The sequence below is a fragment of the Pithys albifrons genome, chromosome 2, assembly GCF_047495875.1.
Source record: "Pithys albifrons albifrons isolate INPA30051 chromosome 2, PitAlb_v1, whole genome shotgun sequence".
Taxonomy (NCBI): Eukaryota; Metazoa; Chordata; class Aves; order Passeriformes; family Thamnophilidae; genus Pithys; species Pithys albifrons.
In genome coordinates, this window is record NC_092459.1 from 88813868 (window position 1) to 89102225 (window position 288358).

The following is a 288358-nucleotide window of genomic DNA, read 5'->3' on the forward strand; positions in this document are numbered from 1 at the left end:
TCTGAAGATACCTGGGTTTTGATTTGAAGGCAAACTTAGTAAATGGTACTGCAAGGCAGAGACATTTCCTTTCCTAAATAGGAGACCAGAGTACTTAAAGCAGCCACCTCTGTGCTTAAAATCTTCCACCACTGCTGCAAAGCACCAGAATAGAGCTGTTAAAGATTCAAGATGTTATTTCTCAAGGAACTAGTTGATCATGTAGGACTGAAGCTTCTTGTCTCAGTGTAGGTAGGAATGAAACATTTCCAAGATTTTGTTCACACGAAGGACTGGTTTTGAAGGCTGAGTAGTTACTGAAAGTGAATACGGGCTGGCAGTTTCATTCGGTAAGAACCGAAGTTGCCGAGTCAAATGACCATCCCTTTGGTGAGGGATATCAAAAGGTACACAGATCAGGACCATTTGATGAGTGGTTGATCAGATGGAGGGGCAGCCTGAAGATGCCTTTGTCCCGCAGATAACTGATCTAGTGAGCTCTCCTTCCTTCCTTCCACTAGACCTCAGAGTTCCAAATGGGCTCTGAAGAAGTAGGCCTATGTATGGTGTTTGCTAAGTCTTGTTTCCTTACTGTGCTGAGATTCTCTATCAGGGATCTGACCTCAACAGGGGTTTAAAATTTGTATCATAGTAGAAATAGACATGTTTAAGCGTTGAGCTCCTGGTGTAGCTGTGAAGAGAACAATTGACATTCTGCTATAAAAATTCCAAGCATAGCTTGCTAAACTGTGTAAGAGTGGGAATGGTAGCCCTGGTTCACTGAACATATTAGGTCATGGAAGACTGCTGCTTCATCTGGAAAGGTGATGTGGTGCAGAGGTGCTTCATAAGCTATGGTTTAAAAGAACATTTGGAGCTAGGATGTTGGAGTTCACATTCCGTTGGATTAGCCTTTCTTTCATGGGCCTTGGAAGTAGTGGTGTTTTTCTTGTGATGCAGGATATTTCTCAGGAGGGTGGTAAGACTGAAACCTTATAGCCTTATAAGAGCATTTTCAGTTGCAATTTGGTGTGGAGAATTGGAATAGAGAGGTTCCGTACTACATGGAGTCATAAAGTGTGTGAGGTGTGTATTTTATAATCTTACGTTGCAGGAAGCCAGAATTGAGTTGCTCCCTGAACTTCAGTATTTCATAGCTGCCCTCACTAGCCATGGTTGCAAATCATCCACAGCTGTGCTGGGTTCCTCTTGTTCCAGTCTGAACTATATCTGCGTAGGTTGTTACTCCTTCCTTCTAATTACTGGAGGTGGTTCCTAGAAATGGTTAAATAGGTATTTTAATTGTATTCCTATCTTGATTCAGCATTTCTAACAGGACTATGCTGCTCATCTTTGACTTTATTTCCTTAATGGTTATGCTTACAATTTATAGCTAGTTGCTTCTTTAGCCTACAGCATTTTAGAGTAAAAGAAGGGCAGAGTTGTCTTTTGAGTAGTTCCTTTCAAGTGTTCAGAACATAACAGTGAAAAGTCTATTTTTGTAGAAATCAAGTGTTTGAATTTTGTGTAAAAGTTAAGTATTACCTTTTCTAAGCAGAATCTGTGCACTACCATGAAGTTTGCTTTGTGTTTGGGTTAGTGATGGTCGACCTTCACATGGAGGGATGAAGTGGTCAATAGCTAAACATTGTGGATAACAACTGAGTGCTTGACTCTTCAAGGAGCCTCAACTTGCCCCATTTGAGGTCCTTCCATGTGATAAACTGTGAACTTCTGTAGTAGGCTTGACCTGAAAGCCTTTTCTTCCCTGATATAAAACTTAAGTCCTAACAGGCCAATTTGTTGCCTCTTAAGATAACTGGAACTACCCCCAAAGTCTATTTGGAAGTGACTGTAGGTACAGGTTACAGCTGCCTGGTTGGGTAGGCCTGATGCTTCTGCTTGGGGACTGGGCAATATTTCAAAACTGTTTTATCTGGTCCTGTGGTAGCCAACAGTGGGAGTTGGCTTTGGAACACTTCTAACTGTTGTATGTACAAGAGTGGGGGTTTTTCTGGATGGGGCTTGACTCTGACTCTGGTATTATAGCTGCATTCATTAACTACAAAAACCCTATTTTTGTAGTTGCATTTTTAACACTTGACAGCTTGTGTTCACCTCAAGGGTTTCATTCAGAGTATGAAATGGATGAAGGAAGACTTCATGCAGGTCATGTGAAAACAGAGTCTTTACTGTGACTCATTCTGGTCTGGGAAAACTACCATCTGGAAAGCTGGCTGCCTGGAAATGTTGAAAAAAGTAATTATTGGAAGTATTTCTGATGCAGGAGTACCCTTGAGCTGATGAGTTGTGCAAAGGCATGATCTTGGGTGCCTTGAAAGCTATAAAAGGATCTGAACTCTACAAGGGAATAGTTAAGATTTTCATGTTTAATTGTCATGTGTGTATGAGCTACTACAGTCCAGTGAGCTGGTTTCAGGTCTGTGGCCAAAGACAAACAGATGGCATGGATTAAAACCAACTCCTTTTTTTGGACTGGACAATTAAACATGTTATGCTTTTGTTAATATTTTTGGCTACAATACAGCCATTGTAGGGGGGTTAAGAGGTAGTGTTGATACATAGCTAAAGAAAGCAGTCTTAGAACTAACTAGTCAGAAACATTTCTGTGAAGGCTGTTTCAGGATATACAGTAGGGCCAAGGCAGTTTTCTAAGCAGCTTTTCAGAAATAAAGACTCCAGTGATGTTTCTCCTTAAACTGTGGTAGCAGATACTGTTCAGACATCTGTGTCTAGTGGAAGTGGGTTATAATGAGAAACTTGGTTTTAGTTTGGTCTGACCATACCTTTTTCCATTGACTCATCTCTATTAGTAATGAAAGTGCTATTAAGCTCTATAGCATTTGTATTTTAAGTACCAATTTTCAACCTTTTCATAGTGATTCCATGTTTTTTTCTGTTGAGATACAGTTCCTACCAGGAATGTGGATCATTCTAGTTACAGATGGTTATTTCAGCTCTGTGTTAGGAATCCTTGTTCAAGATAAATAGTAACAAATATCTGAGTACTTCTGAAATGGATGACTTCCCATCTTAATTTAGGTCAAAATGTGGTTGATTAGTAGACTGGTGGGTAGTTTTTCAGATGCTGGTGCTTCAATGTAGGCAAATTTTCCTATAAGAGTGAAATCAAGTAACTTAAAACAGTAAGCAGCAGTAAATTCTTAGGTGATTAATGTTTTAAAGCTGAAAAGATTAACTTTTTTTTGTTGTTGTACAGAATTCAAAGAAGCTTTTTCACTATTTGACAAGGATGGTGATGGTACTATAACTACAAAGGAATTGGGGACAGTGATGAGATCGCTTGGTCAAAACCCCACGGAAGCAGAACTACAGGATATGATCAATGAAGTAGATGCTGATGGTAAGGCTTTACTAATAAGTAATTTCATGAAATGCCTAAAACACATTTTTCTAACAAAATAATTTTCTTTCAGGCAATGGCACAATTGACTTTCCAGAGTTTCTGACAATGATGGCAAGAAAAATGAAAGATACAGATAGCGAAGAAGAAATTAGAGAAGCATTCCGTGTCTTTGACAAGGTACTATAATGTTTACCTGAAGTATTCCTTGTAAGAAAACTGTCTGACTTCTAATGTGCTTCCTCACGGAACTGAGGGGTGTTTGCAGTCCTGGCATCTGGAACCTCTAGCTTGGCCAGTCCCCCTAAAGTTCAGTCCTCTGTGGTTCTGTACAAGAAAATAAAATGAGTCGTCAGGATAGTAGCGGGTGACACCACTTAAGGTACTGCTTGTTATGATACTAAAATAAATACTTGTATGCAGCTGGCAGGGAAATTGTTTCAAGCAACTTAAAATGTTAATACTTTAAATCTTTCGAGTAGTCTTTGAGTACATTGCTAAAAGGAGTCTAAAGTTACTCAGCTGATTTAAGGTGCTCCTTTGAACCGAAAACATACCCTGGAGGGCAGAGAGGAAAGTCATTTGAGTTAGTATACACTTCAGTATTCACTGTCCCAACTAACATGGAATATGTAACAGGGGTCTCTGGAGGCCTTGGGGCCTTGTGCTGGATTCCCATGAAACACACCAGTCAGATAAGTAGCTTCTGTTTGAAGAAATAACCACTTGAACCACAGTCACATGATTTTAATAGACATCAAGTAATTAAGGTTGCCAAAGGTACCAATTGCATTGTCAGTGGTATAAAAATGTCTCAGAATAGGACAGCCAAATTAATCTTTAGATATCTCTTTAAGATATTGGTGACTGTTGAAGATACGCTTATAGCTCTCACTTGCCCTGTGCAAATAATAGTGGTTAAAGCCGTGTTACCTTTTCATGTTCAGTTTGCTTTGCAATGTTCTTAAGTTACAAGTTGAGTCATTAGGCCTTAGGCAAGTCTATTCCAGTATTCCTTTTTTCCCCTCAGGATGGCAATGGTTACATTAGTGCTGCAGAACTCCGTCATGTGATGACAAATCTTGGGGAGAAGCTAACAGATGAAGAAGTTGATGAAATGATTAGGGAAGCAGACATTGATGGTGATGGTCAAGTAAACTATGAAGGTAAGGAGTTAACTGATTCTTCTTGTGTAGCACTTGGTGTGCTGGTGCTTGTGTGGTTGCTTACAGCCACACCAAGTTTAAATAGGGCAGTGTTCAAACAACACACATAGTGTTCCTTTAAGCTAATGTTCAATTAGTATGTACATTGTGTACCTCTAAAAGGGTTTAAGTTTTAGTGTTATTGCTGCCTTTGTGCCAGAGGCAGAAAAGGATTATTCAACTGTGCAGTGTAAAAGGTAACTTCCTAAATCTAATGATGGCTAATTAGAATAAGCAGGTTGTCAGAGATGTTCACATACTGTTCTAGTCACTAATGAATGTTGATGTGACTGTAGGAAGTCACTCATTTGTCATTAATGCTTTTAAAATTACTTACTAATCAAAGGGGGAAAACCTCTAAAATATGCAGAGATTTTAAGACCCTTAGAAGACCTCTTCAATATATTTATTTTACACAAATCAGCTGTAGCAGTAACTTAATCCTATTTCCTCATTTCTTTCTGGCATTGGAACTTGAATGAAGTTGTATAAGCAGGAGGGGTTCTTTTAGACAATTGTTTGCAGCTTAGACACTAAGCTTGTTTTCATTTTAACTTTCTAAACTTCTCGTAGGAAATGATGAGAGTATTTTCAGATATAATACCTTACTGTTTCTGAGGTGTAGGTGTGCTTGTCCTTGAAAGGCTTTTTGTTTGTCGCCTAAGGATGAGCACTCATCTGTAAGTGAAATGGAATTTTTATGTACAAGGCTGCTGCTTCATCACCATGCTTATGAGTAGACTGTTCAGAGACTGGCATTGGAGAGGGTTGTTACCCCTCTTGTTTCCAGTTGGTCTTCTGAAACTTGTGCAACCAGTTCACTCCTAGGTTCCCAGTTTCTTTTCATTATTGGACCTGAAACTGTGTTTCCAGCATGATAAATGAAGAATCCTGTTTTGTGGGTTCTAACTTACAACGTGCTGTGAATAAGCATTGAATCCATTGCTTAAAGACAATCAGAATAGTATGACTTGGACTCAGTGATCCTTGTGGGTCCCTTCCAACTCAGAGTAGTCTGTGGTTCTGTGACTTGGGCTATTCTACTTTAGAAAATAAAAAATTCAACATAATGTCTTGCCTTTACACTTACTTAGCTGATTGTCACTTCAGTGTGATTTCTACTGGTCTCTTAGTCATTCTTGGCTATCTTGTCCCCATCTGTAAGTCAGTGGGCACGAATAACGTTTTATTTTGGAAGTAAGGTGGTTCCCTAATTCACTGAGGGATCAGCTTTGATAAAACAGTAGAGTCCTCTTGCCATTAAAAATGTGGGGGTTGTTAGGTGTGATTACTGAAGAAGGGGACTGTCTTGAAGACAATTTTTTGGAATGTAACTGAAAATAGTTTTGAATCAATATTCAGCACTAGTGGGGTCACTTCTCAGATCTTGCAGTCCAGTTGTTCTTCTGAATAACTCATGCAACTCTTTCCTTTTGCAGAGTTTGTACAAATGATGACAGCGAAGTGAAGACGTTGTACAGAATGTGTTAAATTTCTTGTACAAAATTGTTTATTTGCCTTTTCTCTGTTTGTAACTTATCTGTAAAAGGTTTTTCCCTTACTGTCAAAAGAATATGCATGTATAGTAATTAGAAGGCCATTCCTCCATGTTTTTCTCCTCCTTTATCTTACTGTCATTGTTCTGATTTTTGGAAAATTGATCTAAGTAACAAATGTTGCATGTGGCTTACTCTGGATATTTAAGCCCTTCTGCACATCTAAAGTTTAATGGAGTTGGTTAACTGAGGGAACATCTGGATTGTCTATTAAAAAAAGTAGGTTTTTTAGGAGACTTAGGTATGACTAATGTGACAAGTTACACAAAGTAAGCTAGGCTTTACCATGCATTAGCAATTCCTTAGTTAAAGCAACATGCTGGCTCTTGTTCTCCAGAACAAGAGAGTTTTTCCCCTTTCTGCGATGGAGGATAAGGACTCTTGCAGCTAACTGCAGGATAAAACTGAGGTTAATAGTGTGTGTTATGTGGCTAATGCACTGTAAAAGTCATTTTCCTGGCTTACTTCACAGTAACTTGTTTGTGGCCATACCTGTAACATGTTGTTGAAATGTGGAGTCTTAACGTTGTGGACGATTGACAGTCAACAATATGAAACTTAAGTTGCACTAATGCAAAACGGGTGATTTATCCAGGTACTCGTACACAAGTTTTTTATGTACTGCTGGTCCTGTACCAGGAAACATTTTCTCCTCTTGTTACTATGCTTTTTAAACTTTGTTTAGCCACTTATTTTAAAAAAAAATCTGCTTATGGCACGATTTGCCTCAAATCCATTCCAAGTTGTATATTTGTTTTCCAATAAAAAATTACAATTTACCCATACTGTTTCAATGTATCCTTGAATTATTTACAGGAATTGTTCAATGCAGTTGCTGCTCTGTGTTTCAGTATGTAGCAGTTTGGTTTGCTTATGCAATGGATTGGCTGTCTTAAAATAGCTTGGAAGGTGAAAACTTAGTCCTTAAACTCTGGCCCTTAATAGTATTGTTGACTTGAAGAAGCTTTCTTACTAGTAGTTTAAAATGTATTTTACAGTCTTGTGTGGAGCTTGGTGCTTCAATAAACTTACCGTAGTGACTGGCTATGCCCACTATCTGTAGACATTGTGAACTGGATGTTGACCTAGTTCAATAGTTGACCTAAAATTAAAATTCCTTGTTCGGACAACTAAACCTGTTTGCTTTCTTTTAATTATTTTGGAGTTTATTCCCTGTCAGCAGTTATATTGGGGTAACTTAGTCTCACACTTGGGCTTTCTGAAACTGCCATGTCTGAGTTGCCATTCAGGATGCAGCCAGCTCAAAGTACAGAAGGAAAACCTTCTCTTACTCATTTGTTAATGAGCATGATTGTTCTCCTAGCCCTAGTTTCTTGTCAAGGTTTAATTTTGTTTTTTTAAAGGAGAAAACAAACCTGGTTTTGACGAAGGACGGATCCAGGAATTCTCAATGCCTGAGGCTTGCTTGTACCCATGGCCTCTCTCCTCTCCTGTCAAGAACTGACTTGTCCTTACAGATGCCTATATGGTTACCTTGTTTGGGGATTCTTGTGGCCTTTAAACAAAGCATTGGCCCCTGCATCTGGTTACCCTCACTGGTCCCAGCAGAGCAGTTACCTAATGTTTTAAAACTGTTTCAATCATCTTTGATGTATTTATAATTGAAGTGAACATGTAAAATTAGGACATCTGTTCAATTTGAATTCAAAAACAATCAAATGTTTATGGTCACTGATCTTAAAGCTCTGCTCTTTAAGGACTATGAACAGCTCTGTTGGCTTTCCAAAGGAATCTTGTAAAAAGTACTAAGATTGCCAGCATCAGAATTCCTTAGAGCTGTTGTTTGTGTGCTGGCAATCTGATTCAGGAAGCTTATGCAGTCTCAATTTTCTAGCAGTTAGGGCTTGCCTTCTGCAGAATAAGTGACCAAACCAACACTTCCTACCCAGTCTTCATCCCGTGGTCTGGGAGCCTGGGGACAAGATAGGTGCTTAAGCGGGCACAGATTGAGGAGAGTTTGACACAACCATCACAACAACCCTTTGAGATTCTGAGTTGCTGGAGTACTGGAAGTCTCACTTTTAGAGGTAAGTAATGCAAACGGGGATCTGACAAGAATTTGGTTTTGCCAGTCTGGCATCTTAACTTCCAGTAGGCTGGGAATCACAGTTCCACCCATGCAGTCTGCTGCAGTTCAGCATACATGTGAAAGCATCTAAGGTAAAAAGGAGAGTGCCCCTTCCATTAGGAAGGACTGCCCATGCCAAGATGCTTGGCTTTTGTAAGTAAAAGGAGTGCATGAAGAATGAGTAAGAAGACCACCTTTATTTATGGTCACAAGCTGCTGCTCCCTGCTTGGAGTGTTTTGGTCACAGGAATCAAAGCTCCTGGTTTTGTTCAGTTTGTGTCCATGTTGCTCTTACATAAATGAGATACGTGATTTCTAGGTCAGTATTGAAGTCTTGTGTAGCCCTGTTTACATAATTCTTTAACTGCAGAGTGGGAGTGATAGATTTCAGTACTTTCTGCTAATGGAAGGATGTCTCCTGAGGTACAGTCTGCCAAGGGCAATGAAGGCAAATGGCATTGGTCACAGCCCCTTTGGCTGAGCTGTGCTTCCATGTGCTTTTGTGATGATGAAATGGGTAATCCTTAGGTCACAAGAGGCAATCCTTCACCCTGTGCCACAAAGCTTCAGAAAAATGGCTGTTGATGTTTTATTTAAACTGGGCAGTGAGGTGGGAAGTCTTGGGCCTAAAGACTTGTGGTCCCTTAATGAGTAGGCTTGGGGGGGGAATATCCCTCCCATCTGAAGACAGCCAGATTAATCTCAGTAGCACCCAGTGGTGGGGCAAGGAGCACAGATTTGACTACCAGATTCTACCTGAACAGGAGAAAAGACTTCTACAGTGAGAGCAGTAAAACTCAAGATTGTGAAGTCTGCAGATTTCAAACCTAGCTGTTGGGGTCCTGGGCAAATCATGGAATTGATTGAGTTGAGGAAAAGACTTTGAGATCATCAAGTCCAACCCTTGGTCCAACTCCAGTCCATTTACCAGTTCATGGCACTTAGTGCCACGGCCAATCTCAGTTGAAAAACCTCCAGGGATGGGGAATCCACCACCTCTCTGGGCAGCCCATTCCAATGCCTGATTACTCTCTGTGGTGAGCAGGGAGTTAGAGTAGGTCATCTCAAGAGGTCTGTCCCAAGCTAAATGATCCTCAGAAAGCCTCTTAATTGCTTCCTGGGCCTACCATGGCCTAACCCTGCCTTTCTGTGGTGGTCTTCCCCAGGGAAGGAAGATGCACAATTGCTTACTACAGCCTGGTAAGTTTTGAAGTATGTCTCTTAAGTCATCCTAGTAGTGTTAGGAGTTGCAGACAGGACTAAGACACTGTACCTCAAGGTTGTGAACTGTCCTGAAAAAGACTAGTCACTTGTGGCTGAGTTTTGAATTGGTAAATATATGGCTGGATGAAGAATAGTAGCTAAGTTTGCAGCCTGTTAAGATAACAGCTAATAAATTAATGATAGCTAATGGCTAAAGGAGAGGAGGGTATAAGTGAGGATTAAGGGCCTGCTAATAAGATCAGTCTTATTATTTGAGTGATACTATAGCTCGGAAGGCAGGTGAGCATGTAATGTGGGAGTGCAGCTGATGGACCAACCATAGGCACTGTGCACTGAGTATTTAGTCTTTTAGCCACTGGTCTCTAAAGACTTGGCTCTCAGGAGTGAGGCACCTGTTCTGTCTACCTCAGATCATAGTGGTCCACCCATGGAAATTGTTTGCTAACAGCATGGACTCAATCAGGAGCCAAATTGCTGCTGTCTTGTATTTGTGTGTGTCACCTCCATGACTATACTGTGCTTATTGAACAGTCAGTCAGTCCACTTCAGAGAAAAGCTGTGTTAAACTGGTTTAATAACTTGAGGAAGTGAAGGAAGTTGGTCTCATTGGCCATTTCCAGTGAGGGTGGGTAGGAAATCCTACACACTTCAAAAATTCTCCTTGAAATACTGAATTACTTTTCTGTTGAAGTCTTCATGCTGTAGTAGATAGTTAAGGAAGTTTAAGTCAGTCAGTCAAATAACAGACTTCTTAGTTAAAAATGTTCAACTCAGCAAACCTTCTGTAAAAATTAATCTTAGAAAGTAATTTTTTACCAAGTGAGAACAGTAGGTATTTGAGATGACAGTGAAGATAAGTGTGCTAGAGTGTGCAATGTGAGAATAAAGGAAAAAAAGTTAAGTTTGGCCAAAAGGGACAATTATGAAAAAACTTGGGTGCTGCATATTAAACCTATGCTTCAACAGAACCTTGAAAGGGAGATCAAATCAACTTTGGGTTTGTTAGCATGAGTGTATATCATATCATACAGTGTCCCCTTAGCTGTCTATTTTCTACTTATACCTACCTTTCTCATTAGCACAGATTTGTGATTGGAAGGAGAGTAACCATCTTGTATCTGCTCCAGTTTCTGGGTTTGAAGAAAGTTCCTATTTCCTCTGTCTGGAAGAATTGTGGCTTTGATAGCTGTATATACACTTAGAAAAAAAAAGTATTTTTAGGACTTGCACTAAGCTTTGCAAGGAAAACAAAGGAAGAAAATGTTGGAGTGGGGATGAGGACTTTAATTTTCCTCTTTGCCATAAGGGCAAGCCTGATGTTATGGTGTCATCTTCAGATTATGTAAATGGAAGTTTGTATTTGAAATTGATGACTCCCTGATAGTTGCTCCATAGAAAAAATGCTTCCTATGTCTTTTTCAGTATGAGCTATGGAAAAGAGGGCATTTATTTCTGTGTTTTAAACTTGAGAGTCCTAAGATACTATTCAAGAGGTTGTGCAAAGATCAATTGGGATACCTTCTGATGTAGAAGACTGGGTAAAGACTTAATGGTAGTAACCTAAAGGTGAAGCATATTCTCTGCAAAACTGGTGGGATGATGTGACACAATAACTCTGATGACACTACTGAGTTTCAGCAGGCTATTGAAGAATGGATCTGCTTTTTACTGCATACTACATGTATGTAGAGTAGCAGATGGTTCCTGCTCTTAGGTCTTGCCTTACAAAGACTATGTAGCAACTGCACACTGATAGCTGGCTTTTCTAAGGAGGAGCTGAACTGGAAATAAGGGTTAAAGTAGGGGACAGGGAAAAGAAAGGTGGGGGGGAAAGAATGTAAAATCAGGAGAGCAGAACAGGAGGAAGAGAAAGTAAGTTTAATGCAAAGATCTAATAATTGGTGCTAGACAAAATCCACTGCTATTTTCTGAATAACACCCTAGGGCTGGAACACCTGCCTTGCTCCTCCAGGGTTCTCAAATGGAAGCTGGGTTTGTTGTTACATTTCTAGTGGCCCTGATAGCTGGAATAGAGTATTTAGATTGTTTGAATTGCATAATGCTCATCTTGCAGATCAGACCTTTGGGTAGACATGTACTTGCTCAGGAGTTAAACTTCCCAATTAGTAAACCAGTACTTTTATCAGTTGTAATTGACACCTTGATCAGCAAATGATACCAGCTCTCCATTCAGACCTCTCCCTTAGTCATTTAGGTATCACCATCTTGTGGTGCTGGCTGGTTCCACGTGTGACAAGGCCACCCACTGAGCTCAGACGGGTATTCCCTTTACTTCCAGGTCTGACAGCCTCTAAGTTTGGATTAGTCACTGAATGTATCCTCACAGCAGCACATCCCTGGTCCTGTCATACCTTCCTAAAAGGCACATGCTTTTTGGCAGCCAGAAAAGTGCCCTTGAGAGAAGGAATTTCTGCTAGCTTTTTGTTTCCAGGATTATAGAAAAGTTGTCTGTTTCTGGGCTGAGAGCTAATTTTTTTTTAAACTAAGTTGATACTCTCATTTTTCTCACACTGCTAAAATACACTAATACTGAGATAAAAGGGGGGGGGAAGAGGTTCAGCGCTCTCCCCTCTTCCCAGTCTTTCACAACTTGTGGAAGATTTTCAATCCCAGGAAGATGGGTGGTTTCATAGTTCCCTCTATTTCTAAGGTCTTTGAGCCTTTGGCTACTATATTTTTTTCTTCTATCAAATAGCCACAGTTTTTCTAATATGAACTAAACCTGAGGTCTTCAAAAGACCCTTGAAGCTCCCTGTGTGTGAAGTGGAAATGCAAACTCTTGGTGCTGTGCCAAATCCGTCACACAGACCAGGAAACTCCTAAGTCAAGGTCTACTCTGTAGCTCTATGGTCAGTGCAGTCTATGTTGATTGAAAAGGTCTTGAATATGCTTAGAAATAAGGCTTCCTAATGGATTAGGATCTGTGACAATTTCGAATAATTAGGACTTGATTCACAAAGCAGTGCAGTATGTCATTAGAATTTTTCCTTCTTTTAAGGATGGAAGAACTATGACAGATTACATAATTGATTTGCAATTTCAACCTTGAGAATGATAGGCATTTTTCTATGGAATTAGTATTGGTATTTATTTATACATACATTGCACTTTAAAAGGTTGCCAAGAAAAAAAGTATTTAGAGGATTGTCTTTTGCTGACTCTCTCTGTGGAAGCCATCCCCACCAGGCAAGTTAGAAAGCCAATTTGCAGGATCATCTGAAGGCAAGAGCTAAAGAGCACTTTCAACAATTCTTGTCACTTTAATCATTCATTATTCTATCAGTAGGACAAGTTTTCCTCATTTTTGAAATGGATGTGATGCCCAGACTAATTATGCAGGGAAGTTACACCTCTCTGCTAGCTTTTCCATCCTCTCCCACTCTCATGCTATAGCAGCATAACTGGATTGGTGCTGTGGGGGTTTCTGCAGGCAGTGGCTTCCCTAAAAGCCTTTAAATCCTTTTGTGGTTCCTTACTGGGCTTTGGAAGGAATGCTACCAAGTTATTTCCTTCTGGCATCTTTTTCTTTCCCTTGAATTTGCCTGGGTCCCTAAGGAAGCATTAGCTAAGGGGACCCATCTCCACATACCCTGAAGAAGTGTTCATGTGACCTGAAAAAAACACCTGGAAGTCCCTCACAGGATGGCCCAAATGGCCATGCTGTAGATTCATCATTTATCTGGCATAAGTTACACTTGAGCATGGGGTTATAGCCAAGGTTCTGATAAATTCTCTTTGGCTGCTAGAGACTTGAAAATGTTTTTGCTGTTTTGCTCTTATTTAAAAAAACCCCTTCACTACAAAAGCAATGAAATTGGGGAATATTTGGGATAGGGGAGGGAAGTTTCATATCCATGGTCCTTACTTTCTTGGCTGCCTCTGTCTAAAGATAAGTCTGCCTGCTATGCTAGCAGTTAAAAATAATAAAAATCAGTCATTTGCTTGTGAAGCAGATTGGAAGTATCTGCATCAATCCTGAGACCTTATTCCTCATCTGCATCTGAGAGAAAAGTACCTCCTTGCAATCTGTGAGGTGCAGGCAAGCAGCTATTGAGGTAATTTGCTGAACAGTCTTAAGTAAACTGGCAGTTTTGAGAACATCTGATCCAATTACATTTTGTATCAGAAGCATGGAGAAAATGCATCCAGTATTCAAATGTGTGTTTATCCAGCCATCTCTTCTGCATCCAAAGTGGGATGTTTTCACCAAAAATGCTGGGTACATCCATTCACTTTTGTCTTAGCAGGATGAAAAGAGTCATACAAGTGGTATCCTCCACGTGAGTTGCACCTTGTTTCCTCACAGGGGACAGGCAGACTCTACCTTGCCAATCCTCCCAGAGGGCAGAACTTCACTGCTGATCTGGTATGTCTCTGGGGAACACTTGAGTCTTTCCAGACAAGAGGGTTCTCTTAGCTTGGAAACATGTCTATAGCTCTGAATTGTTTAGCTATTTCACTAATTTTCTTGATAATCTATTTATGATTTTACTGATGAAACAATTAGGATGCAATATCAGTTTGTGCTTTCATCAGTCTTTGACTAACTTGTAATTAAAATGAAGACTAATTGAGAGTTTCCATTTCTGAGAATAAGCCGCACAAGAAATTCAACTTCCCTGCTCAATCACAAAATGCTAATGAAAGGTAATTGTGCAGTATGAGATTGTCTTCAAGACGCCCAGCTCAACAGGTGAAGCCCACATGCAGTTTTAAGGAGAAGGCAATGGGAGATTGTCTATGTATCTGTAAACCACAAGCTTGTATCTTGCTACCACGTGCTTCTGCATGCCTTCTTCCTATTTTTGGAGATAGGACAGGGAAAATGATGGCAACAGACTTGTTTCAAAACACCCCAAAGGAATCCCAGCACCTTATGTCTTAGAGACAAAGTAAGCATTTATGTAGAAAGGGAGAGAGAGAAATGGAGAGAGATGGGGATTGGTCTTCTCTCAGGTAACCAACAGTAGGACAAGAGGGCACAGGTTTAAGCTCTGCCAGCGGAGGTTTAAGCTGGATATCAGGAAGAAGTTCTTCACAGAGAGAGTGGTCAGACATTGGAATGGCCTGCCCAGGGAGGTGGTGGATTCACCATCCCTGGAGGTTTTTAAGGTGAGACTGGACTTGGCACTGAGTGCCATGATCTAGTAATCAAGGATTAAGGATTGGACTTGATGATCTCAGAGGTCTCTTCCAGCCCAACCAATTCTATGATTGAATACCTCTGGCTCACTTTTAGAGTGTTTCAGAGTGGGTGGAGGCTCTGGGGAGCTATTATATGACCTGTAATGTCTACTTCATTTGAGCTCTAAAGTATGTTCCTCGGAATATTTTGCTTTTGTGTTTTCACAATTTTCATGTACAAGAAGTTTTGGGGGGGTTTATTCCCCCAGGTAGACACTTGAGTGGTGTAGCTAAAGGTCCACACTGTTGCATATTTATCATATTTCCTCAGTTCTCACCACCTGTCTCCCCTTTGTGGATGCGACCAGTCCCAAATAAACCTGCATATTCAACTTCTGAGTTACTGCCACTACTGCTCCTTCATCCTCTTGGTCTTATCTTCTGTTCAAAATACAGAGCAGCTGTGTTTAATTGTTTGATGAACTCCAGTAATTCTGAGCTTTTCTGGTCCACACTTGTGACAGAACTTAATCTTGCAAACAAACAGGTACTTTTAACTCCACTTCTCAATAGTTGTCTATCCTTGTGAATGGTATTTTTCTGCCCTGAATCTCTGTGCCTGAGACAGCACAGGGAACAGGAGACTGTCCGGTGTGACAGGTATGCAACAACAAAGCTCTTCACCTCTTGAACAAAGATTTTACCTCTTCAGTGAAGGCTGTTCAGGGCATGTAGAGAAGACCATTTATTGCACCCTATGTAAACCTGTTACCAGGCCGAAAATGGCCCCAGTCCAGATCTTTAATACTGCTCATGATACATGTATATTCCAATTCACTCATCATGGGGAGGGCCCACCTCCTCTGCTGACTTGCAGCCTCCAAGCAGATCCTAGCCAGGAAATCCTTTTCCAGGCTTACTTGCCCATTGGCAGAGCACAGCAATCTCAGTGATGTGGGGATGAAAACAAAAGTGGCATATGAATTTTGAGCCATTCAGTCAAGCTACCCTGCAGCAATGAGTTTGACAGTCTCAACTCAGCTTAAATTAACTTACCAAAGGGATTGTGATATTTGCCATTTATAGGTCTTCCATTTTTGTTTGGAGACTTATGTATTTAATTTTTATCCTAAGGTGTTTATTTTTCCCCCAAACATCCTCTACTGTACAGAGAAGTTATGTACAATTGTGTAATTAAGAAAAGTGCTTTAGAAAAGCATTGGAAACTCAGCTTTATGGGGAGCTGTGCTTAAGCAAGATCAGAACCTTGAAAGATACCTATGCAAAATGATGGGCCCTACTTGTGAGTCAGTTTCTGCCTTTAGTTCCACCACATTGTTCTTCTGTCGTGTGGAAGTCGGAAGAATCGGTAGCTCGAAGGTCGTGTCATCCTCTTGTCTGTGCTGACATTTTCTTCCAGGATATTAACAGTACTCCCAAACAGTAAGCCCTCAGCTCTCTTCCAGCTCTCAGGTTTGCATGCAACTAAGTAAATAAGATGAAAATTTTAATAGGGAAACGGACCCATGTATTTCAACATCAAAGCACACCTGTGACTCCCATTTGTATGCCTCAACCAAAGGCCACTGAAGCCTCCTCTTAATTTCAGTGGTAGCTGAATCAAGCCCTTTCTTGACCATCTGTGTGGTAGGTCCTGATACAGCATATTAAGGACATGCTTAATTCCATCCCCATTTAATAAAGCAATTAAGTATGTGATTAACTTGAGTAAGAGGTTGAAGCCTGTGCTGAAAATCAAGCATGATCTGTGCTGAACTGGGACTTAAACAGTAATTTACACTGGAGGCTATGCCCTTCAGCATCTGGAAAATGGGGCTTCTGCAGGCACCCAGTCCTGGTAGTTATTGCTGTGGATACAGGTCTTTTCAAACCAGAGCTATCTAAAATCCAGCCATTTTCAGGAAAAACCCTCTGGCTTGTTTGTGCCTTGTCATGTACACAGGTCCTTCCTTTTACAGTAAATATGGCTACTCTGCCTGAGGGCATCCATAATGAAAACCAGTTAATTTGAAGTAGAAACTGTTTGAAGTGATTAACAAAACAGAAACAGTGACAAGAGTGCCTCAACTCACAATAATTGTTTCTTTTTCAAAGTCCAGGTGGTTTGTTTTTTTCTACAGTACAGAAGCCCTTAAAATTTACTTCACTCCAGTAAGTACTATGCAAATGAATATTTCCACTAATAAAATATGCATGGCCATCTGAAATGCAAAACATGTACATAAATTGCCATGTGTTGGCTGAGGCATAAGAGCTCTATGTGTGACCTGAGCACATGAGAAGCAATTCAAATCAGCTTAGCACCAGCTAAGCTGGTGGTCCAGAGGGCTACGAGTGCCTCATTTAAATAAACTCACACTTGCCAGACACCAGAGATACTGCTGATTGAGATTCAGTGAGTCTCTCTGGGGTGGCCTAAGAAGTCACCTCCCCCCGTTGCTGGCCTGGACATTGCCCCTTTCCACAGCAGAACTGCCCCACCTCAGTTGCTTTATTGCCACGGTCTGCTTTTTGCTTTCAACTGCAGGTGAAGTGAAATTAAGCTAAACTAACAGACTTCACGCTGTATTCTCTTGATGTCACTGTGAGCATGACAACCGCAAATATAGTATTAGTAACTCCTTAGATTATTGCATAAAGGCGTAATAAGCTCATCTATTAATACCCTCGCAATCAACTGCAGCTTCATCTCAGCTGGTGTGGGAGGTCCTGTGCCTTTTGTACTCTGGCACACCAGGCCATCCATCTTTTAAGCATAGCTTGCAAAGAATTGTATTGCAGGGATTGCCTTTTTAATGGCAATGAGAGAGCTGCTGGAAAAAAGGCAACACATCAGCCCATGTTTACAGGATTTTGGCCAAAATGTCTTCAGATGGCTACAAAAATACCTCAGCTTCCTTTTTGTGACAATTCAATCTCGAAGGTCTTTTATGGGATGCATAGTGAAAAGCAATATATGCTATCCATCCTCTAAAAAGAATAGACAAGATAAACAGTGTTTTATTTCTTCCCTTGTAAGGGTTTAAAAGAACTAAGAGTATCTGCCAGACTTACAAGGAGGTGTATTTTGGCGGTGTGGCTAAGATGAATTCAGATTGTAGAGGAGCCAAAGGATGAATATTTCTGCAGTTGAAAACAAGAGTGAGTAGATTGTATGCATATCATGTCTGTGTGGTAGGAAAAAAAAAGATCTGTAAAATTTGTTTCTTGCTTAAATTACAATTCCATAAGATTTAAAATGCCTTCAGCCCTTTTGGTACTGAGGCCGATTCAAATTGCTTCAGTAGTAGCATGACTTCTCTGGCCTCTGTAATACAATTCCTGATTTACTGCAAGAGATCAAGCTCAGGGCCATTGCAGCTCCATTTTACTACTTCTTTTCAATATATTGTGTCTGATGTTCATTAAATTGTCAGCTATCACTGCACAGGCAATACCAACCTGTGTAACTATACTTCCCATTTGTGGGTCCAGCATCCCACTGAACAGCCCTCTAGTCCCACTTCTTCCAGCAAATAGCAAAAGGCAAAAAAGCCCCTCAGCTTGATGTATTCCCACTGAAGAATGCTAAAGTTACCCCTACCACTGGAGTATTAAAAAGAGGCAATTGCTTCAAACAGAGGGACTGGGATTTAAAAGCTGGTGTCTTCAGTTTACCTGTCTGAATTTGCTAAATTGGAAATGCAAGAATTACTGCAGTCTCTTCTTCCAGCAGAACTAGATGATGGGCCATGCTGAGCAGATGGAAATGGCAGTCTCCAGTCGTTACTACATTTCACAAAATGGACATCTGCCATGGCCTGAGTTAGGCACCTAAGGAAACTTCTCCATGATCTTCTGCAGGAAGGCTTAGGCTTCCTCTGCCCACATCCCAGGCAAGTGCATGCTCCAGCTGGAAGGGAATCTGAGCAGACATGTTAAAGGGGCAGTAAGCATGAGTTAAGTATTCTCAGCCTCCTAGCAGGATTACTAGATCAAGTCTGGCACTCTACTAGTGAGAATCACACTCCTGGCTCCAAGTGGCTCGTGTCCAGGAGACACAGCAGAACCAGTGTGTGCCACAGGTAGGATTGGTGGAAGAGATGGCCAAAATATTGCCTGACCAAAGCATTTTGCCTCCCACAGCCCAGCACACCACAGACTGTAAATCCAGTTCCCAGGTGCTTAATTCCCCTCATTCACCTCGTAGGGTTGACAGGCACTTATCTCCATGTTGTGAATGGCAGCATTTCATTCTGCCTTTAGGTATGGCATTATTAGTCTTACAACATCCAAGATGGCACTAAATATCGATGTGTTATTTTGGATCTTCCCTGAGGACCAGAATTTGACTTTTTAAAAAATCATGTTTTGTTAGGAAACATGTGTTCAGGGGTCTATTAATCTCTCTACAGCTGACACTCAAGGCCGTCTGTGTAGCAATTTGTTACACCACCACTAAACCTGGCACTTTAATTATGGGATGCCAGTTCTTGCCTCTCTGTTGTGAAGTGAACATAAAGTCATCACTTGTTTCTATTTTTGCATGGAAATGATTCATAATGTAGAATGTACTGTACTACAAAAGAAATGGAAGAAAATAGTTCCATGATACATGTTGGGAGACAGAAGCAATGGCTCGCTGCTGTGATTCACGCTTGCGCTGCTCAGGCATTCCAAAAATGGCTTTCTTCACAATTAGCCACAAAATCTGTGCACCATAAAAGGAAAACCATCGGTCTAACAGCAAGTGATTCCAACTGGCTGCTCGAAATAAAGGGAGGTGATAATTCATAGAGCGGGTGAAATGTCCAAACTTACTGGGCATCTTCTCCTAATTAACTTCGTAATCGGGCAACCCAAACTGTCAGTTTTTGCTCTGAAACTGAAAAGACTTGCTTCAGAAATCAATACCATCTAGTGAGAACCAATCCCTGATAGCTGATTTGTCTGTGGCATGAGTGCCTGTATGCAGCCACTTGCTGAGGACGGGGGCACGTAAGGGATGGCTGAGCTGCAGCCCCACTCCCCTGGGTGGCTGAGGGGCTGCTTGCCCACATGTTCCCCATGGAGCAGACTTGGCAGAGAGAAGGCAGTGAGTAGGCTGAGCCCTGGCAGATTGCTCTTCCCCCAGCATAACCAAGAAGTGAAAACAACACTGCTGAGAACACTCAGCTGGATGTCAGCTGAAATATGAAAATGTGGGTGTTGCTTCCCTCAACAAGTCTGCATCTTTGGGATCTCAAGCTTGGCATAATCAGGTATGTCTCAAGGACAACATGCTCCTTCCAAGGCTTTTTATGAGGTCTGAGGATCTATAATCTTTGACTAGGAAAAATTTACAATAATGAGACAGGGTGAACTCCAGCTATAGCCAATGACGCCTCTCTTACAATTTATAAGCAGAATATTTATTAACACATGCTGCCTGAGAGCCTTTGACATGTACTTGGAATGACTCTGGGAAAATTTACATACACAACTACAACTACAGAAGCAAGAGCAATTTAATACAGCTGCTAATTATTTTCTTTTTTTAAAATCAGAATCAGTAGTGATAATGCTTGTGTATGTTCTGCCCTGTGTCTGTCATACATAACTCAGCTATGGTCTTGACTGTTTCTCACAATAGAGAGGGAGGCCCTTTGACCTTTTGGGATTGAATCTATTTGCTGATCAACAGTCTTAGGGTACCATTATTTTCTAGATATCTGATGGAAATGAGAAAAGTGTTTGTTGGTTGTTTTTGGTTTTGGTTTGGTTTGGTTTTTATCCTGCAAAACAAATTATCTATGCCTTGTCATATTTATAGCTCTAAAAAGAATAGTATCCTTAAGAAATAAAATAAACATCACTGCAGTTCCTCAGTGTTTGTTTGAAAGTATAGGAAGAGACTGTGTTAATGTCAATTGTCATGGGACAGACTTTCTCATTTAAGTAGATGCTAACCTTTTATATGAAAATCCTTAAGGATCTCATTATCTGCTCCATGCCAGGTAACCTATTGTGGTAAGAGAGCCGTTCTGAGTAAACATCAGCTTCTTAAATGAGTTACAGACACTGCTATTGTGCAATAATTTGCAACAAATTATCTGTAGTACCTTTGCAGCCTTGGAATTTCAGCCCGAAGCTGGTGTGTTTTATGGACAGACTGGAGCTAGTTGGCTGCTGATTTGGAGAAAACCTTTACACTTTTTGTTCATTTTGCTGTGTAGTTTTCTGTGCCAGAAATGTTCTCATTTGACCTCAAGCTAACAACTAGTTATAAAAGCCATCCCTGCTGATGGTTTTGATCATATACCCTAAGTAATCTCATAAGCAACTGCTCCCCTTCTAAATTTCATCATCATCATAATGACACACAAACTGATGCACTGGTCAGTGCCACTGTCTGTGAAGGCTAGCTTTTCAATTTCATAAATGCATATCAACATCCTGGGAATGGCTTAGAATACAGTTATGATCAGGAAAGGATTTTGTAAAAGCAATAATTTTGAATTATAAACATAGCAGAATATACACAAGTCCTACTTTCCAGATGGGTTTTTTTTTTTTATCCTAGTATTAACTGTCAGGAGAAAGCTCTAAGCTATTAACAGTCTCAGGTCTATTGCTAAATGTCAGCTTTTCCACATATAAGAATATTTTTTTGTTACTTCAACATTGCCAACATTCTTTTAATTAAAAAAAACCAGTCTTTTAACAGTCATGACCGTGCCCTGTCTTGTGGATTATTTCTATGGCTGTCTTCCCTCTAGCTCTGCTGCTTGTGCTCCCCAGCACACCAGGAACTTGAGTTTAACAGGGACCCTTCTTACTCTTCCTTTTTTCAAAAGCAGAAAGCAGTTTCTGTCCCCCTTGGCCTTGCCAGACCAATTGATCTTTTCTTTGATGAAGGAGAAAGCATACATAATTTACGAGCCATTCCCAAGTGGCGTAACAACATCCAGCCAAAAGAATTTGTTCCTATCTCCCTCTGACGAGGATATTTGAATCTGACAAATGTATCTGCAAGCACAGGAGAACTGAGTCAAGCCTCACCACTGCTCTGGAGACTGCTGCAAGCCTGTTTCAGCTGGTGGCTATTGGGTGTGGTATTCAGGTGTTTGTACCTTCTTTGTTATTTCTCTTTTGAAGCGTACATAATAGCTATTATTAACCAGCAGCAATTGAATCCTTGTCCTAGAATAATTACCCATCAATGAAGCAGTTGTAGAATGAGAACAGCCGTATTTGTAATGGCAGGGTGCAGCATATGCTGGCTAGCTTGTAGGTTGGCACATACTCTTACCTACTACCACAGACATCTGAGGTCAAAATGCTTCAAGAGCCAAGAGAATCTATTAATATCAGTCTAAGTGCTGTGGCTAAGGTCCAGGTAAGGAGGGCCTCAAGAAGGTATCTTTAGAGATGCAAAATTCTGTATTTCCCCTCTATATTATGACAACTAATAATCTGTTTTTATGGGTAGTCATTAAATGGTCACTGAATCAGTATCAGTGTGGTTTATCTGCTGTGCAAATATCAGTAACTATGTATGAGAGATCTGCCAAAACTGTGGTCTGTTTTGGAGAGCTGACTTTTCAGAATGCTTTTCATTCATAAACCTACATTCCTTTGTCATCTGCCACCTCTGTCACACTTTCCCCACTTTGCTCACTCTTTTTGACTCTTCTCTGTCTTGCCCAAAGGATTATGCTTAGCTTCCTACTCATTTTTATTTCAAACAGACCAACTTTGATCTATCTGATCTTTTATTCTAAGTGGAGCAACTTGAGAAAAATTATGACACAAAAGCTAGGGAAAATGCTGCTGAAGTTTAAGTGAGAAATCCAGTAAGCTCCTTTCTTTTGTAATTATGTAATGTATTTTGTGTTTACTATTTATCATAAGGTTGCTCTTTAGGATACAGCAGTCTAAGCTTCCCATCCCAGATGACAGGAGTACTTGATGGAACATTCATTTATTCAAGCTGATGAAGGCTAATTCTTTGTTAGACCGCAAAGGAGAGACATCATGCAATTTTTTACTGTGCATCTCACGACATTTTAGATTTAAATGGGACCTATGTGGTTCATGAATTGCCCTTAAATCATCTACATGCTGTCACTAAGCATTTTCTTAACAGCTGTTCTTTCCTTTACTTAATTACTTATCAAATGTCAAAATGTGATGGCTGAGTGAAATGTCCTGTTATCTGAACAAACCCTAACTTCCAAATACTTTTCTGCAGACAAACAAAATGAAGTGCTACATGAAAAATCATGAGACGTTCTGACTGCACAAAAGCTTCATTTTTATGCCTGACTAAACCTGACAATCAAAAATAAGGGAGGGGAACAGGGAGAATTAATAAATATACATTACTCTACCCAATGGTTATGAATAGGCTCGGGCTGGACCACAGCTGTCAAAGACCAAGTTGTGGGATTTTTTTTCTGTGGATGAATATGAAATCCTTTTATGGAAGATTATAACTCAAAAATTGGCTGGTGGAACTTGTTGGTGTTTTTTTTTTTTTTAGATGAGTATTTCGAAATCTGCTGGGCTACAGCAAAATGTATGTTTTCATTCAAGATGGGACTCATAGCCTGAAACTTTGGGAGAAGCAGGCACGGCTGTAATAACTGATCAGCATTACCTACATCTGCTATGGCTATAAAACTGTTCCTTGGGTTTGGTTTCGAACAGGACTGAGGATAAAATGATCTGGTCAAAAACACAGGCTTCGGCTCATTTCCTAGTAAAAAAATAACATAGCCATTAGGAAAAAACACATAAATACAAAGAAAATGCATTTTAAAATAGGCTAAGGCTATTTTACCATAAGTGTTTTTCGTCTTCACAGAGTTGTTATATGCTTTCTTAATGGCCGAGATCAACTTCCAAATATAACTAGGAATGCCTTTTCTGAATTGTTTTCGATTGCTTCGATTGCAGAAATCTCAAATTTGGGCTTAAAATGAGGTGAGAATATGTAGAGGAAAGCTTGGACAAGGGTGTAGTTTGCTGTCAATGTCTACAAACAAGTGATATGGAGAGGGCTTCAGTTTTGTATTGGGAGGAACTTCCCTAAATACTGTTCCTTGTTAGTTCTCTAAACCCAAAATAACAGGAGATGTTGAAATAATGTGAGTTTTATACCAGTGTCTGTCAAGCCTAATCAGAAATAAGTCTTTAATGTGTCACTGGAAAAAAAAAAGGTAAGGCCAGAATCTTTTATATATATATGAAAGTACTCTATAGGATGACTCTCCATTTATTTTAAACCTTGCATTTATTTTTTGTGAATGAAAAGCCAGGATCAGAGTAGCGCAAGAATGAAACATCTGTTTGTAGCTCTGCTCTGGAAAGTGTAGCTCTCATTTGCACATCTAAAGCCCCCCGGTTAAAAAGCTCTAGTGAAACAAGCAGAACCTTGCTGAGCCCTGCAGCAGCAGCACTGGCTGTCCAGAAAACAAAGGCAGGAGGACTATGGTAAAAAAAAAATGACAGGCAGTGTTTTGCTCTGAGGACTGGAAAAGAATGTGCCAGCATGCACTGCCTTACTCTGTGTTAACTCTTCAAATGTGCGTATGACTCCCTGGGGAGGGAAAAGCAACGAAGTCGTTTGGAAAGTGTTTATATCTCTCCCGGGTACCCACAACACCAACGAGTGGAAACTGAGGTAAAAAGTTAATGCTTACAGTGCTGGGAGCAGCCATGTTTTCCTTTCATTCTATACAAAAACAAAAGCTTATTTATCACTCTTTGTTTACTGCTTTCCCCTCCCTTCTTTACTTGTCAGGAGGGAAGTATGGCCTATCATGGGAATCCAGGTAGATATTTTCTTTTCCAATACTCTGGGCAAGTGTTTCAGCTAATAACAAAGGAAATCTTCCTCCTTTTTGTTGCTAATTATACCTAAGAAAAGAGTTGTAGCTACTCCTTATAAGTAGCAAGTTATTCTGTTCAATCTGAATGCAGTCTAAACAATGATGAAATATTTAGAAATTAGTTGGTAGTGGTGCACTGGCAGATAATGGAGTTCTCAGCTTCTTGTTTACATTGCAGCATCCATATGTAATGTTTGATAATGTATTTGCTGTGACATTGGGATATTTATCTGCATCAGTTAAAATGAGTGTTAATTTATAATCAACTATGATTGGAATACTGTTCCACGGCATTGAGTTATTCACAACAAGAAATGTTCCATTAATCAACCCAAGAGACTAAAAACAGGGTTTTTTTTAAAATAAAAATTAGCTGCCTAGAGATGTTAATGATGTTTTTAGTAATTTTTTAAAATGCAGGCACTTCTTCAAAATACCCACTTATTCTGAAACTATTACTCATAAGTTTTTTCCTTGTTCATTGGTTTCCTTAAAAGTGCTTGCATAAATAAAAGTGCTATAAATAGTATGGAGGGTTCAAAAATTAAGGCAGTCTTTTAAAGAGCTATTTGGAAATTAGAGAGACCCCTGAACTGGGAAATAACTACCTCCTTTTACTCCTGGGCAGGATAATTTGGCATATACACTGCAGAGTGTTTTCCCTCAGGTATATGCTCGTTCTCTGAGCATGTGTAGCGCACTGTAAAGCCAAAGCCAGGCTACTAGGAACCAACTGGGTGAAGCAAAAATTCCTCATCACCATCAGTGCTCAGTCTTTATTGCTTGATTGGGGCGATCTTGTAGTTTCCAAGAGCTATTAGGCATGTTGTTTGTTTTTAAAAATGAAGCAGCAACAAATAAACGTTAAGCACATTGGGATGATTCACATCACAGCCACTGGTGCTCAAGGTAATGTGAGATATGTATATCAAAGAATACATTTCAAGGGCATTTATCTACCTCCAAGTGCCTTTCGCTGTTGATGGGTGACATAAGGTCTGTGAGTCACCCAGAGCACTTAATCGCTGTGGCTAATAATGAGAGAAAAGGAGTTCCCCATGGAAGCTGTTGTGTAATTTTGATTATAGTAGGCTCTTGCCCAAGCCTACTCTTTTCCATGATGTGAGGGCTATCTCCTAGTATCTCTGCCTCATGAATAACCCCGGTGACTTCATTGTGAATGAAACACAGAATGTTGTGAAAGCTCTACTTTACCTAAGGCAGTGGTAAAACCCTCATTGTGTGCGGCGAGGACAAGATCTCACCTGCAAGGTCTTGCTCTGCCCAGCTTTGGCAACTGAGAGATGAGAATCATAGGGCCAGTATCCTCTTATGTCCTCACTAAGTGAACAAGATGAAATGTTTGCCAGCCATGCTGGTACCAGTCTCAGCCTCAGAGGTACTTCTTTAACTCTTTGAGTCTCAGGTATATATATGGCCAGACTTCATGAACGAAGCTTTGGGCAGGGCTCTCCCCACGTGGGTGTGTCCTTCCAGCCTGTGCAGTGGATTTTTTAGGTGAGGCACAGCGTGCACAGAACTGGCCCCACCGTTTAAGTCCTGAGATCCATCTGCCACGGCCAAGCGAGCTTGGACAGTGACAGTGAAGTCCTCGGGACTGTCACAGCACCCGGTACTAACCGGGGCTGACCCTGCTGAGCACCCGAGATGTGACGGGATGGGATGGCAGGGAGGCATTGAATGCCAGGGGACGGTCCCACTGAGACTCGAACTCAGGTCCCTTGGGATTCAGAGTCCAGAGTGGTCTCCATTACACCACGGGACCACACCGTGAGTCTCAGGTGCTTTGTATCAATTTACACAAATTGTCTTTTTATACCACAGGCTGAATCCTACTTTCAGCCAAGTATTTCCACGAAGCCCTAATCCCTGATTCAGATCCATCAGGACGGGGTTATGGAAGCAAACCTTGCAATCACTGCACTGAGACTTGCAGAAGAAGTGCCAAGATTTCCTGTGTGACTGTCCCCTGCGTAGTGAGGGGGCTGTGTGCCCCTCTTGGGAGGGCTGGCACTGCTGTGGCAGAGCAACGCCTGGAGCAGCATCCCTGCTGCAGGTCTCCTGTGAGATAGGCCTTGCAGTGTCGTGACTCAGCTGTTTTATTTGTGGCAGAAATGTAAATGTCTGGGCTACAAGGCAAGAGCTACATGAGCAACTTTGCATTCAGCAGGCTTAGGAACCCAAAGCTGCCATTGTGTTTGGGCACATGAGTTCCTGAGTAAATTTAATTCAGATTTTACTCCTAGCAGGGATTGTTCATCCCCTCTGTAAATGAAGCCACCTTATTTGGGTAGCCAGTATGGTTTTAGAAGACTAATAATAGATCCACAGGTTAGAAAACTTTGACCTCAAGTTGTATTTAGTATGTAGGACTCTCATGCAAATTGCAGCACAGAGCAGGGAGGGAAATAGAACATCTGGTCAGGTTTTATAGCTTCTACTCTAATGCATTGTGGCAAATCCATTTGAGTAAGCTGTACACAAACATCACCACTTCTGCTTAATTATAAATCTGTTGCATATCATGTTGTTTTGGAAAACGAATATGGATAAAGAGACTTACCTCTAATCTGTATTGATTTCTATACAGAGATGAACAGATGATGAACTTAATTCAGTTCTATTCCAGTGCATTTCCCACCTGTAGAGGAATGGAAAAATGTTTACTGTAATTAAGACCTAACACTTCAAGTAAACGATTATTGTAGTAAAAGATTTATTAAAAAAAAAAAGGAGCAAAATCACATGTGAGAAAATGTTGTTCCATATTGCCAAGGTCAGTTGACACCAGAATACAGAAGGCAGGAAATACGCTCGTCGGTTTGAGTAATGGGTTGTTTTCTTCTTCTTGGCAAAATGCATAAAGGTGAGCATATTACTTAACATCCATGTGCTTCAGTTTTGTCTCCTCCAAAAGGGGGATCATAGCTCTCTAAATGTATCTGAAAACACTGGTTTGTTTTCATTCTGATACTGTATTAGTCAGAAGAAACAATCACTCATCTTTCAGGTCTAGCACTACCTTGGGAAAGACACACAAATAGAGTGGAGAAGTGATAACATTCAAGCATATGAGAGACAAAAAGGCAAATGACAGCCATCATAAGCTGGAAAGTCCAAGAGGGCATCTACCTCTTTTCCTTGTATGAATATCCTCACGGATTTAGGTTGTTTATAAACATCACAGCATCTTGAAATGGTACCTTAAATGTTCTGTCTGCCAGGAAAGTATTTTCCATATTTAGTGGATGAAGAATCATTCCAGTAGGATGGTAGAATTTTGGTTTTGGAGTAGCATGAGACTTGCTGGCACTTGTGAATCCTATAATCTGTCACTCCCATCTGCCTAGAGTTGGAGGAGAAAGATTTCTATTTCCTCTACTTTCTACTCCTCATCACTTGTCTCATGTAACTTCCGTGTGAAGTATCTGACCAAGCAACTTGATTAACGTGACAGCCACGGGAATAAACATCCAGAGATGATAAATCTCAGTGGCAATGGGCTTAGGTCTACTTAGCCAACTGTGAGAAGGAAACATGCACAAGGAAGTTTTCGGTTTAGCCAAGGACAAGCATAACCAAGACTTCCTTATCAGCTGTGACTTGATTTCTTACCAATGTCTGGGTACTCAAGGTAGCCCTGGGGCCAATTAGCAAGTGCTGTACTCTGCACCTCTGAACAGCCCTTCCTTTGGTGAACGTTATTTCGAAAACTGAAAAAGTCAACACAACCATTCTTTCTCTGGAGACAAGAATCATGACAGTACATTTATTTCTTCCTTGGAGGAGGAAATATATACACAGCTCTGTTTTCTTCCTAATTTCTGAAGCTGCAGCAGATCATTATCTTGTTTCAATGTTCTATTCCAATTACATTCATTTTGCAATCCTGTAAAATTCAATATAACAAAAAATCCTTATATACCCATATCTATATAGAAGTTTTGTATGCAAGACTTTGTACATTTAAACCCAAACACTTAAAAGAAATGCAATGTCATTTATTTGTACTTTCTTGCATTACTTTTTAGCTTGGGTAACACCAATTAGATGGTTTATGATTATTTCACATTGGATTTCACTGCAGGCTCCCTCTGTACCAGCACAGCTCTTCAGTGGTTCACTGTTTGCAGATCCTGTGGGGAGAAAATTTATTTCTTTGTTGGAAGATAGAATTTCTTTTGGAATTTGTTTAAATTGCTGCTGCCTGTTGATCAATCCTGGGCTTTATCACAGACTCATTAACATGTCGGTCCTGGAACTGTAATGGATGCCTTGGCAAATGGCAGATGTGGCTTGAAAAACTCCTGTGATGCCCAAGAATTAAATCCTGGACCCACTGAGTGGGCCAGGAGTGAGGAATGAGTAAAAGAAAATAAATTTAAAAATATAAGTAAGTGAAATAAGAGTTTGGCTGTACTTCCTGAACATTGTTTCTGGGCTTTCTGTTTGCTGGAGGCAGCGTGGCTCACTAGTGCACTCGACAGTCTGAAAATCTCTGAAGACCATGGACAAGTCATTTCACCTTTGTTATTTTGGCTTTCCCACCCATCTGTAGCGATAATAACACACTTACTGTGGAGCTGTCCATGTGAAAATGACTATTCCAAGGCATTCCATGTTGTGGAGCAAGACACGGCACAAAAGAGGCTGGGCTGTTATTTCAATCTTTCAGATCCTTTTGCAACTCGGTATTCCTAAAGGAAGTCCTTTTCTAACAGCCCTGGGAGTTTGCACCTCATTCTTCCCTCCTTTATCTGATATTTGTTTGCCATTTGTTTGGGCAACACCAGGACCTGCACCGGGCAGTTAAATGCCTCCCTGCCATCCGATCCCATCAGACTTCGGATGCTCAGCAGGGTCAGTCCCGGTTAGTACCGGGTGCTGTGACAGTCCTGAGGACTTCACTGTCACTGTCCAAGCTCGCTCGGCCGTGGCAGATGGACCTTGGGACTTAAACGGTGAGGCCAGTTCTGCGCACGCTGTGCCTCACCTAAAAAATCCACTGCGCAGGCTGGAAGGGCACACCCACATGGGGAGAGCCCTGCCCAAATCTTCGTTCGCGAAGTTTGGCCATACATACATAGGACCTGGAGCTATACACCCACAGCGTGGTTTCCCAAGCAGCCTTGAACTATCGCAGGCTTGGGGCAGGAGCACATCAACTTGCAAAACAGCATGAGGAATACAAGAAGGAAGGCAATGCTGCCTCTCTCCAGACACAGCTTCTCACCTGGGAGAACCCAGGAGAGGGTTCAGAGGAACTGCAAATCATGAGGGAGTTGTAGGCCATGAGGCTCAGGAGAAGGAGAAATATTTGGGGGTGTGGGAGGAAGAGCAATTGAAAAATTTTTCTGAAAAGCTTGAGCAGGCCCCTGGCAGGATGAGTTGAAATAAACCTGAGAAGAAATGACAAGAAACTGCAATTAGGTAAATGTTAATCAGAAAAGAAGGCTCTAAACTTAAGGAAATTTTCTTATTGATGGTAATAGGAAAAGGTACAAACTCTGCAAGTTGGTTTTTTTTCTGGCCCCATGCACTTATGTTTATATATAATTGAAACTATTGACTTCAGTGGGAATACTTGTGTTCTGAGAGCCCTGTGTGTGTGTGATGTATCTGTTGGGGCCGTGGGCTCTGGCGGGAGTGGTGCTCTCTGTGCTGGTTAAGGCTGCTAAAGGGTTTTAAATTCTATTTTTGCTTCTTCTCCAGTGCTTACCATTGCTTATAGCTTTCTGAAACTTTGTGTAGTGAGCTGAACTCTTCCACATGGTTTCCCTTTGAAACTGTTTTCATGCATGTGGGCTAAAGGAAAACCCATTCAGCCATTTAAAACCAGGAATGGTCTTTATTTCCATGTACTGGCTTTAAATATTTCAGAAATGCTTTCTAATCCATACAGTTGTTTCCAATTAGAGGTTAGCCCTGCAAAGTGAAAGGGCCCTCTCTCCTGAGACTTGTAAAACTGAGCATTTCATAGGGTTGTAAAGTTTACCTTTTTTGATTTACCTTTTTATGTTTTCAGTAACTTTCTTAATTCATAATACATTTTCATGGGATGATACCGTGTGCCATGTTCCCATTGTGGGTGCAGATTTACATTTCTGCTTAGGTGAGTGAAATAAATAACTGGACCTATATACCACAAGCAAGTGGGACACAGACAAGGAAACTCTAGAATAAGCTCCTAAGAGTGGAACATATAAACTCACAGTGTATTAAATTAATCACCATTGCTCTTGCTGAAATTAAAAAATGTTACATCAATGTCATTCTTCTCTATGGGAGGCTGAGCAAAGTCTTGGAAAACTTTGCATTAACAGAGAGGGATTGGTGAGACAGGGTATGTCTTTGCCAATTACAAGCAAAAGCAAGCAAGACCCTTCGTGAAGGTGTTTTATTTATGTGGTTCCTGGTGATCCTCAGGCAGGAAAAGCTTTCCACACAGTGCCGTGGCCGAGACTCACTCAGAAAACACTGAAGTGCTTTTAAAGGACATTAAAATATTCTGCTCTTAATTTGGCAGTGGAATCTCTAAGGTGGCTTTGGTATCCTGCGTGTGACTGCCTCATCTGCTGCCTGTGCTGTCCTGATGTACTATGCTTAGGAAGGTGTCTGGCTGCTGAGAGAGGGAAAATCCCTTCTTGTCTCTCTGGTGGCACAGTTTCCTTAGCAGCAGCGAAGACAGCCTGTATCACCCTGGTACTCCAGGTGAAATGGAAAGAAAAGAAACTCAAGATGCTGTGGTGTGCCATGTCCTCAGGACACCAAACAGACAGTGGTGCTTCCTTAGGAGCAGAAAGGTGAGCATGGCCAGTGGTTGCCACCCTGCCCAGGAAAGCCTTGTGAACAAGTCACAGCATCACAGAATGCCTTTCTCCATTTCTGGAGAAAGTTCTGCTCACAGTTTTCCTCAATCTTCCTCCCTGTGAAGTTTCTCTTGGCTGGTGTGATGCTTTCCACCTAGCCAGGACTGGAGGTGGGTTCCCCTGCTACACCCAAGGGAAAACAGATAAGGTTGCATGTCATTTCTCTTCCATATGGAAAGACAGGGCAGAAGGAGGGTGGGGCAGATGGGTGTAACTACCTCGAAAGACAGCAAGGACAAATGGAGAAATGTGGGGGTGGGAGAGCCACTCTTACCAAGCCTCATAAATTGTTTCCATTGTGACACATCAAAGCCAAAAGCTTTAATATCTTCTGGTATTTCTTGCTACAGGAAGACTTCGGAAGAGTTGGGGCAACCCAACCAGACTTGCTCCCACCATCAGGTGGGCCTGGTAAATGTTCTTGTCCTTGGGATGAAAGATGCCTTTGCAGCCTGTGAAGTAATTGTAGTGGTGTTATTTGCTCTGGTAATCCATAACTAGCTACAGCTATGAGATAAAACAGAGTAGCTTTCTGCACTCAAGCACACGGGAGACATTTTAGATACTGGCAATAGCAAGATCCAGCACTTACCAAACAGTTCTGCCTGTGCCCTGCCTGCCATTTCTGCAGCATGGTGTTCCTAAAGGGGCACGAAGGGACTTGCTGCCTGGGTCTGCATGCTGCCCAGCTTGCCTGCAGTTCTGTGTTGGTATTAAGGAAACAGAACTTGTATTTCATCCCACGCCCCATGCCCTGGTGTTTATCTTATGGATAAGTTGCATTCCCATTCTCTGTTAGCAAGCCCAGGAGTTATCTGCTTAGGCTGCAGACACTGAGAGAAGGACTCTGTGGCTTTACAGCACCTAGCTCAGGGTGAATCCAGTCTTGAAGCAGACTTTGGACTTCCTTGAAATTTAAATAATTCTAAAGGTCACTGCTCCTGCAGGGGCTGGGAGAAACTTGCTCCCAAAGGAAGGGGAGAGCTTAGGCAGACATCTCCTGTGTTGTGAGCACTCATAGTAGGGAGGTTTCCCGTGACCACATTTTCTGTCAGTCCCCGTAAGTAATGGATTCCTTTGTGCTCCATGTAAATGGCTGGGACAAAGTGTATGTGGAAGAGTCTGACTATGCCTACATGGCTTTGTGGGCAGACAAACTGTGCCACTCCTTAGTGTCAGGAAGTGCAAAAGTTTCTTGACTTGCTTTGCTGCACCATCTCAGATCTGCCAACAGAGCTGCTCTTTGGGCACATCTGCCCAGGAATCCTTTTGCTCTTCTAGCACATGAAGGACATGAGAGAGTTTTCAAGAGCCATTTAGAAATGCTAGTCCAGGAAAGGAAATTAAGTTGGAATGCTGTAACCAACTCGATCCTTTCCCTGTTTGCAGCACTGTTAATTAGATGTGGCTTTGTTGTGGTCAGTAGGGTGGTTGTTACTACTACAGAGCAAGCAAGAGCCCTACTTCTGCTTGGTGGGACATCAATGGCCTAGGGAGCTGCTGTCCTTGGGCTTTACTTAGTTTACTTAGTTTACTAGGAAAGCTCCTAAAATCCCAGTTCTGAAGCCCTCCCACCACCCTGCTTGCCCTGGTGTGGGCAAGTCAGTAGCTTATGTGCCTGTGCTTGAGACTTGTCAGTTGAAGACAGCTCTTGACTTGTGCCAGGTTAAGGGCTGGCCTTTGCTCTCAGGTTACCTTCACTGTGAACAGATCTGCCGTGCCTGATTTAATGAGCCTCTGTGAGAAGTGGTTGCACTGCCCTCTCCTTCCCTGAATGGAAGGAAAAGACTGATGAATAACTCAAACCTGCAACCTGATATGTAGGTTTTTAGCCATCAGTTATATTTTCTGCTGGTGTAACCCTGGGGCTCCCCTTCAAGTGGGTGAGATTGTTTTCCTATTCCCTCATATAGCCTTTGGAAACAAACCTCATGGTCTGTGATACTGGTATTCCCATCACATAGTGAAAATACATCCTCTGATGGGTTTAAAAAAACACATATCTCTCTAAAATGGTAGTGCTGAGTAGAAATTGATAGAGATCGATGCCTGTGAACTTGGTACAATGAGCCTCCTTGTGTTGCTGTTTGTCTGAACGTGGCTCCCATTGTACTGACGTGGCTGTCGGGTAGGTAGCAGGGAACGCATGGCTGAGTTTTCTTTATAGTTGCTTTCAAATATTTATCTGCAGGAGGATAATGGGAGAGCTCTGTTTCCTCTTGTCGTCAGAATTTCAGAATGGATTTTAATCTCCTGTGCTCCTGTTGCTCATGGAGCCCTGACAAAAGTGGCTTGATCCTGCTGGCACAGGACCATCTCTCCTTCCCCATTGCCCCCAGCAGGGATGTACTTGGACTTGCCAGACTGAGCAGGATATAGGGAAAATATGAAAATATCCATGTTTTGGAAACTTCATTGAATATGCTTTTCTGGGCTATAGGGCACAATCAGTGAGAGCTAACAGGGGCTTCTCTTTCTCTTTTCTGTGTTCCTTCACTTTTCCTTTTAACTGGTGAGTAAATGAGTGAAGGTGGAGGATGTACAAGGCTTGACTCCAGTGTGAGTGCAGGTGTCCAGCACATCCCAGGACTGAGCACTGCTTGTCGTCTTGCTGGCATGGCCATTGACGTAAGCACGTCTTAAGATGACATAGACCTGACTATAGCTTCTGTTCCAAGTGCTTACGAGTTATGAAGGGTCTCAAATGAGTAGTTTAAAACCTGGGTTAAAACCTCAAAAGCTGCTGCAAGTCTGGTATACAGCTCAGTTTCAAGGCGCTGAGATGATACTGTTCAATACTATTTACAATAGGTCTTGCCATAGGGACTGCCTTAACTTGCCGTGTGCTGATTACTGTTTAGTGCCTCATTTTGACTCCAGTCTGAAGGTCTTCTCTTCCTTTGCTGTAGCTCCGGATGGACCAAGAGAGTTATTGTGTCTTTGGAAGTGCCCAGCACCGCGGCAGCCAGAGCATCCACGTGCCTGGCCTTTGCATTAATGATTGTGTAAAGGGCTATGTGCTAACAGAGATACGGATCGTGTAGGGCTGCCTCCTGCCTCTCCAAGCCCTTGGAGTAACAGTGTGCTCTTATAACATCATAAAACACAGTCCAGCAATTACTGTGAAACTACGGGGAGAAGCTATGAAGAGCCAGCCTCTGCTTCTCACACCGTGCCTTTGAGAGGCACATGCACAGCTGTGGTGCTGGCACAGAGGGAACAGGGGGTGCTCAGGGGCAAGAAACAGAGCCGTGTGTGTATTGCTGTGCTGTGATAAGCCACACGTGCACCCGTGTTTTCATAGAGAGTGTGGCAGGAGGGGCTGCAGCCTCCTTCCAACAATACTGGGTTTTTCGCAGCTGCTACCCCCCTTTTATTCAATGCATTCCACCCCTGTACCAGGCAGGGAAGTGGTTCTTCTCCCCTGAGTCAAGACATGGAGGGAAATTTATCTCTCCTTCCTGTTTCGTAAAAGAAGCAGCCAAGGAAATGCTCCTTTAGCTGCAGAGAAAGCTGCTGTGAGCTCTCCATGGAGCCCTCCTTGTGAAGCACAGTGACCAGCTGGGGCTCAAGGCTTCGAGGAGGTGAGCAGGGCCCACATGCTCATGCATATTTCCAGGCCCAGCCCTGGTATGGATATGTGTTATGCTTACATTATGGCTTACAGTGGTAAAGTGAAACCTGGTGATAGGAAGGGAGAAAAATTCCTCTGTGAGGTAACTGAGAAGGAAAACCTTGGACTGTCAGGGGCAACCCAGTTCAAGGTATAAAAGTGGTGTTAAGCTTTGCCCTATTAACTGCTTGATAGAACAGTGGGTTGATAGATACCAAGATGGTATCTGAAATCATATTTAAGACTGTGTGTGGGGTTTTTTTCCAAAACAGGGCTCTTCATCAGTATGCGCACACGTATCAATGTGTCAGGGGAACACCTAGTGCTCGCTAGATAAACACATCGCTCCTCTCCACGTGGGAGGAGCAGCCACAGAACTGCATCATGCCGAGCCCTGCTGGGTGCTCCTCCATCTGCAATCTACTTGGTATGCAAAGACACCTTTTCTGCAGTGAAAAGGCTTTGACTCGCCCAAGTCCAGATCACTGTATTAGCACTGCAAAAATGCTAAGATCCTATACAGCTCTTTAAACAACAAACCCTTCTACTCAGTTTGATCATCTGCTACATATGTGATCCTAGCAGAGATAATTTGGAAAGGTGTGTTTATTGCTTTGCCCTTAGCAGATAGGGATAGTCTGGCAGTTTCACAAACATGCCCTTGGCTAAAGTCTGTTGCTAAGCAATAGTTTAAGATAAGGAATATATACAAATCCCCCAATGTTCAATTTTTAGGGTTTTAGGTACTCATAAGAGAGAGATATAGTAACATCTTGTATTTTTCCAGAGCCCCCAACAGGAATGTTAATCCTCGTTAGCCTGGAAACAAAATGGTGAGGATCTGCTGTGTGTTCCCCCTCCTGCAGTAGCTGCTGTGCACAGCAGAGTAAACGGGTCAGATGAGTAACCAGTTGTACTCCTCACTTGAGGTGACAAGGTACAGAGAAAGGACAACTCCTTCTCCCTGTGCCTTTATTTATGGCAGACTTTTGCCCATGGAGATCATAGAATCACAGATTAGTTTGGGAAGGAAGGGACCTTTAGAAGTCTTCTAGTCTAACACCCCTTCAGAGAGCAGGGACATCTTCAACTAGATCAGGTTGTTCAAAGCCCCTTCAGCCTGATGTTGAATCTTTCCAGGGATAGGGCATCTACCACCTCTCTGGGCAACCTATTCCAGTGTTGAAGGGTGGAATCACCTCTCTCAGCCTGCTGGTCACACTGCTTTTGATGCAACCCAAGACACAACTGGCTTTCTGGGCTGTCAGCGCACATTGGTGGGTCATTTCATCCTTTCATCCACCAGACAATAGGAGGGAGCCAGAGTCTTTCACTTCTTTCTCTCTCTGCTTCTGTCCATGCCATTTGTGTGGTCCTTGTAGCCAGAGGTCACCTTGGTAGTGTGTCACCCACATTTTGTTGTGCCCATCAGCCAGTGAGTCACTTCATAAGCAAGGGGGAAGTCTCCGCTGGTGGTTCTCTGCTGCTCATATCTCATGGATCATATCACAGACTTGGGCTGATAACATCTGAATTTGAGCCTGCTTCTGCTTTCTTCACCTGCCCCATAGCTTTACGTCACTTAGTTTCACCTTGTGTGCCCCCAACAGTTTTCTCTGCTTTGCGGCCTGCCATACGTGGATCTGAGCGCTGCTGTGGGGCAGGTGGTGAGCCCCATCCCTGCTCTTCAGCAGAAGCCTCATGGAAAGACTTCTTGTCTTCTGCTCTCCCTGTTTCTCCAGTGTGTATGGGGTAAAATGTGTAACTGCAGGAGCTTGGCAGCAGCAGTGGACACAAGCTGGACTGACACACAGGGTGCAAATAGAGTCATAAAGTATATGTGGCAGTGTGATGCATATTAAAGCGATTTGCAGGGTAATGTTTCCTTGACTATATTCTTAGTAACAGAGAGAAGTGATCTTCCCACCTTCACTATAGGCATGTTACAGTGCCCAGCAAAGAGGCTGGCAGGAACTGGAGGTAGTGCTGGTTCCAGAACTCTTCCAAAGCCTGGGATTGCAAGGGCCCCATCCCACAAGGCCAGACTGTGTCCTGCAGCTTTGCCCTGTGAGGGGGCCCCGTGCCATGAGCCCATGAGTGAGCACATGCCACCTCCTGTTCCTGGCTCTCAGTGGCATATATAACAACATGCCCAAGAAATGACTGTTCCCTCAGGAATAAGGAAGGACCAGCCTGGCTAAAATGAGAGGACAAAATTTTATATCCATGTAGTTACTAACTCTTTATTTGGAAAAACAGAGCTGTTTGTCTGGTGCTTCTTGGACCTTTGGCTTAATATCAAAATGACCTTCTCACAAACCTTCTCCAACTCCTTCCCAGAGGAGAAGACAGAAGTTGCCGTTTTCTTTCCATCAGCTCTTGCTTCAGAACAGAGGTTTAAAAACTGGGCTGCAGCTGCCCTCTCCAGTGAGGCCACAAATGAAGCAACGTTAACCCCTCAGTCTGCAGAGTGGGTCACTAAAATGCCAGAAGGCAAGAGGTCTAGTGAGCTGCCCTGGAATGTGTTCTAAAGCAGGTGGTAGGTCTTCCTCTCACCTACTCTTTCCAGGTCTGGGACCTCTGAAGCTCTGGCCATGAGATTGGCTTTCCATCTCCTCCCTCCCTTGGTATGCTGTGGGAGGTGGGTGTGCCAGCTGGAAAAAAGGAAGAGAAGGTCTTTTCTTTGGTATATACATAGTTCCTCCACAACCTGCAGCCAAACACCAGCAAAATAATTTCCTGCCTGTGGCCTTGCTTGGTGAGCTTCCCTTCCACAGAATCACAGTATGGTGGAGGTTTGAAGGCATCTGGAAACCACCGTCTCACCTCCTTCTCCAACCAGAGCTGGTGGGTTTTTTTCTGTTTCCAAGGATGTATGCCCCACAGCCTGTCTGGGCCACCTATTCTCATGCTTGATCACCCTCACTGAAAGAAGTTCGATTTCATGCTTTAATGGAATTTCTGGTATTCCACTACCACCAGCAGCACACCCCTGTGTGAGCTGGGCCAGGAGTCCCTGCCTTCACCTATGTGCTCAAAGAAGGAAGGAGCACCTTTCTTTGTGTGCTGGTTCTGGGACACTACAGTTGTTCCCATGTCAACCATCTACCCTCGTCTCTCCCAAGCAGAAGGAAATGGCAATATGTGAAGTCTGCTTTCGTGTTTCTTACAGGCTTGTGAAGTTGTACCCGCAGAATCTAATTTAAAACATAAATTCATCTACTTAGTATGTCCCTTACAGCCTCTGGTTATGGTGCTCTGGACCACCTTCACACATTGCTGCCAATGTGAACGAAGGCATCTTGGGATCATGCCCTACCTTGTCTGCAAGTGACTTTTTAACCTGATAAGAATACTACTGTCATATGGCCTCTAAAGCCCAAGAACACCTGGGCTGCTGTTAACAAACATGGTGAGAATGTATTCTCCTGGGAGGGTTTGATCATGGAAGTTACTTTTGTTCTATCCAATTCCACTAAATATACCTCCAATTTTCCTGTCTCTACATCAAGCGTTACATGTTAAGGAGCCTCGAATAACAGCTGCTGCCACTCATGTTAACTGAGAGGAGCACAGGACACTGAAGTGTCTAGTTTCTCATCACTTTACGGGATGGATAGAAGTATCTGTTGTACTGACTAGTCCATCAAATATGAATGATGCAGATAGAGTGGCTGTTTACACACAGCAATCTATTTTAGTTAAATTGAAAACACGCACAGGGGAGCATTCCAGCTTTGTGGATAGAAAACACTGGAAACGTCAGGAGTTTGTTTCGCCTCTTCTGTTTGCTGGTGACAATTAGCTCTTAGGGGTGCCCAGTCTGTGGCTAGGAGAGGGGAAGCTCTCTTCTTCTGGGACAAACGTCCAAATATCATGAGTTATCCAACCAAATCCCATGAAATTGAGGATGAGGTGCTTGCCTCCTTTTACCATTCTGATTTTACCAGAATACTCAACACTTTTGTACATCATTAACATAAGCCTTTACAAAGCTGGTCTCTCTGGAGGGTGACAACAATTGTTTTGCTTAATGTTTAATGGTTTCCTCTCCCTCTGGACTCTGTGCCAGGGTATATTGTAAAGAACAAGCTCTGGAAGAATATTATATCCTCACTTCGTTTATTAGGACACTTTACACAGAACTTTATTTTGCACTACCATGAATTATATAAACACACAAATTAAAGATACATGCAGAGTAACTGTTTGCAGAGAGCATTGTCTGCAGCAAACTCATTAGGAGAATTAATTGCACTGTAGAAAATCACTTAACCTTTGTGGATTTCCTGGTACTGTGTTTATTAATGCCCTTACTTTATTGTTAAATAATATCTCTATATTATCTGAAAACATGCTCCAGACTTGAAAATTAGTGTACAGCACAAAGATTTCCTCTGAACATACTAACTATATTGAAAACAAAAACTGGGGTCTCATTCTGCACTCCATGTCTGTGACCAGAGGAGTACAGATGTGTCCACCTGTGCAAACACTTTTGAAGGCAGAAACCAAGAGATATAGACCGAAACTCCTTCAGAGGAGGAAAGGAAAAAGAGTAAAAGGCTTTGGTTTCCATGGTCAAATGTTAATTACAAGCGAAAGGCTTCACTGAATAGCCTTGATCAGGATTTGTCCATTGGACTCAACAGCTAATGTTCTGCTGTGGAAAATATTTCTCCAACAGCAAATGGAGATGAAGGGAAATAGCAGACTAACTTTTTGGCAAAATGTCTACTTCAGTTAGAAAAACAATGCTCAGCGTGCACATGTTTCTGTCAGGAAGGCTGTTAGCAGGAATAAGGCAACTCTAATAATTTTGCAAGGAGTGAAAACAGGATGTCTCAGGAATAGCTCTCCTGGTACAGAATAACCCACCGAAACGCTTGGCTGCAGGAAGCTGTGTGTGCACAGGGACCTGCACCCAGAGATCATCACTGAAGCTTTATATAGTAATTTTGTGATAACAAAAGCTGGAGATTAGTCACTGAAAATTTCAAGTGACCTCAGCAATCTGACTGCTAACTCATCCTGTGGCCTGTCTTGTCTATTGGGAGAGCTGTGACCCAGGTAATGGAGGAGATGCTGTGGCAGGTGCCTGTTAAGATGATTTACTTGCTGTCATGCTGCTGACTGCATGGACATATGAGACTATGAAAGGAAGGCAATGGAAAGATTTGGTTCAGTATGTTTGAAGTCTGTAGCCTTATTTCAGGGTCATACTGTGGAAATGAAAGCAGGCAGTGACACTGAGAGGTGATGGAGTAAACTGGTGCTCCTTGAGCTCATTGTGTTTTGGGGGTTGATGCTGCTTCTGTGGCTCAGAGTTGCTTTTGCCTTTCGTAGAATCATAGAATTGACTGGGTTGGAAAAGACCTCCGAGATCATCAAGTCCAATCCTTGGTCCAACTCCAGTCCATTTACCAGATCATGGCACTCAGTGCCACGTTCAATCTCAGTTTAAAAACCTCCAGGGATGGTGAATCCACCCCCTCTCTGGGCAGGCCATTCCAATGTCTGATTACTCTTTCTGAAAAGAATTTTTTTCTGATCTCCAACTTAAATTTCTCCTGGCAGAGCTTGAGCCCGTGCCCCCTTGTCCTATTGCTGAGTGCCTTGGAGAAGAGACCAACCCCCACCTGGCTAGAACTTCCCTTTGCTCTGAGAATACCCATCTGCATAGGCATGCTCCATCACGGTTGTGTCTTATACAGCTACAATAATAACCCTTCAGAGTAAAGTCAGTAGAGAGCAAAGGTTATTGACTTTGATGAGAGCTTCCAGATAACATTAATACAAATAGAACACAACTTTGGCCTTGAGGGGAATGCTTCAGCAAAAGGCTACTTGGAATAATTAAATCTATCATAAAAGTCATGTCTTCCTGAAATGAGTTGCAAAGCAATATTAACCTGACTGAAAGTCCAGCCTCCTTAGAGCTCTGAAGCCCTGGAACTGACTGCAGAGGCATTGGGATGGGGTGGAGGTTGCTCCTGAGGATGTGCACACCTCAGCTGACAGCGCATCTGATTCTGGTGTAACTGAACTGTGAAATAATAAATATATAAAAAAGTAAACAAAATATTTTGCTGCTTCTGCACATCGTCATCTAGTGCCTTACCCTTTCCACATTGTGGATTCAGCATGGAATGGTTGACAGCATGGGAAGGAGGGTGGGTATGGGGAGTGTTGCAGATACTGTCTGTAAAGTAAGTAGAATAACTGTGAGGGAGTTAGGGGAGAAATCAATGCGATGGAGAGAGGAAAATATGAACTCCTGCAACCTTGTTGCTCTGGTGTTTCACTTACACTTAGAAAAGGAAGCAGCTCGTAAGAACCTACTAATGCAGATAGGTTATGGACTGCAGTCCTCTATGAATTACATGAACCGTCTTATTTATTGCTGGAGGTTTTAAGAGGTTAACCCTGTGTATTGGGGCTGTAAGATTTCTCAAGAGCAACATAAATTGTTTCACACAAGGCCTGAACAACTGACATGTCGAGTCTGCAAAAGCTCCTGATCTAAACACAGTAATACACAAAGACAAGTGAAGCAAAGTTACATATTTCTGGTGGAGACTTACAAGCAGAACATCCCTTGTAACTATTTAGATTCTTCTCCTTTAAGAGCAAAGGGAGAAGACGGTGATGCTAAAGTCAGTTACTAGTATGTCATCCTTTTCTGTAAGAAAAACCAATGAATTTTAGAGCTATTCTTTCTAGTGAAACCAAAACAGCTCTGATTTTGAAAGCGACTTCATTATGCTGGAGCTAGAGCTGATGATTTGTAAGCAGAAACAAAAACATAGTTTTGGTTTAGTTACATCCTAACAGACATAACTGAGAATCTTTTATCAGCATTATCTGGTCACAAATGAGTGTTTTCTAACTATCAACAGTGAAATTCAACTCTTGAACAAAAATGCTGGATACTGAGCATCTCTTTCTATTTTAGGTTTTGTGTAATGAAGTTATGGGAACCACTCTATGTGGATGAACATTTCTGTTTTCGTTGTGGGTTGGGAACATGTTTCTCTCATGGAGATGATTGGAAGCACAGTACTTTGTTAGCATTTTGGTTTTCCTGGTGTAGTTATTAACAAGAGAGAAAATGTGCATACCCACATTTGAGAGAGTGGACAGACTGTCAAATCCATTGATCAAACGTTCTGAGAGATAAAAGTTGAAGACATTTTTCAATTTAATAAGACAAACAGCTGCTAGTCTCTAATTCGGGAGTGAATGGTGAGCCCTATATGATAAACCCTCTAACTGCTCTATTGCAAATCATGCATGCTCTTTGTTTTTACAGATGTTTGGGAGTTTCTTTTTTTTTTCTAAAAGCTCTTGAACATGCACACATTCCCATCTTCCACCTCACTCTTCCAAATGCAATCACCTCTGTGCATGATTGACCTAAGTGATCACCATGGTTTCCAATTCAATTCAGGTCCCCAAAGAGGTCTTTTAATTAAGTAGCTCTAATAGAATCTCAGAGAAAACTTCTAAGTTCCCAGTCTTCAGGCTGTGAGCTGGAGATCCCGGGGGTGTCTGTGGCCAACTAGCACGAGACCCTGAACATGTCCTTTGTATAAAGGTCATACCCTACACAGAAATTTGTGTTAGTGGATCTTAGAGATGCAGACATCCCATGGAAAATTCCTGGGGATCACACAAAGCCGAAAAGTTCTATAGTGGGCTGTTGTTGAGCAGGGGGTAGTGACCAAGAGGCTGGTGAGATGGAAGGAGGCACACAGAAATGTCTGTGTACAAAACTCTGACTACAGTCTGTGTAAAGTACCCAGCCCAGCTCCCAGTCAGCTCAGGCTGTGCAAGGTTCCCAGCACAGCTCCCAGTCAGCTCAGGCTGTGCAAGGTTCCCAGCCTGTGTCACAGTCAGCCCAGGCTGTGCAAGGTTCCCAGCGCAGCTCCCAGTCAGCCCAGGCTGTGCAAGGTTCCCAGCGCAGCTCCCAGTCAGCTCAGGCTGTGCAAGGTTCCCAGCCTGTGTCACAGTCAGCCCAGGCTGTGCAAGGTTCCCAGACCATGTCACAGTCAGCTCAGGCTGTGCAAGGTTCCCAGACCATGTCACAGTCAGCTCAGGCTGTGCAAGGTTCCCAGCGCAGCTCCCAGTCAGCTCAGGCTGTGCAAGGTTCCCAGCCCATGTCACAGTCAGCCCAGGCTGTGCAAGGTTCCCAGCCCATGTCACAGTCAGCTCAGGCTGTGCAAGGTTCCCAGCACAGCTCCCAGTCAGCTCAGGCTGTGCAAGGTTCCCAGCCCATGTCACAGTCAGCCCAGGCTGTGCAAGGTTCCCAGCCCATGTCACAGTCATCCCAGGCTGTGCAAGGTCCCCAGCCCAGCTCCCACTGCCACAGCACGGGGGAGCTGCTGGTGCTGCACCTACAGAACGTCACTAATGCTCTGCTCTGTGTAAAAGTGCACTTGTTTTGGTAGTGTAAAAGTGCACTTGTTTTGGTAGCAGGATCCACGCTGTTTAAGAACCAATTTTTACCCAGAGTTTGTTAGAACCAGACATAGACTTTAATCACCACTGGAAATGAAGATGTGTACATATACAGGTGGAATCTCCAAAACTGCTTGGGACCGATCTCTATTTCAGGAGGGACAATCCCACCCTGTGTGCATGCAGGTGTGCAGAGCAGCATATGCTGATGTTTACTCATCTCCAGGAAACGACTTGTGCTTGCTGAACTGTGGATGTGATGTTTGGTAATGTTGTGCAGAAGTACTTAACTCTCACACCGGGAACTTCAGCATTGGCCATGTAGGAAACAAAAAGTGGAAATGGAAAACTCTTCTAAATTCTTAGAACTATGGTATTTGCTGAAAAGTTCCAGAAAACTGAAACCACACACAAACTTGAGATAACTTTGATGAATAGTTCTTGGCTGCAAGACAAAAAGGAACATTTAAATGTTTTGTGTCGATTGTTTCAGGATTAAACATCTTGAATTTTTGTTTCAAATGCTTTCCCTTCTGGCAATTCTCTCAAAACTTCTGGTCATATAAATCTGAGTTACTGAAGATACTACTTGAGGAGTCCTGTCAGAACAATATTTTGTTTAATTGGAAGGTTTTTTCCAGCTCTTTATTTAGTTGAAAATCTCTGAAGTTTTTCTTTGGAATGTAGCTTGAAACAAATTTTTTTCAACTTCTCTGTTAGCTGACTGAACAGAACGTGACATTTGCAAGTACCTAAGAGGGGAAGATGGTAGAACAGGAGAAAACTAAAAGCACTGATTGTGATACGTCATCCCCTTAGCACAACAGAACTCCAAGGCCAGGCCTGGACCACTTGTACAGAGGGACTTCTACATTTCTGCACCTTGTAATTGCACCAACATGTGCCTAATATGGGCCATTCTGATGACTTACAGAAGTCATTTATACTGGATTTACATAATAAGTGAATGGAAACTTTGCTTAACTCTCCCTCCTCAGAAGAGACCTGAAAGAAAAAGGGGGTCGAAGGAGGCCCGTGCCATGCTGTGGCTGGGGCATGGCAGTGAGCCGTGGGAGGCAGACTGCAGAAAGGCACAGAACTGGAGGCACAGTGGAGTAGCCAGTCCTGCACAAAAACACCCCTCCCTTGGCTCCACTCCTGACTGAGTTGATTTTTCATCTGGTGAAAAATGGGGTTGAAATACCTCCCTTGCTGCCCTTTGAAAAACACTTCGGTATCCTCAAAGGAGATATAAGAGCAGCATCATTATAAGTGGGAAATGAATTGCTCTCTTGCTGGATTTAGCAGCTTCCTGTTTTGGAAACCCGAGATACCATCTCAAATTTCTGTTTGTTGTCAGCCTAGAAGAAGAGGCTCGGAGACTGCAAAGCTTCTGGTGAGGCAGCGCTTCATTTGCTAATTGTCTCTGCCTGACAATGCCATTTACACTGAGCACAAAATCACCTCTAACCTCCACTGACTGACCAGAAAATCGTTATATCCTTGAACTCCCACCCTTCTGAAACAGCACCTGGCATTGCAAACCGGGCATTGCATGTGTCAGCCCCGTTCACAGGACAATAAAATACAGGGATACTTACTGCTGACTCATTGACAAACATCCCCGTTTCCAGACCTAATTACAGTATCATAAACAACTGCATTATAAAAACGATGTTTTAACTTGCCATGCATAATGTAATGAAGCTTTTGCTCTGAGGGCTGAGCTGTCCTTTGAGAGGCACAGGGCTGGCATCTGCCCTAAGCACGCTGTGGGAGGGTCTGGCTCCTGTGCTCTCAGGCTGCACTGGGGTCTCTGGTGCAAGGCAGAGGTTCAGAGAGGCCTCTGCAGCCCAGGAGGCTGGGGAGGGGCTGCTTGACATCTGCTCTCTCATAGATTGTGTGTCTGCATGTTTTTGTCAGAAAGGCTGGTGAAGCTGGGCTTTGCCTGTGTGAGAACTTTTCAGTAAGGAAAACGTCTCCTCTTTTACAGTTTTCATTACTCTTTTGCTTTTTTTAGGCCATGTTACAATGCTTGCCATTTTTGCTGTATAAAATTCAGATGTTCTGCCCACCTGCTCCTCCTCCTCCATCAGCCAGATGATCACAGCAGCTGCATCAGTTTTAAATGGGATCAGACCTGAAAGAGGCAGCTCTGATACTCAGGGCAGTGACCTGCCAGGCTTTTTTCCTCCATTATTTAACACTTGCTTAACTTGGGGCACTAAGAAAACCATTGAATCTTGCTCTTCAGTTGGTGTATCTGCAGGAATGCTTTTTGTTTTGGAGACAACATAGCAGAGGAAACTGGCTTGACAGCCACAGCTCAGTTAAATGCTATGGTGACTGCTGAAGGCAACAGAACAAGCCAGTGTTACCCAGGTCTACTGCTAACACCAGTCTTTAAAGAGCAGGAAGTTACATGTATACTTTTCCTTTGTTCCAAGGACTGGTTCGGGCATGTCTGACTGGGACGTGACATCTCCTGAGGGATGTGGTTAAAGACAAAGTAAACTCTGCTGCTTTGGTGGCTCCACAAAAATCTGATAGCTAGAGACTGTCATGCAGTGAGCATCTGGGCAGCAGCGATGCTCCTCATCTCCTCTTGTGAAGTATATGGGCCTGCTAAATATAAGGCACGGCTAAATATCTGGACCTCACATGCAGCAGGAATATATTGTATGTATCTGAGTTGGTTTTACCCATTCTGCAGCAGAAAGAACTAGAGGTATGAATAAATTATTAAAAATGATGTAAAGTATAGAATAAATTATTTAAAATTATTAAATTACTCTTAATGACCTTTCAACAGTTTCGTGTCAAAATTACCACTTGGTTCTCTGCGAGAGAAGAAGTGATTCTGTATTAAAGGTGGAGCTCCCAAACCAACTGGAGCTCCTTCCAGAAAAAAAATGAGGGGGTGAAAAGGCTTATTTTCTTCTCCTTTAAACAGAAAGGGAGTATTAAGTATCTGTGTGATGCAGAGATGATAACAGGCAATGTTAGGATGGAAGCAAAGATGAGTGATCTCCCTCAGAGGGGACCGAATAATGAGATTCTCCAGCTTTTGCTGGGGTTCAGGTGCATGTCTCCAGTGGGCTCCTGCTTGGAGGGGCCATGGAAGCCTTCTCCCTCTACCCCCCATACCAGTGTTTCACTTCCTCTCTGTAAAAAGTCAGAAAAAGGGGGGAAAAAGTCAGAGCTGAGTATTTTGTTGGCTTTGATTTCCAATTTTTAGGACTGTACAAACAGCTGAAGATTTAATTATGTTACTGCTGCAGAGTACCCTCGTTCTGCTTGAGTGATGCTGAATACATTCATAAACCAAAGTAGCCACAGTTATGAAGAAATGTTGTTCAAAAACCCATCCTTAATCTCATTGGATTATAAAACTAAGGGGGTGACTTTTTAAGAAGGCCCTCTTGAAGCTTGCCCAAAAGATTAATGTGTAAATACAAGGAATACTCTGGAAGCTCTTGAATGGAGACATTTTATTTCCAAATAACCACAGGAGTAACTATTTGTAGCAAAAAGATGATTAACGGCATTGCGGCCAAAATAAGGTGAGTCCCTAAACTTGATGGCACAGTATTTGCATATTACCCCAGTGCTGGAGATTCTCACACTACCTTGTTTATTTTTACTGGAAGAAGCACAAGAAAAGCACGCTGCTTGCTTAAATCTCCCTAAATCCAAACAACTGAAGCTTCATTACTCCTTTTTCCTGGCTCTGTTCCTCTCTGAAGGCATGCTGCTTGCATGCTCACTCTCGTTTTTCCCATGAACTACGGGGTGTGGGCCAAAATACCCTTTGCAACTGGTAACTTGCTGGGCACACCAGGTTCCAGTTAATGCAACAACTGGACATTTCATAATGCTTGAAGTATCTGTGGCATGAATATACTCAAAGTCCTGAAATTAGCAGGAAACATGAGGAACACTTTTTGTTTTCCACAGGGTCAGTTTTATTCATCTGGTGAAAACGCAATGACAAAAAGCAGATGTCACATGGAAAACTGATACCGACACCCGTGTTAACAGTATTAGAGTGGCGTGTGGGATGTGCTTGGATGTGCACAAGCTGAGCATCTCTCTGTGCACCGGCTCAGGGAGGTTTATTTGTGTCATCATGGGCCGCTGTGCAACGGCTCAGTGTTGCATCCCCATCAGTGGTTTTAGCTACTGACTGGTGTGTGTTTCTGTGGGAAAACCAGCTGGGGTTTTTAGCATCCAGTCACTTGGGAACCTGCCTTGGTTTGCTGGCATTGAAGGCACGAGCCAGTTCATTAAAGGCAAAGGTGGAGGAACCATCTTGGTTAACTCCCCTCCTGCCAACATCACCAGCTGATGGATGATTCAGCTTCTCATTTCTAAGAAAATAACTTTCTATCTGACCATGCACTGGTATCCTGCAGCATTGAACAACAGCTCACAATAGGGAGGCCATTGCCTGGAGCCAGGCCTAGGGAAAGGTCTGAGGGTTGTTAAAGCAGCCTGAGTGAAGGTGTGTTGATGAACAAGACTGTGCAGCTGGCACCAGGCCAGTGCTGACAGGCACCCAGATGGGCACTGCAATTGTCCCTTTGGGCATAAAGCAGCTCCCCTTAGCCAAAAAATGAGGGAGAGACGTCTGAGCTACACCAGCCCATTGCATAATTGTCAAATCTGCCTGTAATACAATTCCTTCACAGGCAATCACTGCTGTAGTGCAGTTGCTTTGGGAAGCCTTTCTCTCCCACTGTTGATAGTTCCTGAACTGCAACTATCAAACCTCTGTTGGTTTGGCTGAAAAAGGATCATGGCAGTCATGTCTTTTCACTAAAAAAGGATTGGTTCCCACTCTGCTGTCATTAAAACAAAATACAAACTAGCCAAACTGATTCTTCACCTAGACTCTCTCAAAACGAAATGTTTTTTGGATAAAATAACCGTAATTCAAATGGCAGCAGCCAGTGCTGTGCCTACTTTGGTACCCAGCCAGTGAATTATAAAGTAAACACCCTTCAGGACTGTTCTCCATTTGGATTTATTAGTCATTACCAAGAAAAGATAATTAGCACTTCTGAAGCATTGTGATCATCAGTTGCATGAACTGTTACCAATAGAAACGGGCTGGGGTAGTTGTGTGGCACAGGAGTTTGAAGCTCTGTTGTACTCCCTCTAAGGAATGAGTACATGGGTGGGCAGGTCCTCAGCTGGAGGAAATGCTCCAACTACCAACTGCTCCAGTGGAGCTAATGACACTTTCCACAGGGCACGGCAGGGAGGGGAGCTGTTCCCTGCCCTACTGGGCTTCTCCTTCGGTTATCCTGAAGGCAGAGTAATTTTTGTTACAATATACAATCCTTCTTGTGGGCCAAAGGCAATGACACGTACTACTCCTTTACTGCACAACAGGAAAATAGAAGGTAATTATTTTTCTTTTTGTATGCATGCTGCAAACAAAAAGGAAAATAACCTTGTGGTGGAACAAGAGAAACCTGATCCTTTAGGCAATGATGGGCTTTTTTAATCTTCCTCTTTCAAAATGAATGAATGAGAAAACTACTACTTGTAGAATTGGTTCCCCAAACTTACGGTTCCCCAAACTTCCCTTACTTATGAACTGCAATAATCATATCAGGGATGGGATGTAAATCTTGTGTTCTTAAATTCAAAGTACTAAACATGCCAAGCTCCCTGCCACTCAAAGAAGTATTACTGAGCTCAAAGAAGTAATTCTATCAGATTTATCAACACTTTGGTAAGCACAAGTAACAAAGATAGCTAAAGGATTTACCCCCAAAATACGTGTATGTCTGCAACTACTACTTTCCTTCCAGCACTGTACAGAGCATGTCAGGCCAATAAAAAAACTCCTCCAGTCAACAGGTGTTTGGGAATCATGCATCAAATCTTGGGATTGAGGCCAATATGTATGCAAAGTACTTTGTCTGCAGGTGCTGTAGGGCCTGTCGTGTGTGGTGTGGTGTGGTGTGGTGTGGTGTGGTGTGGTGTGGTGTGGTGTGGTGTGGTGCGGTGCGGTGCAGTGCGGTGTGGTGTGGTGGTAGAGGGGACCTTACCCATGGTGATTCCCGTTGTGCTGCTGGCCTTTACTCATGTACGTCTTCCTTGTCACACCTGGAGCAGAGACTGTTGGGATTGTGACTCCAATGCCAGTAAGACTCGTTAATGCACTCAGGAAAGATGGGAGCACCCTGGCAACATCTGACTTGTTGATGCACTCAAAGTGTTCATAAATGTTTGCCCCTCTCCCAGGAAGATGAACTGCTGTGGCAAGTCTGATTATCACCAGGATGAAGTTTGCCAGATAGCAACAAACACGATGGGCTGGTGGCTGTTTACAAGCTATGCATGAAGAGGCAAATGGTCTGTGAGTGTTTACTTTTCAGCTTTTTCTGGGAAACAGGCACCCTCCTGCCAGGTCACAGACCAGCTACATTACAGATCTCTTACAGCAGCTCCTTGGTCACAGAGGTGGACGCGTAGCTGGGACTCAAATAGCTGTCCCATACACAGAAGTTGCTATGGCAGTGCTTTACAAATATACATTGCACAATGAAGCAGTGATGTCCGACCACACCGCCTTTTTTTTGCTGTCCTACAGAGAAGGTTTGCTCCCACCCTGGGAACTGTGGAGCAGAACAAATACCAGAATATAACAGCTATCTATATATATCTCTACTTAAGTCTATTGTCAGATTGCATCTGACTGTGGAACTGGGTTTAAAACACCTGGGTAACAATTTACATATTATGCCAACAATAGCACCTCTACCCCTCCCCTTCCCTCTTTCCCACCTGCAGTGCAGAGCAAGCCGACTTCATAGCATCCCTCACAGCAAAATGGGTCTTGGCTGCATCTTTTTGTCTTCATGAAATTAATTTAATTCTTGTACTTTAACACCCACTCCTTCCTCTGCTGTTGGTGCTATTGCAAACAAGAAATGTGTCCGGGTAACACTGTCTCCTTGGAAACCTGCCTGTGGCCTAAAAAAGTCAGTTTTGGTGCCTGTGTGGCACTGGAAAGCCAGAGAACTCATGGGTGGCTTTCACCTGGAGTGAAATCAGCCTAGATCAGATCTGGAATCCCTTGGTGAACAGATAAATAAGCTGGGCTATTGCACCAGCATGATATAATGGGAAAAAATACAAATAGTGGCCTGGGAGCGCACCAGGCTGCTGAGAGAAACCTGAGAACAGTGTTCTTCCCGTGGTGTGGGCATCCCAAAAGAAGGCTGGGGGCAGGAGCTCTGCCATGGTGTGCTCTGGGAGCAGCAAGAGGGCCCAACTCTCCTTCAGGCTGCAGATTCCCAAATAATTGTAAACAACACTGACTTCAAGTCTGCTGCCAGAGCCTTGGGCTCTTTAAGAAATAACCCCTGCTCATTTATTGCCTGAGGATATTATTATTTCCAGAGGGAACGAGTTAAGGATCACAATACTGGGCAGAATTATAGTACAAAGCATGTTTTAGTGCAAACTTACTTATAAAATAGTCACAAATCTTATTTGATGAAAACAGGGGCAGAGCCCTAACCTTTTTTTTTGTTTGTAGAATAGTACCTGCAGTAAATTTCTCCATCATCTTTATCTTGGGACTGTTCGGACAGGGCTGGCTCCCGTGGGTGTGTGGCCGCAGGGCACAGCTCCACCTCGCTGCCAAGGGCCCCAGGAGGTCAGAAGAGCCCAGGAGCAGCTTAGCAGGGGCACTGCCAGCTGTGTCCCCTGCCCTGGCCGTGCCAGTCATGGGCAGGCTCTGCGGATTAGAAGCTCTTCACTCTCACATCTGATACGATACGCAAAATGATCCCGCTGTGCTGAAGGCTCAACTCCGTACCTCTAATGTGAAATTTCTACGGACAATCCAAAGATTTAGTTTCAAGAAAGAAGTAATTCACATATACATATACTGCTTTCAGCATACTTTCCCTTAAAAGACTGTTGCCATCTTTTCTACCATGAAAAGATGGATAAGAAATAGTTTTGTGCCAGGAATGGCAACGCAGTACAGCCCAGAGTTCAGTCACTATATACTGGTAAACACTATATTCCTCACTAAAAGTGATGCAATAGGTGATTAATAAGAATGGAGATCAGAGTTTATAATTAACTACTCCATGTAAAGCTTTTCAATAAATATGTAAGTGGAGATACATATATGTTTTTAATACCAGTTCAAGGGTGAACTGCTTTGGTCTTTGGTCTTTCTGCTTTTGTGAAGTATACTGCAATAGTGACTTTCTTTTTAAAAAAGCATTTTTAATTTAAATTGGTCTAGGCAAGTGCTACACTAAATATAGTGAGCATTTGCAGTATATAAAAGCAAGGCAGGAAAAAGGATTATCAAAATAGCTGGAATAATTTTATAAACAGCATATACTGCATGTCTATTTGGTGCAATTGTCATTCTTGTCCTGTCAGATCTGTGGGAAGGCAGCCACATGTTTAAGCACAACTTGGTCAAATTAGCTGGAGCGTTTACTCCTGTTTAGAGCAGGTCTGGACTTTAATTCAGGGCTTAGGGTTTTATCTTTAATGAACACTGAAAGGTGCAAGTGCTTTGAACAGCTGTACCTAGCATGATCTTTCTGCAGTCACCTTGAACCGACACTTTAAAATAAGCCTTGCTATTAACTTTAACAGGAGGTTAGCCAGGCACCTGTGAAGAAAAAGGCATTCTCTATTTCGGCCTGTTGCAAATTCTTCTACAGTTCAGCTTGTCTCAGCTAAGCATGTAGACCTGAGCCCCATCCTGGAATTACTTATCCCAGTTCCAGGTTACAATGGCACTTTTCTGTTGCGCTTTTTCTTTGTTTACTTGTTTGGTTTTGGTGTCTGTCCACAGAAGGAAGGTGCTTAGCTGCAGGGAGAAGCTTCAGAGCTCCCTGGGTATAACAGTGAATGGAATGACAGGACTGGTGGATTCAAGGTCCAGTGCAGTGAGGAAGCACTCGATGGCCGCTTCGTTTTTCCCCTGAGCTTGCAAGACCTCTCCAAGGCTGTTCCAGGCAATGTGACTGGTGGTCTGGACACGGATGGCATCTCTGAGGACTTTCTGGGCCAGTTCCCTCCTCCCGAGTCTGCTCAGCACCAGGCCCTGTCAACAAACAAATGATGAACATTTAACACTGGCACAAAACAGAGGAAGAAATGGAGCAGCCCTAGCTCCCACCAAACTGAGCTGCCACATGACTGCAGGCACCGGAGTCCTGTGGAGGGGGGATCTCCACCTATTTCTGAAGAATGGAAGTGATCAGCTGTTAAGCTCTGGGTTTGTTTTTTTTTTTTAATAATGATGTGCAACTTAAATAAATGTGAAAGCCATTTTGTTATAAGCAGGCACTGATCTAACCATGCCAGCGCTCCTGCTGTTACTGGGAAAGTGTATACTGGTGCTATACAGAAGAAAGGTTACAAGCTCTTTAAGCATCCCTCTCTCCTTGCCCAGAAAATAGACACAGGTTCAATTACACTCTGTATGTAAATTGACTCTTGCACATCTGGAACATCCAGCTGAGGCTGAGGCTAAGGCTAAGTCTCTCATCTCCTACATCTCAACCATATAGAAAGATCTTTCTTGTTAACAAATAGGTGGCAGAGGGATGTGGTCCCCTCCTAGGGGCAGGCTGTATGTAACAGCATGGGATGTAACAGCTCTGTACTCTGCACTCCAATGTAGATCCTAAGGCAGTGTGAAGGAGGAGAAGGATGCAGGAACCTTGTTTAAAAAGCTGTCCTTAGGGTAAGAAAAGACACAAGTGGGTGTAACCATCTGGAAGGAACAGGAGGGGGAGGATGAAAGAAGTGTTAGGAAGAACATGTTTTCCTATAGGGCTCTCATGGATGTATCTGAACCCACAAAGCACCTAATGAACCAGGCTGCGTGTTAATTACACAGCAGTCAACTACACTGAGCCCAGATGGTCATGTGGGCTTTGCAGGCCACATCATATTAGTGGCATTTCTCTGCGTCCTCCAGAAGGTGCACACAGCAGGATGAACCTCCCACCAGCTTCATCCAGGGGTGGCATCTGGAAGAAGCAGCCAACACTGCCATGTCGCCTGCCAAGCTCTGCATGGCCTCTGCCTGCACTCACCCATGGAAATGCTGGAAAGTGAGATGATTGCCTGACTTCATGCTTTTCCTGGAAAAACATAGTAGGTGGATGCATAAAAAAAAGCATTAGCTTAATCCTCAATGTCTCTAATTCCCTTTAGTTCATGTGAAAAGATATAAGAAACCTGAAATCTCTTGCAACTAGAACCTAAGTAAATTTCTGAAAGAATGGTGATGCTTTTCGAAAGAGTAAAGGTTTTTCCTCGTCTTGTTTTGCTGAATTTTCCAGAAGTACAATTAGACACAGGGTGCATCAGCATGACTAAGATCCTAAGGCCAGTGATAGCACTAATACCTAAAGAAAAACATTAATTTTCCTGAGACAAAAAATAAGAAACACCCAATTAATCAAGTATTGGTGGTGATATGAAAAGTTTCAGTGCCTCTTTCTTGCCCATAACAACCTTGACCTGAATAATCAACTCAGAATCAAATCTGATCATTTAGAGATGCAGTGGGGGTGTTCTTTCTTTAGGTTTCTCTCTGTATAGGAAAATGACAAGGCAATGGGGTCTAATCTTACCACTGCCTTGGGAGCAGGCACATGTGGCACAGAGGTACCCTGGTGGGAGAGGCTGATTCCCCTGGAGGTACTGCCTGGAGATGACTGCAGGCACGTAATGACAGACTGGAAGGAATTTGTGCAATTATAATTTGAGTCACCCGCTTGACAGGGATAATGAGGCATAGAAAGGGCAAGTAGTGTGGCCATAGCAAATCTGCTGCTGAGCCAAGAATAGACAGGAGTTATCTCAGCTCAAGTTTGTCCCCAACCACAAACTCACTCTTCCTAAAAACTCTTCCTGTTGTGCTGACGGAGCAGAGCCGATTGTGCTCTCTGGTGGTAGGGGACCCATCAGTGTCCTCACCCTGACACTAAGTGGCATCAAGCCTCTCAGTGCTCTCAGTGCTCTGGCACCGGAGGCACAGGGGCCAGCGAGCCTGTGCAGCTGCTGTCTTGTCAGCCCTCTCCAACGAGGAGGGGAATTCCTTCCCTGGTTGACATCTCGCGCCTCTCAACAATGCTGCAGTGAAATCCATCTCATCGTAAACTGCTCGTGCAGCACAGCTCCCCTGTGCTCCCAGCACCCTTGCTGGTCAGGCATCAGAGACTGGCATGGCCTCCCTGCTACGGCTCCATGGTGTTTACTTTGCCTGTGCCTGAGGTCCCTGCAGCTGTTTGGCAGCACTGGGAGGAGGCTGTACAAACCCAGGTACTGTGTTCACCAGGAGGAGATGCTGAGGCCGATGCCCACCAGTAGGTGCAGCATACGTGAACATTTGCACATTGGTATTCAGCGCTTTCAAGTTTGCCAGTTTAGCTGCAAGAACACCTGTGAACCCTGAGAAAGGGTGATTCCAGGCTCACCAAAGCCAGAGGAAGGCCTCCTGTTGATACTGCATGAGTGAAAAACTGCTCTATGTTTCTGGAGAGACACAGGAAACCTTTGTTAAAGGAATTTTTAAGATTTCCCTCTGCCTCCTTTCTTAGACACACAACAGTTGGTACCAAAGGCTGCCCAGGTCCATGGCCCATCCCAGGCATGCCTGCCATTCAGCTTCCCTCTTCTGACCAGAAAAGCCCCTATAGCCTCTACCTGCACACGCACCTGCATTTCCATGTAGTGTGGGCACAACACGATGCTGGGCTTCAGGCCACAGCCCAAGTGGAGGTCATGGTTTGGCCAACCCACTCTGCAATCCAGGTCCTTGCAAATATTCCCAAGCCCCAGCACAGAGACCTATTCCTTCGCCCCAGAGCGAGCTGTGACAGATGGTGTCAGCCTTCTCAGTGAGGCTTAACTGAAGCGGCAGAAATGTGCTGCTGGATGTTTAAAGGACAGGTTGAACATCATTAATTCTATGTGCAGGAGAGTTTCTTGCTTTGGGTTTCCTCTCTCTCCTCCTCCCCGCTCTGCTCCTTGCAAAACACAAGCATTTTCTGAGGGCAGGAGGCTGCACAAACCCCAAGCCTTAGGAAGAAGCAATGCTGAGCACTTGAGTTTTTGTTTCCCTCAGGTATTTGCACTTGAGAGCTTCTCCTTGCTACTGAATTTCTTATTTCCCTGTGGAGTCTGGCCTGCTCTAAACAATGCCTGCATGTTGTTGCTATGTAGGTCCAGTTGGAATCTGCCTACAGTACAAAAGAAAAAAAAATATAAATTCAGAAAGCCACCCACTGACAGGCAATTTGCATTTTTATCTGGAAGATTTTTTTTAAAAAAAGATTTTTCTAATGAAAGTTCAGCTCCTGAGTTTCTATGGAAACTCATCTGCTTGGTGTGCATGCATAATTTCATAAAGTCATATCTCAGGAAGATGAGCAATTAGTATAAATACAAGCAACGATGTGATTAAGGGTTTCATCCTCCTATTCCTGAAGATGCAGGGTGGGGGCTGGTTTTTGTTGTCTTTCCTCGGATTCTATTTGTATTTTTGCCAAACTAGCAGCAGAAACTGGTGTACAAGGTAGCCTGGCTCCTCTGCCACCTCCTGGCTAGCATTGGCACTTCTGGTTTTGTCTGGTGATTTTCCTCCCAAAGATGATAAATACCTCTAAGTATGGCATTCTCTGTCAGTGGTGTTGGTACTGAGTCAGGCCCTAAGGAACAACAATGACGGACTTATTTTTAAACTCAAGCAAATTATAAATAGTAAAAAATCCCAAACCAACTCAAAAGGCGAGTGGGAGTCATTTTTCTTTCAAGCTCCTATGGGCAGCACATCCCCAGGGCTTGTGCCCCAGGCCTGTGCCAGCCACACACAGGCATTTCATGTCTTGTCTGTGCTAATACAGCTGCCTAGTGCTCGGATGCTAATTCACTCACTCACTCACTCACTCACTCACTTGAAAAGGTCTGAGGGTAACCTGCGCAGATTAATTTAATTTCTTCTTTAGGCCTGAAGATGCATTGCAGATCCTGTAAAGAGAGGCAAAGCAGTGGGGCCAGAGTACAAGCCAGACTGTGAAAGACAGTGCTGAAAGCACTGGAAGAAATTCATTCGAGGTGAAGGGCTGCGGCACAGTGAGGCTGGCACAGCCCAGCAGTGCACGAAGGCTAAGGAGGGACAGTGAGTTTGGTCCGCTGATTTAGGGTGTCTCATGCTGACAGCTGGACTCCTGAATCGATGGGGTTTAATTTCAGGGAACAGAGGGTGCCCATGGGAAGCTTTTTCAAAGGTATTTTTTACCTGGTCTGCATGCAAAACAAACAAAACCTAAACCAGTTCTATGGTGACACTGGGCTGGACTCTCTTGCCTTTAGTGATGTGATACTTAGTAACTGATATTCGTGTGAGGCTATTTTTGGTTTAGAATAGGAGAGCCGTATTTCAATTCAAGTTAGATGAGAAAAAAGTGACTTATTTTCAATTTCCACTAATAAAGAAAGTGAGCATAAGCTGCACTTGAAGTACCACTTTCAGAAGGCTATAAAATTTCTGATTGTGCCTTTATTTCCAGAGAGTTTGACAAAACCTCCTTAAAGACTGTTAGCTCACAAAACTCCCAGAAAATAGTGCAGAAAAGACATTATGGAAGACCACAAAATAAGCTGGGACTTATTTTTAGTAACGAAAATCAAAACTTCCTTTGCAAATGTTTAGTTCAAACACCTGATGAGCTGCAGGGAGTTGTCCTGAGTCTTGGCACCCTTGTCTCCTTCCACTAAGGTGGCACAGATTTGCTTGTTCATTCCTTTGGGGATTGCATTGGAAAGAGATGTCCGGAAAAAATCATTTTATTCCAGTCCTGGAAGGTTGCTTTTTGTTGTATTTGCATGGTTATCTCATTCTTGGAGAATCCCTATAGGTGAACTAGACTCTAAGCTTTACAAATGAATTTTAATAATTACATTAAATGACTTTGCACAACACTCTAATTCCAAAGTGAGGTTGCCTCTGATGCTTGTTTCAACTGGGCAAAGCATTTTCACTTCATATGGTCTAAATACCCTAAGAAGTTTCCAGAATAAATCAGACTTTGCTGCTGGGCTTCCTTTAGTGCATTATTTAATTAATTTCAAGGTAGCTGCAGTATCCTTACTGCCTGCTCCAATCTGTATTACGGACATGTCACTAGTGGTTAGTAGGAGGGTAATCAGCAGCTGGCAAGAGCAGGGCATGCTGCAGAAAAGTGCTCCTTCAAAAGTGTGCTTATTCAGCAGAACCTTACAAAAAGCCTTTCAAGATGCATTTGGCACTTGGTGATAACAGTCTCATGTAACAGAAAAATCCACACTGCTACAGGGCAACATACGCTTCTGTAATTATTTAGCAATCAGGGGAAGTTGCAAGCAAAATCCGTTGCATAAACCATGAAATATCAGAGTCCTTTTGGAAATTGGCAAATAATAACCCTGGAAATCCTGAGTCTCCTAGAATAAGGACAGACATGCAAGTAGCCAATTGCTCTTTGATTCTTTCCCCTACATTCATGACGTTTGGATTTCTGAAGAGCCAGGAGTTTTTTTAGCTGTGAGGAGCTGTTTTTTAGGGAAGTGAGTTTTTGTGCTGTCACTCAGCCACACAGTGGCTTGGCAGTGTGGGGGTAGCTGATCATCCATTTTGCTGATTCAGTCCAGGTTGCAGTGAATCTGAGCTTTGTTCCTAGAAAATATGGCGTAGGAGTACATGGAGCAGTGAGGGTCCTCTCACCAAACTGAATTAGAGACCCTGTCTTAATTTGCTGCCCTAATAAAGGGTAACTGGCATCCACTTCTGGGAGACAGCTCATCTTTTAGGTTTTTTGCTGCCTCTTTTGTTGAGAGCAGCTTTTCCTTCTCTTCCTTCCCCCTTTCCATCTCCTCTGCCAAAGCTGCTGCATCCCCTGTCAGTTAGCGATGCTGAAGTGCTGCATTTGATAAAGCAGAGAAGGGGAAGGAGAGGGGAGGAGAGGGAAGGCAGGCAGGGTCACTGTAAAACACAGCATGTGGAAAGGAGAAATAATGGAACAGCACCAGAGGGGGATACTGGAAAATGCTGGGAAAAGCAAAAAACCTGAGTGTGCATCACAATTTGTAGCACTTGTGCACTGCCTGTGGGTTTCACCTCAGTAGGTTCAGCTCAGAGATTTCAGCTTGAGTACTGCAGGCAGCCTCTTAGCCTTTGCTGTTTAAACTTCACTGCAGCAACTCTGTGTGTTACAGAGGAGTGTGAGGGAAGAGAAGAAATGAGACTGCACGGAGGTATCAGGAGAGAGAGAGCAGCTGAGTGTGAAGACAGAACATCTTAAGCCCACCAGAGACCTGGCCACATGGATATGCTTTATCAACCATACTGAGACAGCGCTGGCAGGGAGAGAAAAAAAACAGCAAAAGAAAGAAAAGATCAAAAGTGGTGAAGACCTGAAGAGAGCGACATCCCTTTCATTAGCTTGTCAATGTGTTTTGCAAGGCAGTGAATAACTGCAAATGCAGCATCTCACCCAGGCCTCCCTGTGAGTGCAAGGCAAGCCCCCCTGCAGAAGAGAAGCATTGTGTAGTGCTGCACACTGCCCTCTGCCCAGGCTTGCTGTCCCTGTTTGAGTTCATCAAATGTTAGCAAGGATGTTTCTACTGTGTTTGAAGCTTAAATGTGATAAAACATTTATTGACATAAAAGCAAACCCTAAGGCAGCATTTCAAACCAGGAGGCTCTGATCTCTTCACAGGGAGGCTCATACAAGCCTAGGGAGAATGAAGAGTTTTTCTGCCTTGTTGGATTGTTGTCACTTAAGCTTCATGCAAAGCAGAATCATTTGCTGCATGCTGAATATTCTCTAGACAGTTATTCCTTTGCTGAGACCTACATGGAGATGAAGCAGGAAGGAAGGAAGCCTACCAGGATGCCTCAACCACGTTTGAGAGTAACTAAATCCAGTATTTGTTTCACACTCTCTTTTCCTATGGAAGGCAAGATTTCTCCCAGCCCTGATCTTAGCAGTTGTCATAGTAATATTGCAATAGAGTGGCACAGCAGCTTCAACTAGGACTCAAGCGCCTGGTGTCATCTATAAAAATATGCACCAAAAGAGAGTCTCAAACAAATAATAAATAATAATTTAGAATACATAATTTATAACTTAAGGTCCCAATTCTGTTATGCACTGTGTCAGCTTCCCTGGCAGAAAGCCTTGTTGAAATTAGTGAGATTCAGCCTAGATATATCCCAGTATTTTAAAATCTGTGCAGAACTGAGACTAGTAAGCATCAGCAAGGACAGAAACATACATGCAGGATGCTGAAGAGTGGCAGGTAACCTGCTGGCTAAAGCACTAGACTATAAAGCAGTTACTGTGCTTCATTGGCTGCTAATGCATTTCACATTGAATAATCTGCCATTACTCAGCAACAATTCAGAGAGCAAGGACAGGGTCAAGGGACAAGCTTTGGGAGGTGGAAGTCCTGGGTTTAAGTGTTCTCACACTGAGGAGAGCTGAGAACTGGCCTCTCTTGTGTCCAGGGGGTACATGATAACTTGCAGCAAAAGTTAAGAAGGTAAGGCAGCTGTTAAGCACCCCCCATTGCCCCCAGAGGGAGAAAAACTGCCTGTATTTTGATAGTAAGCAGGTGCCTATATTTTGTTGCATATAAGAAGATGTTGCTGCATATATCTAGGGAGTGTCTAGGCTTAAGACTCGAGCAGTCAAGTAATCTCAGTGCCCATAGTATGCAGTGGCTGATGAACAAGGAATTTCTGTTTGCATAACTATTCTCCAGTGCCAGTGCTGGGTCTTTCCCCAATTTTGAATGCACTGCTTTGCAACAAAAGAGGGGCTGATGTGCACATTTCCCATGCATGTTATCTTCCCCTCTGCATACAGAGTAAATGTTGTCTGAATGTATGAGTCATGAACAGGTTCTCCTAGCTAACAGCTTCAGTTCTGCTGATGGTCTCTAGGCAGCTCAGTCCCATAGAACTCATCGCCAGAACAAGTGCTGCATTTGGTATGTGGATGAGCAAGGGCGCAGTGCAGTGGAGACACGACTGACAGAAGCACACAGCATGCCAATGCAGATTACAGCAGATGTCTTCTGAAAGGAGAGCTGAGATATTTAAAATATCTTAATTTGCTTAGTTTTCCTCTACTGGCAGTCTCTGGGATAGCATGTGATTAATGACATCCTCCGCACAACTCCAGCCTGAGCCTCCGAGTGCAGTATCACAACTGAGTGCCAAGCTCAGCTGAGCTGCTGGGAAACACACAGAGAGATGGGCAGGACCACACTGCTGTGCTTCCAGCTTCTGCTCCAGTGCGTCTGATCGCGCAAGGACTATGTTCTCTTACTGTCTCTTAACACAAAATCTCTCTTAAATCAGAAACCTCCGTGATGAACAAAGAGATTTCACTGAATTACAGACAGCATTTTCTGTTACATGCGGAAAAGAGAATGAATGAAGGAAGTCATTGAGAAAAGACTTGATCAATACTGCACATAACATGAGTGTAAATGGAAGCACCAGCAACACTGCAGAGCTGTGATGTTTTCACATGTTTCCCATTTGCTTGGCAAGAAGGGATTTCTGTTTCCTTCTCCTGACTGTGGCCAGCTCAGCGTATTGGGACAGCCTGCTGAAAACCTGGAAGTCTTGCTAGTTCCCACGCCCCTGTTTGTGCAGCTGTGTCTTACGCACCAGGAGGCAACATATTCTGTTATTGTGCTACGCCCTATTTTATATACTGTATTACTATAGTCTATGACTCTGTCCTGTCTTTGGTGCAATAACAAGCAGCCTAAATAGCACAGAATTTAAACTAATTATAACCAATTTCCTTGTTTGTGAAAAACAGTGTTTGAAGGTTGAAGGATAAAGGAGATAGTCCTTCCAACCCTTATCCCTTCTGACAGTTCTCTGAGCACTGTCTGAAATACTAGTTACGAGTTCAGCTGCAGACCAATTTGACCACTACAATTCTTAAGCTTTTAAGGCAAAGCACAGCATGAGGACAATATGTCTAGTAAAGCTGCAGTGGTATCTTGAGGGCTGTGTATGGGAAAACATAACTAAAGCTAGTAAGTATCTGGGGAAGATCAGTGGAGCTCAGTGGAGAGGGGTCTGCCGATCAGGAGAAGGACAATATCTTCAGATCCGGATGCAAGTTTTATTCTCCAGAGATGACTGAACCATGCCAGGAACTAAATGGGGGTTTAAGAAATGTATCAGGTTCTTCTCTTGTGAAGTGTGACACACACTTTGGAGAAGAGATCAGAGAAGAGCTGGGGAGTTTTGTCTTTCAAGGTTTTATTTTGGTTTCTAAAGTTATATAAACAGAGTCTGAATAATGTGGTAATGAGCACCTCTGGGACATGGAGAATAACTTACCACAACAGAGGAACGCAAGTGATTGGCACAGATAAACCGGAGCTACAGATTCCCTGGAAACAGGGATAATCCACCTCTGAGAAGCAGGGCACCAGCCCCCTGCTAATGGACTGAAAGCTCTGTGCTGTGCCGTGGATCAGATTTGTTCCTTCCAGTGACCCCAAATGCCCCAGCAGGTCCAATCTTTCCTTGATGCGGGAACTGTGCAATTTCCCCAGGAGAGGAAATGGCTACTACTCGTAGTGTCTAAGTGATGGCCTCAGTGTCAGGGAATCACTTATTACCTTGTTTGTGATGGCTCCACTGTCTCCTTTGGATGGAGGAAGGAAGCCTGGCAACTGTAGAGGAAGAGAGGGCAACAAACCTACAAAAAACCTCTTGTCAGCTCCCAACTGATGCTCTGTAGCTGTGATTCTGCCGCAGAGCCAGGGATTTGCTCCGATGGCTGGGCTACAGAAGCTGCCAGCTAACTAGTGGATTTACTGTGAGGATGGCACAGGGGGAGGTTTTTTTGCAGCAAACAGAAATGAGGAGAACAAAGTGTTTGCAATTCCTTGGACAGTGAGTGAGCTGACACACAAACTTATTAATGTGAGCATCCAAAATGCTCATTTCTCCTCTGGGAGCCAGTGACTAGAGGCAAAGCCAAGTTCTGTCCCTCAAGCTCAGCTGCTTCAACACAAAAATTTGAGTTAAGAGGCTGCTCTAAGGATTGCTTTTCCCCAAGGAGAGCTTAAAGCAGTTATTTTGGGATATCTGAAGTGCAGGAACATTCCTGGGATTCTGCAATAAGCTTCAGAGTTGGGAAAACAGAATCTGCTAACCAGCCATGGCTTGGAAGGAGACTACCAATAATCTTCAAAAGCCAAATGTTGCTCTACTGTTCCCCTGCTTGGTGAAGATGCAAAAGGTGCATGCCAGACAGGCATCATATCCATAGGGACAGTTTCTCTTAGAGTCAGATTAGAATTAGTTTTGATGGTTCTCTCCACCCCACCCCATAACCCACCTATCTGGGACTTGCAGAGTACCCCTGCTGTACTGACAGGCAGGAAGGAGCTGTCCTGATTACACTCAGCATGACTGGGGATGCTCCCTGCAACCACAGCCTTACGTACAAGGAGTGTGCAATCCCTTGCTGGGGAATTCCAGGGGAGAGCACCGTCCCACAGGACACTGCGCTGATGGTCCACCAGCAAGTGTTGCACTGCTGAAGTCCATTTTTGGGAGGAGGTGTAACTAGCTATGTCACCCTGCAGAGCAGGCTGAAAATAGGATTGCATTCACTGTGCCATGTGGCTCAGTGGTATGTTAGGACATGTATTTTTAGGAAATTCCTCCTTTGGGCAGAAAGGGTGAAGTGCTTGGCCTGGTTTGCAGGCTGCTGGCTTTGCCCACATCTTTTGTACTAGAATGTGGGAGGATGTCAGCCACCAGTCGGTCTGTGGAGGCTCTCAGAGCACTCCAGAGCACTGGATACAGGGCGAGTCCTGGTCACCTCCTGATCAGGGTGGCTGTGAAAGGATAAAAGACAGCTGGTTTGCTGCTGTGCTATTCTTTGTTTCAACGCATGCATGCTTGCTCTCTCTTTGCTGGTGCTTTTCAGAGAGGGAACTGACCTCCAACAGAGCAGGCATGGATTAAAAAGGAAGATCCATGTCTTTGGAAGACTATGGTCTCTGAGGAGCACCAATAAAAATGTACCTTTCAGAATGAATGTGTGAGGGGAATAGGGAGCTCAGGGAAGATAGCTCATGCAGAGATGAAACAGAGAGGGAAGGAAAAGCAGATGGTAAGCAGGGGATTTAAACAAGCTTCTGGAGAGGCAAAGAGGAGTCTGACTTGGTGAGGGACCTTTTGGGTGCAGCATAATCAAAAAATGCAGTGTATCTCCATGCCCAGCCAGTTACTGATGCACAGACAGTGCAGTGAAAAGGACAAGGTAAGGCAGTGGTGGACTCAGAATCAAATTCTTCTCTCTGACAGACACTTGCTGGCTTACTCTTTTCCCCAGAACATCATTCCTATCAGGCAGCATGTGTTCAGCTCCAGCATCTGGGTTGTGATTTTTTGGCAGCTGCACAAAATCTCTGCTATTAAGTCCCACCTGCCAGTCTCATGTCTGCTCCCAGAGACCTTTGCCTGCCAGCAAATGTTTCAAAATCACACTGCCAGGCACAGCACATCATTCTACAATCCCACCTCGAGCAAAAATCCTCATGCAAGGACTCCTTTTAACTTCAGTGGGCTGCAGGAGGGAAAGGCTAGAGGACAGGCCTCTGGATAGCAGGCAGAAATACTCATTTAGGTCATGGCTTGCACTGAATTCTTTTCAGCACTAATGTAAAACAGCTATTTTCCCCCTGAATTATCTGAATAATACTGTTTTGTCTGACAATTTAAGAAGCTTTGTTTTGAGACTTGTCCCATGCTATAGCTGTGCAGTAAGAGAACCTGTGAACTTTGTTCACCAGAATCTGTTCATGTCAGCTTGTTCTTCTCCTATTTAAAATTCTTCCTTTCCCTCCTCTTGCTTCTCACCAGTCCCAGACGGGCAATGCTGCCCGTATGATGTATGCATTCTGGATGTCACTCCATTGTTGAAACAGTTCCTTGGTAAACAAAATGCTGAAACACAGCTTGTTCATCTATCTTGGATAAGAGATCTATCCGTGGAAGTAACTGCAATTTTTAATTCTGTATGGGGAGAAAGGGCCTAAACTTCCACATAAATCATCTGCTGTAATATTTCACAATCTGACTTTGAACTGAGGCAATAAGGTTGTGCTTCTGGTGCAAAGGACAACATCTCTTGGAGATGGAAAAAGCTACTTGGTTATGGTATCTCTAAAATTGCAAACAAAGGAGACAATCAGTGCTTTTTGATGTGGACATCTGTCAGCAGAGAAACAACTGCTAATTGTCATGTAATAACCACACCAGACACTTTCACAGCAGTCATCTTTCTGGAAGTCAAGCACAAAGAAAACTGTTACTCATCCAAGCACCAAGCACATTTTGTCTGAATCTGGCTGTATTTCTGTAACTGTTTAAAACTCAGAAGTGATACAATACTCTCTTAGAGATGGATACCTGAGATCAAAATACTTAGCCAAAATATAGCAGCCAGTTATTGTTTTTCTTGGCATGTGGTTAAGGTATTTAGTTTTATATTCTAATATTTGAATTTTAATTTTAGAAGCAATGTAGGTGTACTGAGAAAAGGTGCTGATATCTCATATAAATACAAGCACGTGGGATTTGTAGAGAACTGGCTCAGCAGCAGAACTATTTAGTTGCACTTCATTCAGAGAAGTCCTTGCTCCTACAGAAGACCCGTAGGAGCTGTCACTTTGGCAGCTACATGGCTCTATATGAGCTCTGAACAATGTTAAAGCAGTACAGTGCTGTCTAACAGCCATGTGCAAGAAGGAATAGCTAATATTCTTTTTATGAAAGGATTGACTCTAGACAGCCTGCCAGCTACGGAAACCATACATGTAATGTCCTATATGAGCTCTGAACAATGTTAAAGCAGTACAGTGCTGTCTAACAGCCATGTGCAAGAAGGAATAGCTAACACTCTTTTTATGAAAGGATTGACTCTAGACAGCCTGCCAGCTATGGAAACCATACATGTAATTTCCTAATGCATCTGCATACCTTCCGTGCAGGCATGAGCTCATCAGCCCATCATTTAATTGAAGAAAATGGAAAAAAGAGTTGCAACCTCTCCAGATACAACAGGCAAGGGGATGTCTTCTAATGACTAGTAAGTAACCTGAACCATGTTGGAACTGAATGAAAACTTCTGCAGAGTACCTCTTGTTTAGATGACACGGAAGGTGACTGCACTACAGACCAGTTACATAGTTTGGCAGTAGTCTAATGACGGATACTGCCTTTGGAGGAAGGAAAAATGAATTTTCTTGCAAGCTGCCAGAGAGAACTGCTGGATCATCAGGAAACTGGATAAAATCAATCTCTCGTGATTTTCAGCAAACCAGTGAAAAAATTCAACTGACTAAACATAACAAACATGGTAACTGCAGCAATCACACAGAAACATACAACATAAAATACATTTTAGTGCTGTCCAGAGTCCTAAGCAAGAAAAATAAATAAGCAAACATTTGAAGTCTTTTCTATTCATATGTAATGAACAAAACTCTTACAGAGCAATACGACCTCCAGCGCTGCATCCATTCTCCAGTCTAGCAAAGCCCTTTCATTTTAATGAGCTTGGTCTGCCTTTGTCCTAGGAGGAATGGGCACGAGTATGTTAAATGAACCAGCCTGCATCTTTGAGATGCCCGGGGAAGCAGCAATGTGGAAAAGACCCATGGTCTCTGGGGAGCACTACAGACTGAAAATGAGGGGCATCTTCAGTTGTGTCAAAGCCTCACCAAAACACTGACTCCAGCAGCAGCAGCTCCTGATGGGCATCATGCACTTGTAAAACATTTACATTTTCAGCAGGATGTTTCTAATTAAACTCAATTGGTTTGCACACCTGCTGGGAGTGACTGCTCTGCACCTCATCCCCCTCTCCTACTTGTACACAGAGGATGCAAGTGCCGAGGCTACCACACAGCACTGTGTTCCTTTTGTGCACTGACAGTAATTGAGAAAATGGATAGCAACAGCCTGTTTTGTGTTTGCTACTGTTCTAAGAAGTGCTTTGTTTTCTATCTCTTTTTTTTCTCCCTCCAGATCATCAGACTGCTCAGGTTTTACAGCCCCTTTGAGAGAGTGGGTGACTGACAGGGTTTTGTATCGTTTCCCAACTATAGGGTATCACTATTGATGCTGGTAATGAACCCCTCAGGACCGAGGAAAGTACCCATATAGATCCTGACTATGATCAGATCCAAGGGGAAAGGATGCTACTGAAGCATGCCTTGGTTAATAGTGCAAAGCACAACAGCCAGCTGTCACTAAACACTTCGTGGCCTGTTTTATGGGAATAGCCTGACTTGAACATTTTAAGGAAAGATTTTATTGATACGGTGTTATATTGTCTGAGGCATTTATGGTTTTGCATAGAAAAGGTCTGAAGCAACCAAACCTTCAGAGAAAACTGCTAAAACTGTGTGGACAATCAGTAGGACTTGTGGTTTATCACTGCTGTCCTAAGGCTCCCTTTCTGCATGTTTAGGGAGCCAGCACTTGTCAGTGAGATGTAAGTCATACCTCAAAAGAATACTTGAATGTAATGGCCTTTCTGTACTGCAGTGTTGCCCTGCTGTGAAATGAGAAAAATGCATTTACTGTGCTGAGGCAGCAGGTCAGCATCCCAAATGTTCCCCTCTCCTCAAGCTCACTGGGTCAGAATAATTCTGTTTTGGATTGTACAGGACAGTCTCCCGGGTAACACGCTTCACAGCAGTGCTCGGGGGGAACACGCCCTTGAATGCAAGGCAGTCAATGAGGTTTATAATTACCGTGTTTTATAACCTCGTTCATTCAGGAAGGGAAAGATACTGCTGAAGGGACCTCAAACAAGAGAAATCATCTATCTACAGCTACATAAATAGTTGTTAATGTGATTTGAACCCTGGATGGCAGAAGGCACTCTTCTGTCCACTGTGCTGTCCAGTGTCACACAAATGCACACACAAGTTTTAAACTCAGGCGGCATTAGGACATGAAACCCCAAGTTCAGCTGCCGTCTCCCAGAGAAGACGGACTAAAATCCACTCTATCACTGAAATCTTGTGACTGCATTAACCAAGGTCTTGGCTGAAGGCCAAGTCCCAGCTGTCCCTGCAGTGATAATGACCGTTCTCCCCCGGGGTGCTGGGCACAGGCAGAATCCAGCTGCATTTTCACACACGCACACATGTAAATTGTTTGAACGTGGTGGTGTTAATGCTTCTGGGATGACAAACCGAACCCACAGATGTCTCATCAACAGCAAGATCCTTGCAGAATACATTTTATTTTTATATTATATTTATTCTTGGAAAAGCCTAGAGGTTAAAAAATAGACTCTCCTGGTACAGTTTATCTGGTGCTTTGTTTTTGAGTGTCCTTGATGCATAACAGCATGCTATCATCTCTGAAGATTAAAAACAATCCCTTCTTATTGCTCTGCTGGGTATTTTCAAAGAAATTCATGCACAGATGAAAACAAATAAAAACAATGCCCAATGGCTCTGCAGAGATCCTGGGCCTCTCATTTCAGATAGTCTGGAGACAATTTTAAACAAACATAGAGCTTTTAAATCCTTAGCTACAGCTCCGGTGAGGACATGCTGGCAAAACTTCAATAGCTTTAATGGGGTGAGGCTGGTTGAGGATTTCGAACATCATCTCCATTTTGTGGTTTTTAGGGTACAGCTTAACTAGGATCTAGAGCTTATCATGGGCAACACTGGATTTTCAGAGGTTTTTTTTTAAATTAGAGCTTCAAGTTAAATAATAACACTTTTGTTAAGGATTAGTTTAAACAAAAATTCAGAGTAGCCAGGATGGTTTTCATGATGTTGAAAACCATCTTTTTGATGGACTACGGCAAAAGTGGAGAGTCACCCTCTTACCATCAGTAAGGACTGGGGCCCAAAACAATTGAATTAAATGCAGTATAAACTGAGAGAGCCTCAGGCACTGATGAAGGAACAGTTCAGCTCGCTTCAGTTAACATGTCTTTTGCTTTTACCCACTTGGCTTTATTGCTCTGAGGATCTGGCCCTGTACAAGAACAAAATCCCTCCCCCAGCCCCTGTTCTGCTTCCAGCATTTGCTGCTGGGTAGCTCTGATGGACAGTTATAGGAGTTTCTTAAGGAGAAATCTATGTGACACTGCTGCACTTAGGGAAGGTCTGAATATACGCTTTTTTCTTTTTTATTCACTCCTGCTTGTGTGCTAGCTTTGCTCAGACTGAAAAACACTCTGCAAAAGGATACTTGAGGGTTTGGTTTTTAAAGGCTGAGCAAAATCATTCACAAGGTCACCTGCAAAGCAAAATAACTTCAGATGGAACTAACTATAGGATGCTTGGGCACAAGACATGATGCTGAGTACATGTGTACTGATTTAGGGGTGCTTGTGGTATGCAGGATAATAGAGAGAATGTTGAATACAAAACCATGCTCTCTTGCTGATGAACAGGCCCACAGTGCAGTGTGTCACAGTGCACAGGAAGGAAAACACAGCAGGTCACATTCTGATTGTACCTCCTGCACAGTTTCACTCCAGTTGTACAAAACTTTTATTTTTAAATTAACCTTACAGCTGCTATGCAATGCTTACCTGAAGTTGAAATTTGTTTGCTCTTAAGTCTGTATTCTGGCTGGGTGTTGAAACCAATCTGAGATTAGTTCAGTTGGTTAAAACTTGGTTGTAATAATGCCAAGGTCATGGGTTCAATCCCCTATGTGGGCCACTGACTTAAGAGTTGGACTCGATGATCCTTGTGGGTCCCTTCCAACTCAGTATAGTCTGTGATTCTGTGAAGTTTTTGGGCAATAATGTAAAAAAATCCTCCCATGGCTCTCCTTCACCCTCTTTAGGGCATTAGACTGGCTGCTTATCCAATGCTTTGTCCTTGCTAACCTTGGCCAAACCCTATCCTTTGCTGTGAGGCCAGTGCTGCTGACCCCACTGCTGTTAGTTGGTTACTTGTGGTGACAAAGAACAGGCAGCAGCATTTAAGATGTACAGTATTGCAGAAAGCAAGTTACTTTCAAGGCCTTCTTTGCCTCTTCTACTTTGGGTGGGGATTACTGGAAATCCAGTGGCTTTTTTTGGGACAGTTACTTTTATATTTTCCCTGGTTTACCTCTCGGAGAGCTGATTTCCCAGCATACTGAGGGAGCTGTGGAAGCCATCAGATCCTTGTGTTGTATGCAGTGAGGGACAGCAATGTTCAAGCATGGTTATTTAGGCCTGTCAAAGCTCTATGCAGCAGTACTAATCACCTGGGGAAGGGGGTGGCATCCACACCTACACAGCTGCTTCCTTAACCCCCTTCCTTGAGAAAAACCCCTCAAACCTAGGTAGTGTTAAAGGCACAGCATAGGTTTTTCTTCTTTGCCCCAAGCACGGGGATATTCTGCCACAGATACCTAAAAGCCATCATAATTCCTTTTAATTTGAAAAGTTTCACCTTTCACCATCAGCTCTGTGGTATCTGAGAGAAAGAAGTCTCTTCTAAAGGGAGCTCTCTTCTAGCAGCACATGGAGAGAGGCAGTCCTTCTGCTTCTTCTCAAACTGTGACAGGCTCTATGACCACTGAGATGGAAAAAGTTTGCAAATCATCTAGTTCAAAGTATGCAAAAATAGCAGGGCTGCAGTTCCAACAAGGCTGCTCTTCTGTCCCTGTTTGATGCCAGTGTGTGAGAGTGAAAACGAGTTGTCCAAGACTATTGAGATTTAATCCCTTTACGGAATTTTAGTTGTATGAATTTGATTTGAAAAGATTTGTTACATATATATATCATGATTTGTCTCTGCTCACTGCATTGACACCACATTATGTGAGCATTCTTATTCCAGAGACTAGCTACATTGATAAAATCACTTAGTACAGCTGACCAAGCTAAAAATAAATTTATAAAAAAACTGGCTGTCTTTTGGCTCAAGGATCTCACATATACGCCATTTTTACTTTGTGGGGCTGCTATTTTCGATGCTGCTATTTTATATTTTCTGGTTTGGGAAAGCTAATTTCAAACAATGGATTAGTTGCAAACCACTTCCTTTGATTGTTCTTCATTCACTATTCACAGTAACAGATAAGTTAAAATGATATATGCTTCCAGTTTGTCTGATTTGCTGTGTCAGCCAGCAAATAATATACAATAGAGAATTTCTCAGAGAATGCAAAAATCTATGAGCTGAGAAAGTTGTCTAACCACTGGTGACTATGGTGAGGTCCAAGGAAAAATATTTTCAAGCTGTAGAAATGTGAAATTAACACTTATGTCAAATACTTGCACAATCATTTATCACTAGTGAAAAGCAATCCTGAGCTTTCAAGTTTGCTTGTTCAAAATATTTGTGGTATTCTAGGAACAGCAGCAAGGAATGCTAAGGTGAGGGTTTCTGCTCCTGAAGCCTGGGATTCTCCAGGGCTTGTGGGTTTTATTGGTCTCTCTATGTTTATTTACTTTTCTTGATCTCAAGGCAAGACACTTTTCATGCAAACAGGATACCAAATGGTACATGTACCCGGTGCCGAAGATACTGCAGGCAGTTTTGCTCTCAATGTGCATAAAACGTGCAGAACCTCTTACCCTTACTGAAGTCACAAGGAAGACTACTATCTGCTTTGACTGCAGAAGCCAGTCCTGAACTATCCTCCCATATATAATCTCAGTTCAGCAAAGATTTAAATGCTGTGGGGTCTGGCTGCATGCTAACAAAGCCATAAGCTCTCCTACAACATCACAATGCAGTAAGGGATTATAGGACTCCAGAAATGCTTCACTGTGGCATTTGTTTAATTTGACCTAGCTTCATTTGTCCATATTAGTCACTCCTATGTTCTGCTGAGCTGCAAGTGACAGCCTCAAAGAGAAAACACCTCTGCTGGCCAATCTGGCACAAACATTACTATAAAAAGGTGGTCAGAAATTCTGTATATTTTGTTTGGATACAAGGGAATAATACTGCTCTCTTATTAAAAACCGTACAATCCCACAGAAGTGCCAAACCTGCTCACCATGAGCTGCTTTGGAAAACACTGCCCAGGGAAGTATTTATGTAAGGCTGAAGCTAACCTTTCTTCTTGTTTAAAAAGATTATCACTATCTCAGAGCTGCTTCAGAATTTATTTTGAGATGCAATTCATAGTTCATCCTTCACTACCATTTAGGTTTGGCCAGGTTGGTATGTTATGCTAAATGTGCTGAACAAGTGCTGTATTACACTTTGCAAGGAAAAGAGAGGCAGTGGGGTAGACCTGCATGTTAAGGGAGACTTTTGATCGTCTAGGGCTCAATGATGGCGACAATAGGGTTGAGTGTTTATGGACAAGAATCAGAGGGGAGGCCAACATGGCCTCCCTGGTGGGAGGCTGTTATAGACCACCCAACCAGGATGAAGAGGCAGACAAAATATTCTATAAGCAACTGGAAGATTAAGTCTTACAATCACTAGCCCCTGTTCTTGTGGGGTACTTCAACTTACCAAATGTCTGGTGAAAATACAACACAGCAGACAGGACGCAGTCTTAAGAATTCCTAGAGTGAGGTTCTTGGGGTTTTTTAGGCTGGAGAAATAAAGGCTCAGAAAAGACCTTATCACTCTGTCCAACTATATAATGAGGATGTAGCCAGGTGTCTCTTCTTCTGACTAACAAGTGACAAGACCAGAGGAAGTGGCATCAAGTTGTGCCAGGGGAGGTTTAGGTCAGATATTAGGAAAAATTTCTTCACTGAAGGGTTGCCAAGCATTGGAACAGGCTACCCAGGGAAGTGGTGGAGTCACCATCCCTGGAGATACTTAAAAGATATTATGGATGTTCTAGAGGTGGACTTGGCAGTGCTGGCTTAATGGTGACTCAATGAAATTAGAGGTCTTCTCCAACCCAAATAATTCCATGTTCATCCATATGCTGTCTGTTTAGTGCTGGTTCAAGTCCTGTTCAATGCAGGTGTTAAAGCCTGCAATATATAGATTGACTTGACTGGTTGTGGAGAAGAAGGGGAACTGTTCTTGTAACACAAGGAGAGACAGACACCACAAGGACGAGTTTACCACTGAACAGCAACAGCATTTGCTGTGCTCATGTATGGAATAGCAGCTTTTCCTGACCCTCTGGAGTTCAGGCCCAGACACGTGAAGGCCAAGACACAGATGATTATTTCCCAGTGGCTCTCTGTAAGTTTTTGCATGGTGAGGTTTTGGTAGTGTGGGTGCTAAAGGGGTGGCTGAGGTCAATCCATCACACCCTTCATTTCAGGTATCCAGCACTGCCCTCACTCAGCCTCCTACTCTACATGCTTCAGGATCACAAGACTTCACTATTTCAACAAATTAGACTCCTCCTGCCCTGGCCTGGCTAGCTCTGCAAGGAAAGTCTTCTTTAGAATCTGCCTCTTTTGTTTTTCTGCTTTGCTCTACCCTGGGGCACAACCCACTTACCAAACAGCCTTGGGGACCTGTCCCCTTTCCAAAGCATCAGAGCCCAACCAGCCAAGATTGCTTGGGGGATGCAGGAGATGCTCTTTCCATCTAGGGGTTCATAATGAAGTCTGAGCCTGCTAAAACTAGCTGACACTACATTTCTTGTAGCTCTGATGTACACAAGTGTGTATGTGTACACAGAGATGCACACACTCATGGCCCTGTTTAGGCCACAGAGGAGGTGAGAACCATTCCAGCAGCTCACTTGTTTACAAACAATGAAAGCATAAAATCACTAGCCCACATCAGGGAAAGGGGCAGTTCCGTGGTGTAATGGAGAGCACTCTGGACTCTGAATCCCAAGGACCTGAAGTTTGAGTCTCAGTGGGGACCGTCCCCTGGCAGTTCAATGCCTCCCTGCCATCCCATCCCGTCACATCTCGGATGCTCAGCAGGGTCAGCCCCGGTTAGTACCGGGTGCTGTGACAGTCCCGAGGACTTCCCTGTCACTGTCCAAGCTCGCTCGGCCGTGGCAGATGGACCTCAGGACTGAAACGGTGGGGCCAGTTCTGTGCACGCTGTGCCTGACCTAAAAAATCCACTGTGCAGGCTGGAAGGGCACACCCACGTGGGGAGAGCCCTTCCCAAATCTGCATTCGCCAAGTCTGGCCATACAAAAAAAACACACCAGGGAATCTCCTACCAAAGGCGTCTTCCTCCAACAGCTTTCCAGTGACCAGTGAATTCCCAACAGGCCTAACTTTCTCACATTGCTCTGCTTCTGCTCATGTTGCCATGGGCATATCATTGCTTACTGTCTACAATGTGGAAAAAAGTCTTGAATACTGCATGGCTTTCTGTACAAAGGGCACTGAGAGTTACTGAAAAACTCAGTGTTGATACCAAAATCTCAGCATAACTCAAAAGGTAGCTCTGTATTTTTAAATATAGCAGTGACCAAACTTAATCGTTTTACTTATACTGAGTGTAAAAGTCTTACCGTAAGTGACCATTATGTGCAATTTGTCCCTGGCCTTTAACAACACAGGTCTTGCTTGTCATTTCAGGGCCACAGTCCCCCTGGAGCTTTAAGAGGAACTGCATTTGCTGAACAGTGACATCTTGCACCTGGGATGGAATAACTCCATGCAACTCTACAAGCTGGATGCCAACCGGGGGAAAGTAGCTCTGCAGAAAAGGACTTAGGGACTCTGGGGGACAACAACTGAGCACGACTCAGCAGGGCACCCGTGCAGTGCTGAAGGCTAATGGCATATTGTGCTGCATTAGGTAATGGATCACAGCACACTGACAGTCATTATTTCCTTCTATTTATTTTATATCTGGAGTGCTGTCGTCAGATTCGGGTTCCTTAGCACCAAAAAGATGATGCCAAACTGGGGAAGGACAGGTATAGGGCCACTGAGATGGTTGGATGGACCATGATATTTTGAAGAGCTTTCCCTCTCCAGGCTAAGGATGCATTCAATTGCCATCTTCTGCTACCTGATGCGTGACTGGAAAAAAGATGGGACCAAACTTTTCTCAGAGGTGCTCAGTTGCAACGGATTAAGGTACAGCAAGGAAAATTCTGGTTGATTAGCTATGAAGAAAAAATTCTTCAGAGTGTGCAGCATCAGAACACAGGCCCAGAGAGGTGGTAGAACAGCCACCCTTGGAAATACTCAAAGCTCAGCTGGACATAACCCTGAGCTACCTACATCAAATACAGGTATTTGAAGCTGGCCCTGCTGTGAGCAAGAGGTGGGACCAGATGACCTCCAGAGGAAAGGTCCTTTCTCACCTGAATTCTGTGATTCTAATGTGCCTCATGACATGTGCGCTAAGATATTAGGAGCACTTAATATATCATCACTGGTGTCAGGTATCATCAACACTTTCATCAGCTGGAACACTGCCGAGCTGACTCAAATACTGTACATCTTGTCTGAATGCAATTAAAAAGGCACATGGCAGTTTCTGTGTATCTCAATTAGCCTTGTACCATACACACTGACATTCAAAATTAGCTGACTTGGGGGGTCTGTTCCCCACTCAATTCAGAGTTTATATTCAGCTTGCCTTTTTTCTTGCAAATCTTACTAAGGCTCATAAAAAAAGGCCCTCCTTCAGAGTCACAGTAACCACAGTCTGGATTTTGAGGGATCAAAGGCAAAGCTCACACAGTACAAACCTAATGAAACAAATCCTAAAAGATTAATGTTCCTGAATAAAGCAACAAAAATCACATACTGCTCCAAAGACCTTCCTCTTTGTTCATTGCTCTGCTCTTAGGATGCAAGAGGAGTAGCAGGGCAGTGACGTCTCTCCCACATTGGTATCTATTGTTGTAATGCTAAGTGCCAGCTTCTATCACCCCCCATAATCCTGTTTGGGAAGCTCTGCTACAGCATTTACATTCTTATCTTTGTTTAGTCAGTGCTGGCAAATAAAAGCATAAACAAATAATCTCCATTGTACAGCTTGGCACTACTGAGATGCTGCCATTTGTGTTCCATTTGACTTTTATTTGCAGTCTCTTACGTTGGTGACAATCTTGGAAAGGAGACACAGCCTGGTTAAATGATGCAACTGTAAAACTGATGTTTTTATGAGACTATTCATTTTATTTAAATGAATGCTGAACAGGTGATCACAGTCAGAGAGAGAACTGGACTAATTATGAAAACATCAATGCAGTAATTTCTCTGGAACAAGTCAGTGTAATTTTACCTCATTTCCTGCCTTAGGCTATGCACTAGGAGATACTCAACTGCCTCATAATTCAAAGAGGTATGTGATCTATACAAACATAGGCATCCACTTTAATTGCACCATCTCTCTATATCTTCAGGGGAAGAACAGAGGGAGACTCTTCCACAAGGCAGTGCAGAGCAGCAGCCTAACAAAAGCGGCTCTGAATCAGCCTTGAGAATCCCTCTCTCTGGGCAACAGGTAGAAAGTGACTAACTCATCTCCTTTAGCTAAAGGCTGAGAACTAGGCAGTGTTAATTTTCCCCACATAAAATGAAATGACCACTTCAGACTCTCAGAAGTAAAGAAGTATGAAAGCCCATTGTTTTGTTTATCCCTTACAAAGCCAGCAGTTATTAAGTAAAGCATGACAGAAAAATTACTGCCCATCTCACTTCCAAAAATACTAGTCATAAGGACGGATTTAGGCAAGCATTATATTTGGCAATGCCAGTGATCTGCATGACTCCAGAGAGCAACCACAAGGCAGAGATGATGCTCCAGCCCATTTCTGAGTAAGCAGCTCCCAGTTGGTATGCTGCCCCCAATGGCTGTCTCCAGTCCCTACCCTTCCTGATGGAAGAAAGGCTTGGGTAACTACAGTGATCATAAATCTTCCCACTGAAGGTGATTAGCTTGAAAATCCCCTGTTGTTCTGTCAGAAAGCCATACAGAAGAAGTGCAAATCCATTAAATTACATCTGGCAGACATGTATCTAAGGATACATGGCACCTGGTGATATATGGAAACTCCCATGCTATACCTTCAGACAGTTTATACCAGTATCTCTTTCCAAATTAACATTCTTGCCATCTGATTCTCATTAGACTCACTCAACTGTTCCGTTAATCTTGTATTTTTCCTCCCAAGGGATTAACATTGATTTTTTTTTTGTCTTGCACACACACAGGAAGGTCATACTGTTTCCTACAGGGTGGATTCATTCAATAAGGAACTACACTATTAAACCCAACTTGATGTTATTGTCAATAGACCTGAGCTGCCACAATGTTGTTTATTTTTAAGAGAATATCAATGCAACTCTCCTGAGTCCAGCTCCATCCATCATTCCACTCCATGATACACACACAAGCCACTTGACGACTCATTAAAAATACATATAAAAAATGGAGGTCAGGGCTGCATTCAAGTGAAGCCCTACTGACACTCAAACTCTACCTCTAATTTAAAACATAACAAACAGCAAAATAATTACAAAATTCTTCTGGGAATAGATGTTCTTCAGCATAAAATGGGAATGCCCGGAGAGCAGGTAGGCCTGCAAGACATTTTTAGCCGGATACTCTGTTTTAGGTCACAGGTGAGGGCACTATGAATTCAGTCATGGGTGACCTGGGCAGGGCAGCCTATATGCCTGAACAGGCAACCACTGTTCTGCATTTGGTCAAGTCCTGCTTACAGGTACTTTCAGGGCTGTCCAGTGTCTCCCTCATAAACTGACCAAGCTGCAGTATCAGATGATGACATTCGATGACCTAGAGGGCTGCTTCAGAACTTCCCTGCACTGATGGCCGAGAACCCGCCTCAATCTCCAGCAGCAGTGTATGGCAGATAAAGCTGCCTCCTTTAGCTGATGCAGCTTTTTCTCCCCACAGCATTCACTATTTGTTTCCATGTGGACCTGCAGAGAGCAGATGTATCCCTTCCCAGTCTTTGTTTTACTGTCCTGACAAGTCAAGCTCTCTCTTGCCCATCCCAGAGGATCATAGGCCATTTGTTTCCCAGGGATTTTCTCCCTTGACCACTTTTTTCAAAAAACATAGGCAAGAGTCACATTAGCAATACTGAACAGCAGCTCACTGGAAGACTGGAGCTTTATGGCAGCATGAGGAAGGACAAGAGGAAAGCAGAAAGAGGAATGTTTTCAACATGTAAAAAATACACAAGTTTAGATGTCATGAAGAACAAACAGGAAATGTATACTAAGTTACATCCTCAGGAGTTGATTTTTCCAGAGGGTTGAGGACTTCCTCCCAATTTCTTGGTCTTGGATTGTTTGTTCTGTTGTTTTCAGATACTTCTTCAAAACCACTGGAACAAGTTTCTGACCTAAATGCACTTTAAGATTCTTTGTAGTGCATTTTACTTTTCTTGGATAAAATAACAAATAAATAGCATTGAAGAAGCCTTCTGGGGCAAATGAAGATTGGGTTCATGTCCTGCAGAAATCCACAAGGTGGAGAGAGACGAAAAAGGAAGAAACAACCTATTGAACAGCTAATGGAAGAGAGAAAATGTGATTTTAACTGTCTCTGAGTGGTCAATGCTTTACCTTGGTATTTTTAAAATAAGCAGCAGTCTATGCTTTTTGCTGTCTCTTTTATGTTCCTTCTAATTCATTCCCCTCCCCTTCTCTCTTACACACCTATATATCATCATCTGTCTGTTCTCCAAATGCACAGGAGAAATGCAGTGCACTGAACAGAAAAAAGAAAAGTAATGAGAAAAACTGTTCACAGCATAGCCCCCACATCAAGGGAAAACTTATGGAGTGGGCTGCAATGTTTAAATGTTTTGCACTATCAGAGTAGTCCAAAAATATCCTGCTGGAGACTAGGACACTGCAAATTCACCCTTGCAGTGTTTTCTTGTGCACTCCATATTAGGTAGACCTAAGAGAGTCCCAGTGTCTGCAGCTCTCAAAGCTGCATCACAGAAGACGTCACTGGTCTTCCTTTGGGTGGTTCGAATCTCCTGTTGACTGTCACTATTACTTACTTAAGGAAGGAAGAAAAAAAAAGGCACTTGGTTCAAGGTTGCTCCATTTTTGGAATGGCTTGTAATGACTGTCTGCTTGAATGCTTTTCCTACCTTTAGGTCTGTCGTCTCTCTCAAAAATCCAACCCCCTTCTCACCAGGGAAAAGCTGCAGAACTGTACGGGTACAAAGATGTTCTGCTTGCACTGAATTTGCAGAGCAGGAGGATACATTCATGTCAGAGAAAGGAAGCACCCTCCCTCCCCCTTGCAAAAAAGCTATTTTTTGAAGGTGTTGTCATATCTTATATCCCCAGGAAGAGGAGAGGGCTGTGCTAGAAAGCCCTCAGATTCACGTTTGTTTCTATTTTACTCTGTCCTTCACAGCACTGCTGTAACAATTTATTGATACAGCGGAGGGCAAGGCATGACACACGGGCACAGCAATTTCTCTAATGAAAACAAATCCTTGCTAGAGGAAGGAAGAGTTTACAGATCTGCCTCCTAAATCCTACTCCCACCGCAATAACGTTTTCATCACTACTTACATTTAGGGGCATAAGGGTACTCAGAGCTGTAAAGCACATCATTTGTGCTGAACAGTTGCAGTACTTTGTCCAAAATAATTTGTGGCCCCAAATCCCAAATGAATAAAGGAATCAAGACATATAATTAGAATAAAAAAGATTTTGTGCTTACAGAGCGCCTGTCATCTGAAAGTATGTGCAGATATTAATTAAGCTCCACAAGCCCCAGATGAAGTAGATTAGTAGCTTCATCCCTGTTTTACAGAGGTTTAGAGTAAAGTGTGACACATAATCAGAGCTGAAAGTGCAGCAGAGCTGGCCATGCCAGGGCTCCACCTCCTCTCCGGCCTCTTCGGTGAATTGCCTTCAATGGAAAATGACTAAGTTGCAGTTCTTAGCTCTAAGAGGAAGGACCCACCCTGTTGCACAACGGTAGCAAAGTCCCAGCCTGAAGTGCTTTGATAAATACCATCAAATGGTGCTTAGTCTGGGAAGAGAAACCTGGAGCTCGCTCACTCTCATACACGTGCTCTGGGGGCTCCATCCTGCTCTTTCAAAAATGGCAAGAGATTGCCCCTGCAGCAGCACCCCCACAAACAGTCCTAATAGCATGGTCAGGGCTTGTCAGCTTTGAGGGGCATGGCATGCAGAGTATCTGAAGTACTTTAGGCTCTGACACTGGGGTTTCTGCATTTTTACTATGTAATAATTCCAAAGCCACACTAACCTTGGGTCACACAGACAGAATGTAATTAAAACCTAGCCAATAAATAAATCAAAACTTTAAAATAACCCTCTGTTGAAGCATGTTTTATATACAGAAATTCTGAATAATAAACACACTTGGTATCATCCAGAAATATTTAAAGTAATTAATTCAAGGAACAGATGTATTAAGAAAACAAAAAACTTAGAAAGTGTTACTAGTAAAGCTTCAATTGTTTTGTATGTTAAAGAATAGTCAAACATTTATTTTGCAGACATTACCTACTGTAATTCAAGCTCTTATGACAGCAGTTTCTCCAAGATTCCATTTAAATATTTAAGTAGTAGCTATGATAATGAAAACTACTCTCAGCATCACAAAAGCAGCACAACTGTCCACTTCATCACGACTGGCCAGCCCTTAACTCTGCTTGTTACCTCTGCCTAAACAAGAACAAGGGGAGCATCACATGCAGGCAGGAAAAAGAACAGATAAAAACAGGTCACTTGCTGTGTCTCTCCATACAATTATCCACCTAATTACACACAGGACAAATGCACATTTGTCCAAACTACTGGGGGATGCTTTTCATTTGTGATGTTCAATTCTCTGTACACAAATAAAAAAAAACTGAGGAAGAAATGTCACTAGAAACTGGAAACAGACCATGACATACCTATCTACAAAATAGCAAACAAATTGGATAAACTATGGACAAAAAGCAGCTCCTCAGATGATAAATAACTCTATTAATGTGAAAACTATGCTCTTTTGTTCTCACATTTAAGTACAGAAAACATTCTAATTTCAGTTTTTAAGGCAAAAATGGTTTTAATTAGAATCCTAGTTACCTTATAAGACATACAGACCTTGGGATGATGTAGCTATAATAATTTACCCATGCAGAGATTCTGCCCTGTGATTTATATCATTACTCCATGTCAGCATGAGACAAATCCCCAAGGAAGTAACACATGTCATCCTTGAAAATATTAAGCAATCAAACCATGTTTTTATTATGTGAATGGATGCCTTTGAAAACAAGGATGCATGCACCATACTGTGAGGTAAAATGAAATAAATGAACAGAAATAATTCACTTCCATGTTCTAATCAGTGGAAACTGCAGTCTTCAAATTATCCTCATGCTACCAAATGCAAGTCTGGACACAATAGGTTGACAATACTAGTAAAATGAACATGAAATTGCATCCTAAGTACACAATGAAGGCCAAATTAAACAGTCCAAGACTTTTTGCAAATACTCTTTCTTTTTATGCAGCCGTTGCATCCCACTGAACAATTAAGAGCATTAGATTTAAATAAAATATCATATAATTTTTAAATGCTCCGATCTAATCAAGAGCAATGTACTTATCTTAGGCAAAATGAACATAAATCTTTACAAAAATCTGTTCTAATCAAGGTCTTCAGCTTCTAGCATTATCAGCAGAGAGAAATTTGTGTTCCACCAGCTAAAAGGATGTCTTTGGCAAGCAAAATGAAGTATATATATATCAAAGGCTAGAACTACACGCTTCCTGGCTGTGCTGTATTCACAGACTGGGACACTGACATCTCTGCAAGGCTCTGAGACATGTGTTCCACTGCTTACTGCTTACCATGCATTTATTAGAGGTGCTGACCATTCAGAAAATAAAATCCAGCCCCTACAGGTACCAGGAAATGGAAACAGAGCTTTGATAACAAAATCACGTTACTACAAAACAGTTGAAATAGAACATTGTATTTCTATGAAAATATATATAGATATGATTATGTGAATACTGAATCCACAACACTGCCTTTGAAGTTAAGCTATTTTTTAAGTGTATTATTTGCTCTAGCCTGCTTATCTTAAAAAGAACTGTAAGAAGTTCAGAGAGAGATAACACCAATAATGAAAGGAATGGGACTGGTTCAGTGACAGATACCTATAAAATCAGTAATGGCAGTGGAATTAATAAGAATCAGTAGTATGTCTTCCAAAATAAGAACAAGGTGCATTAGCATGGCTAAGAAGAGCTGCGTCAAGAACATACAAAATTTGGCAGTTCTTTGTACAGGACAAAGGATACCTGTGGGTCTCTCTGCCAAAGGGTATTGTGAACGATGAAAACTCTAACACAGGCTCAAGACAAGCTCACGAAGGAGAAATCCAGTGTCAAATACAAAGAAAGTAGAATCTACCCCTACTTCAGGATGTCCCTGAGCTAAGTCATAACCTTACAAGTACCATGTGTGCCTGCCCTGCCTGCATTCTTTCCTAGGCACTTCTTTGCTGCTGTTGCTGAGGACTTACATGAACCTCTGGCCTGATCTGGCACAGTCATGCCAATGTTATGTTTAGCATCTACTTGCAGAAAAAATTCCTGGTAATAGCTTCAAATTCACTTTGTGGGGAAAGGCTGGATGGAAAGCAGCTTTGCAGAAAAGGCCTTGGTGAAGAAGCAGCTGGCCAAGGGCCAGCAATGTGCCCTTGCAGCAAAGGCAGCTAAAGCATCCTGGGCTCAGTCAGGAAGGGTGTTGCCAGAAGGTCAAGGGAGCTGATCCTTCCACCCTGCTCAGCACTGGTGAGGCCACACCTGGAGTGCTGTGCCCAGTTTTGTGCTCTCCTGTACAAGGAAGACAGGAACATAATGGAAAGACTCTGGCAAAATGTATTGAGGGACTGGAGCATCTGTCATACAAGGAGAAGCTGAGAGCTGGGACTGTTTAGTCTGTGGAACAGAGGGGAGATCTCATCAATCAATACATGATAGTAAAGTGTAAAGAAGATGGAACCAGACTCTTCTCAGTGGTAACCAGGGACTGGATGGGCACTGAAACCCAAGAAATTCCATGTAAACGTCAGTAAAAGGTTTGTTTATTGTAAGGGTGAGCAAACAATGGAAGAGGTTGGACAGAGGTTGTTCCATCTTTGGAGACACTCAAACCCCAGATGGATACAGAGTTGGCAGCCTGCTCTAGCTGAAGTTGGAGTAGAAGATCTCCCAAGATTCTGGTATGTGGCTGATACCTCCCCAGCTGCATTTACCATAATAACTTCTCCCCCAAAATAGCAAGGCCTTCCTAGGGAAATGTCACAATCTATACTAATCATGGAAAACAAGAGTCACCAAGCAGCCTACAGTCAATTTGCTGGCCCAGCCTAGGTGACTTAAACCCAGGTGAGTGGGAAGCTTGTTTTTCCAACTCCAGTTAGAGAGTACTATGTGACTGTGAAACCTTTCTGAAAGGCTGCCAAACTGAAGTTTTGTGATGCAGATGACAAGTGAAAAAGAAAGCTCATGATTAGCACAACCTTTGTTACCTGTATATTCTATTTGATTTAATTATGGAACAAATCAAGTATATGTTCACTAGATTATGTTTTCTGCCCAGTTATGTGGACACATTACAAAGACTGATTTTAACCTTCAAAAAACCTCACCAAAGAAACCCCCAATATATTTTTCGGTTTGTTTTGCTATCAAGCATAGGGATGAAGTAATGCAGACAGCTACGTGGCATTCTGAAAACAACTTTATTATCCTTGCCCCAGCCTTCAAGAGAAGTGAGGAATCGTTATAATCTTCCACTGCATTCAATAAGATCCAAGTGTGAATCAAGCAATCTTTTATCCTTTGTTTTGATGGTATTGTTTGTTGTTTTCATTAAATCTGGCACAGTGATAGAGATGAGGGTGCCCATTTCCTTCCCTTTTAAATATGAGATCCTTTTTCTTCCTTTCTGAACTAAAACATGTTGAGATTTGCTCTGACTTGACAAAGTGCTATGTGACATGCATGCTGTGCAGGAGTCTTCTGAATATCTGAGAATCTTTTTTACTTTATCTTGGAATATTACATATGGAGCTTTAGGACTCCAATCCAACATGCTGGCATTGATTTTCTCCTCCTCTGAATCAAAAGTGAGAATGGTACTGAATGCACTGTGGCTGGGAACCAGCAAATTTCATTGTCTTTCTCTAGTTACATACAGGTAGGTGGATTTGTATGTTGCTTTACGTGGAAGTGTCATCTGCCCCAGCTTATATTTTCTGACTTGGCTGGGCACATGTCAGTTTTGTCATCACTGTCCCAGAGCTGTGTATAGCGTGATGTTACATAACCAAATTTGGTACATACTGAAAGAAGTAAGCCATAGTTATTGGCTGTAGAAATGTGCTGTCAGAGCTCACGGTGTAAGACAAGGAGATAGGGACCAAGCTCTTGTTTCTAGACCAGCAAAGACACCTGCTCAGTAGAAACTTCATCAGCCTCCCTGGGAGGGAGAAATGTTCTACAATCCTTGCAAGCAGGTCCCAGAAGGAGCCTGTGAAAGGGAAGAAGAAAAAAACCAGGGCTTTTCTGGAAAAGAGGATGGATAACAGAAATGTGTGAGAAAAAATCAGGAGAAAAAATGTGGAAAAAAAACCTTAGCAAGTTGTATTTATTAAAGAAAACTTGGTCTCATAATATGTACAATTTGTAAGGGCCAAGCCAAGCTAATTGTTTTTGCCAACCAAAAGAGTAGTTCGACACTTCACCAGGAGTTCTTTAGTACATAAGCATGCTCCAAATAGCCCCAAACCCTGATTTTGCATCGTTTTTTTGTTTCCAAATGAAAACAGAACACCTCAATAAATACACTTCCTAATATTAGTTATTAGCCAGTAGTAATTGTATGGCCAGACTTCACGAACGCAGATTTGGGCAGGGCTCTCCCCACGTGGGTGTGCCCTTCCAGCCTGCACAGTGGATTTTTTAGGTGAGGCACAGCGTGCGCAGAACTGGTCCCACCGTTTAAGTCCCAAGGTCCATTTGCCACGGCCGAGCGAGCTTGGACAGTGACAGGGAAGTCCCTGGGACTGTCACAGTCCCCGGTACTAACCGGGGCTGACCCTGCTGAGCATCTGAGATCTGAGGGGATGGGATGGCAGAAAGGCATTGAACTGCCAGGGGACGGTCCCACTGAGACTCGAACTCAGGTCCTTGGGATTCAGAGTCCAGAGTGCTCTCCTGTACACCACAGGACCGCACCTCCAGTAGTATTTATTCACCCTGTAAAGGCCAATCAAATGGTGGATTGCTAATACAGGCTTAAGGATCCTCAGAAACTGCAGGTGTTACCAGAAGCAGCACACCTATACGGTACTTTCAAAGCGCCTGTGGTGTGCTGACCGGGGTATCGGACACCAGGTGCCTGAGGCCCCTGTGCTGAAGCACACCTTGCTACCCACCTCACTGGATGCACGCAGCACGACAGCTCTGCTGCACAGCACGGCTCTTCCACACAGCAGTGTGTGTATGTGGAAAGCACACTGATTTGACAGCTATGGTAAACACCCTACAGTCACTGTAAAACAGCCATTTTCAGCTAAGCGGAGAAAGAGCTTGTGTGCATTCTGGTGGTGACTACCCTGTGTAAAGGAGAAGTTACTGACACCCAGTGGACTCATTCATTGCTAGATCTGTGCCCTTCATTTAAAGCCAGCAACACTCTTTAGGTTGGAAGTTTCCAAATATAGCTTTGGCAACCCACTTCTGAGAGCCCAGGGGAAGAGACATGACTACTTTGCTAATTGATGCTGATACACCAGGGAGGATTGGCACTGTCTGCAGCAGTTTTCCCTTGAAGTGGACTAGGTCAGTTGGATGGCACCAAGTCAAACAATAATTCTCATAACCAGACCATCTTTCTCTAAATTATTACATATCCACAATAATATTACTACAGTGGGAAAACTCAGACTGGGACGACCAGCACTGAAACATGTGTGAATTCAATTCCAGCTGCCTGAGTATGTGTCTTGCATAATTTCAAACCCCTTGGACTAACTAGCAAACAATCTGTTTTGGCCTCTGGAATAATCCAAGACATATATTTCCCTCTGGTAGGGGACTGAACATAATGTGCTGAAGAACTTGCATTTTTAATAGAAGTACAGCTAGTATTTGGCTAATTCATACATTTCAGGAAGGCATTCAGTTTTCTTCTGATAGCCTTGAGGAGATTCAGAATTTACCACTTGTTACATTATATCCTCAACTGCATAAACCCAGTCTTAAGCTCTTCATGGGGACAGTCTCATTCAGTACACAGGACAAAAATCACTTAGCTAGCAGCCATTCAATATTTTATTTTTGCCCTTTTTCTTTGATGCATAGCCCTAAAAGCCTTGTTTACTGCACATTATTCCAGCTTTATTCTGAAGGCAGAATGATTAATTTCTTTACATGCTTTTCTATAGTGCTCATCAGATGTTTCTAACTTGTTATGTGCAATTTCCTAGCTTTTGGAAAAACATACAAAGGAGTGCCATTATGTGGCATCATATAATGCTGCCATGATTCAAATCAGCAGGGATAGACCAGACCTTGCTATCTTAGCTAACAGGTGTAAACCACAGGCTGCCAGCATGGCCAAGATAAAGGAGATGAGGCACATGCTCAAGCAAGTGATTTTCACTTCGATTTGCTGGCACCAGGATAGGAAGAATCAGAATCTTAAGGAGACCGAAGGATATGGAAACGAAGTACAGGTTCCCAGTCCTCTGCCACTCTCATAAGGTTGACCCCTTTAATTAGTCCTTTCCAACATGCCCACCCCTCAATCCATGTGTCATCTTCTCTACTCAGTCTTATCCAGTGTTACCCATCTTACCCTATTTTCTGTCTATGCTTATTTCTCTCACTTTGTTATTGAGTTTATCTTTTCTTTTCCATACTTGCTTAGAGACTGAGTCTCTGCCTCCAAATTTCCTATCTTACTGTCTTTTTCAACTCTCTTTACTTTCATCATTTGATGAAGATATTGTCATCGAATACTCTGAATTGGAACGGACACACAAGGGTCATCAAAGTCCATCTCCTGACCTAACACTGCACACGACAGCCCCAAGAATCACACCATGTGCCTGTGAGCATTGCTCAAACACTTCCAGAACTCTGTCAGGCTTGGTGCTGTGACCCCTTCTCTGGGGAGCCTATTCCAGTGTCCAAACTCTCTGCGTGGAGAACCTTTTTCTAATATCCAACCTAAGCCTTCCACGACACAACTTCAGGCCATTTCCTCAGATCCTAACACTGGTCATCAGAGACAAAAGAAATCAGTGTCTGCCTCTTCATGTCTCCTCAGGAGGAAGCTGTAGACAACTATGAGGTCTCCCCTCAAGTCTTCTCCAGGCTGAACAAGCCAAGTAACTTCAGCTGCTCCTCATGCAGCTTCCTCTCTAGACTCTTCAACATATTCTTGCCCTCCTTTGGAAACTCTCTAACAATTTAATATTGTTCTTGTATTGAGATGCCCAAAACTGCACACAATAACCAAGGTGAGGCTGCCCCAGTGCAGAGCAGAGCAGAGCAGAGCAGAGCAGGACAATCCCCTCCCTCGACCGACTGGTGATGCTGTGCTTGATGCCCTCAGGACACAGTTGGCCCTCCTGGCTTCCAGGGCACTGCTGGCTCACATTCAACTTGCCATCAACCACCTCCTTCTGTGAAGCAGCTTTCCAGCCTTCCATCCCCCACCCTGTATGTACACCCAGAGTTTCCCCAGGGCACATGCCCTCACAAACCCATCCTGTGACCAATGACAGTGTTGTCTTTCAGGTGTTTTTCAGTAGCTCTCAGAAAAATGCTCTCTGTAATTTTACCTGTCACTGAAGTGAGACTGACAAGCCCATATTTACCAGGGTCATCCCTCTTGCCCTTCTTGAAAATAACTGGAGTTTGAGGGGAATGAGCATTCACAGGCTCCTCAGAAATTTCAGAAATATGTATCTGCTAAGCACATATCTGTTATTTAAAGGTTACAACTTAGATAATATGGCAAGGATTTTCTTAGGGATGGCAAAAAGGATATTAACACGTTATCCATTCCTTGCAAAACCTGGAGACACTATGGCACAGTAAATCAGATGTCACAGAAGCCTTTAAAGTCTCTTCTGTAGCCTCATTTTCACAAACAGTTAAGACATGTTGGGATGACATTTTCTGAAGTAAACTGAGCCAGAGCAGATGTGCATCTCAGAAATTTTTATTCCAAATTACTAGAGTTTCAGAAAATTGCAAGCAACTGAAATGAGAAGACACAGAATGTGGTTGTGTCCATAAAATCAGACAAAAATTAAAGTTGTTAGTATTGTGTTGGCATCTAACTTGATGGCTGTGCTGGTATCAGTGACTTCTTTGAAATAATGACACTGAGTGACTGAATTTGTAAAGGCTGTATTACAACAGCAAAGTAATACTGTTACCCCACATCAGCTTGATATGTGTATAGCTGTTTTGTAACGTTCTCCTGACATATGCATAATTTTCTGTTTTTGTACTGAACATTAATTTTTACCAAATATCTCATCTCTTGCCAGGAAGTTCTACTATTTTCTTTGTCCTCCTAATACTCCTTCAGTTTTGCACTAACACCCCTTCAGTTTTTGAGATACCAACAAACCTCATCAGGACCAAATTTATGGCAGGAGACACAAATCTGCTAACAAAGACCCTAAGCAGTTGCATGGACACAGAATTCCTGTAAAAATTAAATTAGAGAAGACAGACTTCTAAAATTCCAGAGAGAGCTTGTGAGGGCTACAGTTAAGACATATCACTGATGAAATTTGATTAACTGTTCTGATTTCACAAGAGAAGTGGATTTTGGTCTTCCACAAAGCTCCCTGTATTATTATTATTGTTAATAAACTCTAGGCCCTGTGTCTGGAAAACAGTTTGTTTTGGGCTTGGTGCCACAGCAAAAAAACCTTACTGGGTAGGAGTGTTACCAAAGAAATCCCACAAATGTGGAGTCACTGCCCCTACACAAGACTGAGACTAAGCTGCAGCTTATGAGAGCAACAGATTAGTTTCATTGTAAACTCATAGTTTATCTTGATTTGAGTAGAGCCAAGACACCAGTTGCAGGTTTACAAACCCCATATATATAGATAGATAGATACAGGTATATCTATATACCTATATTTTATAGGCTATAGTCATTTAGTTCAGATCTTCAAACATCAGTGTACTGCTTATTTAAAATGCGTAACAGCAGGAAAAGCAGCAAAGACAAGGCAGTGAATTGACTTCCAAAACTATCAGCCTTTGTCAATTAAAATATTTACTTTTGACACAAGTGCTAATTAGTTAAAAACATTCAATCCAGTCTTAAAATAGAGGTTCAAACTACCCAATTTATTCTTGGAACACTCACTTGCTCTCAGGATTAGGAAGACAATGGCATCCAGAGCAAGCATGAGCCCTCTCCCCTCTTATTACAGTTAATCAGGAACATAAATACTATAATGGAGCTGAGCCCCTGCAAACTCACCAGGCTGTTCATAATTTCCACTCCAGCTGGATTCACTGTGAGCGCTTCATCATACAATTGCTTTGCCTCCTCCAAATTGCCTTTCATCTCTGCAAACCTCCCACGCATGTACAGTACAGCATGAGATGTGGGGAAAAGACTAGCTGCCTCCTGGATACAAAAGCCTGCTTCTTTGAGATGCTGCTGTTCCATGAAGAGTTCAGCTAAAAAAAAAATCAAAAAACCAAACCATAAAAATTAAGCAAACCCCCCCCTACCATTAGAGGAAATACAGAAGAGATCTTTCTTCATATTAATTATATATCATCTCCCTTAAGCATATTAAAACATGAGGCCCGATCCTGCACAATGCTTACTACTATGGTTAGTGCTTACTATCACGACTGGGTTCACTGAATGGATCTTTTCCTAATGCTATAGGCTCTATACAGGTATTTCATGGACATCTTAGGTGGTGTCCTGACAGAGGACAGCCTTAAGGATTCCTCCACTGGGAATGTAAACAGTGATGAACTGATCTCTAAGGAAGCAGAGCTGGTAGCTACTTGGAGTCATCATATGTATTTCCAAATAATCTGGGAAAAAAAAAAGAACAGAATAAGATATCACTGTAAACTGAGAACTTCAAACATGTCAGAGTAATAGGATACATCTGAGCTGGTCATTGGATAACTTACTTATTTCCACATTTAAAAAGATGATAAAAGTGTTTCTCTCTGCTTATTTGTCAAGTTTATGAGATAGTTGCCTCTTAACTTTTCAGAGACTGTTAAAATCAAAAGGCTTTTATAATACAGACTTACTTATATTGTGCATTCACCCATTGACTTCCTCAAACATTACAGAAAAACAAAATATAGCTCTTGGAAGAGTCTGCCCATTTACTTTCTTGAACTATCAGCAACTACCGTAGTGGTTTTCATAGGAAAAAATGTAACAGGCATACTCATGTACTTGAATGTCAACTTGTTAATAAAATAATTTCTCATGAGAAACAAAAATTTCATAACACATCTCATAGTTGAACTCTAACATTACCCAGGATTTGGACCAGATGATTGTTGACTGGATGATTGTTGTGTTGGACTGGATGAGTTTTGTAGGTCTCTTCCAACTGAAATAGTCTATTCTAATTCTAGATTTATTGGGTACTACATTCTTTCAAAAGGTCAGAAGCGATACTCAGTTGTCACTGCCACATGTAACTGAAAAGGGAAACTGTGTTTTATATATATATATATACACACACACCTACACCTGTATGCACATATGTATATAAAATAATTCTCTCTCTTCAAACAGCAGTCATTGCTCTTTGGTCCATAACCTGCTTGTGTTCTACATGTTCTTAGTCCAAAAACTCCGTGGTTTTTTGTTTTTTTTTTAATTGATGTGGTAATGCAGTAAGTACTGATGGTTCAAGAGCCCAATTCAAAATTACTAATTCAGGCTCCAGATTTAGAAAAATGATTCTGAAATTAGACACCACCTTAAATGCCTTGACTTTTAAAGGCAGAGAATATTTTCAGGAAGTCTGCGTGAGGAGGGAAATTAGCGTGACAATTTCTCTTAACAAGCTTTGGAAGTCTGTCAGTTTCCAAACACCAGGAGACCCAGATGACTGTGGGACTTGGCATGGTGACATGGAGCTTGCTGGGCAGAGGTGAGCAGGAAAGCATTTCAAAGGCACTCCTGCCTGACCATGGAAAGGCTCCTCCCTGTCCATCTGACATGAGACTGGGACCACAAATAGCATTTCTATTGGCACATTAAAATGATTCTGTACTGAAGTGACAGCATGGCTGAACACCCTTCTGCTTCTGAGGTGGTCCTCCTAGAAGAAGGGTGAGACATTGTCAAGAAAATGCTCAATTATTCCTTCACCATCCCTAGGCTGCGCTACAGATAAATGTCATTCTCCAAGGCTGTGAACATGAGCAAAATATTAGTTCCTTCATAAGAGTTACACTCTTTCGGAATGACTCATACACATTTCTCTCTGGTTAATCATAAAATCTCTGCATGCATCCCTTTCCTTGGCTCCAAGAGGTTGCAGCTACCTATAATAACAGAAAGAAAGGCCACATATCTTGTCAGGCTGAGCCTTATGCAAAAATTTGTGGGAGGACAATATTTCTTTGCAATTCCAAGGCACAGATCATTTTCCTGCCAAGTGCTGCATAGCAGCTGATGCTGTGCATGTGGCATTAATGAGGATAGGGATGTGCAAAGAGGCAATTCACAGCCTGAAGACGCGCTTCATTTGCAAAGTTAGAGCAAACTTAGCAGCAGAAAAGAAGGGGTGAAATCCTGAAGTCAACAGAAGTTCTGGATACTGCCATATTAAAAACTCTATTAGTAACTAACAGCATCACATGACTTGTTTTATTTTAGAAGAGAATTTGGAGTAAAGGGGTTTAGATGTGAAATCATGCACAGCCAGTGATGCAGTGCATACAAAATGAGAGTACTTATTTTTTCAATGCTGCCTGTAAATCTTCTTCAGTAATAACAATTATTTAGAGGAAGTGCAGAAACACAGAATCTAAAAGAGATCTACAAATTGTATTTTATGGTATAGTAATGTAGATTATTAAAGTTCAGTCCATTTCTTTGGAGGCTCAATAGTCAATAAAATGATTTAATGGTGTGGGAGGTCTAATTTGCATAAAAAAGAATTAGAAGGGTGCCTTTTGGTTACAAAAGGAGTGCAAAAATTTTTAGCTACCCAGCTAAAAATAGACATTAAAGGACTGCATTTAGGCCTACATTAAAATGTGTTTTCTGCAAACTCATTTCTCACTTCTATTACACACTCATTTTATTTACAGATTAACAAGCTACGCTTATGTAACATGGAATAAAAACACAGCTAGAGGCAGAAATCAAACCCAAAATACAAGTACCTATTAAAATTTTTGTGGTAATACCCCCAGTGGTACTTAAAGTACTGAAACACCTGCTTTTTTGTTGCCTGGGTTAGCAGCTTCCTGACCACTGGATTAATCAGCCTACCTCCTTATATAACCTAATCATTCAGTAAATAAACATCTAACTAAATTAGCAGCCCTCGTGAGGAAGTTCTATTACAGAGACCTGGCACCCAGCTCCACTGCAAAGCAGAGAGTATCTTCTCAGGCTGACATTGGTACCAAAGATCAGTAATTCCCATCCTGTGAAAGAGTCAATGCTTCAGGGAAACCATTTATGAACCTCTAATTGTTAGACTACATTGTACTTGGTACTGACATTCTTCAAAGCTTTGAACCCAAAGTCAAGCTTCCTTGCCCTCTCTTACTTAACACCATATTCATAAAAACTAAAAATTTACATTCTGTTTTGAACTCAGTCCCACCAAAAGCTCTCGGAATCTTACTGAGCAGAGAGACAATGATCCTGGATGTACCACTCTCCTATCAGCCTCTCTGGAGTAATGCTAGAAACCCTGACTGTGAATGGTATTAGGAAGTATTTCAGCACTTTTACCTATAGGTGTGGACTGAGACAATGCACTGCATGGATGGGCACAGACAGATTGAATCATGCACTACCTTCCTCATTCAGTAATTGAAGCCTGCACGGAGACCATGAGCAACTAACTTCAAGGTCCAGCCTAGCATGACTCATTCCTTTCTCAAATCCACTTCATGCTTCCCATCTGTGCTCTCTTGCAGTCCTCTCCAGCCTACTCTGCTCTTCTTCCAAACAGCTGTTGTGTCCTCTTGCGGCTATGGCCTCCTTTGTCTTGACTTGCAGCTAGACTGCTACACCAGTGTGAATGCTGGGCCCAGTTCCTGAGAGTGGCACGCATCTCCCCTCGGATTATTATTAGCTCCTAGTTCTTCCAGCTGTTTCTGCTAACATTTGAGCTCATCTACAGTGAAGATCCTTAATCAAGTGAAAACTGCCAGAAGCACATCATCTACTTGCTCTCCAAAGACCAGTAACAACACAGACCAAGAGCAATTCCTGGAACACTGATAAAGCCTGGTCTCCTACAATTAGCCCCCCTTTTTTATCTTCAAGATAAATTATTTGCAGAGTTCTGCTAAGGAGTCCATCAGAGGCACAGCAACAGTGTAATCCAGTCATGTCTGCATCACAGTGCTAGTCTGAGACACAGAGCTACTTAACATCACCTTAAACTCTGACTCTATTCCCCATTTCCTACGTGTTTCAAAGCAGTGTCAAGAGTGATAGCGCCTGTCATGCAGCAACAAACTAATTCTAGTCTAAAAAATCAAACAGATCTGAAATGTTTTTCTGCAATGTGAACAACCCAGGAGCTTCATTCCTTGTGAATCACATTTGGTGTTATCCAAGATGCAGCACTTAACTCCCACAGAGAAGACTGCTCCACATCTCTTGGTTGTGTGCCTGCCGGATTTAAAGCACCCTTCTCTCCCCCCAAATGTTACTGCACAGTGACACGGCCAGGGTAACACAGCCAAATGCCCAGCAGGATGGTACAATGGGGAGCAGCCCTTCACACTTCAGAAAGTGAGAATGCATATGTGAGGATGCGTGGGAAGGTGATTTCTGTTCCACATCATCTACCTACAGGAGCTATTAATGCTTGTTACTGCAGGAGCCCTTAGCCAGGCGGAAAGACCCACTCCTCTGAGACAGCTCTGCCTTCAGCAGTGACTACAGAACTATTACCATGACAAAGGGTTCCCCCACTGCCTTTCCTTTCTGGCAGGTGAGGTTTAGTCATTGTTCCATGCTATGACACTACTCTGCATGCAGTAGCTCGAGGATTTGTGGCAGCATAGACAGAAGATTCCTGAAGACCTATCCTGACTACAATAATTTCACTTGAAGCAAACATTTGATACATAAATGAAGTACAGAAATTGCCACGTGTTCCCATCCACCCGAACTCAGCCACTTGCTCTTCTGAGTGAGGCAACAGATTTACATCCTCAAGGGCTCTTTGCATGCAAATTGGTAGTTAACTTAAGTCCAGGGACCCTGTTTAAAATCACAAGGTTTGGGTCTTGCAGGGTCTGAAATGGCCACCAAGCTTCTTTATTTACAAATCCAGCATTAGAGCAAAAGTCTTTGTAAGCAGCACAGAACTGCCACAAGCTACCTTCTATTATACTACATGGAACAGTCAAAGCATGACGAAATACTACAAGATAGCTGATTCCTTTATGTGAAGTGGGGCCCTGTTCACTGGTGAGCTCTTTCCCAGCAGGGAGAAGGAAGCCACCATCTTCCTGGTAATTAGGTCAACCTTAAGGGTGACATAAAAATCCTTTTGTTGGAAGACCACTTTTTGGGCTTTCTTGTACCTGTTCTCAAAACACACATTGCTGGTTATCATTAAACAAAGGACTTCTAAGCCTTCATATTCCAGCCCTGTCAATTCCTATTTTGATTCCTACAAATAAACGTCCTACCTCCTTCTATATGAAGAAGTACACCTTGTAACTTGTCCAAACTTACTAAGCAGCTAAGGAAATGCTAGTATTTGGTACCCTCAGCCACTCTGGGTACCACTGGCAGTGCAACAGGTTTCTCTCTGTCTCGTGGCAAAGAACCCACAGAATGCTCAACAAAAAGCATTGGTAGCTGCTGCCTGTCTCCTTCTCAAGCGAGTGTTCAAGACACACGTGAACGCTTGCATGTTCCAGATTTCAAGAAATGGTATGTGCTCTTTGAGGACAGTCCATGCCGAAGGATTATCAGCCCACAAACTTTCATGCCCACTCCAGCAATGAGAAACATCCAGAAGACTCAGGAATTAAGGCAGCAATCCAAAATGCCCTGTACTGATAAGAGGCTATAAGAATCCTTTTGACTTCTTAAATTCATTGTTGATAGAAAATAAACTAAACCAAGCTGGAGAGTGTAGATCAAAACTTACTATCCCTCCTTGAGTATGTTCAGATGAAGAGGAATGAGGAATTTGGTGACCATCAGCCTCCACCAGAAAAGTCTAGAACACAGTTTGCTAAACCAGAAGGCTCAGCAGAACCACTGCTGGCTTCTTAACTTCACTAATAACATTTCAAAGGGGACCAAACCAGCTCACTTTACCATTTCTGTCTCCAGTGTGAAGCTTTCCCAAGAGTAAGTAAATACTGCAGGGGAGCCATCTTGGCAGTACACCTTTATTTTCCTCAGTAATAGCTGTGTAATAAAGGACTCCCTTCCTGCTCCCACTTGCCAGGCCCCAGCTATTCATAGTGCTTTGTGTCACTGTAAAGAGACACAAAAATTAGCAGCATTTATGGAGCTCAATAACTCAAGCAGTGGATGGGGACATTCTAAATCCAAAATTCTAAAATTTGAAAGCACTGGAAAAAAAAGGAAGAAAAATATTAGAATTGGTTCAACAATCAGTGCTGCAATACAGGACAGTACCTGATCTAGCTATTCTGGCAATGTCAATAAAGATGTCTCCCAGACCTGATAAACACCTTTAATAACAGAGTTAATAACTTGCAGGGGCTTAGGATCACTAAAAGCTTCGAGAAGGAAGGACATTTAAGTACCCATGCGCAGGCTGTGCAAACCCACGCTGTGCTGGGTGAGCTGAGGGGCAGCAGGGGAGGGCCTGGCTCCCCCCTTGGCTACTGCCAGTGTGCCACCTCTGCAGCCCTGGGCCAGCTGGGCTTGGAGATTCCGTCCCACCGGCCTCAATGACACATTCCCGTGGAACAAAGCACATCACCTCTATCACAGCTTTTTCCCAGGAACTGGCCCATATGGAATAAAATAAATAAATCACAATTGTTTTGTGAAGGGGAAGAAAGAAAGTTCCTGCTGTACATAACTCAAGGGAGCAGATGTTTTTCCATTAGCTCACTGTTCTCTGCTGCACTGGCTCTCTTTTCATTTCTTGCTGGTGACATGTTCATTATAATATTTTTTTTCCCTCCTAGGGTAACCTTTAGTGTGTTACTGAGACAGCAGGTAGCCCACTCCAGGCCTCCACTGTTTTTCTCCAAATGCTCCTTTAAATTAGCCTCAGGGTCTACCTGATGAGACAAGCTGAGCTTAGCAGGCATTTGGCCAAACTTAGATCAAATTACCAGACCTACTTTGCTGTGAGTGGCCATATTTGGTCAAGTATTGGGTTAGTCAAGAAGCTAAATTGTCAGATATAAAGTACTAGTAAAGACAAACAAAGTGGACATTGTAGTTAAAAGTAAGCTTAAAATAATAGAGTAATGGGAGCTGGAATATTAGAACTCTTATTAAAACTGGCTTGCAGCATTCTAAAATGCTCTGTGTAAATAGAGCATACAGTTATTACTGCCTGGAAATATAACCACACATACTTCAGATAAGAAATCACTCCAGTTACCCAAAGCGCTCTGAACTACTACCACTATTTCTTTTCAATACTGATGTGCTTTGCTATCTGGGTCAAAAGTGATCTTATAAAAATGTCAAATGAAGGTAAATTTTGGTCATAAATTTGAACAATTTTAAGTATATTTTCCTTAGCCAAACAGCATGACTCTATTTTCTAAACAAAAAAGAGGAGTACTGGCAAGATTTTAAAAAGTATTAGCAGCAATAATCTCTAGGCTTCCCCTTGAAGCTCTTCCTGCAGCAAGAGGGAGGAGTTAATGAGCTTTACCAATGCCACAGAAATTCCTTCTCTCTTCTCCAAGTTGAATTCAAGCTCTTAGACGTAAAAAGTAGAACAAAGAGGAGAAATGAGCATATGGATTGAATAAAGATTACCTCTCCTAGAGAGCTGCACCACCACAGCATGTGCACTGTAGCACCGTGCCTAAGCTGAAAGAAGCTGCTTCTCAGACTTGGGGCCAAGAATAATGTTTAGGCTTATAAATGTTAAAGTGTTCCGAGATGACTCTTTTTAAGAAGCCATTACATTTCAAGAGAACTAGGGGGTTTATTGTTAAAAGGGACCAGACAAGCTGTGCTAACAAGCTTTATTGCAAAACACTTGAAAACAGAGTATGCCTATTAGTATTCCAAGCATGCCTGCTGCAGGGATGGACAACCTCTCTAGTCCTCTGGGGACAGCATACTTCCAAAACTAACTGTGACTGCCTGCAGGGAAAACAGGAAGATATGGAAGGCCACAAAAGTGATGTGTTAAGTTTCCTGTTGCACATGACTGTACTCCCAGGTGGTCTTATAAGAGATGGCTGGACATAAGATTAACAGTGAGAATTCAGAGTTTTATTTGGATGTGTGAAAGACAAAAGGGCTCTTTCTAGAGACCATGGGTCCCTCAAGCAGCTCTTTGTTTACAGGAAGCTACAAAACATTATGTTGCCAAAGATCACGAGGCATTACTGCGGGGACAGACAAGGTACAGCATCTGTTACAGTGCAGCAGGTTGGGACTTAGCAGCTGCACATCCAAAGCTGCTGCTTTAGTCTCTTCCCTACAAAACTGTGCTCGTCATAAACCCAGAAAATTTACAGATAACACCACTAAGTTTTTAGCCCTCTTATGTGCAATGTAAGAATCTTTATCACAGCACAAAGGAGACTTGCACAGGGTTCACAGCTTGCCTTCAGCTACTGCTAAAGGAGTGCACATATCCTCATGATCTAATTATGAATCCCACTAGGGAACAAGGGCTCTCCAGCTTGGAGGCACTGAAGATGCTTCTGTACAAGGCAGAAACTCGTATTGCAGCTGCAGGTGGAAGATGATACAGTAAGGATTCCCCCCCTATGTAAGCACCACCAACACTCCCTTTCACAAACATATGTGCTGGCTTTGTGGTGTGGCCTGGCTTGGCTGCTGGAGGGCTGTAAGAACAGGCTTGCATGGTTGAGGGATAACTGGTTTTGTGTGCCTCTCTCCAATCTCAGTGCAGAAAGCTCTAACTGCATCAGTTGGTTGGTACCGTTAGTTTTCATGCCCTGGGATATGAAGGGGCATGGGAACTGTAATGGCTCTGCTGGAACCCAAACAAGATTGCAGCTGGCACTCTAAATCCATACCCACACAGAGACACGGTCAGCTGCGTCCTGTTAGTGTCTGAAAAGGACGGATGCTTTGTTTTAAATTTACTGCAGTACGAGGCTAGGAAATTTTAACAGTTTTATCTAAAGATTTATGAGTCATGCTAAAAAGGTCAAAGTGTTAATGACAAGAAAAACAACAACACACAAGTCATTTCCCAAAGGCAGATTAACATTTTTTCCCTTTAGAGATAGGACACTGAGGTATGAAAAAGTTAGGCAACTTGCCTGGAGTCTCAAGATGAGTCATTGATTGAAAAAGGACAAATGCAAGCTAAACCTGATAAAAACTTACAGCATACTGATGCAGCTCTTTCATGAATAGGAAGCGACTCAGTATGCAGGCATCAGAATGCTACACTAATCTCCTGTTGCTTTCCACAGTTGTTGATTTTGGGGTAACCTGTAATGCAAAAGCATGTGACTACCTCAGCTGCCACTGACCATGCATTTCTGCTTAATTTGTTGTTTATGAAATGTGTCTACTTTGGAAGTTACTAACTTCTTACAAGTATACTTGTTTATCCTTTCCTCTTGTCCAAATGGAAAGGATTCTAGTACTGAAGGTCAGTGATACCCTTTTGGACTATTCCACTCACTAAGCGCAGTGTTAAGATCAACCCACTTCTGAGAAGCTCTTTAATTATTCAGACAGCCTTCTCCACAGACCATAGAGACCACCCCAAAACTCCTGCATCTCTTTTCACCCCTCAGGATACCAGTACGCAGCAACTTCCACACTACTGCGCAAAGAGAATGGCCAGTACCTCACCAAGAGCTCATTAAGCTGCATCCATAACAATAACTGACTTCAGTAATGAAGTACATCTTTACAAAATATCAATCCTGATTAAAGTCCAGCTAAAAGTCAGCATGAAGCAAAATAAAGATTTAAAAAATGATAGGACAGAAAAGCTACAGCCTATAAAAATAAATTCTATCTAAAAGAATTAATTAACACCTTAGAGAAAGGCGCTTGATTCACACCGAAAAGCAATCATAGCAATTCACAGCTAGGTCATAGCAAGCACTAGGTCTTTATTGCTTTTGTCTTTTTAGACAGCAGCAAGAATGCAAACTGCCTAGAGCTGTCTGCAGGATGATGGACAACAGACACCTGATTTCTCATCACAGTAAATTCCATTTGTTTTGCTGCTCCCACCCTTCTCTGCAGCCTTAAATCAGGAATATAAACTGACTGAAGCAGAATCTGGCTGGTAATTTTGAAGCCCACAGCATATCACTGAAATTTACATACACACAAGTCATTAAAGTGAACACATGATGAACTTAAAGGATGATGCATTCCATAAGAAGTTACCCCAAATTGTAATAAAATTGTAATAAAAACAATGTCACATATTTTGTTCTAGAACTGAAGTCCAACTAGTAGGAAATGGCCCATAGAAACAGCTACAAAAATCTTTGCTGAGAAGTAGGATAAGACTGCCAGGTTTTGTGAGAGAACTGTCAATTGCCTAGGTTAGCTAAACGAGAATTTGTAAGGTGCTCCTGCATAAGGAATAAAAAATTACCATCAAGGTTCCAGGGGGCCCTGCCTTTTTTCTTCACTGCAAATGGTGAGACATCTAATAATCAGCCACAGCACTTAAACGCAATTTCCGGTTCACAACTGTGGGCCATTTACAGAAGAAAAACTGTGTTTCATAAAAAGAAAATTGCAGGGTCACAATGCCTTCTATCAGTTCTGAAATGCTGTGCTGCAAATGGCAGAAGGTGCTGGGCAACTCTGTTCCTCATCAAATGTCCTACACAAAAACCTTCCATGAATTTGGGAGATTTTCTCTTTTCCCTTTACATGCAGAGATGCTACAGCAGAGCACAAGTGTTTCAAACTGATAAGCAACCTACAAGTCCTTGGGAGATTCAAAGAGTCAAGGATAAAGTGAGTGGAGGACTTGCTCTTTTTAATAATTTTCGCTTAAGCCACATCAAAGAGTGGAAAGTTCCCAGTCTAAATCACATTTACTATATAGTTTACACAGTCTTATTACAGGGAAGCACATAGGAAAAAGAGAATGAAAATAACTGTCCCCATCAACTACCATTTGCTAATTTAGAACTACACACCCTTTCTTTAAAAAAGTGATGACTGTAGTTTTCTGTGTGTTTTGGAAAAACAGAGGTGAGCTGAAAAATCAACAGTACTACAGTATTTTTTATCAAAAATCAAGTAAGTGGTATTTCAAAAACCATCTGGGATAGACAGGCAGATTTTCTGCTGGAATAAAGTGATTTTCAACTTACAATTTCAACTACTCTGTTAGTACTTATGTCATCTCATTCACCACTGGAGGGGAAAAAGGATCTCCAGGTGGTTCAGGACTTACCAGCTTGTAGCCAAATTTGTTCAAGAGTTGTCCACAGCTGCACTGGTCCCTGCTTCATTGTGCTGCTCTGCACAGTTACCTCAGACATGGCTTGTTCTAGTCTTGACGCAGCAAGGGAAGAGGCTCGTTGTGATCCTGTGGACCAACAAAACAAGAACAATACGGATGGATATTTCTTTGACTCATTAAGGCAGCAGGTTTGATCCTCCACTCACTGCATCAGTTTTATATAATAAGAACTCTACTGAATTCTGGCATGACCAACCGGAGAACTATGTTTTATAAAAGGTTAATTTACTGAAAAAACCCCACTAAATTACCCAAGGGCTGTAGCTCAAACAAGCAAATTAAGAGACAGGCAGTAATTTAATAAAGGTCTCCTTAGCATTCATTAAGGAACCAACCATATTTTGCTCATTTGGGAAGCAGAAGTCTACCATCAAGTATTTCCCACAAATACTTATTAATAACCCATTTTACAAGCACAGTCACTATACAATTACAAAATCTGCCCCACTAACGTAAAAACTCAGCACAGCATTACAAGGTAGTTTAGGCCCATTCACACAGCACACACATTTCAAGTGACATCAATATTGTTCTACTGATTTAGAGGCAATGTGGTTTTTCATTTAACCTTGGGGAGCAGAGAGTTCAGAGCTCTAACTACATTAACCTTTAGTATGCACTGTAACATTTACGCAAGAATAAAGTATTTGGCGCCCACATCTCTGGGACTAAACATCACATCAAAAGCTATTCCCAGGGGGAGTGCATGGGCAGAGACCACATTCTCCAGTACAGCAAGTGGGATTGTATTGGTGAGCCCACCTCTCGGAAGGGTACCAAGAGGATGGTAACAAAATTAGAAGCTATGAGATTTCAGAGTTGACTTTGTAAAGCTTTGAGAAATAAATACTTCAACATACATAGATTTAATGTGATTTTAAGGTTGATAAGCTCTTCTCTGGAGAGCTGCTGTGACTGAAGCACTTGTGACTGAAGAATTACTCTTGAATCAATCCTTACAGGCTGACTTCACAGGCCACAAGATCATGGAGTTAAAATCCTGCTTTCTCTCACTGCAGCCACCCTGAGGGACCAGCAAAGCCTAGAAACAGGTACTTGAGAAGCTGGGATGGCTCAGGGTGAGGAAACACGCAGAAGGGCAAAAACCTGTCACAGGACTTATGCATTCAGTGGTCTCTCTGAGAGGGACAGCAGCTTTCCCAGCTGGAGTGTGCTGAAGAGAGGGTTGCCAAATTGCACCTCCTCACCAGCAGACGGTCACATCGCCCTGGGCCAGGGTGGTGGCAGGCACAGCAGAGTGGTCCCCCAGCCACTGCTGCTCTGGATGCTGAGCAGGGACCCAGTTTCCTGCCAGGTGTGAGGGGAAGCACATTTCTGTCCCCTGCTCCTGTGCACTGCAAGGCTGGACATGGCTGCAGCTTCTACCAAACCCACGGCAAACGTGTCATGGTTTGGGAGAGACCACAAGTGCAACTCCAAGCCCAAAAGTGCTACAGGAAATACTTGTCCCATTATCTCACCACTAACTAATGTCATTTTAAACAGGAGAACTTCAAAACAGCCCTGCAGGGCAGGCCTCTCCCACAGCTCCCTTGGAAAATGCAAATGTGCTCTTCCTAGCTGCATTTCTAAGATTCCTACATATTTTCAAAGACATTCCTGATCTAACGTTCCAAGAGACAACAGTGCAGTAATGTAGCAATTACGGCTTTAACAGTACAGTAAAAGCCATTCTGCTTTGCAGGGAGAATTTTTAATATTTAATATATTATATTATTCAACAGATCCATCTTTAGCTGGTTCCAATACACGAGATTCCTCCCCCTGCCCTGCCCACCCTACAGCCCTCCCACCCCCATCTGGGACAAATTCCACCAAAACTCAGAAATTCAAGTCAGACTACAGCTGTTTGACACAGGGAAAACTACCAGACATTTACTCCCAGCCATCCAAAACACAGACAGCTCCGCTAAAGTGCAGAGACAGGAAAATGGACACATGAACAGCTAGTGATGTTATTAGGAGCACTTTGAAGTTAGGGCAGACCTCCTGCCTTCTAGATTGGCAAACATGGAAAAAATTACATGTGCTTTGGGGATTGTGCAGTCAGCCTAATCACATTCCTATATTAGCACTCCTGATGATGTTAGCATGCTTTGAAAGCAACTTCCAGAATTACATTTTTCTGCCAAGACTGCCCTCTTCCAGAGAGGCTTTCTGAAGCAGTGTTTCTTGCAAGCACCCATATGTAATGCTGGGTTGTTTGCACTGGGTGGGCAGATGGGTTGGTGTTTTATCCACATTCTCACAGAGCTCAGGGAAATCCTCTTTTCCTTGCAAGCCAATCCAAGAAAACTATGTCACTCTAAGGCACCTTTATGCATTTTGGAGAGGTTCACACACTGCCTAAGTAGATCCACTTAGGATCAACTAAGCATCCTTCCCTCACAAAACAGGCTTTACAGGACATCACAGTGAGCTAGTTGCACACAAAGGAACGCAAGTTAGCTGCTCCTTTTTTCCTTCTCTTCATTAGCTCAATAGTTGTCAAGAGGGAGGTTTGACATTGATACTGACCTTGCCCTGTGCAGTGGGCATCTGCACAGCCACAAAAATAAGAAACCAAGTTACTTAGTGATTTACAGCAGAGGCTCTTTGCATTTAATAGCCGTTAACAGTCCTTCAATATTTACTCTCTTTTCCTTCTTTTCCAGCCTACACAAGGAAGCAAACTACACTAGGCAGAGACCATCCCATCTCATCCCTTCCTATCCCTCCCTGGCCTCAGACACAGATAAGTCCTTGTTCTAGACTTGTGAACACCTAATGAAAAGGTTCTCTCCATCACAGCCCATACCTTCACTCTTGCCACTGCTGTTCCTGCCCATCTCTGCTGGGCTGCTCATAGTTTTGTCATTTGTCTGGTCAAATAAACTTTGTAAGACAAGAGTTTTGCCAGCCTGGCCCTTCTGAACTGAAAGGGGCTCAGCCACAGTTCTGAACCTGAGGCAAGTAATCTGGTGACCCTGGGGGTGCACTGATGGCTACTAGAGCCACAAAAGAGTAGCCCCCTAACACACACCTTCTCCTGAGAGAGGAGGTCAGCACCTCAGGATGGCTGGGGCAGACGGAAAAACTTCAAGCAACATTAAAAAAAAGCATCTGAATGTCTCATTATAAAATATCTCTTCCTAAAGAAATGTAGATCTTTATAGGCTAAAAATACCTCCCCACAAAACCTGTCTCACCGAACTTTAATGTCAAGCCTCAAAATATATGCAAATGTTGGCATAAGAAGATATCACATCAATTTGTTATTTTAGTGCAGTCTCTTTCTCTATTTAACAGCTCCACTAGACAGAATATAAACTTCACATTTTACAATAAAGCCCTCCACACATTTTGGAAATAACTCATAAAAACAACAAAACTGATTTTGTCGTGATGAGCTCTGCATATAAGCCATACCAGATCTATCCAAATAATTTAAGAGCACTGTTCTAGGGTGTTATAAGACCAGAAAGACCAAGTTTAATATTTTGCATGCATGAAAAAACTGCTATCAAAATAGAAATGTACCTCAGTAGATTTACTAGGCTTATAAGAGACACAGAATTCCCAAGCCTAAATCACTTCAGGCAAGAGCATTATAAGATAAGACTAAATCAGAAAAAGAATGAAACAGCCAGGCAGCTGACTGATATCAGTGAATTTAGTTAGGAACACTGCTTCAGTTAGGAGAAGATGAAGAAAATGAAGAGGAATTAATCTTTCTGGCAGCAAATGCAAAATTTTGGCACTGCAAATAATCTCATTGTGGTCTAACTGAGGACGAGGCCAGTGTCAAACCCGGCCACAGTGACCCCCTGCCCCCTACAGTGATGAGCCCAGGGATCACAGAGTGCCTGTGCCATACAGCGATACTGCTGCACGCTCCCAGGGGATTCCACAATGGAGACCAGTGCCTGTTCCAGAATGACACAGAAATATCAGATCTCTTCCCTCCTTCAAAGCAACCAGACACAGCCACAGCTTTGGGGAAGCTAGAGGGCTAGAACTGCACCCTCCAATCTCCCCCCCTGCTCTCTTCAAAGAGGCTCCCAACTGGGCCAGCAGACCCAGCTGCCTCCCTTCTGCAGATGGAGAACAGCAGCACCCAGACCCTGCGCAGCAGGAGCCACAGACCCCTTCTGAAGCCAGACAGTGCCAACCCTGCACTAAGGTGGGTGGGGTCCTTTCAGTACAAGCTCCATCTTTATGTCCATTATGGGGACAACCATGTTAGCACTGAAAACATGAATTCTGGAAGTGGAGGAGAAATACTTTTTTTTGCTAAAACCAAACTGCATTCAGTGCAAATCACTTTAGGTGCATGAAAAGCTGGTTTAAAGCTTGTACTTTACAATAATTTGCTCTTCCTGGCAGGCAGCACCATGGCAAACAGCACTTTCTGCTGAACTACAGCTGCTCCATTCCTTGCTGGCTGCTAGGATTGGGCTAAGAGAAGGCTGGAACACTTCCCCAACCAGGAGCTTTTTGAGGAGGGCACTACAGAAGACCCCAAACATGTCTGAGTTTTGTGGTGACTCAGGAGAAGATGCAGCAGAGGAGTAAGCAGGAGTCAGGTCTTTGAAGAGTGATACACCAGCACATCAAAATATTACAGGCTCCACTGGTGATAATTTGGTCTCAAAATTCCAAACCATGCTGTGAGGTGGGTGCAGCCCAAACCTGGCCACACTTTCCACTAACCATTACAAAGAAAGACAAGTGATCTCCAGAAGAACAACTTTTAGATTAAGCTCCAGCTAGAGGTGAAGGCACAGGGATAAGTTCAGGCTCAACCCCACAGTGTAGACACTACACCACTCACTGCTGCAGCAGCAGGGTGAGAATTGGATGAATAATAAAAGCACTGTAGCAAATATTATTTTGGGGGGTTTATTACTTTCCCAGTAATCCCTAGTGGCAGGGGATTCTACAAACCACCTGCAGTGTTTTTCAAACTATTTTCATATATTCACTGAAAATGAGAGTCCATTTTATTGCTCAGCATCAGAGATGATAGGACATAATTCACAAATCTTCAGAATTATCTTTAAGTGATGACTATGCTAAATGATTTGTATTACCAGGAAGTTTTCATGATATATCCACTCCCTTTTCCAGTTAATTTTTAATATTCCAAACAGCACACATTTATTTAGTGTTTCCTCTTCAACTAGTTGTGCTGAATTTGGTCTGTTCTAATTTAGCCAAAGACTCTAGAACACTGACATACAAACAATGAGAAAAAGCACCTAGACAAAATACAAAGAATCAGCTCAGCAAAGGGTAAAAATAAATAAATGAAATTTAAAAAATTAAAATTACATAAATATATGTGTATAGAATCAGTAAGAGCAATGTTGTAAATATAGACATTAAGGGTTTGACACCACAAACAAGAGAGCAGACATGCTGATTTTTGATTAATATTTTGATGTTTGAATGCTCAAAACTTAACCTTGCAATGCTTTTTAACAATTAGTAGGCGTAAATGGGAATTAAATACTTACTATTTAATGAAAGCACATAAGGACTTGTCCTCCATCTCAGCCATATATGTTGAGAATGTGATTTTAGTTTTATGAATTCCAGGTGTTCACAATTAAGACATAGATTAACCCTAATCCCCTCGTCCCAAAGCATGAGACTTGTTTATGTGAAGGGTTTTTTAAATCAAGCTTTTATATTCTTCTTGTTCAATTTCTGAGTTTGAGGTTCACTTTCTTTTTTGCAAGTGTTTCTTCCACAAGGACAGAAATTTCCTTTTCTAAAAAACCCTCCAAGTTTAAAGTCAAGTTTCTCACATAACCATCTGATTTTGAGAGTTAGGGTTTTAAAGGAAGCACCAAATATCATGAGATTTAAAAAAAAATCACAAGTCAGCAGCACTCTTTGAAAGCTTTCTTTCCCCTTCTGCCAAGATTAGCTTTGATGTCTCAGTTATTTCCATCTGACTGTATCTGTTACTGTGAATATGTATTTACCATATAATAAAACATCACAAGGTTTATGAAGAAATCCCAAAGCAAATCACCATCTAATACAAATTGACAATTTCATTCAGCTTTCCAAAATCAACAATAGCAGCAGGTCTGATTAGGACATCTAAAAAGGATTAAATTGTGGGGGGAGGGCAGGAAGGAGAAAAAAAGACTGAATTATACAGTTCTTGTAAAGCTGTAGTGAACTCACATGTACCACCTTTCATGCTTGTCTTGGAGAGCTTTCTAAAAGAAAGCAGAAACTCATCTCTGTTTTATGCATGGGGAAGCCAAGGGACAGGCAAACCACAGTGGCTTCTTAGGCAGCAGAGGTGGCCATGGAGACAGCTCTGAATGTCCTCCTGACCATCAGTCCAGCAACATGGATATGCACAGCCCCGCCACCCTTGCCAAACAAAATAAACCATCCATCTCTCACAAATGCATGTGTTTAGCACAGCAAAGCACAAATCTTGCTTCCTCACCAGAATCGGTATCGTGAGCATCTGGGAGAGTGAGATGCAGTCCATTGTGCTTTTTGATCGCTGGTGTCTCGGTCACACTACTGCCTTTCTCAGAGCCACTGCAAAGAAACAAAATTGTGTCACCTGGGCATGTCTCAGTGGAGAATGTCTCCTCAAAGCAGACCATAGTCTAGTTGCCACTAGAACTAAAAAATAAGGTTTCCAGTTGCAAGAAATCAGCTTCTCGAATGTATTAACATCCCCTCCACCACTGCCCATGGACAGGAAGCTCAGAGACACAGTGCCCAGCAAGGCTCCAGGGCACACGCTGGTATTTAATTTATCTGGCTGTTGAAGTCTTTGCAAACCACAAGGAACATGGTGGCAGCTTGAAGCCAGACAAGAGGAGGCCCACCAGCAAACCCACATGCAAGAAGAACCATCATCCTTTGGGTTTGTGTGCAGAATAATTTGTTCACAGGTTTACTATGCTAATCCTTTTGAAACAGACCAATTACCACCTTCCACCTGGGTGCTAATTTCTTCATTTTTTCATTTCAAAAGGCTTATTTTCTCCCCTTCCATCTTTGTTCTGTTCAAAAAAAGGAGCAAGATAAAAGCTTCCACATAACACTGCTTTATGAAAGGGGGAATATATAAAAGGAGGAATATTTGGTCTGCTCTTCTATGAGACTTCTGTCTCCACAGGAGAGGCCTTTCAAACAGAAACGCAAAAAAAAAATCATGTGCCTAACAAAAAAAAAATCACTTAACACAGATCTCCTGAGCCTTCCTGTCACCACATAGTGTGCCATCCCCCAAGGATCAGTGGTGATGATATCTCCTCTCATCATCCATTAAGGGACAAAACATCAAAAGGAAAAGTGACTGCCCTGGCTACTTTTTCTGGCACACTTCCAAGCCTGCAGCTTAGCCTTTGGACAATATTCCTTCCAGGAAAGAAGCTGTCAGAGAGTCATGATTGCAGTGGATGCCCCTGTCTTTCAGTCTGATCAGTCCTTTGGTAGGGATTGCATAGAATTCTCTTGAATTTGCATTAATCCATCAGAAGAATTAGCTTCAGACTGCTATTTGGTGTTAAACGTGATTATTCTGTTATCACAGAAAACAACAGCAAAAATAAATCAAATCTTGTCCTTCCCAGCTAACAATCCAGGACTGAAAGCCACTTAGTGTCATTCATCATAGTAACGATCATATTTACATTAGCTAATTAACCTTTTTCTTGGGCTTTGGGATCAAACACAATGATTTCTGTTAACAGACCCTGAATTCTTGGGCATTTGACTCACCAGTCTCTGACCTTGAATGGGCCTCCCTGTCTTCCATACTTGTTTTGACACTGATACCACATTTGAGACTGTCATGTGGTGCCAGATAGAAGGAAAAACTGAATTCTCTGTCCTGTGCCTTAGCCTTGCCTAGCCAGGATTAACCCAAGTGTAAGTGCCCTGGCTGGGAGCTGCTGGTGGAATTGTAGGGGTAACTCTGTATTACTGGTGCACTGTGTAGGCAGGAACAAGGCAGCTGCACTTCCAAATGTTACTCCCATGAGGCAAGTGCTGCTTCAGTGCAGCAGCCATCACCACAGAGTCACTGTTTAGGCACATGCTGAAACACTGGCTTCTATGCTGTACTACACTCCAAGGACCAGTGAGGAACTGGAAAATCCCAGGCTAAAAACCAAGTGGAATGCATTGTGCAAAATAGCCACTCCCAACGGTTCAATTTGGTATTCTTGAGAAGGACTGAAAATTAACTCCTCCTTAAAAGCTGCAGTACAAGGCTTTCAGCCAAGAACGCTTCTCCATGCACCATGGAAGGGAAAGTAGCCAGACGATTTGCCCTCTGCATAGAGCACTGGAAAGGCTAAGAGCAGAACATTTTGCCACTCTACTGCCCATGTTTTTGAAAGGTAGTTGAGACAGTGGACAAAATGGTGACAAAAATGCTGAAGGGAACACTTGATTGAGAGACTGCAGAAGCACCAGTTTGTCAGAGAGACAAGAGGAGACTTGAGTATGGCATATGAATAGCTGCCCAGACATAAAATATTGGGCCCAGAAAGACTCTTCAGTCTATCAGAGCCACAGTAAGACTACAAAACTTAGGCCAGACAAACACAACTAAATATAACTAAAGTGCCACCTAATTGTGTAGGCAATTATCTACTGATTAAACTAGTAAAGAGTACTGGGTGTGCAACAGCTCTCAACTTTGTGTAAACGCCATCTTTTTCCCAAGAGGTGCTAAAAACATCTGTGGCCAAGTTTCACTGATAAGAATTTCCCTTAAGTTCCTTTGCAAGCTCTACCCAGAATACTTTACATATTTGTCAACTAATACTGCTGCATTTTGCTTAATACAAGGGGCTTCCTGGGTCACTAAATCCAGTCTAGAACCGCAGGCACCAAGTTCATTCTTGTTACCTTTCAATTAGTACTTCCTAATATGAAATACTTTATGATGTTAACTTTTTAGAAAGTTAAAAAAAACAACAAACAAAAAAAACCCCAAACACCTGCTGGCATAGCAGTGATATACACGTTAAAATTCCTAAAAGCAAAAGCAATTTTTTTTTGTTTAGGCTTCCATGGTTAAAGCTGATCAAAAGCCTCCAAAGCTATCGCAGTTTAGGTTTTTAAGTATAACAGTCAAAGCACACCATGGGATGCAAATGCAGTCCAAATAGCTGAACTATTTATTGTCTCTTTTCCAACATACTCTCTACAATCTCAGGATTCCAGTCCTTCCTTGCAAGAGTCAATCTTCCTCAGTCATAATTGCAGCATGGATTTGGTCAGCTTCATGAGGACTAAAAGATTATTCATGTGAGAGGTGCATGACTGAATCCTTAGCTAAAGAGACCAAGGCCTAAGGAAATCAATGATTCCAGTCTATAAGAGACCACTTCTCTGCTGCTTTGCAAATATCTTGATTTTTGTGTCTGGTCTGCTGCTCATTAGCTAAACCAACAGGAATTACTAATAATCCCTCAAGGACAACTTGTATACAGACACACATCATTCTGTACATATATTTCTGGTGTTTATAAGGCTTATGTAAACGCATACAGAGATCGGGGAACAACACAAGCTACGTCAGCCTGCTCTCATGACTGCTGCCATCAAGCATGCTGTCCTTCCCATCAAACGCAACCTCTATGGAACTGTGGGTGAAAGATAAGTACAGTCTTGGTATAATATTCCCAAGACAATTGTTAAGTGTTGACTAGGACAATATCCAAAGTGTGTGGGAAGAATGAAAACCCAACTCATCATCTTTCACTCTTTCTAAACTTTTGGTGGAGCAGCAGATGAAAAGGGAGGAGACAAACAGGGAAGGTAGCACTATTTAAATGCAGTTTTACTAGGACAAGGGAAGAGAGAAAGATGCTACTTTCTCCACTTCTTTCCTTGCACCAGGCTGTGCAACCAGCATGCAACTGCAGCATATGATATGATAGTTTGGCGGTGTGCCTTTCCTTGGCTTATTCACTTCAGGGCTGTGTCACCCCCACACATTCCTGGTGCCAACTACTGCAGACTGTGAACAATAGCTGATGAATGCTCAGCACTATTCGGGAAAAAAAATCTGCTCTTTATTCTGGACATCCAAATATGATTAGAGATGTTTAGACATTTGGATCAGAAACTCTTGGTTCAAATTGCTTCTTTGATATTAAAATAATTGAGGGTTTGGGGTTTTTTATTTTTTATTTCTTAAATATAGCTATTAAAATCTTGTCTTTTGTAAAAAAAAAATCACAGCTAGAAATATCACTTATCTTTTAAACAGTACTGCTTTATTGTGCTTTTTTCAAAATAATCTAAGTATCTAGAAAATTAAAGGTAACTGCATCTCCAATAACCAATCTGAACTTGCTACAATGGAGAAAGCCTACCTGTGCTGTGAAACGTTATATACCATCTGCCACATTTGCAACATACGTCTGCATGTCACCAGAGCCTCTTCAGGTCCTTTATGTATCCACTCCAGTTTTACTTTGGTGAAGAGTAAGCTGCAAGATGAAAAACAGTAACTCCTGTTTTACTGGCATTTCATAAATGTAGAGAATCAGTATCACTTCACTCTAGCAAGATCCTAGCAGGCAGCATTTTTACTTCCTTTGTATGTGCAGCAATAAAAGAAAACACCAGAGCACAACACATTTCATTTGGCTCAACTTTGATTCCCCACAAGGAGATGAGCGGATTAAGAATATTCCTCAGCTGCGGTCAAATTTGCGTCACAAAGCTGTGGCAGGACAGTGTTAAAAGCAATGCAATGCAAAGCTAACAAGGTGAAACATACACTGAATCTCGTTTTATTTCAGACAGTATTGAAAACAGAATAAAAAATAATTGCCATAATTCATATATATTTCAGGCTGTTTTCTTAGTCTGGCATCTTCTTATAGTACTGGCTTATATAATAAATTTCAGGCAAAACCCCCAGCATACTTAATATACACAGATAATTATGTAATGCCTCACAGGAAGGAAATGCTTTTCTTAACCCCAGCTGGCAATCATCTCATGCCCCTAGGCAAGACAGCTGATAGCCTTGTACATTCTTGTTCTAGGTACTATTCTTATACCTAGAGAAGACACACTTGCACAGACCACTGGAATTCAGCAGAATCAGGTCACGCAGAGGTTAGAAGACAGATTTGGCAATGACACAACCTACCACTTGCTGCTACCATGGCTGTTAACACATCCTTCACAACACCCATTTTATTTTAATTGCCAAGATGATTTACTTTATTTCTCATTTACTAATGCAAACTTACCTCTATGCTTTAAATGTTTTCAGAAAGTCTAATGTCAATGCATTTTTAATGAGCTCAATATGGCTAGTGATTAGTGCACTGGATGCACATACGTGTACACACACATGCCCGCAACAACAACAGCTGAATGTTAAAAATTCTAAAACCAGTTTCATGAATTTGACCTGGAGGCTCCTGAGGAATCCAAACAACTTCAGAAAGAGACAATGGCAACTGCATACATGATGTCAGAGAAGACTTTGGAGCTGAGTAAGAGACCCTTCACTTGGAATAATTAGAAGTCTGCAGCAAAGACTTTTACAAGGATGTCTGCAAGTGAATTGGGCTCCTAAGAACAAAACTTGGTCCAATGCAACAGAATTTAGAATCGGTCTGTTTGGTGCAAGGAATATTTATCACAGCAGAAAGATGGGAGGTTATGCCTTGGAGTGCACTGGTATTATAAAAGATACCTTCATGAATGTGAAGTTCTGAGCAAAAATGCAGTTTAGAGGTCAAGAAACCTTTAGCATCCTTAAATGGAAGTGCAATCAAGAAGGAGCTGGAAGACATGGTTATGACTGATCATGGCATCAGCAAGACACTACAATCCTGTTCCTAGTTCTTGCTCTAACTCCAAAAGATGGCTGAAATGGGATGAGGTTCAGAAAAAGGTTATGCAGGGCTAAGAAAATGTATTTCACCAGAGGTTTAGGAGGATCAGTTTATCTGGTTTAACCAAGAAGCAGCAAAGAAACTATTGTGCCACAGCCTACAAACACCTACGTGGAGAAGCATCTCAGAAAAGCTATCAGAAAATCTAAGAATTTGTTAGAAGCTGAAATTAGTCAAATGGAAATTTATAAGTAAATGTGTTCACATAACTATCAAGGAAAATAATCTTTGCAGTAACTACCTTGTGTGCACAGTAAATTCTGTAGTCATTAAAGCCTTTTCAGCAAGATAGGATAACATCTGGAAAGTAATGGTAGTGTACAAATAAAAACTGTGGGTTTGATGCACAGGCTTAAGAGCAAGTTTCTTTGGGCGGTGCTGTGCTGTGCAGAGGGGTAAAACAGCATCATCACCTTTCTTCTGGAAATTAGGATATTAAAAATATTTTTTGTCCCTGAAACAAGCACATTGAACAATCTATGCTATTTTAAGCACAGAGAATAATTTTTAAACCACCAGAAGTTTGCAAACTGAAAGACCTTCTAAAGTACTGCACAATATTCCTTGCAGCAAAATAATAGTGGTCAGGGAGACTGAGGCCTAGAGACCAATTGTATTATATCCTGAATAACACCATGCTTTTGAACATGGTAACATACTGCTCAATATTAATTATATAGAAGAATCTATTAACAGTCAAACTCCTACATATTAAGGGTTCCTTCCCCCTTTCATGTTAGTAGAGACACGGCTTGTTATCCACAAGCAATTAAAATCACTACACAGTATATCTAAACATTGCAGTTAAACATTACAAAGAGAAACTAAGTACTTCACCACTCTACTGCTTACTGCTTACAGTGAGTGTATATCAACTTCTTTAGATGAATCTAAGGTTCTGTCTCAGGAGAGAGAGCAACTAGTGAAACAGGAAAAAGCGCAACTCTCTCAAAAACATAATGAAGCCTCAGCACAGCACTACCACCAGTCGTAAGGCATGGGCACACTACAGGATCTGGGAGATGCCATGTGCTGTTAGCTGTTGTGGTAATTCACCTCTGGAATAGTGTTATCCACGGTGCTGTACAGCAATACAATGAACAAAACCAAAAAGCAAATGGGAAAAATGTAAATAGCAAAAGGAATCAAACCATACCAATGGCAGTAGTGAACAATGCAATTGAACATGACAACTAAAAGGTGGAAATACAAAAAGGATCTTAGGCTGCATGTGCTATACGCTGTATTTCTCCATTTTGGATAAGCTTTGTAACAGTGAAACCAGATAAATATATACACAGAGAAAATACTGAAGTAGTATCACTTATCTCAAGCTTATAATTTTATTACTGAGACAACACTCCTACTACACATAAATCTAGTGAGTATGGTGACCTATCTGTCTGTACACAATTTCAGGGGCACAAATACAAATTTCTTATGCACAGATATCACCTTATATTTTCTTAATACCACTGTACATCTATATGACACTTGTAGTATTAAGCAGCATTGACCTTAAAAAAAATTGAACATACAAAAATAGCCCCAAGATTATTATTATTATAGTTATTGGTAATCCTGTTAGCATCTGAATATGAAAACAAATTTTGAATAAAGCAAGCATATAAATTGCTACTATACAAGCATAGGAAAACAGAGCAAAAAATCCACAAATCAATCTTGTAACATGTATGATTTCAGGGACAGCAACAATGGAAAGTAACCAGTACTTATTCTTGACATCAGACTCTAAGCTTCCTCTTAGAAGAGGTTTTCTTTTATCGTGTATGTGCACAGGAGGCAAAGGGTTTTATTCCCCAATGTAACATCAAGCCACTGCCACAAGCAAACACACACATCTATCACAGTGGCATCAACTCCGGCAAATTAAATTCTGTATTAGTCAAATTTGCTGAGATCTGAAGCTCTGCGAATTCAAAATTAGGTTTCCCAATATAAAAATTTCAATAGTATAAATCACAGTATCACTACAATATGCCACCAGACTGGAATACTGGAAAGCCTATGAAAATTTCCAGAAGAAAGCAAGCTTCTTGAGTTGACTTCAGAAGGTATTGAACATTTGCCTCCGTAAAGACTGATTTCAGTTGCTTACGCTCATGATGTCTCAAGGCCCGGCCAAACACACCTACCTACCACTTCCAAGAGTCTTCTAATCCTACCTGGCTAAACGCTGAGCCTTGAAGTTCTGCATATTACCCATGAAGAAAAGAGGCAGTTCCTTCCTATCACTGACAATCTAATTATTGAGGTTTAATAGCTAATACCTGTTATCAGAAGATTTCACACGTGCATGTGGTAGACTATAAATGCTTATGAGCACATTTGTGGAAGTTGTAAGTTGCTATGTATAGCAATAACCAATTGATAACTTTACGGATGCTCTAGGACTCTATTAAGATTTATTAATCAATTAATTACTGTGACTTTTAAAAGATGTTTTAAATTGAGCTTTTAAGTATCAAGGGTAGCCCTTGAACTACACATTTATACAGCATCACAATTGGATCTGTGTCTTATCATCTGACAAGCAATAAATAATGTCAGTACTATAACAAACAATAACACCTTCCACTCATCTCAAGGTTGAGAGACTAAATTAGGACTAATGAGTATTATGCAGTCATTTATCTATGTATTTTGCCATTCACTGTCTGCTTATAACCCCTTCAGTTTTTCAGAGCTTGTCGGCAGCTGCTCAAAGATCTACATGTCCCTGAGCTTTACCAGATCGGTGGTGTCATTCCCCAAAATCTTTCATTACTCACACAGGTTTGTCTACCTACACACACAGCTGCTGGGTTATTATGGATTCAGAATACAAAGGAAACAAAACAAACCACCAAAACTTCAATTCATGGAGACAATTGTGTACATTAGCACAAAGATACCGATCTTCTGCAACTAATATGTATACTTTGTTTCTTTCTTTTACTGAATGACATGATGCATGTGCCTGTTTGTTTGTACAGAACATTTGCCTGGAGAGAGAAACCACAATGTTTGTGACAGCTCCAAGAATGGCAAACGCACTTTATCCAGTGACTCACTGATGGAGTGTGGAGCAGCACACAAGTGCCACTGGACAGCAGAGACCAGCTCACCCTACTGCCTCTCTGAAGCACAAATATTCAACACCAGCTCCAATGAAAAGCAGGGGGCTCTCACAACCTGGATGGGTGGGGGTCCAAGTCTGTCCTCTGAGGAACTGCAAGGCACGGATTCAAACCCCCAACACTTTGATTACTGAACTCTTGAACTAGTTTCTTCTCCTTTAAGGTCATGGATGCAAAAGGAGGATACACGTGAATACAGGACATAAACTGATCTAACAGAGCTGGAAAGAGGATGTAGCAGACAAGGAGAATGATCAAAGTTTTGGAACGCTTTTGATATATGGAGATAGTAAACAGACTTCTCAGCCTGAAAAAGAGGCTGACAGAAGAGATGACAGATTTATAAAATCATTGAAAGCATGAAGAAGATCAGGAAGCCAAAGCAAATCTGTGTTGCCTCAATGAAAGAAGGAACATGCAATAAAGCAACCAAGCAGTGGATGTAAAATGAGCAAATGAAGTGCTTTTTCTTACAATACAGAAGTGCAAAACCTATTGTTACAGGATGTTCTGGAGCAGACACACAAATAGGATCAAAAAGGGATTAAACAAATTCACAGATGACAGGCCCATAAGGGGCATTAAAAGCAACCTAATGCAACCTCTGGCTCCAAAACCTCTGAACCACTCTGCTGACAGAAGCAGGGATGATGTATGAGGGCTAGGATCATCCTACTGCCATGTTTCTACATGCTTTTCCCTATGCACTCACCAGATGCCCTGCTGAAGCCAGACAAACCCTTCATTTGATCAAGCATGGCTGCTGTTACATTTTGATACAGCAGAAACATGATTGTATTCATGTTCTTTTTATAACCCAGGTTGTCTGGTCTTGTTTTATCTGCCAGTATGAGAGGAGCATGTATGTGGAACTGTAGTATCTTCACAGAAAATCAGTTGCTCAGTTTATCAACTGCTGAGATTAGCTTCAGTGGTGAGTCACCTGTATAAGTCAAATAGATAATGTATACTCTTTCACCATAACCATTGTGGTTTCATTAACCTTCCTACAACACTTACTAAAGCTCTAGTCATGTTCTCAATAACAAAAACACAGGCAAAATTGGAAAGCTGCTTTTAATCTCCTGTATTTTTTGTTGATAAAATCAACATCAAAGTTGCTGTCTTCTCAAATAACTCTGTGCTTCTTGCAGTCTCCTGACACTTAAGGGCACATTCTGCCGTTAAATTAATGCCAGCAACTCTGACTGTAGCCCCCTTTTATAACTTCATGCTGTGCCATGTTATCTATCACTTTCTATACAAAAATAAATTGATCATATACTTTTGCAGACATACAGTCCTATTTTTTATGGCTCCCTGCCCATTTACCTCCCAATATGAACAAAAAATAAAAACAAGAACTTTGTCAGCATGCCCAAAGAACTACTGACTTCATCTTCCTAGCCCAGCAAACCTAGCAGACTCAAAGCTGCCATCTCATGTATAAGAAAGAAAGCTCTGCTCAGAGCCCCAGTCTTGCATGACAACGGCAATTCAGCTAATGTGACTCCACAAACTATGACTGCAGCAGCAAAGGGTGAAAACAGCTTCCAGAGAGGTAGATTCCAGGCTGTTTGAAAGTTTACATGATGAAGGCAATTTGCAAGGCTTAGCCTCATGACTCAAGGCACCTAGAAGGTTCCTGCTCATGGAGAAGGAGGGAAACAGAAGCAGTGGTGAACAGGAAAGCCAAGACTGCAGCCCAACCTTTCTGAGACTGCACAGCAAAGTCAAGGAGCAGCCACTGGGCATGGATCAAGCTCTGGGTGTTTTTTCTTGGCCTGCCTCCTCCTGCAAGCTGCAGCTTGCACCTGATGGCAGAAGGGCCTCCTGTCAGTCAGGTAAAGGTCCTGCCCTCGGACTCCACTGCTATCTCTGCAGAGACCCAAATGTCACTTCCCAAGACAACATGTCTGCAGCTAGCCCAGCAACCTCATGCACTTATTTCAGCATTCAGGTCCATCAGATTCCCCTGTGATACAAAGGGCAAATACAATTCTACAAATATTCACGTGGTTCATCCAGAAACTGACCCTTACATCAGAGGAAGGTCTTGTAAGAGAACTTCTTTTTCTGCTAAACCCAGACTGGTTGTCACTTGAAGGAAAAGCAACAATTAGCTTATAGCCTGCTGAAGGAAAAAGCGAACTGATTTCCTGGGAGAAAAAAACCCAACAAAACAAAAACAAAACTGAAAACCAAGCACTGAAAGTCTCTTTATCTTCACCTGTCTTCAGAATTAAGCCATATCTTGTCCTACCCAGGAAAAGAAGGCACAAAAAACAATGATCAGAATCATTGTCTCCTTTTATTTTGGTTAAGTCATTTATTTTGAATACCAGACTTGTGGTATTTTTTTTTATAAGAATGTAGGAATCAAGCAAAATCATTAGCAGAGCTGATAAAACCTCTTGTCTCATCCTGTGTTACGTAGGATCCTTTGGGTGATACACCTGAAAAGAATTTTTATCTTCCTCTCACTCTGATAAGGAACTGCCAACAAAACAATTTTGTGCCATCACAACTCATATATATTGCAGTCCATAACTCATCTGAATAAAGATAAAATTAATTTTCACAAGTTTTACATTAAAACCTGGAAAAAAATGTTCCTGGTTTTGTGATGAGGAGTGTTTACATCAACCTTTTGCATTGTAATATAAAAATATGTATCTTCTGTAAGGACAGTGTATTAGATTTTCAACACTTCAGATGATGTTAAACTGAGGTTTAATCTGCAAGAGTCCCCACACAATGTTTTCTGCATGTTTTCTTCTCTGACTCCCAACTACATGGAATACTCCCCTCCCCGTTGTGGTGGACAACATATGATCACATTTGAAGAATCAGGGCCAGGTCTCAGGCATTCAAGGCCAGGAGCTTACAGGTCCACCTTCTATTTAATTTCAATCATGAATTCAGCAGGAGTTTAATGCAGAGCTTCTCCATCCAGCAGGTCCCAGCACTTAAACTCGGGTGACTCTGTGGTGCAGTATCTCATTTGCAGGTAGAAACAGACACCTCTGTGCCAATGGGCAAATGTCAGTGTAACCTCAGAGGTGCACTGGAAACCATGGTCCACTGTATTTCACCCATGGAGGCAGCTTGGCCAATATCCCACAGCTTGGGCTTCTTGTTCTCTCACATGGCTTCTTGGCCAGTGTTGGGCAAGTTGCTTTAGGTCCCTGTGCCTCAACTCTTCTAACTGCAGAGCAGATAACAGGAATGACCTTTGCAAAGCATTTGGAGAACTAAGTTCCTTCATCATCGCCTTCCCCATATCCTTTACATTTAATCTCTTAATTCTGGTGCTCTCAGCTTCAGAGTTATTTGTGGACAGGAAGGAAAGCACATCGAGTTCCTCTGCAGCTAACATCACTTTAAAAACATTTTCTCATCAGCTGGGCATGATTCTTCAAAATTTTATCAGATGTGCCCCCAAATAAATCCAGCCAGCCCTGATTAAATAGGAATTCATTTGGAAGGGCAGAGCTGAGAACTATCATGCTGCCACAACCACTGGAAAAACCCTTTACAGAAATGGCAAAGAAAACCAGGCCTAGGGTCTCTAATTGCTGAGCTGAGATCCTGTCAGACAAGAAAAGAACATTAACAGTACTAAGCTGAAATACTTAACATGCTGCCAATGCTTCCTATCCCGAAGACTGCAGAACTGGATGCTTCACTTACACTTCTAAACTGTTGTATTTTCCATAAAGGTGTCTATTATGTGCAGTTTAGGCAGCTTTCAGAGGGAAGGATGTTGGCTAATAAAGTAACACTCAACACTAACTTCAAGTCACCTCAGTCTGCAACCAGGAACACATTTTATGTTTGGAAAGGTATGTCGGAATCCTGATTCACCTATTTAAGAGAGTGAAATATCTCCTAACTAACCTAGTGTCAAGGTAATAAACAGTGATAGCATGCTTATATTATGGATGGATAAAGTATGCAACAAAACACAATAAAGCAGAACCCCATATAGAATTCATAAAACATTTCTTCCCAACTTGACACATTTATGAACTCTTGCACGTTACTGATACTTGGAGTCAACCACCCAAAACTGCATCATGTCTTCCACTATATTATTAACTTATTATTAATTTGGCTTTGCTATAAAAATAACAGGTGTAAATTAGCATTTTCTTTTTCAAATTGCTTTATGCAATGTTGTCCAACAGACATCACTCTTTCTATGATTTTATTTTGGGGCAATATAATTTATGCCACTTTGGCCCTTCCCCAGTAAAGCACTTATAAAAGGTCTTCATCTTCAAGCATATGAGTAGTCTTGGTGAAGTCAACAAGAAGTCAGTTATTCCTCTCCTTAAAACTAACCATGTGCTTAAGGACCTTGGTAGGTCCAGCTGTTTATGAAGAGAAGGATTTATGAGTTTATCTCTTAACTGCTTAACTTTGCAGGGGACATGAGTAACACGAGAAGAGTCAGAATCAGCCGATATTTAGAGCCTGCTGTCTGCATGTCTCAGCAGAGGTGAAAAAGATGGAAATCAATCTGTCAAAAATCACTGGATTTCACTACAGGATACTGGTTCTGGGGCACATGAGGGCATGTTTCAACTTATGTTCTGGCTAAGACAACCCACCATAAATTTATGACAGTTCAGAGGTAGTGCTTTCTACAACATGAGCTTGTTCAGTAAGATATAGAAGAGCAAGTTTCTTTGCCAGCCTGAAACAAATACAGGGACAGACATGCTTAAAATGTGGAAATGACAGAAGACAGACAAAAGCAGCTTCATTTCAGGGAAAAAACCAAAAAAACAGAAAAACCCCACAATATCTAGAACAAACCTGTGTTGTGGTAAGTAGACATAAAACCACTGGCTTCACCAAAGAAAATCCCAGAGAAGTAAATGGCTGTTTTGTTACCAGCAGGAATCATACTTGTGCAAGCTTACAAACCAAAACCATGATGTAAGTGCAGCCTGTGTCAGCACCAGTGCCAGCTGAACACGTTAGTGCAGTAACAGCAGCAGGAAGGAGCCTGACCATTAATGCAGAGCCAGCGAACAGCGTACAGACCTGGGTCTGTACTTCAACAGGCAGATGTGCTGAAGATTGTGCTACTGCACTTTCACTCAATCCTTCCCTGGCACCATTAAGCTAAACTAGCAAAACCTGTCCTTACCATTTGGCTCGACATAGCACACTGATTTAGAAAAATTAGACAGATAAAAATGTGTTCATGTAGTGCTGGGTTGCTTTTTTGCCACAGTGTTTTGGAGATGCACTAAATATCCTTATAAAGTTCCTGTATAGTTCCTTTTCATCCTCTAGAAAGCTAATGGCAGAGTTAGGGCTTGCAGCCCTTAATCCCCGTCAGGTTTGAGACCACGCAGACTGGCCTTGGCAACAATGGCACTTCTTGTCATGTTGTTGCCATGTTGTTGTCCTCCCACACAGTACAGGCTCCCCACAGATTTCAGGCCAGCTGGCTGAACTGATACAGTGATAGCTCTCCTTAACTACCATTACTCTGAGATAAAAACTCAGGCCGTAACAGTGATGTCCTCTGTCTGTTTCCTGCCATCTTTTTCCTAATAATTTCCTAACTATACACATCAACCCAACAACAGTGCCAACCTAGAGAACCCAGTTCCACAGCTTGTAACTTGACTACTACTCTAGCATAAGGTTTTCATAGCAGAAAATTGGGCACAATTCACATGAACACTAATATAACTCAGGATTGCAAGCTGTATATTAGATGTGAAGCTTCATTCCTTAGCCTTGCTGTAAATTTGAACCTCACTGAGGCATGCATGACTCCAGCAGGTAGACCTTACACTCTATGACTAAGCTGAGTCACTCCTTATGAGTAACAATCAGCAGTCTCTGAAACTGTCAGAAATACATAACAAATTCCAATTGAACTGCCAACAAAAAATAAAAGCTTTGAGAAAAAGGTGAGAAATACATGCACTGTAAAAAAAGCAGAACACACCACAAAAGTAAGAAGAGAATCCATGGCAGATTGAACATAAAATCAGATTAATGGATTATTTTTCTGCAATATCTATTACACCCTAATGTGACAGATCTTCCAGATGTGCTGAGAAAAGACGACACAATACTATACATCCAAAGCACTGTATGTGTGATTAAAGAAAATCCTTTGAGAAAAACATGCATAGTAATTACATTTTTAAGCATCCAAAATTCAATAAAGTAATTACATTTAAACATTCAAAAATAGCAATATTTGGCCTTCTTTCAAGAATTTCTGTAAACACATCTACTGTAAAACTGCACATACAATTTAAATGCTGGCTGGACTCAAGCTTAACTGCTGAAAACCAAGTCTCATTTATACAGCACAGTGCAGGTGACAGGATTACTAGGGGGTTTTGTTTACTTTCCAGTTCTTCACCCACAGAAGGTGTTTTTTGGGGGTGTTTTTGTTTCTTGGGGTTTGGTTGGTTAGTTGGTTTTATTCTTGACATAGGGTGCAGCACTGAGCAACCACTTACCTTTACAAACTTTTACACAACAGTGATTTATAAAACCAAGCTCTGCTCCCAAATTTAGCAGGTAAAACAAACTAAACATTCAGGGTCAGAGAGTAAGCTGAAGGCAACCACCTCAGTGAAATGAATGGATTTTTGTCATCTTAAACCAGCTGCGGATCTGGCACTCAAGCTTCAAGTCAGAAAAGTTCAGGCAATTTCACTCCTTACTTTATCATCTTAAATAAACCATTCATTTGCTGAATTCTAACCTTCCATACTTCCATAAGGGTCCTGCAACTTAAAAAAAAAAAAAAAGGAACAGAAGCAATGATGCATAGCAAGCCCCAGGCTTTCACAGGGAAAAGCTTTAATTTTCCTTTGTCCTTTGTGGAGAGAAACCCCATGTGGAAACGCTCTGCTTCCAGTGTGGATCATTGAGCAGCCCTGCAGCAGGGCAGCAGGGTGCCTGAGGTCAAACTCTGCACCTCTGCATCTCAGCCAAGATGGGAACAGAAGAGGCCAGGCTGAACTCATTCACACCCACTCCTGCCGACAGAACACAAAGCAATCTCCATTTTTATCCTGTTTCATGTATCCTTTTAATTCAGTACAGAACTCTCTGCAGAGTAACACATCAGAGCACACTAGGATGGATAGATCAGAAGAGTGTTTATAATCTCTACCTTCTGAAAAGGTAGCAGATTTTCCTTGAAATAGGTCTGAAGGGGAGAAACAGATATCAACCTGAAAGCACAAGTACTGTTCTGTTTATCATTTACCATGCTTTCCATTTATGTATGCCTTTACTTTCCCTCTTAAAAGGCCATCAATGCAAAGCCAGCTAGAATCCAGAGCTCACAATCTAAAGTTCTATTTCCTTTCTAAGACAGTATGTCCAAAACACAGGTATAGTGTTCCTCTCCATTCTCACCACACTGAGGGCAGTTATTGCATTATTATACCCACACCTTTCCTTAAGTACCTCACTGAAAGAATATCCAAAGCAACTGTGCAGATCTCTGTACTCCAAGGCAACTGAAAGTGCTCAGGCTCTCTGCTGACCTGATTGGTAGTTTTGCCTCCAGAAGGCTTAACTGTCATTATGTATGTGATACAGCCTACCATAATTAATTCCCTCAGGGAATAACATCCAGAGGAAGCATGGTTCAAATACACAGCACGCACCTGAGATCTGACATTGTGAAACAGACTCCCAACACCAGGATGCATCCATGGAAGAGCTGATATTTTTATTTCCCTTGACTGTAGACACATAGCATAAACTAAACTCTGTCACAAAGAACCTGGCTTAAAAACTGTTGAAACATGCAGCTAAAAATCAGTGCTCTTTGCTCTTGAACAGATTTCATTTAATTCATTAGAAATCCAGAAGGTGTTTAAAATTACCAAGTGCCATTTAATATATGATGAAGTAATAGCTTCCTTCAGCCTTAGTGGAAAAGATTCTGAGCTGTAATCCTTTTTCAAATAATTACCCTGTTCATCAGGCTTCAGCACAAGATGACTCCAAGCAGAAGAGAAAGGGAGAAACTGGCTATGAAAACCTCAGTATATACACATACCAATCTGAATGGCAATGAGAGCACTTTGCAGGTGTTTGTCAGGTCACAGCCCCAAATTAGGCTCAAACTAGAACTGCTGCAAAGGAAGGGCAAGAGCATGTGAAAGTACCAAGTTCATCTCTGAAGACGAGAATATATGAAGGTTGGGTAGGGATGCTGACTGGATGAGGCAACTTCTGAAAGCTACAGCAGTGAATTAATGCTTTCACACAGAACCTGTGGGTTTGACTCAGCCATGAGTTGCTCTGTGTGGCTACCCAGCAACATGAATCTGTAGAAAAGGGGAAGTTAGTGGCAGATGTAATGAGCTGGGACAGCTTACTGCTACCCTGTCTCAGGAGGCATGTACAAGTATCTCACTTGAGCAAGCCCAGGACAGTGCAACTATATCCTTGCTCAGGATAACTGGAGTGTTTCCTACCCAGGGGTCAAGGTAATCCTGCATCAGCTTCTTGCACCAATGACTCTCTCCAACAGAAACGGCAACATACAATCCAACATGCTGACTATATAGTACTGTGAATTACATCCTTGAGGTCAATTCCTGTACAGAGTACTCAGGACAACAGTCAATAAGCTTCTTGGGCATCTTTTTCCTGGATGCCTTAGAGACATTAGTTAAAGCAGAGACATGTGAGCTGCAGTGCAGTTTTAGCATGAATGAGACAGTGAACAAATTAATTTGGAGAAACATCAGCTCTGCTGGAAGCTGAGAGATTCCTAATGCATCAGATTTGTGATTACTTATGGCATGACTGATTTCTTCCCCTGTGTGTTTTTCTTCCATTTTGTTCCTTATTCATAATGAGGTTCTACAGTAGCTACATTTGGAAGATTTGACACAGATACAGGCCTTTCCATTAAATTTTGTCCAATGCCTTTCTCCTCCCATGCTATGCCAAGATTGCAGCTCTGTCAAGTCTCTTCAGGTACAAAATTATTTTTCATATTGTACCTGCCATTCAGTCAGCCTCAATGCAAAATTTTTCATGTGATTCCAGCTACTCAAACGTTCAATTTCTGAAAACTAAATAATAATATAATGTACTTGATTCACTCAAATCTGCTGAAGTCTGCTTCAGTAAACCCTGCAGATTGATGTACCTCAGATTTCCATCTCTTCTGAGCAGTTTGCTGTTTCCAATGGATACAAATTCTGGTATTTATATTCAGGATTACAACCAATGGACAACTGAAGCCTCAAGAACAGAAATACCACTGTTGCAAAGCCATGGCATCACAACCACCAAAGCACGTAAATGCCCAAGTCCATAAAAACTACTATCTAGATGCCAAGTTGTAGAACACAACATCTGCTTGGTTTGCTCTGTATTACAGTTCTATAGGAGTTAACCCAGCAAAGACCACCCTGGGAAATGGATTAAACCACTGAAACATTTCACTACCATGTAAGCGGTGCATTCTCTCTTGTTAAACCAGCAACCCTTACTGACAGGGTAGCCTGATGTGGCTTGGTACAGCTCTGCACCACTACAAACTGCTCCATCCAAACTTAAGACACTGTGTTTCACACTGTGCAGCGTCTGCATCAGCACACAGAGCCTCTGTGTGGGTATATCAGGCTCCCCCGCCTTAACTACGCAACAGTGAGACTCCGTGTGTAACTGAGGAAAAAGCCTGGGCACTGGACTCATCCCTTCCTCTCCTCTCCCATGGGCTGTGCCTCAGGACACATCCACTTGTCAAATTTTAATTTTGCTGCCATAAATAAAAGTTAAACTGCAACTTACCTTGTCAAATGAGTCATTCCATGGTTTATTATTGCTACTCAGAAAGCAAGCCTAAATTACAAGAGTGGAAAAAATACTGTAACTGCTCTAAATTGTGTCTCTGCTTGGGTCCTCAGACAATTTTTCCTAAGTCTGAGAGGACTGACCAGTCCCCAAAGCACCTATGACTACATTTTTATGAGCATGGTGGACTGGCAGAAAGGAGGAAGAAGGGACAACCCTAAAAGCAGTGATTACAGTAGCATCTTAGGCCCCTATATCCATGGAGCAAAGCTACACCAGCTGCTGTATTGCTGCTATCTGTTTTGAACACCCCTACCATTCTGCAGGGAACTGTGATCTACAGCTTTGGAAATTTTGTTCTAGAAAAATCCAAAGGATGAACTTGTCCAATACAAAAGCATTAGTTTGTGGACCACAGATCATGAGCACAGTTATGCAGGACACATCATGCAGAAACTGTTGTACTCTTACAGCTTCTACATAACACAAAGTCGTTAAATGCTCCTGGAAAAACAACACAGCAGAATGAAGCCTGAAACCTACTGCCTACATTAACTCATCCTATAACTAATTTATTAAAACAGAGAGAAAGGCAAAAGCTAAGTTCTTCATTAATAATCCTAACCAGAACTGTGCAGCAAAGATAGAAACCCCAGCCAGTTCTACTAATTTTAGAATGTTCTATTATGGGACTTAGTGCTGCAGCAGATTTAGGGGAAGTAAAAAAAAATAAAAAAAATCTTTCCAATTGTCAAATGAAAGTGGTGGATTCATTTAAATATGGCCAGCTTTCCTTAACACTTTGAACTAAAGTGCTTTTATTTGGGGCTTTTAAGATTACCTTTGTCTTCTTAAGAGTCAAACATTTTAATACCTGTCCCATCCCTTGTAAGGATCATTAATTTATTTTAAATGAAATGTAAACCCCAAGTTTTAATGAACTGAAGATATTAAGGAGCCTAAGTCACATTTCTTACATAGGTGTTAGGTCATACGATCTGGTAAAACTTCAGCTCTGTTCTCCACATTCTGCCTCTCCAACCATCTTGTCAACTTCAACTGGCAGATTGTTCTTCCTAACTTCACAGCCTAATCTGATACATACTATTGTTAGTGCCTGTTAAACAGCTGTTCTACTCTCCCCAATCACAGTTTCATTTCACCAGTGTGGAGTGTAATTACAAAACGTTTGATGCATCACAGGGCTGCTGGGAAATTCAAAGAAAGTATCACTGCAAGGAGTCTGATTTACTACAGTTATGAACCATCTAGGAAATGTGCTTTTGCAAAAGAACAGCTTTTTACTTCCTGTCTGCTGGTGGAAAAGCAGACTCTTACTATGCAGAAGAGGTGAATTACTCAACCCCCTGAATTACAGGAACAGCCCCATAAAACTACATAAAAGCTTCAGATGGATTTTCTACCTTCCCTCAACTCCAAAGAACAGATTTTTGGATTTCTCTTACTCTTTTCCCTTTTATTTTCCACACTTCCATTTCCTTGCCCGGTGCTTCAAATACTCTGCCTCCAAATGGCTAGAGAAATAGTAGAAGCAGGAAGCTGAGCTGCTGCTTGAAAGAGGAAACACAGTGCAGTAACACATTTAGGTTGACTGGAGACTCATAATGTGAATTTGTGTCTCACAAGCCATTTGAACAGAAAGCCACGCAACTTTAGAAAGACAATTATTCACAGACAAGAGAAGAGAGGGTCAGAGATCATTAAAAAAAAAAACCAACAAAACAGTACTTTTTTAGTTTATGAAGCCAGGATAAGGAAACTCACACAGACTGTCCAAATGCAGTCATAGCTTTGGGGCCATTACTCTGCATTCAGCTTGCTTCAGCAAATGCCATTTTTCCTTTAAAAACGTCTTCCTGCTCCTCATAAAACACCAGTCTGGCAAAAGAAAATCTCTCCATTGAAGTTTTATGAGACCTTTTTATTAATAGAATAATTCCTTCTGCTGTTATTTAACCAGAATGTCATTTTGAGGTTAGAATTTCTGTGAAAACCTGTGAAACCAGGTGCAATTCCCTGGTTTCCAAGGGAAGTGGATTCCTACGGGCCATGCTGAGACCCCAGCTTTTTACCACACCTCCCACACACGCAGGTTTTGTTAAGCTGTGCTGATTATGACTTGCAGCATCCCTCATTACCTTCCTTATTCATTCTGCTATCACCCATTACCCATGTAAATGAGCACGTAAGACACAGAAACAAGGAGCATACATTTATATACTCATCACTTAAATGCCACAAACTGTCCCTTCCCAGGCTGGTATGCAACTTCCTACAGCTTTGCATCCTCTGCACCTGTCCCCCACTGCAATCTGTCTGCTCCCCTCAGCCATCCCTTCTCCCAGCGCCACCACCCTCGTGGCAGTGCTGCTGCCCTGTCCCCGTGGGCAGCGACACTGCACATGTGCTTGCTGTCTCACTGGCAGTGCCAACCCCAGCACCACATGGCTCAGCTCTGCCTGCCCCCTCCAGCCCTGACTCAGCAGGCTGCTTTTAGAAAACTTGCAGAAACTTATCTTCAGGACTTCTAGCACACTGTCAAAACTTCTTTTAAATCAGCTTCAAAAGTCCTCAAGGTATAAAAAGCCCTAGTGCATAATCCCCATTTCTGTAGGAAAACAAGTTAAAAAAGCAGGAATATAATTAGAACATTACCATTTCAAGCCAAAAGGAGCAAGTCCCTCCACAGCTTTAACGAAAAAGAAAAAATAAAAAACAACACACCAAAAGCAAACAAATGAAAATTTCGAACTAGCTTTGAAAATACAGTAGTAGCTATTAAAATAGCACTGCACACAAAACTGATAAATAAGCATATTTCAGGGGCTGGCTCAGAGACTGATGTCCTGCTCACTGGAAATACTCCTTCATTAGCTAGAAACTTTGTTTTGTTACTATAGTTACTGTCACTACAAGTGGCCCTGACTAAGGCATGAAGTATTTGTTACATAAAACCTCAATGCAACTGCAGCCTTAAACTTCAGAAAGTACCAGCTCCATGCTCAGTCCTGCTTGCAAATTCTATTCCAAGCCCAAACTCAAATTCTTTCATGCTAAATAGGGCATACTCTTGAGCAACAGTTTAATAGCACTATTTAAATGCTGCAAACATATTCTACATTGTTCACAATACACACTACAACAGTGAAGGAATTTAGATGGACTGTGCACTGAGCAAGGGGAGCACTGACTTCCTCCCTAGAGAATTATGCTCTTAGCAGTGGATGTGAGGTACAAGAGAAACCAGCAATCAACCTTAATAAAATTTGCTGACAGGCCATTGAATCTGATGGAAAAAAATGCTTGTAGCCAGTAAGAGCACCATGTAGAAAACATGTATCCTGCAGCACTGCAATTGTTTTGTTTCATCATATTTTTATCAGTTTAGTTTGATGAAATTTAACATCAGTAAGAAAAAATAAATATACTCTCTTCCTTGGCCTTTAATATATTCTGCTTTCACATAATTTTTTCTTGTTCTTCTAGGGGATATTTTCAGCCAGACAAACTGCTATTATGGATAATCTTGGAAAAGCAGCTTATGAGATCCCCAGTGAAAACAGGGAGATGACAGAACCTCACTTTTTAAGGTAGTCATCTGATGCTGATACTCCAGTACAATGCGCCAGTCTGCTTCAGGCCATCTGCACCATTCTCAGCTATGTTTTTTTCCCCCTACTTGGGTAAAGAGTGTGGCTTTCCTTCTCTTCACCTTGAAATCCAGACAGTAAGCTTTTTTTTAAAAGGCCAACAGCCCACACGGAACCTGCTCACAAATGATGATAAGCAATTAATAAGTGCCAGGGTCGGAAAATACATCCGCTTCTACACTTGCTTTCCGGCAGTAAGCATTGCTCAAGGTTTAGGTCAAGCCACTGACCAGGGATATTTCTACTACAACATTATTTAGTTGACTTCTGAAATGGCAGATGTAGCCATTTATGCCACATATTTTAAGCTTTTAGCAATTTGAACGTTACAGAAGCCTGGAAGGGTCTCTTCTCTTTCCCTTCCTCTTTTGGTGCTGACACCCTGTACTATTCTTAGTGTGTAGAAATCAGTGGTGTTAATTTCAGAGTTCACACATCAGAGGAAGCATTTAGAATTTATTCATTTATTTGTGAGAACCTCTATAGGGCTTTGTCCTAAATGACATTTTTTTTCAGCTGTGACATTATTTGCAACCCATGTTACAGCTTATTACAGCCTGGTAAGTGCTTAAGAGCAAATCTGCCCTACCCGGAGGCATAAGAAACATGATTTCCTTAAGGTGCTGTTTAGATACAGAATTGCTTCATCAGTTCTTCCCTCCAATAATAATGCATGCAGTGACACCTGAAACTATGATTCCTGCCTCTTGCAAGCCTGGCAACTAATTCCAGACTAATGTCCTAGTCTATGTAGGCAAATAACAAGTACCTGCTGGAATACGTAATTTGCGAGTGCTGCTTCTACCTTTTTATGGCACTGCAACTTTTTATATTGTACTGTTGCTTAGACTGTGTTAGAGAAAAAAAATAAATTGTTCCTCAGTTACAATATTGCTTATGCCCAGAATTCCCAGATTCAGGGTTCATGTTGCTATGTTGTACAAAATGAGACACTGGCTCTGCCATGTGGAGAGGCCAATTAGATGAGATCAGATATAGACACTGTCATATCTAAAATACAGCTTTTGCATCAGAAGTTTGCAGGAGATCTAGGTGGAGAAATGAGTAAAGTCTAAGTAATCAACATGAACATCTGATGAAAAAAGCATTGCAAGGATTAGACATGTTTTGAGCCAGGAAGGCATCCAAAGAAGTTATGCTTTTAAGATTAGATTGACCTCTAGAACACCAAAAAATCTGTATTAGAATTCTCAACATGCTTTCCAGTGTTGCTATCACATCTATTGAGCTGAATAAAATCTCCCCACAGCAGCTTATTTAGATATTGTCCTTCACAAAATCATCATATGGCTTAATAATAAACTTACATTGCAGAAGTTCAACATGTTCGTTTCTATATCCCCCAAAACTCAACTGAAAGAGTCTTGAGTCAAGCTTCCTTTGCTGTCTTCCTATGTATCAGTCCATCCTTTTAAAACTGAAGCTTTCACTCAGATACATTTTGCTTCTGCAAAGTTGTTTTTTGCTTTTAATTGCAAGAAATGCAATGAGGCTTTGCTCAAAAGCAGTCTCATGCATGTGAGATAAAATATCTAAAACTGTCTAGGGCTGTACAGAGAAGGGAAATAACACCAAAGACAACAGGCTTTCATGCCCTGCATAACACAGATAGTGCACATGACAAACACTTGGATACCACTATCCTGCATTATCTCCCTTCCACTTCCCCACAGACGTTTTGCACAGGATTATGCCCCTGGTTTGCAAACCTTGACATTTGTAGGTGGCCAGTGAAGCAACAGGCAATTGCTGGTGGCCACTGAAAAGAGGCAACATAATTCCAGAATTGCTGGTAGAGCAGGCTTCAATCCTTATTAGATTTGAAAGTCTTCTGCTGGGAAGGCTCCGAAGAATGCATATAAATGGAATGTTATTTTTATAGTGGAGTTGAACAAAAACCTTTTTCCAGTGGGCATTTCCAAACTGATAATATGCAGCCTCTTGATTAAGATGGAACATAGTTTATACCCCTGGCAACAAAGGAGACTCCAAACATTTCTATCTGCTTTAACAGCAGAGCAATAAACAAGAAGATGTACCACCCAGTTTAGTTTCAGAAGAATGTTTTTCACTGAAAGGTAATTTAGTATACGTATCCTGACTCCTACATGTAACCATATAAGAAAAAGCAGTAATTTACACAAGCACTTTGGATGCAAAAATCCCAAATAAACCCTTCCAAATAATAAACTTCCAATTTACTGCGCACAGCTCTGAACAAACCTTTCTACAGAACAGCACTATAGTGGTGGCTCAAAGCAGAGGAAGTCTCTGTGCTCTCCCTCTGAGGAGCCATTCCTTCTGGAGATGTAAGAAGTACAGAGATTAAAGCAACCCCACCTAGATTAAAAATCCTCCAGGGGTAGTATCTACAGCTGGATGGCAGCAACATGAACTACCCCAAATGAACACTGGCTCCATGCCACCTACCAGTGGCTTCCCAAGGTGCACATCACTGGTAGCTTTGTTTTAACACAGTACATGGGACATCTAAGCCTTGGAGACTGCTCTGTGCAGGCCAGGAAAATCTCTGATCCTTTTGCTCTTGGAGACCTTGTCTGCTCAGTAGTGCTAGTTACCATGGATGCTTTGCCTGCCTCACTGGCAGCTGCTGCAGCTGGATACATTTGGGGTCATTGATGCCCAGCTGAATTGCTGCTGTGTGGTTCAAGGCAGGCTCCTGGGTCCCACAAGGCTCAGGGGTGTGAGCACAAACAGCTGGGCAGTTCACCCACACAGATCCACATCTCTATGGAGACTCTGTTAGCAGCAGCCCAAGGAGCTGGGCTGAAGCCAGCACAGCCACATCTCTGGAGCAGCCCTGGGAGGGTGGGCATAATCCTTTGCAACTTGTGCTCCCTTGCATGCACCAGCTGTTTATTTTTCCTGGTGAGGATGGCCTAGCAGTTGAAATCTATCAATTCTGCATCCTTATCTGGCAGGGAGCATCTCTCCTTGTGGTGTGGCCACAGCTGACGGCACGTGCACCTGGGGTTGGGAGATACTCTCATTCTTCTCCTCAAGTGCCATTTTTGCAATGCCACATTGTGTCGGCTTCTCAAGGCACTTCTGCTGCAATGGTCTTGGGAGGGCAGGATTAGCGTCTACATGCCTGCATGGTATTCTTTTGTTTCATGTTGAGTTGTGTCATTCCTACTTTGCTATATTGCACACTAAAACATTACTGAAAGCCAAGCAAAAGACTTTTTCCCTTTTCTTCTCAACACAGGAAGTGCCTACATTTTGAAGAATCATACAAAATGAATGGTTGATGAAACTCATGAGGTAGAAGGCAAGCTTCCTCCTTCACCCACTAGCACAGCTCCCTTGCCAGCTGGCTATCTCTCCTCCTTAGTACACAAACTGCAGTGGCATGTATACTCTCAGCTGGGTTCAGACCCCCACTCCTCTACATAACCTACCAACAATGGAAAGGCATTGACCTTGTCCTGAGAAAATACAAGGAAATAACCTCAAGCACTCAGATGGTAGATACAAATGGTCAGATTCAAGGAGAGGGAAAAAATAAAAGAAAAAAATATATAAAAAATTGTCCAGGAGTATTTTCACTATGAAATTCAGTTCAACTGTTTACTGGTAGGAACTTTATTTGAGGTGCTAGTTACCAGCCTCCTGCCACTTCTCCAGCTGATAGAGACATATGGAATAGAGGTCACTGCATTTATTTCCAGCCGTTCGCATGTCCAGCCATGGAGCTCAGAAAGACAATTCTGTGTCATACTTACATCATTCTGGGTTGCATTTTCTGCTGGTGTATGTAGGAAAAACTCTGCTAATGACTGTGGAACTTGACTAGACCACTTAACTCTCCATCCTCATGTTTCCCCTTCCTCCTAAAATACAGCCTTATGGAAAACTTGCTGCTGAAGTATGTACATAACAGAAAGCTTCAAGTCAAGGTAAAATTGAGCAAAGGAGAGTAAAATGATTCATACCTGTTTTGTGTTGCAAAAATGTTAGCATATTACAAAATATATCAGGATATTTTAGAAGACAGGTTGGTAAAAGACTTTTAATGTTACAGTATCTCTATCCATAAAAACATTTCCACTTATCATTATTTTTCCTTTGCTAACAGAGACTAAAACATTAAGTAACATGAACACTGACTAATATCAAATAGCATGACTTGGTTCTTCAGACATTAACAACAATGGCAACAGAAGCTGACTTACCATCTAAGAGGCACTTATTACCAGTATTTCTAAGATAGTGACGAGCAAGGACTGTTCCTGTTTTCAGAAGGTAAAAAACACATCTAAGGTTGAAAAATTACCATACTTAACTTTGTTCCCCAATGAGTTCTTCAGAAAATCAGAATCAATTCCTCTCCCTCTTCTTCCAGAAGAAAATAATACAAATCAAAACATTTTGTGCTCTTCTCATTACATAAATAAATACTCCTAGGACCTCAGAGTACAAGTCACTCAAGTCTGAAATTTCCAGCTGGAGAGAAAAAAGCCAACCCTTTTATTGAGTGATCAGAGCATTATATTCTACTCATCTGCAAGACAACATGGCTTGACCGCACTGCAGACTTCTTGGAAAGTCATTTACTGCACTGAAAAACAATTTGCTAAGCCTCTCCATATTTCAGGATCTGTGTTTTCCAGAAATGATTGTAAACTGTAATTCTCAGTGAATTCTAATAAAGGTGGTATTCCTCGTTCTCAGAAATCAATTCCCAAACAAAAAATGAGACTCTTGCTGACCCTTGCATTTGAGGCTTTTGAAAGGTTTCAGAAAATCCAGAAAATATTTTCCCCTGTTTCTCTGGTGATCAGCTTCTGAGAGCCTCAGGAAACAATTTGAGATTATTGGCTCTGTATGTTTGACAGCAGACTTTCCACAGCCTTCACCTTCACTAGATGGAAAGAGATGAGAAACAGACAAGTAGGGCATTTTGTTCCCTTTTATTCCTATATTGAGAGCACCTTGAAGGATTTCATTTCAAGAAGATTCTAACCATGTTTTCCAGCAGAACCAATGTCTGAAGCTGCTAATAAAAAAAGATGGCACTACTGAACCCCACTGGATACACATAGTGAAGAGAAAGTTTTCTTCCCATAGCCGGAAGGGAAAGTTTAGAGCTGGGTTTCCCACACCAAGCCCACCTTTCTCCCTTGGTTCTCTTTTTGATTTCCAGGCAGCAAGCGTCCTTAGGTCCTCTTTCTGATCTCCATGATGCAGGTTGTCTTGTTTTGAGCTGGCAAAACACCAACTGTCCAAGACAGAGTGAAAAGGGAAGAAGCGGGAGAGGGAAAAACCCTCTAAACTAGGTTTATGCTGAAACTAACTACATGTATTTATACAGAAAAGAGAAAATTAAGAGAAAACTACAATATAACACACACACAAGTTATATATATATATATAAAACAAGAAATAACCTCCCACTCCCCAATTAATACAAAATGTATTACTCTAGATTCATAAGCACTCTAAAAGACACCCTGCAAGAAAGAGGAAGTGTAACAACAAAATATTTCTACTTTCTTGAAGTCAAACAAAAGGCCAGTAGCGGCAGCAGCAGGAGCAAGGCCTACTCCAAGACAGGAGCTGCAAGACGTTCTCCTCCTAGTTCATCCATGATGGAACTGACCAAGCCACACCCACACACTGGTTCTTACCCCCTCTGAGATGATGTAATATGTATGGAATACAATATTATTGGCTAAAAGAAGTCAGCTATTAGCTAGCCCAGCCCAGCTCAAGACAGCTGACAATTCCAGGCCTAGTCTGAACTTCAAAACCTAAATTTAGGCCCAACTGACTAAACCCATAACACAGGTCTACCGCTGGAGTTTACAAAACTGCCTGATGGAAGCACTGGAATCCCCAGCACTAAGTCCCTCCTCACCTTGGATAATCTCTGCAAGCACGTACTATGGCCTAACTTCAGTCCACCAAGTTCCTACTGACAGCTTGACTCTGCTGCCCAGATAACACACACTACCCAGATACACACATGCTATTTTTTAATATATTTTGGCATTCAATGTAGACAGTCAGGGCTCCTAAACACCTCCTTCGAATATAAAGCAGAACACTGCAGCTGTTAAAGGCACATAGCAGGGAGAAAAGTATGTGTTGGGGGGACTAACTCATTGACATGGCAGATAAACAGAGAGCAGATACAATGTGAAGTACAGAAACTATGGCTGGAAACTCCAATTAGTCTTACTGTTCCTGCATTTTGGAACTTAAGTGAACCATTGCTACTAAGGTTGGAAACCCGTGTAGCTATTCCTTCTTTTCATACCATACAAAGAAAGTAAGTCTGCAGTAGGTTTCCTCTCTAAGCTCTGTTTAACTCCTTTTATTCATATCCTGAACCTTGTGCAATGAGGGAATGGAATTCTTCACAGGTACCACTGAATCCACCTCTGTAGTTCTAAAATGGATTAATATGTGCACGAACACAAATCCATTGCTGGCACAGACATAAACCAGCCAGGGGGAAGTTTCTTCCCACTGCACTAAGCTGGTGGATAGACAGTTATCATGCTCATCTGCTGAATTTTTGTCTTAGACTGTGACCCTCAGAAAAGTGTGCAAATGTCAGTTTGAACCTGCCAAAATAGGAATCCATTCTTGGATACCGTAACTCAAGAATTCATTTTGTTTCTTCATCATATTGGGGGTGGGAGGGAAGAGCAAAGAAAAGGAAAAAAAAAAGCTAAAAGTGTGGAATTAAATCTTAAGCAGAAAAAACCACTCAGATTTCTATTTTCAAGGTGTTTTTTAGCATTAAGTATCTGTGTTAGCTTTAATAAGAGTCAGGAGACTACTTTATAAAGCTTTCCCTTCATATATTTGGCATACAAATATTCAGTATCATTACTTGTTCCACCGAGTATAGTCCTGATTACTGCAATGTATCAAGAGTTTTTTAGACTAATTTTATAAAAACAACAAGGAATCATAACACACCAACAGAAGCAACCATTTGTGGTTACTACCGCAAAAAAACCAGCTCAACCCTTCTAACTCCACATCCCACTTGCTTAAGTGAATCACAGACATCTAAAATGTTTTATATCCTTGTAGCACAGTACTGCCATACCACTCAAGTACATATTTCCACTTTTTATTACTTTGTATTACTGTCTGGGGTGTCAATAAAGAAATAAGAACATTTTTGGGTCACACTCAACAGCCAGGGTGTGAACACATCACTACAAGAAGTCAGTTTACAAAAGTTCCATCCTTACCAGTTTTGAATATCCTATTTATAAAAGTTGTCTAGCATAAACAAATGCTACAGCTAAAATATTAATCTATCCCTGCTTTAGATCCCTGTATCTTACACCCTTTGAGGAATTCAAACAAAACAATATTCTGAGAATTTTAACAAGCTGTTCTATCATCAAGTCTGCTCAAAAGATGTACCAGGCTTCCTTGCCTCTTGCCTAATGATGAGCTGGAATCATATGAATGGGCTGATCTGGATCGCTAAAGCCATACTTCTAAAGCCAAGAGGGCACCACCACTTCCCAGGGACAAGTGGCAAAAGCATTCTATGGGACGTGCAACTGTATTACCTGGGGCTGAGGTGGGAGAGGTAGGAGATACAACTATCTTGACCAAAGAGTTGCAGTGTAGACTAGCCATAACACAGAGGTGTACAAACCATTGACTGAGAGACAATTGACTCTTTATTCTCCATGAAGATTATAAGAAAGAAGACAGTTTGACTTTACTGCTGTCAACAACACTGCAGTGCTCTACTAGTGCCCATAAAGAGTGGCTTGAAGAAGGCATGAGCTGTTTATTTTCAATATACAAGGAAGAGCCTTACAAGCAATGGAAAAAGAATTCAAACTGGAAATGCCAGTTTAATCATGCATTTTTGAGGCCCTGATTTTACATCAGAAGTTTTTTTTTGAGGCTAATGGAAGCACCTGGTAAATGACATTGCTTATTTGCCACAGAAAGCTCCCCCCACAGTAAGTCTACACCAGACTATGACAAACCTTGCCAGATGATTACCAGATGATTGCTTCATATGTCCTTAATGAAATTAATGTAGCAGTGATGAAGTCAGGGACATTTTCCATCAATTAGCCATTTCTAATCTAGAAGTGGACTTTGTATTTTGAGGGCTGGCTTGCAGTAAAAAACATTTCTGCTAAAACAACACCAAGACAACACACACAATTCCCCATGAGAAACTGACTTCCTTTTTCACAGATAGTCTCCAAGATACACATTTAGTATTTCTTTGCCTTCTGAGCTTTTTTTTTGCACTACATTTACAGTAATTACCTTTGTGATAGCAAATATCTTCGTAGAACAAAAGCATCTGCAATTGACAGATACATTGCTCCTAAACATCAACCCACCTGCCTTTCTTTCTTGAGTCTATGTGTAGAACAGTAATGCTTACCAAAAGTTTTCTGTTATTTATCTTTATAACTAGTTTTGAGACTTTGAAAGTGACAGAATTATTTATGGTTTAGAAAGAGAGGGAATATTAGCAGCTCTTCATTTAAGAGAGTTACAACTCCTGTGCAATACGTGCAACAGCTACAGATATAAAGATGTGATCATTTAACAAAACATTCCCCACCACATTGGGCAGAAATTAGAAGATGCTGCAACTGATGCCAGAGGATTGTACTGTTCTGTCTTAATGGGGAGCCATTCAGAAGACAAGAAACTAGCTGGTGAACAGAATAGTTTTGGTAAGCTGTCCAGAAACAATACAACATCCATGAAACCAATATCCTATTTCTAACTTCAGACTTAGTAAAGACATTAATTTTTTTTCCAGCGCTGGAAGCTAAACAATTAGAGGTGACAGATGACCAGAGAGCAAAACAGTCTCTGGAAGAGTAGATGAGTCAGTTAGGCAAAGTCAATTTTATACAAGCAAAACTGGAAGGAGGAAATATTGCCAGCTGAAGATGATGAATCGCATTAGGCAGGCTCTATGGTGGGTTTTGCAGGCTGCCAGACCCATGGGAGTCCTGCACAGAACACTGTGAGGTGTGTACAGGCTTCAAAAAAGGGAAATTCTTTCTAAATAAACATTATTTTAAGAAGATTGCCTGAAGGGCAAAAGGGGTCCTCACTCACATAATTTCTTCCCTGAGACAGGTCTGCAGAATTAATCACTGCCAGACTCAGGGAGAACACTGACCAAAAGGTTGGCCTTTGAGGTAGAAAAAAATTGAAGGAATCCATCTTAAGAAATACTTATGATTAGCAATATTGACCTGGAGGAGAGACACCTGATGCAATCTTCTCACTCAGATGTGCTGAAGACAGTGCTTTGAAACATATACCAAACCCAACTGCTGGTACTGTGTCCGTTTACTGCTTTTAAAAGCACAGTATCACTGACAGGATGTAAAACCACTAAGTTTTATCCTGGGCAGTCTGCCCCTGTAGGTGTCAGCAATTTTTCAGATGATACCTTCCATATAAAGGTTGCTATTATTTCTGGCTTTTATAGTCAAGGCAAGACAATGCATTTCTTCTGCTTCACTCCAGCTTGCCGTATGTCCAACACAGCTAGCTCTCACTCTTCCTTTATGCAGTTTTTCCCTGTCATTGCTTGACAGTACATTCAAGTGTTCAAATTCTGTCATTCACTGACTGTAACGTAATGGATTTGTTACCATATATCACCTTTCAAGAAGTGATCTCCTCAAGTTCATTTTGCGCTTTTTGGATATTCAGCTCTTCACCAGCTCAATCTGAAACGCTGCATCTCTCTGTATTCAGTGCCTTGGTTTTGCATCCCTCCTCCCTATGCACCACATCAACCTCTGAAATGTGCAGCAAATGTTTTAAGTTTAAACATATGAACAAGGGGCACTTTCAGACCTATTTGGGTCAGTATCATGAAGTTCATGCCAAAGGACGTTGTGTGCTAGCTGAGCAATGCAGTGCTTTTTTTCCAACTGCTTCAGTCACCAGCCAACTACGTGAACTATCCTGAACAACTCCTTTAAAATTTGTAATGAAAACATTTAATATAAAAACAAAAAAGCAGGAACAAACTCATCTTAATTACATACAGAGACCAGTGAAACATTACAAAATTCCTGTAGTTTGGGCCACCGAAGTCCTTAGTTTTTTTCACAGTATGCTTTCTTTTACTTAGGATAAACATCTAGGTTTTCTTTGCCATCTACAGAGCCCTAAGGTCCCCTAATGCAGGTTTCATCATCTCTCCTTGACACATGCCATCAAACTACTTCCAGAAAGAGTTGCCATTAGGAAGGGAGCCTCCAGGCACAACATTACACAGTTGCCTGGTTCATACAAATGTGAATTGGGAAAAATAATCAACCACTTTTAAATACAGCTTTAAAATCATGCAGTTGAACTTGCCTACACTACTTACATGAAACATCTTGTAGTCATTCCACAGAGCAATAAAATTTATTAGCATTTTTCTGTAAGGCAGTAACAACTGGAGATACACAATAGCATCTCTCTTCAAAGAGATTTTACAAAGCAGCAAAGCCCTTCTAGTATAAATTGTACTAGAAAGCCTAGAATGGTTTCAGATTTGGTACAAGCTATACATGTATTCTGTTACTCTTCTTGCTTTTCCCTTCCTCGTTGGATTCCCATTTCATTTTTTCAGAAACACTTTTTAAAAAAAATTTTTTTCTTTCTGCCTTGCAACTCAACATTCTTTCTCTATTCCCTCATTCACAAGTTATTTGCTGGCTGGTTTAGAGAAAGACCCACATGGAGAGAGGGTAGTCACAGTAGCAAAGGCTCTACCCCCGTATGACGGGGCTGTACTTGTGAGTGAGTCTCCTCATCATCCGTGTCACACACCACTGTGTGTGCAAGGAGCAAAGAGGGGCTGCTCTTCCAAGGGCACACACTTGAGCTAGTCTGTGTCTAGGAATAAGGACTGACTCATGTCTTCACTACCAATACTAATTGTTTCTATCAAAACCAACCTATTCTGCTACTCCTTGAAAAGATACTTCTGCACATGAAAATTGGCACTGATAGAAGCGTAAGACATAATATTTTTTTCAGCTTTGGGGAAATCAGATCATCTGTGAGCACAAAGGAACCCTACCCAGGAGTCCTCCAAGCTACTTTGCATACCGTGTTTTCTATGTTTTGTTCTCCCCTGAAACATAAGTTATCAGTAACTGCTAGAGGAAAGATCCAGAATTCAATGGACCAACTAGTCAACTGGACATGGCAAATACTCTTTTCCTGACATAAACCCCTCTTCTTCCTCTGCCACCTCTGTCTTATGTATCATCTTTAAGTGTCTGTAGACCTTAATGAACATCTGATCCTTGACTGTAGGATGTGACCTTTGACTGCTAAGAGGCTTTTTTACTACCTTTACTACTTTCAGATCCCAAAATACAATTTAGCAGCTACTAGGCTACTTCTCTTCAGTCACACCTGTGTTCACACTTTGGAGATGCTGGCATCATTTTAAGAGCTTTTTCATTACTAATTTTCACTTCATTCTCAAAGCTGTGCACTGGCCTTCTTAGCTCCTCACGTACAAAAAGTAACCAACCTCAAAAACACAGGCAACAATGCTATTTTAAAAGGCAACTTGCAGCTTACAATGAAAACATTGCTGATAAACACCATAGTTCTAAAAGATCCTAAAGCATTCAAGCTCACATTTAGACAGCCTTGATCTTACTTGTGACCTTCCTCTGCTCCGGTTTAGACAATATCCCACTCAGCTACTAGACTACACTTGTGGAGGCTGTGCCCTCTCCATTGAGAATGCAGGTTATCCAAGGACAATGCTCATGGGTTTAAAATGTCATTTAAATACAGGCAATTCTGAATGGAAGTTGGTCTTTGAGCAATGCAGTAGGATTCTCTGCAGTTTGGCTAAGAAATTCAGCTAGTATGCAATCACCAGAAAATATTACAGTGGTTTTAATTTTTGCACAGAACAGACAAATTTGTTGTTTTGAAAGGTCATGACAGTAAATTGCATGGAATTCAATTTACCTCCCTCAGATGGATGAAAGTCTGAGTCAAACACAGAACAGTGGAAGCCTTTGGCTCCAAGAAGTCTGTGCTGATTTAAACCTGCTCTTACACAGGCAAACCCTCCTTTCAGCTACACATTATTAGAGCTTGTGATTTTCAACTGATCTTTTTTCTCAGCTGTGCTATTGTAGCAAATTGTATTATAGATGAGCATCAAAGCCATGGTCAATTCAAGGAAAGTTTGTTTGTTTTTAACCAGGAAGTTAGCAAATATAAAACTATTTGTGACACAGAGATCATCATAGTTGTCTCACACTCATTTCTCCATGTGTAAAGTGAAATACAAAAAACTACAGGAAGAATATGGGAGAGAACACCATCAGTACAACACAGAAAGACAAATACTGGAAAAGCAAACAAGCACAAGGATGAGTTTCAAAAACACAAAGACCTGGAAGACAAAGTCAAAGGAATATCCTGAAAACGTTTTAGCTTCACAGTACACTGAGGAGGAGAGTGACACACCTGTAGCACACCTGATTTGACAGGGTCCTTATATATAACTGAGAAGAGCATCAGAGCTAGTGAGCAGCTCATTCTCGACTGGATGTATCCTATCAGGCAGTAACTCTTACCTAAAGCTCTCTGGGTATTCTACAACAGCCATGTTGATAACATCCAGTGCATGCTGATAGTGCTTCTGAGCTGAAAAGAGGAGGGCCAGCAGATGAAGTGAATTCATGTCATCTTTGCACAGTTGCAGGGCTTCTTGAAGATAATCTATAGCATCTGAAATCTAGAAGGAGATGGGATAGAAATAAGAAGAGAACACATTAGTCCTTCAGTCCTACATTATACCTCAAAGATAAGAACAAACACAGTCATTATAAATTCTGAAGAAATTCTACTTAGGCACCTTCTAGTATCCAAACAGTTTGCCAAAATTAACAGACTGCACTGCTTGGAAAAACCACGCATTCTGGAGCAAGGAGTCTGCAGCATTACTAAATCACTGCTTATAAACAAGAGCAGCAGACCTGATCCAATCAACCCCCTCTCACTCTGACTTGGTGATTCTATGCCACAAACAGATGCATTACAGAAGACCAATTCTCAGGTCCATTTTCTAGGATAGGTGGCTGGTTCTTCACCTGAGGGAGAGCATTACACAGCTCTGCTGCATTTTGTCTCTTCTAATGGCTGTACAAAGCCTTTCACGATTTGGACCAAGAACATAAAAATTAAGTTTGAATGTTCAAGGGTAAAAGAGTCAAGATTTAAAATGCTGTCAGAAAAAGAAATATCTTTTCAAGCAATGATGTAAAGAGCAGTCCTGACACTCACAGCAGCAGCATGTTATTAGAATCAAGTCTCACTTGGCAGCAAACTTAACATTTATAATGAATGCAAGTATATCACATGCTCTTTGTGATCCAGTACGCTACTTCAGGCTATCTTTTCAAAAGGGAACTTCTTAGCAGATTTTCTTTTGTTTGTTTACCAATAAGTTTTATGCAGAGGATTTTCTTTAAGATTCTCTGAAATTAGTACATAAATTATTCCAGATCTGTGTTTGGCTCTGAAAGGCTGCAGAAAACAAAACATGGAAGTGTATAAATTTCTTTTCCTCAAGTATATGCTTTCCAGTGCTTCTCTTAATGGATGCAGCAGGTAGTTCCTTCTTCCCCAGTCTGAGAACTTCCTACCTAGCAAAGCTTTGCAGACATTCTTCTACCCTGGCATACCACCAGTGTCAAATTCCCACCACCTCCACAGATCTCTCACAAAAACAAGCAGAACATAAATAAGGAAAGTAACAATTTCACTGCCTGCAGCTACAGCAGAGGTTGTTTATTATCTAGATCCCAGGAATGCTTCTGGGAGCATGGTATATAAATATATGTTCTGTTCATGGGACAGCTTCATCTTAATGCCCAACTGACATTTCACTCTCACTGTGCATATACAAGCCGTACTACTTAACTACTCTGTTACTGGTGACTCCATGCAAGCCTGGAGATCAGTGTGACTGCTCCAGACATAACCCCAAACTGGCATCTGGCCCACAGTGTCAAAACTGCTGAATGTCCTGGCTTGGATTCAGGTTGGGATACATGACTGAGTGCTCAGCTTTAATGAATTACTGCTTGTCAGTGGAGCTACTTGAACCACATGTGTTGTTATAGCTTACTGCAAAGGTAAACACACTGGCTTGAACCACCAGTGATCCCTCAGCAGCTCACTAGAACACCTTTTTGTACAATGTAAAAACACTAGCAAAGACAAGACAACTTGGAACCAGGACAACAAGCCTGAGATTGTGGTGAGCCCAGACCTGCTCTCCATGAAGTTCTTCAATAGATATACCAGAGGTATACAAGTTGACTTGCTAAAACAAAGCTGCTATCAAGACTCTTTCTGCACTCAGGACTAAAAACACTTCCTATTTTTCCTATTCCTCTGTCTCAGACCTGCACAAGTAGTCATAAAGAAAACACAATTTTAGGGAAAAGTAAGTTCATTAGAAGAAAATCTGCAAATCAAAAAAATGGAGGAAATTTTAAGCAACCTGTTCCATCTGACCCTGTTTTGAGCAGAGATTGAACTGAGTGATCCCTAGAGGTCCCCTCTCAAACTCAACTATTCTATGATTGTAAGACTTATGAAGGTGATCCTAATATGCTAGTGTGAATTAGACAAAGAATAATACTTGCAACTGGTGTCTTTACTGAGGGGCTTCCAAATGGTAAGGTACTTGACCTTGTATGTGAGTGTGCAAACTGAGTCATTGATACTTTGCTGTATGTGTTGCGAGGGACTTAGGACAACACAACTGCAAGTCCATATCCCTGATAGAGGCCTGCCACCAAAAAAAGCTCTCTGACTGCTGCAAGATACGTGAAATAAAGCTGCACAAAGTCAGCTGTGGTCACTAGTACAAACCTGTACCTGCTGGACAGGCAGCCATATACTGCTGAAACAGACAATCTAAAATAATTCCCCTGTTCTGTAGCACTGGGCCTGCAATGGTTACATCTCATTTCAGTGCTTCCTTCTCATACCAGCAGAGTCACAGGCAATAGCTGGTTCTGAAAATTAATTATGCTTCCCTGGCACCTAATTGTTTAACTTCAGTCCAAAAAGATTCCTGAGTGCAGTAACACCATTAGTGGCCTACAAAGTACTGCTGCATAATTAGAAACAGTGGGCAAAACACAGATAAGAAAAAATAACTTTTAATAATATGAATTTTATGCCTTTCTGGGAAGCATTATATGAAACAACAACCTGCAACAGACAAGATGCAGTGAAATACAAACTAAATTTCTAGAACAACAAAATCAAGATATTTGGCAGGACTAAAAGTGAACTTCTTCTCCAAGATGTATTTTTATTTAAGTAACTATATTATATGAGAAAGATGAAAGCTGGCAGCCCAGATGGCACCCTGAAACTTCAGGGCTTTATCAGAGGTAGGCTGCCAGTTTAAAATTCCCTACAAGTGCTGAGCTTTGAAGTAATCTTATTTCAGCTGAACTCCAAGTCCAAGTGCATGGCACACAGGTATATTCACATCACACTGATCAGGAAGCAAAGATGCTGCAGAAATAGCATCCTACAGCACTCCCCAGAATAATGCCACAACATGGATTGCTTAGGCTGTCTCTTATACAATAGGATTTATTTCAACAATGCTGTATGTTTCCTTAAAAACAGTGTCAGGATGTTACAATTACAGGTATAAAAAGGAAAGCAGTATGAGTGTTAAAAATAATTCCCAACAGTTGAATGTGCTTGCATATTTAAAATGGTAAACAAAACAGGAACTTGTAAGAGTTTTCAGACCTTGTAATTTCACATCCATTGACAGTTACACTTAATTAACCATTAAAACTACCCACTCCATCTCTTTTTATAGCATGGGGTTATAGAAAGGAGAAAGCTTTATTGGATGACAAGAGCTTCAACTGAAAATGGACTTGTTACAGTCCACCAGAACAGGAAAACAGGAGCAGACACATCTGTGGGTAATTACTTAATTCTTACTACAAGCCATTTTTGATCACCAGTCTAGGACAGAAGGCAGAAAAAGAGCATGCTGCTGTCCAGCAAAGGAGGCACTAGCTGGTCTAGGAGAAAGATGGACCAGAAATACCCACAACCAAGCAGTCACTGAAAGAAGCATCTCTTGACACCTACTAAAACACAGCTCCCCTACTGGGGCAAAGGCAGCAGTCTCTCCTTCCTGAAACCAAAAGAGAAACTGCAGAAAAGAGCTGAAATATTTTCCCTGTTCTCTTAACTGATGTTTGTCTTAGTTTTACATCCAGACAGCTCCGGAAAGAAGTAAATGTTTTCTGGATATTGCCACTTGAAACCTGAGGTCTTTTGGAAGCCCACCTGAAATTCACGGTATATCCAAACCTCAGCTGCTGACCCTTTGCTGTCTTTCCCTTCCTATTTTCATGCAAAGAAAAGTGACATCAAGTATTAAAATGATATGAAACCTACATATGTTTTTTCTATGTATCCAATACCGATTTACATGATATTCAAGGTCAAAAACATCCCCTCCCAAAACGAAAAGGGAATCAACACTTAACAAGAGCAGTGCTGACTCTCTAGTCATTTCCATAGAAACTGGCCTGCTAAAAAACTAAGGCAAGGCATTAAAATCAGTGAGCTTTAAAATGTTCGTTCTACCCTGTTTTTGCTGATCCAAATGCTGTTACCACAGAAACAGAAGCTGAACCAGCTGCCAGGAGTTGGGAGTTACAGGTCTCATTTGTCGATCAGGTCAGCCAGCTGCCAGCCAGGCGCTGCAGGTGGAGATACCCACTGCAGCAGAGACTGACCTCGGCCTCATGGCACTTCAACCCTGAGGCACAATCAGACTGAGACCCTCCTTACACAAGAGGGTATTCTACTCTGCATTTTGCTGCAAAATCCACTCTAAAACGCTGTGGGGCTGACCTAGATCCTCCAGAAGTCACTGAGTCTTCCCAGTGACGCCAGTGGTCTTTAGGACACAGACACACAAACATAAGCACAAAGCACATCATCATCATCATCTTTCATTTTTGTTGCTGGTGGTTTCAACTGTCAGCTCTGCAGGAACCTTTTAGAACCATTCCTGCTGTTGTCACATCCTAACTGTACGTCAGAGGAAGCTTATGTTTCTCCATTTCCCCTTTCCCTTGCCCAGTGAGAGAGAGACAAGTGCTATTGGAAATATTTCACAGCCTTCCAAGGAAGGTGTATTGCTCCAGCTTTGCTTGACACTCTACTGGTCAGCTGCCTCTCTTGCTTTGTTCCATGAAAACGCTCTCTTATCTACGCAAGCTGATATCTAGATTTTTCAGTGCTAGGTAAGGTTACCTCATTTATTGACTCTATGAAAACAAAAAGGTCTATTTTTTGAGAAAAACATTCAGATATCATACTATAACCTACTATGTAGAAATAGCCTGATTTGTTGGTACTCTAACATTGCCTGATGAAAGTCCTAACCGTGATGTTCACTAGCTAATGCAATCTATCAAAAAAGGTATCATTTATCTTTCAGTTAATCAGAAAGAGAATATATTAGATACTTTAAATAATTAAGGATATTAAAAATGCATTACCAAATGTTTATCATTAAGTAAACTGGCAAAAGAAGAGCAGGATATTTTACAGCAGTCTAAAAATAAAGATGTCTCAGGTATCGCCTCTCTCTCCAAGCATGCATTAAAGATTTATGGCTCACTTGATGGGAGAAGAGCAGAAGTATCACAGGGGTCAGCCTGACACTACATAATACACTTAGATCGTACAGCTATGGGAGCAGAGGCAGAACTTCAAGGATGAAAAGACACATATGAAGTACACAAAAGCAAAAAATTAACATGAGGATAAGAGACTGAATGCTAAGAACTGGAGGGAAGGGAAATGAACAAGTAAGACAGACAAAACAACATTGCAAAGACAGGCTACAAACAGAGAAAAAAGAAAGGGTAAGAGCTTAAAATGCAGTAGACCAGTAACAGTGAAAACTAGAAAGAACCATGTATCACAAAAATCGTGATTCTATTTTTCAGCATAACTGTTGAAAATCTGTAATGCTTTTACATATGGCAAGAAGCAGAAGAGTCAGCGGATCAGACAATCTCCTCTAAGAGGCAAAAAGCTGTGAGAGAAAGAAGAGTAGCTGGATATTTTTTAATGAAAGACCCTGAGCAAACTGCATCATAAAGCAGCCAGTAGGCAGATGAGAAACTTAAATAAGCCATTTTAATTATCCTTTCTTATTGCAGGCTTTCTCACAACACACCACTCTCATTATGAAAGGGTTGCAAAAGTGACATTATCAAGAAGGTGCTCTCTTGGAACAATTAGTTTAACTTAATGAACACACAGCTCCCCTAATTAGCACAGGAAAGTAAGAACAATCCAACTGTTCAACTCTGTAGACTAAGGGAAGAAAACTGCAGCAAGCAGAAAGCATTCCAAAGAAGGAAACTATGATGAAGAAATTTCAAATCTAGATAGAGGCATTGAAAAAATAGAGGCTGTTTGCTCCAGTAAAGACTTTGGTTTCTAAACAGAAAGGACAGAGAAATAAAATACATCCCAATTTTAAGAAGGGGCAGAAAAATACAGCACAACCCAAATGGTTGTGTTTTTTTTTCCTGAAATGCAGTGAAAAGTATTTTCTGATCAGCTTAATTTTTGTGAGTTAACACCTGCAGCAGCATTCAAATGCCAACTAATCCCACTCACTGCAGAGCTCCAACGCTTGTCAAAGCCTAACGTCAAACGTGCCCAAGTATGGAATAAAGCAATCCCCAGCGCAGAGCGCGCGATCTGGCACGATACAGACTCGGGCAGTAACGAGAGAGCCTTTGGAGCGGCCTGCAGCAGGACACAGCATGATACCAGGGAACAGGAATAAACACATCTCGCTCATCCCAGGCAGACAAAGTTGCTCCAAGACTGCTAAGGAGTTAGAGCTGAACACATGCCCTAGGGAAGGTCAGTCCATGTGCTATATAATTATTATTTTAAAAATAAGAATAAAAACGTATTTTACATAAGCATATTCTGATTCCTTGTTATCAACTACAATGCAGGAAGAAAGGGACCCTGTTTAGCAAGCCTGGGTCTTGCTCAAAACTGGACTGTCCTTCCACCCTCTCATGACTCAATGATTTCCAATTATTGCACATACCTGTCTGACAAGAGCCAGCTGCAGTGATAGGTAGAGGATGATTTGGTGATCTTCTGGGGCCAAGTCACGTGCTCTTTAAGGATGACACAACACAAAAGGAAAGTGATGGTTAGATTGCACTTTGCAGAATTCCTTCTCAAAGAGCCACACATAGGAACAAAACAAAATCCAGGCTTCCCCCACAGGAAACTAGTCTAGTAACAAGGAAGCACATTGAAACTGGACAAAAAGCAGAACTATGTTGCCCTGGCTAAGCTAAGGTCACAGGAACGAGTATGAGAAACACAACTGCCAGGATGTTATACAACCTATATGCTCCCTCATTAAATGCCACTTACTATCTTGGAACTTGGATTACTAATCTGGAAAAAGTAGCTCTGAGTTCATAACAAAGCCATCAGAGCATTATTTTAAGTAATATGGGTGATGGACACAGTTATCCAACTTGTTCCTATACTGCCACTTTTCAAACAGTAGGAGAGGGTTAGGTTAGCACGGAAAAAGTAGTCACTATTCTAACTGTAAGCATGTAGAGGACTAAAGAGTAGAGGACTGAAGATCAGGAGCCTTTGACATAAGCTGGTGCTCAAACATACAAAACATTCTCCACCCTGCAGCTTCTAGTCTTACTGTTGACAGTAGATTCCTAATTTGGAAAGGGAAGACACTGAGGGAGGAATGATTTGACGACAGAAGCTGTGGCTGGACCAAAACCAAGGCCTTTACTTCTCAAACTTGGACTCCAAGATACTGTTACCTTCTAGTCCACAGCAGGCAGCGTGCACTGCAGTGATCCCTCAGCTAGTGAAGGCTGCAGCGTCTCCAGAACCAGATGTAAAGGCTCTTAGCAGGGCAACACAGGGAACTGGGATGGACAATCTGGGCCAAAGTGTCCCCTCTGAGACTAAGCTAAGCATGGAACTGCAGTCTGAGTTTACTACCCTGTGGAGAAGCCACTAACCAAGGCAATGAGAGAATAGTGCTCTGGGGAACCTAACCCAGGAGTGACGTGGGGATCCAGCTCATGCCATACTGACAGCCACGTACCAGTGGATGATCCCCGCTCCGACTCACAGAGCTCACTGGTAGCTCACCAGCACACGGAAGACATTTCACATGGGAGAAATGGGGAAGAGGAAGGTCTCTAGCAGCCAACTGACATTCCTGACCTCTTTCTGGGCTGCATTCCAGGACACCAGGGAAGCCTGCACCTGCATTACCCTACCCAAAGCGAGCACAATTAATGTCCTTATGAGGGAAAAATGACAGGATGACAACACTGGAGGTTAAAAACCCTGATAAAACTATTAATTTGCTAATAATGAACAAATAAACAAATAAGAATAATTACTTTAGGAAACAAACCATATACCATTTTAATGGCAGCCACTTTTAGAATGCCATCTTGGCCTGTGAGCAAGAAGCTGTTCTCAGAGCCATTTTATAACTAATGGCTCTAGAACAAATCAATTTGGTATGGACTGAATGTGTCCTCTACCTCTGCAAGTCAAGGTAGCACTCGAGGATTCTGAAGCAATGCCAAAGACATCAAAGTGCCATCAGCACAGGCAAATCACTAATTCTCCTTCCACTAAAAAACACGAGAAACCCTCACAAATCAAAACCGACACCCCACAAAAAATCCAGCCAAACAACAATAAGACTCCAAAAGATAGAAACCAGCTTTGCCCTATGCTGATGGAGCAGGGTGAGCCACCTTTTAGAAAGCAACTCCTATGAAACCTTCAGTAGCCTCTCCAGCAATAAATAACAGGGGAAAGTTACCAAGAGTAGAACAGGAAAGATTAATGCTGTTTTTGAAAAGAAAGAAAGGATTGTTACTTTACTGCTCAGTTTCCTTAGAAGGAATTAGAAAAATATTTGATGCAATCTTCCAGCTGAAAAGGCCCCTTACAAAGATGGCTACAGGCCAACTGTGGCCTGAGAGATCATATATGTACTTCACAAACAGGTGCAAACCCAAGGAAGATTGAAAAAAGAAAGAAATCTAACTCAGGCACAAAAACACAAGTAATCAGCTCAGTATCACATCCCTGTTGGCTGAGGTTTGAGTAACTAACATTTGGCTAGAAGTTTGTCTGCTTTGGTTAAGATACCATGAAAACAAGTCCCATCCAATGGAAAGGTTAAAGGATAAAAATAAATGCAGTTTAAAAGCTCTGCAGTACCATAATTGCATAAAAATTGGTCAGCAGTGGAAGTATTCCATTGGAGTGCAGGAACTAGTGCGACTTAGAAGTATACTCTCAATCTAAACAGTGAACAAATAAATGGCTTTTTAAAATTTTATCTCTCAGATCTCCATAGGATAAATATCCAGAATTACATCTGTGATTTCAGCTCTTGCAATCACTGCAAAACCAATGCAAGACAAACATGCTGGACTCCTTGTTCAGCGTCAGAAAAAACAGCTAAGATCCATTAATGTTGTTTAACCTGCTAAACCTGTACTTTGACATAGCAGATATCTCAAATTTTCTACATTTTTATCATATATTTATGACCACACCAAACCCAGAATTACATACTTCAGCCTAAGACCTGGACCACATAAGCTTCCATTTAGTTGCCATCCAAAGTCAGCAGGCATCTACATTTACAGTAACTACCCAAACACCACCCTGTGTATTTTGGGTGGTGTAACTTCATCATAACGGGATCAGGAAACTCACACCTCATCTCGCTACCACATAGAACTGACAAAAAGGGTTTTAACCTAAGCAGTTTTATCTGAGGTACCTGTAGTTGCAGGACAGTTTAATTCAGTTACTTTCAGGGCAGAGCCATTGGATCAGTCGCCCCCACAGAACAGAGTGATGAAGAACAGGTGAGTGGTGATTGTTTCCTGTGGTAGCTCTGTGGTCTCCTTCCCATACAACAGCTCATGTAAACACTCATTAGGACAGCAATTATCCCCTCCCCACTAAGGGCACTGGTGCCAGGTCAGCCCATAGCTACCTGCATGCTGATGGTGAAGGTACTTTCCCACCATGAGGGAAACAGGAGTTTAAGAATGCTTCACAGAGGAACTGAGACAAAATTAGCTTCCCATGTTTGCCAGCTGGCATCATGTCAGGAAGCTGCATCTCCCAGCAGTGTAGATCCTACTGCCACTAATTTGGGCTTAAGGTTATTTCTGCTCAGTGGCAGAACAGGTACTCTTACCTTGGATATTCTATCAAATAATCACTGCATTTAGCCACCACAAGAATAATTTTGACAGACTATTGTTGAAATCTAATGAACTAGCTTTCAACTTTCAGTCAAGGAAGCCTTATGCAAAGGAAAAAAAACATTAAAACCAACATTTATTCTGAATTCACACAAAGAAATACACAATGGAAGTATCTGTGAGATTCCTACTCACCTCTCCAAAGTCTGAAGTGCTTTCTTATTTAATTCATCCCGAGTGCCCTTCAGAATAGCTGTAGGACAAGACACAATGCTATTTAAGAGTTGAATTCAATGTTTCATATTAAATAAGTAGATAGAGCATTTCAAACTGGGAGCATAAAATCTGTGGCAATCTGGGGGGTGGGGGTGGTGTGCATGTGCTCATTTTAACATGAATTCTCAAATTCATTTTTATTAAACATTCTTTTAACTCCCTTATTTGAAATGCTGAAGCAATTTTTTTATTCACATACACCACAGAAGAGGGTTGGGAGGAGAAGGGGCCATACACTCATTGGATACCAAGGGCACAACAGGCCCTCTGCCAGGATGGTGTAAATGCTAAAAGCAGTAACCTGCAGTGTCTTCTGACTCAGATACAGCCGACTCCACCACCATCTTCACGTAGGAGGGTGCTGCAGGTCGAACAGGGAACACCAGGAGCCAAACTCACAGCTCTGTGACAAAACCCTTAACAATACACCACCTTCCTTGAGACCATAAACTTTTAGGCCACACTTCAGGTGTGACATTATCCACTAATTGCCTCCTTTGTGCCTCTTGACTAACAGAACCTGCCCACCAGGCTTGCTTCTCACCACATAAATTAATTTGTAGCCAAAACCATAAAAGGAAGAGAAAATCAAGCTCCTGATATACGAGGGTATATCATCACCAAGATCAATGGGAACAGAGGAAGAGCTCAGGGAAGCATGGCTTTCTCAGATCCAAAACATCTGGGAACCAAGTGATTGTTTTCAGAAACGTATTGGCTGTCTTGTTCTGGTTCTTAAGTTTTCAGATTTTGCATAGCAGTTTTCTCGTTCTGCCTATCCTCAATTTGAGAGTGACTGACAGCACGAAGTAGTGATGAGTAGTTCATCCATCAGCAAACATCTACCTATGAATATATTTGACTTCATACAACAAGTCAATGTATGCTCCAAAATAGAAAGTTACTAAGTAGTATATACTTAAGCAACAACAAAAAAAAAAATTTAAGCATCTTTAAAAAGTTATTAAGAAGAAAAAGAGTTGTATTCTTCTACAAAACCTAAAAAGGCAATCATTTTCTAGGGATTCTGCAACACATTAGCAAGTGAAAATTGGAAAGTAACCTAGTTATAGTTATAGTGATCAGACCTTTTTTATCCCTACGTTTTGCAATAGTTCAAAATACCAGGTTCATTTGTGAGGAACAGCAATCTTCAGGGTTTCACAAATAATAATAGGGATCAAAACTTGCTTAGGTCACAAAATGTACTCTAAGTATTAAAAATTTGCATTTTAAAGAAAAAATTTGAAGACATGAACTTGCTTGTAAAATGCAGTATTTACTACAAATACTTCACTCTCAATAGCCTTAAATCAGGCCACTACAAAACACTTGGGAAAGGTAACAAAGAAAGACCATTTAGGGAAAAAAAATCACAATAATCAAGATTGATGTAAATAAAAGTGACATTGGAAAGGATTTGATCACACTTATAAACATCCATGCAGAAAAAGTACGTGTTTTTTACGGAAACAACAAGATTCCTTATTTAAGTTACAGAACAATTCTGGAGATGTCACACAATAAGGAAGACTGAAAGAAATGTTACTATTTGCCCCTCATGGAAAAGCAAGAACTTTTAGCTTTAGCTGGTGAGACATTTGACTAATGTTCAGCTTGTAGTCAGAAAGAATACAAAATAAGTTATGGAAATGAAGTGATTACTCCACAACTAGTCAGCTTTGCCTCTGCACTACTGGGAAACAGCATGTGACTCCCACCTCCCACAATATGGACTGCATCTTCCTCTACCACTGAGCTGAAAATCTGGTTGTCCATCATTTGATTTGTGTTTAACTTCGAGGAACACATCAAAATTTGTGTTTGACAATACTGAGCACTGATGCTGCAAGTTAACTGTGCCATTTATTGGGTCTTTACAGCTAAAGGAGATAAACAAGAGAAAAACAATAACAATGAAAAGTGATTTGGGGAGAGATGCATAAAAAGAAGCTTGGCCAGCAAGTTAAGGGAGGCGATCTTTCCACTCTGCTCCGCTCTTGTAAGACCCTACCTGGAGTGCTGTGTCCAGCATAAGAAAGACATGGGTCCATTGAAACGAGCCCAAAAAAGGGCCATGAAAATGGTCAGAGGGCTGGAATACCTCTCCTGTACAGAAAAGCTGTTAGAGTTGGGGCTTTTCAGCCTGTACTAGAGAAGGCTCCAGAGAGGCCTTACTGCAGCCTTTTAATACTGAAAATGGGCTTGTAAGAAAGACAAAATAGGTGATTGGATTTTTTTTAACCAGGGCCTTCAGTGACAGGACAGGGAGTAATGGTTTTAAACTAAAAGAGAGAAGATTTAGATGAGGCACTGGAAAAAAATCTTTATCAAGACAGTGGTGCAAAACACTGGAACAGATTGCCCAGAGATACTGTGGATGCCCCACCCCAAAGAAACCTGCAACCCACTTGTATCACCAAAAATCTCTCATTTCAGACAAAGAAAAGCTTGCACTAAGGAGACTGCTAAATGGGTCTCCATTCTCTGAGGCTGACAGCACTTATGAACTCTTCAGCCCCTACCTCAAATTTACCCACTGTGCAGTTCTACCAACTTAAACACAGTATGACTCACTATTTAGATTAAAATAACCTGCAAAACAGTCTGGCCAATGGGAGAATGGCACAGGGGAGTTTAGTTTCCGAAACTTCAGTAGTTACTCCCGTAAGACTCGGTACTTCTGCAAATGCCACCTGAGCAGCCCAAGATGTATTTTCTAAAGCAATCCGGATTCTTAAAGGACCTTCAGCCTTGCTAAATTCCAACAGGATATCCAGCAATAATTTGGTACCTAATATGAAACTCTACAGTCACATTTGAAAACAGAGGAGGACAATTTTTGTGTGAGCAAGCAGATTGTGCATTCACAGCTACTGCGCTCTGAGCGAAACACTCAATGCTGAGGATCAGCATCAACACTACAAACGTGGGGACAGGCATCTAGTCCTGTCCAATGGACTAAACACCCATAAGCAGCTGAAACATAATCAGGTTATGTAACACATTATGGTTTATGGGCAAGAATTCAGTTTGTAATGTGCAAAACTGTTCCATTATGTGAATCACAACATAAGCAGCAGGGATGACAGATAGATGGACTTCAAAAATACATTTCTGATCCAAACTACAACACCAACACGCATGCACCCTTTGAAGTATCAGTGGCTTTCAAAAACTCCTCCCTTTTGTTGAGATGCCTAATATGGCAAGGAACACAGTTTTAGCACCCAGAATTATAATTAAAGAATGTATGCACTGACAGCTATATCCAAAAGCAAAAATGGTAAGTTTGTTCACTAACAACTTTTTTACTTACTAGTGAACAAATGTGTTTTTTAACATTAATCAATGCTGTCAGTATGCTGTTTGTAAAATCCACATGGACTGATGTCTTCAATTCAGTCCCTGATCTGTTGCCTTCTACCAAATTTCTAAATTAATACAGAGACACAGAACAATCCATTTCTGAAAAAAGTGGGAGGGACTGTTAAATCTACAAAGATTTCACAACTTGTGAGGAGGTGATGTGAGATAAGAAGAGCACTTGTACACTCTCAACCTAGTCTTTCCTCTTTAGCCTTTGTCAAATTCATCTCACCTCTCCCTGTCTCCAATGGATTCTTCACCAAACCTAAAGAACCTACAGCTTACAGTCAAAACCGGAACTACAAGAGGAAGAGAAAAGGTTTGCTGTTGGCATTGACCCATTGGGAACAGATCTGCAGAAAACGGACATTCAGGACAAACCCAAGGTTTATGCTTCTAAGAGTGAGGCAAAAGTGGCAGTGACTTCCTCTGAAGACACATCTTTCAGCTACTTCAATGCAACTTTTTTCAAGAAACCTGTAATTAAGAATAGGGAAGCTATATACTGCTACCCAGCATAAGTTTCAGGAAGTCTTATTTCCTCCAGGTGTAAATCTAACAGTTGTAGGGTGACTTTTTATCAAATGCTTCCACAAGTTCTTGAATTTCATTTAGCTGGATTCTCTCTTCTGACTCTGTTTTTTAGCAAGTATATTTTGCAGGTCACAAAGAAAAGGCTTTTCTCACACAGGAGGAAAAACAATTACTAAAAGGATGTATCAAATAAGAAAGCCTAAACTTGGATGGAAGGCATCTTGACATAATACCATCAGCCTTAGAAGGCAATTGGTCAAATGTCTCTGAAACAGCTACCATTGAAAATGCTGATTTACAGAAAGGCACCTCAAGTGGAGAGTTAACAGAAGCCATATATGCACACACACAGAGGTTTGACTGTGTACGTATATGTCCCTATGAACTGGTATAAACACAATGATAAACTAGATTGACAGTATGAGGCAGGATTACATACCAGAGGGGAGCTGTTGCCTTCCTTTCAGCATGTTCCAGCCTTGCTTCCTCACTGTCTTATGCTATTTTTTCAAACGATGCTAATGAAAAATGTCTTGCTAGTGCAAATTTGACATTTTCTAGTAAAATACAGTTCCATATTCATGACCATCATATGTATGCTTTTGAAGGACCTAATCCATTTTATTAAAATACAAGCTGAAAGATGGAAATATACTCTTCCTATTTCCCCCAAATAACTGAGTGACTGGTCCCATTGACTTAAAAGGGTAGAGATATGAGAAGGCAGATATTCCACTGTATCACAACATAAATCAAATGCTAATGTGGAAAAAAAATCCAATGCAGTTGTTGTGAAAATTGTTTCTTTTACATTAAAAAGGGCACGATACTGAGCAATATTCTTTTGAAAACTTAGAGACTTCCAGAAGAAGAGTTTCCAACATGCATTTTGCTGCACCAAAGTATTTTTAGAGCCAGAGCACAGTACATGCCTCTACAACTTCATTCTTTAGAAACCACCTTCTTTCCATACTGAGGATAACAAATAGATTGTAAGGGGCTAACATAGAAAACCTTTTATCTCTGAAAATAGTCATTGGAATCTTGTATAGCTTTAGGAACTGTTTAAACAAAATCTAGGCAAAAAGTCCTACAAAAATAGACTGTTAGGCAGAACTCTATTTTTAATGAACTTAAAAAAATATATAAGAGAAAGTTCAGGCTAGGAAGGACACTTTTTTGGATGTGAACTTTCTAGGGGGAACTATTCTGAGGCAGAGAAATGGGGAACTGGAAAGAGAGCTACAGTGCCTGTTATCTGATGAAAATCAGTTCTCAGAACAGCTGATCAGATATGGCTGCCTGAAAAACTAAACCAACTTGCACTACTGAAAGCACAAACCATTTTAGCACACACACACCTTAGAGAATGCTGGTGTAACTTGCAAGGCCAGCATACTTGCATGATACCCTAATAGAGTCATTTTAGCTTTGTTTCAGGCCTCTTTGCTGGAAGAAGTTGGTTTGTTCTATGGAACCCATCTGACAGAAAAGCCATTGTGTGCATGAGGGCAGCACTGCCAAATTCATTAGCCATTATTCAGCCATTCAAAGAAATGATGTTAGAAGGCCTTCTACCTATGTTAGAAGTCATAGAATAAACAAAGACTGTTCCCACCTGTGACCTTAATGAAGGTCAGAGTTAGAACTCTCCTGAACACACTGAGACTTCAAGCCCTTGTGGTCACCAAGACCAAATCTGCAGGAGCCTATTGTCCAGTCACTCAAGACCCAAGCAAGCAGCATTAAAATAAAGTACTTCCTACATTCAGCGGTCTGTTACTAGTCCACATTCACACTTACCAGCGAGGTAGATATTTTTATCTTGTTTACTTCTAAGTAGAGAAAGAAACGACATCACAGAGAGGTTAAATCTCTGTGGGGAATCAGTATCACGCCAGGAACTGAAGTCAGGCATCTGTGACTCCAGTTCTTGGACTGTGTTTCTTTGTGATTTATGAGTGGGTGACAAAAATATGAAAATAAATGGAAAGTTTGACTTTTTTGTGCAAATAAGTGAAAGAAATACATTACAAATATTCCAGTAAAGCACACCAAGCATTGCCAGCTACACTCAGATTAACATCACCTAAGTAAATGATCTACATTTCTTCCTTTACCTAAATACTTCACTTTTATTACTACAGAAGACAGTTCTCTGAGCAAGTCAACAGTCCCCACTTATCTTGCAATCTGATTATTTTTCATGTCTAGTCAGCACTGAAAGCAGATTTTCTAATAAATTTCCATTGCTTGCCTTGAAGACTGAACAAACGTTGTCCATACAACAGACTTGACAAACAGGGTAACTCACCATCAGTAGCTTGAAGACTATATGTCAGGCCCAGTGCCAAGTAACCCTTTGCTAGGGACTCTCCAGCATCCTCACCCAGGTCTATCACCATTTTAGCAAAGTGTTCTCCTTCTTCCAGCTGCAAAAGAGGTAGGTTGAGACTTACAGGCATTTCCTCTATACTTGCTTCAGCAAGATTATACCACCAAACTTACCCGTAAGCGATCACACAAAGGCTTTCAGTGATCTAAGTGACCAGTTATAAAGAGGAGGACACAGAGGGTCAGATTAGCAGACATTGGTGCACATGCAGTTTTGAGAAAAGTTTCAGTTTTGCACCCCAAACTATTTCCAGATGTTTAAGATTAATCAAGGGCACTATTTTTAGTTCCCTTCAGGCAGGCTTCAATCATGTGACCTTAAACACAAATGCTGGACCAGCTAGACCACTTATATTCTACCCCAGCCATGCATTGAAAGGTCTAACAGGTCTCTTCCTTCAAATGAAAGACACTGAGTTTTGCTGTATGATTTTTCTAAATCTCAGTAAATTTTACTTCCTTTTAAAACTCTACAAGAGTAAAACAAGAAAGCACTAACTGCTGTATATTCTCCTCCCCACAACCTTCCTTTCAAGCTGGCCATAAAGATCTATTGGCATCTGTAAAATCTGACTTAAGGGTAATCTTAAACAAAAAGAATAAGTTGACTATTTTATTACAGAGGAATATTCTTCATTTCTAACTTCAAACTCTCATTAAAATAATTTGCTAGGTAGAAGTAGAAAGGACTAAGACCTGTAGACTGTACATACCTAGAAAGACATAGGTGGAGAGGTACAGGCCAAAGTTGTAAGTAATGCTTGAAAAACAGAGTCTACAGGAAGACCTTCTTTCTGTACAAGACAGTATATAGATCCTGTCAGCCATAATCACAGTCATCCCTAATCAAGAAGCAGACATAATTATATTATCTGAAAAATCTTCCTTTTGGAAACTTCTGTTACATGACAACTGACTTTATGGGATGAGGTTGTTTAATTTTGAAAAAGTACTTTTTTGCTTGAAATCCTTCTGGTTTAGATAAAAGTACTGTATCTGTGTGCCCTCCTAATACTCAGCTTTGTCAGACTTCAGTACCTAATGACTCCTTAACAGCTAAAAATGACTCACGCCTAACAAACTGGAAAAAAATGTACCAAAACCCCAGAAATTTCCCTTCCACAGTGATCTGTTACTATGCTACGTATGAACAAAATCTACTTGACTTGACATAATAGATTCTGTCAATGGGCCTCCCAGTCACATCATTTGAAGATATTCAGGTGACAATATTAACTGATGGCTTCATAAACAATGGAGTTGAGATTTATTAGATTATATCAAAAACTCCTCTGGGCTGTACAATTCAAACTAGATTCAGACCAATAGTTCCCAAATTTCTGAAACCTCATACCAGTCAGTCCAATGACCAACACATGTTATCATCAAACTCTTTCCTGAAAGCAGTTTAAAAGCATTACAGTCTTGCTCATTGCCCAGTCAACTGTTAATCTGGAAACTGCTGATTGAAACAAGAATACCTCCTAGGGGAACTCCTGGGCTAGCAACTAAACTGCTAGGACTGTCTTTGAGGGTATAAGCCAAAGTCTACCAAAATCACTACTGACTTCAGTGATGTTCAGATGAGACCCTTTAAACTATGATCACGTGAGGAAGACTGAGATTCATTTCAGGAAATCTCTTAATACTGTCCAGAGCCCTATTGACTTCCCTGCTTCCCATACTAAAGTATGTTCTGGACTGAAGCCTTGGGCAAGAGAAGAAGAAAATGTTCCAGGACTAGCTACACAGAAAAAAACCCCAAGAATCAAACCCCATAGATCACCAACAACAAAAAAACCCCTTCCATGAAGCAATAACTGAATTCTTCAGCTCCAGGATCTTTTATGTAAGACTTGAAATCTCTGCAGCCCAAAAATTCATTATGCAGCTCTTTGCCACCATAAACAGCTACATTCCCACTCTCTTTCTTCGTTGCTTCTCCTCTTCTCCCCACACACACTTTCATTCAAGAAGTCTCCATTAAATGAAGAAAAGAGCTATGCAAGGAATTCTAATGACTAGTGAACAAGGGTAGGGGTGGGTAGAGTGTATGAAAAAAAAGGATTAAATTACAGGTTTGGAGGTGAAATGGAGACATTTAGAATTGGGAGAGATTTTGCTCCATTGTTTCTCTGAACGGTCACCTGACAGTTTTTCCAGTCTCTGACTGATGGCCCATGCTGCATAAATCAGCAGTACACCATTCAGGCTTCTTGCCTGCCAGTTATCCAGGGCCACCTGTCAGTGTCAGATTAATCTAACATATGAATAATTAAAACCACAACTTTTCAGAATGGCTGAAACAGCACTTCTAGCACATTCTTGTAAACATTTATTCATACTAAACACTAATGGCACTTTGAATAGCCACAAAGATTCTTATGAATGCAAACTTGGGTCAGCTGAAGTCTGCTTTGAAAATAAGTGGCCTTGCTAACTTCCAACACAGCTGGTTCTGTTTATGAGAACATTTACTTTCTTGCAGCACTGAGATATTTACCCTGCCAGCCCTGCTGTGGCAGCCATCTGCCCCCTCTTCTCCAATTCTCCTACTCTTCAATCATTCTGGGCAAGTGTGAGAAGCCAAACCTTTCCCTCACATCACCCACTGTGATGTTTCCACTCTCCAGGGCATAAAGCCTTACTGACTGGCAAGTCAACTGTGAATCTGGAAAACTACCACCTGAAGCAAGAATAACCCCCTGGGGACATACCCAGGGCTACCAACTAAACTGCAAGGACTACCAGATTGCACTCAGGATGAAAACTTCCTCTCCATACACCCGAATGAGGGACCAGTAGTGAGCCTGAGCTGTCATCTGCCAGTAAAGCAGTATCTGTGGAGGTCCTCAAAGATATGTCTCCACTCTGTATTGTAGAGATGAGAAAGGGAGTGGGAAAGGCATCAAAAGAGGCCCACCAGATAGAATCGTTCTCCTGCATGCTGCCACACGACATGAAGCAGCAGGAGCTGCCCCCTCTGTCTCCTCCCCCCATGTGGTGCCAGGTGTGTGAAATCTCACCCTGTGGGACTCACAGAAGCTGTGAGCTCAAGGTACTCAGAAGTGAGTTGAGTGGCAGAAAGCTTATCAGAAGAATCAAAATGTCCATTCCTACTCCTGCTGCGCAGCCAGGGGCCAGCCTCACTATGAAGGGAACCCAAGTGATTAGTTCACTTCAGAAGAGGACTACAGTGTTGAGGTGACATAATACTGCACTGGAAGTGCAAGGAACATCATGAAAACCTCCTATTGCAACTTACAGGCCCTTGCCAGTAAGTTTCTCCACAGCAGGCATGGCACAGCATCACTTTGTGATTAGGAAATGCACAGTGTATTGCTATTACCTGGTTGCTAGCAGCTCCCAATACCACAGGAAAGACATTTCTTTGGGCCAGTAACAGCTTGAAGGCAGTTTCCTTCGAATCCCTACTTGTTATTCTCTCAGAAGCAAGCAAGAAACGTCTCAAAGCCATACAGATAGAGCTCCAATTTGGCCCTTATTGTTCCTACATTCTTCTGCATACTGCACTGAAAAGCTCATGGAGAGAAGGGCAGCATCCCAGGTTGCAGAAGTTCCCTGCCCCCAAGACCTGCATGGAAGAAAGTTCAGAAAGCAGGCACGGGGGAAAAACAACTGAAGAGGAACTCCTTATCCTTTTAACTCAAGCTGCAAAAACTGTCAGGAGGCAGTTGGAAGCACTAGCTGAGCAACCTCACCACCACACCAGAAACAAGCACACACGTGGTACATGGGGAGAGACAGGCTGCCAAACTGAACCGACACCAATGAGACAGTAGTACTGTGGGGTTGGTTGGTTTTTTTCCCTTTCCACTCCCTCCATCATGTTTGATAGAAAAAGAACAGTTGCTAGCTGTGTTGACCCTGAGGGATGTTTTCCCTGGTACAGAGAGTGGCTGTTCCAGCCACCCTTGTTATTTGACTGCAGTTTTTGGTGTGTGCTCCAGCCAAGGTGCTGTCCCCTGGCCTAATGCCACCCAGCTGGTTTCCAACTGCCACCCAGCTTGTTTTCAGAAAAGCTCAAGCCCTACCCTACTGAATCAACACCCTCCAGGACTAAGTGGGAACTGCAGTTCTCAACAGCACACATTTAGAATGACTGAGGGCAAACAAATTGACGATACACAGCAGCATAAAAATGGCACCTTGCTGTGCCAAAAAAGAGGAGCACACAAGGGAAGAGGCACAAAACACATCAAATAACACTGGACTTAGGACAGCAGACAAGGTTATTGAAGCAGATGAGTTCGGACACCAGTGACACTGAACAATACCCAAGCACCCAAGTGACCCAAATCCTACGGAAAGAGTATCTATGCACAATTATGCACTATATTAGTTCACTGAATTGACCTCATCTTATGATTTCATTACACGGAGTTGTAGGTATAGAGACTAAATCAAAGAGAAGAAAATAAATACTGTGAAAAGAGAATTGTAAGAGGAAATGATAGGAAGAAAATGGTCAATAAGGCATAGTCTAATGAAAAGGTTTTGTCCCACATCTGTTTACAGCATGCAGAGCTAACTATGTTACCTCTGTCAGAAAAAAAAATCCTGTACTTTCTGTTGTTGCTCTAGTCAGCATTTTCTCTTTATGTCACCACTGTTAAGCCCACCAACTTACTCTGTGTCTAAGCACAGAGGAATACTTAGGCCTTTCCTCCACTGTAGTTAGAGTGGTTTGTTCACAAAGGAGATGTATGGAAGACAAAATTCTTGGTCATTTTTGATGTCTAAAACCCATGGGATTGTCCCAGTAACACTAGTGGTAATGTAAGCAAGAATGTCTTTTAAAAGATGGAAGAAATCTCTAGTACCAATTTGCCATTCCTTGCTTTCTCAGAAGCTTCTCACCCTAGGGATGCCAATCCTCTAAAATGTCTGCTCAGCAGGCAGAATAACTCCGAGAATGGGCCTAGAGTTGATCTTTCAATACTATTCACACTGCAATAAGACCTAAGCATTTCCAGGCAACTCCAGGGCTCCTAAATGCCTGAGTACAAACACATGTACAGCACTTATTATCTACAAGGGCAGGGTCAACAACAGGCAGAAGGAGAGAGAAGCACACTGATTAAGTGGTCTGTGGAAGTAATGAATGATAAGCTATTACCTCAGAAGTATGCAGCTCTAAATATTCATCCTGCCAGCCTGCCCTGACATACACACACACACACAATGTCCTGACCTCATGGTGTCTTACTCAGTCTTTATGACTCCATGCATGATCTGCCCTGGCCCAACACCACTTCTTCTCCCTTTCCCCAACTGATGGCATGATCTCTGTCTTACAAGCAAAGTGCTGGAGCAGAGCACTTTGCTGAGCATTCTAGTTAAAAGAAAGGAAGGAACTGCCTGAGGCACAGCATCATCTTGTGCTCCACCTTTTGCCATGGGATGAAGTCCCTCCAAAAGCTCAAACCAGCTGATAATATTGGCATAATTTGGTGCTATATAAGTTCAACACAACACCACTATTGCGATTGTATCAACTGTGGGGCAATGAAAATAGTAAGAACATGCCTCAGGTCTTGCTGGTTTCTGTCAGACTTCTAGAAGATTCAAGCCTATGCTAGGACTATAGCCCATTTTGCTCTATGTGTATTTACAATCTTTTCAGTGTGTCTCCATTAAAATCAATGGAGCAAAAGCCACAAGAAAGCAACACAGTAATCCTAAAGAAGGCTTCTAAAATGGACAAATTCAGTATCTAACACTTGCCTGCAGCAGAAGTCCCATTTTTAGTATTTTCACAACACCTGCCATAGCAGGATCCTGGAGAACCTACATTAGTAGTGAAATTAACAGTACTGCACTATTAAAATATTAAAAACAACAACTCATGCTGCAACTCAAAGTCATTGCCAAAATAGGCAAGTGAGCATTCAGCTGAAGCTGTGCCAGGGAAGGCTGAGTGAAAGAGGAAATTGCAGCAAGCCTTTTAGTAAACGGAACTCTGAATTTATAGTGGAGCAAGGCAGGACAACCTCAGTATGGACATATTCCAATGCAAGCTACTTCAACTTTCCTATGAAAATTTAAAACAATACTCTGAACTACAATATTCAAAGACTTCATAGTGCATTCTGGAAAGCTAAAAGACAGCTGGCTAAGCACAAATGGGTTTACATTCACTTGATAGAATCATTCACACACAAGTTCAGCAAACTGGAAGGCTTAGCAGCATGATGCCTCAAAAGTAATTCTGAGCCCACCATAAACACATTTATAACACCTGTGTAACAGGCTAGATACAGTATATAAAAATTCCAACTTTGATGAAAACTTTTGTATTTGTACTCAGTACAGGTCTGACTGCATCCTGACCATAGTATTCTATTTATATAGGTGCACTAGTTTTGGAGCTTTTGTGGTCATCTAAGACTACTGCTTTAAGCTTTAGAATTAATGAACTACTGATTTATTGTTTACACTTTGGTTTTTTTTTTTGTTTCTGAAAACCTGTAATTCTGAAAAAGGTAACCAAAACATTGCTTCATTCAGGTGTTTACTGCAGGCCCCATCCTGAAAGCTAGTAGTTGATAGGGCAGATCATCTCCTGATGTAAGCCAGCACTAATACGCCAATGGAGTAGTGTCAACTTACATCAACTAATAACGTGGTCATACTGTCACAACAAAAGCTGGGGGCACTTCAGTTGTTTTCCACATCAGGCTCTGTTATACATTGATTTGCATGGCATTGTATGAATGTATCTATGTTTTCTCTTTGATTTGTTCTGTCTTGAAAGATAATTTCATAGATGTGATCTGAGTATCCTTAATGTTTTAAACTACTATGGTACATTTCAATTAATTTTTTTCCCCGGTCTTTAAAGTGTGCTGAGACACCATGTACAAAACAAGTTAAGTGATCACTAGATTAATCATGAAAGAAACTGTTTTGTGCTTCTCATGACATTCTGCAATTTTCCAGCTGCATAAATGTTGTGTTTTGTGGTTTTCTTTATTGCTCATAACTGAAATAAGACTAAAGTACTGTTTGCCCATGAGCTATAAACAAACTGGATACAATACTGCACTGAAGGCATATAGTAGACAGATGCAGAGCATAAATCAGCTGTTTAATTTGGATAAATGGTGATCTGATCTCACCCTTTTCCTGCATAGCCAGCAATCAAATACATAGATATATTTCCTAATTGAGAAATGAATCGTATTTTATATGTTCTGAAAAGCAAGATGTATTTGAGTATTTGCAACTGTTAATATTTGTCCATTAGACTGTTCCCATGCCATCTCTATCCTCCTTTCTATTTATACTGGCATTGATCAGCTTGTTCACTTCCAGTTTAAATTATTCAATTCTGATTTGATTGCCATGTAATTTAAATGCAAATAATTACTGTAAGGATGACATTTAGAAAAACAGCTCTGCTAAGCAGGAAGGTCTTTATTACGCACAGGAGTCTGCCAGTAATATTAGAAGCATCCCTTTGACTGTGAGATGTGGGAACCTATCGTTTCTGTTCTTTGAAAAGATGTTCTGATTTCCCTCTGACTCCCCTTAATTAAAACTCTTCTATTCCACCATCAAGTTTGGTACAAGGGGAGAGCATAGGCCACTGCCTGAAAGGAAGAGAGGAGAGGAATATTTTTAATTTGGTGTTAGTTCATAAGGTTGTGCTCTAGATAACGGCAGTAAAATTACCCTCTTGTGAAATCATGTTTTCATTTTATACTGCACCCCATTTCTAAGCCAGGGTCTGATTAAATACCACTGAAAAGCATTTCACATAATGAAAAAGCTGTAGATAGATGAAAAACCCCTCTTGTTTTGCAGTAATCAAAACCAGCTCATTTTTCCCTTCTTCCCTTTCCCACTTTTTAGGATTAGCCTGTTGCTTTACCAGCTCTGCCATGTATGAGAGGCCTGAAGATACTGGACTGCCCAAGGACAGAGCTGGGACTGAATTACAGTCTCACTGTCTTTTCTAAGTGTCTCTATAACAAGATATTTTTTATATGCTAGCTATGCTTTGAAAACTTCATCAGAGATATTAGTAAGAGTGTTCAGCACACTTGTAATGCCTGGCTTTCGTATTGTTTTACATCTCTAAGAACAGAAAAAAACCTTATTTGCCTTATTTTAAAAATTGACATTCACAGTGAATGTTATTTTATACTACTGAATGACTTTCAGCTCTCAAAATTTAGATACTGAGCTATGGGTACAAGAGAGATAAATTGTTCGTATGTAGAGCAGAAGTAGGCTGGGTTGTTAAGGAAGGATTCCCTGAAGACCCTCACACCTGGAAGATTTTTCCTAGAATAAGATGCTGCCCACTTTTTGCTGACTCACATATAAGTTTAACCATTATAGTTCGAACAGTATAGTTCATTCAAAAACACACATAACCAGATGAACTTCCTGATGGTGGTGTCAACTGATAGAACTCAAGTATGTATCAAGTATTATCAAGAACTAAAACTCAACACCAGCTTTCAATACATAGAGATATAGAAGCAGGGGTAAGGGGACAGAACAACAGCAAATCTTGCTTACACAACTCGTCACCAAAATCTGGGCAGATTCTTCTGGTATTTTCTTTCATGTTTTCTTGCGTCTTTATTTTACTTCTATTACCAATTGCAATCCTTCACTGACTGCAGGGACACCTCGTGGTGAGGACAGGTGAGAACAGCAGGCTGCCATTCAGTTAATTAAACCAAGCAGTAAAAGAGTGACAGATGTTTCTGCTCCTTTTGATAATCAGAATTTCATGGGCACCAACTTCCACTCCCATTCTGCTTCTGGGGCATACATTAACACATCCAGAACACAAAACACTGACAGAGCAACTTCAAGAACAAAGGGCTGAGTCGTCCAGCAGACCTGAACTGTCTAACAGTCCACTTAGAACTACTAAACTTTTTTTGTCCAGGGGCTATAAGAGTGGCCGATTCTATGTGACACTCAGTTCAAGAAGGAGTCCTCAGAGGGGCTGTTATGGTTTTCCACCTTCTCCTTTTTTTTTAATATGCCAGTAAAACACATTTCAGTGACTCATTGCAAAATTTCTTGGTGGGATTTGTTTTTTTAAAGGCACACATATGTGTATGATTTTTAGCAGGGATTCCCTTTCTCCCCACTGCAACTACACTGTGGCACTGCCACTGCAGCGCCTGATCCATTACATAACAAGAATTGCATCAGCTTGCTTACCCAGTGCAGTGACCCAATGCAGACCTTGGCAGCCAGAAGAGGAACGGTGGGATCCGCAGGTCGCAGTTTAGCACACTCTTTGAGCACTGACACAGCATATGCCGACTGGAGGAGGAGTGGGAGAAAGGAGGAGGAAATAAAAAAGACTGATTAGACAATGCAGTTACAGAGTCCAAGCAGGATATTTCAGTGACATATACAAAGAAGTTCTATGGAGAAAAGAATCCCACATCAGTAACAAGTTAGCAACTTTATTCCCACCTTCACACACAGACACATGTGTGTGCACATATGCACACCAACACATGCTCTTTCCATGACCGGAGGAAACACACCAAAGACGAGCCCTGGATGTGCACTTCACAAGAAAGTTTTCCTTAGCTGTTAAGGCACTGGTTATTTTAACTCTGCCTTCTCAATACACAAGAATTCTGCTATAGTTTTGACTGCACTTAAACCATCTCCTAACAAGTCAGATCATAAAGCTCATCCTCCAGTACATTAACATTTTAGGCCAACTCTACTCAGAGAGGTTTGTGCAGCTAAAATTACCTGTCTTCTATGGTTCTAGGACATACAAGAATACAACTGGAATGCCACCACAGAAAGGGTGGAGCAAGCAACTGCAGGTGAATATATTGTTTAGTAGCTAGCTCAAGCAAATGCTAGAAAGAAAGCTCATAAGACTTTTGCTGTCTTCCTGGTGTTAGGTTACCATTAACGAGGATGTTTATTAAGATTAGCAGTTACATAGCCCTTTTGATTCAATGTGCTCTGCAAACATTGCTTTTTACAGCACATACTCATGGCTGCCACATTTCAGGCCGTTTAAAGGGGAATGAGGGAAGCTCGTCTGAGGTAGTGCTCAGAAGACCTCATCAGCCAATGAGGAGACAACAGAAGTTGCCCTACCACAGCCTCCCAGCTCATCCCACCTGAACCACAGTTCTGTCATGTTTAAATCCTCCTCACTACTGATCCCTGATCCACTCAGATTTTTTCATCCCTGAGCTCAAGGAGAAGTTTTACTCTTTTGGGATTTCTCCTTGCACACCCCTTTTCTTCCAAACTCTTCCACATGGTCCCAAGACACATACAGGCCGCCTCTCTGACTCAGTGTTCCCGTTCAGAAGCACATTAAATAGTCAGTGCCTTTCCATATTACAGAAAAGCAGCAGCAGAAGCTTGCAAAGTCAAAATAACTGCTATTCCTACTGGGCATCTCCTCCTGAACGCCAGAGGCTCTCCCTACCAGCACAGGTGTCTGCTGCAATTCCCTGCATTGCAGCTTGATGCTCCCACCAGCCATCAGCACTTCCCTCCCTCCCGCCAAACTAAATCGGGCTGCACCTGCTGACTTTCTCCACAGAACTGAAGGTCCGATCTTGCTACTGGATTCAAAAGCCTGGGTAAGAATCTGCTTGGAAGCAAGAATGAGAAAATGAAAAACAGATGTACACCAGCTGTGCCCATACTAAGGCAAAGAGGGGTTTCATAACCAAAGACCTGAGCTCAAGGGCAGCAGAGAGCAAACACTCCTGCTTGAAAAGCTCGGGTACCTGCTGTGAGATCTGAAGAAAAGCAATGTCGACATCTATTCTTCAGCTTGCTCCCACTTCCCTAGAGATCAAGTATGATCAATAAAAGTAAGGAAATTACTGCCATTTTGCAATTCAAAATGCATGAAGCCAAAGGGAAGCTTGTCTCAGAGCAGACAGGAACCAATAAACTTTGTCCTGGAGCTTGAGCCTCATCCCTCTCAGAAATAAAGACATGGGTAATTCAACTCTGAGGTACAGGAAGAAACACATCACTGTGCTTTGCTGTCATGAGGTGACTAGCATCCCTCAGAATGAACCTCCCTGACACCTAGTTGTTGAGAACAAGTGGTGTCTCAGGTTTTAATGGCATTGTATTTGTTTCTCTCACAGAATGTTACCAGCAAGCAGCTGGTATTCCCAGTAGCACATTGGATGTGTTGGAAACCAAAGCATAACCTCATAAGGGACCTAGCCTGGCACACTGTCTTCTTGCTCTTCTACATATATTCCAGCCCCACAGGCGTTTCCAGAAAAAATAAATGTGATGGCAGGACAATGTGCATCATGACAGTCAGTATATCTGCAGCTGAATCCTACCAATCCTTGTCATCTCAGCACACAAAAGTGAATTGAAAAGGCCACATATATAAAAGACACTGTCCATAACCAACGGTTGCAAAAACAGACACAAATTGAACTCAGTGGTGGTTCCTCAGCTCCCCATCAGCAGCATGACTGCAGGGAAAGCAGGAGGTATCCAAGAGCTGGTGACAGCTCTCCTGTGGGCCAGCACAACCAGCACTAGCACAAACCAAAGCAGCGACAAGGCTGTCCTAATTTGAGCCATAGCTGTAGGACCTTACAGGGTCTACAGTAGAAGAGAATTGATACAACCATTTCCTTGGCAGACCCTCTTGAACACCACTCCCTGCCTGTCTGCAGTCTGCTGAGTAAGGCTGGTCCTCAGGACAAGCCAGTGCCACAGTCTCCAACAACCTCAAACCAGGGTGCTTCTCACATCTATCCTGTCCCAGGTCTGCTCATGAGGCAACTGCAAAACAGTGACTACCAAATGCTGCAGAGCAGAACACCCCAGCCTGTGCCTACTCCCAAACACCTCACGAGTAGAGTCACTTTATTACATGCACTCGGGAGCTTCTGAACACGGAGCAGGAGTCACAGTTTCCACACTGCTTCTTAAACATTTACAAAGAGGTTTATAAAATTTGCAACTAAACATATGGAGCAGAAGTGGTTTTAGAAACAGGTTGATATGAAGCCTTTCTTCCCAGCTCCATTTTAAAAATTCAAGAGCCATTATATAATTTCACCTTGAAAACTTTACTCAGCAGATATTTTATATAGACAATGAAAATGTTAGTCAAAGAATGACAGGAGAAATAATATCCCACTCCCACAGTGACCTTACTTAGGGGAGACTAGCATGACATATAATATCAAGGTTTCTTAAAGATACTAATTACAGACATTAATATCCAAGAAAAAATATCATCCACTCATTACTGAATGCAGATGTTATTGATTTATAAAAAGATTTGATATGAAACAGTATTTGTACAACACTGAAATCATCTGATAATTAAAATGTATATATTCTTTCACTTAGTGTGGGTGGACCAGGCAGCCAAGTGCATTGTTTGTGAGATTCACTGCAAGGCAATAATAATTAGATTTATTGGTGAAGCATGTTTTGAGAAGAGCAGAAATTGAACTCCAAGTTAGCGCAAGCTTCCTACTCATAATTCTGAGCTTTAGAGGGCCTCACATCATAATTCAAGGCAGAATTTAAGGTCTTTCTGTTTAGCTTGCTAATTGCTGGGTTATAATGACAGCACTGGAACCAGTTCCCAAGGACTTCAGAAAACTATGGGTTTGCCTCTGGATTTCATTTGGCCTCTCTCTGGGAAGAAGGCTTTTCAAGTTCCCTTCAAACACACATACAAACACGTGAAACAGAAATGGTTTCAAAAAATGGCAAACTTGCTGACAGCTGCTTCATGGGAGTTTCAGCTTGGTTTATGGGAGGTCTAATGTTGAAGTTCTCAGCCTTGGGATACTCGTCAGGTTTAAGGAGATTCATGACCATACTCCCTTTGTTATGACCAACAAAGCATACAGTTCAAATCAGGTTATGGAGGGGAAATGCTACTTTAATGACATTGTTCAGCCGTCAAAAAATTATAAAAAGAGTAAGGGACTTTAGAATTTCAAATACCGAAGATGGGCACCTCCATCCTTCACATAACAACAACTTTGGGGTTTTTGCAAAGGAGACAAACAAATAGGCACCGTAGTGCCATGTTCAAATCCAGGATCTGTACAAGGCTGGTTTTCTCTGACAATTATTCCCTCATCTAATCTACTTGCATAGAGTATTTTTCTTCAGCAGAGATCACAACCACGTTCCACAATAAGCTCTGAGAAGAAAATTAGACAGCTTCTGGAAAGTAGAAAGCAATACTGATAGATGGCTGCTTTTGATACAGGCTTCTGAAAATGCTCTATGTAACACATCCAGTTTCAGGGCAAGGGCACTTTTTGATCTCCAGCAAGAAACCACAAGGAAGTTATGGGGAAGGAGAAGGAGGCAGAGAACACCTTCCCCTAAGTAAGTACAGCAGCCATGCTTTGGAATCGTTTAAGGGAGTTAAATGTAAAGAAAAACAACTATTCAAGTACAGAACACAACTCCCATTCCACATTTACTAATTCAATAATGAACCATGCAGGCATACTCCTCAAAGATGCTTGCAAATGAGCAGAACAGCACATAGAACATTCACAGTTAATTTTCTTTTCTATTTTTTCAAATGGCTCAAGAGATCTGGCCATTCGTTATGGTAAACTCATAGATGCTGCCCAAATACTCGTTTCACTGGCTTACTCCAACATAATTTTCATTCTTTCCCTTCCTCTGCTCTCTGACCATACCAAGGCAACAAAAGAAGGATGTTAGAAATCTGTGTCAAATTTAGAAGATAAAGAAACCACAGATACAAGTGAAAGAAAGAAGAATTTTCAGACAGTAAACCATGCCAGACAAACTTTGATATGCTATAAACAATTGCTCTTCTCCTGAAAAGGTTCCAAAAGCCTTTCTAGTTATTTGCTACTTTTTCAGCCAGTGGGAAAAACTTCTCACCTCAAAGTGGTGGGTTTGGTAGACAGCCTCATTACCAATTCACCTCACAGTTTAGTACACAGATGAAACTAGTACTGCTGTGTTTCTAGCATCATCCTGTCTGACTTTAAAAGCTGTATTATTTCAAAGGGATTGCAGGGAAGGGGGGAAGTATTTTATCACTATGCAAGAATTAATATTCCCTGTATACTGAGATTCACAGCCGTTTAACTATAAATGACCTTGAATGAACACAAAAAGAGGACAGAGCGAGCCAGCAGTTGAGAATTCTGGAAATAGTTGTTTTGGTGTTAGCTTTCCACTGAATTTAGAGATTTGAGCATGAACATTATTCCCCTAAAACATTTACTTCTCTTAACATGGGAACCAATTCTCTCCCTTTTCTTTTACCTTATATTTAGCAAATTAGAGCACTGGAGTTAAGCAGCTTCAAATACTCCCTCTTAGAAGTACCTCTTAAACTCTAAGCTCTACAAGCATACATTTGTCCTTGCTAATGTGACAAACACCTCACTTCACACTGCCTGACAAGAAAAGAGAGTTAAGCCTGAAGGCAATTATATAGCCCACCTAGGTATTCTGCTTGGCAGTCAGGAATCTTAGGAAATTTCCATTTTTTGTACTATCTACAGCACACAGGCAAACTCCCTTCTAGTCTTTCCTTTGCGCCAACCGAAACCAAACTATTGAATATCCTCTAGATGGCTGACCTTTGTAACACGATCTTTAACCAATGGATGTTCAATATTTTAACTTTCGTTCCCCAGCAATGCTATTTAAGGAGCCATCTGAGGCCTCTGCCGCTCCCAAGGTTCCTGACTGCAATACAAAGAGAAATGTACTTTTTTTTATGCTAGTTGCCTAGCAACCAGCCTAAGCTTTAACAGGAAACCAACAGAAGGAACAGCCTAAATCATAAAATTTGTCTGCTGTTGCTGCAGAATTATGTATTAAATATATTTATAACTTCCCTTCTAACCTTCTGGAAAGCTGTATGTTGGCAGTACAGGCAGGGCTGAGTCAAACTTGAAGCTCCTCAAAGCATTTAGAGACATCTGCTTTTGCTGCAGTGTTTAAATAAGGGGAAGAATTCTTTTTTTTTTTGGGTGCAGCTCAGACGTTAGCTTGTTGTTATTTGGCTATGACCAATATGTATTAGCAACTTGCTAAGGGCTCAAAATCAGAGTTCATGTCTGTGTAAGACTGGGTGCAAAACTGTACAAATGCTGCCAGCACAAGCCCTAGGCAAGGCTGCAGCATCTCCAACTGCTGAGCAGCCTAGGGGAGCACAGTGACACTGCAAGACTAGCCCTGGGAAGAGCTGGAGCCTGCTCCCTCAGAAACACAGCTGAATGACATATGCCAAGGAGGATGCGACTGGTCTCCCTTGTGTAATACCAGACACCTCCTGAAGCGTAATGTGATTAAGAAAACCATTCAGGTACACAAGCATGACTCTTTCTTTCTCTTTACCTTCAAAATGGACAAACATAACAGGTAAGTGAAGAAAAGCGCATTTAGAGTAGTTGAAAGCTGCTTTATCTGCCTGACTTTGCAAGGTACCATGCTTGGAGCTTAAATCCCCTGCTGCCAAGCCTATCTATCTATATGGTAATGTTGATCATAGTGCCTCTGGTTCCTCAGTATGGCCTACCAGGGACTGGGGGCAGATCAGCAACAATGCAGTCTGTTCCTGAAGTCACACAATTGCTGTCCTCAAGGCAAGCACTGGGCTGACAGTGTTCCTGGGGGCTGGAGAGCTTTGTGCCAGACACTCCAGGACACATCAGCAGTATAAGGCCTGCTGCCCACAGCTCTTGCCTCCAGGTACCTGCTTCCAGCTCCACTGAGCTCTCACAGAGGCTTTTCGCCACAGACTCTTCAATTGTTCCTGAGCTCTTCTTTACTCACTTTTTGATGCACTTCATCCCATCAATGAGTACACAGTGTGAGGGGTAAAAGCAGATTATTCTCTCCTGGAAGATGCTCCAGTCTCCCTTCAGCTGGCCTGAAGCTGTATCGCTCCCCACCCCTCCTCTCAAGAAACACACATACTAAAGCTCTTAATTCACTAACCAAGCCAAGTCGTCTTGTGGGGTGGGTTGTTTTGGGCAGCAACAAGAAACGTGAGCATGAAAATATTTCTATGCACTGCATACACCCACAACAATAAACATCCACTGGACATGGGAGATTAAGACTAATGAGAGTTGAATGACTCAATTAGGACACCTAGCACTTTTGCAGTAAGTAAACTCATTGTTCATAGAATTATTTCACAGCTATCCTTGAAGAATCCCTCCCTCACTATCCTTAGGAAAACAGCAAATCATTGTTACTAAATACAAATCTAGTCTTCTTGGGTGGTAGGTAAAAGAGAGGCATCAGTGTTGCCTCATGTTGTTCAAGGCAGGTATTTTCAGTTTATGTTTCCCTTAAGCAGTGTGACAGGTAAAAAAAGACTCAAAATGCAGATCTAGAAGACCTTCTCAAGTACTGTAAATTTAACCTAGAGCCCACTCACAGTGTACTTCTGAGTCTCTGCTCCCAGAGAGCTCCAGTGACACTTTGGTACACCAAGGCTAGGTCCCGTGTGAGGGTATTAGGTGTGGAAGGGACAGAAATCTGAACAAGCAGCATGTAACTGATCCAACTGGTCCGAGGCCAAGGAAATGCTTGCGAGTGCACAAGGACCCTATTTCACATCCCTCGTGCTTGTAATACATCATCTAGACACCATGACAATTTTGTCTCCAACTTCAGAAATGTCGGTAGAGCTACCCTAGTCTGCAGGAGAGCTGTGTGCTGGTAATCTCCACGACCTCCAGTGGAAACTGCTTAGCTGGAAAGCAGCAGTAGAGAACAGGTCTGCCCCAAGCAGCTCTCTCTCTCGACTGCTGTGAAAACTACAGAGTCTTCTCTACACTGTAAATGAGAGTTTGGTCCTTCCTTTCCCCATGCTGCTGAATACTGGTCACTTTTTCAAAATCTTGAGACAAACAGATGCAACTGTCTGCACTCATTTTACTCTGGCAGCAGGATAGTGTCTCATCTCATTGCCTGAGGACTCTGCCAGATGGCATCCGGCTATCATACCACTCGCCACTCAGACTCCAGCCTGTCCACGCATGGCAGCAAAGCCAGGCAGGTGCTATGCCCACTCAGCCTCTCGCTGTTGTATTACCACACTGTCAAGGTTATTACCAGCAGAGGCAACTTAAAGCATCTGTGAAGAATTCAGCATTTAGTTTTACAGCACCACAAGAACAAGGGTGCTCTACTAGACTCATTTAAACCGCTTATGCCTATCCAGAAGTGCACTTGGCGACACAGGACAACTCTGACCACGTCCTTGCCATTGCCTAGGCTTTTCCAGCCTTTCATTTATGACTGCCTACAAAAGTCTTTCAAATGTAATGGTGGATTTTAGTAATTTAAATACATGTGCCTCTCTTGTTCAGAGAATATACGGCTCAGTACAACAGGCATTCCTAAGAACAGGTTAAAAAACAACCAGACCACACCAGCTTTCTCATTATCCAAGTTGCTGAGAAACACAAGGAAGTGAAATGACTGTTATTCCATTATTTCCACCACTTAAGTGAATAAAAGATAGACAGGAAGGTTATGCTTCTCTGAGTTTTTTCATTCACTGTTTTATGAAGCCCCAAGGTCTATGGGAATTTACTGAAGTGATGTGCCTATTTTCGTTAAGACACATGCTCTTCAGAATAATGTGTAAACTCAAGCCTACATGCAGTAATGAGCCTAGATGGCTGCCTTGACATTCAGACTGATCACTTGTGAAAAATGACAATCATCACTTGGCAATTATTTGGCTGGTAGAGGAAGAAATTACTTTGAAATTCTACTTGACTGACTTAATCTGAAGATGTATATACAAAATAAAAGTAACACCAGTCAAATTCAGTGTAGAATAGAGGTCAAAATAGGATTTTACAGGATTTTTAAGAAGGTCAAAGTTTGAAAATCCTAAAAACATGTTTAGAAAAAACCAAAAATGATAAACCAAAGTTTCTAGCATTTACAACTTGATATAACTGTTCCTGTTGTGCCCAGGATTTGTGAGCACAATTTGCTGTACTGCAGAACAAGTAATGCTGCAGGATGTGAGATTTCATTAACAAGAAATGAGATCAGAAATTGGCTGTGACTGAGACAGGTGAAAACAGATCTTTACATATAAAAGCTCAAGTGTACCCTGCATTCTGCAGTCTAGACAGACCACACTGTTTTCTCATCAGTTCTTGCTGCTACACCGGAGCATTTACTTTTAAATGAACTCTGTCCTGCTATCAAGCTGCGAAGAAATATAAAAGTGTATGCCACATTTCCCATTAGCAGGATAATGCATTGCAGAGTATACGACAGGAATCCTCAGGGAATACTCTGGGATTAGAAGTGAAATACTGCACAGATGGGATTGTTGGGTAAGGGAATTCCCTCTGACCTATATAGGGCTCAGAACATTTAGAGCTTTTACATCAATAGGCAAGATCGGGACATTTTACCTTGTAAATATTTAAAGTACAGGCAAAAAGACATGACGTACTTGAAAATCTGGAAAGGTAGGGCAGTTATATAGATTCAAAAAAAAACCCCAAAAACCCGAGCAATACAAGTATTTAAGTACCAAATATTCAGTAACTTCTAGGGAAGGAGAAGAGGTATGCAAATATATAAGGACAAGGACAGAGTTGCCATGCAAGCTGTTAGAAGCTCAAGATCAGGCTGCATTCCTTGTCATCACACTAACCTTAGACTGAACCACAATTATTCTCTGGATACACTCACTCCCAACCATTGACAGTTAAAAATCTAGGTTTGTTCTCCAGCAGATTACTGAGCTACAGTATTACCTGCTGTTGAGAAAGAGGTCACACAACTTGCAAAAAGCCAGTAGAGCTCCCAGACAAGCCCTGTGTTTATGGGAAGATATTGCGCCTTTCCATCATAGCCTGTGTAGTCATTGTCCTTAGTATCAAGAGATCAGGTATCTGGAGGATTTGTAAAAGACACAGAGGGCAGGACTGCGCTTACTCCAGCTGAATGCCAAGGAGAGCTGGACATGACTTGTAAACCCCGTAGCTGTCGTAGGCCAGTGCAAGGTATTAGCACCATGGCCCCAAACTCATTGTTTAAGTATTCCATTAGCAGCTTCAGGTTTCCGTAGATATGACTGAGTCTACCCATTGTTTCCATACTTTGAATTGGATTTTGAAATGCTTGTACTAAGCTTCTGTAGGAATCTCGGAGGCTCTTTCTGTCTCAACAGCTCCCTGCTGATCTATTATGCATTGCCAAAGCTTTGATATCTCATAAGTCTGCTAGATCTGTTCTATTCAAAATAAGGTAACTTTGAAGTCCCAGAACAGAGTCAAGAATTTGAAAGGTCCCACGGAGTACACACTCCTGGTGCCTCACAGAGGTCTCACTAAATATTAGCCCAGGGTGTTCCACAGATGCCCAGTGACGCAGGCATCACACAACCTCCACAGGGCAATCTTTTCCCAGTGTTCCACCATGCTTTTTTGCCTCTTAATAGGAAACATGAATTTGTGCTGCTGCAACTGGAAGCCATCTTGTCCTAAACACCACAGACAAAATTAACCCCTTCTTCTAAGAACCCTTGAAGACTTGGTTCTCTTGGACTTTTTTCCTTCCCTTTAAGGTTTAAAAAAATTAATTTCAGTCTCTCTGTAGTCCTGCTTACTATACCTTTAGCCATATTTGATGCTCTTTCTTAGACTTTCTCTTGTTGTTCTGCCGTTTTTTTGAAATATAATGCGTAACAACTGACAGTCTTCCAGGATAAGGCCTTGCTTATGCTCACAGAAGTCAAAGATCCCTTCAAACATCTTCCAAGCTTTGTAGTCACTTATATATCACAACATGACAACTTCTGTAAATTCATCTCCCATTTCCATGCTAAAACCACTGTTTCCAGCTTAGCTTACAGCCATAGAAGGCCAATAGTATCTGCAATTTGCCAGATGACTGCTAGTTGGTGGTCTCCATGGATTCCTATAAACTCCATGGGCACAGAATATAACACCATATGAAGTGGTCTAGCAGTGTATAGCATCAATTTGCTCGTACCTCCCAAAATTGTAGGTGGGGACTCCCAGATGAACAGGCTACATTTTTTAACATCTGTATTTCCTACAGGAAGTCCACTCTTTGAACACTAACAAAGAAAAGCTCCTGCTGCCACTGCTTACCTTTCACAATCCAACGTCAGCCATCTCAATGGTTTACTGATCACTTTAACAAATATTACAGTAATTTTAAAACAACACTTATGCTAAAACACATGACCATTCTGATATTCATAGGTAGTTTCTTTTTCTAGAGTATATTTTTCAGTCAGCATTTCAAAAATATTAAACCTTGCAAGCTCTCTATGAAAAAGCATTAACATTTCCTCGATCATAAGGAGAAACCACAGGTTAAGTCAACTGCCCAAAGACACAGAGTTGATGAGTTTTAGACATCAGTTCTTTCTTATACTAAGCACGTTTATGTTGAACCCAGAGAGAATGGACGGTTTTATTATGCTTTTCAACCTGCAGCTAAGCACAAAATCCATTTTCTCCTTGATAATGAGAAATAAACACTACATGGAAGGAACAGCACTCAATACCAAGTGCATACACCTGACCACAAACTGCCATCAGGGACTAAAAGGAGAGCACTGTCCTTCAATGTAGTTGCCTGATGTCCCCTACTCCCACAAAATACATTAATCTGCACATTCAAACAAGTAATCTAGATACACTGTGCCAGAGGAAAACATGCCTCTTTCCAAGTTCTTTGGTTTGAACCTTACCTTTCCACAAGCTACCATGGACAGGGCAAGTTGGTACCAGAGGTGAAATTCATCAAAGGCAAACTTCATGGCTCTCTCCAAGCACTGAGAAAGAAATGATGGGAGAAATATCAGATTTTCCTTTCTTCATTTTAATCCTTATACTTTTCATCAAGACTGCTGCTTGGGTCAGAAGACAATCTGTTGTAGCTCAGGACCCTGGTGATTTTGTTTTTTTTAAGATACCACCTTTCTCTTTTCAGTTAATCGGACTTGCTAGCATACATCATCACTTCAAATGGTGGCCACTTTGTTCAAGTGCTCACATATAAATTAGGCTAAAATGCCTCAAACTGTTCTGTGTGCACTTCAGGCCTGTGCTGCCATAGGTCTGTAGCTTTTCCTACTAATTGCCAAGTAGTGTGCTTCACTTCCCTTTCCCCATCAAGCCACTGCAAAGAGGGGCTTTGCCAGCACATTTCAAGGGGTAGTTTGGGCAGAGGCCAGAGGAGGTACCTCAGACAGCATCACATACTGCCCTCTTCTGCCCAGTGTGATGCTGAGGAGGTCGTAGACTGCAGAAGCATCCTGGAGGCTGACGGCCCGGTCATCCTGCTGGTCTGGGGCTCGGCTGATCACGGCGTCCCGGTTTGCCTGGGCACACGCACACATGAAGCATCAGACCCCAAAAGAGAACTGACTCCTCCATGACAAGCTACACCCATCGCTCACAGCACCTTGTCTAAAATAATCCCAAGGTTTTTTTGGCTTTTTTTCAAACTCATCCCAACATAAGGAAGCTGCTTCCACACAGGTACTTTATATCCCCATGAAGCAAACTCAAGAAGATAGTTGTATGTACAGAAAGGAACTGCTAGGAATACCTCATCTAGATTCGTGTCACAGAATTAGAGCATCATGAAACAGACCTACCAGATCCCATTTCCTCAATAATTAGAAATTCGAGGCCATTTTTAAACCATCTTCCTTATTTCCTCAATAATTAGAAATTCAAGGCCATCCTTAAACCATCTTCCTCATTACTTCAATTGCCTGCAACTGCGGTAACTGCTTCCATGGTTGATAATTTGTCTTCTAGGTCTATACTTGATTTCTTTACAATTGCATGTTTTTGTTGTTCGTTTCTGCTACTCACTTTTTGTTTTTTAATTTGAGTAGGTTGTCTTAGTAATCACATTTGCCTGTTGTCAATTTGAAGCAATTAGAGGTTTGGGCAATGGAATACCAAATTGTTTTTTTAAAAATACATGTATTAATTTTGTTAATCCATCAGTGCATTGCTGGGCCTACATCAGGAACAAACACTACTTTTGACAGAAAGTTATTAGTTTAGCAATTTGTGAGGATGTTCCAAAATACCACATGCCACAGACTCCAATTTACCTCAAGATCCCAAAGATTTAACCTTTGTGCTTTTCTGAACATGAAGAGCGAGATTATAACCCTAGAGTAAACTGAAACATCCCTCTGATTTCCAAATGCAGAGGACCTCAGAGGCTGGGCAGTCTGGGTGAGAGGCAGTACTGAACACCACTGAGCCCTGGCACCCCCTGACAGCACAACACACTGCTCTGAGCTCCTCAGACGAAAGGAGGGCACCATCAGACACTCGAGACCAGACATCTGAAAGATCTGAAAAATTAAGAAAATTGCCAGCAGTTTCACCGCAGGCAAAGACAAACAAAATGTTCCCTCCCTGAAACAGAGAGGTTATGAGATTTATTTTATAATACTTACTACTATAATCTTACATCTATTTCTTTCTAATTGCGCTGAGATTTTATTTTTCCTAAAAAGGTTAAACATGGGAATTGAGTGCAATAAAAATTTCCAGAATATGCAGCCCTTAAAGCCCACGCATATTTCATTATGATTGAGCTGCAGCTGTTTCATCATGATTTTATCTGTGTAATGCCCCAGTTCCAAGCACTCTTCATCACAGCCTCCAGCCGAGACTGCAAACACAATTACTGACAACTAACACAATCACAACCAAGAGCTAAATGGGTGACTGCAGTTAAAGGCAAGTTGACAGATCAGACTGTCTAGTGTTTGCACAAATAAACTTACACCAACTCCTCCTACAGCCACTCAAGTATTTTTCTTTTTCATGCTACTGCAAAAGACATATTTTGTGGTTAAAAACAATTGTTCAAAGCAATGGGTTGCATGAGAGAATGCAACCAACTTTGAACAGATAATCCTGTAACCAGAGTACAGGGGCATAGCTTGTCTACCTTTACCAGCAAAAATAAAAATGAATAAAAAAAAAAAGATCTTTAAGCTCTGTTTGGATTTAACACAAGACTGCACTTACAAAGGAAAAAAGGAGGTAAAGGCATATACCAAATGATCCTCATTGCCAAGTGAATCCTCCCACACAGATACAATAGCCCTAACATTTTTTCTGCACTGGTTACATTGTTATGACAATTGTTTGTACAAAACAGCTACTGTGATAGCATCCCCATGCTCTGTAATCTCGCCATCAACCTCCCATTAGAGCCAGCTATAGCCTGAAGACTTTATAGGTATTCGCATAGTATCAAGCTATGATTTTCAAGTGGATACATAAGCACAGACAGAAAATTAATCAGAACTGATGACTGTCCATTAAGTTCTGCCACTGAGAGTGGTAAGAATGCAGCCCAGTCCTGCAAAAGCAGGAATACAGAACACATTACAAGGATGCAACATTCTAAAATTGCAGTTATACTGAACATAGTGTACTTCACCTAAGCAGAGAGCAGCTAAAAACAATGTATGCATAGGCATGACAAATATTCTTTTCATGAAGGTCTCAAACCTGCTGATTTTGTTCAACCTTTCAAATCTCAAAGCCCTAAATTGTCTCCGCAAACTATCACTTCTCTATGCTTGCATGCATAAAACTTGCCACTGGCAAAGTCGTCATTACTTCTATCCCAATAATTTTTAAAATACTGAATCTATTCACAATTGCTAATTCCAGGTGCTCTAAAAAAAAAAAACCAAACCCAAAAAACCCAGAAAAAACTTAAGAAGAGCTCATGTTACCACAGAGACATAAAAAAATAACAAACCCCAAAACCAAAAGGTGCAAACCTCCTAAGAAACTGCCTGAATGGTAGCAAGAATATGGAATGTCTCTAACACAACATAAATACCATCCCATGGCTCAAGGTATCATTTACCACTACAGTATTACATACAGGAGGACAGAGAAGAGAGTGTGAATCACTATTCCCTGAAACCCACTCTGAGAAACTGGCATGTTTCCATGGCCTGTCTGTCACAGAAGGAAGAATGATGTGACCCAGATAACCATTAGAGGTTTGGGTTTTTGTCTTTACCTACATTTGTGTTTTTATAAATGTTAGTTTGTCGGTAGGAAATAGTTGCTGGTGCATTTGTAGAGTTCCTGAAACACAGCATACAGCAATTCTGTTGGATGGGGAATTTTACCTAGTGAAATACACAGAGATACGTCATTTTGCATTTGAGAATGCAAAAGTTCTCAGCTATTTACACCAACATGTTCTCAATACCTGTGTTTCTGTTTTTAGACCACTAATTTTCCTGAACACAAATGGAAAAAAGATTATTTGTAGAACACTGGTCTCAAGCAGTGTATCATTAACATAAGCAGCAATTTTGATTTGTCCTACCATATTACTTCCTCCTCCTCCGCTATAAGCAGCAGTAAAACACAGCTACAAATACATTTTCAACACCCTCAGAGTGACTATTCCCTTTAAGCTACTCCCATTGTCAAATAGCCTTGCCTCACAGCACACAGGCAGGATGGAGAGACATGATGAGTCACACCATCATGAGAACCTCTGTTCAAAACCGTTTTGTGGGATGGAGAAGGTCACTAATGCTACCAACACAAGTTTCACCATTGGGAGTTGCTGTAACTTGCATTACACAGAGCAAAAATATACAGTCAATACCCCTTTATTTGAGGCACTCCTAGGTAATGGAGCAACCCAAAGATGCATCACATTTGCATATTTTGGGATGCATTAGGCACAATTAGCTGTGCATGTAGGTGGCTCAGACATGACACCAATCTTATTTGGGGAGACTGGATACATTTCATAGTCAGCCCTGACATAGAATAGTGAGCAGCTTCAGCCCTCTCTTTCCACAGGCCAATGACACATCCCACCTGCAGGCCACACACCCCCAAAAGGCTCCAGCCCAGGCTGGTACCACTGAGCTAACCAGCATTCAGCCATTGCATGTCTCTGCATCATGCCAGAAGCCCAGCTCAGGTGTTCAACTGACAGAGCACAGTATTGGCTGGGGTTCAGCAGGGCTTTTCAGGTGTGGCTTCAAACTGCAGCAATACCACAGCATAGGACTTTAAGGCCTATTTGGTTCTGAGAGCAGGGAAGAGATCTGCCTTTCTGGGCATCTGCAATGTCACTAACAACCCTGCGGGGCCACAGACAGCTTGTGCCTTCCTACCCACACAGACAGCATACTTACCTGCAAGAGAGATAAGCCATCTACCCACAGAGGACTTGCTGTACATCAGTGACCCTTCTTTATGGCATGTTTATTTCACAAAGAAAGGAAAAGAGCCACAGCAAATCCAGACAGCCATTACTTCAGCAATTATTACACACAGTTACACTGCAGAAAATTAAATTTTACCACAGTACAAAGATGTGCTCCTTAATAAAATGTCAAGCAATCATATGAATTACAATAGAGCATATTCCATGCAGCAGCCCCTTCTCATAGCAATTAGCTATGAAGTATCCTTTAATTGCTCACTTTGAAACATGGCTCCCCCAGCTTTCTTCCAAAGAAGAAAAAGAAAGCAATTAAAATCTTTAATGAGTGCCTGCTGCCTGCCCCCTAATTCATGGGCATTCGAATGTTTAACTTGTGTCTTTCCATAATAGACATAATTGCCAGATCCACTGCAATCCATCTATACAGAACAGCAGCATGTTTTACACAGTGTACTGTAATAATGTAATTGGTGTGATCCAATACTAGCATTAAGAGAGAAAAACAAATGCTATGTGTGTCAGATTGACAACAGGCCTTTGAAATAATGTAACTGATGCCTTTACAGCTAAGAGCTGGAAAATATTTAGCCCATATCCTTTGGGTCTCCATTCCGGCCATTCTGCCAACAAAATGAAGGAATTCTTCACAATGGCAAGAACCTGTTCAATGGAAGAATGGACTTTTCACCCAAGTTATTCATCTCTATACAGCACTCGAAGGTTTCCCTCAGTAAAACATACAAAGAAAATATGCAGGGTTGACTGCAACGCTGCTGTGAAAATGGGAAGTTGAACAGGGAGGACATACCATACCCCAGGAACTCATAAAACTCCTCTCACAGAGATACCACACCTTGTTCCACTTCAGACCAGAAGGAACTTAACCCCTTGTGAACCACAGGGCATCTGTCTCATTTCTGGTAAGCAACAGACCACAAGTTACTGGTGCCCAATACAGATGCCTCACCAAAACAGTCCATTATTATTGCTTATCAAATATGGTCATATAGATATATCTTATATCCTTATATATTTTAACATCTTGTATTGTAACAGAAATAATTCTGGAAACATCACTGAAAGCAAGGCAGACATACCCACCCATCCAAAACAGCCCAACAACCCTACACAGAAGGAACAGAGAAAGGCACAAAGGAAGGAAGTTTGTGTATGGATACTGTTTTGAGTAACAAAGTCATATATTTGCTACCAGTAATCTGGATTTAGAGAACTATCTTCCAAGAATTTACACCCTCCGTGCAAGTTTGGAAACAAGACGTCCTACTGCAAAGTAGAAGAAAAAGAGCTCTGTATTCTGTCTCTACCAATTCACATTAGAACTATTTATTCAAGAGGCAATTAACAGAGGTAGTGTATTTCCCAACAGAAACATCCTGCAATCCATCTCTGCAGGTCCCAAACACTTAGCTCTGCTTTGCCAACTAGGTAAAGAGACATTCAGACTCGCTGTTGTAAGTGCACAACTGTGATTTGGCAGGAACCAACAGAGCAGGCAATCCCATCCCTTTCTCTTTCAGCTGCCATAGTCTGATAGCCCTCAAGAAAATACTCATGATGGTCATCCAGCTGCTGTATCATCACTGGGCTTGGCATAATTTGAAAGTAAAAATAAAAAACAAACAAAAAACCCAACCCATAAAAGCAACAAGAGATTCTTCTCCTTTGCTAACCCTTTTGTTGGACATCATTTTTTTATAAAATTAGGAAATGTAAAGCTAACAGGTTTTAATTATTTCTGTTCTTAAAAATATATGGGTTTAATCTTATTCTGTTAAAGGCATGCTCAGAGCCATTAGTTTTTTCTCACCAGTAAAAAGAACAGGACAAGTCCTAGTATCCCCCTCACCATCTGCTCCATGCTCCCAGGCTCTCCAAGGTCAAATCGCCTTTAGGGATTCAAATCAGAGATAAGATGGGGATGACATTTTTAATCTTTGTTACACAGGCACAGAATTTATTAGTCTTGGATACAAGGAGTTTCATTTCCAGTATGAGTGAAGTGAGTACAGAGCCAAAAAAAATAATCCATGTTACCTGGCACATTTGGTGGATCACATTAGCCAAAATCCCCTTTTGTAGGAGCCAGCATTGCCATCACTCAATAAAGGGATTTCAGACTGTATATTGGACCTCAGAATCAAGAAGGGAAAGTTTCTAAGAGCAAATAAAGAATTTTTGGTCTTGTTTTGTTTTAACCTCAAAAGCAAACACAAGAAGTAATAGAAAGTGTTCCATTCCTGACTCTGAGAAACTTCTGGCTAAGTTTAAGGACAGTGCAGTCAGTTCTGAATACTCTTGAGAATGGCTATTAAAATAAATAAAACTGCAGCTAAGGGTTAGTCATGCCAAACTTCTCTGTCTACACTCTGCATTTCAAAGCACCAGAGTCCCCAATGGCAGAACCACTGGTAGTGTGATGCAGAGAAAGCACATTGCAGCAGGTCACAGCATGTCCTCAGTTCTCCACACAAACACAGCATCACTCCTTTAGTTGGGTTAAATTCAGTAAGAAAGAGGACTAACAGTTTAAAAATAGGCCAGTCTACTTTTTTCTAATACATGGTAAGAACACATCATTCTACCACAGCCTGAGCTTTTAAAGGCTGTCACCAGCTGGCCTTCTTGGTCTGAAGGAGAGCATTTTCCTCCTCTCACTAACACAGCCCATCCATACCATAACTTAGGCTACAAAATAGGAATGATATGGTTGTAAGGAGGTCACAAACCACCCTAAAAGACCACTCAAACTGTGGCAATCTTCAGGCTGCCTAATTTTTTTCCTTCCTGAGAACTCTGCAGCCAAAGACTGTGACTAAATAACAGCTGGCACAGAGGAGGAACACTTGCCAAGCTCATAGTTTTCATTGTTTACTGAGATGCCTTGGTTTATGGAAATAGCTTCCCATTTTTAACAGAAAGAATACAGGAGGCAATTCAGCAGAGTCCCAGGACAAAACAAGCTATGAGTTTTCACTCTAAGTGTTAATATACCCACAGAAACATCTTCAAAGCTAAGGAAGAAGCTACCACGTTATTTCATCATCTGAAAACCTTTTACATCCTTAGGCTCAGAGGCAGAGTGAGTGAAATACTGAAGGAACCATTAACTACCCCTTTAGAACGTATTCTCATTTCATCCCACTAGAACACTCAAACTGGCTCCCTTGCAATGCAAGGGAAAGGGATAAGAAATCACATGCCAGACCCCTGCATCACTAAGAGCCAGAGAAGACTTGCTGAGAAATAGGGTGTCTCACAAGAACCTCAAGGCAATTTCTCCCTTTCCCCTTTACAGGAACAGTTCTACTCCCCCCTAACAACTACTGGAGAGTCACACAGATCCCGGTGAAGCAGATGCAGCTTCACCTTAGGAAGGCAAATCAAACAGTAAAACAGAGTGAATTTCAGCAGCAAAGGTGTTCCAGGTACTGTACACCACTTGAGAGAGCTACCATGTCTCCTTTTCATTACATTTATCACACATTAACTTTGAGGTCTCTGATGTTTTATGCTCCTCCCCAGTATATCTTTGTTCTGTGTGCCCTCCACAGGCTGACAATTCTGCTGTCCATCCTTCCCTTAATTTTGACCTCCTCAAAGTCATTTTGGGGCAGCAGAAGTCAGGAACAGGCATGCAAAGCAGCTGTTTGGCTTTATGGTCTTGTAAAAGAGTTACAACAGCATGGCTGCTCTTTGTCTCTTTAAAAATCAGACAGGCAAAGCACCCTTCTGGTGAGTTTTGCTCTAACAGAGCAAAGTGTCAGAGAAGTTGGAGAGCTCCCAGCAAGCCAACCTAATTGCATACTTCTGTTTCATTTTAAGGGGCTCATAATTGTAAATACTGAGAGAACGCCTAATGCAGCCAAAAACCAGGAACACCAACTATGTTGCTGACTGGCCTTCAGAAACATATCCTTATCACTTGCCATTGACATTCTCTCCAGAAAGGAAAGCATGTTTTATTCCGTTTTTAACATTACATTATTAGGGAGAGGCCTCAGCTGGAAATTTGCTTCTTGTTAATTCATTCCATGAGCTCCAGCAACCATTTTTTTCCCTAAATATGGAAAAAACAAAAGAACAACAAACAAAACACAAAAACAAAAAATAAGATTTCAAACAACCAACAAACTTGCAAATGAGAAAATTCACTAGCCTGCAGCAATGCTATTATGGAAAACATGTCTTGCCATAAATTAAACAAAATTTCCTCTTCTTAATACCATAATAATAAAACTACAGGAAAATATTTACAGACTGCAAAATTCCGTAAGAATCACATTGCTCCCTCTGTTCCTAAGGGTATTTCTACACCCAGCTATATTTCTCTACACTTGTCCTGAATTTTATTTAGAACATTCAGCTCACAACAAAGCTATTGCTAATGCAAGAGGAAGACTCAGATGTTCCATTTCACCAAATCAGAAAGACAGTTACATGGATCCTGCAGTGCTCTGCTACAGGATCTTTGATTATTTGTTTTGTATGCGGCAGATCAAAATGTCTTGCACTTATCTCCAAAAAGTTACCATATATTGGAGACAGCACTTAAACATACACAAGCTTACTTATTTAACTTAGAAGCCAGCACAGCAGTCCAGTTTCTATAAATAGCATTTTTGCATTGCTTCATCCATAACTTAGGTACAGGACCAGTTAGTTCATCATTTTACACACTACTAGATAAAACAGGGAGAACTTTCATTCTCCTCAGCAGAAGAAGATTGTAGAGTTCAATGTCCCACAAGGCCTTTCTGACCGCAAGTCCAGTCCCAGAAAAGGCTGGAGCAGCCAGTATTGTTGCTGCTCCAGACCCTGATCCTCCTCCAGTTAGATCACCCCTGACAAGTCACACTGTCACAAGTCCTTCTGATTTTAACAGACGTGCATATGATAGTCTACAAGCCATCACTCCACTTGTAATTATGTAAAGCCTTTCTAACTGAAGAAAAGCCCTTGACTGTAGAGGATTAATCTAGAAAGCACTAAAACACATATAGTAATAATACTCAGAGGTACATGGTTTTTAAGTCAACTTAATATTTTGGGGTAGTTCTGCCTCTTCAGTTTTAACCCAAATTTTAAAAGGAAATAATATTAAATTGCCATGTTCAAAAGAAATTTGCAGGAAAGGGGAAGGACTTGAGTCAGAAGAACTAGACAAAGAAAAACTGATGGAGGCAAAACCAAAGAAGTTTCCACAGTATCTCTTCAACTAGTCTGAAAGCCGTTTAGAAGTTTTTAAGAGGGTCATAGATGCTGCAAATCTTCCTTTGAACAAGTGACCACACTGCATTTAAACCAAAATACACATTCCTCACGTATTTTCAGAAAACATTCCTTACACATTTTCTATGTCTGCATCTTCTCAGAACATGAAAATTATCAAGGGTTACCACGCAGTTTTCCATGCCCCTACCTATTTGTCCTCCAGCTTCTTCCCTGCTTCTTAAATGGATTTTTATAAATAGAAGAAATTTAATTATTTCACTGTAGTTTATTATGGATGTTTCTGCATGTGACAAAATTCCCTGTATCACCAGCATCAGAAACTGTCAAAGATCACTCAGGACTGAAAGAGCTGAGGACTCCAGACTAAGGCATGAAAGCACAACACTGTATCCTGCAATGCCAGAGAGCAGGCACCACCATCATGCCTGGCTTTAGGCAAGGCTCCCTTCCTCTCACTCTTAATCCATAAATCCACACAGATGTTTTGAATGGAAACATCTCTCTACTGGCAGTGTATCTGGATGTCAGAACCTGCACGCAGCTATGATGAATGCAGTCACTTCCTCTTCTTGACAACTCCCAAAACCCTTCCTTCAGGTTCCATTTAAAAAAAATGGTCTCACTAAGAAAAGACAGCATTTGCCATTCCGCACCCAAACCTTGGCTTCTGTTTATCTAGGGAAGCCTCTCTAAACAAAATCAACCAGAAGACTTGACATGGAAGTGTTAGATATTATATTGAGCTATTAATATTACAAATTCATTTTTGGCTTACCATGGACTCACTGATTAAGAGGAGAAGAAGAGCCTCTTCTACGTTGTCTTGAGGACAGTACACACTGAAAGACAGAACACATTTTTATGAGGAAGGTCAAGAGTTATCCTGTCAGCCTCTTTCTCATTTCACAAGAGAAACTGTAACTTGAAACACCTCATGCATAATTCATTTGCCAGGCAATACTTTCTTTTGCAAGTTCACACAATTAAAAGCTCTGCAATATATCTTAGATGAGCTATACTGAACCATGAAGGGATTACTTGAATTTTATAGCAAAGACAGCTATTTTGTTTGATTTTCTTCTTCCTGGGGAAAAAAACCCAAACATCAAACACTCAAAGTTTAAGTTTTAATTTTCCAGCAGACTTTTTGATGGGAAGTTTAAAAACAAGATGACACAAAACTACTACATGAATCAGTGACACAATCAGCAGTACCAGCAAGTGCTGAAACACCCTCCTTCCTCCTGACAATAAACTGAAATAAAAACAAGCACTTACTTCTCTTCTGTGTACAGCTGGGGCCTCCGACAAAGTAGATGGTTAACATAAAACTGATATTCCTTGTTCACAAACTCAGGAAGCGGATCAGATAAAGGGCTCCAGTAACAGTCTTCACTGAGGGAATGGAGAAGTACCTGGGCTAGTTGTTTGGCTGCAGTCTAGAGATCAGTGAACAGTACAGAAAAAGACCTATATGAGCGAAGTCTTCTCCAACACAAAAGATTCACCTCTCCCCATGTTCCACCTTGGGAAGGAGATGTACCAGCACCACTTTTCAGAAAGCTAGAGAAGCTAAATCAGCTGCTAAAGTCTACAAAAGTGGCAGTTTCTTTCCTCCTCTGAAAAGGCCAGGCTTCTGCATTTACATGGTCTAGTTGCAATGCTGTAGGAAAAAAGTACCAAGAAAGCCTGACAGCAAGGGATGCTTTGGTGAACAAAGGCAACCAATTGCCACACAGACTGCTGAGACAACCTCACAGAAGTTACTATATTCACAGAATCACACACAGACTATTCTGAGTTGGAAGGGTCACAAGGATCATTGAGTCCAACTCTTAAGTCAATGGCCCACAGAGGGGATTGAACCCATGACCTTGGCATTATTACAGTCAAGTTTTAACCAACTGAGCTAATATGATGACACTACACTGTACTCTCAGGCTCCGAAGTTTGTATGCAAGTCTCAGACAAGACGCTACTTTTGTGTTAGGTTTAAAAGTTCAACCTTTTATCTGTCAATACAGCTCTTCCTGTAGCCTTTAATAGTTGGATCTCAGTACTGCTTCTCTCCTTCTGTTGAATTAATGCAGGGAGGAGCGAAGATGCTTAGGAATTTTACATTGAGACAGTGATGTAACATGCACTTTTTTAACCATCAAGTGGCCAAGGATCCGTAAGTACTTGCTTTCCAGTTCGTACCTGGCACACTGAGCCCAAAAGGGGGCAAATTTTGTGAAGTCAAGTTATCTATCTTTGACTTTTGTCCTAGTCTGCCACCCAACAAATCTCTAACTTTTTGCACTGTAAATAGATGAGCATGCAAACAAGCTCAGAGACACCAAAATGGGTGGTACCTTCTGTGCATCCTCAGCAGCAAACCACATAAAGTGAACACAGCACAAAACAGAAGCAGGCTGAAACTTCAGCCCTTCCATCGTAATACTTGTAAATGGTATTCTGCAAGTTCTCTGACTACTGCTTATGTATTTCATATGCACTGTAGACTTTGAGATTGTTACAAGGCCACCAAGAGTCATTTTCTGTTAAATACCAGGGCAGGTATGTTAGAAATGTCATACCTTAACATCTGTATGATCAAATAAATCACACTGAGTTTAAAGTTCCTGTTACCAGTTTCAGAAAAATACCTTCTTTTGATGCAAAGCTCTTGATTTTCATCTGCTGCACCACACACAAATTCACTGCACTAGTCTCAAATGCAACCACAGCAGTGTGCCCAGTTTCTTAAACACCATAAAGGAAGTTTCACAGATGTAGCCAGCAAATGGCAGTAATCTGAATGTATAACAGTGTCTCAAAAAAATATTGTCACATACAGCTCCCTGGAAATCCCAAGACCTTCCATGCCCTCCTACTGACAAGTTATAGAAAGCCGTCTGTTTCTAACTAGGCTTTTCTATGCTTTTTATAGCAAATAACTATGAGCAAATGGCCCAGGGCTCTGCGACATTAGCCAGTATCATTTTATCATCTCAATGTGTAATTATTTAGTCAGTTTTACCCTCAGGAGTCAACTCTCCTATATTTTTTCCTACAGTCTTAGGGGGGAGGGAAAATAATATGCCAGCAATAGAAAGATCTCTACTGGTTCACACAGAAGTAGGAGTACAGTCTGTGGTAAGCCTTTCAAAAGGCAAGCACCAAAGACTTCTAGTGTCTTTGATTTTAACATACAGTACAGTAGCTGTGTAAATTAGCTTCACTCTTGTTTTGAATAAGACCAAACAAACCAGAACATGTCAAGACTCTGATTTATGTTATTACTGCCTTTGGCTAAAAAAAGCATCATTATGCTTGAAGAACACTCTGATCCCACAAATTAAGAAAAAAAAAAAAATCTTGTGTTTTACTTTCATGTTTGAAAAACTTGTTTAATTAAGCACGTTCCTCCCTTTGCCCTCCTGACAGCTCTTTAAAAATAAATAAGAAAATGAAAATGTAATTTGCAGTAAAATAGAAATCCCAGGAAAAAGTATTGAATGAACACTTTTGGAGTTCCCTTAGGGATAAATCCCCCAAGGGTGTTGTACAGCTCTCCCCAGTTGCAGGGACAGAAGCAACTGAGCCACATTCTGTCATGGTACAGGAGCAGCAGATGAGATGCATTTCATCAAAATGACAAAATAGGCAAGCATGAAAACATCCCTGAACCCTGATCTCAGTCTGGAAAAGGATGCAACCATTTGAGTGGACAATTATTGAAGTCACCTCCTCTAATTCCCTGCACAAGCTTCCACATGCATCCGTGTTCTCCAGAATGCCATGTGAACCCATGCCCCCGCTTCCTTGCCAAACCTTTTAGAAATTACACAAAACACAATGCTGAACCAAGCACAAGTTTAGTCGTAAGAATATCAATGCTTTTAGTGCTGCAAAACTCTCATTCACAATCTCAAGACTGTTATTGTCCATGCTGTTGACCTTGTCACCTCCTGAGTAACTTCTGGACAAGATCTCTTATGGGGAGACAGGGAAAAACCAGTTGGAGGTCTAAGAAGTTGAACAGGCACATAACTAACTCTCTCCATGATTTCTTTAGCAGAGGCATTAAGGATAAAAGGATGCAGAATGCCAACACCAAACAAATTCAAAACAACTAAAATCACTCTGTACTGTACTGAAGTGGGTTTTACAGAAGAACCTCAGTCTAAAAAAGCCTCACTTGCTCCAAGAGCCAGAAGTACTTAATGCTTCCACATGCAAATGCAGAAAGGTGTGCATGCACACACTGGAATTGAGAAAGAAAACAAAGCATCACCTGAGGACAGCACTGTCAAGCTAAATACATCTCTGTTTCTCTGGGGATCACTTGCTGCATCACATCCAAAAGGGGGAAAAAAACAAAAGGCAGCAATCAATCTAATGAGGGAAAACACATTTTTGTGCAACTGCACTGGTCAGTAGAGAGAATTCCCGCACACCAGATGGCCCCACCTTCCCATCTCCCATTCCCTTACCATTTTGAAGGTCTGAGTAGCTTTTGTTTCCACAGTCCGTAGTATTTCTCGCAGACTCCTCATTCCTTTCACAATATTTCTATGGGGAAAAACAGAAAGGAAAAAAATCAAAATATGAAAAACCCTCAAAACCAGCACATCAGAGACAAAATGTTTTTATGATGTACTGAAGCTTGGCAACAAACTTGATGTTCAAACAACCCATGAAACAATCAGTGAGTGTGCAGTAGTGAGACAAGTCACTCTGAGGCACAGACAGGACAATGGCAGAGAGCAAGGCAGCGACTGTAGCATGCCTACTCCAGATGGTTCCTAAGAGAAGATCACATTCACATTTGATGAACAGAGGGGACATTTGGAAGCCTTTCATAGCTCATATTTATAAAGCAGATGCTGCTCCTTAAAAGCATTTGAATCTCTGCTTCACACACACAGACTGCACTTGTTTGAATTATATTGAGCTTATGTGACGCTTTTATATGATGACTCCTTTTAGGTGGTGCTTAAACGCCTTATGTTTGATGGTCCAGGCACATGACGAAATTACAGTGGTTTAAACAGTTTATTATCAGGCAGTTAAGTTGCAGTAACTGTCTGCAAGCGCAGCTTAACCTGCAATAAGAGGGTTAGGCAAAAAAAAACCAACACCACATTACTCTGCGTACACCATGAGCAATTAAAGCTGACTAGTTGCCAAATGGTATCTTAATCATGGATCTGTGCACTCAGAAAGATGCAGAGAGGAAAGATTAAACACTGGACATGCTAATAGTTAACACACTGTCAGCCTATAAGCTGTTCAAGGCTAAGGACATGGCCCTACCACCACGGCAAATGCAAAATGGTTCAATGCACATTCACTGCAGGGTGGAAGATACCTAAAGAAATACAAGCTATCAGAAAAGCAGCACTGTTGTACAAGACAACAAAAGAAGCATAAGTACTGGTACATTAACTGCCATTTCAACTTATCCAGGAGAATTTTCTGCAAGAAGAAAGCTAAATTTCATTTAAAAAAAGCTATAACAACCTTTTCTGTCAAACTGATTAAATTTTGAAGGTAAGCAGTACAGATTGTATTTGTGTCCACTTTTATGCACTGCAAACCTTACTGCACTCCACAATCAGTGGCAAAAATTTGATGAAAATAAAGAATAAACAGTAATTATTTGGGGGGGTAGGGGAATAAAACAAGATCATGTTTACCATGAGTCTTGACTACATAAAATGCCACCCCCTAAAGCTTGTGGTCATCAAGTCACAAAATGCAAATGCATGTGGCCTAACTTCCAAACAATACTCATCTCAATTTTAAACTGTGAGGTAATCTGCACATTACCTAATCATGGACAATGTACAGCCAAGCAAGAGAGTAAGGCAAGAGCAAACATACTGCAGACTTGCCCCTACAGATAAAGTCTAGATAAAGTCAGATGCTTTCTTTTTTTTCCCTTTAACTTTCTCCTAAGTAAAAGATGTACTTTCAACTTGTCAAAGGGGAAAAAAGCTCAAGGAAGCTTTTTTAAGTTGGAGTTAAGCGCTTCAGCAAGTTCTCCAGGTACATGATCAAGACACCAGATGGTTTTTAGGGGGTCTATAATAGAATATTCTAAAAAAGATGCAGTTCTGGATCTTAAACTGAGGAAAGCAATAAAGCATGTGGTGTTACTTATGCTCAAGTAGTGACACCAAATCCAACAGAACTATTCACATGGTGTTTACAATTAGGCAAAATCAATACATTCTCCCATGTAAACAAAATACACCTGCCCAACTGCTCTCCTGGTTATTGAAAACTACTGGCATTTCCTGTGCATCCATGGGCTCCTTAAAAGGCTGAATAGAAGGGTTATGGTATATAATAGTCCTACAAAGTTTTCAAAAATGCATATGTTCAGATTTCTTGTTAGCATAATAGTATTTGTCTTCATAAAAGTGCCAAAGAATTGCATTAACTACCATGAGAAAGAAGATTAGCGACCATTTGCAAAGTCAATTAATTTCGCATTTGGCACACACTTAAGAGATGAAAAAGCTATGGAATGTGATATAAATGTGATAAAAAGACACAGTTCCCAGAGAACTAGCGCACCATTACAGTTCCACTTTTTAGACAAGGCCACAAACCAAGTTAAGCCTCATGGCAGAAACATCTTGGTCTGGGGGGAAGGGAAGAAGAAACGGAAGGAATTTTGACACATTGAAGTGAATGAAAGAATAAACAGCAAATTGCTGCCCATCTGCAAACAGTCAGAGTTGAAACCGTGGAGCACATGACAAATGCCTAGGAATGCCTTTAACAAAAGGCAGGAGAGCAAAATGGGCCGCACAGGAGGAGCATCCAGGACTCACCACCTCCCAAGACAGGTGGTCGTGTGATCAGGTTCTATCAAAGAGCACCCAACTCTGCTCTCTTGAGTTCTCAATTCTGAAACATACAGAGCAGCGCATATGACAACAATACCAGTTCTACAGGACTGAGGATTTGGTTTGGCAGCCTCTATATTTTGAACTTGATCAAACACTCTTAAGCCATGAGAGGAGACAGAGCACACCTGCCAGCATTCTGCAAACATACCTCACTACAGGAGTTTGTCCTTCCTCTCAGCTCTTCAAAGCCAGGACACCATCTGAGCATACATTTCACTTAAGCAAATGAATTGCTCTACTCATAATGATAAAGAACTTACTGTTCCATTAATGCATGTCCTTCATATACTAGCTGCACACTTGAATTTTTTTAAATTAGGACCTGAAGAGGTAAACAAAAAGTATGTACTTGAACAGAAATACATGTACATAGATGAGTGGACAAGGATGCAAACACAGAACCTCTGACAATCCATAGTGAATCCATCTGATCTTATCTAGATTAGAAACTAAAACGTGTTGAGCCTCTGCAGGACTTGGATAGAGGTCTACCTGGAAATCCCAGGTACTGCTGCCTCAAGCCATGGCGTCATTAGTGAACATCAGATCACAGAAGTTAAGTGAGTTGCAAGATTCCATAGGCCCCTATTGTACTGCTAAGATGCCAGAAAAAGAAACAAGGAAGAACAGGAAGGGAAAAGTACATGATCATTAAACTGCCTTGGTTTAGCCACAGAAGTGGCCAGAACGCCATTTAGGAAAACCATGATGAAATGCAGTTTAGGATTCAGCTACAGCTCATCTAATAAAGAAGAACACAGATAATTGTGGGCAAAAACTGTGACAAAGAGCAACCTTGAGAATCCAGTCAGTCCAGCTTGGCATAAAAATATGTTTTGTTTGTACAAGAGTAATTAATCACCAGTCCATGAACTCATACCTCATTTATGTCATAGTTTGGCTAACTACACACAGAATTTTAAGATACAAGAAAATAAAGAAATACATTGTTTTCTATGCAAATTGCTGGGAAAAATATTGACAATAAACCAGAGTGCACAGAGGCAGTCCCCCAACAACACAGACACCAGAAGATGATGTTCTCATCCCCACTGATTTACTGCTAAAACAATTAGCTGCTAAAACAACAACATGGAACAGACCACCTTGAGAAGAATACATGGCAGTTTGCAGAGTCACCTCTCCAGGGTAAAGCTGTACTCGAAGCACAGGAACAGCAGCAACACCATTGCCTCTGCCCACCTCCTTTGGCATCTTTGCATTTCACTCAGGTTTCTAAGAAATCATACCCTCTCCTTAAACAGCTGTTCATGCACAGACACAAAACACACCCGAAGAAGTGTGCCTCAAATACAAGGCAAGGTAAGTAAGTACAACAAAGAACATTAGTTTCCTAATGAGAATCTAACACAGAGGGGCACTCAAGAAAACCCCAACCCAATAAAACCAAAAACTTAGCACTTATCTAGATCCATCTAGCAGACAGTAATACTCACTTTCAAAGTACCAGTTGCAGTATCCTGGATAAGGTGGTAGATTGTGATGACTGAAGAGGAGATAAATATCAAAAAAACCCACAAAAATTCCTCACAAGAGATGAATAGTCTGGCAAGGACAGCCCTGCCTTTGTACATTAGACATTACTGTAAAACTACACACACATGAAGTTACTCTTTCAAAATGCCCTTGCAACAGATTCCTACAAAATTTCCAAAAGGGAACTAAGCACTCTAGAAAACTGGCAGAAGGGAAAAGAAACAACTGTGTAAGCTTTCCCTATGAAGCATTTTTTCAGGGTTTTCCAAAGTACTTCAGGTCCTAACTTGAAGGACCACAAAGAAACCCGAGTTCTAATGAATGCTTAATATTAATTTTTTAGAAATTCTTTTTCTTCAAAAGTGTCCCAATTTAGAGCTTCCAAAACCAACCACATCCTCTAGAAAACTCTGACTTTGTCTTGCCTGTGGAACTCCATGCATACTTCAACTGCAATTAAGAGAGCAGCATAATCATTACTTCACAAAGGTGAAGCCTCCTTGAAAATTCTAAAAGCATCTTGACCAAAGCCTCCCTAACAGCATGAAGTGGTAATACCTGTTAAATACTCTGAAAAAAAAGGGTAGTAAAAAAATTAGTCTAATCTTCACACATCTGCATCAGAAAAAAAAAACCCTAAACAACCAAAAATCAAAATCTAGTGCTAACATGAAAGACAACTGGTTGCCTCCTACAACATCGGCCTTCCTATATTCTGCATCCACAGCATCAACACTGCTCACTGGAAGAATAAAAGAAAGCTTTCCTGGGTTTCAGCAGGGTGAACAACTGCAGGAAATGTGTCTTCAGCAACACAATGTTTTTAAGTAAACATCTTTAAAAGCACCTGGGACTTGTACACCTGCAATACCTGCTGGTCCTTATCTAGAAGCTCAACAGCTGAAGGGCAGACCAGACCTTTCTTTCCTACTGGTGCCTTCTTTCCACTGCACACTGCAAGAGAAAAGGCCAACGCTGACCATGCTCCAAGGAGATCACGTCTGTTCCTGTCAGCAAGAACAAAGTATAACACCACCACTCATACCCATCAGCTCTTCTGCCTGTTGAGACAAGAATAAAGCATTCGCTATTCCTTCTGTACACATGTGCCACTGGGGAAGGACATCCCACCTGACAGGACCTACACCCCAACAGCTTGAGCAGTCATTATCCTACTGGACATGCTGGAAGCAAAAAGGAGAATAAAAGCAATTCTTTGAGCTGTTCAATATCCACTGGAGAAATTTATTATAATCATGAAGCATCCTAAAAAGGTTCTTCCTACTTCCGTCCTCTTTTCTTAATATATCCCAATGCTGCTTATGCCCTCTCGTGGCAGAAACCATACATGAGTATCAGCTGCGGTGGCAGAGACAAGCTGCCATGTCCCACTGGACTCCTTTTATCCCACCGACTCTTCCATCCCTAGCTAGTGCTTCTCACTTGCACTGCAGGAGGTGAGAAGCACGTGGGATTCCATTCCCATTGCAGTCACAGGAGCTCCATTGCACCGACTGGGATGCTCTTTCATCAGGAGACAGCTACGAAGAACATTTTGCTGCTATTGCAGCAATTCAGCTTATAATCAAAGCACTGAATAATTCACACATGTATTTTGCTTCAAATTGTTTTCCTGTAGGGTCTTTTGTGGGTTGCTTTTGTTTGGGGTTTTTTTGGGGGGAGGTGCTTTGTTTTTAAGGCTATCATTAAAATAACATGGCAATGGAGCAAGCAGGGCCCACAGTAAAAGCTAAAACATCCCACTAGATATATTGAACTCACCAGTGATGAAGAAACAAATGTTGCTGAATAAAGTGAACATGAGTGAGTTTGGTATTCAAAAGGTGCCTAGAGGACATCACTGCCATATGTTCTAAAAGAGATTTTATTTTACTACATAGTTAATGAGCTTACTGGCAAGACCCAAGCTTTTTGTTTGCCATGGGAACAACAAAAAGTTAGGAAAGAACATGCTGTGCCACAGCTGGTCAATCCCCAGCTCTCCTGGGAAAACCACATACCTGTCCTCTATTGCTAAGCTGATACTGAGACTATGCTTTGTAAGTCCATTCTTTCTTTATGCATGAACTTGTACTTGCCTGACAACATAGAGCTTTGGGTTTTTGTAAGCCCTGGGGTTAAACAAGACTTACCTGAAGGTACCTCTTATGGATATGGTTGTGGGTACAGCTACACTCTACATGCAGGCTTTTAATGAAAGAATGGGGAACAGTGGCTATTCAGAGTTTTATTTAAAATCACTCTTGAGGGATAAAAAAAGTAGTGAAATATCCCTAAACAAGGAACAACCCTCCTTCAACAGAATCAAAAAATGGTATCAATTTTCTACAGAAGAGTTTAAACTACTTTTTGCTGGGATTTTTCAATCTTCTCATTTTCTGCTTTCTCCATTTTATTCAGCAGGTAAAAAACCACCAAAATTAAATACTTGCAGTAAGAAATTCAGTAACTGATTCCTTGAGAATAAATGGGATAATATGGTGCAAAAACAGGAGCAGGAAAGGATGGATTCTTGCAAGTACTGTTTACACATGTTGAAGAAACTCTCCCACATGACAATTTCTCCATCAGATAATCAGAGTTGATTATGTTTTGAATGAATGGCCTGGTTTAGGGAACAGCGTGCTCTCACTGATGATCTTTGGAAGTAGACACTTACAATGTCTCTTCTACTGGTCTTGAGAAGGTTTTCCACAGGTGAAATTGACTGTAGGCTTGCAGATACTAACTTTTCTTACCCTTCTTATGTTCATTGGGAGCTATATTTCAGAGGCATAATAAATACCCTGGAGCAGCACTGTTTCTGCTTCCATTCTCCACACTATAACACACAGATTTGGAGTATTGACCAGGACACTTACGAGCTTAAACAAACAAATAAATGAAAGAAACTACCTGGAAGACTTCACTGAACTCTAAACCAGGTGCCATGGCTGCACATTTTAAGAGCAGTTTAAATTCCTCTCACTTTAGAGTCAAATTCCCCTCATTTCCACAGGGAGCAGAGCTGAGTCAAGACAAGAAAACTGTTCTACTTCACCCTACTTGTGGGTCTGGAAAAAAGAGGCTTAGGACTCTTAAGAGCGACAGAGACACACGAATAGGAGAAAAGAAAGGATAACTGAGGGGACTTGAGGTGAGTTAGCAGCAAAAAAATTCAGAACATATAAAAACAAATAACCCTTCATCTTTTCTGAGACAAAACGTGCAAGATTATCTATTTTTATTAACATCTGCATCCACCTACCCCTTCTTCAAATGAGTCACGTAGGCACTCTGTAGAGCTGCTTCCAGAAAGTAGGAAAGTTCAAACTCGGAGTAAGTCACATTGCTGCCCTTGATACTCCTTGAATGTGTATTGTTTAAGGTCTGTGAGGGGAAGAAAGAAATACCTGGGATTACAGACAACTGCTTCAACTATTCAGGTCCTCATAAGCCATGACACCTCCAACAATAAAACATTAGTTTCTGCCACCAGATTCCTCTTCAGACTACTTGAAAACTTACCTTCTCATTAGTTATTAAAAAACCTTACCAAGTCAATTTTAAAATAAACTATAAAATGCCTTCTATGAAATATTCTGCATGCAATATGAGTTTTGAAACACCACCCCTTATTACTTTCCAATCTTAATTAAAGTAAATAGAAAGCTACACATTAACACCAACAGCTTCAGAAGTCCTACTAAAACTACAAAGATCCAGTACCTTGCACAGAAATATCAATGCAACATTTTAGTAGGTAGATCTAGTTTTATGTAACACAAATCTTTGCAAAGAGTTAGTAAGCCACCAGGAGTACTGATGGAAGATGAGCCTTTCCTCTTGTTTCTTCTATCAAATTCTTCTTGCTTGTGCTTCCTTACTAGTAACAAGCAGCTGTCATTGCTGCAAGTTGACCTATGTGAACTCTCCAAAGTAGAGTGTTACATCTAGGACTGGAGAAGGACTATAACCTTTTAGTACATCTATGAGTACTCCTGCATTCTTGTCTCTGTGTCTAGAAGACAGCAACATGAAAGAAGATTGTAGTTGTATTCTGGGTCAGTCTTCCCCTAGGTAAAAAGTGACAGGATAAGACAAAAAGGTCTCAAGTTGTGCCAGGGGAGGTTTAGATCAGGTATTTGGAAAAATTTCTTCACTGAGAGGGGTGGTCAGAAATTGGAAAAGGCTCTCCAAGGAAGTGGTGGAATCACCACCTCTAGAAGTGTTCAAAAGGCAAGTGGTCATGGCACCTGGGGACACAGTTTAGTGGTGAACACAATAGTGCTAGGTTAACAGCTGGCCTTAATAATCTCAGAGGTCTTTTCCACCCCTTCTGATCCTATGATTCTCAGTGAAAGAATCACAGTTCAAACTCTTTCCCTTCTTCACAGACCCTAGCTGTCTATAACAAAATTTACAGTGCCCAGTACTGGCAGGAACTCATTCTTCCACAATGGAAAGACAGCACTTAATTTGAAATAAAAAAGTCATTAAACTTTTTCCTACAGAGAAATAGACTATACAACTTGTTAGTTGGCTTTCTTAATCAATTATGAACCATGCACTAAGCTCATCTTTTCTTGTTTTAATTCAGTTAAAACCAAAACCTGAAACAGAAATGCACCTTTGCTACTTAGAAAAGCAGAAGTATCTGGTCAGAAGGTCAAGGGCCTTTCAGTTACAAAACAGATAACATGCATTGTCCTCAGTACTGCTATGTCAAGCATAACATGTGGCCAAGGGCAGGCATTGGAAGCACACGGTATGTTCTGTAAAATCAGCTTGGCAAAGTTGCAGTCAGAGACCTCTAAGCACGTACCCAATAAATCAGTGGCTCCTGTTACCTACGTGGCTCAGTGCTGGGCTCAATTCCTAGGGACACCTTCCACAAAACCAGGTTGCTCTTAGCCCCAACCAGCCTAGCCTTGAACACTTCCAAGGATGGTGGATGTAGGTTCTAAATGATCTAGACCCCTCCTGGTTCACTTGCAGAAGGTGAAGCACTGGCAATTAAAGTGCTAAGGCTGACCCAAAACAGTTTCTTTCAGCTCATTAGGGATCTCAATATCCACTACTGTGTTTCACACAGCAGGTATGTTGGCACCTGCCATGCAAGTTTGTAGGCCTTCCTTAGTATGAGCTAAACTTGAGATACAACCTGAGCATATGTGAAGTATTTTGGGTTTTACCACAGGTAAACAAGCTGAACGGCCTGTTTGCAACCAATTTTACTGACACACCTTACTCCTTCCAACTTATTCTCATATTCCTCACTGTCTACAATCACTTCACGTTTCCCTATAATTTTTTCTTTTTTTTCTGTCAAAACTGATAATTTCACCCAGGCCACCAGGCAACACCCTGAGCACATTTCTTACCTTCTCAAGCTCCTGCAAGAACACCCGGGCAATGACACACGCTCTCTCAAAACAAGCCATGACTTCCTCCTCCCTTTCACACAGTCGAGCACGTGAGGCAATTGAGTTGGTTGAGCGCTCCAGTGACATACCTGCAAAATGGCAACACCTTCTTTAACAGAAGCTGACCAACAGCGGTATGGCCGTACTTTCCTTACTTTTCCGGCTGACAGGAAAGTTTTTGCACATGTGGCTTTCCCTCTTGTTCTGATGACTTTCAGGACAATATCCCCAAGGAAAAAAATTCCTACACATGCAAGGCATCTTTGTCATGCTGCTCTAACACACAGTGCCACTCTATGCTCATACAGTGCCTTTCAAATGCTTTATGAAGACACACAATTTCTCTGCTAGGAATGAGCAAACAGAGAAATCAAGGCCTGTATTTCCCAAGACAGTTACAGATTTTGGGTGCTTCAATTCAGTGCAACCCTAGCACTGAATCTGATAACTTCTAGACATCTGCTATTTCAAGTGATGCTTTCAACAAGCAACAGTTGGGGGTGGGGGCAGGGCAGGAGGGGGAACCAACAAAAAAACAACTGGAAAATGGTACTGAAACAAAGCTGGAAAATCTGAGGTCTCTCTTAGCAAAACAGCACACACAAATTGCTCATGGACACACAGCAAGCTCTTGGCGCACGAGACTCTTACTCACAAGATTACTCACTTTTCCAAAGAAAGGAAAAAACCCTGGGTTTGTACTACTAAAACTGTTTCTTGTGCCATGATGCAACACCACAGACAAACAAAGGGTATGTGTTCCTGACACAGATCCACAGAGGAGACAAAAGATGAAGAGAGTTCAGCTGTCCAGACAGCCTTTCCAAGGAAGCTATTTCAACCACTGCAGCTTGTGGCAAAGGTTCTGCACCATGTGAGGAGGGACCACACATACCCAGAGTCACACTTTCCCCGGCTCCTGCAGTCCTGGGAGGCACAGCACCTCAGCACTGCTCATTTCAGTAGTCTTGGCAACAAACTGCTGCAGCAAGGCAGCAATGGGTAGCCAGGTTTCCCCATGATGTGCAATACAGTACAGATGCTCATGCTGGAGAAGCTTGAAGTTCCTAGGCAGTCTTAGCTTTGTTTACTTCTGATGTTCAACGTTTGTTTTGTCCCCTTGGTTACTCTGCTAGGAGTTTCCCTATCTTATATCTTACATTTGAGCCAGACATGAGCAGCTAGCTCTGTGGGCTGGCAAGAGATGTCTCATTAGTTCAAGCTTGGGAGGTGGCTTCCCACTTCTGCCCTCTCCCAAGCCAGAAGTGCACAGCATGTTCCCTCAAAGACCTATAATCTTGGTGGAACACACATCAGTACTTTTCAGCTCTGAAAATCTGGACCAGAGTAGAGCAGGAGGACTGTTTATACTTCAAACTCTGTGTGTGGGACACAGATGATGATCATTTTGCTGCCTTTATCTAATGCCCATTCTGTGTTCTCTCCTTCTCTTCTGACGAACACCTTGTACAGCATCCAGATATAACAGATACTGCCTCTAGTCTATCTATGAAGTCTCTGCCTTTATATTATGGGTTGTTTACCTATTATTTCAATGCTTCTGTTTCCCAACCCCGTCACTATGTAGTGAATGAAGGGGAAAAGAGGGCATTACCTCTCCCTACAGAAAAAGATGAACCACAAGTATCCAGTGCTACAGTTAGAACAAATAGCCTACAAATAATCTTCTTAGATCTGTCTCAGTTTTATCTACCTCTGAATTTCTAGTCATTCCCCTTACCTGAAAATAAATCTTCATTTCAGAGCCATCAACTCCTTAAGTGCAAAGTGGGGCTGAGGGCTGTGAAAAAAATCCAGTCCAATCCACTGACATTCATACACATGCAGCATTTAATCAAACTACAAGAGCCATCCTAGCACAGTCTGTATGGGGGTGTTTATCGTGGGAGAGAGAACAGGCTGATAAAAAGCCATTTATATACATGCTACAGCCCACTGCAAGGAGTTACTATCTCTAAGCTCTGACATGGGGGAGGAGAGCAAGCAGCCTTTGCCAGCATCAAGTACTAACAACAAACATGCCTATCCGTGCAGTCAAAAAAACAGAACTGAGGCTGATCAGAGACAGAGGAACGAGCACCTCAAAAAGGGTTCCTGCCACAGCAAGCATACAGCAATATGCAGTGTAATAAAACAGATACTGTGCTACAGTAAAGGGCAAGAAGGAAATACGACCCACATGATGTAGCATTAGTCATGGCTCTTTCTGCTAATTACCATATGCACTGATCTGATGTTGTTCAAGTATAAAATCTTCCACAGAATCTGAACAGGGCTATTCTTCCCCACTACAGAAATGCAATGAAAAGAAAAATTAAAGCAAGCAGACTGCAAATCCAGTACACAAGAGGGAAAATGGAAGAAAAACAACAGAAGCTCTCTATCCTTGCAGCCACCAAACCAGTTCTTACAATACAAAGCCCCAACAATTACAGATTTGCTGAGGATGCATTTGGATAAGACTGCTATCAAGCCCTCCAGTGCTGAGAGAACAAATTCCACTGACTCTTTTCCATCCCCCAGTTATCAGCACAAAAAAAAATTTGCAGCACAACACATATTTTAAATTCAACTCAGTTTCCAAAAAGTGTCAGAAAGCCATGAAAGTGCACGCTACTTCCACACTAGATTTAACAAGAAAAGTGGAGTTACTGCTAAGACAGAGTTAGCTTCTAAATAAAGCATAAAACCATATGCTTTCTTGGTAGCTGGTTAAGGTAAAGGGACTTGGATATTTTTCACAACCAGTTGTGATAAAAGAATACCAACTTAAAACTTATCTCTGCTAAGATTTTTCTCATATGAATCAGGTGACCAGATTCAAATATATACATACATACATCCTGTAGTAATTTTTTATATAGTGGAGACATAGGTTTCTAATAGAGTTTAGCCCAAGCTCAAGATTGCAAGACACGTGTTTCCAGATTATCCTTTTTTAAAAGAACAAACTCTACCCACTTGAGAGGCAGTAACTTTCTATATATAGAAACCACTGCTTTTCTTCTCTGCATAAAGAAAGGCTTCCATTCACATCTTCTAGTTCTCCCAAAGGTTCATCTCTGGCTCTGCTCTTTACCTTTCTATAATCTTTTCCCCTTCTTCTCTGCTCCCAAATCTAAGCTGCACTTATGTCAGAAAAAACATCAAATCCATAAGGTTTGTAAGACATATCACCAAACTAATTTCTTGCTAGAGCTAAAATGCACTGCGTTCATTTATGGAAATCTGAAAGGTTCAGAAATTTTATGAAGGCTTATTTCTACTTTAATCTCACTCAGTCTTTGCTACAGAAAGACATCATATCATGTAGCTCCAATGCTCTGAGGTGATGTTATTTATTACCAGAACTGGAACATTCATGTGCACATGGACATGTGGTATCTGACTCTCAGCAACACAAATGAGAAGAAAATACATGCTGGAAGGAATCCTAGAAAGTCCATCATCTGACTTTCCACTCAAAGAAGAGCCAGTTCAGGGTGTTACCCAGCCTGGTTTTGAAAGCCTCAGTACATGGATGGAGACTGCACTAGGGAGAAGAGAAGGCTAAGGTGGCTGTATTTTCCACTGGTTCATAAACTAGTTCACCAAATAGTATCATTCCTCCTTTTGAGCAGGAGGAACATATCAATCCTCTCACAGGTTCTTTTAATTTTCCTTTTTACATGGACTCAAGCCTCCTGTGTTTGGATGAATGTAGACAACCAGGGAATGGTGGGTTCACAGGTGCAAGAATTTGGGGTCAGCAGCAGCACATGGCTTTCACCAACAGTTGTGCAGCTGCTAAAACCCCATAGCTGAGGAGCATCAGAGCTACCTGGCAACCTAAAGAAGTGATCAGAGAAACCCAAGAGCACAAAGAGCTCAAAGCCAACCTCTTGTGCTGCATCCAGTGCTATGCTCATGTTGAACACACACATGACAACCTGAAGCACAAGATGGCTTAGGATGGAACTTACAGCCCTGCCAACAGCACCTATCCCAGTCTGGACAGCAAGGTTACAGCATCTACGTTCCTGTGCCACACAGCCAGACCAGCCTGGCCAGAAGCCAGCATGATGCTAAGCTAAGCGCATGCAATAGTTTTACTGTAGCTACAGGAAGATAAGTTATTTGTCTTGAGGTAAGCCATGCATGAACATTCTGCATGGCAACTGCTGCAAGGAGACTGGTTGTGTGCATGTTCTCACTCTGGCAAATGCCAGGTTATGCTGGGTCACTGTCCCCAGGCAGAGGGTGCACTTCATTTCTAGCATGCGGCCTTCATGCTCTAGGAAATCAATTAGCATTGAAACAAGACTATTTGTAAGACCAGCTCTTCAAATACATACAAATGCATGTTAACTAATCAGAGTTCAGCAGAATACTAAACACTTTTCAAAGCCGGAATTCAAAGGCACAACCAAACTACTTCAGAGATGGTATTACAAGCCTGCCCTGCCAGCTAAGGGTTGAACTTAAAAGCACAGCCCTCAATCCAGCTACTCCATTACAGTGTCTTGATAAGCAAAATAGCCTGATCCTCAACAAGCCAAAGCAGCAGTCAGGGTGAGGCTGACACAGGCAAGGCACAGTGCTATGCATTATTCCTGCCACGGTTCACTGCAGTTTAAATAATTCACAACCTGGTTTTGACACTCATCTCCCCAGCAATTAAGCCATGATTTTTTTTTCAGAAGGGCTTTTTGCAATGCAAATAGAAGATGAGGTGGAAGGCCTAGAAGCCCTTGGTTTTGAACACATTCATTCATATTGTACCCCATGAAAGGTGGGGAGGAAAAAGACAAGTTTTGTTTTTTAAGAAAGCTGCACATACTTCTTTCACTGCTACTTCCTATTACATAAGATTATTGTATAGTCCCAGAAATCTGTTATAATATTGAAGGGATTTGTTTTTTGTAAAAGTCTCAGTGGCAGAAATGCAGAAAATTCCAGTAACCCTAATAAAGTTATCTGAAGATGTTTCTGTTCAGAAACTGGGAATGAAGCTGAAAATTTCAGTAACCTGTGCACGGCTGTTTTGTTGCATCAATGCAGAACTCAAGACCCCTACTCCCAGCGTTCCTTCTAGATACAATAAACCAATACTAGCAATGTTGCTCCAATTACTGTCAAATTAAGAACTCTATCTGGTTAGACTTGTAATTACAGCAAAAGCTGATTGCTAAAACTAGGACAGCTTTTTGATGGAGTGGTTGTGAAGCCCAAAGGCAACAAGCATTCCCCTGAGATGCAACCTCAGTCACCCACCCTCGATCAATGCCATGTGGGCTCTGCATCACACTGCCTATCTTAGGCACAGCAGAAATCAGCAACCTTAATCCAAAACACTCATTTTTTGGAGCATATCCAGATGTCTGACTATCAGCTGGCTACTCTTAAGCTTCATGGCATGTCTTTAAACCTTAGTTTTAACCTGTGTAACAGTGGTCTCCAAACTTCTTTGATCATATACCCTATAGAGAAAAAAATACTGAGCACGCACACCCAACAGACACATATAGTTACATACACTACACACATCGCTTCAGAGTTTATTTATTATATACTTCTGAGTTTATTTTTTAAAAAACAACTGCTAGGTAACATGCTACTGACAATCACATGTCATCACAGGAAAGGCCTGCAAATTCAGAACACTGACTTTTTGTAAAAGCAAAAAGCCATAATTCACCTTGAAGTCTGACAACTATTTTAACCATTTCCCACGAAAGAAGCACAGAGCTTTGGTGTGGTGCAAATGATTTTCATCATTACTCCCCATCTCTTTACAAATTATTGTAATGTATTGTAATTACTGTAACATAAGACTATTTAAAAGTCTTGTGTTTATAAAGTTAACCCCATTGATGACATCCTATAGCACTTTGTGCACTTCTGGGTTCCACTGTGCTGCCAAGTACTTCTCCATGTATTTCATTATCAAACCAGAATCTGGCAAACTCCTTAAGCTGAGCCTTGTTAGAAACATTTGTACTTTCACACAACTGTATACCAAGCCTCTCATGCTGCGCAATTTCTTCTCAGACCTGGTTTTTCAAGTATTTGGCAATGTCTTCAGTGTGTCTTTCAAAGCTATGCATTTTAGTTTGTTGCCATATTGGGTTTTGCTTATTATTTCAGCCATTTTTGCACAGCAGGAAGAACAAGTGTTTCCCCAATGGTATGTGTGTTTTTTCATATTCTGCTTTTGCATAAGAAACCTCAAAAGAGGCTTCTAAAATATTAAGTTGAATGAATTTTTTAGAAGCACTGAAGTGAGTACTACTGGACTTCAAACATCACTGACTATATTCAATTACACTGTCATTGCTTTTACCTGATCAAAGAGCTCTTGATAGGAGTAGTGTAAGCTCTGCCACGTTCTTATTGTTTGCTTGTGCTTCTATTACCAGCATTACCTGAAATTCACAGACTCTTCTAGAGAATTTTTAAGTTACTTGTCTGTTTCATAGGAGTGAGTTTAATTAAAGCCAGACCATACAGTACATAAATCCACTTAAATAGGCACAGGTGAACTGCAAGACACTGGAAGTGAATGAACAAGTGAGGACACGCTTGTGAAACCCTCTGCACTGTGGAACACCCTCTGCTTTGCAAGACACTTCCACAGGACCTACATAACACAGGACCCTCTGACATACAGACTGAGAGAGGGCACCACTGTCAACACAGTACATTAATAAAGCTAAATGTCAATGTGTTTGAGGGTTTTGTTGCTGTTGTTGTAGGTTTTGTCTGTTTTAAGGAAAAACAATAGTTATATTTTTCTCCTGCAGCCCAGTGGATCATCTTGCTCATCTCCCAAGTCACACACACCCCACTTTGGGGACCACTGCAATAACATATTAATTGTCCTGGTACAAGAGGCCACCTGTATTCCATGACCTGAAGATACATCTACTGGAGCAATGCTTTGAGGCACAGCAAACACAGGGCCAATCAGCAACTTCTCACAGAGGAGCAATCAACAATCTTCTACAGTCCCACACCTACAGACTTGGTCAATACCATCCAAATCCATAACTTTCAGGGCATGCTACAAAAATTACATTTTTTCCCTGGTCTAAATACAACAGAAAAAGCAGAAGAGAAAAAATGCAAAGTGGAGGAGGCACAAGGGAGAGAGATGGTGCTGATGACCAAGTACTGGAATTTATTCAGCTTGAGCTCATCTGCACCACAGTCAGACAGCGTCACCAGTAAAAAAATTCTCTTCTATCTGTAGTCAGAGTCACTGAGTCAGACTACCCCTCAAATCCCGTGTTCAGTTTTGGGCCACTGTGTTCAGTTTACTGGAAAACTCAGCTGTGCTGAGTTAATGATTGGACTAAACGATCTTAGAGGTCTTTTCCAACCTACATGATCTATGTGCTATTGGGAATGGGAGTGATTAAAAAAGAAGGGTAACTCTTATTTTACTATGCTAATTCATATCAAGCTCTCAAGCCAATTCTACTTAAACTTTAAGTTATTAGAACAGACAGAGCCTGCAAGGACTAACAGGCTTGTTGCCCTGTCTCTTAAAAGGTGGTCAGAGACATTTGAAGTTTACTTCAGGGCAAACCAGCACATGGAAATTTCCCACAGCCACTGGACACATACCATGCTACACAACACAGCCCTAGCATGACACTGGCATCATAGCCATCTAAAAGTTACCTCCATCTCAGGTCATCTGAGAGTATATTTGTATTTGTTTCCTTCTAGTGAAAGTAAGAGTGTAGCATGTAGCCTCATGTAACCTTACAAATGCTGTGTTTCTTGTTCCATTTCCTTGGAAAAGCATGTGTAAATATTCTTGTACCTCCTGATGCCACTAACCTCGCAGTTTCAGAGAACTAGTGCAGACAGGAGAGGTTTTATGCATTGTGTGCAACCAGCACCTGCAACTCTGTGTGGAGAAGGGCGCAGAAGAATAACGAAACTTTACCATCACAGAAACCAAACCACATTAACATAAGAACCTAAAAGTTATTTCCTTTTTCCACTTTCCAAATTTCAGTAATCTGTATTTAGTAGCCTGCAACTAACTCTCCTCAGCAGTCTAAAGTCACTACCATGTTGCAATTGTGCATAGCTGTGCTAAACAAACTACTTCTAAAAAGTGAAATACCTGATGCAACAGCAGAGAAGAGCTCACAGACTGCAACAGCAAAGCCTAAGCACACCAAGACCACCAAGGCTCAGTTTGACAACTCTTTCACATCTCAGCTGAAAAGCAAGGGCAAGAAGGTCTGCAATTCACCAACATGCAAGTTTCGAAGTCATCACTGTCACAAGGTAAGAGCAACTCCAAACTTCTACACTCCTATTCTGAAACCCTAAATAAGACATAATGATACCAGACTCTTTTATCAAGGCATCAGTATATACAAAGTGGGGCTTTTGCCTATCAGACAGCTACTCTGATGCCAACATGAATTAACAGCATGCTTCCTTTCTGGCTGTCAACACTGTGAAAACTAGCACTTTGAAGTGCATACCAGGTATAGAACAAAGCTCCTCTCTCTCTCTCGGATATGGACTAACATTTAAAAGATGCATCTTTTGCCAAGCAAAAGTGAAAACAAGTTCTGCCAATAAAATGTCTTACCCTAGTTACTCACATTTTAATGTCCTATTGCAACACACATCCTTTTGGCTGGGACTCAGCTTTTCTAATGGCCAGGCAAGAAAACTGATTTTATTATTAAGGCTCTGTTTATAGGAACCAATCTCCCTATAGATCTCATTGCTCAGAAAGCTGAATCTCAACCCCTTGCAGTCATTAGAGGATTCCAACAAAGGAATTTCTGCCCTGCCCTGCCTGATCCTTAAAAAAAAACAAACAACAAAAAAAAAACAAACCCAATTTTTTTTCTTCTACTGTGTCCCACTAAGTTCTACTTAGTCACAACAGCAGCTGAAATTACTGAGGGAAGTAACCCCACCAAGTAGCTGTCTGTAGAGGAAACAGCAGTTAAGGAATAGAGACAGTGCATGCCAATATATCATCTCAAAAGCAACATATAGGTTAACACAGTTGCAGGCTGGCAAGAGTTAATCATCTTCATGAAGCCCACTATCACTGAAGAGCTATATAGTTGTACAAAAAATATGAAATCAAAGTTTAAGATAACTTTTCCTTCAACTATCACCCAAACCTACGCTTTTCTCATCTTAATTTTGTGCCCAGTCTAATTCTGGCTCTTCACGACTAGCAAGCTTTCCCAAAGACTATGAAGGGCACAGGTGTTGTCTTCAGGAAAGCCCCAGCTGCCCTCCCCAACACTGCAATGAATTCGAGCACCTCAGCCAGCACTGTCACTTCCAAGGTGGGCAGGTTCCAGACAGCAGTGAACTGGGACCCCTACAAACTTAAACCATGTTAAGGTAACAACTCTTCTGGTTTTAACAGGATTATTAGGGTATAGGAGATTTAGACTTTTAAATAAAAGCCTAAAGTACACATGCCACAAGGCCAACAGTGCCTAAACAACACTGAAACTAATGGGGAGAGACTGGGAGAGAATTCAGGCTCTCGGGATTTTTAACCCTGCACGTCACAACCTACTGCCCATTTCTGCTAAACGGGCACATTACAGCACATTCTCAGGTCAGTCAGTAATAGCACGGCAGGCAGAATGAAGACTCAGCTTCAAAGGAGGGTGGGGGTGGGGGGTCATCTTTGCTGGAAGGAGGGGAGGGACATCTGGGTTCCCTCTTTTGTTGCCACTAACAGATATGAGTATTTTCCTGGTAGTCATGTGGCTCCTAAAAGGCAACACAGAAATGGACCATCTTTATCCTGACATGTGCAACTACAACCTGTTTTTACTTTTTTACTTTTCTCCATTAGTGCCCAGAGAGAACATAAAGCAAACTACTTACCTGAACATGAAAAAAATGTCATCACCCTTCCATTAATCCATTTCCTAAACTTGTCTCAGCTGACACAAGGCACGTTCTTAGACAGTGAGATACATACACACTATCTCTATCTAGGTATCACAGACAAGTTTTTCTTAAAGAACTTGAGGAACTCTTAAAAATGAGCCTGTAGTAAAGATCCCAGGAGTATGCATAACCACTGGGAGGGGATTGTCTGGCATACAAGAAGCAGAACAGTATTACAAACATTTCTCTATAAAAAGGAGAAGACACCTTGAAAAACGTTATGCTGCCTGAAATGAGAAGTAGGCTCAGAAAGTGCATGTACAGTCCAATAAGAGGTTTATAAAATATGACCTGAATTAAAAACGTTTCCTGCAAAAAGAAGCTAGAAGTGGAAATTCACTTTCAAAAGAGGATTATTAAATAAATCCTGACCCTGCAAAACTACATAATGTTTCTAAACTCAGTTTATCTGCACTTGAAACTGTTCGAACTGCTGGCACTCAAAATCATTGCACACAGTCAGTATTCCAGACCACTTCATGGTTTTTTTATTACCATCTCACCAAAAACTAAGTGGGCAAAAACCTCACCCCAAAGAAGCTAACTGGTAACTAATTAAAAGTAAGGCTGCATAAGTTAAGCTGGTAACACACAATAACCTATTAACATTATTTGAATGGACTATTTCCTAGCACTGTGGGATCAGCAGCATTTAGTAAAAAAAACTGAAATGGAAAACTTAGTCTTTATTTCAAGTATTTCAGTACTTCATCAAACTCTTAAAATAGAGGTGCTCTCTTTCAGAGAAACAATAAAAAAACCCACCTACCTTTCTCCCTTTCAGTTCTCTCCACTAATGTAATTCAATGAACCAACCAAGTTCTGACTAAATAAAACCAAACAGGAGAACTAACTTATTCTCATTTTAATCTACAAATTAAAGAAAATGCACACATAACATGAAATCTCTCAGCTTTAAAGCTTATCAGAAACACTAAGTTAATGAAATTCATTTGTTAAACTGAAAAGATTCATAAATTCTGAGAGGAGGGAAAAGTAGATTTAAATCAGAACACAGCTTTGCAATAAAGCTATATTTAACTGTACATTTTATTTTAATGCATCTGAATAAAAATCTCACCTAGGAAATTAATCATCACGTAGAAAACCATGTTAGAAAAATGAATGACACAGCAGCAAGTGCCAAAATTAAAGACCCCAATGAAGTGCATGAACAAGTGTGTGATACCTCCTCTAATTACTAGAAGAACATCTTGAACATGAAACTTTTATTTACTAAATGCAAACCTACTACTTTCAACAGTAGTGCAGGTCAACAAGAAACTCATTAAGCAGCACAATTACAAAGGAAGTTTAAAACAATTACTCAAATTTTGAGGCTTCAGTTGATCAATTTAAAACCATGATTAAAACGAAGGCACCAATTTTCAAACCATCCAACTAAAAGGTCAGGTTTTCTGTTTACCTCCATGTGATATCACCATTTACCTTCCAGAAAACCAACATAACCTCCAAACAACTACTGCCAGTGTTACAAATCCAAGACAAGGATTTCACATGGGGAGAAATGGAACAATATACGTTCAAGCATACTGACCTCATTGTCATTAAAGTTTTAAAAGAAACAATGACAAGAAAAACCCATGTAAGCTCAGCAATTTGTCCTAAAAATGAACAAATGCACAATAATCCACAACAAACTGGACTGAGCCCAGAAGCCAGGCTTCAATCTGTTTATCATTACCAACCTCAGGAAAAACCCTCATGCGGTAGATTCAGGGTTTTGCTTTCATCAACACCATTCACAGCCCTTAGGAGAGCTCCTAAAGACCTGTGGCTTAATCCAGCAGAGTCTGTCTCATGGTCTTATGGTTCTTTAGAAGTGTCACATCACAGATCTTAAACATCTTTAAAGTACTAAAATGGGTCAAGGACAAAATATATGTAACTCCAAGCCTCTGCACTAACGCAGTCTCATTTTCTCGTCTGTGTGACTTGTGGTCAGACTCGTTACAATAAAACATAGATGATGATCAAGGCTTCTTACAGACATAGCATGATCTCATTCATGTATTTTTCTAAAATCTAAAAAGACCAAACTCCCACTGCAGCCTTTTGACACAACCAAAAAACAGCAACAAAAACAACAACAAAAACAACAACAAAAACAACAACAAAAACAACAACAAAAACAACAACAAAAACAACAACAAAAACAACAACAAAAACAACAACAAAAACAACAACAAAAACAACAACAAAAACAACAACAAAAACAACAACAAAAACAACAACAAAAACAACAACAAAAACAACAACAAAAACAACAACAAAAACAACAACAAAAACAACAACAAAAACACACCAAAAAACCAATGAATGTATGTATGGCCAGACCTCAGAACGCAGCTTTGGGCAGGGCTCTCCCCACGTGGGTGTGCCCTTCCAGCCTGTGCAGTGGATTTTTTAGGTGAGGCACAGCATGCACAGAACTGGCCCCACCATTTCAGTCCTGAGGTCCATCTGCCACAGCCGAGCGAGCTTGGACAGTGACAGTGAAGTCCTCGGGACTGTCACAGCACCCGGTACTAACCGGGGCTGACCCTGCTGAGCATCCGAGATGTGACGGGATGGGATGGCAGGGAGGCATTGAACTGCCAGGGGATAGTCCCACTGAGACTTGAACTCAGGACCTTGGGATTCGAAGTCCAAGTGCTCTCCATTACACCACAGGACCACCCACCAAAAAACCAAAACACTTTTAGAAACAAATTTACAATGGATTCCTCTCCAATTAGTCCATAACCTCCTTTTCACAGTCATCAGAAAGGAGGCTGCATTGTACAATACTGTGCACTTCATCCATGTCAGATGCCACTTGAAGAGGTGATGAATCACACCACAACAGCCAACTTCTGACTGTACAGAGAGCTCACACCCAAGCTGAACAAATTAACCCACCCTGCCCTGCAAATGGCCAATAATACAAAAATTACTTCAGGATGGACTGGGACAAAAGGAGAAAAATAGGCAGTGGGATTTTTAAAGATTTAACTCACTAGAAACCCATTTTCAAACTAGGTATCATTTGCAATCCCATGTCACTGCTGCACAGATTTCGAGAGCTTCCTATTTCCAGGCTACCCCACTCCAGGTAGAGGAAGTCCAGTGCCTGGCCTGACAGCTGCTGTGGCAGCCACAGGGGCTCCTCAGCACGGGGCTGACTCACCTTGCAGCAGCTCTGATGCCACACACCCATGACCTCAACACTAAGTCCCCCTCTCGGCCATTATGAACACAGGACCCACATGTCACATAAGCCCTGCCTGTGCCTCCATCACTGAGGCTGGCAACACCTGCCTCAGCTTAATGCAGCTTTCCTTGTGCTCTCAGGCAGCACAGCAAACATTGCAACATCACAGAAACTTCTTTCTTGAAATTTAGGTATGCTGAGGCCCTGGACAGAGAAATACTGTGCTTGGTAAGGTTTAGGGAGTGACCCACTCTACTAATGAGAAGACTTACTCACTGGGAACAGAGAGAGATCTCAGCAGGGTTTCTGCAGCAAGGACAGAGGGAAACCACTGGGCTCTGACAGTTAGACAAGTTGCTCTGAAGTGTGTTTTGCTTGCTTGTTTCAAATGGACAGCACCAGGTTACAAAACCACATGTCCCAAGTGAATTAAAAGCAAAGTTTGCTTTCTCAATACTGTTTTATGCAACACACAGAGCTGCTTGCATCAGAGATTACTTGCAGTACTGTGAACTGAGCAGAGATTTTAAGGAGGGATTAACTTCATGGAGGATGGGGCAGAAGGGGACAGATACAAACCAACCACCTATTAACTAACCACAGATGGCAAAATCAGTCATACCAAAAAATCAGACTGTTGTCAGAGCTCACTCACAAGGCTTACAGAACTCCTCCCACCCCAGGGATTTAGAAACAGGATAGGAAGCAGCAGTCAGATGAGAAATTGGACAAGTCTTGCCCTCTGCCATTTCTTCTGTCACTCCTCACACTTACAGAGAACTTCAATGTTTACTTCTTGATGCTCACTTTGGATGGAAATCTACTGAGCAAGCCAAGCAAGAAACCTTTTCCCTGTTCAGTATCTGCAGTCCAATCACAAGGATGCAAATCCATATTGCTTCTTACCATGTGAACCTACTACAGGCCACGGACCTTCAGAAGAACACTCCAGAGATTCAGCTCGAGGTCCAGCCTTCAGTGCTATGGAGGTTAAAAGGTGTTCTAAAGAAGCAAACTTGTTTTTGCTGGTTCACATTTCATTTCTACCACTGACTTCATCCACACAGCTCCTCCCAGTGTATTCCACATCTTTCTTGCTACATTTTTGTTCATTTTCAACATTAAAAGGATCAGTGTCAGCATTGAGAAAATAAGCCTTGGATTGGTTTTTCTTTCTGCCATGGCCTTTCCAGCCTAATCCTGAGTGTTTGAGAACCTGTGCTGCCACTCTGCATTCAGAAACAACGTGTTTGAAAATAAAAATGTAACTCTACAGTGCTACTGCCATAGTTACCTGTACAAAATTTTAGCATAAGGGATTATTTCTTTAAGACTCGAGGGATGAGCATGAAGGAACAGTGATTCTAGCAGTCAGTGTGCTCTCTGAACTCAGCTGGACAAGCTCCACTCTGTTGCAATTTCCTCTGCCAGAATCTTTGGTAGAGTACTGAGGGACACACTATACCATGGCTACCTTGGCTAATCTGAAAATAATCATCAGGGAGGCAGAATAAGACTGTGGAACAGTAACAGCACAGAGGTTGCTCTGCAATGGCAGGGGCTCCATGTGGTTTATAGAGGCAACACAGTATTTACATTCCATGCTAAACCACACGGGGAAAAGAAAAAAGCGCAGCCTGATGCTCTGAGACAAACACCTCCACATCTTCATAGGCAAGTCAGGCAGTCAGTACAAGAGGTCTGACAGGAACAGTGCTATTCCGTCAGTTTCCACACAGCCCTCATCATTACACTCACACCCCACCAAGGGTCACACCCCAGCAAGGACAGTGCATCTCCCTGGGCCCTGGAGTGCACCAAGAGCTGCTCTCAAACACACCGCTAAGGATGCACTGGCAGTTAATCACTCCTCTGCGCCATGCAAGTGTGATCATGAGTTACAGGCAAATTAGTGCTGCTCCACAAAAGCACATTAATGAAGCAGATTCAATCAATACCACAGAAAACAAAAATCAAAGCAAGCAAAGCAGCACAAACAGGGTTTTGACAAAGCAGAATGACTGTGTGAGATCATGAAACACTCAAATAATTATCAGTAATACTAACAGCCCGGTCAAACAGTATTTTGGGTTGATTTGGTTTCACTATTTTACATACCAGTTGAAGGTATCTGATCATCAGAGCTCTCATTCACCTAATTAGCTGGTGGACATGCTGAAAAGAGTAGAAAGCAGTAGATAGGTAGCAGTACTTGAGCAACATTTATAAAGGAACTGAAAGCAAATGAAGGAGAAGATTATTGATCTTTTTCTCCCCCCAAGTCAAAAACTGACTAGGGACTTCCTTTCCCCAACTCAAAATGGAAATGCAACTTCAGTACCCATAGAGGTAGTTTCCATTACAATCTCTCAAACAGTGAAATATCTGTAGAGTTACCAGGGGAAGGAGAGATTCCTGTTTGTACATAAGGTCTAATACTGTGTGACATGCATTGCAAAAATGTACTACCTGCTTTGAAAGCACATATTCAGTTAGTCCAGAGTTTAAAACTTAGAGACATTGTCCTTGCTTAATTCACAGAAATCACTGAAATTTACAAGTAAATGAACTCTTTCTAAAAGCAGAGGACCCAGTTCTGCTGAGTGCTTGATTTAGATTTTCCCAAAATGGACACATCAGCTAAAGTATGTTGCTGTTTTAGAGCCAAGTGTTACCACAAGATTTCCAATTTCAAGCTTTTCTTTAGAAGCCAGCCAAGTTGAAAAACCATGGACTAAGCCTCCATAATGCCTTTAAGTTTAAACTACACAGACCATACCCAGTAGGATCTTCTACAGTGTACATCTTTGTCCTAACTCTGCTCCAATGAAATAACCTGGAGAAACACCTTCAACTTCAGCCCAAAACCAGCATATTTCACATATGCATACATGGTCCTTTACCTTTAATAACAAAGGCTTCAGTTACCAAACGCAGCATGTACAGAGGTTCGTCTTTGGTAGAGAGGTCATCAATTCCTGCTTTTGCATACATGCTGATGGCATCTCGGTAGCATCCCTCCACATAATAAAGCTTTCCTAGGATCAGCATAGCTTCCGTCATATACTTGGGCTGAAATAGAGCAGGGAGAGAAAAGGAGTGTTTACATGATAAAATACCAGAGAGTAACAATGAGGTACTCCAGAACAAAGTAAGTCCATTCAGAATGCTTTCCTCTCACAACTGCTAGCTCCACAAGTCAGAGTAGGAAGGATTTAAGTGTTTAGAGATTTTAGGGCTATGCTCATGAGAGCATTAGGCAGCAAAGGCTGGGCAACCACTTTGGAGCTCTGTTTAGAAACACAGTGTTCCAGGCCACCTCTTTGGCTTCAGCTGACCTGATCTGCGGCTGGTGAATCAACAGACATCACATAAAAGGCCGACATTGTCAGAACTACCTACGCACACACAGAGAAAAACCCCTGCTTTTAAATTAAGCAGAAAGCATAACTTTTTAGGCAAGTGCCCCCCTCTCCTCTGCACATTTAATTAAAGAGAAAGGTCCCTAGTTTTCTTAAGCTGTCCAAGAATTTTCATGCAACAGCAGAAAAACAGAAGGCACACCTTTTATTTCTAAGATTTGTTTCATTTAAGGATTGAAAACACATCTAATAAAAACCTCAGCAAAATACATCTGTTCAGACTCTTTGGAAAGCATGAAAAGGTTCCTAAGCCTTCATACCCATATTTTTAATAAATGCAATCAACACAAGATCAAGGCTGCGCGAGTAGCTAAGTCACTCCTAACTAAGAAACCGTAATGGCAATTCTTGCAGCTGAACACAAAGACCTGGAAGAATTCAGTAGTTCTGTCTGTTAATGAGATTAAACTATGAAGCAGATTGGACAAACTCCCCTTCCTTACTCCCTTTGTTTTACTTTCTAAATAGGTTGACTTTCAAGAAGATAAGAAAAAGGAACTCCTCTAGAAAAGCGGCTGCACATTTGCTCCTTGGACATTAACATGTTAAAAGCACAATACAGATTTCCAAGCTAACTAGCCTGTCAATTCCAGAAGGAAAAGTAATACAAATCCAGAGCAGATTGTTTCAATTAATTTACTTCTAACCCAGTTACACAACTGTGCATCCAAGGACACTAAAACAGCAGCAGCCATGGAGGCAGAGTATTAAAACGCTCCTGAAGCTCTGCAATTGAGCTGACAAACAGTCATCAACCACGCACCCAGGCCACAAAATAAAATGAAAGTGTAACTTCTCTGGCAGAGTCTGAAAGCAGTGCAAGGCTGTAATCCTGGACTCACAACACAACCCTAAATTCCTGACAGCAACTTGTGTCACATTTTGCTCTGATCTGGAGCTGACAAGGTACACACAACTCCTTCAGATCAGGAGCAGCAGTAAGTCACTCGGCTGTGCTGGCATGACAGCACCTACGTGGCCACACCCCAACACCCCAGAGAAATCCTAAATATTTATCCTGCTTCTTTCTAATGAAAAAAAAATGGACAGGATATGTACTTGTAGCACATAATTTGTTTGCATATGAAAAAGCAAGTCTCACAACAGAAGATACTACCAAGGGGAAATAGCAGTCCCTTAGGAATGCCGACAATAAAGCACTATACATACAGAGACATGAACAGCCAACACCCACGCCCTGTATCAGACATACCCAGTTGGCAGGAATTACGATGACAGAGCCCACTTACTCTTAGCTTTCCTCTGCTTAAGATACTGGTCAGATACTGTTTAGCTTCACTCAGTTTTGGTTCATTCTTCTCTGTCAGCGGAATGGAGTCCTTCAGTTTGGTAAAGTTTTCCTTCAAACATTCTTCCAACAGAACCTCTGCAAGCAGCATACTCCCGTGGTCCTCTGAAAGCACACACCAACCACAAGAAACATTGCTTAGAGCTGTACTGATGATAGAATTACAAAAACAACCCACCTCTGAGACACACAAAGGGTGACCCAAATGAGGAGATAAGGAAGAACTGGCAGACAAAAAAAAAACACACCAAAATTTCCATTAACTTCTATCTATTGGAAACGGTACATTTCCTGAGAAAAAAATGAAATGACGCTTCCTTGTACCTTGAAGATTTTCCCTAACAAATCCTTTAATTTTAGAAGCACTATTCATTCTTGCATTGTCACTAATACAACAATTCAGAGTTTTCATCACAAAACTCTCTTTCAAGAATATAAGACTAATCCTTGCAAACATGTCAGTGTATGCTTTAGATTTACAAACATACAAGCATGAAATGAATGCTTTTGACCATAGGGAAGCTATGACTTTCACTGCAGAACAGTAACTGCATCAGAAACTTCCAAGATTTTCCTGAAAGTTCACAGAAAAAAAGGTAATTTAGACACTAAAGATACACAAGGCTTCATCCTTTGCCATAACTAACACGCCACACTCTTTCTACATTAAAATCCATTCCTGCTTAGAGTTCTACAGAAGAAAAACTCAAATATAAGCAGCAGCACTGGATACAGCATGAAGCATCATGCAATGTGGCAATCATGCACTGAAAAGTAAAAAGTTTTATCTGTCAGAGTACTTTGATTTCTTGCATGACGGGCCCAGTTCTGTAGTTCATTTATTCATACAGGCAGTACCTCGATCAGTGGACTAATGGGCAAGCAGAGTAAGAAAATCTTTGTACATCAAAGAGCTAAGCCCTACATTTCATACATACTCCATGTTTCAAAGTCTGAAATTCTACAATGCAGGAAACACAATAGTAGACCTATTTCTGTATTTCCAGGCCACAAAATAAATTTATCTCCACTTTCCACCTATACACTACACACAGCATTAAGAATCAACTCTGTGTGTGGGACTGGTAGTGATTTAGAATTTTTTAGTTGTTGTGGCCTAAGTGTTCAGCTACATATCAAATTATAACCATTGCTCTTCCTGCTCATTTGCCCGTTTGCAACTAACTTGCATAAACAAAGCACAGGTACATAAAATGGGAAGCATAAATGTTCAATTATAGTCCACCCAAACATGCACTCATTTCTACACACTAAAAGCTTTCAGGGAAGTCATTAATCTCTTATACAAACTTAAGGCATTAGGTAAGACTATATACAATTAAGAAATAAATATACACAATCTCACAAAGCAAACACTACTATTAAAAAATTCTAATCCAGACAGACCATCGTTTCTAGAAGCACAAACCTGCACCCAGTCCCTTGCTGAAAGAAAACTTCTGCAGCTATAGCAAACCATTACTCTTTCATAACTAGCAGGTTATGATGACATAGCAGTAAATTAACAAGTCATGTTTTTACAGCAATCACAGTGTTGTTATGCCTCTTAATTACACGGGAAGAAACTACTATGAACTCTTCAACTATTAATGCCCCCAAATTGCTGTGCGATCTCCGCACCTGGGAAGCAATGCTGAAACCCGACTAAAGTTCAAAGTTTGGCCATGTGATTCTCAGCACAGGGTTCAACCTGCATCATGTACACACTTGGAAAGCCTCACAAATAAGCACGTAATAAGCTACCAACATCTTCCCCACCATGCTTCCCACTGTGAAGCCCAGCAAACTTCAATTAACTCTAGGACCACATCCTAGAAACATTCATGTACAGAAACACTTTATTCACAGATGTAGCTGCTCTGACTCCAGCGGCAGAACCCTTTGTACCAGTACCGTGGGTAGGATCGGGTCCTCTTTACAACTTACTTGCTGACCACAGACACAGCTTTTTGTATTTCTAAGTTAGGCTCCCTCACTTATCACAAACGACTTTATCGGAGGAAAAAAAAAGCAAAGTGGTATAACAGGAAAAAAATGAATACATTTGCTATTTATGAAACTGTTTTACATGCGAAAGGGTACATGGACGAGTCCAAGCATTTTAACTAAAGCAGCGCCCTTCAGAAACAGAGGGAGGTAAGACAAGGGGATCCAGAGCGCGGCTGGACAGGGAGCAAGAGGGAACGAGCATGGCACGTATGGAGAGGCTGAAGAGGGGCATCTCCGCACGGGGAAGGTTTCGGAGGGTCCCGACCGGGCTGGCCGCCCCGCGGGCTCGGCACCGCTCCTCGCTGTCCGACGGGCTGGACGGCCGTGACACCAAGAGGAAGCGCACCGTGATCTTCCTGAGCGCTGCCTCCCGAGCTCCCGCCGCCTCTCCCCGGCATCCCTCCTTCCCTCCAGCTGCGGGGCCGGGGCGCTGACACGGGGCAGCGGGCGACACCCCGCACCTCAGCCCGCTCCCGCGACCCCGGCAGCCACTGGGCAGCCGCAGCTCCCGCCCACGCCAACCCACCGGGCCGGGGCCCCCGAGCCCGAGCAGCGGCACAGACCGACCAGCCGGCCCCAGCCCCGCGCCCCGGCGGGTGGTGCGGGTGGTACCGGCGGCCGCCCCGCCCGCCCCCGCCGCTTACCCGAGTCCTGCGCGCCCCTCGCCGGCTTGGCCTTGCGCGGGGGCGACGGCGGCAGCAGCTGCTGTGCGAGCAGCCGGAGCCGCCCCCAGAGCCCCTCCGCCCGGCACCGCTCGATCTCCGCCTCCAGCTTCACGTGCGAGTGCGAGCCCTTAGCCGCCATCTTAGCGCCGGCCGGGTCCGCCCCGCTCCGGCCCGGCCCGCGGGCTGTCCCCGGCGGCGGCACCGGGAGGAGCCCGCGGGGACGGGGGCGGGGGCGGGGGCGGGGACCGGCTCCCTGCCCTGCCCGGGGGCTGCGGCCCCACACGGCCGCCACTCCCTGACGCCTCCCGCCCGGGCGTTGCGGAGGTGGCACCGCCGTCCCTCCCTCCCACGGGCCACAAGGGCCGGGGTTACCGCTCGCCCTCAGAAGGCACCCAAGCCCCAGGGCTCCCTGCCCGCTACTCCCTCCGGCCATCGCCGCCTCCTGCGGCAGCCTCGGCACAGAACGCCGCGCGGGAACGAGCCGAAAGCCCGCCCGGCTGCCCGGGGGTTGTGACCTCGAGGGGCCAAAGCGGCGGCTGTGCAGGAGTCGAGTATTAAAGAGACCTGCGGCATTCGGTGCGAGGGGAAGCGCGGAGCACGCGTGGTGTACACACCACAGCGGGGAGAGGAGCCGGCAGGTCTCTCTTAGGGGTCGTGAGGGAAGTGCCTGGAGCAGGAGTGGCCAGACACAGCCCTAGGAGGGGGACACATACTGCCCTTCTCCCTCCCAGCTCCACCTGGAGCATTGCCAGTGGGATCTCTGTGCTGTGCCCTTTGGAAGGGTGTCTCTACTTTGGAGGCCAGGGTGGCCGAGGCCCTGCGGCACCCGCACAGAACCACAGAATGGGTGAGGTCAGAAGGGCCCACAGTGGGTCACCTGCGTCCAGATGCTTCTTGAATGTCTCCAGGTGAGGGAGACTTCACAATGTCTATGGACAATCTGTTCCAGTGCAGGGCCACTCACACAAGAAAGTTCTTCCTCATAGTCAGCTGTGCATCAGTTTCTGCCCATTGCTTCTTGTCCTACTGCGCAGCACCACCAAGAAGAGCCTGGCTCCATCCTCCCTCGCTCTAGACATAGACTTTGATCCTGCAGCCTGTCCTCATAAGATGCTCTCTTAATCATCTGTTTCCCTCTGCTGGACCTGTTCCAGGAGCTCTGTGTCTCTCTTGCACTGAGGAGCCCAGAACTGGACACAGCACTTCAGATGTGGCCTCACCAGGTGAAACAAGAACAAGGCCTTAAAAAGTTATAATATTAGTGCCTTGCTCTGTAAACTACTGCATGAACCTTTGATAACTTGTTGTGTCCTTCTGACTAAATGGATGATGTTAAGAATGTGCTTCAAGCACCCCAGAAATCATAAATAAAGATTAAGTGGACACTCAAGATCGAGAAGGCATGAGTCAAGAAGACCTACAAGCATCAGCACTTGAGTCAGGCTAACAAAGAAAGTTGAAAAATTCAAAGTGAGGAAGAGAAGCAGAAGACCCCAAAAGTGAAGCTGAAGGCTGGGACAACACCCTGAAAATCTGGCCAAAAGAAGGTCCAAGAAGATTCTGCCTCAGGCTCCACCTAAACTCCACCTATTATGAATATAATAATTAGATGTAGAAATTATATGAATATGTATGTTAAGATATTGTAACTTTGTTTGAAAACTGTATAAATTTATAAATTACCCAGCTTTTCACTGAAACTTTGGAGCTAGATATCCAGTGCTAACTGGCTAGCCATCCCCCACACCAGAAAATAAATGTATGTATGGCCAGACTTCGAGAACGAAGATTTGGGCAGGGCTCTCCCCACATGGGTGTGCCCTTCCAGCCTGCACAGTGGATTTTTTAGGTGAGGCACAGCGTGCACAGAACTGGCCCCACCGTTTCAGTCCTGAGGTCCATTTGCTACGGCCGAGCGAGCTTGGACAGTGACAGTGAAGTCCTCGGGACTGTCACAGCCCCCGGTACTAACCGGGGCTGACCCTGCTGAGCATCCGAGATGGCAGGGAGGCACTGAACTGCCAGGGGACGTAGTGTAAAAAGAGAGCACTCTGGACTCTGAATCCCAAGGACCTGAGTCCGAGTCGCAGTGGTAAAATAAATACCTTGCTCCTTAAAGATAAATTGTCTCTAAGCTGTTAATTCTATGTCTTTTTGGCATCACAGGGCTGAGTAGAGGGGGTAGAACCACCTCCCTCACCCTGCTGGCAGTGCAACCTGCTTCCTAACGCACCCCGGGCTACCCCCGCCCTTCTCGTCCCCCCAGGCACACCCCGGGCCCAGCCGGTCCGGTCCCCCCCCGCGCTGGGCGGGCTCTGCCGCACCTGCGCCGCCGCCAGGGCTCCACGTGGAGCTCCGCGAGCGGTGACGTCAGCCGCAGGGGCGGGGCGGAGCGGCGCAGCCAATGGGCGGGCGGGGCGGGGCGCGCGGGGTCAGGGGTGACCTGGGGGTGTTGTCCTGGGAATGGTGTCCCGGGAATGCTGTCCCGCCTGCGCCCGTCCCGAGCCCCGCGGCACGGCCGGCACCCGCCCCACGGTGCGTAGCCCGGCGGCGGCGGCGGCCCCTCTCTGCCCGCCCCGGCAGTCGGTACTGGAGCGCGGTGTGCTGGGGCTTGGGCGGGGGGCGATGGGCCCGGCGCCATCCCGATGCGGTGGGGCTGTCCCGGGGGTCCAGCCAGGCGGGGAGCCGGGCGTGGGGGTTCGGCTGCAGGCCCGTGAGACCGGGGGTGCGGGGCTGGCTGCAGGCCCGTGAGACCGGGGCTGGGGGATCAGCCGCAGGCAAGTGAAAGCAGGGCTGGGGGGCTGGCTGCAGGCCCGTGAGACCGGGGCTGGCTGCGGCTGGGAGCACAGAGGGCCAAACGCACCACCCCGCTGCTCGGCCCCGCTGCAGCGCTGTGCTCTGTCACTGGCCCGCGGAGGGAGCACATGCATGGCTGCGTTACGTTTTCCAGGCTGTACGTTCCTTAGGGCATGCAGTCCTAGTAGAACTACTAATCAGATGCAGCCGCTTGCGGTACCGTAAGCGACCTTTGCTCCCGCAGCTGTAGGGCTGGTCTGCCTGGGCCTGGCGTGGTTGGGTGGCTGGAAGGTGTATGAAAACCCAAGCGCAGCTGAGGAGTGCACATTTTCTCTGTGAAAAAGAAAATAAAGTAATTATCTAAAAATTACTGCATAATTACTGCATGATTCCTTGAAAAGGGGACCCTCATAGAAATCCTTAATTGGAGCTCTCTGGTTTTCTGCTTGCCAAAGTCTTGAAATGAAGCAAGTTCTTCTGTTCTAAAACTCAATAGGGGTTGTTTCTAAGCATTCTGTAAATGTGCTGAAAGTAGGTAACATTTTTCATCTGGTGGTTTTTTCTGGGGAATGTTTTCCTTTTTGTAGGAGATCTCAATGGCTCAAAGGATGTTTAGAACACATTTGCTGTTCTGCTTTTTGGCTTCATTCTTCATCTCTGCCCTTGCTGAGGAACATGTAGGAGAAAGTCAACACGCAAATATTCGCCTTGATAAGAATTTGGTACAAGATAAAGAGTATGTGTTCCATTTTCTAGAAATGTAAACTTTACTTCTTAATGATTTTCTTATCTCTAAACTCTTGTTACGTTGGACTTAAGCCTAGGGCACCCTGTTTTCTCAGAATGTTGTATGACTAGCTAAAGCCAAATAGGAGACATGCTTGCTTGATTAATTTGTAGAGATATGAGACCTAGAAAGGTCTCTCTGCAACCTTTACCCCTACTCACACTGTAAAGAATTTCTTACAGAAGTTCTGCCTAGCCAAATTGGCGTCCTTTAGGCAAAATCATATTCTTAATAGATAGATTTAGAGGGGTTTTTCTCATTTGCTTCTTTATACATTCAGAACAGTTCTAGTAGCAAATAAAACTCCACGGGAACACTTCATGGTTGACTGGAAAAGATTTTCCTCCAGCTCCTGTGCTTTGGAAGGCAGCCAAAAGGAGATTTTAGGCAATGCTTCATTTGTTTTGATAGCCTGCTAAGTAGGCCAGAAGAAATAGAAATAGCTATCTAAGGTGTTCGAGGCTGCTACAGCACCTGTAACAAACAACCTTTGTGCCCTTTTCATCTTAGTATCAAACTGTAGCTCTTAGTTGTCCAGGGTGCTTTCAGAAGAACAGTATTTGATCAAAGACTAAATTTGATGTAAACAAAGGAGGAAATATTAACTGACAAAAAAGTTGCGGGTTTTGTCTTTGGGTTTTGTTTTTGTTTTTCTTAGGCACATCATGGAACACTTGGAAGGCGTTATTGAGAAACCAGAAACTGAGATGTCTCCACAAGAGTTGCAGCTCCATTACTTCAAAATGCATGATTATGATGGCAATAATTTGTTAGATGGGTTAGAGCTTGCTACTGCTATATCACATGTGCACAAAGAGGTAGGTGTAATTTTGCAACACCCTGTGTGTTTAGAAATGGTTCTGCCTCTAAAAGCAACTTACAATAAAACGGAACAGTTGCAACACATCTTGAGTTAGAGTTTTGCCTAAAAACGAAATATTTTTCCCCCGATAGTTCTGGTTGTATTTATAAATGTATTGGTTTTATCACAGCTTTCCATGTCACATTGCAGTTTTCAAGTCTCCATTGTAGTTTAAACTTTAGAATGAGGAAGGGCTGTAAAGTGAAGATGATTTTACAGAGGGCTTGCTTTGGTAGGAAGGGATGGGGATAAAGGGAAATTACCCAAATGGGGGCATGAGGGTTATAGAAATTGCATGTGCTGTGACACTGGTTTTAGTTTCAGACTGTAACTGCTGTGGGTACACAAACTCTAGGAGACCTCTTGCACAAAATCAGTATTAGAACCAGTTACGGTCTACCTCTTTCTAACAAATTCACTTCACAGATAGGATCATTTTAGGATGACAATATGAGCACATTATCTCATACTGACCTTCTGGAAGTTACAATTCAGAATAGCATAACTTTCTGCATGCACCTGTGGCAAAAAATACCTAGCCAAGAACAGAATAATGACTGGTTGTTTCTTGTGCAAAGGCACCACTTTGTCTTTCCATTTGCTCGTAAGGGGTGTTACTAAGAATTTTATGGATTTTAAGCTACAGTGCTAGATTTTTTCACTTCTCTGTTACTGTAAGATGTTTCTGTATTTTATAGAAACTATAGTGTATACACTACATGAAAATCCAAATTAAGAATACATGTTAGATGATTATCCATCATTATACATGGTGCTAATCAGCTTTTGGAACTTTTGACTAAGCATATTAGCTGCAAAGGGAGTGTTTGTTCTGAAGTCCAGAGAACCTGGACTTTATAACTTCCAGCCTGTAAAAGTCGCTTATATCGGTATGAAAGTTTACATAAAACTTAGTGCCAAATTAGGCACCAAACATGAACAGCTTAATAGAAAATTAGTTGTCAGTAACCTGTTCCATGTGTCGGTAGGTGGGAAAGATGCTAAATTGTTCCATGTGGTTTTGTTTTTGTAGGAAGGTGGTGAGCATACCCAAGCAATGAAAGAAGAAGAGCTGATTAGTCTAATAGATGATGTCTTACGGGACGATGATAAGAACAATGATGGATACATCGACTATGCAGAATTTGCAAAATCACTGGAATAAGGTTTTGCAGGGTGTTTGTTTCTCCTTCTATCCACATGGAAATGTGAGCCAGTATAATGTGATTCTTTGCTGTCTCATGTCAACCTCTGTGCTGTGAGAAGGAGATGTATACCAGTTCCAGCCAAATTTATTTAAAAGTTCTATGTGTTAAGAGACTGGCTGACTTGGAGTGAGAACCATGTTTGCCTAAACACAGCTACCCATTTGAATCATGAAGCATGGAAGTGTCAACAGTACTCACATAGGGTACAGCTGGCAAACCCTAAAGTATCTCTGTATGAATATTAAATAGAATCATTAGCATCTAAATTTCAAGTTTTCAGTCATTGGATTATGTAGTACTTTTTTTGCTTACATGATCTTCTATTTAAAATTACATCTAGAAAGCAAGAAATGATTACTGCATATAGCTGTATTCCAAAGATAAATATCCTTACCTTCCATCTAATTTACAAGGAAATTTGCAGATAAGTATAGGTGCTTGAAACAGCAATTGTAGGGGGAAAGTATTTGAATGTGGGTTATATTTGAGTTCCACATGATGCCACATGAACTTAAACACAGTCTTTGAAGGAATTGAGTATTTTTAAACATATGTAGTTCCTAGCATACCCTTACATATAAATATATATACATGTGTTTTTCAGTGTCTTGTCCTCCACAAATTTACTTTTTGTATCTTAATTTACTGATTTTTTTTCATCTCCCTTCCATGTTTTTTTAAAAAAATGTAAGTGTTTTTATTTTTATGTTGTATTAATGCGGTATAGCATTTACTGGAGTAGCTTCTGCTGTCTCATTGTGAAATTGTGAAATTCCTGAATTGGAAGGGACCTTAAGAATCATATAATTTCAACACCTCTGCCATGGGCAGGGACACCTCCCACTAGACCAGGTTGCTCAGGTGCTCCCTGGCCAGGGCTGGGGCATCTGCAACTTCTCTGGGTTCCGGTGGCTCTCTGCCCTCACAGTAAAGAATTTCTTTCTAATATCTAATCTAAACCTACCTTCTGTCATTTTGAAGCCATTCCCTGTTGTCCTGTCACTATATGCTCTTGTAAGGAGTCTTTCTCCATCTTTCATGTAGGCTCCCTTCAGGTTTTGGAAAGGTGCTATGAGATCACCCTGAAGCCTCTTTTGCAGGCTGAACAATTCCAATTCCTTCAGCCTTTCCTCTCAGGAGAGATGCTCCCAGGGCTGGATGCAGTGCTGCAGGTGGGGTCTTACCAGAGTGGAGTAGAGGGACAGAATCCCCTCCCTGGCCCTGCAGGCCACACTGCTTTGGATGCAGCCCAGGACACAAGTGACTTTCTGGGCTGCGAGTGCACATTGCTGGGTCATGTCCATCCTCTCATCTATCAGCACCCCAAGTCCTTGGCAGGGCCGCTCTTGAACAGTTCATCTTCCAGCCTGTGCTGACACTGGGGATTGCCCCAACCCAGGTGCAGCACCTTGCACTCAGTCTTGTTAAACTTCATAAGATTCCCATAGGCCACTTCTCAAGTTTGTCCAGGTCCCTCTGGATGGCATCACGTCCTTCAGGGGTGTTTTGAAGGTCATGTTAACAGTAAACCAGTTTAATATTAAAGGTTTTGTTCAATTTGGATTTTACAGTATTAGCCAATAGGACAATCTAAGTAATGCTGCCTCTTTAAGGTTTAAGTTCATATTCCTTGACACTTAAATTATGGTATTATTTTCAGGAGGTATTTCATAACAATTTCAATATACTTGAGTGTTTGCAAATTTTCATGGCTCTAGGAACGTTTTTACTGTCTTGAGTCAATATTTGCTAAGTCAAGCAGTTTAGGGATATTAGAACAGTGATGTATTGCTGTGTTATTGATGTTTGGTGACTGAAACATAAGTGAAATATTAAATTGCATTAAATCATCATTCATTATTAAAGAATACAAATGTTAGCTTATTTCTGTAAAATGTATAAAGAGCTATTTTCTATATAAAATTATTCTTATATAAGAAAAACATGTTTGTAAAAAAAATTATTTCCTCTGTTTAAATGTTTGTGCAATGAATCCTGAGTGTTGGATTTTTTTTTCTTGTAGTAACTACTTATTTTGAAACCTTTGTGGCCAGGGTTGTGCTGGTTGTACAGGCAATAAAATTAAGCTGGGGTTGTGCATGCTCGAGGTAGGATGTACAAGGCTGGAAGTCCTAGCAAGAAATGTACTTAATTTGCTGATTTGTTTTTAAGCCCATCTCGGTTACTAACAGTCACCCTAACAGAAATTTTTTACAGTTACAACTCATTTTTTAAGTATCTCTTCTGGACTAAATGCTGAATCACAAATCAGAAAATGCTAGTGGGAAGGAGGGCAGAAGAGGTTAAGCTCCTCAGCTTTGAGCATTTAAAGCAGGTTGCCTGCAGACCTGCCAACTCTCATATGCTTATTGCTGCTTCAGTTTAACCCCATCTGGCATCTGGCGACCACACAGCCCCTCCCTTATCCCTCCCTGGTTAGAGGGGGAAGAGAATCAGGAGGGTAAAAGTGAGAAAAGTTATGGCTTGAGATAAGAACAGTTTGATAAGTAAAGCAAAAGCTAGGCATGCAAAGTAATCAAACTAGGCTATTCCTTCACCAATTCCTATGGGCAGATGGGTGGCAGGAGAGCAGGGCTCCGTCATGCATAATGGTTACTTGGGAAGACAAACACCATCACTCTGAACATGACCCTCCTATTCCTTCATCCCCTTTAGCTTTATAGGCTAAGCATGACACCATAAGGTATGAAAGATCCCTTTGGTCAGTTGGGGTCAGCTGTCCTGGCTGTGTCCCCTCCCAGCTTCCTGTGAACCCTCAGCCTGCTCCCTGGTGGGGTGGGGTGAGGGGCAGGAGAGACCTTGACTCTCTACAAACTGCTCAGCAGTAATGAAAAATCCCTGTGCTATCAACACTATCTTCAGCACAAATCCAAAACACAGACCCATACTAGCTATTGTGAAGAAAATGAACTCTATCCCAGTCAAAACTAGCACAATGCATAAGGCTCTGATTTTTGGTTTTCTTTGGGATGATCAAAATCATGGTTTAATCAAGTGCAACCAACCGTAAGGCACATTTATATACATGTGTTTACAGACATATTTATTAACTGCTTCATTAACTGTCTTTAATAAAGACATGCACCATACAAGGTTTATATTGGAAATCATTGTGATAAATGCAGGTAATGCAGATGTTGTTTGCCAATTATTTGAAACTTGTTCTTAAGGGTTCAGAATTATGTATAAACAGAAAAAATTATTTACTGAAAAGAGAGAACAAAATTGGCACCTTTGATTTTGTAATGCATAAAGATCTAAATAAAATTTCTGCTTTCCTGGAAAGAACAGTTCAAGAAGTGTTATCTAAGCTGAAACCTACATCATCATGTCTTGACTCAGCCTCCTGAAACAAATACACATATGTAATTAAGCGCACTTAGAGCTAAATGGTTTAACAGCTGACTAGGGAGCTGTCTCAGTTGTTTAGTAGAAAAGCACAAAATTGCTGAGAGTGATGGTGAATCAGACCTTTTTTTTTAATGTAACAAATTTTTATGGTAGTTGTAACTCAAGTGATACCCCTAAATGTGCTGGTACAGGTCATATATAAATACACTATATCCTGTTTCATATATATAAATGATAGAAAGTACAGCCTTTACAACAGAAGTACTCATCAACTATAAAGCTGTTTTAGCTCCCATAGAGCAGTACTACCTCTATTTTACAGAAAAATAACAAAGCAGAAGGGGGAGGTGTTTAACTTAAGGTCAGTCACATCCCTGGCAGAAACAAAAGTGGGAGAACGCTGTTGTGCATGATCCTCACGTCTTCCTAGGCTATGATCTCAAGGGGTGGAGGTCAGCTTTCCCCATTAGAGGAGAACACATCTGGCCTTACATTACTGTATACTGTGTGCCCTGTTTAAAGAATTTAGATTATCTGCTTTTACCATACAAAATATTGTATAATCTAGTAATTACAGAAAATACTTAAACTGTTCTTGAAGCGCTCGTAAACTGAGTTTTTTAGTAGTCAATCTAGAACATAGTCTGCATACAAAGGACAAAGATCTTAACAGCTTACCAGTGCCCATCAGAATGCTGTAAATGATAGGAATGACTGCCTAGAACTCCCCATCAAGAGTTTTGTCTGCATATTCACACAGGATTTACTATGTTTTGGGGTTTTTTATTAATCACTTATGACCTCAAAATGCTTTAGATTCGTTAGGGAATGGTTCCAGACTTAAAAATCCCGTTTTCATCTAATGTATTTTTTAATACTACAGTTCACAAGCAGAAGAGTAATTCAGGGATAATGTCATAATCAACAGAGCCACTAGATAGCGCATGCATACCACACTTGTCCCTGTAACAGAGTGATTCAACAGCCTGGATTTCTCTAAACCATCACCAGTACTCTGATTTCAGGAAAGGTTTGCTCCTCTGTCTTCCAGCACCATACTGACTGTGTGATGCCCACATTTTTGTTAGTTTATACGTGTCAGAACTTGACCACAGCTGGGATTGGTTACTGGGAATTAATTTCAATTGTTTAGGGAATCCAAATCAACTTGAAGTGATAGAAAAGGAACCCCCATTGTAATACTGTCAGTAAAAATAATTGTGTAATAGGAAGGCTTTCTAATAAAAGCACCTGCCTTGGCCTGACTTCTTGGCCATTTCCAGTTGACATATGAGATGGGCCATCTACAGTGGTCTCAACCAACATTAAAGAATACTGGAGGGTTTCAGGAGGACCTAAAGTCTTACTGCTTTTGCATTAAATGTCAGTCAGAACTTCTGACACTGCTCTTACAAGGCATAGCTCCAATATGGTCTGATCAGCCATTTTTGCTTAAGTTTATTGCTTTTTCCTTCACCTCCCCCATTACAGTCTCAGTGTCTGTCCATTGCACCATGAAATAGCTGGATAATGTTCTCAGTTTTTAGTAAACAAAGTAGGGCAGGGATCACTGCGTACTTTAGTCTGAATTATTTATTATCACAAGGAGTTTGTGTTCTAAATGCTTCATTAGCACAGTTCCTCTGTCTGCATTGATGGAGATTCATTATAAGGGCAGTTATTAATGCTTTACAGGAAGTTTCTCTGAAGTTACATTTTAATTCCCATTCTCTGTGATAAATCCTGAACAGCAGCCTAAATCTTAAGGGCTAATACATCCTGCAATTTTCACAATCTCCCTCTGCTGAATGGTAGTTTTGCACACAGGTAGAGGGCAGTGTAACACATTACTCAAAGTCTGCTGCCAGATGATTATTTTTCATTTTGCAAGCAATCAGCACTGCAGCAAACAAAGTGTCATCTTCTGCCACTTGATCTGAGTGACTGACAGCACTAGATTTCAAGAAGGCAGATGTCAATAAACTGAGAGAATTGGTAGGGAAGATCTCATAGGAGGCAAATCTTAAGGGAAAAACAGATTGTGGAGAACTGTCATTCAAGAAATGCTAATAAGAAACTAAGACCAACCTATGGCATTTTAAGGAAAAGTAAGGAAATTCAGCAGAAGTCAGCTAATTCACAGCCTTTTAATTGACCTCAAGCATAAGAGAGAGAGAGATCTGTAAATCAGAAACTAGGATAACTGGTTGAGGACCTAGCACAATACTCCATTCGTGGGAGGGATTGTGTGTGTAGGGGGTGCATACAGTTCCTAAAGATGAAGTGCACTAGATGCCCCTAGCAAAACTTACCAAAAATAAAAGAAATTTTACAGATAAGGTGTTAAGGGACACACAAAGGGAAGTTTGGCCTGCTACTCAAAGATGGGAGTGTGCTATTAGCAGAGAATGTTAAGGAAGTGGAAGAGTTTAATTACTTTTTTCCTCCTTTTTTTCATAAATCTTTACAAAAAAAAAGTCAACAGCAACCAGACAGTGCAGTTATTTAAGGGGTAAAATTTCAGCCTAAAATAGGCAAAACTTGCTTACAGAGTAACCAGTTACGTTGGATCTCTTCCTAAGAGTCTTAACGGGAGGTTGAAGTTCTAGCTGCCGAAGTCATATAGCTTGAATTTATTTATTTTATTTTGGTTTGGTTTTGGTTTGGGTTTGGTTTTTTGTTTTTTGTTTTTTGTTGTTTTTTTTTTTTTTTTTGCGAGGCCTTAGCAGTACTTCCTGTAATATCCTCATGAACAGGCTAGTGAACTGTGGTCTAAATGAAACTGCTGTGGGAAGGGGCAGGAGGTCAAGTCTGGTTGGGTAATTGTATCCACAGGGTAATTCCATCATAACCTATCAAAATATGTGTGTTTTGCAAGCAATTCTGTGGGCCTTGGTCTCATATCAAGTTTCATTTTATGTTTTCAATGAAGGCATAGAAGATAGAATATGAAGTATAAGTCTTGCAGATGGAGCAAGGAAGGACCACAGTTGTTATAGATCCTAAAAAAAATCAAAATTTAAAATTATCTTGATACATTTAGAGAAGTCATCTGAAATGGATGGAATACCATAGTACAAAATGCTTACACAGAAATACTCATCTGTACTTGCAAAACTGTCTAGTACCAGCTCATAAGAGGAAAGACCAGGGACTATGGTGGAACAAGCTGAGCAGGAATGGCAGATCCATTGGGATGTCTAAAGGGTCTTAAAGACTACTGAAAGAGTCTGTGTGGGCCGATTCCCACAGTTAAAGATTCACCTGGAAGACCATGACCTGTTGAGCGCACTGTACTTCAAGAAAGACATGAAAGAATTGCAGAGGAGATGGGCAAAAACTGACAGAGATGCCAAAAACATGAAGGAAGACTGAGAAATGTGGGGTTTTTTCTGAAGAAGTAACAACCAAAAGGAGGAAAGGTTAATAGTCTTCAACTAAAAGCTGTTGCAAAGAATAAGGAATTAACGTGTTCTTGGTGGAAGGATCAAGCAGAATAAAACATGAAAAGCAAAACCAAATAGTTTGGGAGATTTAGATTAGACATTGGACAAAACTTCAATATCGATGTTAAGATACTATAGATGACAAGATTGCAATTTGGCCTTGGGATAGAACAGTGGAGTTAATGACTTCTCCAGATTCCCTCCAGTGAAAGCCTGTCTCTCAGTGAGTCAGTAACTGTCAATATCTGTAGGGATTTGGTTTGGGAGGAGAAGTTCCTTATGGGGGGTTCCGCTGCTGAGAGCTGAACACAGGAACTGAACACAGGAAGCCTGTGCTCAGCTCCAGGTCTCAGAGAAGTCTGCTCCAGGATCACACAGTCCATCCTCGTCTCTCCCCATTGTAAGACCTTTCTCTTCTTTTATCATCTCTGTAGACTATTATGGAGCCAGCCATATTCCAGCTTCTCGCTAATCCCTCTAGCTGTCAGTCTTACATCTCATCTTCTTACCATCATAGCCCATTTTCCCCCATGAAAGCCCCTGGAAACCTGTTTGTCACTTCTGCCTTCCAGTCAGGCAGTTCTTCAGTCCCAGAAGACAATGGTCACTGGGAGAGTCCCGCTGCACTCAGCTCCTGTGCTGCGTGGCAGAGCAGTCTGCAACCAGCAGCATCCTACGCAGTCCTGTCAGGGTATGGTCACAGTCAACAGCATTTAAGGGCAAACCCCCTCCTGGTTTCTACTGGGCACATTCAAAATGGGATTGCCAAGAGCCAGAAGTGAATACTTTGAAGCAAAACAGAAGACAAAAGCAAATCCCTGACTCCAAGAGAATGCTTTGCTTGGGATTTAAGTCTTAGGTCCAGAGCATGGAAATACCAAAACTTCTTTAAAAAAAACCCAAACAAAAAAACCACTGCATCAATCAACAGTAAAAGGACTGATAAGTCTTTAAAATGACAAAGTAAACTCTGAGCCCTGTTTTCAGTAAATAGTCAACTATTTTTGTTGACACTGAGAATATAGTGTAAGAACATCCATACTGAGTCAAAACCAAGGTCCATCTAGCTCAAAAGCTTGTTTCAAACGGTGGTCAATAACAGATGCTGATGGAGTAATAGAGAAAGAATGGTGTCATACTTCTCCCAAGTATACACAAGGCTCCAGTAATTTGTAGGTCAGGGACTTGATTTCAACAACTACAAAAACAACTAAAGTCAGGAGCTCAGAAAAAGTCTGGGAACATTATTAACTAAACTTGAGGTCTCGTGGAAGGTGGCCCATGTCTCACTGTCAATGGCACACACTGGGCACTATCTTTAAAATGACACAATTATGAGAAAGTTCTAAGCACATATTTTGAAATAAATCCTATTTAAAAATAGAACATTTTGCCTCAGAACTTGTTTTGTCATAAAACCAGAAATAAGCCACAAAACACATATGCTAAAAATAATATTGACTTAAATCTCATCATGTGTTCCTCACAGCCATCAGAGACTGACACACTGGCACAAATCATGGCAGGTATGAATTCTTTGACCCAGGAAAAAAGCACTGAGGTGAGTAGAATGATCTTTGAATGCTGTAACCTTCAAGAAAGGCCACCATGGACTGTGCAAGAAGGGACTGTAAAGCCATTCTGTCAGCTTCAGCATGGATTGCAGTGGGAGTAAGGAAGCACACAGGTGGGGATTGTAGACAGCAGTACCTGCAGATAGGATGAGCCTCAAAGAAGAAACTTGTCTGTTTAGGGTACAGGCAGAGTTGTTTAGAAACACTGCATATGCCACCATAAATTTATGAGCACATTGGCACTGACTGGTTAAGATCTCCAAAGAGCACATAACACATGTAGGTACACACACTGAGGCAGGAACCACTTTCAGGAATCAAATAATTCTGTCACCAGACAGCCTAAAACTATTCAAAGGCACCATTTCTAGCCAAGACCAACAGATCTGAAACACTTTTTCAATCTCTAGGCAAATGAATTTTCAGGATATGACAAGCCAAAAAGTCTTTAGGAAACTCTCCAAGCAGATGATCTCATTTTTTTTATCCATCATCTCTCTTAAACACCTTGACCAGTTTCCTTCAACTCTTCCAAAAATTCTGCCCCAGAATAAGATTATGCCTGTGAAGTTGTAGGTGGATAGAGCTAATTCTGGCAAAGAGAGGAAGAGTAATAAAATGAAGTTTATAATGGAAACTTAAGGACATCTGCAGTTTACTGAATACTGTTCAGTGGGATTTATATAATGCATGATCTTTCCATTGTAGCAAAAATATAAAGTGTTTTTATTGTCACCAAGGGAAAAGACCACTTCCTCCACATGAAGTCCTACCTATGAGACAAAAAGACCAGTCAGGTCATGAAGTATTTTTGCTTCCTCTTACTAAAATGTTTATAGGATCCAGATTAATTTCCTAAAGTCTTGGCTTGAGCATCTGTGCATTGTATTACACCATGTTGGCAGTGCAGAATTATGACAACTTCTGCCTGCAGATGTGCCTCTACCACAGACCTTATTAAAACTGCAGCAAGGCATTGACATACTGAATTAGCATTAAATCAGCCATCCAAGGTACTATTAACACCATGGCACTGCCATTACAGAACACAGCACACCTGCAAAACCCACTGCAAAGCAGAACACAGCCAATGGCCAGCTATTGCTGGCAAGCCATCCTGAACACTGGGATAATGGTACTAATTGGATCTCAGCTATTTAGTTCAATGGGAATTCAGGTTTGTCAGAGGTCTATATCATGTGAAGGTCCAGTAGTGTGAGTAGTTAAATGGAAATATTCTGTGTAGTTGTAAAATCTGCCCTCTAGATACTTCCTAGCCAATAGCTCCTACAATTCACATTGATGCCCAGTTTGGGAAAACATATCACACAGAGATTTTACTAAAATCTAGAAATTTTCTGGGTTGCATAATGTTAAGGAAAAACCTAGGGACCTTACATAAGCCTTCTCAGGTTCCTGTGACAGGTAGAAGTTCTTTCTAGGTCCTTATAAAGCTCACTTAATAATAATACCTGTAGGGAATGGGAAAGGGTTATACAGGCTGCAGATCAGAGAGCACATTTCCACCCAGTGTGGAACCAAGCTGTCGTCTGCAGATACTACTCACAGAAATACATATCATCCTCAAAATTACTTTAGGTCTATTAAACCCCATCCCACTCCTGACCCACACCCATGCCATATGTCTGGTCACCAAATGTCCTCCCAACACAACCACCTCACCTGGGGACAAAAGCATTGTGCCTTTCAGCCTGAAAGCTCTTCCTGTTGACCTCTGCAATACTGTTTGAAAATGCAGAGGGAAAAATACCAACATAGATTCAGTGGACCAAGTAAAAGCCATTCTAAAAGCTGCCAAACTACCTCATCTCCAGGATCTAGTAACTTCACCTTGATGCTCAGACCACCGTGGAGATCTGAAAACCCGGTCTTGATCCTATAGGATAGGGATTTTAGGTCAGAGCTACGATGACTGGACAGCAGTGAAGAAGGAAAAGAGTGAGCAGAGGAGAGCTATAAAGCCATGATACTACTCAAAACTGAGATGTGCTCAAACTTAAGACATTAGATGCCATCTTCCTGAACTCTGCTCCCTGGCTGCATAATCTCAGCCTGTTTAAAATACCTTCTGTCAATAGCATCGGCTACAATACGGAACTAAGTATGGCAGTGGACAAAGTACAGCCTCAAATGGCATTGGTAAGTTTGCAAAAAGTGAAAAGTGTCAAGATTATTAGAAAATTCACACCCTGGGACATGGAACCTCTTGCATTCAGGCTGTATAGCAGCAACTCCAACTTCAGCCTGAGCACAGACCACTGGGGAGCGTGTAACTCCAGATGTTTCCCCCACTCCCTCAAGAAATGAGAAATGAACAGTTATTCCCTGAAAATTTGTGTTCAAGTGAGTTGTCAGTGATGCATGAGCTTGGCAACACCATGATTATTCATCTAGGCCCTTCCACACACAAAACTTCAGTTTCTGGTGACATATGGCATGGGAAAATTCAGCTCAAGCAGCTGAAGTCTGGCAAAATTATAAACAATCAGAAACAAAGCCTTCTAATGGAGACTGTAGACAGCATTATCTATTGGGCCACTGTCATCTTCACAGACAGAGAATGATTTAATCTGTCAATTATGTGAGCACTAGGAGTGATGAATAGGTCTTTGTATTCATTCACAGGAAGTACATACCCAGAATGGCATACAATATGGGTGGGGGGTTTTGTTGTTTTTTTTTTGTCTGGTAGTCCACTGGATCCCTAAAGAGCTGGGAATTTGCACAACACAGCTATCCAAAGCAATGCCACAAAAGATGCCACCTGTGTTCAGAAAGAGGGATTCCCAAGGTGGCTGACTAGTGCCCTTCCTCCCCAACTTGTCTATCATTCCCTATGCAACTTAAAAGTCCCATATCAATGAATTTGCCTCAGTTTTTGCCTCAGTTTTAGCCAACCCAGATGGCCACATGTATAATCAGGGTGGCACAGGGGCACAAGTGTAGCTTGTCCATGACTCCAGCACCTGGCAGCACAGCAGCCACAGGGCTCCTCTGCAGAGCCATGCCACTAAGCCCAGCCAGGCCACACTAGCAGCCCCCACTTTTTGTATGGCCACACTTCCAGAGTGTGCTGTCAGCATAAGGAGCAGAGCAGGGGCACGGGGCTGCCCAAGCCAAGTGACTCCTTTGCAGAATGACTTCTCCACACTTTATTGGTGAGTGCAGTTTTCTAACTGCTTTTGTTGCTGCAGCAGCACAAACAGACAAGAACAGGACCAGCAACTCATATCATGCTTTTAACTGGTATAAGTTAGAGCAGAGTATGCTCTATCACAAGCCTTTAAAAAAACCTTTAAATAAAACTTGCCAAGCTCTGCCAAGTGGACATAGCAGTCCACTCTTTCCCAGAAGCTGCCTGGGCTGGAAACCGGCTGGAACAGAGCCACAGCAGGACAAGAGTCAGGTGTACCATCTGAACAAGGTCATTAGTCCTTTGGAAGCCATTGGCAACTAGTCCAAAACCAAAGCCTTTCTTCATTGCCATTGAAAAAAATGTTAATGCATGCCAATTCCAGCAAAATGAGATGATTGTAAAGCCTCCAAGGATATTTTCAAATTCCAGTTAAAAACTCTCTGAAAAGTCTCAGTTTGATGGATTACTATATACTATCCTACAACCACTGCTCCCAGGTGCAGCTTCTGAACTCATCTCTGTTGTAACCAAGAGTGAAAAACGGGAGTCTCTCACCGGCCACACTTCCACACATCCCATTACATTTTGGCATCACCCACAAAGATTATTTCTACGACTCAGATTAATATAGCCTATTTATTTTTCTCTTATTCTTGTGATCAGTTATTTCTTAGCACTTAATCCCAGTGTGGATAAGTTGCTCAGACTTTGTTAGCTCAGTCAGATCATAAACAAGATGAATGATGTCCTTCGTCTCTTTTCACTTCCTGAGCTGCCCTTAAACACACATACTCCTAAGGGTGAGCTAATCCTGGGAGGAGACACAGCAGAGAAGAGATCTGTGTGGGCGACTGGGTTTGGGGTATAGGATTTGGAAGGATGTGCTCGGGAATTGATGTATTATGGGCACAACATGAAAGCTTGACTCCCTACTGTGCTGCTGGGCATAGTACTACCTGTGGCCATAACCAGGGAAAGTAGGGGAACTTTTCCCTCTCCTATTTCCCTGCGGGTCAGACTTAGGTTTCCGGAATGCACCTTCCCTTAACCCTCAATGAGCAGCTGGACCTAGGGCCCCATCAATCTTTACATGGGAGTATCATGAAAGGTTTGAATGGTGGTGTCCATCACTACTAGAAAGCAAACTAAATCCCCAGGCACAGGACTGTCAGGGCTGGCCTCCTAACTTTTATCCTATCTGGCCACTGCAAAATAACCTGTTGAAGATCTGGCAAGCCATGAACTATGAGTAGGTGCTTAAATCCACCCCTGTTCAATGAAATTATAGGAATTAAGTGCTTAGAGCTAAGTGTGTGCTAAAGTGCTCCACTGAAAGGCACAAACCTTGAACTGAGGCAGATTTCAGAGAAGGGAAGATATAGGGAAGAGTGAATGTTCACCTATAACCATCTTCTGAAGGCACACAAAAGGGTCCACTGTCCAATGAGAGTGAAACCAGCTGCATTTGTGAACGCCCAGACCAGAGATGAAGTAAAACCAGGACACTACACAGGGTAGCATTTGCCATTTAAACACAGTAGAGAAAGACAATGAAGTCCCGTACCTGTAAAAATGCAAGTCCCTTCAGGCAGTCAGTAGGTTCATTGAACAGCCATCAACCCGGAAAATTAGAGAGAAGGTACCAGCTTCTCAGTATGTTGTGTGTTCTCTCCATTTGATAGATGACTCCCAGAAGTCATGTATGATTTTCATAAGGTGAGATAATAAGCTGTCACTTGTAGGAAGCCTAGAGTGAACCACACAGAAAAATCATCATAGTCTGAACACAAGAAATATGCCATACTGCAAAAATAATTTCTTCTTTTAAGAATAAAATAAGGGAGTACTCTAAACAAGCTAGCTTTGGCTTACAAATAATATTCTAGTCATCAACAAAATAGGAGGAAAGTATTTGTGTGATTCCTGAATGAACAATGCATAGTACACCTGTATGTTTTATCCCATATATCATATAGATGTTTTGACTCTCAGAAAATATACTTACTTACATATTTACTTACACAAGTGAAAGGGAAGACTTGGATGGTTATTGAATGCTATAATTATAGGGCTCATCTTTAACAGAAAGCATGTGAGATAACTTGTGTAGCCCATGGCCATTGCCAGGGCACCACATGGGCTTTGCTGGCAGGATGGGATGTGGGCAGATGAAGCCTAGCCCTGCTGTGGCATCTCTGGGGCAGAGTGTGATGGGCTCAGAGGGATTGACAGGAACTACTGATTTTTGGGAAGGTTGAACAGGGGGCTGGGCCTGACATGAGGGCCCCTTAGTGCCTCCAGGGCCTTGGCAGCCATGGCCCAAATGCCAAAGACATCCCAGGCCCATATAAGGACATGTGAGTCAGAGGCAGGTTGTGCAGGTACAGCTATCTCCAGCTGTTCTGGGGCAAATCCAGCAGTGCTGGCAAGTGCAGGATGTAAACTCCATTATCCTGATCCATATGGTGGAGTTGCCCCAAGCAGGGCAGACACTGTTAGCCATGAAGCACCTCTATTCCTAGCAATGGGAAAAATCAGATATTTTTAGTGCCAGGAGCACCAGCAGAAGAAAGCACCAACTAGAGCCAAGCAGTGTCATCCTCTCCAGTGCTACTCTTACCTCACTCTAGGGCTGTCCATGGCAGTGCTTCCCAAGGGAGTAGAGGAGCAGGTTGGACAACTGAGGCCATTGCTGCCTTCTCAGCACATTGTTTGCCTTGAGGATGACCAGACACTCTGGTTTTCTCAGGTGGAATATCCCTGCATAAGGCCTTCATTTATGATCCTTTTTTTTGTTTGGCTGTTTTTTGTTGTTTTCTTTTTTGTAGCAGAGAGATTCAAAAAATAGTCAGCAAACGACAGTTTGGGTTGCTGGGCTTTAGTGGCTTTTAATTTTCTCCCCTTGGTGATTTGTGCCAACTGTTACTTCATGCATATGGAACACATGACTTTTCAGCCTTTTTTCACTGTATGAAGTAAGAGTTTGGCACGTGCTGAAAACAACAAACAGATATTTACATGCTCTCTCCCATCTTTAGTGTCAATACCCGCCAGTAATTATTTGGAGAATTAAACACAGTCATCTTGCCGTCACCTTAATTCTCCACATTATAAAGGGATTATATAACAAATTAGGCTCATTTAGTCTATTTTCAAGGGACTTACTCCTGGGTTCACTATTTTTTATTGAATTAGCAAAGAAGCCTTTGGCTTTCAATCATGTTATGAAATCCTTCCCAAGCTGAGACCACCGGTGTTAGGAATTGCTGAAGTCCTTAAACTGCTCTGGAACCACCTTCTTGGAATTCACAGAGCCTGAACTCCAGCTGACCCACCATGAAGTGAAAATACGCGGGTAGTCACCTGTAATCTGATCTTGAAACATTTGCCTTCCAGTTTAGAAAAAGCAATCCCTCAATTCACCAGGGTCATAGAATCTTCAGACTCTTTCCTGTACTTGTTTAAATATAACTCAGGGTTCAGATTTGGGCTATGTGACAATGGAGTCTCTGCTAATTCTCTCTCTAGTGATGGTTTAGCAGGCAGCAGCAGTTGCAAGGCACAGGTAGATGCCTTTCTACCAGTTGTGCAGGAATATCTACATCACTTTCAGTGAAGGGGATCTCTGCTGACCAGAAGGGTAAGTTGCAAAGACACAGCACCTCTTATTCCTCCTCAGCTGACTCTTTGTTGGGAAACTAATGCTTCTTTCATAAAGAATTACACAGAATGAAATCTGCTGATTGCCAGCCATCTGAAGACCTGACGCAACACCCACTGAAGCCAAAGGCTGTTTTTCTTCTGTGTTTATAGGCTTTGGATCATTGCCTTATTTAAAACACTAAACCTTTGAGTATTTCGAGCTTTAGGGTCAAACCCCCTTACTTTCTGCATTCTTTGCTTTTAGCTGTACCAAGTCCATGTCACCACCACAATGATAGATTTGATGGCAAACAGATCTGTGAATCAGTACAGAAACAATCAGTACTCCTGGTTTTTTTCCCTTTTCCTTTCCTTTCTCCAACTTTTCCCTTGAGAGTATAAACCCAGCTGCTCTAGATAGACCATTCACTGGAATTGCAACTTGCTGATTTTAAGCAATAATTTCCAGGTTTCTTATTAAAAAGAGTTGCTTATCTATTTTAAAGAAAAATGTCTGATAAACCCAGAAAAATAAAAAAGAATATTTATTCTCATTTTTCCAAGACTAGACAATGAGTCTGACCTCCTATACACAACTTCTCATTACTTTGAGCTGCATGCCTTTGAAGCTGTTCCTGAAATGCTTGTGGAAGGTGTTGGCCTGAAATATGGGGCAATTGAGCTCACCTGTTTACATGCATCACTTTTACAGCAGAGGCAGGGAAAGGATGCCTGTCCTCACTGTGCTTGCAGAACTTGCCTGGAGAAGTACTAAAGGACCAGTTGCTGATGACAGCTGTGAGTGCTGCCCATCATCAGGGCTTTCACAGAGCAGATGTGCACCCCTTGGTACCTGTCTTAGTTTGAGGGAAACCAAAATGTTTACCAAAACCAGAGGAGAGGATTCCTCCTCAATAACCACATCACCCCCTATTAATTTTTAGTTAAAAACCCAAACTTTTAATTAGCAAATGTATATAAAAAGGATAACTGTTCTTAACTACTAGATATACACATATATAGATATCACTATAAACAGACCAGAGCAAACTGCTCCCCCAGCACCAAAAAAAAACCAACCCCCCCAAAACTGTAGGTTCCTCCTGGTGCAATTATATTTATGTCAGTGTCATACCTCGGCTGGCTGCGAGGTGATTTCTCAGTCTTTTCCCAACAAGGCAGAGACAAGAGGGTGAATGACTCACGTGGCGCAGGATGGAGCCTTTCTTGTGGAGAAAAAGCAGACTCACTCTCTCTCTCCTTGTCTTTTGTTCAAAAGAAGGAAACGATCTGAGTTGAGGAGTGGTGGTAAATCCCAGGAATCTCCTTGCAGTCGACATCTGGCCCCAGGGTAAAAAAGGTCTGCAATGTGTCCTGAAGCAGCTGTGACCCTCCTTTCTCTCTCTCTGAAGCTCAAGGTGCCCAGAGATGGGGGGGGAGGGGGGGAAGGCAAATAGCAGAGCCAGAAAGAGCTCTCACCAGCTCAGCTCCCAGCAGCTGCCCAAAATGAAGTGAAGCCAGCACACAGGAAAATCCTCTCCCCCTTCCAGGTGCATTGAGTCTGTTTTCTCACCTCCACTCCACCATTCAGTTGGAATCAAGAGCCCTCAACCACTCCTTTGTTCTCAGTCTCGGCACTTCAACTCCCAAAACCTTTGTGTTGGTAGGGTTAGAAAAATTCCCTGAAGGAACCCTTTGACAGTACCTCATCAGGGTCTTCAGAGGGTGGTGAGGTGACCACAGCTTTTGGTCACCACTGATGACACTTGTACTCTGTTATTGACCCACTCTCCTTTCAGTAGATAAACCAGAATCTGAAGAGAGAAGAAAATACAATACTATTTTTTCCAGAGTTACTGATACTTAACTGATTGTGACAAGTAAGTGTTCTGGTTAAATCTGACCTGTAGTATAGAGAACTGGTCTTGATTGGCAAGATTTGGAAATTACCACAGTGGGCCCAAGAAAACTCCTTTATTCGAGTTTTGATTTCTGTCATTCTCTGCTATGTATCTTTCTTGCCCATGCAATCACATCATGACTTGATAACCATATTGCTTTGAGAAACTCAGTTAAAATTCAATATAAGGCCACATTTTTTTCCAGTAGCCTTATGCTCTACCACAGTTCTAAAGTAATGGTGTTTATCCAGCAGAACAAATTATCAGTAATGTTCAAATGGCATTGACGTTTCCCTTTAAAAATTTTTATGAGGGGTGCTTTTTTTATTTTATTAAAATCTGATTCTGTCAGGTGCTTTCTTTTACTCCCAACAGGCTCTGACTTAAGAGCAGCTAAACATTCTCATGGGAGAAACATACTGTATCATACCTCACAAAACATAAAAGTAATAAAGTAACTCAAAGAGGAATTAATTGATCCTAAAATTGCATGCAATTATTGGACAACTAAGTAATATTTCATCTGAAGGTGTTCATAGTATGCAAAAACTATGTGCAAACCTGAGACTGAAACTCTGAACTTCTTAAGGAGTGATGGCTTACAAGCAGATAGGCTAGATAAATAAAATGAAAAAAACAGCCCAACCCTCAAGTGACAAACCATTTGGGTAGCAATAGTGGTTCCTGCTGCCTTTGGTGATCATCACACCCAGAAATGAAAGAATTTGCAGTGATTGTCCTTCCAATCATGCTATTACATGCAGTGTGAAAATAGCATATTTCCAAATCCCTCACATTAAAAACTAAAAGCTTCTACCCACTCTGAGTGGACATAGAAAATAAAGAGGCTATGTTAGAGAAATGGAAAGGGATAAAGAATCTACTTCTGCAGAAAGGATTTCTACACATATCAAAGTACTGACTCACTATTTTGATAATGTATTTTTCCCTCATTTTCTTACACTCTTTCAGGATTTTACAATGCTGAATTAAACATCACCAATTCTTCAGCCTGGTTTAGTGAGATCTATATGTAACATGTCCCAGCAGTGATGTGAACCTTACCAATACACACAGCTTCAGTTCTAAGTGCAGCAGCTTGTACTTTTGCATCTAGTACTTCTGCCTTGGTCACCAGTGTCAGGCACTACTGTAACAGTTAAATGTAATATTGCTAATATTATATGAAAATGTCTCCTCCTCCATAAAATGTGCTAGTCATGTAAAAGTGAAACTCTGTTGGAATATCGATGACTTGGATGCCAGGCAATCATTGGCATCTTCTGTAGAATATTTGTGACTGTATATTTTAGTCCAGCAGCATGACAGAGTGGTGTAGAATCATAGAATAGACTGGGTTGGAAAAGACCTCCAAGATCATCAAGTTCAGCCCTTGGTCCAACTCCAGCCCATTTACCAGATCATGGCACTCAGTGCCACGTCCAAACTCAGTTTAAAAACCTCCAGGGATGGTGAATCCACCACCTCTCTGGGCAGCCCATTCCAATGCCTGATTACTCTCTCTGGAAAGAATTTTTTTCTGATATCCAACTTAAATTTCCCCTGGCAGAGCTTGAGCCCGTGTCCCCTTGTCCTATTGCTGAGTGCCTGGGAGAAGAGACCAACCCTCATCTGGCTAGAACTTCCCTTCAGGTAGTTCTAGACAGTGATGAGGTCACCTCTGAGCCTCCTCTTCTCCAGGCTAAACAACCCCAGCTGCCTCAGCCTCTCCCCATAGGGCTTGTGCTCCAGTCCCTTCACCAGCCTTGTTGCTCTTCTCTGGACCCGCTCCAGCCCGTCAATATCTTTCCTGAACTGAGGGGCCCAGAACTGAACACAGTACTCAAGGTGTGGCCTCACCAACGCAGAGTACAGGGGAAGGATCACTATCCTGGTCCTGCTGGCCACGCTATTTTTGATCCAGGCCAAGATCCCATTGGCCTTCTTGGCCACCTGGGCACACTGTTGGCTCATGTTGAGCTTCCTCACGGTGCCAGCCTGGTATTGCACTGGCAAGCCCACACACTTGCCTGAAAAATTTCAGCCTTTCCCCTTGGTGCAGTTACATGGGATTCAAAACATCACGAACCACTTCTGACATCTCTGAGCAGTCATCACCCCCAATTATGGCATTCTGCAAACTGGAAAAACAAACAAAGACAACTAAACTAAAGAAAACCAGTTTTATAAAAAATACCCCAAAACAGACAAACAAACAAAGAAAATCATGCATTAATTATGCACTTGAATGTCTTTTCTGTAATGTTTTGCTTTAAAAAAGGAGAGGATTTGGAGATGAAGAAAGAAACCACCCTAGAGTGTTGACATAGATATTGCTCAGTGAGGGATGTACTCAGAGAGGCTTCATGGACATTCCTTGCATTACCATACTGGCAGTAAGCAGAACTTGCGTTGCAGGGCTTCTGGGCTTGGGTCTGCAGGATTGCTACGAAACACCAGAGTGATGCCTGAAGCAAGAATAGAAAAACAACTCCAGAGTACACAGAAATGAAACTAAAGAGAATGACAAGCAGATTTTAAGAGCAAGATGCCAAGAAGAAGACATGGCAGCAAAAAAATGGAAGTAGGAAATGCTGTCAAAACCATAAAGTGCTAAAAGATTAATTCAGAAGTGTCTCTTCCAAAGCAAAATATTTCTATTGCCTCTCTTCATTGACATGACTTTTCCATGGGGTCTGGAATCTGATCGGGCACATCTAATTTACAGAAGCTATTAAAATTTATTTATTATAATATCATACAAACAGTGATGTACTATGGATTTTAGATTAGTATTTCATTTTTCCACAGAATTAAATAAAGTCATGCCAACAGAAAACTTGGCTTTACATTCACATACAATATTTTATCCCAAAGAACAATAGAAACTGTAATCAGATTGTATCACTTTATGTTCTTACAAACTGCAATTAATCTGCTCAGACTGAAAAGCTGTATGAGTTTTTGACTAGAAGGCATGCCATTAAGTTTCTCAGTTGTTTGCATGTAATGCAACATGACAGGAATTTGTGTGGAGATGAGAGAAAATGAGCTATTTGACATTAACTGTTTGGAATCCTCTCTATGGCTGTTTGCAGTCTGCAGTGGATTGGCAGGGCTGATTACCTGGGTGAGCATGGGATTTATTGGAGGATTTCTCATATTGACTTGTTCTTTAAGGAACGCTTCATGCAAACTCACAGTGTCTTTGGGTATTCAGGTCTAGAGAGGAAAGGAGAATTAACATCACTGGTTTCTGGCAAGAATAAATAAATCTAAAAAAATGCAAGGACATCAATTGTATTAAACAGGGCAGGTAAAATATAACGTGATCCAGACCTCCTATGTGAAACATGAAAGTTACCTCCTCCAGTCCCTCTACCGTGGGATGCCAAGACAGATGACAGAGACCTGCAGAATGCCTGGTTAAAAGTGATTAGCTGGGCAGCACAGGGTCTCAGTCACGATCACAGGATATGCTGTGCAGAAAGAAAGGGAGGAGAAGATTTGCATCAGGCAAGCACAGAAGATCTGCCACTGTCCCTGCACAGTGAGTAGTTGATGTTAGCTTGGATGTAGGGATTCCAAGTGAGTTCAGGCTCCAGACTCTGTGCTCAGGCCTAGGCTTAGGCAGGTTTATCCCGTTTAGCAAAGTTCCTTCCGTTGTGCAATTTTATTGGGGGTTTTTTTGGCACCTCAGGCTTGATAGGTACTTAGTTAGAAATCAAGGTCAGAAGAAAATCTTCTGTCGCCAAAAGCCAAAAGTAATTAGATTGAACCCTGAAAGTTCAAAGAATACAAAGTAATTAAAAAGTTCTGAATATTTATTTATCTGTTTATTTTAAACTTCATACTTTGCAAGTCTCAGACAGCCTTCTGAACTGGGGCAGAAGTAGAAGTTTGGGAATGAGACTTTTGAATGTCTGAGATGAGTTTTGTGTCAAAAAATGAATGATGGTCTTCTATGACAATTTAGGACACCTCAAACAAATAGCATCAGGGATCAGAGGGCAGGTATCCAGCATTTTCTGTCATTTTACAATGTTTTAAACTTAGTAGTTGAAATATTGAGAACCCCATCATCATCAGGCACTTTTAAAATCATCATTTAAAACATTTTGTACATCAGAGAAGAATTATTTTTCCTTTAGAGATGGACACCCCCCACCACCATCTGGCAAAGTGTGTTCGATGGTGGGGAAGGAGGAAAATTCATTAGACTAATCAAGAAGGATTACTGGAAAACCTGAGTTCATTCTCAAAAAAAATAAAATGCTCATGGAAAACTAACTGAAATTTAGGGCATCAAATGAATCCACTTTGGAAAGGAAGAAATTATGTTGCTGATGTTAAAAAAAGTCTTAAGACATGTCATAATTTCTTCCGCTGGCAAAGAGATGGTGCTGGGCAGTAATGCTTGGAGAGTCCCACTCCTCTAGAAAGCTTTGTTACTGCTGTTGGGCACAGAATGATGTGATGTCTCTGCCTATCCCAGAAACCCAGCTGCCTAGCACACACCTCCAACTTGTGGTGGCCTGTGCCCAGTAGCTTTGCTGTGAGACTGGACCAGCCATTGGCATGCTCAGGGATTTGCTCAAGACACAACCATTGATTGCGTTCACCTGGGAACCCTCCTGGTGCTGGGGCTGCAGAGTGACATGATTTGCCTTATTTACTTCCATCGGTTGTATTTGGAGAATGGAATTAGTTACTGGATTTTTTCATGGATTTGCTTTTATTTAGAACTACTGACACACAGCATGAATTGCTCACCATCCTCAGCAAACGCACTCCAAAGCACACAGTTGCCTTTCACTGGAGATGGAGTCCCCCATACAGAAAAATTGCAGGAATCTGAGAGGAAACCACAGAAAGAAACACAAACCACAGAGAAAAAGTCCTGTTCCTCTCTAAGCTAGTCGTCCCTCAATTAGGTAATCAGATCTGTAAGAGGCTGAAAGGGCCTTTACAAATACAGTAAGATATCTCTTCCCAGTGTCTCAAACACTGAAGGAAGACAGATTCAGTAAAGACAGTGGAAAATTATGTGCTACTTATTTCTCTAGCTCATTCTTGCTGTTTGACTGATCTGAGTTACAACAACTGGATCTGTAAGTATAAATACTGCATTTCTAGCTTTCATGCCTGCTTTAAAGGTTGAGTCCCAGTAAGTAAAGACCAGTCAATTTATGAGCCATATTCAAGCTAACCTGTAAGGACAAGTTTATGAAACTCTGAACCTCTGGCAAGCATCTGCATCTGTTCTGTTTACTCAGATAACACAAGGGAAGTCATGCTACTAAAACACATCATAAATGAGTTACTAAATTTAGTCATTCAGCCCCAGCATTAAGACTGGTAGTGATTATATATTGGTTTACTTTATTAATGTAGGCAGTTACCTGTCTAATGGAACTCAGATGAGGATGTTCCTGCCACTAATGGGAAAAATAATAATCTTTTTTAGTCCTTGCTGCCTCCTCCCTTTTCATTGTGTATCTGAAATGGCTGAAATCCAATGGCTTCTGAAAATGTAACCTCTAAAATAGTGCTTTCTTAAAAACAAATTACACAAGCCAACAAAACAAAAAAAAAAAGTCCTGTCAAACTAAAAACACTTGGCCTGTACACAATACCATGAGAAAATCTCTCTCTAGATAGTTCCTCTAGAGATGGAAAGAAACAGAGTACATGGAAGAAAGCTATCCCGTGTTAATTATGTTGGGGGGGAAGTGGTGTCCCCTAGGAAGGAGTGTTTGGTATGTGGCAGAATACAAACTGTTGAAAATTAAAATGTACTGCAGAATTGGAATCTTGTTAGTCTCTGCTTAGTGTTTAGCCTTTCACACACAAGATGGGAAGAGATGGCAGTTCGTGTTGGAAACACCATATCTGTGCCAGGCTGTGCATGATGGGAGTGATCAAGCAGTCTGCAGGCAGCACACACACATGCACACATGACAAGACAAGAAAACGTTTCTGGGATACAAACTTACAACAGCTGCTGCAGCAGTCTGAGGCACTGCTGTTGGTACCTCCAACCTCCTTTCTATGCTATGGAAAGGCAAATGAAAACACATCTCCATGAAATTCTGTATTTTGAATATAACTGAAACAGGGATTTTTGTCCAAATTAAACTAGGTCTGCCCCTTTGTTAGTGGCACTTACCTAGTTAGATCACAAGAAGTCATATTCTTGTTCTTCAGTTATAAAACGCTGCTGTAAGTACATAATGTGGTTAACAAAACACATACACAGCTAAACTTGGTTCTAGAAGTTGTCATTCTCGATTTTGAAATGCTCTGTGACATTCAGAGTCCTAGTCATACCACCGTATGAATTATGGCCATGTGCTCACACAAAGCAAACCAAATATCAGAGCTGTTCCTTGCATTTTGCTTTTCAGCAGAGAATATGGATGTAAACAGCAATCTATCAACTTACCCTCTGCAACCTAGAGCATAACCATTGCAATGAAGAGCCAACTGACAGCTTTGTCCCCAGAGCATCCCGCAAGGACAGGGTGTAGCCCAGAGCATCCTCTTTGATCCAGCCCACTACCATTTGCTTGAAGCTTTTACCTGCAGACCAAATTTCAGCTGAGGAACTGGAGGCTTTGGCAATTTGGGTCCGAGCATGAATGAAAAAGCCTTTTCACAGGAACTAATCTCTTGGCCTGGTACAAAATGTCATGAAAATTTCGAAAAGATCATCTGCCAGTGCTGGATTGGATAAATATCAGCACTTACTAGTCATATGAGTCAGCAAATAATTTCTTGTCTCACAGAAACAGAAAGCTGTCAGGTTCCCCATAAAATCTGCCATACAGTCATGAAATACACTGCATTCATCAGTGACTCCAACCTAGTCATGAATCAGATACTCACATAACCCCCATCCTCAAACATGTTAACTAAGGTACTTCCACTGTCAGCTGTAGGATCTGACTAAGAATCACAGAATAATTCAGGCTGGAAGAGACCTCCATAGGTTATTTGGGAACATTATTTGAGCAGAGTAGGGCCCACTGAGGGCACGTTTGTTCAGGGCTTCATCCAGCAAAAATAGGGTTACCTCCAAGGCTGGAGCTCCTGCAGTCTCTGGTCATCAATTCCTGTGCTACATCACCCTGCTAGTGAGAAAAAAAATCTTAATTACAAATGAGAATTTCCCACATTGTGCTTGGTGCCTCTTGCCCTGTCACTGTGTTCCTCTAAGAAGAATCTGAATTCAACTGCAAACATGGGCTAGTTTCTCTAGATGCTCCCAAGTCTCCTCACATTTTCCATTCTCAGACAACTTCCTCTCTAAAACATTTGGTGAAGATGCCCAGGTTCCTCCTTGCCACCACCCTCCCTCATGATTTCCAATCTTCCTCCATCCTGCATTGGAGCCACACTCAGTTCCTTTCCCAGACCAGTGAATGAGTTCAGTGCTGAAACAGGGTCCATGTCTTCTTCTTCAGAAGTTAGACAGTCAGCAGTGCCCCACAACAAGGCAAGGCTTTCTGAAACAAATGCACATTCCCAGTCCTTTGGGTAGCAGGATCCAAAGTTCCTCAAGCCAGAAGGCTCAGGCCAAAGTTCATTAAGCCTTTAGGCAGAAGACGGCATATTGTTTTCTTAGTATTTTTTGTTCCAGGCATTTAAAATTCACTCTTTTCTCTCTTGCACTCTCTGTAAATTTTCCCTCAGCCTGTATTTCCTAGGCAGCTCATGTGTGTGGAAACAATTTCTGCAGTGCCAATATTCCTTTGTTGAGTCTGCCTCAGATCAAGGCAAAAGAGGATGGTCCTATTTGAGTCTGAAAGGCTATTCTGCACCACATTAGATCAAAACATACAAGTGCTTTCATATTTTCTTGTCTTTCAGCATGATACAAGACTCTTACCTATTTCATCCACTTACAAAAAACATATATAAATGCAGGGAAAGAAAACCAAGCCCAGCAGTATGAAAGAACTAAAAAACATTATTGACAGTCCAGTCATGATCAGGTTTTGATGTCCATAACAGGGAATTTATACGTATCATAAAAATTGATCTATGGTGAAGTTAGTAGGATGGAATTTGTACGTCCTGAGGTAAAAAGCTATTGCAGTAATCTATTCTGAGATTGAAGTGTCATGCCTAACAAGTTCAGGCCTAGTGAAGACATCAATACATGGAGATATCCATAAGCAATATCTACCTAAAGGGCTGCCACTCCTCACTGTATCACATCCTTGTATTGTATCTCCGAGCCACTCAGATTATGTTCACTTACTCTATTACATTTTACACAGTAACTTCATATTTTTAAAATATTTTTCCAATATTTGAAAGTAGAATTATCTGTTATCTAGTTTTGAGAACTAGTGTCCTAGTTCAGCAGGAGGGACCAGCCAACCCTGTGTGGGGGTGATCAAAGCTGTGTATTCTACCCCCTCTATTCATTCCCCAAGGTCAATGGGCCATTAGCAGCAGCTGCCCAGGGAGCCATTATCACCTTCACATCCAGCCTGAGGGGGGTGGAGCTGCTAATGGGCCATCAACAGTTCAACACCCCCTGGCTCCCAGAGTTAATCACCCATTGTGTGAGTCCCCGCCCAGGGGGAGGGACTGGGTGCTCCCTGAGGGTACATAAGTGGTGGGTAAGAAGACCTCGGGAACTTCTCATCGGATCCAGAGCAGCAGCAGGACCTTGACAGGAGGAGATCCCCGCTCTTGCCCAGACCACAGCCTTTGCCTGCACCAACAGGTTTTTCTTTTCCTTTTGCTCTGGACTTGGGGGAACTACAGGGGTCTCAGCACAAGGGCAAACAAACCCCCTTGGGTTTGTGCCCCAGGACACTGGGTTATACTTCTGGGGGTTTGTGAGTTGAAAGCAATTTCCCTTGTGTGTCAGTGTTGTTATTGTAATATTATTATTAAATTTTAGCTCTGACTTATAATCTCTCTTGTGGTGAGTTCATTTCCCCTGCTGGTTCACCTTTAAACCAGCACAACTAGCCTACATATCTTGGTGCCACGACGGTAGGGCTTACTTATTTTCTATCCTGTCATTTGAAAAATAATTGAAAAAATATTTTTCTTTGTTATTTCTACCAGCAAAGAATTAATGGCAGTAACCAATCAGCTCAATTTATTGGAAATAAAAATTTTGTCTAGAAGTCAAGGACTTCCAGTCTTGAGGATGCTTCCATGAAGCAAAAACCCTGGAAAGCATTTGGGTGGCTTAGTGAGATTTCCAGATGGTTCTGGGGAGCAGATATTAAGGAAACCCTGCAATCTTTTGAAAGAACATAGCATGTTCTCTTTCTTTCTCCTCACAGTCCCACTCTGTGAGGCTTCATTATTAAAGCCTCAGCTCACCTCAAATTATAAGGGAATCACATGCCACTCTACACTGACATCAAGACCCATTTCACACAGAGTTTTTGGCTGGTGGCTGGATGGAGGCACAAGGGTAAAACAACACTCACGTAGCATTGCAAAAATCTAGCCTGAAGTTTTTCACACTTCAGCAAAGCCCAAGGCTATTTATGTTCTTTCCTAAACACTCCAAGTTTAGAATCTTGAGTCTGGAAAGTGCATGAAAACCTACAGGGCCCAAAACATCTGCTTACCATAACTAACCATTGCAAAGCTCACAAAGGATTGGGGGTCACAGGCTCCATTTATGTTCTACCTGCTAGAGTACTCCAAAGGGTGCCTTGGAGTTGAACATCTCCAGCATCTGAAGTCCAGGTTTTCTCCACCTCAGCTTGGGCTGACTATTAATTCAGTCTGCTCTTGACCAGAACATGTCAGAGCCCTTTGGAAAGTCCCAGGAGCCTTGCAAGGTAGGATCTGGGTAATCCTGTCTGCCAGACTTTGCCTCTAGGAGAATAAGAGGATGGTGGGAAACTGCACAAAGCATCAGGACCTCATCATGCCACAGAGGAGCCTTCAGGTAACAGTGTGAGTTAACTCTTGAGTCCTGGATCTATCAGAGGCACAGCACCCAGTCTTGAGATTATCTGCTCCACCTCCACAAGTAAGCTTTCCTCTTCTCATTTCTCTCACTGGCTCTAGATTGTCACTGTTCTGACAATCAGAAACCTTCTAATTGACAGTGTTCATGCATTCCCTTTGTGCATGTGCTCTTTGCCTAAATAGGTCTTGAGCAGGGAGGTTGGACCAGCTGACCCACTGTGGTCCCTTCAAACCTTACCCATTCTTTGTTCTATGATTCCTCCCCACTGATGATGCCCCTAATGTTCTCTTAGCAAGCATCTGACTTTGACTTCGGCAGCTAATCCCAATCTTCTTACTCTGCCTATGGCAGAGTAGAAATACCCCTTTTCCTATGGTTTCCTTGATCCCTGATGTTGATTCTGGCTCAGATTGCTGCCCTCCCCAGTGGAGGCATCCCTTCAGGAAAATAAAAAAGATTCCAGAGAGGAGGATACATCGTGTTAGCAAAGGCCAATGTCTTCTTGTCCACCAGTCCCATTCAGCTGAGATCCTCATAGCAGTGCTATGATGTTTCACTGGTGACATTTCCCCTTGCTGAAGAACACTGTTCCTGCTTGGATTCTTCCTTCTTGCCCAAATAGAAGATGCATCACCAAGTGTTGCTTATTTGGGGAAAATTGCTGCTATTTCTTTAATAGGAAAGTTCGATATACCACAGACTTAGATCAACTGAACTAGAAATTAATAGAAAAAATTAGGAAGATGGAGAGAAAAAAAATCTCGAAATCACAAATGAAACAACCCCTGCCCTCAATCTTACATTTAAGCCAACAAATATACTAAAATTGTTTTTAACGTGTAAGTATTGGCAAGCAAAGTCAATCCTAGAGCAATCACAGAGGAATAAAATAGCAGCTATAAAAAACAGATTGGATATTCTGAGATAAATTCGTGCACATCAATTTACAAAATTAATAAGTGCCAGAATAACTGCAATTCATCTAGGAGTTTGAATCAGATTGTAAATCAGTCCTTAGCCATGTGTTGAACAAAAAAACCCATTTTTAAAATGTAATTACTGAGCATGACATGTAATTGTAAGCAATGTTGTCAATACAGATCCTTATCCCTTCAGGCTGTTCACAGTTCTATGTACACATTTTGCACTAACATTTTGGCCCCAGAGGTGTTGCATACCATGGTATTTATTCCTGGGGTAGTGTATTACTACTTGCTGATTTCCATGCACCTCATTGGCCTGTTGCTCAACAGATTTGTGCTGTATCATTTGCCCAGTGATCATATAAATGGTTAGCAGTTCTTCTTGGAGTCCTAGCAGGAAGAGAGGGTTTTTCAGGCTGCAGCAGTGAGTTTCTGTGATTGTAGAATCGCTTCCAAGTACCAGTGATTACTATAATGTCAAAACAAAACACATGATTCCTATTTGTAAACTATTATGCAGGGCATTAATATGTGTAGTTTTAAAGCTGAACCTCTGCTAAAGGTTTCACTTACACTGCAATACTTTGTGCTTAGTTTGTTCCAAAAGAGAGGGAATGTGTTGCATCTGTGACAGACACACAGCTTGCTGCCTGTCTGTGATGGCTTTCTGCTCCTGAGAAGATGAGGTGATGATTAGGCAGAGTCAGACCTGTTTCCCTCTGTTCTTTCTCTGGTTGTCCATGGCAGGCAGGGGGTATGTGCTTCTTATCTTCATCTCTCGCAGCTCCATGTAGAGAGCCTTACTGACTTCTCTGTCCTGTTGGATGTGACTCTATGGAATGATTCAGAAATTAACTCTATCATATTCACCTTGAGAGGACAAGCAAATCCTGCCCCCTCTTATCCGTCGCAACCCTCATACAGAGCAAGACTGAGGTTTGGTGGAATTCTTATGTCTCTGCATTTGAGATAATTGCTCTTCAAATAAAGAAAATCCCATAAGACATCCAATATTCATGCACCATGGGGGATTTTCTTCAGCTTCACTGAGCTTTGGATCAAGCTTCATATAACTTAAAACTTTATATGGTCTCAGACCTCATTGTTTTTGGCCTTTCTACAAGCCTGCAAGGAACCCAGCAGCACACACAAGACATATCCCTCCCCCCAACCCATCTCCAACAGGATTTCTCTTAGCTCCATTTCCATCTTAATTCACCAGTTGATCTAATGACATTTTGAGTGAGACGAATTCCATATTTGCTCATGAATACTGCATCTCGCACCTTAGGCCTAAAGATTTCTATATTTATCTTGCCTGGGAGGATATAAGGAGACTGTAAATAATTTGCACCATTCTTCTTGAGTTATCAAGGGCTTCTGACATGGAAAAGAGTGTTGGCTGTTTGGAAACCAATTTGAAAACAAGCATACTTACAGACAGATCATGCAGCAGAATAGAATAGAATATGGCTGAAAAATATTTTACTTACATTTATTTACACATTATGTAACTGTAAGAGTCCTGTCCATGGCAAAGCAGGAAGTATCTTTCTGCAGCATTCCCCTGATGAAAATAGGTAGGTACATCTTTAGTGCACATCTACTATGAATAATACTCCATGCCTGACATACAATAATCTATATTTTAGGTGAAATTTATAGGACTCACTTGAGGACTTGAAACACTTATTCCACCTCCATTTCCCTTAGGATCATTCTGGATTATGCTACCTAGTTATTTTGCCTTTATATGATACAATTTTTAAGTACTTGCTTGGACAGCTATGAAGTATCCTTTAAGACTCCCACAGACAGAGAAGCAGATGCACTGGAATGATCTGGGGCCAGAACTATGATTAAGTTCTAAGTCAATGTGCCTGTAAGGATGAACTGCACGTTAGAAATAGCTCTTCTACTTCTGCTAGGAAAACCAAAACAAGGTTTAAAAGTGTCCAGCATGAGACATTTTTCTGTTAGGCATATAAAGACCAGTGATACTTACAAAATTTTGAAAGCTGGTGTCCTCCTATCCCCAAACCAATAGAGATTCTCCCTTCCCACTACTCTAGCAACAGAGCTGCATTCATAACTCTTACAGAAATGTCTCTTGCTTGCTGCACAGGAGTTGGTCGAAAATCGCAATGTCTTTTGGTAATGCAAGGACCTGCCTGCAGACTTTGTTTTTAATGACTTTATCTGCTGCTTCAATTCACAAAGAAGTGAAACCAAGACAGGCACCTCAGCCAGTTGGAGAGATTGGGATGGGTAATTGTTCCTCATCTGCCTAGGAACTTCTCTAGCTGTTTCCATTACACTGTAAAAGTATCTGGAGGCCTCTAAGATTATGACCTATCCTCACAAGCTTTCCTGATCCCATAAGCCAAAAGCTGTCTGACTCCAATAAAAAAGGATTTCTTGATTGCTTGACAGAGAGCATCTGCTACAGCAGCAGCGTGCATGCATTTATCCTCATACACCCCACCTGCTCACACCTCACAGACATCCCTCTGGTCCTACCAGTGCACCAATTACTCCCACCACTAGCAAAGCACCAAAGGCACCTCCTTCCGCCTGCTTGATTATCACCTTTGATTGCCTATAACTTTCTGGCTCATTCAGAGGAAGGAAAGTTTCATAGATAGATGGTGAGGAATCTGAATGAAAATAGGTTGGGCAAAGTCCAACTAATGACTATTTAGTCACAGGCAAACCAGACCAAAGAAGATCCTTCCTAAGTGACTTCATGTGTAACTCATTGTGCTTAGCCCTGGAATAGTGTCAGTGCTTTAAGAAATGAGAGAGAACTTGTTTCTGACATATCCCTTTTTATTCTCTGAACTCTTTCTTCTCTCCAGTCCAATTTCTGTCAGATTACATGTGTGCCAACTTGGACTGGATGCAATAGTGGGACAGAAGGGGCTATATAGAAACAATGTAAGCCTAACAGTCATCAGTTGTGGGGCTGACTGGTGAACCAAGGGCTGGACAGAACAGGTCAGGGAGACATGGGTATACAGATGTTGTCTGGTTTCCAGCAAATAAGGCTGCTTGTGCCTCAGTGGAAATGGTGGGACTAAGGACAGGGTGCTGCTGTCTCAGCTTGTGTTAAAAGACAATGAGATGCAGGGCATCTTATACCTTTGCCTCAAGAGTCCACGCAAACATTTGGAAGGAATTTGGCTCAGTATTTTCAGAGCCCACATGCTACAGAAGTGGTAGCAGGAATCTACAGTGCTGAAAATAAGGCGGCACTTTGCAGCAGCCTCCTCTTGTATGCCCAAAGTGACAGTGAGAAGAATCCACTGTGTGGATGAAAGGACACCTTTAGCCACACTGGTGCATTGCAAACAGTGGGACAGCAGTGCAGTGGAGAGCCTGTGTAAGTGTACAGCAACCTGGTTTGCACTGCAGCTGTCATGAGCCTCAGAGCCAGTCATCTGCTAGTGTTGTTGGCAGCCATCAAGAGCACAGTGTCCTAGGAAAACTTCCCCAAACTCTGAAGATGCCTAGACCAAGTGAAAGGGGAAGAGTGGTTCTCTGAGCTCTCGCTGGTATGAATTGGATGAAGAACTTCAGTTAATAGCAAGCACACCAGCTTGTACACACATAGCTTCTCTTACAGAGACTCCAGCAAAAGTATCAGAATGTGTAGAATGACATTATCTCTATACTTGGAGGTAGAATTTTCAGCCAGGATGCAATCTCTAACTAATCAATCTGAATTACTTCTGCAAAATTGAGAGGCCACATGGGCCTTCACCCCAGCCTTGAAATGTAGCCACCACTGGAGTACAACCCATCAGCTGGATAGTAAGATACAATGCTATCTTCTCAAGTTTAAAAGGAAGTGAAGACTATCAGCTCTAGTTCAATTTCATGAGGAATGTGGGAGTTTGGGAAGCTGTGCAACACTCAAACCAGACCTGGTGAGGCTAAGATTTGCTTTGCAAAGCAGCTGACGCTGTCACAATAGTATTGCTCAGGAGTGAGAGTGATCAGGACAGCAAGACAGGTCAGAGCGTACGCATTGCAAGAGCTATGATTTCTCTCCCAATGGCTGGATCATCTTGGATATAAATCTTAAGAAAACAAAGCACCCTGCCAGACTGCTGGAAGCCCACATGTGACAAAGAAGTACTTCTTTACACTGTGCTCCCTCCCTCCAGCATATCTTTGCACACTCTCAGGGTAGGAGCAACCTCTAATCCCTTCTTCCCTATTTAGGGCAAAATTTAAGCATGTGCTTATTTGAAGGATAGTTCCAATGCTTGTGCCAATGCTTCACAACTTGGGTCAATAATTTTTGCAACAGAAACAGATGAAGACACACAAAGAGTTAAATGAAAACAGCATTCCCTCACATGACTAATAATGCATCCTGTTCGACAATCAGCAGGGGAAAAAACCCAGCAGTAAAATTCTTCTGCACATAAGGATCCAGGGTATGACAACTCCTGCCTTAACAAGAGAGCATATGCATTGAATCAATTCATTTCAGTGAAGGCAGAAGGGAAACCGTTAATTATTCTTTGTGGGATGAATGAAATGCACTTCACAATTAGCACCTTCTGTGCTCCTGCCTAATGACAGGCTTAACTTCAGAGAATTCTCCATACTGTCCTACGTATCACCTTTCCTCTGACATTATCTTCCTTTACTTGGCTCTCTACAGAGAATTTTAATGAGATCCTAATTGTTTTTCCATCAGCTGCAAGGATTTCAATCCCAAGTCATATGTTGGTTGTCATTCTACAGAAGGTGGTATGGAGAGCTGTAGAGATGTTCCCTTGCTAAAATGGAGCAGAAGGCAGCCCCCACACCTCCCACTGCATCCCAGAGAAGGGCTGTCTCTGTGCTTCCGTGCAGGCCTAGAGACTACAGCTTGGCATTTCTGCAGTTACACACTGGGGATGGGAAAAATCTGTCAAGGAAAGACCGCCACTGCTTCCCTGCAAATCCACTGGAGGAGTTGCAGGAGGTTTGAAGTGTGGTTTCTGCACCTGCCTCACTCAGGTTTGTGCTCAACACAGCCAGAAGACTTGCAGGTGCCAAATGAGCTGTATATCAGCCTCCTCTTTTATGTCCTTTCCCTTGTACTCGTCACCTGCACACTTTTGTCTTTTGTTTCATCATTCAGGTCATCTTCTGTAATACAGCCTATTTAAAGCATGGATTTACTTAATTCTCTTGAACCTTTTCAAGGGCACAGATTCCCTGAAGCACCATGAGGAAGATGAGATTTTACAAGAGCAACTGGGTAGAGCTCACCATATCTACTGACCATGGGGAGCATGAAGGGTTCCTGAGATACAGACACCCATGAGATGGTGCTGTTATGGAAAAAGATGCTACTTATTAGGACTACTCTTTATAGTCGTCAGACTGCATGAAGATTAATTTATTACAGAGTGTCTGCCCTGGTGTTTATTACCAAGTCAGTTCAACAGCTGTCACTGCCTGTGGGAGACTGGCACTTGGCATGAGGGTGCAAGGCCTGAGAGCATGGGGGTAACAGCTGAGTTGGCATCGCCACAGGCTGGCAATCTCTGAGCACCAAGGCTGGTGGGAGAAGTCTCAGACACTGAAAGGGAAGCTTGGTCTTTACACAGGCCTCTTACAGGGCTGCAAATTCTGCCATTGTGCAGAAAAGGACCAGGAGCCTAAGAACAGTGATGATTAATCAATATGTCAGACTTTCATAACTATTCACTCCAGGGTCCTATATATAATTTATAATCAATGATCTGGAATTATGTTAGCAAACAGCAGCATTCTAGAGATGAGGAAACTGAGGCACATGTCGCTGGTCCAAAGAGTATGAAATCAGTGGAAATTACAATTTGAGGTCTTAGAGAAAACTAGTCTCAGGGCTAGGAGGAGAACCTCAGCTGTGCACTGTGAATCTTGTGTTCCTCAGCTGGACAATGCTGCACAGGTCAGTCAGCCATGTTAAATCAATTCTTACATATTTTTGTTATTCTTCCATGAACTAAGTATTTATCAAAATATTTCTAACAGCCTTCTTCCTGCACACTACTCCATTTCAGCATACAGAGCATTCAATGACACTTTCCGTGTTGCTGTCTCCTGTAATCACATCTTCTGCTCTCCTAAAATAACTCTCTCCCTTATGGGAGAAAGTATGGAAGCAATAGCATCTTTTATGTCATAGCTGCTGTATGACAACTGTGTGGTTTCCATCCACACCTTACACTCATTAGAGCTACTCACTGTCTGACAGCTAGATTCTTCCCTTTTGGGCTTTAGTGCCAATCCAAATCTCAGTAAAGTATTAGAAAACAAAATAATAAGCGGGCACTGGAGAGTGTGAATGTTGCCCAAAGGTATACACTGGGAACTAAATATGAGCAGCCTATGATGCTTATTATGTGACTTGAACTTCACTGGTTTTTGTTTCAAAAACACAGCTCCTGCACTAGGGAGCAGTGGGCAGTTCTGCAGCTGGGAGCATCAGAGCTCTGAACTGCATCTTTCTGGAAACAGTGCATGTCTCCTGCTCCACTTAGGGATGACATCAGGAAATCACCTCAGCATTTGAGGCAGGCACTTTACATTTGATCAGTTGCTATAAACAAGAGCGGTTAGACTCTGCACATCAACATGCAAGGCTGCAAGAGAACTGCATGAAGTGAAATCCCCTTAGCCATGAGCTGCTACCCATTTTGGCATCCTTAGAGTATTGTAGCCATTCACAGAGGGATGTAAGTTTGATCATTAACAGGAAGAAGATGCAAGTAAACTTGCAAGAAGATGGGACTTAGAAAACTTGCTTTCCTCCCTCTTTCTCAGGCTATCTTTCCTTAACCATGACAAATATTTAAATTAAAGCAAACACTGCAGATATGAGGGAATTTTAATTCACTGACAAGAAACGCTGCCTTCAGGACCTCTTTCATGACCATTATAAATAGAAAGCCATAGCACTGCAAAACTGAAATGAATGCTGACAGTCCAGCCCCTTCTTTAATGAATTTGCCAAAATGTGCAAAAATTCAGAGAGATAACACACTGCTTGCTCAGTGCACCTTCATCTGTAATTTACAGATTGTTATTGCTGGCATCACTTGAACACTCCATACTTGCTTAAAAAATGTGTCCCTTGCCTAGAGGTTTAGACAAATCATCTAATTTCCTAATGAGCTGGTAAAACTCAGTCGAGAGCTGCTACTGGAGCAGAACAAAGTGTGTTCTGTTGTATCATAAATGGGGGACTGTTGACCCAGAACTGAAATGTAAGGTGCAGGCAGAAGCTGAGGCATTTGTCATACCTTACACTTCTGGGCGAACTTCTCTTTCAAAGCATAATTGTACTTCTGAGCAAGGGAGATATGCAAAAGTCAGCAAAAAGGTGGCTATATCAGCTCTGGCCCACACCATCAGATACTTTCTTCCCTCCTTGTCCTAGAAAAAATGTAACACTCATGTAAAAAGCAAAACAAAAAAAAATTTCCATTCAAAAATCCCTCTGAATGTCTTTTGCCAGCTCTGGTTTAGGCTGCTTATGCTCCCCATTCTCCTTTGTACATCTTACTCCTTCTCCCAGTTACATTTTCTGGTGCCATGTACCTTTTAACCAGAAGGAAGGATGTTTAACTTTTTTTTACACAAATCTCCCAGCAACTTTCAGAAAACAGACATCTTTCACAAACATCCCCAAATTAAACTGAAAAACAGTCCCACTTAAAAAGTAAGCATGCAAACAAAAATCCCTAAAAGTCTCTGCATAAGTTCCATCTCAAGAGAGAACCCAGCTCTGGGTTTGGGGGTGTGATTTAGCACTGATAACCCCAGGCGCTGGAAGGCTTGCCAAGGAATTAAGAGGTCTTTAAACATAATTCCCTCTGCAACCAAAACCAGAATTTGAACTCCATTCTTTGGAAGTTAAACTCTAGCCTATTCACTATGGTAACCTTGTGCTAAGGCGCCATGTGAAGTGCATCGTTATTCGGGCTACAACTTCCTGTTTGTTGATGGAGAGCTGGAACACAGACAGTGCCCGTGTGGAGGAGCTGGGTGGTCTCTGAAGGAGACAATTGACAGCAAGCTGATGCCTGCTGGTACCTGCATGGTGTGTGATGGTGAAAATGCAGGTAATGTGAGTAGAGCAGAAGCCCATGCATGTGAAGCAGGGCTATGGGCTAATGGAATACCCTCTGCAGTGCCATGCAGCAAGGATACAGCCCCAGAGCACCCACTGCAGCTGGCAGGCCTTTGGGTCCCTAGGAGGATCCATCCCCATTAAGTGTATAGATAGCTGAGATGTGCTTGATCACACAACAGAAGTCTATCTGGCTGTACCCTGTGGCTGGGGGAGAGGATGGCATGTATGAATCTCATCACCAAACAGAGTATAAAATACACCTGTGCTTCACATGTGCTTTCCTCCATGTGGCACACAGGGCTCATGGCCTGTGTGGGAGCCTTACTTGGCTTTATAAGAGGCTGCATAGGTCACTTTGGGCAAGTTTTTGGGTTCCTCAACTTCCAAGGAAAGGTCAGAGAAAGCCTCCAACAGATCTGGGATTTTGGAAAGTTGCTAGACCCACCTAAAGTAAATCACAGAAAGCATACCATGAAACACTGACCATGGTGCTTTTCTTCTATTAGGGTAATTAACATCTTTCCTGTCTGGAGGAAAGTCTGAGATGAACCTACCCTTCAGGTCACAGGAAGTGGTGACATACAGGCGAAAAGAATCAGCTTTCCATTTAGTCCACATTTGTGTGGTTCCCACTGCTAGAGCCAAGATTATTTTTTTCCTTTAATTTTAATCATGCATGCAGAAAATGAGAACTATGCAGCACACTCCTTCCAAGCCAGAGTGACAGAGACCCTGTGTTCTCCTCTTTCCTTCCAGCAGTCCTTTGGGGATGCACCAGCCCTGACTGTTCAAGAGCACATCTTTGCCGACAGTGTACACAACTTGACAAGTAACAAGTACAAGATGGTGAAGGAATTTTCTTCTCTCCCCACTCCACCTTTTAGTTGGACTGAATCTATATAAACAAATTATATCATTGACTTGCCAGTAGATGAGCTTTTCCATCTGGGAATACTATTTCATTTAAAATAGGGGATTGAAAGCCCTTCATGAAAGACAGGTAAAACTAGCATGGCTACATCATTTACAAACATAATTTAAAAAGAAAAACAAAAAAGATAGCAAGAGGCAGAGACTGACTAAGGGACCTATGAGGGCTTTTCCATTTCTAGCTGCTCTGGGCTTTCTTGAAGAGAAACCACTGCTGTCTCTCAGAAATGATGGAAACCCTGGCTTGCCCTGGCTTGAAGATGGGAGAAACTGGGTAGGTGAAGTAACTTACATGAAATACTCAGACAGAGCATATAAGACCTTTCAAAAGCTCTCAAAACTACTTCCTTAGATTTGTTGCTGCAAAACAGCACCATAAACTACAGGTAACCCCCCAGGTTTTCTCTTGGTGCTGGGGGAGCCCTTACCTCACTGCATGCCCACTGGAGCTTTGCAAACCCGGTGAAAACCCTACTCTTTTGTGTTTTCCTAATGATGCCACAATGCCAGGAAATAACACAAGGGGCAACTAATTGTACTTATCAAGCTTCAAAAGGTAGCAGCTTATATGTCTGACAAGTTTCCATAGATGTTTTCTTTTTCACAGACTGTTCTGAGTTGGAAGGGACCCACAAGGATCATCAAGTCCAATTCATAAGTCAATGGCCCACACAGGGGATTGAACCCAGACCTTGGCATTATTACAGCCAAGTTTTAACCAACTGAGCTAATCTCAGGGTTTTACTGCTTTTTAAGCCCAGTGCAGATTTCTCATGCATCCATATGGGTGCAGGTAGTCCCAAGGGGGATTTCATGGTCCCTAAAACAGACATGGGCCACCTTAGGCAGACAACAGAAAGGGGAGTGTTACAAGACCACTAGCAAGTGAGGAGCCATTTTTTTTCTGTTTTCCAATATACACTGAATAAATAGTTGCATCTTATTAGAAGTACCTTGATGCAAATATCTATTACAAAATTTTCTGTTCATGTAAACTTCTATAATAGTTCAGCAAAAGATTTCATGTGAGTTCAGTCAATGCCCTGGAGGATAGGGGGAAGGGGATATTAATTTTTTTTTATAAATTCAGCAAAACAACTGCACTTTTAGTTTGAAACAATATACAAGTTCTTTGTATGTTTTTTTGGAGGGGAGGGGGGGTGATGACACTGAAGTTGCCTAATTTCACTGATTCAATCCATCTTCTGTCAGTCAACAAATGCTTTCAGCCTAGACAAAGACTAAAATAAAGCATACCAAATAAAAACCATGGACATACAATTGTCATTTCCCAAAAGCTTCTTTCAGTCCCAGCTTCTCAGAAAACTACCCAAGCATTAAAGCTGCTGCCTCTCAGGGAAACTAATTATAACTCAAAAAAAAAAGGGGGGGGGGGGAATGCAACCCACATGTCTAACTGAATATATAAAGGATAATTGTGTCATTAAAACTAACAGCATTTCAGATGGTGAAAGACTCACAAGGCAAGAATGGATGTGTTGGACACCATCAGGCTCCCATCAGACTATTCACATAAAAATCCAGCCGTCACCAAAAGAATCTAATCCTTGTGTGCTTCCACTGACACAGCTCAGATGTGCATGCTGGTATTTTTGAGCCCTTGCAGTGCTGAAAGTGTCAGCAATTCATTGTTTACTGTCTGGACTGAATTGACTCTCAGAGCTCCTTAATGACACACAGGCAACCAATTCCTCATCTACCAAGGCACGTTGACTGCCATCCAAGTCAGTATAAGCTTTCACATACTTTTAAAGCAGGATCCTCCTCACATCATCCAAGGAACTGCTCACAAAGACTCTGTTTAATCAGTGCAGCTCCAGCTTTGTGGCATGGGCACAGTAAGACAATCATCCTTTTAACAAGAACTAAGTCCTGGAATCAAGGAAACCCAGTGGGTGCTGCAAGGAATGCAGATGGCATGGGGTAGGTATGATTTCTGGCCATAATTTATCATGAAAAAGAGTTGCTATCTCTATCAGTACAATTGCACAACCCCCCAAAAAACATGAGAGCGTGTTTTCTGGATAACTTCAGTCATTTCCCAGTTTAACCTTGCCAACAACAAGCTTAATAAAACAAGTTCTTTGCAGCTAAGCTAACCAAGCTCAGTTTCCTATGTATTTCTGTTACATACCCCACACTGCTGCTGAAACTAGCCTATTACCACCCTGTTATACCTTTGGGGTTACTCTGCATCCCTCACTGACACTACATTCTCAGGTTTTCTGAAGTTTTCTCATCCTTTGAAAAATAATCATGTCCCTGAAAAACTGACAGTGCATGATACCTTCTAGGTATCCCTCCCTTGTTGCCCTCATCTATTCATCATGGTGGTCTCACTTATTTCTCTTTTCCATCAGGCATCCTGCAGTTCCCCTCCAATCCCTTGCAAGTCTCCAGTGACATCTTTGACTCCCACAAAACCTTTACTTTTCCACTGCTTTGAGGCAAGCAAGGAACAGCTTACACTAGAGCAGGTTTAAAACCATTCACACGATGATAAGGCAGATGGTTTTGTACATTTGGGCATACAGAAAGGGCAATGGCTGTATGATCACAGCTTTACCTTGAGGGGACATTAATCAAGCCTTTGGAAAATTTCCAGCAGTCTTCATGAAATTCATAAAAATGGTAATTTCTTTGAGAGCCTTTCCTTTCTTTCCAGATTGGCTGAAATTCGCTGACAGTTTGAAAATTACATGAAGGGCGGGGGGGGACCAACAGATGGACACAGCCACAGTGACTGTATAAGCCTCATTTCTTTAGAGAACCAGACTAAAAATAGAAGGTACAGTGGCTGACAGATTTAATTAACATAAACATACAAGGTTTTTAGTCCATTAACCTTCTTACTGGCCTAAGTATTTCATGAGAGGTTTGGTTGCTGGTTCTGATAGAAAATAACTCAGCTGTGCAACTTTTTGTCTGCAAACAGTCCCTCAGATTCTGAATTCCTAGGTAAAAGACACCCTTTTCCTCTGCTTCTTTGCATTAGTGAAGAGTTGTCTGTAACAAACACACAGAAATCTCTTCAACTTGTCTAGTAGCGTTTTTTTCTTCTCTCTGTTTATTCATATTTAACTCAAAAGATCTGCAAATGGAATAAGGACATTAAGATTCACATTTGAAACAATGCATTATATACTAACGGTAAAATCAAAGTCATGATGTCAGTGGAAAGACTCTCATTAAATTCAATTAGTTTGCAGTGTCAGTTAACAGAGCCTCAAAACTTTTGATGAAAAAGTATCAGAGCACCTCCTGACTGAGATTCTCCCAAGCTGGGCTACCCTTTATGTGCTGGAGGCAGGCAGAGTAAATCCACACAGAACAATGCAGTGACTTGCAGGAATAATAACTAGAAGGAAGCTCTCCAGTAACACAGCTGTCAGGAGTATTTCTAGCATTAGTGCAGATTGTGGTACCTCTTCTTGCAAGGTGTACAGTCTAAAAAATATGCCCTGATAACACCCAAAAATTAGCAAAAATCTTCCTTTGCTCAATCTCTGCTTTTGGGATTAAAGTTGCTGAGTTAACCTGTTCAACCTAGGCAGTTGTTAGGATGTGTCTGAATGCTGCCTTGGATTTTTAACACCTTGACCACAGATCAGATATATTTTTCTTCTATAATTCAACATAACCTTTAAGACACTATTAGATGATCCACTAGGTCATCTAGGACTTGAAAGGAATTCTCCAAGTGAAGTGAAATTTACCCAAAGGAAAAATTCCCACCTAGAATTCACCTTGAAATGTCTTTGCTAAGTGGTGAGGAGACCTTTTTTGGGCAGGGGTATGAAATTAATTCCATCTCAATATCAGAGGTGCTCATTCTATGGGATACTGACATGCCAGACACATACACAGATGGAGCAATTTTTGGCTGAACCATTATTAACCTTTTTGGCTCTGTGATGGCAGCAGGGCAACTGAGAGACAGCACTGATATGCAAGGACAGCAGAAATTAAAATCGCTATAATTCATTTAAGAGTGCTTAATCTTCTGCCCAAGGAAATTAATGTAATAGAAAAAGATTATCTGAGATACTGCTGGGAGAGTTTAAATCTTTTCTGATCTGCTGCTCTGCTGCAGGCAGGTTTTTCTTTTCAAATCATGCAGTGCAATCACACCGAGTTCTTGAACATTTCATGACCCTAAAATTTGATCCACTCTCTGATTTTGCAGATGCAACCACCTTACGAGGGCCCCAGCCTTCCCCAGGGTTATGAGCAGACCTGCAGCCATAGACCCTCCCTTGCAGCCTCACTGGTTTGGGTTAGCACCCTGCCAAATGCCCTAGAAGCAAACAGGCAACTCCTGCTCCTGTGCACCAGCACCTACATCCATTTCCAACATGCCAGCTTGCAGCCAACAAAGCAGCATTCTTCAAAGCTTCCTCTCTGCTGCTTCTCCTGCTAAACATTGTCTATGGCAAAGGAATGGACAGATGCCGAGGTCAGCCCAGGACTGACTGCCAACAGCTTTAAATTCTCCTCCATTGTTCAGTCTTGCTCTGTTACAGACAGTTCAGCCTTTCCACAGTCATTGGTTTCATTGACTGCTATCCCAGCCATATGCTTAGACTGTGAATATTTGAAGGCAGACCTGTCTTCTTGTTGGCTATTTGCAGATCTTCAATGCACACAGACACTACAACTACATGAACACAGGTCTGCAGCCAAGTCAGAGTCATGGGACTGGTTGGGAGCAGAGCTCACAAGACATGCAAGAAAAATTCAGGTTCTTGCAGAGATTTCTATGATGATTAATAAATTCCACATAGAATAATAGAATCATAGAATTGATTGGGTTGGAAAAGACCTCCAAGATCATCAAGTCCAACCCTTGGGCCAACTCCAGTCCCTTTACCAGATCATGGCACTCAGTGCCACGTCCAATCTCAGTTTAAAAACCTCCAGGGATGGGGAATCCACCACCTCTCTGGGTAGCCCATTCCAATGCCTGATCACTCTCTCTGGAAAGAATTTTTTTCTGATATCCAACTTAAATTTCCCCTGGCAGAGCTTGAGCCCGTGCCCCCTTGTCCTATTGCTGAGTGCCTGGGAGAAGAGACCAACCCCCACCTGGCTAGAACTTCCCTTCAGGTAGTTCTAGACAGTGATGAGGTCACCTCTGAGCCTTCTCTTCTCCAGGCTAAACAACCCCAGCTCCCTCAGCCTCTCCCCACAGGACTTGTGCTCCAGTCCCTTCACCAGCCTTGTCGCTCTTCTCTGGACTCGCTCCAGCCCCTCAATATCTTTCCTGAACTGGGGGGCCCAGAACTGAACACAGTACTCAAGGTGTGGCCTCACCAACGCAGAGTACAGGGAAAGGATCACTGTCCTGGGCCTGCTGGCCACGCTATTTTTGATACAGGCCAGGATCCCATTGGCCTTCTTGGCCACCTGGGCACACTGTTGGCTCATGTTGAGCTTCCTGTCAATTAGTACCCCAAGGTCCCTTTCTGCCTGGCTGCTCCCCAGCCACTCTGTGCCCAGCCTGTAGCGCTGCAGGGGGTTGTTGTGGCCAAAGTGCAGGACCCGGCACTTGGCCTTATTGAACTTCATCCCATTGGAATCAGCCCATCTCTCAAGTCTATCCAGATCCCTCTGCAGAGCCCTCCTGCCTTCCAGCAGGTCGACACTCCCTCCCAACTTGGTGTCATCAGCAAATTTGCTGATGATGGACTCAATCTCCTCATCTAAATCATCAATAAAGATGTTAAACAGGACTGGACCCAACACAGACCCCTGGGGAACACCACTGGTGACTGGCCGCCAGCTGGATGCAGCTCCATTCACCAGCACTCTCTGGGCCCGACCCTCCAGCCAGCTCCTAACCCAGCAAGGACACATGCTGCTGTGAGCATTTCAGTGGCAGGATAGCTTCATAGAGGATTTTTGATTTTCACTTTTCTTTTGATATTTGTCCCACAAATCTGATATAAAATCTTGCACTTCGTTTCTACAAACTTCTGAATGCAGGCAGGAAAAAACCACAAACAGTTTAACTACTTGTGAGATCTACCTGGGGCATCAGAAGAAGGAAAACGAGGAGCTAAATTTAGCTATGGAAAAGTAAATAAGCCGTAAAAACTGTTGTCAAGTGCAGAGGAGCCATTTGGGAGTTGCAAGGGCTTGGTCTTTCCAAAAGGAGAAGCATTTGCAATCAGAAAAATAGCCATAAAATCACTTATCTCCAGGAAAATGGATGAATCCTCAATTTTCCAGGTTGCAGAGACCTGAGGAGAAGACATAAGTATGTTTTCAGAACTTGTGTTTGGGTAGTTACTCATCAGAGAAATCTGGGGGGGGTTGACACTGAGTATACCATAAACACTCATTTTCCTCTTGCATCCATTACAATTAAGTATCTTCTACCTTCCTCTTTCATTCTCTCAGTTGTAAATAGGAAGGATAAATATTCAGGGACAGCATGGAGATGGCAGTCAAGTTTGTGTAGTAGCAGCTGGAAATTTTCTAGCCTTTCAGAAGGAAAATTAACCTACTTAAAAAGCACCCAGGTGCTGGAAAGGAAAACAAAAGGTGTCAGTGGGCAATTGGGAAGCTTGGTGCCCTAAGACTGTGCCTTCCCACAGCTCCCCAGCAAAGCCCCACCATCAGCAGCCAGAAAATGCTAAAGTTGACTGACAAGCTGAAGGAGGAGGCAATGCAGAGGGAGGGAGGGAGAGCTGAGCACTGTATGCAAGTGGACACTGGATGAACATTTCACCAGAAACCTCAACCACATTTCCCCTTGATGAATGTGCAGACCAGCTCTACAGGAAATGATGTAAGATGAGGCAGCCTCTAACTTTGAATGACTTTTATGTCAGGATTCCAGGTCATTTTGCAGCACTACAAAGCCCCTTTGAGAGCCCTCGCTGAAGCAGAAATTTTCACCTCGCAAGAAAGCCAAGAGCAGGAGTTCCTGAAAAAAACCAGGCCAAAAGCAGTTTCCTTATAAATAACACTAATACCAGAAAGTCTCCTGAACGTCAAAGAAAACCCAGTGGGTCAAGGACCTGGTCGCTGGGCTGCACCAGTCCAAGGGATGCTGCTCAGGATATGAATCATGGAAGTAGGACAGTCACATCCTGTTATGAGTGCACTGTTTATCTTTCCTCCTTCTTCAACCCTGGACCTCTCTGCTGTGCCTGCCACCAAGGCTGCCAGCTGCAGAGGCTGTAAGGTGGGTGACTGTCAACAGGAGCTGAACTATAATCACAGCAGCTGCTGAAGCAGCCATCAGCTGGCAGTGGAGCTCAGAGAGAAGCCAGGAACCAGCAGGTCAAAAACTTTCCCTGATACTGACTGTTTTTCTCTGTCAATAGGAGTACAAAGCATGGCAAGGTAGGTACCATTCTGATTGCTTCTCTCTCTATAGCCACTTGCCTTACCTACAGGTAAATCATTGTCCAAAACCAGCAGCTGAGGAAAAGCAGGCTCCCTACCTGGTACACACCAGCCTTGAGGTAGTTTGGTATGTACAGTCATTAATAGAGGAGACCAACTCTACCTCCAAATAATTCTCTAAGAGTGTGTGATAGACTCTGGAGCAACAAACATATTCATTTTACACTCAGGAATTTAGTTTGTGATTTTCTGGTCAAAGACAGCAGGACAGTGATAAGCACAGTGTTTAAACTCAATGACACAAGGGTAGAACTCTTTCCCCCCTTGTGGTGTTCATCTCATGCCCCTCAGAGAAAGAAAAAGCCCTGGCTGATTTGAGCACAGTAGGAACTTTAGCACTGACTTCCATGGGAGGAGAATCTCGTTGCAGAGTTAAACTAACACCTTCCCAGCCACTGCAGTTTTATAGGATGCCAGCAGACCTAACATGGGTGATACTATTTTTCCAGTGAGTGCCCTTATTAACAGTGACACCATGGCTTGTCGAGGCAACACAACTGTGCAAAGGTCACCTTGAAAGGAATTGTAGTGAAGATCCCAGTCCTCTCTTAGATAGAAGATACACTTTAAAACATATTACTTTAAATAACTCCCAAGGTCATGTCCTCACTGGTGCAGGATGTTGGGAAGGCAGATATTTAAGGGATTCCTCTTTCTTCATTCATTAAGCTCATCTTAAGAAACCTTATTAATGCTTAAAAAGGCTTCCTTTGTGAAATTAGCCATTTAGAGCAGAAAGGCAGTGGGACTTCCTACAGGCAAGTGTGCTTCATCAAAAGCAAACCTTAGGTTAACTGGCACACACAGCAGAGCACCAAATAAGGCCAGAGCTTCTTTAAGGAAACAATTGTACAAGATATATCCTCTGAAACACATTAAGATTCAGGTTTCCTACCATGGGTGTAATTTCCCCTGACCTCAGCAGGCTTGAGCCCAGAGGGTGCACACCTTGCAAAGCCCTTCCCCTCTTGCTCCTTGGAGCAGAATCAGTCCAGGTGTTCAGGGACCTCCTATGATGGTTGTGGCTTCCCATGGCACCTGGGGAGCCAGCAGACAGGGAACTGGCATAGTGAAATACTACACTTGTATCAAGCCAGAATCACCTTGCCCCCCACTGGACAACTTCACAGGCTTTTTGTAGGATGTCTCTTGTCTTCTTGTCACTCTCGTTGTGAAAGCATCTCTCTGTTGTTTCCCATGCTAGAGCTTGCCCCCAGCACTTGCCCAGGCCTCTCCCTCAGGAGGTATGGCAGATATGCCAGTACTCTGGGAACACTCTACCCTTCCCAGGGTGAGACCAACACAGGCTGGTAAAATGGTGAAATGAAGAAAAGTGTTGTTTCTTCTGTGCACTCCAGAGAATACTCTTGACCACAAGTTGGGGTCAAGCAGCAGTTTCTGAACTCACAGGGCTGCCTGCATCAGGAACAGCACCTTCACCATGTTGTCTGTTTTTGTAGGCCAGTTAAGGTTTGTAGCTCTGTGAGCAGAACAGCAAAAGTTTTCTAGCCCTGTCAGTATCTCAACAAAAAAGCCCCAGTGACTTTTGCCAGTTTGTCTTCAAGTCACTGCAAGGGCTGGCCCAGAATGAAGTGAGACACTCCCATTCCCCAGACACTGACCATTGACCCAGCTGTTCCCAAATTCAGGGTTATGACCCCATTTGGGCTGTAGGAATTATGAGAGTGATTACAATTCCAACTAAAGTTTAGTTTCATTCAGTATCTGTGCTACTGCTACAGACCCAGAGTCACCCACACCTACAGGAAAACTTCTGCTTCCCATCCCACTGGAAGCAGTGTTCCCTCATCTGTCTTCTTGCTGGCTTTTGAACAAGGTGAAGAAACAGGCATAGCAATATTGCACTTCTAGTATCCAGTTCTCAAAATTTGTGTTCCTATGAAAAATGTCCCCAGTTAGTCTAGATTCACATCAGTCTTTCCTTTATCTTAGCAAGTGCTTTACCTAAGAGAGGAGTGTGAATATAAGAAAATGTGACTCCCTTGGTACTGTTAACATAGTTGAAAAATTTGGCTGGTGAAAAAATAGTACCTGTGTCAGTGGCTTTGTAGGTAAAACAACCTCTCTCAAACAAATTACAAGGAGCATACAAGTTACTAGAAAAAAAATAAATACAATTTCCCTCTCAAGGAGCTGTCTAACTCCTCTCTGAAGCAACTGCTTGGGGCCATATGACAGCAATCTACTTATGTACCACCAATATGCTCCAGCAGGGAGCAGATAAAACATACATTAGGTGAAGGATCAACATCTCCCTGCAGGAATTTACAGATTCAGCCACAAATTCTTTATGTACCATGCCTGTTAGGAAAACATATTTTTTTTAAAAGATATCCTGATAACAGTTTACCATTAAATAATCCCAAATCCTGTAGAACTGTCTTCCACTCTTTGTCATTCCCTAGGATTAAGAATGTCACAGAACTCCAGGAACATTGACAACAAGACTCCAAAATCCTCCTATCTGTTGCTGAGTACTTCAAACAGTTGTCATTGACTATAACAAGCTCAGATTCAAAATGTTCCAATAAAATCCTCCCCCAGACTTTTCACCCACTTTTCTATGTCACCTATATAGGTGTGTGGTGTAACTATGCCATAGTTAGTTATTTTTGCATGAGGATCTACCTGGAAAACAGGTAAGTTTGATTTACACCTGTTTCATCAATGCAACCCCCAGGATGCTTCCATGTGACCCTTCTAAAGGGCTTCTACTGCGCTACTTGGAGGGGAAATAATAAGGAAGCCTTGGTGCAACACAGGACTTAGTCTTTATGAAGGAATTTGTCCATGAAATTCAGACAGACATATGGAGATCATGCTGATACTACAGCCAAGACTCATCATTCTTCACTTTCTTCTCTAATTTGAAATAATTTGGAGAAATTTATACATCCTAGACAGTTTCCACTGTGCTTGTCACTTTAAATCCTTTCAAGAACATAGATAATGAACATAGATTCAGAAAAAGGGCAGAATGCTACAGTGAAAGAAAGGTTCCTTCTACTCAAACAGGCAGGAACCACCCTTACCAGTACCAGTGGTGAGTGACACAAATTTGGTGCCTCATCCATGACAAATATAGATTCAAAGGAAGTTTAGCAGGAGTGCATGGAGATCAATATGTGCCTCAGCACAAGGTCCAGGCATAATTCTAATGTCCTTTTAGATTGTAAAACTCACTCCTAACAGGATAAGACAGAAGGAGTGCTGTGGCCTCTTTGAGATGATGCAGGACAAGCCAACCTGGAATTACCCTGGGGACAGGCTGCTGCATAGTGAGCCAGGGCAGGCAAGAGCTTGATGGTATTAACTAGTCCAAAGAGCAAAATATAGGCAATATAAATCAAATGTCAGTGACAGTCTTGGAAATCAGCTAGTACATTGCATTCTGCCAGCCCCAAATCCTGTATCTCCTCAAAACCAGAGGAACTGTCAAAGCCATTATTGAATAACTAAGGAGAGCAAATTACTGCCTTCAAGTCCTTTGCACTCATAAATCACAGGATTCATTTTCCAAGCTGCAACACTTTCCTCACTTATGCAAATGCAGTAGCTTAGGAAGTCTTTCTGCACCAGTTTGTTCCTATCAGTGATCGTTCTGGTAGCAAAACAAAGTATCCCTGTTATATAAACTTCCTTTGGTAAAACCCAATTATTTCCCTTTACTGTAGTGTCCATACTTCAAAAAATAATCAACCAAAACAATTCTCTTCTCATTCGTTTTGTTTCATTTTGATCTTCATACTCATTTCTGGCACAAACACTCAAAGTGAATACCTGATAGCCAATTACTTAAAATCCAGGGTCACATGAACACTGGTGCAAATCTTGGGCCTAAAGGATGAAGTATCGCTCCAGCAAAAACCTCCTGGGCTTGTATTACTGGTTTGAATCACAGCATGAAGGTGACAACATTGCTAGTGGAGACTTGGACAAAATTTATCTATGAGGCAGCACAGATGTAATTGCACCAATGCAAACAAGTCTTCTGGTACTGACGGTGAATTTAATCCAGAATACTGATTTTATTTCCCTTGGAGATCCAGATAACCATGTGGTGTAAGTCAGACTGATTCCTCTGACTTCAGTGGGATTATAATGCTCAAAATCTGTTACAGATCTCACCCAGTGGCTAAGGAATATTTGCTCATTTTCACTTAAAGCTACCAAATACTGTTAGCTTTAAGTTTCCAACCACAAGAAAAAGGGAGATGAAAAAAATTATTTTTTTTCCTAAACAGTGCAAAAAGGAAAACCAGACATTATTTCAGGTCAGCCTGAAACATTTAATTCAAATTAAATGAAAAGGCTTAAACTGAAAAATGCAAAACAAAAGTTAAAAGCTTTTCTTCAAAAAAAACCCCCAGCAAATGACTGTGGGACAGGGGGCATGAATCTCTATGCTTAAGGGTACTGGGTCAAAATAGAAAGGCAAAGTTTTCCTTCAAAAACACTTAAATTAATTATTTCATTTAGGGAACCACAACAGAACCCTTTTTTTTCAAGAACAACGGGGTAAGTTCTGCTCTATATGAGATGTCATTTTTCAAAACCTCACTTTTTCCAGACTCAGTATGACATGGCCAGGGGGTAGAAATGTGTCCTTTCAAGCAGTAACTAGTTTGTCGTTTCTGTGGCAGCAGCAACACAGGAACCTCACAGTGTTATTCATCTCAGCTGCTCCGCTTTCAGAGTCTGTCCTATGCCTTGGACCCCTTTGTAGCATAAATAGTCTTGTAGCACCCTAATATTAGCAAATCTAGGAGCTTGAAGAGACCCAGTTTCCTACAGCTGACCTGTTCTTGAGAGAAGAGACAGACAAGTTCATGTGTGTTTGCATAGGATGCGTGCTTAGCTTTTGTATGCACCTCCTGCATCACCAATTGTTTCATCAGATGCTTCACACAACACCCTGAATGCAACCACAGGATCCAACAGCCTTGGCACAGCAGTGTACAGCTGGCACTGGGAGTGTGGCTCTGTCTCCAGTCACCTGGAGGTGCAGATCCAAAACACAGGAGGTCCAGCACTGAAACACAGACCCCTTGTAGTTCAGTAGGCTATTATGTCTGTTGTGAGCTAAAGGCTGTTCAAAACCCTGTATTAGTTGAGAGGGACCTGAATGCCTGGGTCTTCCACGTGTCCCTGGTGCCTGATATCCAGAGATGAGGCGCTGCTTCTGAGCAAGGTGGCCTTGTAAAATCTCTGTGTTGAAATCGCGGCCATTCATGGTTCAGCCTATCTGTGCTCCGCTCTCAGATTCTGCTGTCTCCTCTCCCCTGTGCCACAGCCAACATGGCTCATTTGCCCTCTCTCTCTCCCAATGGGTCACAGCCAGATGGGTCTTCAAAAACAGCTCCTGCCTCCTCCCAGTCCTCCCCTTCCCTGCTCCTTGTCCCCATCAGCTAACACCTCAAGGGTAGGATGTCCCTGTACATCATGGTTAATACAGTTTATCAATATAAAAACAGGCAACAACTGCAGTTTAAAATGAGGCACAAATTGGATGAAACAATCTCTCACCTTGCAGAAACGACAGTAGATTCTCTCAAAGATGAGCTCTTGCCTCCAGGAAAACGTATCCAGTGCCCAAATGGCTTGTAATTGCTCCTTGGTATTGCTCCACTCCTACAAAAATAACATTTCTTTTAGTACGTGCTGCATAGTCTGATGTCAATCAGGAGGAGGACACTCACAGCAGGGACTGAGCAGACCTTGGGATGTGTGACCCTTAAAACCAGCTGAATTCAGCAGATACAAAACACCCAAGAGCAGCAATAGTAGCTTGGCACAGCCTATTTCTTTTTAAAGGCAAGAGTGTGTTACCTCCTCACAGCTGGTGCCTGGGTGGCATCAGCCATCTGGAGTCTGAGCTTCTCTCCAGGAACTTTGTTTTACCAGTTACATTTTCATTTGCTCTGTAGAGTTAGAAAGCAAGTGAAAACCAAGAGATCCTGCTGCAGGATTCTCTGAACTGCTCTTCCCATTTGACTGCTGGCCTCTGCTCTCTGATTTGGTTGTGAGGTATTTTTCTCCATAATGGATGCATGTGGTGCTATCTTTCTGGAGCTGTTTCCTGGCTAGGAATTTTAATTTGAGGTGACTGAAGAGTCCTGGCAGGACTGATCCTGAGAGGTGCTCATTACCAGTGCAGTTGGCTCTCCTGAAAGAACAAGACTATAATTCTTAAAATGTGAGGTGGGAAAAGACAAAAGCACCAACCATTTGGCTCTAGAAGACTGTGATTTTTAGTAGAAAACAAATTAAAACTTGGCATCAACTTTGAGACATAAAAGTAACAATTACTTATTAAATGAATTTCATGTTAAAATAAATGGGATGCACCTGATTCAAGGAGAACAGATTTGTGTCAGCTGGACATTCAGGAAAGACCCTAAAGGAGAGATTCTTTCTTTTTGTTGGGTTTCTTTGTTGTTTGCTTGTTTGGGGTTTTTTGGTTTTGTGTTTTGTTGGTCTTGTTTGTTTGTTTCATTTGTTTTGGGGTGGAGGGGGAGGTTGTGGCATTTTATGTTTTACCTACAAATTTGAGAGAATGGTTCAGCTGTGACATAATACGTTTTTTACATTCATTTTCAATATAAACAGATATTTCAAATCCTAAAGGTAGGCCCTGGAAGAGAAAGGAAAATGGAGAGAATAGTAAAACAAAAGAAACAAGGGGTTTGTCACCCACCAAATCTTCCAGATAGATAAACAAGCTTCCAGGGCAATATAAACTCAGTGCCTGACCTGGCCTTATGCCTGGATTGGGAGCACTAGTTTTGCTCCCCAGCTTTCAGACGTGGGTGGCTTTTCCAGCAGAATGCAAAGGTTACCCAGCAAACGTTGGCTCACCTGGGGAATAACATCCCCCAACATGCCTGATCCCTGTGTGCATCACACACTGAGCAGCTGCAGTCAGTCCTTTTCCAAAAGACTGAAGCAATGAAACTCACTGTCTAGTTCTCCTATCTTCACTTCAAATCTCATATCTATAGTATTTCTGGTCTTTTTTTTTACCAGAATCTTACACTTTGCTTCTCCTATGAAGATTGCCTTGTAAGTTCTCTTACCACCCATTTATGCAAAGGGAGACAAATGACATTTCCTTGCAGTTGCATAATCTCATCTGTATTCACAGCTATATGAATTTTGGTGCAAGTCTTTCCCTATTCCTTTTCTTTTCCCAATACAAAGATCCTGTAAGGAAGACTCCCAAGGAAAATGTGAATTTTTTTTATAGTTACTCATGTTTATTATGTCCCTGCCAGACTTATATAAGGCTGACTCACTCATTAGCTGTACCTTCTCAAAGAGAGAGAGAAAAAAAGATTATTTGGGGTTTTTTCAACAAATATTCTGATCTCAGCTTTCTCTGTTACAGCAACATGGATTATGGCTACACCAGGATGTCCCTTTCCTTTTTTTTTTTATTTAGTATTTCTTTCATACAGCAATATCCTCATGCCACTGAACTGAATTGAGTCTTGGGCTGACAGGTGAAACTGGTTCTCTTGAAACCTCTTCTTCCACTTCATGTGCTCTGGGTGTTTCATATTTATTTTCCAAAGCCTCAATAACACACACGTGACCAAGATGTATTTTCTTCTTGTGCATATAAATGTAGTTTTTTGAAAGGTTATTCCTAGTTCAGACCTCCAACGCGCATTGCCTTATCCACAGCCCTCACCCCTTTGGCTGCCCAGCCTGCCTGCTTTGGGGAAACAGAGCAGACTGTGGCTCTGCTAATTACTGAGAACCTGAACAAGCCTCCTGGGGATTGTGACTCCTGCAAAACTTCCCTGCAAATCTTTCCTGCTGGTCTCTGTGAATCCAACACATTTGAAACAAAATGCTAGAGCACCTCTGTTTCTGACCAAACTTCATTATGGTCAATGACTTCCAGTGAAATTACAGCAAATTGTCATCTTCACACTACTCTTACTGTTTCTTTCATCTTTTAAGTTCAAAGCACTCATGCTTTCACATGAGAAAAGAAATTGTCCACATCACAGTTTCCTAGGCTTCATTGGCAAATATTGGTGGATACTGTCTAGCTGGCAAAAACTAAAACAGATATACCAGATTTTCCCAAGAACAGGTTTTAGGAACCCATGGGACTTCAGCTACCCATGAAAAGTTGATGTAGAAAAATAACCTGTCTTGGACCTTTTATAATTATATAGTAAAAACCAATGCAGTGCTTTTGTCCAGTGGGGAAACAAAGTGAACAAAGATGTGCTGGCTTGTGACTGGTAATTAAATTATGTGTGGTGAAGTGCAGTTTACACCTTGCAGGGTTTGATGCTCGTGTTTGCAAATATATTGCTCAGTAGCCAGCAGTATAACTCTGTGCAAGCTTCTGTGTGTAGCAGCTGCCAATGAGCTTTCTATATATTTGAAGGGGAAGGTCTCTGAGGTTAGGCACAGAGTTCAAGCCACATATTTTGTTTGAACCTTGCCCTGCAGATGGCTCACACACCTCTGAGATATCCATCTATCATATCATATCCATCTTTCTCCCAATGAGAAGCTGTCCCAAAGCTGTCCCATCTTCTCTCCATCAGGAGACAGTCAGGGGTTACACACATCTAATTCATTTAGACAATCGTACCAAGTATCTCTGTTGATAGATGGGACACCAAATATTTGGCTCCAAACACAGAGATGCTTCAGGCAGAGACACTCACAGCGAAGCCACAATTTCAGAGAGATCTTAAACCAGGATATGTCAGCAGTGTCCTCCCACCACAGCAGATACCTCTCATTCCTGCCCCTCACCTGCCCTTTTGCTGATATTGCCCCAAGTAATTCTGAAGCTTCACAGTACACAGGGCAAAAGAAGAGATCCAGGAAATACAAACTCACAACAACAAAAACTAAAGGTAAGTCTCAGCACAGATGGGTGGTCTAACCTCCACCAATGCACAAGCCCACCAGCATGTCCAAGGCCACCATGGATGAAGTAGAAGGGCAGGATTCTGTGGGTAGGCACAGGAAGAGGGTAGGATTGTTCCCTGTTGTGATAGCTAATGCCAGGACAAATTGTTGGAGATCTGTGGCCACAGCTGTGGAAGGGATGCAAAGCCCCCAGCAAGGTATGAGTCAGGACAGCACCAGCCAGGCAGCACATCAAGATGAATTCTCAAAGGTCCATGCATGTGTACATCTTTTCTCAATTTAAGACTCCCAGGAATAACTGTGATTGTTTTTCCTACCATGCATGCTGTAAATAAATACTTCTGCTTGTGTTTTATTTTAGTCTTACCAAAATAACTAGGGGATCTCACCATAGATAGCAGACATCTCTTGTGCAGAAGGCGTAATGAAGTGTAGTGGATCTGAAAGCTCCAGATCACCTTCAGAAGTGCCCTAGCTCTGAAGGGTGTTTTCCAGAGTATCCAAAGGGTACAGGAATGTGCCCCAACTAAGTTGCAGGAGACGGACTGAGACATGGCACTGTGGGGCAGAAGAAGAAATGTGGCTCTCTGGACCCTGAGTATCCCAGAGAATTTGACTTTTTGACAATGACTTACACAGAGGCAAGCTGCAGCAGGAGGGATTCCATCCTCTTAGCATCAAACACATCAAGTTGTGCTGAAAGCAGAAAGAATACACCAAATGATCTTGAAAATGAAATTTGATCTGCCCACAACCAATTTTGCACATCCTTTTCTGTTGACACAGAAGATGATCAATATTTTCAATTCTCTGGCTCCTATGTGCTGGCTACAAATACGTATTTGCATGAAGTTCAGCATTACTGAAGTTTTCTGAAAGTAAGCTAGAAGAGCAAAAATATTACCAGCATGTATAAATGAGTAGAAAACATTTCCCCAGACTACTAATTGTTGTGGACAATTGTTTTGAGGTACTTGTCTTATTTAAGTACTCTGTAAATATGATTTCCAAGAAAAAAAATGCTGTGTTTCATCTCTAGACAAGCCTGAGCCACACCATAGCTCAAATGTTGAAACAAACTTCTGAAAAGATCCCTATGAATACAATTTTGTCAAGCAGACTTGGTGCTGCAAGCCAGGATCAGTTAGGAAATGTGGATTACATCTGCCTCATTGAATCCTGTTATTATCATTATTACTTCACAGCTCATTTTTTTCCCCAGCGCGAGGCTCTCCAAGCACAGGAATTTGCTGAGCTCTTGGTAACTTGCCACACACACTAATAAAGCTGGCATTTAGCATGGCTTGTCAGAGCAACATTGCAGCCTCTGTGTTCTGATGCCTGCTCCTGTGAGAAAAGCCCTGGGCCCTGCAGGCAGGCAGGCTGAATCCACGCTCACCCAATATTGCATATTGCCACACTGCTCATTTTCCCCTTCACCACAACCTGTTACCTGCACTTTGCCTCATTTCTCTTGCCCACCTGCTTTGGTGAGATATGTCTGCTGAAGACAATTCTCTCTCCTGCAAAGGCCAGTGTTCTGCTTTTCCTTCCTCCTGCCCATTTTCACCAGCACAGCTGTTTCTCTGGCTGGGCTTTTCCACATGGTCCCACACCCTGCAGTGTCAAATATCAATGCTGTGTCTGGACCCACTGCTGATGGTCAGGGCTGGCACCAAAGGCAATTGTAATACTGTTAAAAATTTTTTTTGACAAGCACCAGAAAGATCATGTTCTACAATGGGCATTCCCCAAGGCTACCAGCTTTGGTGTGGGTTTGTATAAAAAGGAAATTAGGGAATGCCATCAGCTCTGCCTCCTGGTTCAGCTAGCAAAGTTTGTGTCATGTTAGTGTATAAATGATCAGTCCAGCTTCTCCAAAGCTTCACCAGCAGCTTCTTCAGTTCTTCTTTCCATTTTTGAAACATATGTTTTTGAAAGGTCATGACATACAGGCTCTTGATGTTTGCAGCACACCTAATTCCACAGAGGTGGCATTTGGTTTGGCTGTGTCTGCTCATCACAGTTTGCTAATTCTTTTATTTTCTTCTGACAGGAATAATGAGCTCATGCCTCACCTTCGTATTTCTAGCACTTTTGCATTAGCATACTTTGGAAGGGACTGCATAGCTCCTAAAAAGTGTTGGAGAGAATTAAACTACACATGAAAGAGATGACACTTTCAAAATTAACTTACTCTTTTTTTGTCTCCTTAATAGCTCCTTAGGTGACCCCTGAAGACAAAGCAACTCCTCCCACCAACTTGCAACGTGTTGAATTTCCCTTTTAGGCACCCAGTATTGGGGACAAACACTCAAACCCACCATGTCCTGTTGCCCGCACTTCACTACTCCTCTTCTGAGGTGAAAAGTGAAATGTGGAGAAAGACAGTAATTATTAATATAGCCAATTCTATAAAAGGATTAAGACCTACTAATTACCATGAAAGTAAAAGCTCCAGAGAGTGACTATTCCCAGCTTCTCATTTGCATATCTTAAAGGAGGACTGAGAAAAACAAATAGGGGAGAAAAAGATGTCTTTTCTTTTTCCCTAATTGTGCCCATCACTGCAACATAATTGTTAAAGGTACTGAAAGCCTTTCTCATCCTCAACTGTTTTTTTCCCCCATCTGCACATGGGCTTGTGGTATTGGGGGGAAAGTGGAGAGACCAGCCCACGTAACACATTAACAAATATCCTGAGTTTCTTTCCTTGGCAGCTCTGGCTATCACTTCCATTTTTATTGTTAATTTTTTACTTTTACCTCAAAAATCTTGGATACACAAAGTACACAGGACAGGTCTTTTCTTCACCTTCATCTACCCCTGTATCAGGCAATATTTTACTACCCTCTCTATAGTTTTACCAATGTTTAGGTTTTAAATGGATGCTTGTCATCACACTCTGTTTTTCATTCAGCTGGGGCGTGCTGCAGCTCACATATCCTCATGGGCCAGGGTTAGAAGGTCCCACCACCCACCCCATCAGCCAGAGGAAGAACATACTCCAGTGCAACTCTCCTGTAGCCAGATCTGCATTCTCCTCTGTATCCAGCTCCTCTGGGCTATGCAAACTTCATGAAGATGCTCTGTGGGAGATTGTGGGAGTCCTAAAGCACACCAAAAAGACAACTTACAGGATTTTCAAATATTTCCAAAATCAGATTCCTTTACAAAATTGCACTGCTGTCACCTGCAATACTTGGTTATTTTTCACCTCCAAAACTTGCTGAAGTTTTTCCCTTTTCTGTCAGGTCTGAGACTGAGCCTCACAGGCTGCTGAAAGAAGCAGTGACATTTCCAGCCCGTTTCCTTGTCACACAACTTACCCCATGCTTTAAACGGCATGTCATTTGTTAGTTCTAACCCATCCTGCTTACATCCTTACAGCTCACCCAAACCATGTACATGGGTCACCATCCCACAGCATGGTTAGTCCCTTATCCCTGGGCTGGCTCTATGTGGAACAATGATTACATGAATGACCTTGCTGGGTGGTGTGCTCTGTGTTAGCATGGGCAGTGCTAAGGCAAACCTCTGCATACAAGTAGTAGATTGTGGAGATAAAGAAGGATTTTTGAGTTAAGAAAAAGGTTTTGGAACTGCAGGCAGATCCTGAGGCCTACTAGCAGGTACTAAACTATTCTGTGAGAAAGACCAGCAAGCTAGCAAAACCAAAGTAAGATAAGAAGGTTTTGGGTCGAGCTGCCCATGGGAATGGAATGTTGAAGAGATAAAATTCTCATGACAAAGTGAACATCTGTCCAGAAAGTGTCATCCAATTAAAAGCTGTAGTGAGGTTTTTATATATATAGACACTGTGATACAACCTATAAGACTGGGCCATGGGTGGGATTTAAGAATATATATTGTGTAATTTGAATTTAAAGTGGGCTTTTACCTTTGCCTATTTTTTCCTTTCTTCATGGAGTGATTTAATAAAGTATCTCTTGGGTGTGACACCTGTGAACTGTGCTCTCATTCATTTTTTTGACTGCCACCACCTGCTGCATACTCTCACAACAGATCAGTGCAAGAAAGCCTGAGGTCCTACAGGAATTTTTTTTCCACAGCTCCAGACGAGCCTGAGGAAGCACTGCCTGCTGCTCAGGTGAGATTTAGTATCACTGCTAGGTACAATACTTTTACTGCAAAGGCCAGGGATGTTTCCCACCAGCTCTGCCTGCCCCAGGGCACCTGGCAGTACCTGGATGCAGCACCAAGCTGAAAACAACAGCGTTATCCCATGCCTTGCAAGTGTGTCTGCCTGCTCCTGCTGTTTGCTGATGCATTTGCTGCACCTCCATCAGCTGTTGTTTTAGAGGTGTTCCTGCCAAAAAAAGGCACAACTCTCCCTGTGCCAGGGCAGCCTCCAGGCTCCCATCATCAATGGCTGCTGCCACTGGTGAGCAAGTCTGCAGCTCTGACATCAGCCATCGGGAAATTCTCATACATACAGTGAAAAATGGGCTGGTGTTATCCTGATAGGCATTAACAGAACAATCAACAGCAACAACTACCTTTAGGAAAGAAGACAAGGAGGGGCCTTGCAGTCTGGTTGGATTCACACACAATCCATCTCGAAGCTGTACACAACCATTGATGCCATAGCAGATACCACAGTCCAGGGTAAATCCAGCTGTGTGCATTCTCACTGGGCCTAAGGTGTCCAGAACAGCAGGTTTTATCACTTTTGACCAAGAGAGGATCTAAGAGACATCCACCAAGGTGTATCTCCACGCTATTAAGCAAGTCTACCTCAAAACGCATCCCCTTCCAGCAGGAAAAACACTTATTCTGAGGACTGAAAATTGCTTTTTGACTTCTCAGACTGCTGTGGTTTTAAATTTCTCATTTCTCTTTTCATCATGAACCTAACTTTCTTGTTGGTCCCTTGCATTTTTGAAGGATCTGTTGGAGAAGCCACATGAAGTAAGTTTGCTGACTAGATGCACCCAGGAATCCATACCTAGCATGTCTGTGATACATAAAAAACACTAACTCTGTGAACACAAGCAACATGTTCCACACTGAGGGACTTCAGGGACTATATCCACTCTGGCATAATCCTGAAATGTTTAACTTAGGAGCTTTCCATTAACTTCACATACATGTGTGTTTCAGGAATGACCAACTATTTCTCACACCCACCCCTGCCTTAGCCTGTTTAATAACCTGTGACTGGAAAAGATGAAGTTGTAACAGACCCTTCTGCTGGAAAGGCAATAATACTGGACTTAGAGGATGGAATTTAACACAATACTCTGAGCTCCAACAGTCCTTTTGTAACACCAAAGCTGGAAAGCAGTATTCCTGGCTCTCTGATGTTGAGCTTTCTCTCTCTGTAAAAAAGGGATTAATAGTACTTACCTAGCCCATAGACATGTTGAGACAATTTGCCTACCACATTTTGAAGTCTGCATATGAGAGATGCTTTACGAAAGCAGACTATTATTAAAAGCACAGTCCTTTTGGAAAAGCAGTTAAAAATAATTAGTTGCATATTCAAGTGTGCTCTGTATTCTTTTTTCTTTTCACTGCTGGTCTTAATTGAATATTTATTCTGTATTTCAAGCAGGACATGACTGAAAAATAAATAACATCTGCCTGAGAAATCTTCTTTCAAACAATACTAAAAAATTGGGCAGCTGAAACAGAAGGAGGTCTTTGCCATCTCTTGGATCTTTCCTTTCTTATCAGGTACAAGCCTAGAAGACAATAAAATGGAGCACAATAAATCACAGAGATCTGCATGGCATTGTCTCCCTTGATGCTTATTGCACAGAACATGCATTTTCCTGGGTTTAGTCATCATCTTCATGAGAGTAACGATCTATTTTGTTACTAAAGATAATACTGGTGGCAAATTAATGTGAGTGGATTCGTTAAATATGTTTTCCTTTGAATATGTGACTGTTTCGCTTCCCCCTCCTCAGAATACAAATGCTGGTGTGCATCACTGCAGTGTGAATCAGTAGAGTTCTTCTAATTTTACAGGCACAGCCAGAAAACAAAAAAGTCAACCTTTTTTTTTTAATTATTTTTACCACAAGTTAAAAATATCTCAAAACAAACCCCTTTGTCAAACATGGATGGATTCTGTTCTAGGCAAAGCATGAAGTAGGAGTAGTTTCACAGAAGAGAAAGAAATTATTCTGTACCTCCCCTAAAGGAAGTGAGGACTTTAGTACTCTGAAGATATAAAATATGTATGAACCTACCTCAGCATCTGCCTCTTTCCTGCACAGCCCCACTGCCAGCGCCAGGGGCTCCCACTTGAGGCTTTTCCAAACCAACAGCTGCTTCTCAGCTACCACCTCTTCTCTGGCACTTTTTCACTTTGTTTTCCTTGGCCACACATAGGGCAAAGAGATCTTGATATTAGATAACTACAGGTGTCCTCTCCTTCAAAGGGAACCTAGGCAACATAACTAGTCTATTTGCCCCTGCCTCCCAAATTAATATTGAAAACACCTCTAAATGACCTCATGGTACAATCTAAAGAAAGCTCTTCCAAGCAACT

General features: G+C 41.9%; 3 protein-coding genes and 2 long non-coding RNA genes across 9 annotated transcripts in view; 2 read left to right on the forward strand and 3 right to left on the reverse strand.

Moving 5' to 3' along the window:
* Positions 1-6910, forward strand: part of CALM2 (calmodulin 2) — a 13161-nt gene extending 6251 nt beyond the window's left edge. Inside the window, exons 3-6 of the mRNA XM_071577086.1 lie at positions 3221-3364; positions 3438-3544; positions 4395-4530; positions 6009-6910. Of these exons, the coding sequence (XP_071433187.1) occupies positions 3221-3364; positions 3438-3544; positions 4395-4530; positions 6009-6037 (416 nt within the window). The 3' untranslated portion in view covers positions 6038-6910. The remainder of the gene's footprint in view (positions 1-3220; positions 3365-3437; positions 3545-4394; positions 4531-6008) is intronic.
* A 39783-nt stretch (positions 6911-46693) lies between these two features.
* On the reverse strand, positions 46694-223082 carry TTC7A (tetratricopeptide repeat domain 7A). 4 transcript variants are annotated; one of them, XM_071577114.1, is made up of 20 exons: positions 222772-223082; positions 220059-220222; positions 218290-218458; positions 202168-202298; positions 200052-200173; positions 192857-192935; positions 189657-189817; positions 189154-189217; positions 179113-179250; positions 178618-178701; positions 167064-167168; positions 157771-157888; positions 151473-151530; positions 148085-148157; positions 141510-141670; positions 110706-110822; positions 106802-106899; positions 100258-100392; positions 88938-89140; positions 46694-52521 (listed from the first exon to the last, which is right to left on the reverse strand). In XM_071577114.1, exons 1-20 carry the CDS (start codon positions 222929-222931, stop codon positions 52300-52302), a joined length of 2562 nt encoding a protein of 853 aa, XP_071433215.1. In that variant the 5' UTR covers positions 222932-223082; the 3' UTR covers positions 46694-52299. The 4 variants fall into 4 exon arrangements, with proteins under 4 accessions (XP_071433215.1, XP_071433198.1, XP_071433207.1 ...); XM_071577097.1 differs by lacking the exon at positions 222772-223082 and adding an exon at positions 222474-222494; XM_071577106.1 differs by lacking the exons at positions 178618-178701; positions 179113-179250 and having other exon boundaries at positions 222772-223021.
* Positions 223083-225225: 2143 nt separating this feature from the next.
* MCFD2 (multiple coagulation factor deficiency 2, ER cargo receptor complex subunit) lies at positions 225226-230438 on the forward strand. Of its 2 annotated transcripts, none has more exons than XM_071577128.1 (4): positions 225226-225378; positions 226176-226324; positions 227034-227193; positions 228271-230438. In XM_071577128.1, the coding sequence occupies exons 1-4, from the start codon at positions 225256-225258 to the stop codon at positions 228400-228402; spliced, it is 564 nt and encodes a 187-aa protein (XP_071433229.1). In that variant the 5' UTR covers positions 225226-225255; the 3' UTR covers positions 228403-230438. The 2 variants fall into 2 exon arrangements, with proteins under 2 accessions (XP_071433229.1, XP_071433238.1); XM_071577137.1 differs by having other exon boundaries at positions 225226-225327.
* A 17138-nt stretch (positions 230439-247576) lies between these two features.
* Positions 247577-249004, reverse strand: LOC139668435 (uncharacterized). The gene is made up of 3 exons (XR_011697057.1): positions 248902-249004; positions 248664-248759; positions 247577-247678 (listed from the first exon to the last, which is right to left on the reverse strand). It is a non-coding gene; the product is annotated as an uncharacterized lncRNA (long non-coding RNA).
* A 7167-nt stretch (positions 249005-256171) lies between these two features.
* LOC139668436 (uncharacterized) lies at positions 256172-264302 on the reverse strand. Its single transcript, XR_011697058.1, has 4 exons — positions 263711-264302; positions 257912-257985; positions 256992-257250; positions 256172-256887 (listed from the first exon to the last, which is right to left on the reverse strand). It is a non-coding gene; the product is annotated as an uncharacterized lncRNA (long non-coding RNA).
* Positions 264303-288358: the final 24056 nt, after the last annotated feature.

Bases quoted from the DNA above. Each gene is read 5' to 3' on its own strand.
- MCFD2 (XM_071577128.1), top strand. From the start codon at position 225,256: ATGGTGTCCCGGGAATGCTGTCCCGCCTGCGCCCGTCCCGAGCCCCGC. The intron at 225,379-226,175 runs GTACTGGAGCGC...TCCTTTTTGTAG, and splicing joins TCTGCCCGCCCCGGCAGTCG to GAGATCTCAATGGCTCAAAG. The intron at 226,325-227,033 runs GTATGTGTTCCA...TGTTTTTCTTAG, and splicing joins AATTTGGTACAAGATAAAGA to GCACATCATGGAACACTTGG.
- TTC7A (XM_071577114.1), bottom strand. From the start codon at position 222,931: ATGGCGGCTAAGGGCTCGCACTCGCACGTGAAGCTGGAGGCGGAGATC. The intron at 179,251-189,153 runs GTAAGCCAAAAA...GCGTGTGCCCAG, and splicing joins TCTTAATCAGTGAGTCCATG to GCAAACCGGGACGCCGTGAT. The intron at 157,889-167,063 runs GTAAGCAAGCTG...CCTCTTTTGCAG, and splicing joins GCATTGGGTCACTGCACTGG to CTGGAAGAAGGAGAACACTT.